This window comes from Drosophila miranda, assembly GCF_003369915.1.
Source record: "Drosophila miranda strain MSH22 chromosome Y unlocalized genomic scaffold, D.miranda_PacBio2.1 Contig_Y2_pilon, whole genome shotgun sequence".
NCBI lineage: Eukaryota > Metazoa > Arthropoda > Insecta > Diptera > Drosophilidae > Drosophila > Drosophila miranda.
Window position 1 is genome coordinate 11,438,086 of NW_022881614.1, and position 257,113 is coordinate 11,695,198.

A 257,113-nucleotide genomic window follows, 5' to 3' on the forward strand; every position below is an offset into this window, starting at 1 on the left:
GTCTAAGAGACGAATTCGTGTAGAAAACAAAGATACTGAGTCGGACAGGTTATTTCTACCGCGAGACAGGCGATAGCTTTTTGCCATACATACACCTGATTTCTATCAACGGCAGAATCCTTTCACAAAAACTGGACCAAGTAGGTCTTACATTGCATCAACTGGACCAAGAGCTTATTCTAAAAGCTTCAGGATTTCGACAGTCGACGACGCTCTTTATAGTTGGGAGGATGATAGAAAATAGAAAAAGCTGCAAATAAACTTCCTTGCGTATACTCTCAACTCCGCGAGATAGGTTATAGCTTGTCGCCATAAATTAACCCAATTTCGATCGACGGAGGGAATATCTACTTGCACTCGATCGATATACCGGCAGTGGTTAAGTCAGATGCAGCTTAAGTGGACTGGACCAAGAGCTTAATGGAAAACATCAGGATTTCAACAGTCTCTCTCGCTACACTATACCTTCACAACCGATATTATGGAAGTTAGCAAGGTTGTCTGAACCAAGAAGGATAAGAAATTTCCAGTCGGGTGTAGTTGACTGTCTTTCGGACATTTACTGGGGCTGTGACAGCTCGGGCCCCACGTTAGGCGCCAATTATTATTATTTTTCTTTTAAATTTATTATATATATAAATATATATTGCTAATACTGTAACAGATAACGAAGCAGGAGGCTAGGATCTGAAACGGTAGACGAGCAGATGGAGGGTATGATCGAGATCCATGCACGCGTTGCTGCCGGTCTCATGGTTAGTCGGGTAGAGTGGGGGTGGGGTAGGGAGAGATCACGTCACGAGCTCGAGCATTAGGAGCAAAGACAATAAAAATAAGTTTCGCGTGCGGTTCAAGGTTCAGACGGAAGAAATTTACAGAGAAATGACAGTGTAGGGAGATGAGTCAGCGGAACTAATTCGAGCGGGGAGTTGCTTGCGGTGTCATTGCAACTCGGTATGCCCACCCTTCCTTGATCGCACCGGTCCAAATAGGCTGAGTAATGGGTAACGATCCCTAAAATAAACGCTCTACTTCTGCTAGGTTACGACATCTCGGCGCCACATGATCCTTAAAAACGGCAACAATTAACGGGAATTCATTACAAACAGTTTATTCATTAAACTTTCCTTCAAGCTCTCATGGCCGCTAAGAGGGTAGATATATATGTATAAAGGCTACTAAAGTAATACGGATAATATGTTCAAATAAGCTGCAATTAAGATTAATTATATATATATAAAAACATCATGATGAAAGATCTTATTAGACTAGGGTCAACTAATTATAAACAGTATATTCAGGAATAATGGTAATTACGTTACACAAATAGAAATATATTCGAATGGTTTTCAGTTTAAATGCAAAAACAAGGGACGGATGGGTGCATCTTTAAAGTACACAGCAATTGCTTGTGGGGTAATCCCAATCATAAGTTCGGTTGTCGATAGATTCGGAATTGCAGAAAGTTACATTGCTTGCGAAAGAGCAGCACAAAACAAACACGTGAACAATTGGATTGGTCAGCGTTACAGTACGGCTGGGAAGTTTACGGTCGAGGCATGGAATCTTTAATGTTGCTTCGACTTACGTAAAATTTTGAATTCACATATAGCAGACGTTCACAGGTTATCACTCACATTACGATCAAATCCAACGATGAAAGCGCTTCCATGTGGTCGATGAGGGTGGCTGAAAACTTGTAAATATCAGTGTGTCAGAGTAGTTAGGCGATTCGCGCGAGTATTAGTTTTAGTTCGTTTCTTTCTAGCTGCACATTTCTTTATGATAAGCCAAACAAACCGAATCACACGAATTTAACTTTTAATGTTAATCCTAGGGTCAGTACAATAGTGGGGTTCCAAAGTATTATTCTAATATGAAGAAATGCATGCGCATAGCCATCATGATCGAGACACCGAATGACTTCATCAGCAACGCAAACAGTATTTCGGCACCGGTAAATGTCTTCTCCTTTAGCGTTACTGTTCGTATGCGGGCGGCGTAAGCGACGTAGCAATGACGAAAGTCACTGAAGAGGGAATAGTCAATTTCACACATATGTACATAAAAGTACAGTGATACAATGAAAAGAGTGATCCACTCCTGAAACCTCATTGTTTTACATCTTTAGCATGGAATTTCCCTAGGATTCGTCCTTGTAGGTCCTCGAGTTCGTAGTAACTATTACCAAGTCTTTTTCTCACCCGGGCTTTCACGAAAGTAGGTTCATCCCAATTGGATTGGTCTGGTTTTATATAGGCCTTTATCGCGGCAATGACCGAACGATTCACACGTTCTGACGCATTTGCTTGGGGTGCATGCACGGCTGTAAACATATGTTTGACACCGTAGTTTAGCAGGAAGCTCTGGAATACCTGTGATTTAAACTGAGCTCCATTATCCGATACTACCGTATCGGGTACGCCGAAGCAGTGAAACAACTCTTCCTCGATAAATCGGATGATCGAATCCGCTGTAAACTTCTTTACGGGTTTGAGAAATGGGAATTTGGCGAAATGATCCAGAACTATAAAGATTCCTATGTTCCCTGACTTACTACGCGGATACGGTCCCAAGAAATCTACATACAGTTTCTGAAAGAATCTGTTAGTTCCCTGAGTTTTTCCCATGGGAGGTCGTAAACAATAACTTGGATGTTTTGAACATTTGCATACCTCGCACTGATTAACATATGCCTTCACATCGGTGACCAAATTCGGCCAATAGTAGTATCGCCGTATTCGCTCCAGCGTTTTGTGGATACCACCGTGTGAGGAGAGAGGATGTTCGTGTGCTTGCCTCAGCACAACGGACGTTAGGGCGGATGGTAACTTCCAGCAGAGGTCATCGGATACTTTTTCTCCTACTGTATGTTCAGCACGACGATAAATGAAACCATCAATTACTTTGACATCAGGCATTTTCGTCTGGTTGGCGGTTATTTTGGTTTTTAGATTCTCATACTCAACTGAGTGAAACTTTGGTGAACTTAGAGCTAGCAGACTGTCCATTTGGAGCTCGGACAGGTCTTCAGTATAGGCTCGTGCATGGCGTCTGGCACTTTGTTGTTGACTCCTTTTCGGTGATGAATTTGGAAGTCAAAACCTTGTAATTTTAACGACCATCTGGCGAGTCTAGAGCTCAAATCCGCTTGACTCATAAGCCATTTTAACGAAGCATGATCGGTAATAATGACAAATTCATGCCCTTCGATGTAGGCGCGAAACTTTTTAACACACAGTACAGCTGCTAAACACTCTTTTTCTGTAACCGAGTAATTTCGTTGGCATTGATTTAGCTTTCTAGACATATATGCGATCGGAACCTCGTTACCTTCTACATCTTTTTGCATAAGTACTCCGCCCACGCCAGTATGACTCGCATCGCAGTGAATAGCGAATGGAATCCGAAAATTTGGACTATGCAAAACGGGAGCACTGCAAAGTTTACTTTTCAGGTCTTCAACTTCCAGTTGGGCCTCATTCGTCCATTCAAACTTACGTTTCTGCTTCAACGTGTCCGACAATGGAGCGGCCAGACCGGCATAATTTCGAATGAATTTATGATACCAGCCAGTTACTCCTAAAAACCTTCGTACCTGTTTGACTGAACGAGGTGTTGGGAATTCCCGAATGGCTGAAACTTTTTCTGGATCGGTTTTAATAGTTCCATCCCCAATGACATGGCCAAGGTATCTTACTTCCTTCAAACAAAATTTACTTTTTTCGACATTAATTGTTAACCCAGCTTGTTTTAACCGAGATGCTAACTCGGATAACACACGCACATGGATTTCGAAAGTAGAAGATACAACGAGCAAATCATCTAGATAGACGAACACTTCATGTCGTAACTGAGAGGGTATAACTTTATCCATTAATTTACACATGGTTTGTGGAGCGTTGGTTAGTCCAAATGGCATCACTGTGTATTGATACAGGGGTCTCCCCGGGACGGTGAACGCGGTCTTTTCGCGAGCGTCTGAAGTCAATGGGATCTGCTAATAGGCATCCTTCAGGTCGATGCTGGAAATATATTCAGCTTTTGGTAGTCGGCTTAATATTCCATCGATCAAAGGCATGGAATATGCGCTCTTCACTGTGACTTCGTTGACCTTACGGCTATCGAGACATATTCTCACCTTTCCAGGTTTCCTAACGAGAACGACTGGTGACGACCATGGACTATCGGACTCCTCAATAACGCCAAGCGCTATCATTCTATCTACTTCCTCAAACATGACCTTTTCGACGGCAGGAGATACCGAATAGTGCCGCTGTTTAATTGACTTTGCATCCCCTATATCGATATCGTGACTTATCCAGCTGGTTCGACCTAGACCTTCTTTGGCGAATGACGGGAACTTTTGGATAGCCTCTGACAACATGGCCTGTTGCGAATCCGTTAGGCTTATATGCATATGGTCATCCTTGGCTAAGGCAGCAACTTCGGGCTTGGCATTCTGGGTTACTACACCTGGAGGTAACAATTTAAATGCAGCCCAAAAGTCCATGCCAAGGTATAATTCTTGAGCGAGTGATGGTACTACATACAATGTTATCGGTTTAGTTTCATTTTGAAACAGCACGGGAGTGGAGATCTTGCCTACAATTTTCTGCGGAGCTCCATCAGCAGTTCGCACAGATGCATTAACGGCTTTGACGGTCGCATGACTAACTTTCAACGCTAACTCCCCTCCTATACAACTGATTGTTGCTCCTGTATCCAAAAGACTAGTGACTGTTTTCCTGCGCATTCCCAACTACGGCGGATAACAAAACTTTTCGTTCTTGCTTTCGTGCTACATTATACGCACATCTACGCAACTTCATTCGTTGGCTACCATTCTCTATCTCTGTCCTGGTTGGGAAGTCTGGTATTTGTGACATGGCCGGTTGAAGTGGTAGCGAGTTTGTTTTTGAACTCGTTACTCCGTATTGGTGGCTTTCGATACCATCTGTCTGCGTGCACTGATCAACGGTGCACGAGCTGCCAAGTTTTTTGGATTGCATTTTCTACAAGAGGGCTTGTAAGTGTCAGCTTTCCCACACCCATAACAAAAAACCCTCCGCTCTCCAGTCCATTCTTGGTAACGGTGACCTAACTTCCCACAGTTCCAACAGTTAAGGGTCATGGCATCAATACTTGCATCATCTACACCATCAGCATCGTCATCCGTCTCACTGCACGTTTGATGCATCTCATTAATATGTCGTTTAGACGCAGCACGCTGCAAAATTGTCGTAGATTTGGACAAGTTCTGCAAGAATCGCTCGCGAGTACGAACTATATGACGTAGCTCTGCGATACTCTTGATGGGTACATACAAGATTTCGTGTTGAATTTCTGGAACTAAATTGGCTTTAAGAGCTTCTAACAGATAGGGCTCAGTCATTGGCTGTACTAGTTTGTCTGCCAATGCGACTATTGCTTCATAAAATAAATCAAACGGTTCACTTGGCTTCTGTTTCCGCTGCGTGATCGCTGAGCGGATATCCAAGTCGGTACGTCCGTCTTTGAATTGAGTCTTGAGTGCTACGCACAGGTCGGACCATCGGATGAGGGGGACACTCTTGTGGTATCGCCAGAACCATTCACTGGCACTGCCCTCAAACAGGTTGCCCGCATATCTGGCTAACAGTGGCTAAATTTCCATTTAAGGATTGGTTGGTCATGGCATTTACCCTATAAATGAAGTCGTCCACGCCAATGGAGGAATGACCTGAAAACCGTAGTTTCCAATTTGAAATGATTTGGCTTATTCTATCAGCTCGTAGCTCTGAGACTGGCGGGGTCCCTCCTAGACTATATCTAGTTGGTGGCTTGTTGTTCTACTTCGTCGATGGTTTGTGTATTGATTGGTTGTGAACGAACACTTTCAATACTTTCACGGGACGCCGTTTGCTGAATCGATCATTTCTGCAGGCCAGTTTCTATGGTCTGCGCTAATATGTTGGTTTGAGCCTGCATTGCAGCTGCCAAAGCATCGGCAATAACCTGGTGTAGACCTGCATTGGTCGAAGCGGCATTTGCTTCCATTTGTACTTCCGAGTTAGTCTCACTAACAGTTGACCCGGTTGGGGCGTCTGCGTTGGGATCGGTTGCCCTACCCTTAGACCTAGTTTGGTGCATGGTTGTGCTGGGTCTTGGCTTGCAGTCTGGGCTGCGGCAATCTCCTCAGCTAAATTCAAAGCCGATGCATGCAAGCTAACGTGGCAGACAGGACAAATCTTTTTGGCTCCAGCTTTACGGTTAAAACAGACTCGGTGGAATTGGTGTCCACAGCTGGTGGTAATTAACTGAGCTAGGTAGTCAACTTCCTTGGCGCACTTGCTACAAATTATTCCCTGATTCTCTATTTGAGCGAAATTCTCGGGACTACGACTTAGGGGCATGATTATCGTACAAAATCTGTTACCCAACGATCTTTTATAGATAATAACGACACTAAATACGGACTAATTTATATATAAAGGCAAAGGAATAGAAATGACAAAATGTTTTTAAATAAAAGGATCATGATTCTGCTTCGATGCACATAAGAGATAGACTGCATCTCGTTCGCTATCTAATCTCACTGTCTAAGAGACGAATTCGTGTAGAAAACAAAGATACTGAGCCGGACAGGTTCTTTCTACCGCGAGACAGGCGATAGCTTTTTGCCATACATACACCTGATTTCTATCAACGGCTGAATCCTATCACAAAAACTGGACCAAGTAGGTCTTACTTTGCATCAACTGGACCAAGAGCTTATTCTAAAAGCTTCAGGATTTCGACAGTCGACGACGCTCTTTATAGTTGGGAGGATGATAGAAAATAGAAAAAGCTGCAAATAAACTTCCTTGCGTATACTCTCAACTCCGCGAGATAGGTTATAGCTTGTCGCCATAAATTAACCCAATTTCGATCGACGGAGGGAATATCTACTTGCACTCGATCGATATACCGGCAGTGGTTCCCTCAGATGCAGCTTAAGTGGACTGGACCAAGAGCTTAATGGAAAACATCAGGACTTCAACAGTCTCTCTCGCTACACTATACCTTCACAACCGATATTGAGGAAGTTAGCAAGGTTGTCTGAACCAAGAAGGATAAGAAATTTCCAGTCGGGTGTAGTTGACTGTCTTTCGGACATTTACTGGGCTGTGACAGCTCGGGCCCCACGTTAGGCGCCAATTATTATTATTTTTCTTTTAAATTTATTATATATATAAATATATATTGCTAATACTGTAACAGATAACGAAGCAGGAGGCTAGGATCTGAAACGGTAGACGAGCAGATGGAGGGTATGATCGAGATCCATGCACGCGTTGCTGCCGGTCTCATGGTTAGTCGGGTAGAGTGGGGGTGGGGTAGGGAGAGATCGCGTCACGAGCTCGAGCATTAGGAGCAAAGACAATAAAAATAAGTTTCGCGTGCGGTTCAAGGTTCAGACGGAAGAAATTTACAGAGAAATGACAGTGTAGGGAGATGAGTCAGCGGAACTAATTCGAGCGTGAGTTGCTTGCGGTGTCATTGCAACTCGGTATGCCCACCCTTCCTTGATCGCACCGGTCCAAATAGGTTGAGTAATGGGTAACGATCCCTAAAATAAACGCTCTACTTCTGCTAGGTTACGTCATCTCGGCGCCACATGATCCTTAATAACGGCAACAATTAACGGGAATTCATTACAAACAGTTTATTCATTAAACTTTCCTACAAGCTCTCATGGCCGCTAAGAGGGTAGATATATATGTATAAAGGCTACTAAAGTAATAAGGATAATATGTTCAAATAAGCTGCAATTAAGATTAATTATATATATATAAAAACATCATGATGAAAGATCTTATTAGACTAGGGTCAACTAATTATAAAGAGTATATTCAGGAATAATGGTAATTACGTTACACAAATATAAATATATTCGAATGGTTTTCAGTTTAAATGCAAAAACAAGGGACGGATGGGTGCATCTTTAAAGTGCACAGCAATTGCTTGTGGGGTAATCCCAATCATAAGTTCGGTTGTCGATAGATTCGGAATTGCAGAAAGTTACATTGCTTGCGAAAGAGCAGAACAAAAAAAACACGTGAACAATTGGATTGGTCAGCGTTACAGTACGGCTGGGAAGTTTACGGTCGAGGCATGGAATCTTTAATGTTGCTTCGACTTGCGTAAAATTTTGAATTCACATATAGCAGACGTTCACAGGTTATCACTCACATTACGATCAAATCCAACGATGAAAGCGCTTCCATGTGATCGATGAGGGTGGCTGAAAACTTGTAAATATCAGTGTGTCAGAGTAGTTAGGCGATACGCGCGAGTATTAGTTTTAGTTCGTTTCCTTCTAGCTGCACATTTCTTTATGATAAGCCAAACAAACCGAATCACACGAATTTAACTTTTAATGTTAATCCTAGGGTCAGTACAATAGTGCGGTTCCAAAGTATTATTCTAATATGAAGAAATGCATGGGCATAGCCATCATGATCGAGACACCGAATGACTTCATCAGCAACGCAAACAGTATTTCGGCACCGGTAAATGGCTTCTCCTTTAGCGTTACTGTTCGTATGCGGGCGGCGTAAGCGACGTAGCAATGACGAAAGTCACTGAAGAGGGAATAGTCAATTTCACACATATGTACATAAAAGTACAGTGATACAATGAAAAGAGTGATCCACGCCTGAAACCTCATTGTTTTATATCTTTAGCATGGAATTTCCCTAGGATTCGTCCTTGTAGGTCCTCGAGTTCGTAGTAACTATTACCAAGTCTTTTTCTATCTCTTCTACTTTCACGAAAGTAGGTTCATCCCAATTGGATTGGTCTGGTTTTATATAGGCCTTTATCGCGGCAATGACCGAACGATTCACACGGTCTGACGCATTTGCTTGGGGTGCATGCACGGCTGTAAACATATGTTTGACACCGTAGTTTTGCAGGAAGCTCTGGAATACCTGTGATTTAAACTGAGCTCCATTATCCGATACTACCGTATCGGGTACGCCGAAGCAGTGAAACAACTCTTCCTCGATAAATCGGATGATCGAATCCGCTGTAAACTTCTTTACGGGTTTGAGAAATGGGAATTTGGCGAAATGATCCAGAACTATAAAGATTCCTATGTTCCCTGACTTACTACGCGGATACGGTCCCAAGAAATCTACATACAGTTTCTGAAAGAATCTATTAGTTCCCTGAGTTTTTCCCATGGGAGGTCGTAAACAATAACTTGGATGTTTTGAACATTTGCATACCTCGCACTGATTAACATATGCCTTCACATCGGTGACCAAATTCGGCCATTAGTAGTATCGCCGTATTCGCTCCAGCGTTTTGTGGATACCACCGTGTGAGGAGAGAGGATGTTCGTGTGCTTGCCTCAGCACAACGGACGTTAGGGCGGATGGTAACTTCCAGCAGAGGTCATCGGATACTTTTTCTCCTACTGTATGTTCAGCACGACGATAAATGAAACCATCAATTACTTTGACATCAGGCATTTTCGTCTGGTTGGCGGTTATTTTGGTTTTTAGATTCTCATACTCAACTGAGTGAAACTTTGGTGAACTTAGAGCTAGCAGACTGTCCATTTGGAGCTCGGACAGGTCTTCAGTATAGGCTCGGGCATGGCGTCTGGCACTTTGTTGTTGACTCCTTTTCGGTGATGAATTTGGAAGTCAAAACCTTGTAATTTTAACGACCATCTGGCGAGTCTAGAGCTCAAATCCGCTTGACTCATAAGCCATTTTAACGAAGCATGATCGGTAATAATGACAAATTCATGCCCTTCGATGTAGGCGCGAAACTTTTTAACACACAGTACAGCTGCTAAACACTCTTTTTCTGTAACCGAGTAATTTCGTTGGCATTGATTTAGCTTTCTAGACATATATGCGATCGGAACCTCGTTCCCTTCTACATCTTTTTGCATAAGTACTCCGCCCACGCCAGTATGACTCGCATCGCAGTGAATAGCGAATGGAATCCGAAAATTTTGACTATGCAAAACGGGAGCACTGCAAAGTTTACTTTTCAGGTCTTCAAATTCCAGTTGGGCCTCATTCGTCCATTCAAACTTACGTTTCTGCTTCAACGTGTCCGACAATGGAGCGGCCAGACCGGCATAATTTCGAATGAATTTATGATACCAGCCAGTTACTCCTAAAAACCTTCGTACCTGTTTGACTGAACGAGGTGTTGGGAATTCCCGAATGGCTGAAACTTTTTCTGGATCGGTTTTAATAGTTCCATCCCCAATGACATGGCCAAGGTATCTTACTTCCTTCAAACAAAATTTACTTTTTTCGACATTAATTGTTAACCCAGCTTGTTTTAACCGAGATGCTAACTCGGATAACACACGCACATGGATTTCGAAAGTAGAAGATACAACGAGCAAATCATCTAGATAGACGAACACTTCATGTCGTAACTGAGAGGGTATAACTTTATCCATTAATTTACACATGGTTTGTGGAGCGTTGGTTAGTCCAAATGGCATCACTGTGTATTGATACAGGGTCTCCCCGGGACGGTGAACGCGGTCTTTTCGCGAGCGTCTGAAGTCAATGGGATCTGCCAATAGGCATCCTTCAGGTCGATGCTGGAAATATATTCAGCTTTTGGTAGTCGGCTTAATATTCCATCGATCAAAGGCATGGAATATGCGCTCTTCACTGTGACTTCGTTGACCTTACGGCTATCGAGACATATTCTCACCTTTCCAGGTTTCCTAACGAGAACGACTGGTGACGACCATGGACTATCGGACTCCTCAATAACGCCAAGCGCTATCATTCTATCTACTTCCTCAAACATGACCTTTTCGACGGCAGGAGATACCGAATAGTGCCGCTGTTTAATTGACTTTGCATCCCCTATATCGATATCGTGACTTATCCAGCTGGTTCGACCTAGACCTTCTTTGGCGAATGACGGGAACTTTTGGATAGCCTCTGACAACATGGCCTGTTGCGAATCCGTTAGGCTTATATGCATATGGTCATCCTTGGCTAAGGCAGCAACTTCGGGCTTGGCATTCTGGGTTACTACACCTGGAGGTAACAATTTAAATGCAGCCCAAAAGTCCATGCCAAGGTATAATTCTTGAGCGAGTGATGGTACTACATACAATGTTATCGGTTTAGTTTCATTTTGAAACAGCACGGGAGTGGAGATCTTGCCTACAATTTTCTGCGGAGCTCCATCAGCAGTTCGCACAGATGCATTAACGGCTTTGACGGTCCCATGACTAACTTTCAACGCTAACTCCCCTCCTATACAACTGATTGTTGCTCCTGTATCCAAAAGACTAGTGACTGTTCTCCTGCGCATTCCCAACTACGGCGGATAACAAAACTTTTCGTTCTTGCTTTCGTGCTACATTATACGCACATCTACGCAACTTCATTCGTTGGCTACCATTCTCTATCTCTGTCCTGGTTGGGAAGTCTGGTATTTGTGACATGGCCGGTTGAAGTGGTAGCGAGTTTGTTTTTGAACTCGTTACTCCGTATTGGTGGCTTTCGATACCATCTGTCTGCGTGCACTGATCAACGGTGCACGAGCTGCCAAGTTTTTTGGATTGCATTTTCTACAAGAGGGCTTGTAAGTGTCAGCTTTCCCACACCCATAACAAAAAACCCTCCGCTCTCCAGTACATTCTTGGTAACGGTGACCTAACTTCCCACAATTCCAACAGTTAAGGGTCAAGGCATCAATACTTGCATCATCTACACCATCAGCATCGTCATCCGTCTCACTGAACGTTTGATGCATCTCATTAATATGTCGTTTAGACCCAGCACGCTGCAAAATTGTCGTAGATTTGGACAAGTTCTGCAAGAATCGCTCGCGAGTACGAACTATATGACGTAGCTCTGCGATACTCTTGATGGGTACATACAAGATTTCGTGTTGAATTTCTGGAACTAAATTGGCTTTAAGAGCTTCTAACAGATAGGGCTCAGTCATTGGCTGTACTAGTATGTCTGCCAATGCGACTATTGCTTCATAAAATAAATCAAACGGTTCACTTGGCTTCTGTTTCCGCTGCGTGATCGCTGAGCGGATATCCAAGTCGGTACGTCCGTCTTTGAATTGAGTCTTGAGAGGTACGCACAGGTCGGACCATCGGATGAGGGGGACACTCTTGTGGTATCGCCAGAACCATTCACTGGCACTGCCCTCAAACAGGTTGCCCGCATATCTGGCTAACAGTGGCTAAATTTCCATTTAAGGATTGGTTGGTCATGGCATTTACCCTATAAATGAAGTCGTCCACGCCAATGGAGGAATGACCTGAAAACCGTATTTTCCAATTTGAAATGATTTGGCTTATTCTATCAGCTCGTAGCTCTGAGACTGGCGGGGTCCCTCCTAGACTATATCTAGTTGGTGGCTTGTTGTTCTACTTCGTCGATGGTTTGTGTATTGATTGGTTGTGAACGAACACTTTCAATACTTTCACGGGACGCCGTTTGCTGAATCGATAATTTCTGCAGGCCAGTTTCTATGGTCTGCGCTAATATGTTGGTTTGAACCTGAATTGCAGCTGCCAAAGCATCGGCAATAACCTGGTGTAGACCTGCATTGGTCGAAGCGGCATTTGCTTCCATTTGTACTTCCGAGTTAGTCTCACTAACAGTTGACCCGGTTGGGGCGTCTGCGTTGGGATCGGTTGCCCTACCCTTAGACCTAGTTTGGTGCATGGTTGTGCTGGGGTCTTGGCTTGCAGTCTGGGCTGCGGCAATCTCCTCAGCTAAATTCAAAGCCGATGCATGCAAGCTAACGTGGCAGACAGGACAAATCTTTTTGGCTCCAGCTTTACGGTTAAAACAGACTCGGTGGAATTGGTGTCCACAGCTGGTGGTAATTAACTGAGCTAGATAGTCAACTTCCTTGGCGCACTTGCTACAAATTATTCCCTGATTCTCTATTTGAGCGAAATTCTCGGGACTACGACTTAGGGGCATGATTATCGTACAAAATCTGTTACCCAACGATCTTTTATAGATAATAACGACACTAAATACGGACTAATTTATATATAAAGGCAAAGGAATAGAAATGACAAAATGTTTTTAGATAAAAGGATCATGATTCTGCTTCGATGCACATAAGAGATAGACTGCATCTCGTTCGCTATCTAATCTCACTGTGTAAGAGACGAATTCGTGTAGAAAACAAAGATACTGAGTCGGACAGGTTCTTTCTACCGCGAGACAGGCGATAGCTTTTTGCCATACATACACCTGATTTCTATCAACGGCTGAATCCTATCACAAAAACTGGACCAAGTAGGTCTTACTTTGCATCAACTGGACCAAGAGCTTATTCTAAAAGCTTCAGGATTTCGACAGTCGACGACGCTCTTTATAGTTGGGAGGATGATAGAAAATAGAAAAAGCTGCAAATAAACTTCCTTGCGTATACTCTCAACTCCGCGAGATAGGTTATAGCTTGTCGCCATAAATTAACCCAATTTCGATCGACGGAGGGAATATCTACTTGCACTCGATCGATATACCGGCAGTGGTTAAGTCAGATGCAGCTTAAGTGGACTGGACCAAGAGCTTAATGGAAAACATCAGGATTTCAACAGGCTCTCTCGCTACACTATACCTTCACAACCGATATTGAGGAAGTTAGCAAGGTTGTCTGAACCAAGAAGGATAAGAAATTTCCAGTCGGGTGTAGTTGACTGTCTTTCGGACATTTACTGGGGCTGTGACAGCTCGGGCCCCACGTTAGGCGCCAATTATTATTATTTTTCTTTTAAATTTATTATATATATAAATATATATTGCTAATACTGTAACAGATAACGAAGCAGGAGGCTAGGATCTGAAACGGTAGACGAGCAGATGGAGGGTATGATCGAGATCCATGCACGCGTTGCTGCCGGTCTCATGGTTAGTCGGGTAGAGTGGGGGTGGGGTAGGGAGAGATCGCGTCACGAGCTCGAGCATTAGGAGCAAAGACAATAAAAATAAGTTTCGCGTGTGGTTCAAGGTTCAGACGGAAGAAATTTACAGAGAAATGACAGTGTAGGGAGATGAGTCAGCGGAACTAATTCGAGCGGGAGTTGCTTGCGGTGTCATTGCAACTCGGTATGCCCACCCTTCCTTGATCGCACCGGTCCAAATAGGCTGAGTAATGGGTAACGATCCCTAAAATAAACGCTCTACTTCTGCTAGGTTACGACATCTCGGCGCCACATGATCCTTAATAACGGCAAGTTTAACGGGAATTCATTACAAACAGTTTATTCATTAAACTTTCCTACAAGCTCTCATGGCCGCTAAGAGGGTAGATATATATGTATAAAGGCTACTAAAGTAATAAGGATAATATGTTCAAATAAGCTGCAATTAAGATTAATTATATATATATATAAACATCATGATGAAAGATCTTATTAGACTAGGGTCAACTAATTATAAAGAGTATATTCAGGAATAATGGTAATTACGTTACACAAATATAAATATATTCGAATGGTTTTCAGTTTAAATGCAAAAACAAGGGACGGATGGGTGCATCTTTAAAGTGCACAGCAATTGCTTGTGGGGTAATCCCAATCATAAGTTCGGTTGTCGATAGATTCGGAATTGCAGAAAGTTACATTGCTTGCGAAAGAGCAGAACAAAACAAACACGTGAACAATTGGATTGGTCAGCGTTACAGTACGGCTGGGAAGTTTACGGTCGAGGCATGGAATCTTTAATGTTGCTTCGACTTGCGTAAAATTTTGAATTCACATATAGCAGACGTTCACAGGTTATCACTCACATTACGATCAAATCCAACGATGAAAGCGCTTCCATGTGATCGATGAGGGTGTCAGAGTAGTTAGGCGATACGCGCGAGTATTAGTTTTAGTTCGTTTCCTTCTAGCTGCACATTTCTTTATGATAAGCCAAACAAACCGAATCACATGAATTTAACTTTTAATGTTAATCCTAGGGTCAGTACAATAGTGCGGTTCCAAAGTATTATTCTAATATGAAGAAATGCATGGGCATAGCCATCATGATCGAGACACCGAATGACTTCATCAGTACCGCAAACAGTATTTCGGCACCGGTAAATGTCTTCTCCTTTAGCGTTACTGTTCGTATGCGGGCGGCGTAAGCGACGTAGCAATGACGAAAGTCACTGAAGAGGGAATAGTCAATTTCACACATATGTACATATGTATGTCACTGCACGCGTAGATAAAAGCCCATCGAGCAAGGCTTGTATGTGTGTGGACCCACGCCGGTACACGCTGCGGTAAATACAGTGATGCTCACATGTATGCAGACGTCACGCCGAAAGAAGGTTTTGGGTCGAAGACGGCTAACACATACTGTAGTCGATCGGGACGCTGGGTATTTATATGTGTGGTAAGGTGACGAGACTGTAGTGGGTACGGCTTACGGCACTACGACCGGCGTTTCGTACGGTATTACGTACGGCCAAACCTATGGTTAGGTTTTTAAGAAAAAAAAACGAACTTTAATTTTCTGTTGGCCGGTAGTTGGGGTACAAATTTCACTCACCCGATGTTTTCGGCCTTCGCTTAATAAACGTAGGAATGGTCGGCTGATCTTTTGACTAGATCTTAGCCACGATGGACACGCGGTAATTACGGTCGAGGTTAGAATTTTTCCTTTCACTGCACTACTTGAGTATTTTCCTCAGACGTCCGTCTGGGATCGCGAGTAAAATTGGAAAGAACATGCCCAAGCCACTCTCCTTCCGCTTGAGCCCTTGGTTCTCTCATTCCCCTTTTCTTACCACACCTTGACAGTATCCGCTGTTAACTTATGTCATTTTTTTCTTGCGCGTAACTGCCCAAAAGGTGCAAGGTGCATGTTTAAGGGAAGGGGAAACCGTGGGACGGTTATCCGATATTTTTGGTTGGACAGGCACCACTACAGGCGTTTCCAGTTGGAGCTGAAATCCTTCGCCGTGACTTCTACGTGGATGACTTGATATCTGGAGCCAGCTCTCAGGAGGAGGCTATCCGAATTCGGGAGCAAACTACTGGAATTTTGTCTAGAGGTCAGTTCAGATTGAGGAAATGGTGTTCGAACGTCCCTGCTGTGCTGGATGGAGTTCCGGAAGAGGACAAGGAAACATTTTTGAAGTTCGACGATGGCAGCCATGTGACTATAACTTTAGGACTTGCGTGGGATCCGGTTTCTGATTATACCCGATACTCAAAATGAGTATTGGGGTATATTAGATTTGTGGTAAAAGTGGATGTGTGTAACGTCCAGAAGGAATCTTGATTAGCATCAATAGCCGAGTCGATTGAGCCCTGTCTGTCTGTCCGTCTGTCCGTCCGTCCGTCCGTCCGTCCGTCCCCTTCAGCGCCTAGTGCTCAAAGACTATAAGAGCTAGAGCAACGATGTTTTGGATCCAGACTTCTGTGATATGTCACTGCTACAAAAATATTTCAAAACTTCGCCCCGCCCACTTCCGCCCCCACAAAGGACGAAAATCTGTGGCATCCACATTTTTAAAGATACGATAAAACCAAAAACGCAGAATCGGTAAGGATGACCATATCTTCTACAGTGCAAAATCTGAACCAGATCGTATAATGATTATAGCCAGAATCAAGAAAACAATTTCATTCTTCCTCGCTCTGTCTCTCTCTAACACACAGGTTTCATGGTCGGTTTTGTCAATTGCAAAATATGAGTTCAAGGATCTCAGAACCTATAAGAGCCAGAGCAACCAAATTTGGTATCCACACTCCTGTGATATCGGACCTTGACCGTTTCGTGTCCAAATTTCGCCACACCCCCTTCCGCCCCCGCAAAGGACGAAAATCTGAGGCATCCACAAATCTCAGAGACTATTCAGGCTAGAGTAACCAAATTTGGTATCCGCACTTCTGTTAGATCTCACTATAAAACGTATATCTCAGAATTTCGCCCCACCCCCTTCCGCCCCCACAAAAGACGAAAATCTGTTGCATCCACAATATTGCACATTCGAGAAAACTAAAAACGCAGAATCATAGATAATGACCATATCTATCAGATTGCTGAATCTGGATCAGATCGGATCATTTGTGTAGCCAAAAGCAAGAAATCAATTTTCAGTGGCTACGCAGCGCCCGATGACACGCTCAGACTGATTTTCTGTCTCTCTCGCACGCACTCTTTGTCGTGTGGTTCAATATTAGCGGCGTCTGCCGCAGGAGAGCCATACTGACTTAGTATCGGGTATAACTGTAGAGTTGCGGTGTCCGCAGCAACTTACAACGTTCCACCTCGTTTACTATTATTTTCGTTCTCGGCCCTTCAATCTTCTTTGAATTCCTGCAGGCGCTCTGTTTTGTCATCCATAGCGCGATTCTACGATCCTCTCGGACTAGCTGGTCCCGTAATTACTAAATCTAAAATCTTTCTCCAGCGTTTGTGCCAAGAGAAGTTGTCCTGGGATGAAAGCCTTCCAGTCGCACTGAACACCGAGTGGCAGGAAATATGCACCAGTTTTGGTCAGATTCGACTTGAATTTCCTCGGCTTGTACTCCTTCCAGACTCTACGCTGGAAATTCACGGATTTTGCGATGCCAGCATCGAGGCTTATGGTGCATGCATATATGTCGTGTCCAAGGGTCAGCATTCCAGCAGTCACTTACTTTGTGCCAAATCTCGTGTGGCTCATTTGAAGACACTTACAGTACCAAAGTTGGAGCTTTGTGGAGCGGAGTTGCTGGCTAGGCTCATATCTGAGATAGCTGGAATGAATGTCTTCAAGGGAAGGTGTTACTGTTGGTGTGATTCTGCCGTTGCGCTCTCTTGGATTCGGGACGAGCCGTCAAGATTTAATATATTTGTTGCAAATAGAGTGTCAACGATTCAGGAAATGACCGAAAAAATAGAATGGCGCTATGTTCCTACAGCTTTAAACCCAGCCGGCATTATGTCTTGAGGGGCTCATCCGACTGAGCTGCATGAATCACCTCTTTGGGCTCATGGTCCTCCATTTTTTTGCGGCTCCACAGATGACTGGCCACCCACTGTGCTACCTGATAAGACAGCCCTTGAACTTCGTCGGAAGGCTCTTCTGGTTAAATCGCCCTACATGGACATTGTTGCTGATTCCAAGTATGCGAATTCATTTGCTTCTTTGCAACGCGTTTTCGGATACAATCCCAAGTTTTGCAACCGAATTCGGCGCCCCGGACTCACTGTCTCAGACATTGAACATGGAACCCAGGTATTGCTACGACTAGTCCAGCATTCTCAGCTATGGGAGGACATGAAGTCACTGCGGACAAGGGGAGCAGTCTCCTCATCGAGCTCAATCGCATCGTTATCGCCATTCATGGATCAGTTTGGACTTCTCAGGGTAGATGGTCGACTGAAAAACTCTTCGTTGGATTTTGATGGCCGTCATCCAATCATCTTGCCCAGCAGCCATCCACTGACTCTTGCAATAATCTCCCATTTTCATGAGAGGAATCTGCACGCTGGTCCTCGAGCTTTGCTTGGACTAATTCGATCCGAATATTGGCCTATTGGGGGGAGGAAGACGGTAAACAAGGCAGTAAGCAAGTGCGTAAGATGCTTTCGACTGAAGCCCAGGGTATTGGAGCATATTATGGCGGATCTTCCAAAGGAGCGGCTCGATGGTTCTCATGCCTTTGATATCACAGGCGTGTACTTCTGTGGTCCGTGTTTCTACAAACCGGAGGCACGCAACAAGGCTCCAATCAAGTGCTACGTCTGCGTCTTCATTTGTTTCGCTACCAAGGCTGTTCATCTGGAGCTTATAAAAGACTTATCCACAGTTGCTTTTCTACATGGACTAAAGCGCTTCATATGTACCAGACGAAAGCCGCGGCCAATTTGGTCAGACAACGCAACCAATTTTGTCGGCGCTAAGAATGAGCTGATGGAATTACAGCGCCTGGTCCTCAGCAATGACCATCAGAAGGCGCTGCTGGATTTTTGCTTGGTCGAGGCTATGGACTGGAATTTCATTCCTCCGCGCTCCCCTCATTTTGGTGGTCTATGGGAGGCTGCAGTGAAGACGGCCAAGTACCACTTCTACCGTGCGATAGGCAAATCGGTTCTTGGATTTGACGAGCTGCGGACGCTGTTGTGCCACATCACGGCAGTGATTAATTCAAGACCTTTAGTTTCAATTTCATAGAGCCCTGCCGATCTAGATGTTTTAACTCCAGCGCATTTCTTGAATGGTGGCCCTCCTGCTTCGTTCGCTGAGCCTGACGTCACGCAGCTAAACTTCGATCGCGTGGACGGCTGGCAGCGCGTTTCGTACCTGCAGCAGCTCTTTTGGTCCCGGTGGAAGGAGGAGTACATAACATCACTGCAGCAGCGCTCAAAGTGGCGCACTGCGAAGCCTAGTTTAGCAGTCGCAGATTTGGTTCTTGTCAAGGATGAGAATCTTCCTCTTATGAAGTGGCCACTGGCGAGAGTGGTCGAGCTTTTGCCTGGACGAGATGGCGTATCCCGAGTTGCTGTGCTGAAGACGTCATCTGGAATCACCAAGCGCGCCGTCAACAAGCTGTGCCTGATGCCCCTTAAAGATTCTGTTGAAAGTCAGGCTTCCAACGGGGGGAGTATGTCGGGTCAAGCAGCTTAAATATTTTAAATTATTGCCAGTGGTGCGGCCCAAAGGAAATGCATTTTGGTGTTGTCGTTTCCAATGCCCCCACTGCAAAGATCATTTGCTACCGCATATGCGCATGCAGCGGAATTCTTTCGTCTCTTTATGTCGCAATCTCTCGTACTCGGCTTAACAGCGTCCCCGAGCAGCTCTAACGCTCTCGGGCTATAATTAAGTTGGTTTACATATGCAAATAAATTGTGAATTATAAACAGCCTCTCGACTTTCATTAACTTCAAATTGCAACAGTTATTAAAAACGCCTAATAGCTTAACACTGGACTTGAAGGCAAGGGGTCTGAAATATGGGAATGCGCAATCGTGAGAAAGATTTACGTATCAAACAAGGAAATGGCAAAGAAATGGAAAGAAAACGTTGTGAGTCGTAGCTAGGCCCTCCACTCCAAACTTACAGTATGACTCCCTTCCACCAGAGGGGAGGATACAATACCAGAAATATATAAGAAAACTAAAAACGCAGAATTATAGAAAACAGCCATGTCTACCAGCTTGCCGAACCTAGATAAGATCAGACTATTATTATAGCCAGAGGGAACAAATGAAGTGGCTATACAACGGCGTAAACGCGCTTACTCATTCTTCCTTTCTCTCTCACTCACACACACACTCTCATCGTGCAGTGTGCTCCTTCCGGCGGAGGGAAGCCATAGTGACTGAGTGTCGGGTGTACATAAATGTACAGTCACGGCCGCAGCTGCGACTCACAACGTTCCCCTTCGTTTGCTGTTGAATAGTTGGCAGCACTGAGTGCAGTGCATAAAAAAGTTGCGTATGCCTAATGTGGATGGTATTTCTTCCATCTATACTTTTATATAGAATACTTTTAGGCAGCTTTACTAAGCTATGAGCTAACTAGTTGTTAACTAGCCTACAGCCAGGCAGCAAAATGTTACATGTACTCTTTTAGGTTGTTTCAAATTGATGAAATATTTGGCGCTCGAAACTTTTCCACACAGGAAGTTAATTAGATTTAGTGCCTTTTAATTTTAGACACTTCCAGAATGACTTTTGTTTTGAGATCACTTTTGGGATCGCCTTTTTCGACCTTGGTTCGGAGTGGAAAACCTCATCTCATCCACATTTGCATATGCAATTAAAGCATGAATTAAATCTGAACATGGAACATGGAACAAGATATGAATGTTCGAATTTTAATGGCAGCTCGAACAGATGACAAACGAGACCGAGTCCGAGACCGAGAGAGCGCGGGGGTTGGCATTTACAAATGACTGATGGCGATCATGACGCGCCGCGGCATGAGGAATCGCAGCATGATGAATGAGTGTGGCATGAAATATGAAACAATGGAAAACGTCTGGGTAACCTCAGGGATGGTTAGAAGTTCCTGGGGATAGATACCGACTGATAAATGATATTCATGGCACTTGGAGATCAGGTTGAGGTCCGACAACCACCTTGACCCCTGCCCAGAAGAGCGGACCGACGGAGGGAGGTGCCGTACTGTCTGTCAGCACATAACTCACATAAACACCTTAGGAGTGCCCCAGAGCAGCAGCAGCAGCAGCGGAGACACGAGCTAGAGCAAAAACGCGTCATTTGCATATGAGGGTCGCCAGTAGATGCGGCAGCAGCAGCAGAACCAGAAGCCACGCTGAAGATGCAACCGATGGATGGATGCATCATAAATAAGTGCGCGCATCGAGAAAACGTCGGAAGAGGCCAACGGTCGGCCTGGCCAACATGAAGATATCAATCAGGCAGCGAAATTCGTTTGTCCTTCTGTCAATGGCCGATAAAAAACCAATAAAGCTGCCGTCTGCGGGTCTGCGGCATCTGCGGGGACTCCGTTTTCCCACCACAACTCAGGGCACAACGAAAGTGAGACGTCAGGTTAATCGAGCGTGTAATTTGTGGGACGTTCGCAGGATTTACGAGCCACTGCATCCACCAGCTGACGACAGGTTAAATGCCCGCTCCCACCCACATGAGGCAGCTCCGTTGGATGGCTTGCCTCCTGGCCGGCCTGTGTCTCACCACCTGCCGGGCGCAGCTCCCAGAAGGGTCCTTCGCGCAGCGCCAGCAAGGAGTCCAGTTGCAGCAGCAGTCACCATTTGGATTGCGCCAACCCACTTTGGGCCAGAACCAGGGCCTTTTTCCAGCGCAACGCAGTCCGCTGAATCCGCTGGTCAACCCCTTAGCCTCGCCTCTGACGGGAGCCGCCCTCCAGAATCCCTATCGATACAACCAGTACCAGCAGCAGAACTATGTCCCCATCACAGCCTACCAGAACGAGCTCAATCTGGACGGCAGCTTCTCCTATGGATACTCCTCAGCCGATGGAACCACGGCTCAGGCCCAGGGCTATGTCAAGAATCTGGGATATGGCGAAGGCGTCGAGGCACAGGTGAGTGTTGATATTGGTCTATATGACCCCCTCTTTTGCGCTCGAAAAGTCTAGGAGAACCTCACATCTCGGTTCTTGTTCGTAGGTCATTCAGGGGTCTTATTCGTACACCTCGCCCGAGGGCACGCCCATTACGGTACGCTACATTGCCGATGAGAACCGATTCCGAGCCGAGGGCACGGGCATTCCGGCCACTCCGCCCCCGTACGTTGTGGGAGCTGGACAACAGCCGTACCAGCAGGGCGTCCTCAATCCCAATCTTAATCCATACCAGACGCCATTTCGCCAGATGCCACCACCGCTGGCTACGGCACCCTTTCGACCACAGGGACCAGGACAACAGCCATTAAACGCGTTGCAACAGCAGCAGCAACGAAATTTGCAACAACAGCAATTGGACTCTGGACAGTATCAGCCGGAGCAGCCGTTCAATCAGCTAAATTCCGGACGCCAGCAAGGCCAATATGCCGGGCAATTTGGTCAGCAATTTGGTCAACAATTTGGTCAGCAATTCGGTAGCCATCTCACGACCCAGCAGGCCCAGCAGAACGCCAACCAGCAGCAGCAGCAACAGCAACAACAGCAACAGCAACAGCAGCAGCAGCAACAGCAGAAGGATCAGCAAAACGAGCAGCAGCAACAGCAGGGGCTGATTACCCAACAATTGAGAGGCAGATCCAACCAATTGGTGGACCCGTATGGTTACAATCAGTATGGCAGACGCTTCAAGAAGTCACCGAGGAAGTGATTAATTCGCCCACGTTGACCAAATTGTGCTGCATCGATTCTTACACTTAGTCCATCTACGTAGTCGCGTTCAATACATGCACCAGAAAAGTCAAACTGCGTTTGTTACTCTCCACGAAGTGCCCTCTATGGCACATCCATCAAATCATGGACTCAAGGACTCACTAAAATTCATTTATTGCCTTGTCAGAGGGGATCGGATCGGGAAAGCTTACAAAAATAAGAAATAATTTAAGCGCCACACTCGGTAGCACGAGTATTTAAGGCAGATTGCTATTGCATTAGCGTTGCACTGAGGTCTCTTCGATCGGAGTGATGTGGTTTTGGCTGGAAGGGGATCACGCCAGGATCAATAGCTGTAGCCAGTCTGGTGATTGAAGTCGCCGCTGCCCCGTCCACCTCCTGGGAGTCCAGGTGGTGGGGCGATGTACTGAGAGCCCGCTCCTGGAGCACCACCGCGTCTGGCTCCCCCGCCCCGCCTGCTCCTCCGACGCCACCTAAGTTCGAGAAAGTTTAATGTAAAAATCGCATAGATATGATTTTATAAATCCTTTACTTACCTTGCCCACCGCCGCCTCCTGGAGCACCAGGCCCACCTCCAAATCCTCCTTGGCCGCCGGCTTCTGGCGCACCCCCTCGACCTGCTCCACCGCCATATCCTGATCCGCCGCCACCTCCTAAGATCGTTAAAGTTTTATATAATAATCGAAAAAATATGATTTTATAAATCCTCAACTTACCTTGACCACCGCCGCCTCCTGGAGCTCCTGCTCCACCTCCAAATCCTCCTTGGCCGCCGGCACCTGGAGCACCCCCTCGACCTGCTCCACCGCCATATCCTGCTGCTCCGCCGCCTCCTAAGTTCGAGAAAGTTTTATGTACAAATCACATAGATATGATTTTATAACTCCTCTACTTACCTTGCCCACCGCCGCCTCCTGGAGCACCAGGCCCACCTCCAAATCCTCCTTGGCCGCCGGCTTCTGGCGCACCCCCTCGACCTGCTCCACCGCCATATCCTGATCCGCCGCCACCTCCTAAGATCGTTAAAGTTTTATATAATAATCGAAAAAATATGATTTTATAAATCCTCAACTTACCTTGACCACCGCCGCATCCTGGAGCTCCTGCTCCACCTCCAAATCCTCCTTGGCCGCCGGCACCTGGAGCACCTCCTCGACCTGCTCCACCACCATATCCTGCACTTCCGCCGCCTCCTAAGATCGAGAAAGTTTTATCGAATAATCGCAAAGATATAATTTTATAAATCCTCAACTTACCTTGACCACCGCCGCCTCCTGGAGCTCCTGCTCCACCTCCAAATCCTCCTTGGCCGCCGGCACCTGGAGCACCTCCTCGACCTGCTCCTCCGCCATATCCTGCTCCTCCGCCGCCTCCTAAGATCGAGAAAGTTTTATCGAATAATCGCAAAGATATAATTTTATAAATCCTCAACTTACCTTGACCACAAAGCACAAAGCACAAAGCACTCACGATCCCAGGGAGAGGCTGAATTCCTGATGGAGTCCCCCCAATGCATTGGGGTCAAGAGTAGACAGGCGTAAGACCGAGTGGTAACTGCCATTTTATTAATGCTCTCCACTCACGTTTTCCATTGTTGCCAGCGGATAACCCATTAAGGCTGTGCGCCATCATCGTAGTCATCGAGCGCTGCGACGAACTCTGATATTTATGGACTTCTTGTACGACAGAAGATGTCTGCTACTTGCGACTTGCAGCAGCTACATAGAGTTGCATGCCTCGGCGTGTGAACAATCACAGAGGCAGCTAAGGAGACTCTGGGGGATGCGGGTCTCCGATGGGAGCTGATGGGACTGATGCTACTGATGGGAAGGTTAAGTAAACGTAGCCTGGCCGGGTGTCAAGTTGAAGTTTAAACCGTTTACGAGTTACTTCTCCACGTACTGGCCATAAACGTAACAGCTTTATCGACTGCTGCATCGATGATGAGCTCACTGTCCCCCGCGCACCTGTCCCCCCTCCGCATAATGGAAATTCTGACATTTGCCGCACTGAATCATCCATGTTGCATGCTGCCAATTGGGTCGCCACTGCATCAATTTCGGGTCCGGCCAGTCGCTGATGATCTGCCGCTGGAGGCGGGGGCTGACACGACCACAGAAACAGAGCCACGATGCAGATGGATTCTTCTTGGGCAACTTTGCGTGCCGGGCGGGGGTTTCTTCATCATCAGCTATCTCTGATTTTAAATGGCCTTTTAACTTATGCGTTTTTTGCGCCAATACAATGGAGGGGGTCGGACTGGATGGATGCACTTGGGATACGTTATGTGGGATTGGGAAATCATTCGCTGCATGCCGCATGCTGCATGCAGGATTATTCTCTGGAGATGGGCAGGGACTTACCCATTTCAGAGCCATCTCTGATTTCTTTTGATTGAGCGAATATATTCCAAGTCTCAACAGGAGCTAGGAGATGTATCCTTGGATGTCCTTCTCCCAAACACCAATCACTAATCACAGACACAGACACACACACACACATACACATACACACACACAAACAAACTCTATGCACTCTCTGAAATAAGTCACAAATCCATGCGAATCCTATGGTCCTTTTGGGTTTTGCAGCAGCCGCCTCCGCGTGTCGTGGCTCCTCTATTGTCACGGTACTAGTGTGGCGATCGCAGCCCAGCTTCTCCAGCTGTTATACTTTGTTTGGCGCCAAATGCAATCAAATGGAATGGAATGAACGAAAACGCTGCCGAAGCCGAGGCTGAAGCTGCAGCTGAAGCCGGAGATGGAGACGATGTGCAGATGGAGACGGAGAGCAGACCGAGTGCTGGCTGAGATTTTGATACTTTATGGCATTTATTGCAATCGTGTGCAGCTGTGTTGGTTGGCTGGCAGGGATGGGATGGGCAGGGGGCTGGTGCTGCGGAGACTATTGTCTCAGCGGCGGCATCTCGTTTACCCAATGTACCTTGTCTTCCTGGGTCTGTAAAATTAGCAAGTTTCTGGCGATGATGGCGCTCTGGTGCTCGTAAATTGAAATCCAATCGAAACCCTCAACGGTTGAGTGCATCATCAGCATCATCATCATGCCAAACGACTCATCTCATCTCCATTGAATGGCACGTTTGGGAAACAATTTTAATGCGCTTCGAATGCAATCGGAATCGTCAAGAACCGCATACAGCGGTGTCTTCTAATCATGTCTGATCCGACACGGATGTCAAATAACCTGGGCCAGATTGAGTCCAGTCTTTGACCTTTTGCACCCCAGGAAAACTGGAATCGAAATGGTAATAAATACCGCTAATATCACCATCGACACCCTGGGGCCTGGCGGGAGACCACAAAAAAACAAAACAAGTTGCGCAAAACAAGTTGCTCCATTTGGTGGCAACATCCATCTGCCCGGGCCACATCCAGCAGAAAGGGCAGTTGCTTCTCGTTTTCTTTTTGTTTTTTTTTCTGATTTTTTTGTTTGAATGTGAAAATTTGTTGCCCCGTTGTCTGGTGCCAACTTTAGGCCAAAATGCCTGACGATTTCTGGCAGCAGCAGCAACAGCAGCAGCATCAGTAGGAGAATGCTCATTGACATTTGCCCGTTTGCACTGTTGTCGTCGCGCGGTGTTTAGAAAGGCAGCTCCACCGAAAGAGACACACACGGACGGACACGGGCCTCGGCAGAATGTCATCGCTTCCTATTTAAATTTAAATTTAAACTTGTTAAATGACCGAATAATATGCAAATTGGTTTATAAGAAACTCTGCTACAATGTGTTGCTGTGTTCATATGGCACACATTTCCAGAAATATACGAATACGCATGGGTACGAGTATTTGGAATACTTATTGAGGAAAGCCAAAGAAAAGTTGTTTACCAATTATGACAGCTGCAGCCAAAGCAGGCGCCAAAACTTGACGTCACTTTGACACATTGACCATTTGTTTATAAGTATGTGGTATAGCTATTAATTAACTAGCAGATAAAATATGATGCCAATAACTCAAAATGCCTCAGATTACTAATTGCCAACAGTTGGGGAGATGTGCATGAGAGATTCGAAGAGATTCCCTGATGATCTCTTCTCTTGATGGACAGGCGCCGACATCGATTCGTCAATCGATAGAAATCTGTTTTCAGTAACAGTGTGTCAGTGTTTTCATGTGGCGTTTTCCAAACGATTAGCCTCAGAGAACCAGAGAATCAACGGGTTTCTTTTTAGTCGAATCGGTAACCGGAGCGCCAGAGTTTCCATGTTATTTTGACATTTGTGTGGCGGCGAGGTCTAGCCTTGATCGTCGCCAAGACCATTTTTTCCAGAGTCTCCGGCAGCCGGATAATTGATGGAGGCATTCACTTTGCCCCGTCGTCATAATTGCAGTGGCATCTGCATCAACGAGTACACTAAACGCTCCTAGAGGCCCTCCTCTCAGCCATCCCACTTCTCATCGGATCGCTGTCAAACGCGATAAAATTTAACATTTGCATCTGAAGTTATGACAACAATAAGGCTGCTCCACTGATCCACTGATCCATCCCATCGTGATCACGTGATTCGATATCGCTGGTAAATGTAAATGGAAATGTCTCTCCCAGCATAGCATCTCCCATGCGGATCAAGTCTCAGGTCGGGTCGGATTGCCAATCTGGGTGAATGCGAAAAATCCAAATTATGCATTCGTCATATGGGAAGTAACCCTATAGGCGTGTTTCTCGTGGGTGGGAAAGAGGTTTACTCGCAATATTGTTTTCGCTACTGCGTTTCATGGGCAAGCACTGATGGTTCCGAGCTCTGAGTCTGAGATCTTCTACTAGTGAGGTTCGCCCAAAAGTTTGGTATATCTCTGCATTGCTGAAAAACGAAATCGAAAGTGATTTACATACCACTTGCCCCGTAGATCCGAGTATCTATAAATTCAAGTTCAGGGCCAAAAAGTCAACTATTTAAGTAGCATAAATATGCACATATGTATGTATGTATGTCTCCTCCTGTGTTTTTTCCCCTTGACTATCTCGTAGACCTTGTCATTTTTTGGGGGACGCATAAATTTAGGGGAACTCGTTTTAGTGTCCGCTAATTAGTTGCGATTGAATATTCACATATTTCAGTTTCTCCCATCAGCCATGTGCCATCAGCCGAGATGCATGATCGATGCTTTGGGGAGGAATGAATTCGAAACTGAAGTTAACTTTTAACTGCTTTTATTTTTGGTAAACAATGCTTATTCCTTAGGGGGGTGGGCTGCGATCCAGTCCAGGGCGCGCTGGATGGCCTCTGGGATTGGGGGAGGGGTTGGCAGAGGGGGCTTGGCAGCCAGCACCTGGTATCCGTTCTCGTCGGCAAGGTACTGGATGGAGACTGGCACACCCTCGGGAGATGTCCAGGCCTGGTCGCCCTTAACCACCCACTGCTCGCCTTGCTGCTCACCTTGCTGGTGGACGTTCACGGAGTTGTCGAGCTCCAGAGCATACTTGAAGCTGTCAACGTTGACTTCCGCTTCACTACGGAGCACATTGGCATCCTCGTTGGCGTAGGCCACAGCCAGCAGACAGGCGAAAGCAATCTATTGTGGGGAATCGGAGAACAAGTTAGCCATTATCCTGCTAGGAATCTTTCGGGATTTAAAGCCACTTACGATGAACTTCATGGTGTTTTCTTGAAGACTTGAAGAGACTTACTGATATCGAAATGGAACTTCTGTCATCTTTTTATATGCTGCTTTTGCCGCGCGGCGATAAGACGCCCAAGTTCAGGTCGTCTGACGTAGAGGATTTTAAATTCCACTAATTATGCATATGATAATCAAAAATACACGTTTTCTGATTATCCAAAGATCCAACCGAAATTCATATCAAGACCCAAACAGGCGGAAGATGTGTCTGCGACGGAGACATTAACTATGTGTCGAATACTAGAAACATCGTAAAGATATAATTAATTCTCTATTTTCGTCAAAAAAATCGATAAAAGAACATCATTTTAATAAGTTCGTTCGTCTTGTTTTAAACTGGTTTCAATATTGTTCGCATTTTGTGTAAATATAGATGTCTGTTGGCTCCGGCGTGGACAAGGCCACCTTGACAGCACATCCCACGTTGCCTACAGCTCTGCTCTTCTCCCAGCAGTCACCCCCGCAAAACATCAATCTGAATCAATCAACCTCTCTTTTTTGATTATAAATAATTTACTTTATTGCCCATTTAGCTGTAACCTAAAGCTATGCGTTGCCGCTCATCAATTTTTGTACGGCACGATCGAATTTTCTGCAAAAAGAAATGGGATGTGAGTGGGAGTATAAAAATTATCCCATGAGAAGACTTACTTGAAAGTCAGGGACTCGCCCGGAATGTAAAAGGGATTGCAGACGGCATCTGTGTAGAGGATATGCAGGTTTCGAAAGGTCTGGAAAGTATTGAAAGTGGCATTGGCATGTCTACCAGCTGTGGGACTAGTACTTACCGCTCGCACCTCGTTCTCGGAATCAATGACCACTATGAATTTCACCCTGGAATTGGTGACGAAGCCATAGCTGAATGCAGACAAAAAACACCGGTTAGCCTTAGCGCCACGCTGAGCATACATTTTATGATTCTCTGTGGAATATAAAAGTCTCAGGTAGAGTTCCTTTGACTCGGGAACTCACTTGCCAATCAAACACTTCTCCTCTACCACGTCCAGAGCGGCGTGTACATGGTACTGCAGGTCCAGCTCCTGCTCCATATCCGATGTAGTCAGGTACATCGGGGCATTCTTCAAATATTAAAAATGTAAGTACATGCATCCATTTGTACGAATATTACTCACATCTTTGCCAATAACTGCAAAAAATTACATTTTACTTGTTTATTTACTTTCAGCGCAACAGCTGACGACAGCGGCACCGACAAAGTATCGGAATTAAAATCGATGCAAAGTATCGATTGTTGGGAAAAAGTCAAGTGCTGCCACACTGGTGAATTTAACAAGACCGTATTTTGCCAAAAATTTTGCCACAAATTTATAAGACCAGAAATTTTTATCTATACTCATTGTGGTAGTTGGAGAAAAAAACATTAAAAATTGATATCATAGCTATTACTGATCGGCTTAGCACCCTGCTGGAGATGGCGCTGCAGATTGCACATAACAATCGTGGCAATCCGCACGCGCTGCATCCTCCACCAGCCGCCGAGCTTGTAGAGGTCTTTGTGCTATTTGTCAACACAACAAATCGCACTGTTGATCTCTATTGGGTGTGCGACCGCGATACGGAGAACATGTATCTCAGCCTGAAGCCGTTCGAGGAGGTGCGCGTCAACACGTACAACACGCACACTTGGCTCTTCCGCGACTACTACACAGGCGAGCGGATGCACGTTAAGTCCAGGCGCATATTTGTGCCCGTTCCCATGCGCGTTCCAAAGAACCCTCAAAATCCCGAGGAGCTGTGCGATGTACGCAGCCAGGTGAACATCCATTTCCCGATGCGCAAACTCAAGGACACCTGTCTTTGGCTGCTTGCGCGCTATCTAAATCGCACGAGCAATTCACCTCGAAGGCTGGTCAGCAACTATATGATACCTTCGACGCTGAAGCAACAGTTGTTCGTTATTCTGACCACCATGGAGTCCTACTCGAGGACGGCTCGCATCAGACGGCGTCGCGTCCGAGAGATGATAAATAATATTTAAAGTGGCATAAGGGAAGAAACCCAAGCTTGATTTCCAAATAGTTTTAATAATAACTTTAATTGATTTTCAATTGTATCATCTTTCCTTTGATTTGTTTGTTTGTTACTTATGTACAAATTGGCTTGCATAGAGCGTTTTATAGGTTGGTTTTCTACGATTGCATTGATTTTTGTATTTTTTAACAGTTTACTTATAATTAAATATATAATATATGTTCTATGTATATATGTATTTATATATATATATATATATATATATATATATATATATATAAACCTAGTGTAAAAACAATGTGAATATTACGCAATTCTCTAGATCTAAATGTTTTCAGATGCGATGCCAGATAATGTAAATGGTATGTCTGCGGATTATCTACTTGTGTGTTGTGTCGCAAACTTAATCTCTTTTAAGTCTGAATCTGAAGTATATAATAATTCCTAAACAGAGCAAACAAATAGCACCCTGGTGCATTTACATAAATAAATGTTTAAACAGATTCCTTCTTAAATGGTTAGTCCACAGGACAAAGTAATTACAAATACATTGCAAAATACATACAAATGGTTAATCGAACAAACTACAGCTTAAATCTTTCAATTTAGCGGGAATCGGCTAGGAGAGTGATTTCATGCCGTCGCTCAATACTTTCGCGTGACGCGCTCCAGACTATCTCCGATCGAACCTGTTGAGTGAACGGACTGGACTTACAGATGGACCTAATCAGATCGCATTTGAGTGGTCTTACCGTCGTAATTGAAGTTCTGCTTTGTTTTGTATTGAAATGTAAGATCTGTTGATTGCTTCCAGATGAAGTGACGCACCGTACGCAGGTCCATGTCGGGGTCCACGACCTAAGTTAACAATGGAATGGCAATAGAATATACACAGAAGCTATAAAGGGATCGCTCAACTTACCACATCGTTGCACGACAGTTTGATGCGTTCATCCGCTGGCAGCTGTGAGCCTTCCGAGTTGCCGTCGCTTTGGCTGTTCAGCAATGAATTGTTTGCGTTGGCCCCGCTTGGGGTTGTCTCTGCATTCAGCACCTTCTCGAGCACATGCTCGCACACCTTGCGGCACTGAATGAACTCGTTGGCCACCAGGCGATCCTGCACAAATGAAAGGTAAAGCATAATTTAATATGAGTGCCATACTACCATCATTTGACTCTACCTTCTTGGTGCGCTCTGGCTTGGTCATCTGTGGGTGCGGCTGCAGGAAGAACGGTATTTTGAGGAACTTGGGAATGTTCTTCTCAATCACCACATCGGTAACCCACTGCGGTGCTGTCTCATGTAGCAGAGTGCATTCGCTGTCGCCCGCTGCGTCGCGGACCAACAGACGGCAGACAGTCCGCCCGCCCACCTCGCTATTGGATAGTCACAATATGAGAATACTTGTAGCGAATGGAATACTATACGACTCACCTGAATATGACTGGCGTATGTTTGGGCACTTGAAAGTAGCCGTTGCCATGCATGTCCGGCTCCAATTGGTTTTGCGGTATTCTATGCGGTGGTGTCCAGTACTCGAGCAGTGCCTCCAAGAGTAATTTCCCATAGTTTATCTGCACAATTGAGTTAAAATCAGGACATTCCATCAGAAATGTATACCTTTCATACCTTTATCTCTGTTGTGGGATCGACGCACTCCGGCAGTCCGGCCTCGATAGACACCCAAGCCGAGAAGCAATCGCCCTCCTCCTGACCCAAAACAATCGTTGGCATCTGCAGTGAGAGATATCATATAGAGAGGTTATAATGTTGGTATTACAAGGTAAAGTAAAGGAGTAACTCACCCCAGTTTTGAGATCCACTGTGAACCAATTTGGAATGTAGACTTGCTTGTTGCGCTTTTTCACCTCCGCCTCGTAGTCGATTGGGCCCAGAGTGTCCTTCTTGACCACTCTTAGAACGTCGTAGAGCACGACTTGATCCTGGGAGTCTTTCGTTAATATATAACGCTTGTCGTTCAGCACAGTACACTCCTTGATGGCGGCCCCGCCCTTGATGCAAGCCAGCTCCGTGCCACCTTGCGTCCACTGTGCATCCAAACCGCCCGACGAGTTCAGGGTGCCCCTATCGTACATGGGCAGTTTCCAACAGCGAATGTCCGAATTCCAGGTGGTGGCCCACACGCCAGTCTTGTCCATGTTGTAGCCCAGACTGAGCACAGGCGCCTTCTCCTCGCATACGAGCGTCTTGTTGCTGGGATTACGCATCTCTGTCACAATAATATTTTGATCCCTGCTCCCCGATATTATGTATTGAAAGTTCTCGCTCATTAGCATCGACCACACGCCCTCCTTGTGTACGTGTATGGTCTGAACGCAGCGTTGTTGGCCCAAATTCCAGACCTTGATGGTGCCATCAGAGCTTCCGGATACAACCTGGTTGCCGTCGGGGGAGACTACAAGGCAGCGAACGTTTTCCGTGTGCCCTCGGAGCTTCATGCTTCGCATACAGGTTCTCGGATCCCATATTCGCAGTATATTCTCGGTGGATCCGCTCACAATTACGGTGCCAGAGGGATTCATGGCCAGGCTATAGATCGAATCCTTTGACCCAGTCAGACTAGAGGTTGTAACGGTGTTGTTGCTGGCAGTTAGCGCTGTTAGTGTGTTGACATCCCACAGGAATATCGCCTTGTCTAGCCCAGCGCTGGCTACTTGCTCTCGATCCTTGGCATAGGCCAGAGCCTGGACATAGTCGCGATGTGTTCTGAGGGTCGACATGCAGAAGCCTTTCTGAGCATTCCACACCTTCACCGTGGTATCACAACTGGCGCTGATAACTGAATGGACAAATGGTTAGACATTATATTCACTATAATGGCTCATTATCCATTATCCGACTTACGGTTCCTTCCGTTGCAGCAGAGCACTATGTCGTTGACCCAATCATTGTGATGTTCCATCGACTGTATGTACTTCTCGCTGGACTCCGAGCACGTGTTCCAAACCCGGATGATCGCATCACGTCCGGCCGAATACAATTTGCCATTGTTCGGATCTAGCTGCAACGAATTGACACCATTCCGATGCTGTTTCTCCTCGGCGTCTCGTATCACGAAGGAAACCTAGAGAATTGGGCGCTTTGTAAACTCAATTTTCTCCTCGCCTTCCACGTTCTGATAAGGCCATTCTGTTTCCCCACTCACCTGCATCTTTTTCCGAGCTTGACAAGTCTTGTGCGTCAACATGTCTACAAATCGAAATCTAGGAATTTCCAACCAAGTCCGAAATTTTTCGCACCTATTTCTCTCTCTTTCTCTCCAAATTCTTTCCTCCTCTCTTTCTCTTGGTCCTCTCCTTCTCCGGCGCCGGCTAGTGATGCCACTCAGTTTTTGTATGTGTTTTGAAAACAGCTGTGGTTCAGGGCTGAGTTTTGTCGATAAAATCTCCAGGGCTACTTCATCTGTTAAATTTAATTTTCAAAGATTTATTTAAGAATAAAGGGTATAGAAACTTCCATGCATCATTTATTGCAATGAATTGCATTTAAATACTTGGCGCGCACTACTCGACTCTCTTCAAACCGGTTAAGGCTCTCGTTTTTGCTCTCTCTCGTTTAACCGCTAGGCAACAAACTTTGTTTTAGTTAAAATACAACAAATGGGAGTACTTACAAGTAGTTAATCCGGATCAAAATTGATTCAGCAATCATATAAAATTATCTGGGCAAAACTGAGAGATCTATATAGCTGGGAATATTTGACGGAAGAAAGAATAACCAAGAATTAGTCGTCATAACCGGTTCAGAACAATGAGTCCCATTCCATGCACACATACCCTGGAGGAAGTGGATGTTATAGAGTTGTGAATATGTTTGTCATCCAAGACTCCGTAGGTATCAGGATCGAGATAAATATACACAAGATACTAATAATGTACTTGAATATGTCTAAAGAATATCAATTTAAGAAAAGGTCTTTATAAATCACGTTTCATCTTCATATAATATTAACAAAATAGGGTATACAAAGGCCTATACTAGGGCTTACACGCCACATAGCGACTGTTTTTGTTGTTGAACTATTTTGTTTAAGCCTTGTTTTAGTCAAAATGCACTAAAAGCAAGTGTTTAAAATAAGCCAGTTAAGTAGAAAATACGTTAATTAACTAGATAAAATTATGTGGGCACGGCTAAATTTTCTATATAGCTAATAATATTCGCCGGAAGATCAAAAACGAGGAATATGTAAAAAAGAACTTGGATCCGTCAGTATATTTACGGTATATTTTTAAAATTAAACGGTATATTTTAGTATATTATAACGATAAATCTTTATATAACAAAAAAAAAAGAAGACTGCGCTATCGCCGGAATAATATAATATTACGTTGATTTTGCATTTGCACTAAAAATTATGGCCAGCGGACAAAATAACGACGAGGGCAGCTTGTGCGAGAAAATAGGCTTGAAGCCGCTCACCAAAGAAAACGTGTTCAACTACTACATACCACTGCATGGGCTGGTCAGCTATGGAGCTCTATCGGTCAATGTTATGAACCCTCAGATTGTGCCCAAGCTGTTGCCGAAAAATGACCTTACTAATGTGTTCTTGATTTCATCTGCGGTAGGCACGGGTTTCTACATTTACGGTCGTCCCCACCTGAAGGACGTCAAGTCAAACAAGCGCCTGGCGTATGCAGCTCTCGGCGGCGTTCTGTTCAGTATGGGGTCAGTGCTGGCCTGGGCCCTACTAAACTCATCTCTAGCTGAAGATAATGCTCTTCTCGCCACTTTGGTTGGACTGGGAACCGGCGCCGCCATTGTGAAGGAACTAAGAGATGACTCCGGATATGTGAAGAGTAGATGTGAGCCGCATATTTGAATAAAATTATGTATTAAAATCGAAGAATCTTTGCTTTTTGTGCGGAAAGAGAGATAGGGATTGGATTTTTTACGAAGCAGCAATACATACATACATGTATGTATGTTTGTACATAAGTACAAACAATAGAGATTGAAAGTGTTTGCGTTTATTATAAATTAAATGTAATGTACCTTTAATTGCCTTCTCTTAACTACAAATAATGCCTAACAATTGAATTGTGTTATTTAATTAATATTTATGTGTGGTATAGCATTTATTAATGGTTAATATTGAAAACATTCAATGAGAACGTTCTCAAACGCCAATATGTACATTTCAATCGGGTTCATTCTACAAAGTGTCTTATTTATCGACTTTTCAATTGACGACTACTATCTTTATGGTTAATAAATCAATATGTATTTCGAGAAATACAATTTTTACTTAGTCTAGATTCTTGTATACGTACATACTTTACAAACACACAATGGTTGGACTTACTAATAATGAATCGTATGTGCATACACAAAAAAAAATTAAATCGTCCTTGCAAGTGGTTGGTACTCGCCGTTCTACAAAAAATTCGAATCAACTATATTATGAATACATATTGCATTTACAAAAGATTGCAGCGTGGTCTCTCAACGGCTCCTTTTTTTGTTTCGGATGGAGAAAGATAACGGAACGTCTAGTATACTAAGATAGTACAATTATTACACACTACCGCCTATAAACAAGATAAGCATAATTGGAAGATGCAAGCCATTGCAATTGAAATATTCATATTGAAATATTTTCGCGGACTACGATTACATCAAAAAAAATCGCCGAACGACTCTTCTGCGTGGAAGCAACCATTTAAAATACATTTAAATGTGGCCCGCTTGCTCAACAATAAAACCGATGTGTGACTGACTGGCACACTGACTGTATTAGTTGCTCCCACTGCTGCGACTGTCTTTTAGCTGCACCCCAAGAACTTCGCGGAGTTCGCGCAACTGCTGCGCTCCTTGCATAAGACGCTTAACCCCGCGCGGCAGTCCACGGCATGAAGCCAGGTTGATTGAGCTCATGTTGGCGCAGTTTTTGAGTATTTCCTTGACTGCCTCATCCGAAACGGACGAGCCACACAGATTCAAATGCCTGCACGGGATAAAATAATGAGATTTTTCTGTTATTTTTCGGATTCGCAATTACTTACGCCAATGGGCACTCGCTCCCCTTTTCGGCAAGGGCGCGCAATGCATTGTCTATCGGCTGCTGCACATTTGCCCAGGCCAGGTCCAGTTCTATGAGACTATGCGCCCACTTGGAGGCAATGAGTTCCAGACCCGACCTACGAGACACAACCAGAAGAAGGAATAGTAAACCTCAAACTGTGGGAACGAGGAGGATTGGACTTACCCCACATCGCGCGTAACTGAGCAGCCTGAAAGGTATAAATGCTTGATATCCCAGGCTGGTAACCGGATGAGGCTCTCGTGCGTCAACCGAGTACAGTTGCGCACATCTAGCAGCTTCAGCTTGGAGCTGCTCTTCAGTAGGCGCTGTAGGTGATCATCGCAAATGATGCGAGATTCATCTGTCGTTGCAGCCACGGAGAGCTCTTCGAGATTTGGAAAGCCAGGTGAATCCATCTAAAAATATTTAAAGCCTAGAGTAACTTCTTTGTGACAAGCTTGAATTTCCAAGCTTACAATTTCCTGCATTCCAGCTATGCTCGGCGTAATGTGCGAGTTTGTCACACGCAGAACCTTCAACTTTTGGCATCCATGCTGCAGTTTCTCAATGTGAAGCACGCCGTGAGATGTGGCCTGCGTGGTCACATTCGAGAGATCCAATAGCGTCAGATTCGGACAGTGAGCCTGGAAGGAAATCATTGATTACCACAGCCTATTATTACTGAAGACTGCATACACACCGACAGTACGCCGACTATCTGGGGTATACCCGCCAGACGGTTGTGCGCCAAGTGGAGATGAGTTAGACGACTGCCAATGGTCTGAAGCGCGTTGCACAGAGAGACCATGCCAACAGCGGTCTTGCTGGCATTCATCTCAAGCTGTAAGTAGATTTAAAAAACATAGTTAGCTGGCTTCCTCCGCGGCGCTGACCTGCAACTTACGTTAATGGAGCTCAAGTCTAATCTTTCTAGTTTCTTCATGTTGTCCACCAAATAGGTTAAATTGTCTGAGGTGAATCCTTTCCAGCCGGACAGCGTGATACCAGTTAAGTTCGGACAACCGACAGCCAACTTGGTGAGGAAGCAATTGATGGATATATCCGATATTTTCCAGTTGGCTGCAAACAGATAAAAACTCTCAATTAAAGAGAAAGGTTCAGGCTTGACGTTTTTTTTCACTTACAAACATTCAGCTCGGTGCAGGCACTGCAGCGGTTATCCACAAACCACTTGAGTTTGAGTTCAGTGCGATACTTCTCCTTTATCCATGTGGTCAGATCCATTGTGTGCCACAGTGAGGGGGTAAGAGAAACCTGCCGCCACAGGGAGCAAACACGTCCCAGGCGAAAGAGAGTGGGCAGGCAGCCGTCCTTCTCAATAACGTGTTCGAAAATCTAAAAGTAAAGAGCAACCTTGAGTCCTTCTGCTAGTTGTCTTCAGCGCCTTTGACTTACTTGGAAGAGGACTTCCGCAGGAAGCCTCTCAGCCCAGGCACTCGTCGAACAGACTGCTTCTCCTTCTACCGCCTCTGCTGCACTGCTCGTCGAGACCTTCTTCTTTCGCGGCTCACATTCACTCTCGTCGCTGTCCGGCTGCTTCGGCTTGCGAACGCGCTTGCGTGCCGGCTTGGTAGCAGCAGGGACGGGGACGGGAGGTGATGTTACTGTCGGCGTGCTGTCTCCCCCAGCCACACCATCAGATTTTTTAATGCACAGCTTAATGCCGACTTTGTTGTCGCTGATCTCGCTTTCGTACATAGGCAATGCCTTCGGTTTGCGAGATCGGGAGGCGCGCGGTGACGTGGATGCCGACTTATTGGGCTTTTTGTTGCTTAACGCTGTGGCCAGCGGTTTTCCCGACTTTGGTATAGAGCCATTGACCGCTGACGGCTCCTCTTGCTGTTCCTGCTTCGGTGCCGGCGGGGGCTGTTCGCCCACAGGTGAATGCTGACCATCGGATGCTGGTGAGCACGACGTCGATGTGGCCGTGTTGGTCTCATCAGTTTGTGTTTCTGACTTTGGTGGAGACAGTATATTCTCTGGTATGACGGGTGCTGTTGCTGCCGTTTCGGTAGCCAGCAGCTGTGGCGGCGTGTGTGAAGGCGTTGATGGAGTTAGCGTGTTGATATCCACCGTGGTCGGTTTCTCCTTATCTGTTGGACTTTGTTCATTCTCCACCTGCACACTTTTCGTATCCCCAGCCGGTTCCATGTCTTCCGAGTCCTTGGCAGAAGGCGCACTCGTGCACTCATCAGCTTTATCCTTTGGGCCATCCTCGTCGGACATTTTCGTGTCCTCAACGCTTGGTGCCACCTCTCCACTCATCACTTAAATGTTCTGCAATTAAATATTCAAAGTAAATACAAATTTCCATATTCCGGCCGGGAAAATCGATGCAAAATATGCTCAACCCATTTTGCCGGCATTTCACTGTTTCCTATGCGTTCCCATTCTTATTTTCGTTCTCATTCGAAAAGCTCTCTCCGAACTCAATATGCACTCGTAAATCTCACCTGCTACAACAAATTATACATACATATATTTTTTTGTTTTTATTTTCATTCGTTTGTTCGCTTTTAATAAACAAGTTGAGAGCCGTTGGTCGGGTCGCAACGACTTTTTCGTGACCTGTGCGCACACTCGAGCTAATTTCCCGCCACCAAAAATCAAACACAAACACCCAAATCAACGGGCGCTAAGAGATTCTGAGACATTGCCATAATCTCTGACCTATCTCTTGGGGTTCCACGTTTCTCTGCAGTGGGAAAACTACACTTGATCGTCGCACTCATATGCTGCTCGTGGCCCGTTTGCGTGCAGGGTGCAAATCGGCATTTATTCAACTCACCACTTGAAAGAGAGGTAGGTACACAAATGTATGTTATCTTCCGACCGACTATTCGACTCACTCGCACACACTGCGGTACTGTACTGCAACTGTAGTGTGTGAACAGAACGGCACTATGTGTGTGTATTTGAATTGTTTGATTTCGATTCTTAAGATTTTTTCCTGTAGCGTTTTTGGAAATTTTCCCCGTTCGCGATGCCGAGACTGTGGCTTTTACATTGTTGCCAGGCGCTTGAGGCACTGGATACCAATTGATCACGGCATGGAGAGCAATTGGTTTATTATTAACACACACAATCAATTAAAACTTATTTCCACCAAAACGACGTAGAAGCAGAAAGCTAGGGATGTTGTTGTCGTATCGATAAGCAAAACAATCGGGAGTGTGACCGGGTTCGAGTAGCGTATAAATACGCAAGGCAGAGCAATTGTTTATTGGACGTTACAATTTTGTAACATAATATATGAGTTTAAGTATACTCACTAATAAGTGTAGTCGAGATTCGACACCTCTGGCAGACCGGTAAGACCCCTGTGAATTTCTAGCCAGCGCTTGGCATTGATTGTTGTCTTGCCATAGGTACGTCCAAACTTGTAGAGCTCTCCCGGCACATGACCCGCGTAGCTGGGAACCAAGCCGATGTCGTCGTGATAAATCACAAAGTGTCCCACCGGTGGACAAGTTACTGCCGGCCTGGTCAAGTCCTGGCCGCAGCACCAAACGTCGCGCTTCCTCTTGTACATGTAATCGGAGAAGCTGCACAGGGCTCGGTGGGTGAGCACCTGGTTCGATTCGCCAAATCGGGTAACGGCCATGGGTATATGAGCGGCACATCCATTGATTATAAACTTCTCGTCGTCGTCATCCTCCAGGAAGTGCGGGGATGTGAACTTGCTGTAGCGCAGCTTATCCACTCTGGGCGGACACTCTTCATCCTTGACGCCCTTTGAGCGACCGGTGACGGGAATGAGGGGCGAACGGTATCTCGCTTGCGGGAGCTGAGGGAAGAAATATTTAGTGGAAGATATTATATTATGGGGATGGAATACGCACCAGACGCTCATTCAGCTTGCGTTCAAAGAGTCCTTTTCCGCTTTCCAACAGATCGCGATGACGAAGTGTTCGATTTTGTAACGTGCAACCACGATGTAGGCGAGATGGTCCTCTCAGCTTGGAGCGGCACGCTGTCAATTTTCCGGCTACGGGTCCGCCGGCCACGAGTGTGGTGTTCTTATGTATTTTGCTCCTAAGCTGAGGCCTACCCTATTATTATTTTACATTTAATGCGTGTCACTAAGCCATTTGAAACCGGACGGAAAGCACAACACCTAAAACGAAAGACAATGACTGCACTGGTGAACGGACAACGACAAGAATTCCTCAGCTGTTCATGAGGAGTGATGTTCGCCCACCCTACCTTGGTCTTGTTGTGCCCGATAACACATGATTTGCTACAAGACCCCTTATATTATGGGGGACCTACAGGGGCTTGCTGCAGGAGATCAAACACTACTGCTTCTACTCACACATTATAAACATTTATTCATTGCTTATGACTAAAATTCTTGATCCCTTGTAATTAAGTTCATTCATTAGTTTCTCCCTTCCCCGAGTATTGGCTACGACTTAATTTTAAATAAAATAGAGTGAAGTAATGTAAATAAGTAAGAAGCTTAGATTAAATATTTTTGAGAACAGATAATTTGAATAGGAATGAAAACAAAAGAAATGTAAGAAATTTTAATCTGAGCATTCGCTGGCATATCGATCCATCAAAAGGGAAGGTGTAATACGCGAGAGACGCAGGGAAAAGAATCAAGAGGAGAGCAATTATCTACGAGTTTCCGATGCCCTCTCTTTTCATCCCACTAATTGGGTGTGCTCCCGTGACGAACCTTCAGAGCATTCGCCCCACAAAAAAGTGGAAGATAATTTATTTGTTTAATTAAAACCACTTACAGGAACCTCCATCGACGAAGCCCTTCCGACTTGGGTTTCTGAAAAGTTAAAAAAAAGAGAACACACACAAGAGGGACAATGAAATAACCCGGGTAAAAATGCTTAGAGCATATGACTGTGTTACGTTATTTTTTTTTTGTCTTATTCTTGCTATTTTTAAACCCGATACTCAAAATGAGTATTGGGGTATATTAGATTTGCGGTAAAAGTGGATGTGTGTAACGTCCAGAAGGAATCGTTTCCGACCCCATAAAGTATATATATTCTTGATCAGCATCAATAGCCGAGTCGATTGGGCCCTGTCTGTCTGTCTGTCTGTCCGTCCGTCCGTCTGCCCGTCTGTCCGTCCGTCCGTCTGTCCATCCCCTTCAGCGCCTAGCGCTCAAAGACTATAAGAGCTAGAGCAACGATGTTTTGGATCCAGACTTCTGTGATATGTCACTGATACAAAAATAATTCAAAACTTCGCCCCGCCCACTTCCGCCCCCACAAAGGACGAAAATCTGTGGCATCCACAATTTTAAAGATATGAGAAAACAAAAAACTTAGGATTGTAGAGAATTATTATTATTATAGCCAGCATCAAGAAAACAATTTCATTTTTTCTCGCCCTGTCTCTCTCTAACACACACGTAGCATAGGCGGCTTTGCTTAGAGTAAAACATTAGCGCCTAGATCTCAGAGACTACAAAAGCTAGAGCAACCAAATTTGGTATCCACACTCCTAATATATCGGACCGAGACGAGTTTGTTTCAAAATTTCGCCACACCCCCTTCCGCCCCCGCAAAGGACGAAAATCTGGGGATATTCAAAAATCTCAGAGACTATTAAGGCTAGAGTAACCAAATTTGGTATCCGCACTCCTGTTAGATCTTACTATAAAACGTGTATCTCAAAATTTCACCCCACCCCCTTCCGCCCACACAAAGGACGAAAATCTGTTGCATCCACAATATTGCACATTCGAGAAAACTAAAAACGCAGAATCATAGATAATGACCATATCTATCAGATTGCTGAATCTGGATCAGATCAGATCATTTTTATAGCCAATAGGAACAAATCAATTTGCAGTGGCTACGCAGCGCCCGACGTCACGCTCAGACTGATTTTCTGTCTCTCTCGCACGCACTCTTTGTCGTGTCGTTTAATATTAGCGGCGTCTGCCGGAGGGGAGCCATACTGACTTAGCATCGGGTATAACTGTAGAGTTGCGGTGTCCGCAGCAACTCACAACGTTCCCCCTCGTTTTTTTTTGTTTCTTTTGGACCAGGCTAGATCTCTGTGACAATTTCAACTTCGATCAGCCACTAACTGCCGAACACTTTTTCCTCTCTGCCTCCCCCCTACGCGCGGGGTATGGACGCATACGCGGAGCGATGAAACAAACCGACGCGGCTGCCGTCTGCCGGGCACTAGCTGGCCTCTCCTCTCTGGCTCGCCGAATTGCTCCAAGGCGACGTCCCAAAGCTCCGGCGAATTTCTATGACCTGCAGCTGGTTGTCGTGGAAGACGAGCCTCCTCCAATTTCCAACCTAGGGAAATTTGCACACACAGAACACCCTTATACACTTCACTCGGCTGTTTTTCTTTTCAACTTACCCAAACGGGTGCCCCGTCGAAAGGGTGTATTGCAAGGGTATCACTGTACAACGCCTCACTGCCTGAGATATATTTCCTTGTCGTTATTTAATTTAAAAGGTTTCTCTCTCTTTTTTTATATTTACTTAAAAACCCCGCTGCCACTTTAGAAAATGAACACCATCCAATGCTGTCGACCAGGCTTGGAATGCTACAATGGCGTCCAATGACATCTATTTGTAGCCTCTCTTCTCGTCGAACTTCGACTTCGAACCCGCTCTCCTTTCGACGAGGAAGTCTGACCTGGCTCTGACCCACTCTCTGATCCCAGGCCCTCCTTGCCGACTGTTAAAGAGAATTTCTCTTGCCTCTCGTCAGATGGTGCCTAATTTTCGGCGGACCCCCAAAAACCCTAGGCCTCCTCACAGCAGCTACAAGCCTCACCGTACAACTCCCCCTGCCAAGATCAGACTTGGGGTGCAGAAGGCTCACAAGGATGAACCGCTTGTCGTTGTTATTGGCAGGGCCAATGATTCGGCCCTGCAGATCTTCCAACTCATAAAGCGAATTTCCGAGCTTTCTCAGAACTCTAGCCTTCACGAAAGCGTGGTCAAGCTTAGCGTTGTATCCAGCTTGGAAGTTGCTTTGTTTAAAATTCCTTCTATAAACTTCCTGCCCAACCTGGTATACTACCTCTCTTGATCTTAGATTATACTGCTTTTCATTACGAGCATTTTGCTTATCCATTACTTCACGTGCTTTCTTCCTGACCAACTCCAAGGAATCCTCTTTTGTGAAAGCTTCCAGCATCTCCAGCGATCTCAGCAAAGAGTAAGTGCCACCAGAAGTGATCATCTGCTGACCAAACACCATGTAATATGGCGTAGCGCCTACTCCCGAGTGGATGGACGATCTCAGCGCACAACAAATGCTGCTTAAATTCTCGTCCCAATATTTTTGATCCGGACGCACATACGCTCTGATGGCGGCAATCACTGAGCGATTGACTCTCTCGGAGGCATTTGCCTGTGGCGCGTGTACCGCTGTCAAGGTATGTGAGATACGGTGGCTTTTTAAAAGGCTTTGGAATTTTTCAGCCCTGAATTGGGATCCATTGACGGACACTATGGTTTCCGGCACCCCGAAAGTATGAAAGCGATCCTCCCGCAAGTATTTGATAACTACATCAGCTGTCAGCTTCTTAACGGCTTTGAGGAAAACAAATTTAGAATAATGGTCTAACACGATAAAAATAGCGACGTGACCACTTCGAGACCTAGGATATGGACCAAGAAAATCAATGTAAAGTCGCTGAAAGAATCTTTGTGATTCGGCCGGCTTTCCCATGGGTGGCCGCATAGTAAAGTTCGGCGCTTTTGTGGTCTTACATTCACTGCAATTGTTCACATAAGCTTTGACGTCGTTAGCCAATCCTGGCCAAAAGTAGTACCTACGGACGCGCTCCAAGGTCTTATGAATACCCCCATGCGAGGCTAACGGATCATCATGTGACTGTTTTAAGATCTCGCTGATCAAATCCTTAGGCACCCATAATTTCCAGGCAAACGAGTCATGAAGTAAGTCGCCATTCGCATGCTCAGCTCTTCGGTAAACTAAGTTGTCGACCACTTTTACGTCTGGCAATTGTTCCTGGTTGCTCTCTACACGCTCCACCAATTCACGATACCCTGCCGCTCTGAAGTGAGGAGATTCTAGATCCACCAGAAGCCCATTACTCTTGTCTATCGCTGCGATCTCATCCTGGTGAACCCTTGACAATGCATCTGGGACTATGTTCTGGGTTCCCTTTCGGTGCTCGATGCTAAATCGGAAACCTTGCAATTTTAGTGCCCATCGAGCTAACCTCGAGTGCAGATCATTTTGGGACATCAACCACTTCAGTGATGCATGATCTGTTATCACGGTGAATTGATGACCTTCGACATAAGCTCTGAACTTTTTTATGCACACTAAGGCCGCCAGGCACTCTAGCTCGGTCACTGTATAATTGCGCTGGGCTTTATTCAGCTTTTTAGACACGAAAGCTATCGGCATTTCATCCCCTTCCTCCGTCTTCTGGACTAGTACACCCCCTACTCCCGTATTGCTCGCATCGCAATGTATATAGAAGGGCTTTCCAAAGTCAGGACTTCTTAAAACTGGAGCCTTGCACAGCATTTCTTTCAATTTCTCAAAGGCCTCTATTCCACCCTGGGACATGACGAATTTTTTGTTTTGTTTTAGCAAGTCTGTTAAAGGGGCGGATAGCGAAGCAAAATCATGTATAAATTTCCTATACCACCCGGCCATTCCAAGGAAGTTCCTCAGGGCTCGGAGAGTTCTTGGGAGCGGAAACTTAGTAATAGCGGAAATCTTTTCCGGGTCTGTTTTAATACCGCCTTCGCCAATTACGTGACCTAGATATTTTACGGATTTCCTACAGAATCTGCTCTTCTCTATATTTATGGTCAGCCCTGCGTGACGGATGTGTTCTGCCACCGAACGCAGTACCTCAAGATGCGAGGGAAATGTGTCTGAAATGACCAGCAGGTCATCTAAGTAGACAAACACTTGATTTCGAAGAGCTGCGGGTATTACCTTATCCATGAGTCTGGACATGGTTTGTGAGGCGTTGCATAAACCAAAAGGCATGACCTTGTATTGGTACAACGGCCTCCCTGGTATGGTGAATGCAGTCTTGTCTCTCGACGCCACCTCCAAAGGTATTTGCCAAAATGCATCTTTCAAGTCCAGGCTAGTTACGTATTCTGCCTTGGGCAATCTACTCAAGATGCCATCAATTTGGGGCAACGGGTACACATCTTTTTCTGTCACCGCGTTTACTTTTCGACTGTCTAGACAAAGACGAGCTTTCCCAGGCTTTTGGACAAGAACCACCGGAGAAGACCAAGCGCTTCCTGACTCCTCAATCACCCCTAATCTCAGCATCCTATCAACTTCCCCGTACAGCAATTTCTCAACGGCCGGTGAGACTGAGAAATGTCTCTGCTTTACGGGCTTCGCATTCCCCACATCGATGGTATGACAAAGCATATCTGTCCTTCCCAGACCCGACACAGCGAAAGATGGAAATAGGGAAATCACCTGGTTTAACGCTGCCTCCTGAGCAGAAGTATGAACATCTGAACTCTCGCAAATTTCGGAAATCTTCCATTCGGACGGTAATAATTTGAAAAGGGACCAAAAATCAATACCTAAATATAAATCTTGACTTAAATTAGGAATTATGAATAGCTCTATCGTTTTCGACTCCCCGCGGTACTCTATCTTAGTTGTTATCTTGCCTACTATTTGATGCTTCTTTCCATCTGCCGTAAAAGCATTGGACGATACCGCTTTAAATGGTTTCTTACTGCATACTACCTCCTTTGCCAATTGACCACCCACGCAACTCATTCCGGCGCCAGTATCTAGCAATCCTACTACGGTTCTATCGAGTAACTTGACCTCGGCATACGGCCTCTTGTCTCCTTCCTTTTTCCTTATTTCATTAATACATTTGAGAGATTTAAAATGGGCCTTAATTCTACGTGCATTTTTAGTTAATCTCCTTGACTTAACAATTTCCACTGGAGGTGCTAACTTCTTACCCTCTATCAAATTTATATGCCATCCCACTATCGGTGGCTCCGCCTCCCAAAAATCCCGAGAAGGCTCTTCTTGCGTTTTGCCACTTGCTGCATCTAGTTTTGTTTCGCCGACCCCCTCTGCCGAACACTGGTCAGCCGACGAGACTCTGCCGTGTTCTCCTTGTTGTTTTTTTGACACTTTTTGCAAGATGGCTTATACGTGTTCGGCGCTCCGCAGCCAAAGCAGAATATTTTCCGTTTAGCAACGCAGTCGTGGTAACGGTGTCCTTCTTTTCGACAATTCCAACACACCAAGGATAAAGCTGCTATCTCCTCCCCAAACTCCGATTCCGAGAATTCTTCCGCATCCTCTCCCAAGGCTTCGTCCACTAGCTCCGAGATTTGCTTTCGAAATGGAGCAGGTTTTTGATAGCCATGAGTCCGACGCACCTCTTCCATAAAACATTCTCGCATCCGACATATATCCCGTAGTACTTCTATTGAGTCTATTTTCTGATTCAGGATCTCATGCTGTATTTCCGGCCGCAAATTCCGACGAACGATCTCGACCAGAGTTTTATGAGAAAGAGGCTGCTCTAACCTGTCAGTGAGCTTTTGGATTGCGTCAAAAAATACCTCGAAAGTCTCTTTTTCTCTTTGTTTCCTTTCGCGAATCATCTGTCTGATGTCTACGTCCGTCCGGGAATCCCTAAACTGCTTCCTCAACGCATCACACAGATCCATCCACCGCACTGAGCCAACTGTCTTGTGATACCTTCAATAAAAATCAGATGCTTTCCCTTGAAACAGAGTGTTTGCATTGCTGCACAACAGCATAAAGTTCCCTTCCAACGTTTGATGGGTAAGGGCCTCTACTCGGTATATAAATGAATCCACGCTTAAGGAGTCTGAGGCTCCCGAAAAGCGAAGCTTCCAATTATTCATTATATGACCCACCTTGTCAGGTCTCTGAGCTAAGTCAGATACTGCTGATCTAGAGAGCGAAGTCCGGAGTGGAGGGGTGTAAACTGCGCCCTGGTTCCCCTCGGGAATTTCTATCAATTGGTCCAAAGAAGCGTTCCTATTCAGGCTCCCTACTGACGGCTGCGGGATTTGCGCATTAGAAGCTAACCGAGCTTCGACAGTGGTACTTATCATTTGAGACATCTTCTCCGTCAGGTTGATAAGTAATTCATTCTGCATACCCCTAATAGCCGCCGTGATCTCCCTAGACACTTGATTTGAGCTAAACGCTTGATTTGAAGTAGACGCTTGACCCTCCGACCCCGCTTGGGATTGCTTACTGCCTCCTGCGAGAAGTGACTTTGTCTGCTGTCTAGTCTTGCCAGGCACCAGAGGAGGCTGACCAACCGTTGGGGCAATACAAACCGCATTGCAAACTGGACAGGTTGTTTGGGTCTTAAGGTATGTTCGCATGCATTGTTCGCGAATAATATGATCGACAGATTTGATTTTAGTGGACTGTATTTATTTTGTTCTTGTCCAGTTCGATGTCTATTTGGTACTGAGAAAATGCCGTCGCAGCGGCGGTAAGAATATGTGTGTATACAAATTTTCGTCTCTTCCATTCTCATATTGTTCTCCTTTTCCGATGGTTCTTCGCTTAGCGATGGACTTGTTATACGTTCCTCAACATCCCGGCCCCCCTGAAACAAAGTTTCGGAACGGGGCAATACCGCGATTTTAGTAATTGGTCGGGTTAATTCTCCAGATGCGGTCTTAAGCTTGACAGCTCGAACCAGTTCGTCCTTTCCTGGATAGGCTTCTATAACTCTTGCGATGTGCCATGAAGCCGGTGGGCTGTTGGACTCCTTAACAAGCACAACGTCTCCGATCGAGATATTAGGGTTAGACGTGGTCCACTTTGGACGCTGTTGAAGAGTGGTCAGGTAATCCTGATGCCATTGTTTCCAGAAGCCTTGGTACATGGACTGGATACTCTGCCAGTACCCCAATCGACCCACAGTAATGTGACCCAAGTCAGCCTTCGGTATAGTGGTGAATGGTCGTCCAATTAAGAAGTGAGCCGGCGATAAATAGTTGACCTCAGTATCCGGTGTGTAGCATAGAGGACGTGAGTTGACCACTGCGCTGACTTGCGCAAGTAGGGTACGCATCTGCTCAAATGTAAGCATTGAGGTTCCGACGACTCGTCGAAGGTGCAGTTTAACAGATCGAACTGCCGATTCCCATTTTCCACCCCAATGAGGTGAGCCAGGCGGAAAGAATACCCATTGTATGCCGTCATCCGCCAGGGTATGAGTAACCAGGTCGGTGTGTTGCTGTGACGCCAGTAGAGTTTGCATTTCATCAAGTGTGCGTTTCGCGCCGATGAAATTTGTGCCGTTGTCACTGTAGATTTTGGCACACTTGCCACGTAGAGATATGAAGCGCCGCAGTGCAGCCAGGAACGTTTCAGTGGTGAGATCCGTGGCAAGTTCCAAATGTATTGCCGATGTGACCAGGCAAACGAATAGGCATATATAGCCCTTGCTCATACGTGGTTTGCGAACCTTGCCATCCTTGAGAAGGATTGGCCCAGCATAGTCGCAACCGGTGTTGACAAATGGCAGTGCTTGTGTGATACGAATGCTGGGTAGATCAGCCATTCGTTGCTGTAATGTATGCTGTCTTTGTCGAAAGCATGCCAAACATGCTCATTCAGCTTGCGTTCAAAGAGTCCTTTTCCGCTTTCCAACAGATCGCGATGACGAAGTGTTCGATTTTGTAACGTGCAACCACGATGTAGGCGAGATGGTCCTCTCAGCTTGGAGCGGCACGCTGTCAATTTTCCGGCTACTGGCTCGTCGGCAACGAGTGTGGTGTTCTTATGCATTTTCCTCCTAAGCTGAGGCCTACCCTATTATTATTTTACATTTAATGCGTGTCACTAAGCCATTTGAAACCGGACGGAAAGCACACCTAAAACGAAAGACAATGACTGCACTGGTGAACGGACAACGACAAGAATTCCTCAGCTGTTCATGAGGAGTGATGTTCGCCCACCCTACCTTGGTCTTGTTGTGCCCGATAACACATGATTTGCTACAAGACCCCTTATATTATGGGGGACCTACAGGGGCTTGCTGCAGGAGATCAAACACTACTGCTTCTACTCACACATTATAAACATTTATTCATTGCTTATGACTAAAATTCTTGATCCCTTGTAATTAAGTTTATTCATTAGTTTCTCCCTTCCCCGAGTATTGGCTACGACTTAATTTTAAATAAAATAGAGTGAAGTAATGTAAATAAGTAAGAAGCTTAGATTAAATATGTTTGAGAACAGATAATTTGAATAGGAATGAAAACAAAAGAAATGTAAGAAATTTTAATCTGAGCATTCGCTGGCATATCGATCCATCAAAAGGGAAGGTGTAATACGCGAGAGACGCAGGGAAAAGAATCAAGAGGAGAGCAATTATCTACGACTTTCCGATGCCCTCTCTTTTCATCCCACTAATTGGGTGTGCTCTCGTGACGAACCTTCAGAGCATTCGCCCCACAAAAAAATGGAAGATAATTTATTTGTTTAATTAAAACCACTTACAGGAACCTCCATCGACGAAGCGCTTCCGACTTGGGTTTCTGAAAAGTTTAAAAAAAAAGAGAACACACAATTCGCACACACAAAAAAAAGTGAGACGACGACCGAGTGGCTCAGGCAGGTCGAGCTAATTTTACTGTGAATTTTTATCTCTCTTATCTCTCCGCATTCCTCTGCGGTCAGTTTCGCATTCCTCTTTGCGGATCACCGGCGCTTATCGAGCACCGGTATGTGGGGGCTCGCCCTCAGCGGCAAAGTTAGGTGGAGAAAAAGGGAAAGGGATAGAGAGATCAAAAAGCCTAAATGAAGAGGGACAATGAAATAACCCGGGTAAAAATGCTTAGAGCATATGACTGTGTTACGTTATTTTTTTTTGTCTTATTCTTGCTATTTTTTTTTTTTTTTTCTTTTGGACCAGGCTAGATCTCTGTGACAATTTCAACTTCGATCAGCCACTAACTGCCGAACACTTTTTCCTCTCTGCCTCCCCCTACGCGCGGGGTATGGACGCATACGCGGAGCGATGAAACAAACCGACGCGGCTGCCGTCTGCCGGGCACTAGCTGGCCTCTCCTCTCTGGCTCGCCGAATTGCTCCAAGGCGACGTCCCAAAGCTCCGGCGAATTTCTATGACCTGCAGCTGGTTGTCGTGGAAGACGAGCCTCCTCCAATTTCCAACCTAGGGAAATTTGCACACACAGAACACCTTTATACACTTCACTCGGCTGTTTTTCTTTTCAACTTACCCAAACGGGTGCCCCGTCGAAAGGGTGTATTGCAAGGGTATCACTGTACAACGCCTCACTGCCTGAGATATATTTCCTTGTCGTTATTTAATTTAAAAGGTTTCTCTCTCTTTTTTTATATTTACTTAAAAACCCCGCTGCCACTTTAGAAAATGAACACCATCCAATGCTGTCGACCAGGCTTGGAATGCTACAATGGCGTCCAATGACATCTATTTGTAGCCTCTCTTCTCGTCGAACTTCGACTTCGAACCCGCTCTCCTTTCGACGAGGAAGTCTGACCTGGCTCTGACCCACTCTCTGATCCCAGGCCCTCCTTGCCGACTGTTAAAGAGAATTTCTCTTGCCTCTCGTCAGATGGTGCCTAATTTTCGGCGGACCCCCAAAAACCCTAGGCCTCCTCACAGCAGCTACAAGCCTCACCGTACAACTCCCCCTGCCAAGATCAGACTTGGGGTGCAGAAGGCTCACAAGGATGAACCGCTTGTCGTTGTTATTGGCAGGGCCAATGATTCGGGCCTGCAGGTCTTCCAACTCATAAAGCGAATTTCCGAGCTTTCTCCGAACTCTAGCCTTCACGAAAGCGTGGTCAAGCTTAGCGTTGTATCCAGCTTGGAAGTTGCTTTGTTTAAAATTCCTTCTATAAACTTCCTGCCCAACCTGGTATACTACCTCTCTTGATCTTAGATTATACTGCTTTTCATTACGAGCATTTTGCTTATCCATTACTTCACGTGCTTTCTTCCTGACCAACTCCAAGGAATCCTCTTTTGTGAAAGCTTCCAACATCTCCAGCGATCTCAGCAAAGAGAAAGTGCCACCAGAAGTGATCATCTGCTGACCAAACACCATGTAATATGGCGTAGCGCCTACTCCCGAGTGGATGGACGATCTCAGCGCACAACAAATGCTGCTTAAATTCTCGTCCCAATATTTTTGATCCGGACGCACATACGCTCTGATGGCGGCAATCACTGAGCGATTGACTCTCTCGGAGGCATTTGCCTGTGGCGCGTGTACCGCTGTCAAGGTATGTGAGATACGGTGGCTTTTTAAAAGGCTTTGGAATTTTTCAGCCCTGAATTGGGATCCATTGTCGGACACTATGGTTTCGGGCACCCCGAAAGTATGAAAGAGATCCTCCCGCAAGTATTTGATAACTACATCAGCTGTCAGCTTCTTAACGGCTTTGAGGAAAACAAATTTAGAATAATGGTCTAACACGATAAAAATAGCGACGTGACCACTTCGAGACCTAGGATATGGACCAAGAAAATCAATGTAAAGTCGCTGAAAGAATCTTTGTGATTCGGCCGGCTTTCCCATGGGTGGCCGCATAGTAAAGTTCGGCGCTTTTGTGGTCTTACATTCACTGCAATTGTTCACATAAGCTTTGACGTCGTTAGCCAATCCTGGCCAAAAGTAGTACCTACGGACGCGCTCCAAGGTCTTATGAATCCCCCCATGCGAGGCTAACGGATCATCATGTGACTGTTTTAAGATCTCGCTGATCAAATCCTTAGGCACCCATAATTTCCAGGCAAACGAGTCATGAAGTAAGTCGCCATTCGCATGCTCAGCTCTTCGGTAAACTAAGTTGTCGACCACTTTTACGTCTGGCAATTGTTCCTGGTTGCTCTCTACACGCTCCACCAATTCACGATACCCTGCCGCTCTGAAGTGAGGAGATTCTAGATCCACCAGAAGCCCATTACTCTTGTCTATCGCTGCGATCTCATCCTGGTGAACCCTTGACAATGCATCTGGGACTATGTTCTGGGTTCCCTTTCGGTGCTCGATGCTAAATCGGAAACCTTGCAATTTTAGTGCCCATCGAGCTAACCTCGAGTGCAGATCATTTTGGGACATCAACCACTTCAGTGATGCATGATCTGTTATCACGGTGAATTGATGACCTTCGACATAAGCTCTGAACTTTTTTATGCACACTAAGGCCGCCAGGCACTCTAGCTCGGTCACTGTATAATTGCGCTGGGCTTTATTCAGCTTTTTAGACACGAAAGCTATCGGCATTTCATCCCCTTCCTCCGTCTTCTGGACTAGTACACCCCCTACTCCCGTATTGCTCGCATCGCAATGTATATAGAAGGGCTTTCCAAAGTCAGGACTTCTTAAAACTGGAGCCTTGCACAGCATTTCTTTCAATTTCTCAAAGGCCTCTATTCCACCCTGGGACATGACGAATTTTTTGTTTTGTTTTAGCAAGTCTGTTAAAGGGGCGGATAGCGAAGCAAAATCATGTATAAATTTCCTATACCACCCGGCCATTCCAAGGAAGTTCCTCAGGGCTCGGAGAGTTCTTGGGAGCGGAAACTTAGTAATAGCGGAAATCTTTTCCGGGTCTGTTTTAATACCGCCTTCGCCAATTACGTGACCTAGATATTTTACGGATTTCCTACAGAATCTGCTCTTCTCTATATTTATGGTCAGCCCTGCGTGACGGATGTGTTCTGCCACCGAACGCAGTACCTCAAGATGCGAGGGAAATGTGTCTGAAATGACCAGCAGGTCATCTAAGTAGACAAACACTTGATTTCGAAGAGCTGCGGGTATTACCTTATCCATGAGTCTGGACATGGTTTGTGAGGCGTTGCATAAACCAAAAGGCATGACCTTGTATTGGTACAACGGCCTCCCTGGTATGGTGAATGCAGTCTTGTCTCTCGACGCCACCTCCAAAGGTATTTGCCAAAATGCATCTTTCAAGTCCAGGCTAGTTACGTATTCTGCCTTGGGCAATCTACTCAAGATGCCATCAATTTGGGGCAACGGGTACGCATCTTTTTCTGTCACCGCGTTTACTTTTCGACTGTCTAGACAAAGACGAGCTTTCCCAGGCTTTTGGACAAGAACCACCGGAGAAGACCAAGCGCTTCCTGACTCCTCAATCACCCCTAATCTCAGCATCCTATCAACTTCCCCGTACAGCAATTTCTCAACGGCCGGTGAGACTGAGAAATGTCTCTGCTTTACGGGCTTCGCATTCCCCACATCGATGGTATGACAAAGCATATCTGTCCTTCCCAGACCCGACACAGCGAAAGATGGAAATAGGGAACGCTGCCTCCTGAGCAGAAGTATGAACATCTGAACTCTCGCAAATTTCGGAAATCTTCCATTCGGACGGTAATAATTTGAAAAGGGACCAAAAATCAATACCTAAATATAAATCTTGACTTAAATTAGGAATTATGAATAGCTCTATCGTTTTCGACTCCCCGCGGTACTCTATCTTAGTTGTTATCTTGCCTACTATTCGATGCTTCTTTCCATCTGCCGTAAAAGCATTGGACGATACCACTTTAAATGGTTTCTTACTGCATACTACCTCCTTTGCCAATTGACCACCCACGCAACTCATTCCGGCGCCAGTATCTAGCAATCCTACTACGGTTCTATCGAGTAACTTGACCTCGGCATACGGCCTCTTGTCTCCTTCCTTTTTCCTTATTTCATTAATACATTTGAGAGATTTAAAATGGGCCTTAATTCTACGTGCATTTCTAGTTAATCTCCTTGACTTAACAATTTCCACTGGAGGTGCTAACTTCTTACCCTCTATCAAATTTATATGCCATCCCACTATCGGTGGCTCCGCCTCCCAAAAATCCCGAGAAGGCTCTTCTTGCGTTTTGCCACTTGCTGCATCTAGTTTTGTTTCGCCGACCCCCTCTGCGGAACACTGGTCAGCCGACGAGACTCTGCCGTGTTCTCCTTGTTGTTTTTTTGACACTTTTTGCAAGATGGCTTATACGTGTTCGGCGCTCCGCAGCCAAAGCAGAATATTTTCCGTTTAGCAACGCAGTCGTGGTAACGGTGTCCTTCTTTTCGACAATTCCAACACACCAAGGATAAAGCTGCTATCTCCTCCCCAAACTCCGATTCCGAGAATTCTTCCGCATCCTCTCCCAAGGCTTCGTCCACTAGCTCCGAGATTTGCTTTCGAAATGGAGCAGGTTTTTGATAGCCATGAGTCCGACGCACCTCTTCCATAAAACATTCTCGCATCCGACATATATCCCGTAGTACTTCTATTGAGTCTATTTTCTGATTCAGGATCTCATGCTGTATTTCCGGCCGCAAATTCCGACGAACGAACTCGACCAGAGTTTTATGAGAAAGAGGCTGCTCTAACCTGTCAGTGAGCTTTTGGATTGCGTCAAAAAATACCTCGAAAGTCTCTTTTTCTCTTTGTTTCCTATCGCGAATCATCTGTCTGATGTCTACGTCCGTCCGGGAATCCCTAAACTGCTTCCTCAACGCATCACACAGATCCATCCACCGCACTGAGCCAACTGTCTTGTGATACCTTCAATAAAAATCAGATGCTTTCCCTTGAAACAGAGTGTTTGCATTGCTGCACAACAGCATAAAGTTCCCTTCCAACGTTTGATGGGTAAGGGCCTCTACTCGGTATATAAATGAATCCACGCTTAAGGAGTCTGAGGCTCCCGAAAAGCGAAGCTTCCAATTATTCATTATATGACCCACCTTGTCAGGTCTCTGAGCTAAGTCAGATACTGCTGATCTAGAGAGCGAAGTCCGGAGTGGAGGGGTGTAAACTGCGCCATGGTTCCCCTCGGGAATTTCTAGCAATTGGTCCAAAGAAGCGTTCCTATTCAGGCTCCCTACTGACGGCTGCGGAATTTGCGCATTAGAAGCTAACCGAGCTTCGACAGTGGTACTTATCATTTGAGACATCTTCTCCGTCAGGTTGATAAGTAATTCATTCTGCATACCCCTAACAGCCGCCGTGATCTCCCTAGACCCTTGATTTGAGCTAAACGCTTGATTTGAAGTAGACGCTTGACCCTCCGACCCCGCTTGGGATTGCTTACTGCCTCCTGCGAGAAGTGACTTTGTCTGCTGTCTAGTCTTGCCAGGCACCAGAGGAGGCTGACCAACCGTTGGGGCAATACAAACCGCATTGCAAACTGGACAGGTTGTTTGGGTCTTAAGGTATGTTCGCATGCATTGTTCGCGAATAATATGATCGACAGATTTGATTTTAGTGGACTGTATTTATTTTGTTCTTGTCCAGTTCGATGTCTATTTGGTACTGAGAAAATGCCGTCGCAGCGGCGGTAAGAATATGTGTGTATACAAATTTTCGTCTCTTCCATTCTCATCTTGTTCTCCTTTTCCGATGGTTCTTCGCTTAGCGATGGACTTGTTATACGTTCCTCAACATCCCGGCCCCCCCTGAAACAAAGTTTCGGAACGGGGCAATACCGCGATTTTAGTAATTGGTCGGGTTAATTCTCCAGATGCGGTCTTAAGCTTGACAGCTCGAACCAGTTCGTCCTTTCCTGGATAGGCTTCTATAACTCTTGCGATGTGCCATGAAGCCGGTGGGCTGTTGGACTCCTTAACAAGCACAACGTCTCCGATCGAGATATTAGGGTTAGACGTGGTCCACTTTGGACGCTGTTGAAGAGTGGTCAGGTAATCCTGATGCCATTGTTTCCAGAAGCCTTGGTACATGGACTGGATACTCTGCCAGTACCCCAATCGACCCACAGTTATGTGACCCAAGTCAGCCTTCGGTATAGTGGTGAATGGTCGTCCAATTAAGAAGTGAGCCGGCGATAAATAGTTGACCTCAGTATCCGGTGTGTAGCATAGAGGACGTGAGTTGACCACTGCGCTGACTTGCGCAAGTAGGGTACGCATCTGCTCAAATGTAAGCATTGAGGTTCCGACGACTCGTCGAAGGTGCAGTTTAACAGATCGAACTGCCGATTCCCATTTTCCACCCCAATGAGGTGAGCCAGGCGGAATGAATACCCATTGTATGCCGTCATCCGCCAGGGTATGAGTAACCAGGTCGGTGTGTTCCTGTGACGCCAGTAGAGTTTGCATTTCATCAAGTGTGCGTTGCGCGCCGATGAAATTTGTGCCGTTGTCACTGTAGATTTTGGCACACTTGCCACGTAGAGATATGAAGCGCCGCAGTGCAGCCAGGAACGTTTCAGTGGTGAGATCCGTGGCAAGTTCCAAATGTATTGCCGATGTGACCAGGCAAACGAATAGGCATATATAGCCCTTGCTCATACGTGGTTTGCGAACCTTGCCATCCTTGAGAAGGATTGGCCCAGCATAGTCGCAACCGGTGTTGACAAATGGCAGTGCTTGTGTGATACGAATGCTGGGTAGATCAGCCATTCGTTGCTGTAATGTATGCTGTCTTTGTCGAAAGCATGCCAAACATGCTCATTCAGCTTGCGTTCAAAGAGTCCTTTTCCGCTTTCCAACAGATCGCGATGACGAAGTGTTCGATTTTGTAACGTGCAACCACGATGTAGGCGAGATGGTCCTCTCAGCTTGGAGCGGCACGCTGTCAATTTTCCGGCTACTGGCTCGTCGGCAACGAGTGTGGTGTTCTTATGCATTTTGCTCCTAAGCTGAGACCTACCCTATTATTATTTTACATTTAATGCGTGTCACTAAGCCATTTGAAACCGGACGGAAAGCACACCTAAAACGAAAGACAATGACTGCACTGGTGAACGGACAACGACAAGAATTCCTCAGCTGTTCATGAGGAGTGATGTTCGCCCACCCTACCTTGGTCTTGTTGTGCCCGATAACACATGATTTGCTACAAGACCCCTTATATTATGGGGGACCTACAGGGGCTTGCTGCAGGAGATCAAACACTACTGCTTCTACTCACACATTATAAACATTTATTCATTGCTTATGACTAAAATTCTTGATCCCTTGTAATTAAGTTTATTCATTAGTTTCTCCCTTCCCCGAGTATTGGCTACGACTTAATTTTAAATAAAATAGAGTGAAGTAATGTAAATAAGTAAGAAGCTTAGATTAAATATGTTTGAGAACAGATAATTTGAATAGGAACGAAAACAAAAGAAATGTAAGAAATTTTAATCTGAGCATTCGCTGGCATATCGATCCATCAAAAGGGAAGGTGTAATACGCGAGAGACGCAGGGAAAAGAATCAAGAGGAGAGCAATTATCTACGACTTTCCGATGCCCTCTCTTTTCATCCCACTAATTGGGTGTGCTCTCGTGACGAACCTTCAGAGCATTCGCCCCACAAAAAAATGGAAGATAATTTATTTGTTTAATTAAAACCACTTACAGGAACCTCCATCGACGAAGCGCTTCCGACTTGGGTTTCTGAAAAGTTTAAAAAAAAAGAGAACACACAATTCGCACACACAAAAAAAAGTGAGACGACGACCGAGTGGCTCAGGCAGGTCGAGCTAATTTTACTGTGAATTTTTATCTCTCTTATCTCTCCGCATTCCTCTGCGGTCAGTTTCGCATTCCTCTTTGCGGATCACCGGCGCTTATCGAGCACCGGTATGTGGGGGCTCGCCCTCAGCGGCAAAGTTAGGTGGAGAAAAAGGGAAAGGGATAGAGAGATCAAAAAGCCTAAATGAAGAGGGACAATGAAATAACCCGGGTAAAAATGCTTAGAGCATATGACTGTGTTACGTTATTTTTTTTTGTCTTATTCTTGCTATTTTTTTTTTTTTTTTCTTTTGGACCAGGCTAGATCTCTGTGACAATTTCAACTTCGATCGGCCACTAACTGCCGAACACTTTTTCCTCTCTGCCTCCCCCCTACGCGCGGGTATGGACGCATACGCGGAGCGATGAAACAAACCGACGCGGCTGCCGTCTGCCGGGCACTAGCTGGCCTCTCCTCTCTGGCTCGCCGAATTGCTCCAAGGCGACGTCCCAAAGCTCCGGCGAATTTCTATGACCTGCAGCTGGTTGTCGTGGAAGACGAGCCTCCTCCAATTTCCAACCTAGGGAAATTTGCACACACAGAACACCTTTATACACTTCACTCGGCTGTTTTTCTTTTCAACTTACCCAAACGGGTGCCCCGTCGAAAGGGTGTATTGCAAGGGTATCACTGTACAACGCCTCACTGCCTGAGATATATTTCCTTGTCGTTATTTAATTTAAAAGGTTTCTCTCTTTTTTTAATTATTTAAAAACCCCGCTGCCACTTTAGAAAATGAACACCATCCAATGCTGTCGACCAGGCTTGTAATGCTACAATGGCGTCCAGTGACATCTATTTGTAGCCTCTCTTCTCGTCGAACTTCGACTTCGAACCCGCTCTCCTTTCGACGAGGAAGTCTGCCCTGGCTCTGACCCACTCTCTGATCCCAGGCCCTCTTTGCCGACTGTTAAAGAGAATTTCTCTTGCCTCTCGTCAGATGGTGCCTAATTTTCGGCGGACCCCCAAAACCCCTAGGCCTCCTCACAGCAGCTACAAGCCTCACCGTACAATTTTCGCAGCGATATAGCTCCATCAGCGTCTCATGCTGGGCGACACCCGCCGAGGCAGCGGCCACATAGCGCTTGCCAGTTTGACTGGCCATATTTGGGACGAAGCCTGCATATCCTGGAAGTATGGGATGCCGGTACACAGCATCCACCAGATCCTCACGACGACGCAACACCTTCAGCTCATGCTCGGTGGGATAATCCTTGAGTCCTTGCTTGGCGTGTATGGGTAATACGATCAGCTCCGGTGCATGGTAGATGCACAGGTCGATGAGCAACTTGTGCGTCTGTTTGCCATATGTTTTCCCCTCGCGATCTCGGTTCTGGGTGCAGTGGCCGGTGTACCTGAGCGCCACAACAATGGATAGTGGTTAGACATCAGTCTGGATGGGTGTGCGCGCCTGCTTTTTTACCCTGGCACCAAATGCGGCTCCGGCGTTATGGTATCATTCATCATGATGACAAGCCAATTTTTCTTACACAACAAATTTTGGTTTCTGAATGTTCACTTAGAGCAATTTACAAATCTTTAATCATGGGTATGGAATTAACAATACTTTACAAAGGTCTCTCATGACAGATCCTTAAAAGTTAAATAGTTTTGTAAAGAATAACAAAGGTTGTATTGAAACACAATAACCGGAAGTTTTATACACCGGCAATTCGCAGCATTTCGGCTATGCTGACTATCTTCTCACGTGGCTTTCCCTTTGCCTTGCCCGTTTCCATCTCGAAATCATCGATACGTCGCCAGACGTCCCACGTGACCCCTCGTTTGTCGTCCGCCTCGAAGCCAGGCTTTGATGAGCTCGTGTCTAAGGCATTGGATGCAATGTCGTCACAGATAGTTTTGGCCACAGCAAACGCGCCGCTCATTGTGGTTAATATAACACCAGTTGGTCCTATACCCAACCATCCTGCCACATACAAACCAGCATCGACGCTGTCTGTGGCGTCCACCTTCAGGACCCGACCCTCTCGATTGCGAACATATCCTTGCCGGGAGTCAAAACTTATGTCGGCGTCAGCGCAACTCGACTTGTAGCCAATGCTGCGTAAAATCAAATTCGCTGGCAGACGTTCGGTAGCATGTGTGGGAACAGCGGCGTCCTGCTGAAGTTCTGTGACAGAGAACTCCATTTCGCCCTCAGTGATGGCTTTTGGGGCACGCAGGAAAATTGGCAGAAACTGCTTTGTGCCCGGAGATGAATTCTTTCCCTGATCGTTTAGACTCTTTAGCATCAGTTCGGTAAGTCGCTTGCGTGGACGCTGCAGCTGCTCCACCTGTGTGGCAATTCCTGGAAACAAATGTGTCAGTCGTGCATAGCTTGAAATGATAGCCAGATTTCTTACCCGAGAAATCGTCCGAGCGCCAGCGTGTTTGAACATTGGGCAACTTGAGCATTTCGCGCAACTCCTTAATGGTGAAGGCAGCCTGCAGAGGACCGCGCCGTCTAACAAGATGAACCCGCTCCACCTGGCTGCGAGAGAGTGCCTCCATGGCGTACTCCGTCGTGTCTGTGGACTACCCCAAATCAGAGTGAGCATAATGAATGCCTACAGTCATCTAATGTCTTACTTTGAGTGCATCTAGGGGACCGAGGAGCATGCGTGCCACGTCCACTGCTACATTCCCTTGACCCACAATCGTCACATCGCGTCCGCTCAAGTCTGGCTCCAGATGCTCTGCGCCCGGCAGCCCATTGTACCAGGCCACAAACTTGCGGGCAGATATCACATGGCTCTGCTGCTCGCTGTCCAGCTGCAACTCCCGGTCCTGGTCGGAGCCATAGGTGAGGGGAACGGCGTGGTATTGGTTCCTCAGTTCCTGAAGGCTCACATCCGTGCCCAGGCTGACATTGCCAAAGAAGCGAAGACGCGGATGCTCGGCCGTCTTCGTGAAGGTGTTGATGACGTTCTTGACCTCCGGATGATCGGGCGCAACGCCAAAGCTGGAATGTCGATTTGCATAATGGGACATGTCATTAGTCCATAAGTGTCAAAGTGCTTGCCAGACACACGCGACCACGCTTAGATAAAAACTTCAGAGCCCAGCCGACGACCAACAGTCGTTGGTTGCCACTAAGATGTGGACGATCCGTTGTACTCCGCTGCTCGCCTACTTCTTTGTGCTTGTATGTCTTTCCTCTGTGGCGGCCGGCCCACAATGCATATCCGTTTGGTGGGCGTCTCACTTTGGATTATTTGCTGTCTTACAGAACTCGTGTAAAAACCACGCCTACGGATATTCAGTAAATTAGAGGTCATGTCTAACTTTGTCTTGGTTTGTTTACGTTTTCGCCTTGTAATCGTGAATGGGCAAATTCTACCTATCGAATGCTTTCGGTGCAGACAGCTAATTTCGAAATGAGAGCAACCCTGATGGCTGGCCCGGTCAATTTGAAATGAACGCAAAACAATATTTATTGGGTGCATTACAAAGCTTAACACAGAAAATTGTTCTATTCCAGAAGAAATGTAACAAGATTTATTCGCGGTGCAGGGCCAGCAAACGCTTGGCGTCGACTGTGGCGCGCCCGTAAGTGGTTCCAACTTTGAAAATCTCGCCCGGAACATGTCCTCCATAGCGCGGAATCATGCCAGTGATTCGAGGATATATCACGCTGTTCGTGTTAGCAAAAGAACGGCCCACGCCAGCTTTCTACAATGGCACCCACTCGGCACTCCGGCGAAAGAACATGTCGTCCTTGGGATAGCACCAACCCTCATCGGGCAGATGGAAATCAAAGCCAAAGCCTAAGTAATCACACTATAGTCAGCCATAAAACGACAATTGCCCATCAATAAGATACTTACGGCTGGAGTCTTGCCGATACGTCTGAATCAGACTACTGAATGGAGAGACTGAGTACTGAGGCGACTGGATATTACTTCTTATTTGTTTGACGGAAAGGGAATCGACAAAATGATTTGTTTACTTTCCATGGCAACCGAAGACGGAATGCGGAAAGCCCAACCAAAATAGCCTGGCTATAAAATCTGCCAGCAATAAGTTTGTGGTGGAAGGTAAATACGGTCACGACATGAATTCCATTCCCGTGGCTTAATGGCGTTTATAATGGTAATTAATGCAGAGATCCAACCCCATAATGGAATTTGTCATGAAATTTTAAAATTGCTCTACATATAAATTGTGTGGTATAATTATTTTATTACGTTTACTGGTACGCGATAATTTTTGTCATTTACAGGGCCTTTGGGCCTTTAGGCCTTTATATTGATTAACAGATGGAAAAGGATACATTTCCGGGAGAATCTATATGTTTGTCAGCATTTCCGGGCGGCCAGGGGGTTAGTTTGACTTCTTTGCCTTCTTCTGCTGCTTGCTCTTCAACTTCTCCTGCTTCTTGAGCTCCTTTTCCGTCAGCGACTTGTACAGCTTGTAGCCAAAGAGAGCTGCAATGGAAGGGAGAAAAGGCAAGCGGTTAATGATCGTTCTAGTGGGGATGATCCAGGATGAGTCGAGACCAAATATCGAGACAAGGAGGAATATCACTGCTGCCACAATAGAACTAGAGTATGTCTGAGCGATGTGTGCGTGCTGGGTCAGTCTATCCTCGATTCGTTCAATGGTCTCCTGGAATTTGCCCTTCATTTCAACGAGGAACAGGTGCCGATCGGCCTCGGTGAGCGACTCCAATTTGTTTTGCATATCGCCGATCTTCTTAACCAGATCCTGTGCGAATTTGCTGCTGGGTCCTGTCTTGGCCACAATCGCCTCCACAGATTGTTTCAGCTGCTCGACAATGCCCGCCGACTCGGCGCCGACAATGGAGCTCATGGTGGGGAAACTACAGGCCAAGGAAGTCCGAATTTCGAGTCAACTTCTGCCCTCTGGCCGGCATGGGTCCCGATCCAACACTGTCTCTATCAACGCGTGGGCCTACTGTCAATTTTTGTTCCGTGGTGGATTGGAGTTATCTTATCGAAAATCAAACGCCTATAAAGCGAAGCAAACATGCTAGCCAAATCGCTCACGTGTGTGTGCGTGTTTGTGTGAGTGCTCTGGCAGGGCACCCTTCTCACCGATTTTCCTGCGCTATCACCGCTCACCGCTCACCTATCACCTATCACTACTCCCCGGCTATAGAGCTGGAGACGTGGATACCGTAGACCAAAAGAATATCCGATGAGTGTTCGATTTGTTTAGTTTCAGTTCGATTCAGTGTCGTCCGCTTGCTTACCAAAGACGAGCAGAATCAGGGTCAACATCACGAAGAATATCATATATTCCCTAGAGCTGTGGCCCGGCTGTCGGTACTGGCGCATAAAGTCCTCCGGCGATGGCAGCTTTGGGTTGAATATGCTCTCGCGCAGCTCTTCGCGCTCTGCATCCGATATGCCGTCCATGCTCTCGACGAGCTTCCAGATCTCATCGGCACTGGGCATTTTGAAGTCGGGATGGCCTGGTTCTGCGCCGGCGAAGCCGTTGGGGCCACCGGCTGCCGCCGCGGCCTCCACTTCCTGCGCGAATGCCTGCTGGTTCAGCGGATCCTCTGCCATTCTTTGCTTAAAGTCACTTGTGGCGGCTAATGGGCTCGCTTCACTACACTCTTTGCTGTGGCTGTGGGTGGAGCTGGGGGCTTGCCTTAACGGTTCGCGTCTGAAGGGTTACAATGTCTTAAAATAATTGTGTTTCCTCGAGTGTAATTACTGGGGGAATAACGCGCAAATTTACGACGCTTTGGGAGAGGTGTTAGGGCAAACAAAAACACACAACAGCAAACCAATAGAATGATGGTTCAACGTGGCAAACCCGCGGGTATTCAACAACAGTTCGCGCTTGATAGTTTGGTTCGTTGGATATCCAAACCTATTTGGTCAATATTATATTCAGCTATCCCCCGCATCTCTAATTTATAATCCCCTTCCGATTTATTGGCCTATTCCGCCCAGTAAACACGAAATTTTGGTAATAATTTTGACGCTTGACCGCCACTTGCTTACGTGCTGCGGCTTCCTGCTGTTCAGGAGAACTGAGCGATCACTAAAAATCATATTAAAAGTAATATAAAGAAATTGACACTCGTGTGTAATCAGTCGCTTATAATTCATTCTTATTGAGGAGGGAGATATGGTTCAGTTTCGCTGCGCTTTTCGTTTTGTTTTCGCGCCTTCGTCAGCATATTTTTCAAAAGGTAGTCGCAAAGAAGTCGGTAAAAATAAGTTAGGTGTGCGATAAGAGTCTGCTCCTCCGAACCCGAGGAGGCGCTTATCAGTCCCCCGGACACAGGTACAACTGTACAAACTGATGTACATATAGGGGCCAAAAAGCATGCACCGAAAACTAGAGGATACCAAACTGGGATAAAACAGTGCAACTACTAAATAAAACTGGGACTTAATTAAGTCTCTAACATGCCTTCTTCCCGAGCATGCTGTGGCCCCCCTTGGACTGTACGCATGTTCAATTATGGGAATGGTGAATGGCTGGCTCTTATCGCTCCAGAGACCAGACCCTCTTATCGCTTTCGAACCCACAGCCAATAAAAGAACACAAATTTGACTACGTACACAAGAAAACCTGAAGAAATGGCTAGATAGGATGAGGCTGGGAACACGTAAGACCTTACCAAATGCAGGAGAAATCATGCTAAACCATAAATACAACAGATAGGAAAACAACAAAAGATAGCTAAGGGGGTAAATCTGTAACAACACAACAAACTAACATACAACTTGGGCGAGGACTGTGGTTGGCAGATGGGCGTGCGGGCATTCTAGTTTCTTGCTTGGTGAAAGTCTTTTGACCCGCTTTTCAGTGGAGTGGACAGCTTGGAAGTTGGGGTTTAGTGGGGGTGGGGTAGCGAATAGAAGCTCTTACCTGCTAGAGTAAACACAACAACAGCCGGCACATAGAAGGCGAGATTCGGAATGGATTGCTGGAACGGAGAGCCGGCGTCTGTGTATACAATTTTAATCCGGAATTGGGCACTACGAGGAGGAGTCTGAGCTGGTCTTTCTTTTTCTTGTTTATCTCAAATATTTCCGACCCAGCGTATCAAACCATCGATACCGATAGTGGCGCCCCTCGCAGGTTTACAAAATCGATGCTATCGATAGTATCATCAGCTGTGTATTTGGCGTGCGAGCGTAATAATTTGGCAGGAATTATAAAAACCTATTTGAAAAAATGAAGGTGATCTACAATACTCTGTTTAAGCGCACGTCCACCTACGCCGTGGCCATCATCGGGGCGACATTCTTTTTCGAGCGTGCCATCGATGTCTCGTCCACTGCCCTGTTCGAGTCCATCAACAAAGGCGTAAGTTGCACTCCTCTTATGTAAGACGAGTTGGGAATAAACGAATTACTCTTTTTTCGCTTGCAGAAACTCTGGAAGGACATCAAGAGCAAATACGAATAAGCGCAGTCTTAAATAAAACAATGTTTTGTTTTAATTAGCATAAAAATGAACGTTTATTCTAAACGAGACGAAAACTAGAACCAAACGATTTTCACTTTTGTTTTGATTTGGTTGCGGTTGTTTGCAATGAGGTGGCCGGAATTGATTGCTCCGAGACCTCCCAAGGCTTTTCCTGTCTTTACGCATCCCAGGGCTGCTTGTTCTTCAATCGTGTGGGCTCCTTGAATCTTACCCCATTGTCCTGCAGGGTTTGCAGCAACTTTTGAAGCTTGCTGCCGGCGACAGCATCCACATTGCATGTCATTTCGGTGATGCCCGACTGAAGGCATCGGTGTGCCAGAACACGGCCAAGATTCACAAACGCTCAGGTGTCGTTGGTCTTGTACAGCTGTTGTTTGATGGCCCATTCGGCGGTGCTGGCGCTCAGAATGATGCCGTAGTGCTTCACGTCGGCGCTGACATAACGACCGCTGGTGTTTATCTCGAGCGTGTGCCAGTAGGAACGACCCGGCTTCTCCAAGTGGTAGCCGCTGGGCTTGTACGCAATGCGTAGCCTCTCCAGATTCCTGGGATTCCGGTTGACCACAAATCCTTCGTTGCTCTGCGGGGTGGTCAGCGCCTTAATCTTGTGGAGCATGCGTGCTGAAGTAAGTGGGCGAACACTGCGAGACATCCTTGCTCTAAAATAGTAGATTCAAATCAGCTTTTATTCAGATTTCCCCAGTTCATGGATTACATACCAAGTTTCTTAATATTTTTATACCCGATACTCAAAATGAGTATTGGGGTATATTAGATTTGTGGTAAAAGTGGATGTGTGAAACGTCCAGAAGGAATCGTTTCCGACCCCATAAAGTATATATATTCTTGATCAGTATCAATAGACGAGTCGATTGAGCCATGTCTGTCTGTCCGTCTATCCGTCCGTCCGTCCGTCCGTCTGTCCGTCTGTCCGTCTGTCCGTCCCCTTCAGCGCCTAGTGCTCAAAGACTATAAGAGCTAGAGCAACGATGTTTTGGATCCAGACTTCTGTGATATGTCACTGCTACAGAAATATTTCAAAACTTCGCCCCGCCCATTTCCGCCCCCACAAAGGACGAAAATCTGTGGCATCCACAATTTTAAAGATATGAGAAAACAAAAAACTTAGGATTGTAGAGAATGACCATATCTTTAAGACTGCGCAATCTGAATTGGATCGTATTATTATTATAGCCAGCATCAAGAAAACAATTTCATTTTTTCTCGCCCTGTCTCTCTCTAACACACACGTAGCATAGGCGGCTTTGCTTAGAGTAAAACATTAGCGCCTAGATCTCAAAGACTACAAAAGCTAGAGCAACCAAATTTGGTATCCACACTTCTAATATATCGGACCGAGACGAGTTTGTTTCAAAATTTCGCCACATCCCCTTCCGCCCCCGCAAAGGAAGAAAATCTGGGGATATTCAAAAATCTCAGAGACTATTAAGGCTAGAGTAACCAAATTTGGTATCCGCACTCCTGTTAGATCTTACTATAAAACGTGTATCTCAAAATTTCGCCCCACCCCCTTCCGCCCACACAAAGGACGAAAATCTGTTGCATCCACAATATTGCACATTCGAGAAAACTAAAAACGCAGAATCATAGATAATGACCATATCTATCAGATTGCTGAATCTGGATCAGATCAGATCATTTTTATAGCCAATAGGAACAAATCAATTTGCAGTGGCTACGCAGCGCCCGACGTCACGCTCAGACTGATTTTCTGTCTCTCTCGCACGCACTCTTTGTCGTGTCGTTTAATATTAGCGGCGTCTGCCGGAGGAGAGCCATACTGACTTAGTATCGGGTATAACCGTATACTAAAAAGTTCCTAATTTCTCTTTGAGCCTCCTTGTAGCTGTATTTTATATTTATTGTAAACCCCTCACTTGTAGCAGCCTTTGCTGCTATGTCAGTCTTTTCGTTGATGTCCACACCCTTGTGACCAGGGACCCATAGAATGTCAAGTTTCTGAATGTCTGATTGGTTAATTATGTTGTGAATATCATTCACTAGGTACGAGTTTGTATTCTTATTTTTAATTAAATTAATAGCTCCTAATCCATCACTTAAAATCAAAGCCTTTTTGTAATTATATTTAAGACATAGTTCGCAGGCCTTTTTAAGGCCTACGAGTTCGGCACCTACTGAGGATAATCTGTTTTCTATTTTGTACTTGTGGATATTTCCACTAGGCCATTCTACTATTCCTATGCCACATGTACTTTCTGTAACTGAGGCATCTGTTGATAGAATGTTCCAGTCGTCCTTTCTGTACTTGTTCAGAATCTCATAAAATATAGTTTTTATTTCTTCATTCGAGTATTCTTCTTTACCCTTAGTTAAAAATGTATCTAATACATGGATTTTGTTACATGTGTTAACACTATCAGATTCTTGAGTGCTTACAAAGATGGAATTAAATTCTCTTAAAGTACGTGTGTAACTCGTATCCGATTTTGAGCGTATTAGCTCGTCAAACATTGTTGGATTGAACCTTTTAATTTTAAGCAGTTCTTTGGCTGTAAGCCATTTCGCCCTGAAAACAGGTGGCATTACACCAGCGAGGACAAAAATTTCGTGTTTGCTTGTGTCAGGTGGCACCCCAACACACCTTCTGAGTGATTTAGCTTGCGCTATTTCTATATCTTTACTTGCTCCAGATCCCATGTCTGAAAAACTTGTGATAGCATATTCTTGTTTTGTTCTAATAAAAGCTTTGAAGATGTTGGTACTTGTTTTAGGTTTTAGACCTGATTTGATAGTAGTCGCAAGCTGGAGGAGTCTGTTGCATTTTTTTGTTTGTTCTTTAACCATTTTTACATGACTGACATTTGACATGTTTGCGCTAATCAGTCTGCCTAAGAAACGGATATCTTTTCGATTTGGTATAGGCACATTTCTAACAGAAATATTTACCGCTCTGACCTGTCTTTTTCCTACATTCATTGCTGCAGATTTGCTTGGATTGAAGCTAAAACCGAGATCACCACATAGAAGGTTAAAGTCATTTAGTTTTTTATTAAGGTTTTCAACCGCTACAGTAAACTCTCTGTTGTGAGAGATTATAACGAAGTCATCTGCAAATTGCATCATATGAGTATTTCTATCATAGATCTGATGTAGTCTTTTTGTGTATACATTAAAAAGGAGGGGCGACAGACAAGAGCCCTGTGGCATTCCTCCCTGAACTACCTGAACAGCTTGCCCTATTTTCAGTAGTCTCATAGTCATAAAACTGATGATCCAGTCAATGTATGTTTTAGGAAAACACTCATTTTCCATTAGTCTTTTTAAGAATTTCAGGTTGACACAATTGTAGGCATTGTTGAGGTCAACAACCACAAGAGTAACGTGTTCCTTGTTCTTTTTCTTTGCCGCTACCACATTGATGACATCATTTATGCACATCGCTGCAGACTTGTTTTTTTTGGTATACAAAAGATCTTTAGGGTATAATCTTGTTTTCTTGTATATGCTTTTCCAGCCTGGCTTTCACCATGCCATTTACTGTCTTGGCTAGAACCGAAATGAGGGATATGGGTCGAAAATGTTTTAAGTCAGTCAGATCCATGTTTTTTTTCGGTATTGGTACAATTCTGATAGATCTCCATTCGACTGGGAAATCGCACATAGCCACTCGACGGTTGTAAAAATGTACAAGTTCTGTCTTTATACTAGTGTTAAGAGCACTCAGCATCTCGTATGTGATGTGATCTATTCCTCCTGCCGTTTTTCTGTTTCTGACTAACACAGCCTCTAACTCTTCCAAGGAAAAGAAAGGATTTTCATTGTTCTTGGTTGAGTACATTTCTTCGTCTACATCCTTTGCTTCTGAGGTTATTTGTTCGTTAAGGAATTCCAGGTATGGCCCAGCTTTGTCAGGGTCGAAAATTTCTGGGGTGTCCTCTTGACAGTTTTTTAGATTTCTGAGGAATCTCCAGGCTTCTCTTGAGTTCGATTTTACATTTAACTTTGTTAACTTCCTGGCATAGCTAGTTCTTTTGGCAATTTTAACAGATTTTTTCCATTTAACCTTGAGGTTAACAGCAGAACAATAATTTTGAAAGGAGGGTTCTGAAGCTGCCTTCTTCTGCGACTCTGCAAACTCCCTGAATAATTTGGCTAAATTCTCGTCCCACCATAATTTTGGACATTTGTTTTTGATTTCATAAGTAGCTGCTTTTATTTCCTGTTGGATGTCTTCGCCAAATTATCCATATCTTTGTCGGCCTCAAACTGGCTTAGCTTTTTCAGTAGCCTGTTTTTGGCAAGGAAAGTTTTGAGTTTGTGTTGATATCCTGCTGTTTCAAAGGTTATTGGGTGATGGTGGCTGCCTCCTAGGTAAAACTTTTCGCATTTCCAATTCTCTATATGAATACCCTTTGTGAAAGTTAAATCGAGTACAGACCCTGATGTTGAGTCGATGTGTCTTCTGAATGTGAGACTGTGGTCATTTGCTAGACTGTAGCCAGCATTTGACATAGCTTGCATGAGTTCCCTTTCCACTGTTGGTTCTGTCTCCAGAAAAGGTATGTCTTGCGTTAAAATCTCCTGCAATTATGACTTTTCCGAATGCATCTAAATATTCAAGGAGATTGTTAATCGCTTGCTTGAAGGATGCAAGAGACAACAAAGGTTCAAAATATACTGAGGTGATAAGAAATTTATCTTTGTTGTTGATGGTTCTTGCTATAATTATATCTTGCTCTGTCTCATATATCAGTCTTTTAACTCTTAATTCTTTTTTGTAGGCAATCGCCACTCCTCCATAACCGTCCTCTCTATGTTTTTCTAACATATTGAAGTTGGCTAGTTTCCTAAAACGGAGATCGTGAGAGAAAACTTCAGCCAGAATGGCAAAGTCGAAGTTTTCATTGTTTAAGTAGAATACTAGGTCGTTTTTATTGGCTTTAATAGATTGAATGTTATGTTGTAAAAATTTCATATTTATTTAGATGTTTTAAAAAGGTTCGTTTCTTTCTGTTTGTTCATTTTTCTATCTGCACTATGTTCCATATTGTAATCATTTGTACTGGTCACTTTTTTTGATGGATGTGACACATCATTTGTGTTTGAGATGCCAAGCTTTTTTGGCACCTATGTGTTTCAAAAATGAAAAGAGATTTCGGGTTAAACTTTATAATTCGTATTTAATCTTGGTGGCTTAGCGGAAGCCGATTGCTTGCTATTGCCAGATAAACCTTATGCGAGATCGATATGCAACCAATGCGCAGAGGGGTTAGCATAGAACTAAACTATAGACGACGGCGTTAGATCAAAGTGATTGCCGAAGTGGCGGCAGCAGATCAAAGTAGTTGCCGAAGTGGTGGCGGCAGAGAGCCCCTTTAGCGGGAGAGCGCAGCAGCTCTGCAGAACGTCAACGTTTTACAACATAGGCGGCTCTCTCTGCTCATACAATAATAATGTTAAAGTTACGGTTATTCTTCAACGGCTGGCCCGAACAATTTGAGTCGACTAAACGAGACAACATGTCAACCATCTGTTGAATGGTAAATTTGTTTTCTTTTAGTTCTTTGTTTTCAAAAAATGGTACGTGATTACTAGAATCGCTGGTATATGATTCTAAGTGATAGTGGGGTTTTTGTGCAGGAACCAAAGGTCTCTGCACTAACCTGCTCGCATAACTGTGTTTTTTTAAAACTTCATTTGCTTTAACGTTTTTGTTTTGAACATTTTCCTCATTTATGTCTAGTTTTGGATAGTTTTTTCATAATTATCTAACAGCGAAAAATTTTGATGGATTGAGTAAGTGCTAAGCACTTCCTTACGCGCGATTTTTTTGATTGTCATTATTTTGTTAATGTCCATCTCCTTTTCCCATACTGGGCACATCAGTCTGTCCCTAGCTGAGTGATTTTTCCCATTGCAAAGGATACACTTGAGACCAGTGCACGACCCATTGCACTCCTCGACTCCGCATTTATAGCCCCTCCTAGCTGATTTGCATCTGGTCGAAGTGTGACCAAGTCTGCCACAATTATAACATTGCCTTACTCTGGGAACATATATGCTTACTTTCATCCCACATATCCCAAAAAGAGATACCTTTTCTGGGATGTCTGAACCTTCAAAACCAATTTTGACTGTTTCTAATGGTATGAGCTTGAATGTTTCGTTGTTGTCATCGGTTGTAATTTTCTGCCTTCTTGCTAATCTTTCAATTGACTTAATTTTTATGTTAGAAGTAATATTATCCATAATTTCATTCTCAGAAAAACCGAGGGGCACCCCTTTAATTACTCCATAGGATTCCACATAGTCTTTTGGTATAAATACCACTAAATTCATTTTTTTTAACTCCTCATTTAAAACTAAATCATTTGCTTCGCTGAAAACCTTAAAATAAATCTTGTATAGTGTAGGCGCAAGAGCTACGATTTCTTTAATTCCTTTTATTTTAAGGGGTCTTATTTTTTCCAAAAAGAATAAGCCATTTTTGGTGTTTTTGTTTTTAGTCGATACTAGTACAGCCGCATCACCGATGTGGCACTCACTATACAACACTGTTTCTCTTTCGATACCTACATTTGATGGGTTTATAATCGGATTAGTATTTTTATTCAGTGTTTTAGTCATTTCAGTATTTCCAGTAAAACCATTTATGGCATTTGTGTGTGAATTGTGAACGGTCACACCGTCAGAAGCCTCCACCATTTTGTTACTGTCATCGTCTATCAGCATTTTGTTATTTATGTCTGTATTGGTGTTGTCGCTTTTTTGTTCCTTGCGCATCTTTTTTGCTGGGTACTTTTCGTTAGTCAAGCTGTCGAATATGTCCTCTTTCACACCTGAACACAAAGCACTGAAGTTTTTTGCTATTGTTTTTTGGGTTTGAATTTTGCCGCTTTTTGCCACCTGATCAGGGGGTTTCAATTTGGCAGACACCGAGTGACCGGCGTCCGCCATACTTGCTGGTTTAACCAGATTGCCAAAGACTTACCTCTCCTTTGGGAAATGAAAAGAGGAATAATTTATATATTGATGAAGATTTGTATGAAATAAACAATGATCCAATTTTTACAATCACTTTTATTTAAGCCTTTGTTGCTTGGAAAAAGTCACTTTTAGACTGTTAAGAAAAAACACGACCGGTCTCGCTCGCTGATGAAAAGGAAGTGTTTCTTTATATTTCAGCGAACACACTTGCTTCAGTGCATGATGCAATTATACAAGGTGGTCTCGTCGGCAAAAGTTAGTCCCTTAACGTATGCTAGGCACATAGTATAGTGAGTGTGAGTGAGACGGTATATGTTGATGTTGAATAACCCTTAACAGGCCCGTGGGTTTTAAAATTTTAAAATAAAATGATTTTACTGATATATTAATATTTAAATTTTATGCAGCCATTAATAATTTTTCTTCAACATTTTTAGTTATATTAAAATGTTCTTTTACATAATATATAAAGATTACTTCTAATTCTGTGGTATTTTTTTTATATGCTTTTTATAATTTTGGTGTTGTCGGGACATAAGGGTTAAGAATATATCAAAAAATTCGTCCGTGAACAACCTTCATCATCAACAAGCAAGCATGCACTGACGATAAGGGACAACACGAACGAACTTCGGCTCCCGACGAGACCACCTTGTATAATTGCATCATGCTTCAGTGTTGTATACTCCAGCTAGTGCTGTAAAATATTCCAAAGATGCGATGTGAATGGCCAAAATCGAACAGCTGAAATTCGGCCTTATTTTTATTTTAATTTCAATTTATCTAGGCTTCTTTTGGCCTTGGCCGTTTTTTCCGGCCTTTTGTCAATACAAATACCTACGGACATGCGCACATGCAAAGTTCTGTTCCGTTTCCCCATCAGTACGAACATGGGGGTCTGAACGCGCTGCCGATGGCCAGGTGAAGACGCGGAACTGGCTGAACAGAAGAACTGCCAAAATTTGCAAGTGTATCTTTCGGATAAATAATCGGTTATGTAAAGCGAGACGGTGCAATAATTGAAAATCTGCCCATATCACATTCGTATTAAGTAGTATTCATCATGTTGATGGCGGTGTCTACGAAACTGTGCGGCTTGAGGCACGTGAGGAGTGCAGCGGCATCTGCCACGCGGAGGTTTTATTGGGAACTCGTGCCACTGGCGTCTGCAAATGGCCCACATCGGAGCATCTTTGCTCTGTCGGCGAGGGTAAGTGGGAAGGGTGCAATATTTAAAATCAATTCAAAATCCACTCCTCATGCCGACTTACGTAGCTTTCGTATCTTATCTGAACATATGTACATATGTATGTATACATACATGCAATGTGAACGTCTTATGTGAAACGAAACGTGCTTAGTTCAACACTTTGGCTACTAATGCCGGAGCACAATCGCCCTCTTGACTGTTGCTCTGTTGTGCTCTTTCTCTCTATCTCTATCTATCAATAGACCAGGTGTATGGGTCTCTCTCTCTCACGCCCTTGTTGTATAGCCCGTACCAGAGCTTTTTTCCGTATTTGAACTTGAGATATTTCGTAGAGACGAAAATCAGTTAAACTTGAATGTTCCCGCCGCCTGGTCGTACACTTGAACAAATACAGAATTCTTCTTACGTGCGCGAACTCGATATTAAGACGACGCACAAATGTCTTGCATCAACTGAAGGCTACACAAATTAATTGCGAACCAAATGAGCCGTGAGTGTGCCGTTCCACAATGTGAGTGCTGTGTTCCGCCTTGCGATTTGAATTCTTTTATCGCGCTCTTTGTGCCGCAGCAGATGAGGATGCAACAGTTTCATTGCGCTCTTTCAATCCCCTATTAGTTCTGCTGCCGTCCACTGCGCATGCTGAGGACCTGTGGCACAAAGCAGTCCAGAAAAAGTTCAGTCCGGGGTCGACTTGGTTCTCATTGACATTATTATCAAATAGAAATACAAATAGTATTCAAAATGCGTAGCAGTGTGAGGCGAGCTAAACGAAAACAAAAGCATTACAGTATTTTCAGCTCCGAAAGCACCGATAAGATAAATTGGTTTCCATGGTTAGCACAAGGCTTGCTTGTTACACCATTCGACATAGCCATAGTCATATCCATTACATTGCTCAAGTATTTAATCTTCTTCCTACCTTACAGCAATACCAGCAAGCCCCAGAGACCCGTGCAGAGCCAGATGAGAGATCCACGGCCGGACTGCATAAGCAGGAGCAGACGGAGCAACATCCGGCCTTATCCCGCAAATCAAGTCCTACCGTGTTCAGCAATCAGCAAATCCAGCCACAGCCGCCATCACAGCCGCCAGCGCAGCCACCACCACAGCCACCCACGATGTCCGACAGGGATCCGCGGATGAACATGCCCACGGCCGTGCAGATACCCTACAACATTGATTGGATATTTCAAAAGCAGCGGTGCCCGTCGAGAGTTTGGTGGCTGGCCAGCCAATTTGTGATCACAGCAGTCGGAATCTTCAGCAAGATTTTATTGAGTAAGTATGCCGGTGCACACCCCGACCTCGTGCAACATGCGGTGAAAAGGCAATGGCTGACTGCTCTTCGTTATATGCCGGGCTATTATTTGGCGACTTGGCAGCTTGGAAGAGCCCCTGACCGTGATTCTCCCAATTGCCAAGCCTTAAGCTGGTTTCTCTCGCTGTGTTCGCATTCAATTAAGGTCAAGCGTGTGCCCCATTAATTGTTTGTCTTTACATAACTCTGAATATGGTGATATCTACTGATTGTCCTCTCTTTAATTGTCTAACACAGTGATCATGAACAAAACCCGCGTATACAACAAGGAACGACTTGACATGATATCAAAGCGACCCCAGGGTGTGCCGCTGTTGACCGTCTCCAATCACTACTCCTGTTTCGATGATCCCGGCATATGGGGCATACTTCCACTGCGTCAAGCATGCAGCACCAATCGCATTCGTTGGTCGATGGCAGCCCACGATATCTGCTTTACCAACAAGTACCACTCCATGTTTTTCATGTTCGGTAAGCTGGCTAACCCTTCACTGATGATCTTCCACTGATGATCCTAACCGATCCCATCTTCTCTGCAGGCAAGTGTATTCCTGTTGTGCGTGGCTGCGGTGTCTACCAGGAGGCCATCAACCTGTGCATCGAAAAGTGCGCGGCGGGCCAGTGGGTTCATGTGTTTCCCGAGGGCAAGGTGAACATGGAGAAGCAGGAGATTCGACTGAAGTGGGGCGTGGGTCGCATTATCTACGAGTCCCCTAAAATGCCCATTATTCTGCCAATGTGGCACGAGGGCATGGACGATGTACTGCCAAATGTTGAACCTTACGTGCTGCAGTGGCGGAAAAAAGTCACTATAAATATCGGCCAACCCATGGATCTGAATGACTTCGTCGACAATCTAAAGAAGAGACAAGTGCCCGAACCAACGGCACGGAAGCTCATCACAGACAAAATCCAGGAAGAATTTCGGGTAAGCGCAAACTATTTCATCCACAGATAGATATTAATCCAGAAAATCTTACAGATCTTGCGGATGGAGACGGAGCAACTGCACAGAGAGCGTCAGCAGTGATTTTGGGAATGAAGTAGCATTCAGATTTTATATTATTTATTGGTATTGTATTAAGCCTAAAACAAAGCCAAGCCACAAAAATCATTGGCATGCGTCAACCGATTACGATTCGCTTTCGATGGCCATTAGTCTTGGCTGAAGAGAACTCTTTAAGTGAAAAAGTGTGCATTATTAAATAAATAGTCTAAAATAAAAACGAGGGGGAACGTTGTGAGTTGCTGCGGAGACCGCAACTCTACAGTTATACCCGATACTAAGTCAGTATGGCTCTCCTCCGGCAGACGCCGCTAATATTAAACGACACGACAAGGAGTGCGTGCGAGAGAGACAGAAAATCAGTCTGAGCGTGACGTCGGGGGCTGCGTAGCCAGTGCAAATTGATTTGTTCCTTTTGGCTATAAAAATGATCTGATCTGATCCAGATTCAGCAATCTGATAGATATGGTCATTATCTATGATTCTGCGTTTTTAGTTTTCTCGAATGTGCAATATTGTGGATGCAACAGATTTTCGTCCTTTGTGGGGGCGGAAAAGGGTGGGGCGAAATTCTGAGATATACGTTTTATAGTGAGATCTAACAGAAGTGCGGATACCAAATTTGGTTACTCTAGCCTTAATAGTCTCTGAGATTTGTGGATGCCCCAGATTTTCGTCCTTTGCGGGGGCGGAAGGGGGTGTGGCGAAATTTGGACACGAAACGGTCAAGGTCCGATATCACAGGAGTGTGAATACCAAATTTGGTTGCTCTGGCTCTTATAGGTTCTGAGATCCTTGAACTCATATTTTGCAATTGACAAAACCGACCATGAAACCTGTGTGTTAGAGAGAGACAGAGCGAGAAAGAATGAAATTGTTTTCTTGATTCTGGCTATAATCATTATTCGATCTGGTTCAGATTTTGCACTGTAGAAGATATGGTCATCCTCACCGATTCTGCGTTTTTTGTTTTATCGTATCTTTAAAACTGTGGATGCCACAGATTTTCGTCCTTTGTGGGGGCGGAAGTGGGCGGGGCGAAGTTTTGAAATATTTTTGTAGCAGTGAGATATCACAGAAGTCTGGATCCAAAACATCGTTGCTCTAGCTCTTATAGTCTTTGAGCACTAGGCGCTGAAGGGGACGGACGGACGGACGGACGGACGGACGGACGGACGGACAGGGCTCAATCGACTCGGCTATTGATGCTGATCAAGAGTATATATACTTTATGGGGTCGGACACGATTCCTTCTGGACGTTACACACATCCACTTTTACCACAAATCTAATATACCCCAATACTCATTTTGAGTATCGGGTATAAAAACGCAGAATCATAGATAATGACCATATATATCAGATTGCTGAATCTGGATCAGATCAGATCATTTTTATAGCCAAAAGGAACAAATCAATTTGCACTGGCTACGCAGTCCTTGTCGTGTCGTTTAATATTAGCGGCGTCTGCCGGAGGAGAGCCATACTGACTTAGTATCGGGTATAACTGTAGAGTTGCGGTCTCCGCAGCAACTCACAACGTTCCCCCTCGTTATACCCGATACTCATAATGAGTATTGGGGTATATTAGATTTGTGGTAAAAGTGGATGTGTGTAACGTCCAGAAGGAATCGTTTCCGACCCCATAAGGTATATATATTCTTGATCAGCATCAATAGCCGAGTCGATTGAGCCATGTCTGTCTGTCCGTCTGTCCGTCCGTCCGTCTGTCCGTCCGTCCGTCTGTCCGTCTGTCCGTCCCCTTCAGCGCCTAGTGCTCAAAGACTATAAGAGCTATAGCAACGATGTTTTGGATCCAGACTTCTGTGATATGTCACTGCTACAAGAAAATTTCAAAACTTTGCCCCGCCCACTTCCGCTCCCACAAAGGGCGAAAATCTGTGGCATCCACAATTTCGGCTATACGAGAAAACCAAAAACGCAGAATCGTAGAAGATGACTATATCTTCTAGAGGTCAAATTGTGAACCAGATCGTATAATTATTATAGCCAGAATCAAGAAAACAATTTCATTCTTTCTCGCTCTGTCTCTCTCTAACACACAGGTTTCATGGTCGGTTTTGCCAATTGCAAAATATGAGTTCAAGGATCTCAGAACCCATAAGAGCTAGAGCAACCAAATTTGGGATCCACACTCCTGTGATATCGGACCTTGACCGTTTTGTGTCAAAATTTCGCCACACCCCCTTCCGCCCCCGCAAAGGACGAAAATCTGTTGCATCTACAATATTGCAGATTCGAGAAAACTAAAAACGCAGAATCATAGATAACGACCATATCTATCAGATTGCTGAATCTGGTTAAGATCAGATAATTTTTATAGCCAAAAGGAACAAATCGATTTGCAGTGGCTACGCAGCGCCCGAAGTCACGCTCAGACTGATTTTCTGTAGAGGCGTCTGCCGGAGGAGAGCCATACTGACTTAGTATCGGCTATAACTGTAGAGTTGCGGTGTCCGCAGCAACTCACAACGTTCCCCCTCGTCTATGATTCTGCGTTTTTTAATACCCGATACTCAAAATGTGTATTGGGGTATATTAGATTTGTGGTAAAAGTGGATGTGTTTATCATCCAGAAGGAATCGTTTCCGACCCCATAAAGTATATATATTCTTGATCAGCATCAATAGCCGAGTCGATTGAGCCATGTCTGTCTGTCCGTCTGTCCGTCCGTAAGTCTGTCCGTCTGTCCGTCCCTATTAGCGCCTAGTGCTCAAAGACTATAAGAGCTAGAGCAACGATGTTTTGGATCCAGACTTCTGTGATATGTCACTGCTACAAAAATATTTCAAAACTTCGCCCCGCCCACTTCCGCCCCCACAAAGGACGAAAATCTGTGGCATCCACAATTTTTAAGATATGAGAAAACCAAAAACGCAGAATCGTAGAGAATGACCATATCTTTTAGACTGCAGAATCTGAATTGGATCGTATTATTATTATAGCCAGCATCAAGAAAACAATTTGATTTTTTCTCGCCCTGTCTCTCTCTAACACACACGTAGCATAGGCGGCTTTGCTTAGAGTAAAACATTAGCGCCTAGATCTCAGAGACTACAAAAGCTAGAGCAACCAAATTTGGTATCCACACTCCTAATATATTGGACCGAGACGAGTTTGTTTCAAAATTTCGCCACACCCCCTTCCGCCCTCGCAAAGGACGAAAATCTGGGGATATTCACAAATCTCAAAGACTATTAACGCTAGAGTAACCAAATTTAGTATCCGCACTCCTGTTAGATCTCACTATAAAACGTGTATCTCAAAATTTCGCCCCACCCCCTTCCGCCCCCACAAAAGACGAAAATCTGTTGCATCCACAATATTGCACATGCGAGAAAACTAAAAACGCAGAATCATAGATAATGACCATATCTATCAGATTGCTGAATCTGGATCAGATCGGATCATTTTTGTAGACAAAAGCAAGAAATCAATTTGCAGTGGCCGCGCAGCGCCCGACGTCACGCTCAGACTGATTTTCTGTCTCTCTCGCACGCACTCTTTGTCGTGTCGTTTAATATTAGCGCCGTCTGCCGGAGGGGAGCCATACTGACTTAGTATCGGGTATAACTGTAGAGTTGCGGTGTCCGCAGCAACTCACAACGTTCCCCCTCGTCTATGATTCTGCGTTTTTAGTTTAGTTTTTTTTTTAGTTTTGCCGCATGGTTTGCATAAATTTCCATTTGGATTTCCATTGCCATTGCCATTGACTGCCTCGTTAGCTAGCCCCTTAGACCCATCAACTTTTGATTGATTTGATCCGATACGCTACGCTCCTCAGCTTAGCTAAAGATTAATTTATAAAACAAAAGATATACAAAAAGGGTATTAAAAGAGTAACGAACAAGATTAAGAACCATTAACCATAATATGTGCGTAAACAACACACACATTTTGAACCGAATCATATCAAATGCAAAAAAAAAACGAGGGGGAACGTTGTGAGTTGCTGCGGACACCGCAACTCTACAGTTATACCCGATACTAAGTCAGTATGGCTCTCCTGCGGCAGACGCCGCTAATATTGAACCACCCGACAAAGAGTGCGTGCGAGAGAGACAGAAAATCAGTCTGAGCGTGACGTCGGGCGCTGCGTAGCCAGTGCAAATTGATTTGTTCCTTTTGGCTATAAAAATGATCTGATCTGATCCAGATTCAGCAACCTAATAGATATGATCATTATCTATGATTCTGCGTTTTTAGTTTGCTCGTATCCTCAATATTGTGGATGCAACAGATTTTCGTTCTTTGTGGGGGCGGAAGGGGGTGCGGCGAAATTCTGAGATAAACGTTTTATAGTGAGATCTAACAGAAGTGCGGATACCAAATTTGGTTACTCTAGCCTTAATAGTCTCTGAGATTTATGGATGCCCCAGATTTTCGTCCTTTGCGGGGGCGGAAGGGGATGTGGCGAAATTTGGACACGAAGCGGTCAAGGTCCGATATCACAGGAGTGTGGATACCAAATTTGGTTGCTCTGGCTCTTATAGGTTCTGAGATCCTTGAACTCATATTTTGCAATTGACAAAACCGACCATGAAACCTGTGTGTTAGAGAGAGACAGAGCGAGAAAGAATGAAATTGTTTTCTTGATTCTGGCTATAATCATTATTCGATCTGGTTCAGATTTTGCACTGTAGAAGATATGGTCATCCTCACCGATTCTGCGTTTTTGGTTTTATCGTACCCTTAAAAATGTGGATGCCACAGATTTTCGTCCTTTGTGGGGGCGGAAGTGGGCGGGGCGAAGTTTTGAAATATTTTTGTAGCAGTGACATATCACAGAAGTCTGGATCCAAAACATCGTTGCTCTAGCTCTTATAGTCTTTGAGCACTAGGCGCTGAAGGGGACGGACGGACGGACGGACGGACGGACGGACGGACGGACGGACGGACGGACGGACGGACGGACAGACGGACAGACAGACAGGGCTCAATCGACTCGGCTATTGATGCTGATCAAGAATAAATATACTTTATGGGGTCGGAAACGATTCCTTCTGGACGTTACACACATCCACTTTTACCACAAATCTAATATACCCCAATACTCATTTTGAGTATCGGGTATAAAAAACGAGGGGGAACGTTGTGAGTTGATTTGTTCCTTTTGGCTATAAAAATGATCTGATCTGATCCAGATTCAGCAATCTGATAGATATGGTCGTTATCTATGATTCTGCGTTTTTAGTTTTCTCGAATCTGCAATATTGTGGATGCAACAGATTTTCGTTCTTTGTGTGGGCGGAAGAGGGTGGGACGAAATTTTGAGATATACGTTTTATAGTGAGATCTAACAGGAGTGCGGATACTAAATTTGGTTACTCTAGCGTTAATAGTCTCTGAGATTTGTGGATGCCCCAGATTTTCGTCCTTTGCGAGGGCGGAAGGGGGTGTGGCGAAATTTTGACACAAAACGGTCAAGGTCCGATATATTATGAGTCTGGATACCAAATTTGGTTGCTCTAGCTTTTAAAGTCTCTGAGATCTAGGCGCTAATGTTTTACTCTAAGCAAGGCCGGCTATGCTACGTGTGTGTTAGAGAGAGACAGGGCGAGAAAAAATGAAATTGTTTTCTTGATGCTGGCTATAATAATAATACGATCCAATTCAAATTCTGCAGTCTTAAAGATATGGTCATTCTCTACGATTCTGCGTTTTTGGTTTTCTTGTATCTTTAAAATTGTTGATGCCACAGATTTTCGTCCTTTTTGGGGGCGGAAGTGGGCGGGGCGAAGTCCATTTATGTACCGGTCCTTTTTTTGCATATTGGTACCACGGCATGTGATACTCATCCATGTAAATGGAAAATTCTGAGGCGCTTAGTTTCTGTAAATTTACAGTCATGTTAATGCGTCCATTCATTATGTTTCCTTGCATTTTCAGTTCTTCCAATGCGTCCGTTACCAGATTTTCGGGGGCCTGTACCTTTGTGCAATTCATTGATCGCTTGAAGGCGACCAATATCGTTGACCAGATCATCGTTACCGACGATACCTGGAGGAAGAAAAGTCTGATTCACCTGCTCCAATGCAATTGCCACAATCTACTCACCTTCAGTGTCGTCGTCGTCAACATCCATAGGCAATGTACTAACCAGCCGGTCCAGCGGTCCACACGGCAGATGTTCCTCTGCCTCTTTGTCCTGATACGGCTCGAACAGATTGAGTTCATTTATGTCCTCATCGAAACACGACAATTGCGACGGCTCCAACAGATTGAGTTCATTTATGTCCTCATCGAAACACGACAATTGCGACGGCTCGAACATATCTTCCTCTATGTCCTGATACGGCTCGAACAGATTAAGTTCCTTTATGTCCTCATCGAAACACGACAATTTATGCATTTCTGAATCTATCTTTTTATCCATATTGGCGCGGTTCTTGGGTTACTCTTATTAACTTATTTCACTCTTTTCTCTATTTTTGTCGATCGTCGAATAACTCGCCTCAGACTTATCGCAGTAAAATATCGCATAAGACCTATCGCAGTATCATATCGCAGTATAATATCGCATAAAACTAATTGCAGTATAATATCTCGATCGGTTAGGGTTAATATATGTTTCCTTACAATTATTATACCCGATACTCAAAATGAGTATTGGGGTATATTAGATTTGTGGTAAAAGTGGATGTGTGTAACGTCCAGAAGGAATCGTTTCCGACCCCATAAGGTATATATATTCTTGATCAGCATCAATAGCCGAGTCGATTGAGCCATGTCTGTCTGTCCGTCTGTCCGTCCGTCCGTCTGTCCGTCCGTCCGTCTGTCCGTCTGTCCGTCCCCTTCAACGCCTAGTGCTCAAAGACTATAAGAGCTATAGCAACGATGTTTTGGATCCAGACTTCTGTGATATGTCACTGCCCCGCCCACTTCCGCCCCCACAAAGGACGAAAATCTGTGGCATCCACATTTTTAAAGATACGATAAAACCAAAAACGCAGAATCGGTGAGGATGACCATATCTTCTACAGTGCGAAATCTGAACCAGATCGAATAATGATTATAGCCAGAATCAAGAAAACAATTTCATTCTTTCTCGCTCTGTCTCTCTCTAACACACAGGTTTCATGGTCGGTTTTGTCAATTGCAAAATATGAGTTCAAGGATCTCAGAACCTATAAGAGCCAGAGCAACCAAATTTGGTATCCACACTCCTGTGATATCGGACCTTGACCGTTTCGTGTCCAAATTTCGCCACACCACTTCCGCCCCCGCAAAGGACATCTGGGGCATCCACAAATCTCAGAGACTATTAAGGCTAGAGTAACCAAATTTGGTATCCGCACTTCTGTTAGATCTCACTATAAAACGTATATCTCAGAATTTCGCCCCACCCTTTTCCGCCCCCACAAAGGACGAAAATCTGTTGCATCCACAATATTGCACATTCGAGAAAACTAAAAACGCAGAATCATAGATAATGACCATATCTATCAGATTGCTGAATCTGGATCAGATCAGATAATTTTTATAGCCAAAAGGAACAAATCAATTTGCACTGGCTACGCAGCCCCCGACGTCACGCTCAGACTGATTTTCTGTCTCTCTCGCACGCACTCTTTGTCGTGTCGTTTAATATTAGCGGCGTCTGCCGGAGGAGAGCCGTACTGACTTAGTATCGGGTATAAATTTAGAGTTGCGGTCTCCGCAGCAACTCACAACGTTCCCCCTCGTTTTTGTACTTGCTACGCTAAGAAAATACATTTATAATGTTTATACGAGCTTAAAGTGATACCTTCTCTGATCTCTGCCGAGCATAGTATATGTAGTGCGTTCTGTTCTCTATATTGTATGTGTATATATCTATACGTTACGTATTTATATTTAGGATGCGGGCTGCTGCTATTATTATTTAGTCGGTGGCAGCAGCCTGAGGAGCAGAGCAGTGCTACGCTAACTACTTTACATATAGAAGAGGGATTTGAATTGACTTTTGGGGTCTGTTATGTACAGGTTATTGTTACTGCTGTCGTTTTATGTTCGCTTAGAAACCATACGCGTGTATATAGATAGTATAAGTATGTATATATCGTACCTAAATGCATTTTATACTGCAATTTCATATATACTTCAATTTCACCCTTAAATGCAAATATCCAACTGTTGGTAGTGGGAGTGTGTGTGTGTAACTCTTAGTCGTTAATGTTGATAAGGCCGTCAGCCGTCGGGTGCTACAGGGGGATAAACGGATGTCGGGTCGGCTCGTCACAACTGTAGACTCGGAACGGGACACAGGCGCCTCGGGTTCATGGCTTGCCCTGGATCCAAGGCGACTGTGCTCCGCGTCATAGGATACAGGTGGGCACGAACCGGCACCCGCCGTAACTGTACACACCGGCGGAAGTGCGACTATACTCTCCCCGTGAGGGCGGCTGGAAACAGGTCCTGGTACGGTCATGTCTCTGCCAGGATGCTGGCTAATTGTAGTCGGGCGGAGAGAAGAAAACTCTCAGTGAAATAACCCCAATCCAAGGTGACACTGTCATATGCCGAGGGATGCATGGCCGAGGGGGAGGACACCGCCACACAAGTCCAACAGGCCAAGAGGACGAAGACACTGAGCAACCGCTCGTTTGGTGAGGTGGCGAGGGGTAAAACCCTGATTGGAGTCCTAGACAGGGGCTCTAAAGACGGGCAGATCCCTAGGGACAAGTGGCACCTCGTGGAAAACGAGCTCCAAGACCATTTCCTCCAGGAGTTGGAGGAGAATGGAGGTCCACCGCCCAAGTGTGAGGACGCCGGGTGGCACCAAGGCAGGGTGAAAGCCATCGCCTGCCAAGATGCTCGCTCGGCGGCCCTCTACGCGAAGGCGGTAGCGTCGCTCAAGGAGGTCTACCCAGGAGCCCAGCTGGAGGTCGTGAAGTGGGAGGACATCCCCAGCAAGCCGAGGGCCAGAGCGTGGGTCTCGGCGAAGCCTGCAGAGCCGGATAAGATTCTCCGGATTCTGCAGGTCTGCAACCCCCACCTTCCCACAGCCGATTGGAAGGTGTCCAAGGTAGAGGAGAGCAACGGGCAGAGGCGCCAAATCATCCTCGTCCTGAACGAGGAGTCGGTCAGACTTCTCCACGACACGGAGGGCGCTGTGGACTACGGATACAAGAAGGTAGTCGTAGTACCGTACAAGTCCGACTCCAAAGGCATGCAACCGACGGTCGAGCCAGACCTGGAGCCCCCGGAGATCCCTAGTATGGAGATCAAGCCTGCGGTGTTAGACGTGGCATCAGTGGTGTCGGATGACATCCTAGATGGTTACGTGTCAGACGTGAGCGATCTCACTAGGGATATCAAGCACATCGGGGTCGCGGAGGAGTTGGACTCTTCGGAGAGCGACCACGACAGGACAATGGTGGAGGGGAACCTCAGGAATGTCACTGATACTCCTGCAGATAAACCTCCACCATTGTAAGGCAGCATGCGCTGCTCTCCTGCTCCACCTAGCCAAGGGTGGAGCCGACATAGTCCTCATTCAGGAGCCCTGGATCCTCGGAAACAGGGTCTCTGGTCTGAGGACTCCTGACTATAAGCTATACGTAGCTGACTCCGCAGGTAAAACTCGCACCTGCATCCTTGCAAAAAGAGATTTGCACTTATTTTTGCTCCCAAATTTCAGCAATGAAGACCAAACAGCAGTGAGCCTAGAAGGCCAGGGGTGCTCACTGAGAATCTGCTCCACGTACATGGGTCACGACCAACCAGACCCCCCTCCACAGGCGCTCAGGGCGCTAATCACAGACTGCGAGGCCAAGGACACCGGCCTAATCGTAGGGTGCGACGCCAATGCAAGTTGCTTTCCAAAACGAAAACAATTTTAATCTTGGGCCTCCGCCTAAATTGATTTCTAAGATGTACAATCTCAAGGGCTCCCGCCGCAATCCCAATCTTTGACACTCGCCTAAATGGAAAACCAATGTTTGCCCACACGCGGCTTCTCATAAACAATCTCACTCCCGGCTTTCTGCAGATCCTGCACTTTAGGCATTTTACAGTTCTCTCTTTGGATGACGAAATCCAATACTCGGGATGGCGAAATCAATTGAAATGTTTATAGAAAAACTATTCCCGAAAGGGATCAACGATGCAAAGATCAGAAAGTTCAAGTCAGTCTTGATCCAGAAGCGACACCGCAAAGTCGAGCTAAAAATTAAGATCGCGCAAACTATTAGGGCGTTGCTAACGCGCTGCCAGTTCTCGTCGGACTCCGTCATGAACGCCATTAGCTCCTCTGGTCGTGGGAAATACCCTGCACTTGAGCGGTACCTCGTGCAGTGGTAGATCACATGCTCCGGATCCTCGCTCTCATTCGAACACTCAGGACACTCGGGAGTATCCTCGTGTTTGAACCTATGTAGATACTTCCTGTATCCTCCGTGACCCGTCATGAATTGGGTGAGGTGGTAGTTCATCTCTCCGCTTCTCCGCCCTATCCATGACTCAATGTCCGGGATTAGTCTATGGGTCCACCGTCCATTTGTGGCCGTGTCCCATCTTGCCTGCCATTTTTCTATCGACGCCCGCCTTTCCGACGCACGGATGGTCTCTAGCGATGCATTAGTTCGCATCCCTGCGCGTGCTTCATATACATGCGTCATCTCGAGCGCTAGTATATCCAACAGTATCATGGCCGCGAGGACCAGGGCTGCGTTATCCGACACCGTCCTATATCCAGACACTACTCGAAGAGCGCAGAGCCGATATGGCACTGACATCTTTCTTCTTAGACTCATGTTGCCGGATAGGGTTGAAGACCACACCGGCGCAGCGTACAGTAGGATCGAGGCCACTACTCTCGCCAGGAGTAAGCGTCGACCTGCCTTGGGTCCACCAATATTGGGGAGCATCCTTGCGAGTGCTGCCTGCATCCGGGAGGCTTTTTGACTCGCGTACTCGATGTGGGCCCGGTAGTTCAATCGGTTATCCAGCATCACGCCTAGGTACCGGATTGACTCCTGCGACTTAATAGTCGCATTACCCACGCGAAACGTCGCGTACTCCACCTTCTTCCGACTCGTGATGAGTACAGCATCCGTTTTGTGGCCAGCCAGGTCCAATCCCGCGTTTTCCATCCAGTTGGATACGATCCGGATTGCCTCGTTGGCCGTCGCCTCGACATCTCGGAGCTCTTTGGCTACCACGACCAGGGCGAGATCGTCAGCGAAACCGACAAGCGTGCATCCCTGCGGGAGCTGGAGTCTCAGGACGTCGTCGTACAGGTAGGTGGGAACTCCAATTCTCCCGAGCGCCTCGTTTATCCGAGACCAGTTCGCTGAGTTAAACGCGTTACGGATATCCAGGGTCACCACCGCGCAGTACTCCTTTGTGCCAAATCTCCATATTATTCCCTCGATCGCTCTGGATGCAATGTCGGTGACTGCCTTGATGGCGTCGACCGTTGATTTGGCCTTCCGGAATCCGTACTGGGACTCCGATAAGGCCTCCTTCTCCTGGATCACAACTTGCAGTCGGTTGTAGACGATTCTCTCCAGGGTTTTGCCGACCGTATCCAGCAAACATATTGGGCGGTATCCTGATGGTTCCTCCGGGGACTTATTTCCTTTGGGTAGAAGTATTAGCCGCTGCACTTTCCACTGCTCTGGAAACACTCCTTCCCGTAGGCATTTGTTGAACGTGTCAACAAATACTTCTGGTCTGGTGGTTGCTCCAAGCTTCAATGCCTTGTTTGGGATACCGTCCGGTCCTGGTGCCTTTTTATCCCCAATTCTCCTGGTAGCCGCTATCACCTCCTCAACAGAAATCTGTTGCCACAGCTCGGAGTCTTGGCTCGAGACGCTCTCCTCCCTATACGGGTGCTGTGGGAATAGGGCCTCCACGATGCTACGAAGCAGGATCGGGCAGGTCACTTCCGGTGTTGACTGGCTCCTTATCCTCTTGGTGACGACCTTATATGCCGTCCCCCAAGGGTTGACGTCCGCCTCCTCGCATATCTGCCTGAAGCAGGCTGACTTGCTCTCCTTTATGGCACGTTTAAGGGCTCTTTTCGCTGATCGGAGTTCCTCTCCCCTGGTTTCGAACTCAGGCCGACCTCTCTGGTAGCACCGTCTTGCTCGTAGGCAGGCTTTCCTTAGCTGGTTAACCTCAGCATTCCACCAGTAGCAGGGCGCTCCTCTTTTGCAAGGCTTCCTTCTTGGCATTGCCACATCACATACCTCCTCCATGAGCTTCGCCAGTTTCTGAGCCAGGCCCTCTGCCGCTTCTCGCGCAGGGCTCCAGCAGGCGTTGCGCAGATATTCCGTGAAGGTTTCCACATCCAGGTGGTCGCCCTTCCATTTAGAACCGGTAATTTTGGCTAGCTGTCTTTTCGTTGCTGCTCCGCATTCGAAGTGGATCGCCTGGTGGTCGCTGAACGTAAACTCCTCGCTTACTCTCCACGTAGATCCCCTATGGAGTGAGACGCTCATGAAGGTTAGGTCGATAATGGACCCTCGACCCGCCTTGAAGTAGGTTAGCTTCCTGCCATCGTTTGCGAGTATTAGGTCCAAGGACGCAAATTCCTCGAGCAGACACGTGCCTCTGGCGTTGGTTTCCTTACTGCCCCACTCTACGGACCACGCATTAAAGTCTCCCGCTATTATTACGGGGGCTCTTCCGCGCGCGTCTTCCGCTATATGCGCTAGCATACTTTGGAAGCGCGCTAGGTCCCAGCTCGGCGGGGCATAGCAGCTATAGAAGGTTACCTCTCTAAGCCTCGCTCTAACAAATCCTTCGTTGGCTGCGCATATCTCCTGGGGGTGGATTTGTACGGCCCATATGGCCGCCTTGCCGCAACTGCTGCTGGTCCAACCGCTTCCTGGTATCGCCCTGAATGGCTCGCAGATGAGCACGACTTCGGTCTTCCTCTCCCTGACTGCTTGTCTCAGGAGAGACTGAGCAGCTTCGCAATGGTTTAAGTTCAGCTGAGTACACCTCATGCTGATCTTTTAGTCAGGGCGTTCCTAAACTGGGGACATCTACCGCTGCCGGCCACGTGCTTCCAGTCTGCGCTCGTTCCCTTGCAGAGCATGCACTGTGGTTCCAGGCTACAGTCCTTTGCCAGGTGGTTCTCCTTTCCACATCTTCTACACAGCTTGGACCTATCTACTTTGCTACTGCACTGTCGTGCCATATGCCCAAACTAGAGACATCTGAAGCATTTGGTGACGCTGATTCGCTCACGCATCTTACCCAGCCTACTTTTAGGACTCCTATTTTCAGAGCCTTTTGAGCGCTCTCCGCTGGCAGCCTGATTGTGGCCGTCTGGGTTCCGCCGTATGCCTTTCTCAGCTGGATGTCATCCGCAGACAGCTCCGCCAATTCCACCTGGCTTCTCAGAGCCTCGCATATATCCTCCGTGGTGGTTATTTCGTCCAGGTCCTTGAACTCTACGGTCACCCGGTGCGACAGGCTACGGACTTCTGCGTGCTCCTTCAGCGTATTGGCTACCAGGCTTTTAAACGTCTCCGTCTCCTCTCCCGACTTGTTGAGCTGTAGGAGTAGCTCTCCTTTTTGGGTCCTCCTGATCCTGGCGACCGCATCACCGAGTCCACGCATGGTTTCGTCCGTCCTAACCTTGCGCAGTATCTCTGCATAGGACTTTTCACCTTTGGTGGCAATGACGATGGCGTCTGGTCGCGTCTTGTCCGCGAGCACTCCAGTCGGCTTTTGCGGCCTCTTCCTTCTGCGCCGGTTGGTCACCGTCAGAAATGGGGTCTCCTCCGGCTCCTTTCTCTCCCTTTCAGCGTGGGCGTCCTTTTCAACTGCTACTCCTGGTGTGGTCTGGACCTCGACTGCTGCCTTGGTCCTCTTTGTCCGGGGTGTTGGTGCACCTGCCGCCTGTTTCCTCTTAGGCTCCGGGAGAGGTCTGAAAATCGGTGACGTCTGAGAGGACTGGTGGGTCCTGATCACCGCCTTAGCTCCTTCGTCGTGCTGCTGGATAGCAACCAGCTCATACAGCACCCTTATGCTCTCGATCGAGTCCCGCATGGGTTGGTGTATGGATCGCCTCTTGCCATCCTCGAGCATCTCCACTCGCTGCGTGATCTCTCGTCCTAGATCGCGCAGCGCTGTGCTGCACTGAGCTTTTTGGTGCTGCTCCGGGCCAGGGAGGGCCGGCAGCGGGGCGTCGGTCCGCTCACCAGTTGGCGTTCTCGCCATTTTTTTGCTTTTATTGAAGACTTCTGAGTCGTTCGTCGTTATGGGTGTGATACTTTTACTCATTTTGTTGGGTCCCAACTCGTAAGCCGTTGTCCTTGTCTGTTGTACAGTCGCGTTATGATCCCATGGTTGTCTATGCAAGCAGGGAGGCCATGCAAGGGTTGACTCCCGCCCTTATGGGGGCGGGAGTTCAGAGCCGGATCCGCGCTAGTCAGGAGTGACTCAACTGAGCCTGTACGTCCAATTTAATGGCAACGGAACAAGGAGCGTGCTTAGAGATTTGCCAATTTTTCACGGGACGGGGGCAGAAGCAGCATTAACCTAGCAGCCATTTCGGCGGGGTTTCATTCCGCGTACTAAAGTGCTAGAATGCTGGCTTCCGTCAGCCCTGGGGGCATCAATCCAAAAAAGGGGGGTCCAGTTCCTAACCTAAGACTTTACTGGTCTCCGTCTTAGTCGCCTTCTCGTATTAGCTAGGTGCTTCACAAGTGTGTTAGACCTATCCGGGGGATACCTGGCATGTGCCGGCGGTTACGAGTTGCTTTAGTGCTCTTTAGAGGGAGCAGAACATCCCCGTGTCTTCTTAGTCGCCTCATACGACAAGCTGTGACATGCTGTGGTGGCATTCTACTGCCCGCTCACCACACGGGCGCAAACCCTTTGTCCGGAATCCTTTGTGACCCTCTACTTAAATCTATATCAGTGAAGTTAGAAGTAAAATAAAAACTTTTTAAAAACACAATCCGCTACCGCAGTTATTTAATTGGCGCCCAACATGGGGCGACGTTGCATAAAAAGCACCGAATAATAAAAGTGTTGCGTCGTGCCGAAACCCGAAGGACAATTAATTAATGGAATAAATCCTTCAGATATAAAAACGCGGAGTGACTGTGAGATATAAGATAAGAAAAAGTGAGATAAAAAGGAAACAAACCGGAGCTTAGGGTGTGCAAAAATAAATACAATATACAATACAAATACAAATACAAATACAATACAAAATACAAATAAATACAAAAGCTAATCAAGACAATTCAAAAATACAAAAAAACCAAAAAAACCAAAGTTTTTAAACAAAACCAACCAAACCAAAACACAAAGAAAGTGAAACTATCAGCTAAACCAAAGAAGGAAGACCCCCAGAAGACCCAGTTAAACAAAGAAATTTAAGAAGGAAGACCCGTTCGAAGACCTGTCAGCCAAATCAAGAAGGAAGCCCCGTTCGAAGATCTGTCAGCCAAACTAAGAAGGACGACCCCTACCGGATAGTTCGTGAGCAAAAGTTGTATTAATAAATATATAAGTTCAATTAGGTTATATTAGATTATAAAAACAAACATATAAGAAAAATTTAAGGTGGATCAACTAACTTAAGATTTTGAAAAACTAAAAATGGTTAACTCACAAACAAGGACCGATCTCACTGCAGATCTGGTCAAACAACTGATAGCTCTTCAAATTTCACAAGTACAGGAGCAAATTGTAAATTTAAAACAACAATTAGAAACTAAATCCGATCAGGTATCAGATTATCAGGCAGAAACAATACACGAGACAATAAAAGATGACACCACATTAAAGGTAATAGAATCCCTACCAATTTTCAATGGTGGATTAAACCAATACGTAGGATGGAGGGAAGCTGCAGAAACTGCAGTGAAGTTATATAAGAAAGGAAGTAAGCAATTGCCTTAACAATTTTGAGAAACAAAATAACAGGACCAGCACATGACGCACTGACCAACCACGGGACAGTTTTAAATTTTGATGCCATACTTTCGCGACTTGACTTTGTTTACAGTGACAAGAGACCAAGTTACATAATAGAACAGGAGTTAAGCGTTCTCCGACAAGGGAACCTTTCAATAATAGATTTCTATAACGAGGTTAACAAGAAAATGACCTTGTTAATAAATAAGACAATACTGACTCACGGAAAGGACAGTGAAATCACGAAAGAATCAAATTAGAAAATTAGAGACAATGCCTTACGCATTTTTGTCACTGGCCTAAACGGCGGCATTGCAGAAATCCTATTTTCATTGAATCCCCCAGATTTACCGAATGCCTTGGCAAAGTTACAGGAATTGCAATCAAATAACATTCGGGCCCAATTTGCCTACCAATTCAGTGGCCCCAGAAATTCAGGGAATAATAACTACAATACATTAAGATTCAACCAACGACAACCAAGGACTAATAGTTCACCATTTGAACAAAAAAAGGATCTTCAGAGGAATAACATGTCATGGGGACAACCCTATTTCTTGGGTAATAGACAACAAAATCAGGCCCCAGAACCAATGGATGTAGACGAATCGATACAAATCAAGAACCGACAGAACAGCAATCAATTCAGGGGAAATAATAATAATAGAAATTATCGGGAGAATACTAACGGTTATTATAGGAGAAATAATAACAATTATAACCAAGCTCAGCATTTTACGGCAAACGTAGTACCGAATAATCAGTCTAACGAAAATCAGGCGCAGAAACGAAAGCCAAACGAAATGTCGGAACAACCGGCTAATAAAGCAATGCGGATAAATAACATTGAGGAGGACCATTTTTTAGATCAGCCCCCGAAGTAGGTCTGCCCTACTTAAAAAGAGTAGATAAAAAAATAAACAAAGAATTAAAAGTTTTGATAGATACGGGTGCAACTTCCTGTTATATAAAAAAGGGAATTAACGAAAATAAAAAAGAATTATCAATTTATAAGAAAGTTGCTACAGTGAAAGGGTTTTCAATAATTAAATATTTCCATAATATAACTATTTTTAACACAAAACAAGTGTTTTATGAAATAGATGGAATGGAGGCAGATTTACTAATAGGATTTAACCTATTAAAGAAAATCGGAACTGTTATTGATACAGGAAAGGGGACTTTAAGTTATAAATATAAATAAAAAAATATTTTGAAGAAGAAAAAGAAATGAAAAGTGATTCAGTAAAGGTAGAAGGAAGTTTATATAGCTTGGGATCAAAAAATCCTGAGCACGCCGACGAAGAATTATCCGTCAATAGTTTGGGATTCAAATATCCTGAACCCGCCGTCGTTGAATTATCCGACATCCAAAGTTTTAATAGTTTGGGATTAAAATATCCTGAGCACGCCGTCGTAGAATTATCCGACACTAAAAGTTCGAATAGTTTGGGATTAAAGAATCCTGAACACGCCGTCGTTGAATTATCCGACAATGAACAATTTAAAAGTTTGGGATGCAAAAATCCTGAACGCGCCGTCGTAGAAATATCCGACATTCAAAATGATGCAAATTCTGAATTGACAAAAATGAAACTGTATAACACAATAACCTACAAAGAGGACAATTTAGAAAATCTCAGAGAGAAAATGGTATCTATCATCGAAGAAGACCATGCCAATATAAATTTACAGTTACCGTTCAGAACGGATATAAAAGGAGAGATTAACACTGAACATGATAGACCGGTATATGGCAAGCAGTATCCATACGCTTATTCGGTTAACGATTTCGTTAATAACGAAATAAGTAAAATGTTAGATGAAGGTATAATCAGACCTAGTAAAAGCTCATATAATTCACCGGTAATAGTAGTACCAAAGAAGGGAGTAAATGAGGACGGAACTCCTAAACATAGATTAGTAATAGACTTTAAGAAACTTAATGAAAACACCATACCGGATAGATACCCTATGCAAGATCCTTCAGTAATCCTTGCCAATTTAGGTAAGGCAAAGTATTTCTCGGCCATTGATTTAGAGTCAGGTTTCTATCAGATTTTAATGAGGGAATCAGATATTGAAAAAACATCTTTTTCCATAAATAACGGCAAATATGAATTTCTAAGAATGCCTATGGGATTGACGAACGCTCCCAGAATTTTCCAAAGGGCAATGGACGATATACTTAGAGATATACTTAGAGAGTTGGGAAAACTTGTCACGTCTATATGGACGATATAATAATATTTTCAAAAACTATAGAACAACATTATAAAGATCTAATTCATATAATACAGATATTGCAAAACGCTAACATGAAAATTTCCATAGAAAAGTATAAATTCTTTCAATTGGAAACCAAATTTCTGGGATACATTGTTTCCCAAAATATCATTAAAACAGATCCAGACAAAATCTCCACAATACAAAACTATCCAATTCCTAAAAATATCAGAGAGCTACATAGCTTCTTAGGACTAACAGGGTATTACAGAAAATTTGTCCGAAATTATGCTACAATTGCCAAACCATTAACAAAATATCTGAGTGGAGTAAATGGGAAAGTTTCACGAAGGGCATCCAAGAAAACATTAATACAGCTGGATGAACCAGCAATGGGAGCATTTAATAATTTAAAGGACAGTTTAATAGCACATATTGAATTAGTACAACCAGATTACAATATAAAATTCACATTAACCACAGATGCATCGGACATAGCAATAGGTGCAGTTTTGTCGCAAGATGGGAATCCCATAACATTTATTTCTAAAACTTTAAGTAAAACCGAGCAATTATATGCTACTAATAAAAAGGAATTATTAGCTATTGTATGGGCATTAAAAAATTTGCGAAATTATTTATACGGAGTGAGTGGAATTGAAATACATACAGATCACCAACCTTTGTCCTTTGCAATGTCGCAAAAAAATCCAAAAATTGAAATGAATCGTTGGTATTACTTCAGAGAAAGTTTCACACCAAAAATCATTTATAAGCCAGGCTCAACTAACGTAGTAGTGGACGCTTTATCTCGGATTAAAATAAATCATATGACAGATAGTGATGTCGACCAGACAGAATCAGAATCAGACATAAATACTCAGCATTCAGCAGAGAGTAGTTTTGAAAACGTCATTCAAGAGACTAGCAAGCCTCTAAACCAATTTAGACAGCAGCTACTATTAGCGCAAGGGAGATTCACAGTTCATGAATTTGATACGGTAGACAATCTGCTAATCATTTTAAAAGAATTTATTCAGCCTCACTTAACCACAGGAATACACTGCACTTTAGAAGATTTATACCTTATCCAAAATAAGCTAAAGGAAAACTTCATAAATAAATTTCTCTTCACGAGAAAGTTCCTCCAAGATGTAGTAAGTTCAGAAGATAAAGCTATAATTATAGAAGAAACACATTGCAGAGCCCATAGAGGACTAGACGAAAATTACAAACAAATAACTAAGCTGTATTATTGGCCAAACCTGCACAAAAAATTAAAAGAATATATAAAAAATTGTGAGATCTGTAACAAAAACAAATATCACAGACACCCTGTAAAAATTCCAATTGGGGAAGCTCCCATTCCAGCAAAAGAAGGAGATCAATTACACTTAGACATATACTATGCCCAAAACCTAACATTCATAACTTGTATAGATTCTTATTCCATATACTTGGTAGTCAAGGAAATTCAAAGTAAATTAAACATTGAAAATAAGGTAATGGAAATTTTGTAACACTTTCCGTTAGCAACATCTTTAATGACTGACAACAAACCAAGCTTTACTTCAGCACAATTTAGATCATTCATACAGAGAAGTAACTTAACTATTTATTATGCTGATCCCAGACACAGCACCTCAAATGGTCAGGTAGAAAGGGTACATTCCACACTAACAGAAATAGCGCGGTGCATCAAGGATGAACTAAATCTAACAGATTATTCAGAAATAATAATAAGGGCGGCACTGAAATATAACCTGACGATACATTCAACGACCAATCAAATGCCATATGACATATTGTATAACAAAATAGAACACAAGCATAATCCAATATTACTTAAGGAAGCTCAGACCAAAATGCTTAAGCTACATAACAAAGGTAGAAGAGAAAAAGATTATAAAATAGGAGAAGTAGTTTATGAAAAGAAATTCGGGGAAAGAAATAAACTTCAATCCCGATACAAAAAGCAGGTAGTTAAGGAAAATCGACCGAATAAAATTATAATCAACAATAGAAACAGAATTATACATGAAGATAACATCAAATATTAAATATTTTTTTTTTTCCAGAAAATGTATGCGAATTTACTAATACTGACTTTTGTTATATTGACGACTTCGGAAGTAATTGACTATGCGCATAGTGACTATCTATTGCTCAAAGACGACAGAGACGTTTACACTTATGAAACATACAAATTACTTTTCCATATTACTAATTTGAGTTTTTATAGAGAGATAATTGATAAAGAATCCAAATATGTCAACAAATCAATTAATTCAGACGATGAGTGGGAAATATCAATGGACTTAAGTCTATTAAAATTAATGATTTCAGAATTAGTTCCAAAACGGAATGAAAGGGGAATAAATGAATTAGGTACCATTTGGAAATGGATAGCAGGCAGCCCTGATCATGACGACTTTTTGAAAATACAAAATAAAGTAAATGAATTAACTGAAAATAATAATAAAAAAATGTAATAAATTCCAAATTTTTCAAAGAAATTGAATTGCTATCAAATTCATTAAAAAATGTCATCTTCAATGAAGAAACGATACTGAAAAAGCATCGTTTAAAATTAATAACTTTTGACCTACTAAATTTAGTTGATACCATAACCCTCTTAAAAGTAAACATTTTCAATACAAAAATTTTAAATAAAAACGAATTAGAGGACATTTATAAGCATGAAAAACATCCTGTTGAACTGTCTGATCTGCTGGACATTGCAACGGTTAAAATAATTCGAAATGCTGATTTAATAATCATTTACATAAAATATCCTCAAATTAAAGATATTTGCAAGTTTTACCATGCAAGAGCCATCTCACAAAATGATGGAATGTTAGTTATAAGTGAAAAAGTTTGTGAATTTAAGGAGAAATACTATTTAATGAATAATTTTAAAAGTGAAACTTTTAACAATTACGCACAAATAAATTTAAAGAAGACCTGTTTCACCAATTTACTTAATGGCTTTAAAGCCAACTGCACTAAAAAAAGGGAAAAAAACAAAGAAATAGACATCATTCAGGATGGTGCCATATTAGTTTCAGGCAAAAATATCGTTGACAATACTACTTTGTTAGGATCGTATCTCCTTATATTCAACAACACAATTGTAATAAATAATATAACCCACATAAATGATAAATGTAAAATTCTAAGATATATATCGCATCATAGATATAGCGATTTTGAATTAGTTGATTATATACAATCGAATGATAAGCAATTTTCTTTTGATAATGTTAATATTTTAAATCCCCTTATAACATTAGGTAATACGGCCTTACCATTAACAACATTATTCTTAATCATTTTGATATCGATAATGTTATTTTACTTCGGCTATAAATTAGCCAAGTTTGTACTTATTAAATCAATAAGAATACCGTCAGAAGAAATAGTGGAAAGCAACATTCAAATACTGTCAGAAGAAATTAGAGCTCTATCAGAACTTCAAAATGTATCGGGACGAAACATTTAAGAATGGGGGGAGTTAACGTACCCAATTCTATTGAGCTCTTATACGAGTTGTAAACAATCTTTGGCTTTCCAAAACGAAAACAATTTCAATCTTGGGCCTCCGCCTAAATTGATTTCTAAGATGTACAATCTCAAGGGCTCCCGCCGCAATCCCAACCTTTGACACTCGCCTAAATGGAAAACGAATGTTTGCCCACACCCGGCTTCTCATAAACAATCTCACTCCCGGCTTTCTGCAGATCCTGCACTTTAGGCATTTTACAGTTCTCTCTTTGGATGACGAAATCCAATACTCGGGATGGCGAAATCAATTGAAATGTTTATAGAAAAACTATTCCCGAAAGGGATCAACGATGCAAAGATCAGAAAGTTCAAGTCAGTCTTGATCCAGAAGCGACACCGCAAAGTCGAGCTAAAAATTAAGATCGCGCAAACCCTTTGTCCGGAATCCTTTGTGACCCTCTACTTAAATCTATATCAGTGAAGTTAGAAGTAAAATAAAAACTTTTTAAAAACACAATCCGCTACCGCAGTTATTTAATTTGCACACCACTGCCAGTGGGGAAGCACTGACACCAACGAAAGGGGTGAGTACCTTTTTAACTATTTACTGACCACTCAGATGGTCCTTTTAAATAGGGGGAGTGATCCCACCTTCATTATCAAAAACCGCAAGGAGGTCTTGGACCTCACACTTGCCTCTCATGAGTTACACGGGAACATCGTATCCTGGAGGGTCCTGGAAGAGCACTCCTTCTCGGACCACAGGTACGTGGAAACCATATTCTCTTTTTCACTACCGAGACCAGCTCAATTTCGGAACCTTAGGCGGACAAACTGGGCTCGGTACTCAGACCACCTCTGTCGTGTTCTCCCTGAGACTCCACCTGAGGAGGAGATCTCCAGGGAAGCCACGACTCATCTTGTTAAACTATTTACCGACGCCTGCAATGAGGCGCTCGATAAATCCTGCCCCTCTAGCAAGAGCAGAGGCCGGAAGAAACCGGAATGGTGGAATCCGAAACTGAGGGAACTCCGGAAAGCCTCCCGAAGACTCTTCAATAAAGCTAAGGCTGAAAACGCTGAGCAGAACTGGGCCGATTACAAGGCCAGTCTGTCAGTTTACAATAAAGAACTGAGGAAAGCCAAACGCGCCTCATGGCGTAAGTTCTGTAGCGACATTGAGAATAACTCGGAAGCCTCGCGCTTGCGCAAAGTTCTCTCGAAGACTACACCCACTCTGGGCTACCTGAAGAACGCCGACCAATCATGGACAACGTCCAGCAATGAGTCGCTAAATCTTCTCCTTAACACCCACTTTCCCGGCTGCGATGAAAACAGACCACACTACATCGCGGCTCCCTCCGTTGCCTCAAGTGATATCATGAACCTGCTAAGCCAGGAGAACATTTCCTGGGCAATAAAATGTTTAAACCATACAAATCCGCGGGACCAGATGGCATCATCCCTGCCCAGCTGATTCACGCTGGACCTAGACACTAATTGGCTCAAGGGGATATACGAGGGAATCTTCTCCCATGGATATATCCCGGAAACCTGGCTTCATACCAAAGTCGTCTTCATCCCCAAGGCAGGCAAGCCCTCGCACACTGCCCCCAAAGATTTCAGACCCATAAGTCTATCGTCCTTCCTTCTGAAGACGATGGAACGGCTTTTGGGGATGCATCTCACGGTAAATATTCCGCCTAGTCTATTCTCAGACTCCCAGCATGCCTATCGGAAAGGAAGATCCACCGAAACGGCCCTACACACGATCACATCGATCATAGAAGCGTCCCTCAACTGTAAGGAGTACACCCTGGTAGACTTCCTCGACATAGAAGGCGCCTTTAATAACATCCTCCCGACCGCCATCACGGGTGCACTGACGGACCTGGGGGTTGAGTAAAACGGAACTGGTGCTCTTCACTAGGAAGTACAAAGTTCCGGCACTGATTCCCCCAAGACTATGTGGGGAAGCGCTAATCTTCAGCAACAACGCCAAGTATCTTGGTCTAATCCTCGATAGAAAGCTCGATTGGAAATTGAGCATAGAGGATAGAGTAAAGAAGGCCACAGTAGCCCTCTATACTTGCAGGCAAGCCATCGGACTAATGACCCCCTATATAGTTCGGTGGCTTTACACCACCATCACCGACCGATCATGCTCTATGGAGCGGTAGTATGGTGGCCAGCCTTAGACAAAAGGACATGCCTCAATAAACTCAGCAGAGTTCAACGCATGGCAGAGCTATGCATAACTGGCGGGCTACGCACTACTCCAGGGGAAGCCCTGGATACTGTGCTGGACCTCCTCCCCATAGATCTCATGGGAAAGAAAGTGGCAACACTTTCCGCACTCAGAATGAGAGAAGCCAGACTGTGGAAAGCGTCCGCGGTTGGGCACTCGGGAATCCTGACGAGACACCCGCAATTACCAGAGAGGACAGATTATTGGTTCCCTAGTGATCACCTCTCGACGCCTTACCAGGTATCAATCCCACTTAGGGAGGACTGGATGATGGGCGAACCAGGACCCGCAAATGCGGTTCACTTCTACACTGATGGCTCAAAGTTAGACGGCCGCGTGGGAGGCGGAGTCTACTGCAGCGAGCTGAAAATCAGTCATTGCTTCAGGCTCCCGGACCACTGCAGTGTGTTCCAAGCGGAGGTTGTAGCCATCAAGGAGGCCATTTCCATCGTCTCCAAACTACTTCTAGACACGCACTTAGTGTGCGTTTTCTCGGACAGCCAAGCAGCTATTAAAGCTCTAGGCTCAATATCGTCGAACTCAGCGACTGTAAATGACTGCCGCAGGTCTCTGCACGAGATCGCAGATCAGTTAGACATCTTCCTTATATGGGTCCCAGGCCACAGGGACATCGAGGGGAACGACGCCGCCGACGAGCTAGCAAGGCAGGGTACTACAATTCCTCTCCTTATGGAGAGGGAGCAGGTAGCGATGCCTCTGGCTACGTGCAGGCTCCTCACGCACGAATTGTTCGAGCAAAATGCCAATAGGAGATGGCAGCAAACCGTTTCCTGTAAAATCTCAAGATTGATATGGCCATATCGATCGAAGAAGCGCTCAGCCGAGCTGTATAGGCTCAGCAGAGCACAGTGCTCTGCAGTTACTCGAGCCATTACGGGACACTGGCAGATTGGCACTCATGCCTCTAGACTGTCAATCTCTCATAACGACTTCTGCAGGAGTTGTCGCGACGAGGAAGAGGAGGAATCGGTCCCCCACTTCTTCTGCCACTGCCCGGCCCTTGGAAATCGTCGTCTTCGTATTCTCGGGGCCGCTATCCTCACAGACGAAATCAAACCGGGGACCTTGTCCAGATTCATCCAAGCCTCCGGATGGGACTGCCCTTAATTTGCAACAGCCTGTTTCTCCACGGTTTTTAGGCACTGGGAAGGGGCACACGCCCATGCGGCACCACAACGGACCTTCTACAGGTCCAAGTGAGCTTGGGAGGGTTTCAACACTCCCCCAGGCTACCGCCTGAACCTAACCTAACCTAACCTAATGTTGATAACCAGGTCTACAAATGCCTACTGCGAATACACTCGATTTGTGCGGAAGACTACGGTTTTAGTTCATCTAATAGTATGGTAGTAGTTTGAATGGCTCTTTGCCAGCGACAAAGATCCTACACTCATCGTACTGAATGCCATATGCAGTATGTATAATAGTTAGTACAACTTATAGCCCGATTCGGAGGCTGCAACCGCGATGCTCTACAAAATACAGGACATAGAGCAGGGCGAGCCATCAGGGCAGGGCATCTCTAGTGTGGGGGGCCTCTAATTGGGGAAACAGTTGGCAGTGCTGCCGCTTACAAAGTAAAACATTTTCAAAAAATCTACAATATACAATACATAAATACTCGTATTCTTACATATAAAACTCGCTGCTGGCTATCCTCTACACTCTTACGTTCTTCCTCTGTGTTTTGTTTTTTGTTTGTTTGTTTGAATATATCACAATTTAGTCTTTTTAATCTTTGAATATTTGTTTGCTTGACGATTATTCATTTGAGGTTTAACGGCGACGCCAATCCGCCACTTAGCTCGCATAGGATCGCCGCACAGGAACTGGCGGAGGAATTTTCGATTTGGGCTGCTGCTGTCCTGAGGGTCTTGGCTGCTGCTGCTGCTTTTGTTGTTGTTGGGGCGACTGTGGCGAAGGAGACGAAGACGAAGGCGAGGGCGAGGATGACGACACCGACGAGGTGGAGGACGTCGATGAATTGATGCTCGGTGGAATTCTGGTGGGCACCGCCTTGGGCAGGCAGCTCTTTGGCAGCTCCGTTGACTTGGCTTGCTTCTGGAAATACGTCGCAGATTAGGATACGGATACACATTCTGGGGTCTGCAGATGTACTCACCTTCTTTGGGGATGCAGCTGCTGGTATCTGCACCGGGGACGTCACCCGCTTCCAACCATTGCTCCGGCGCCAAGGACTCGATGTCGCCGGCGCGGAAAATTGGCGGTTCAGAATTCTCTCCTTCAGCTTGGACACGATCGCCGGTGACGGGGGCGCTGCCTCTTTGGCAATTTTTGTCATCAGGGCACAGCTGATGCTGTCGCTGCGCACCACCGTGGACTCCAGCTCGCGACGCTGATTGTGGCGCAGGATGCAGCTGGGCTCCTGATCCTCCAGCACGGACTTGGACTTTACCAGCACATGGGGCGGGCGTCGCAGCTCGCTCTTGATGATCTGCGCTATGCATTGCTGCTCATTGAGGGGCTGCAAAGGCGTGGCGCTCATGATCAGCGGCACGTCCTCGATCTCGATGTCTCTGACGCGGCGCCGGCACTCGTCAATGACCGCGTAGTCAGGCTCTTCCTCCTTCTCCTGATGCGACTCCGTCGGCGGCGGCGGGTGGCTGATCGAGTTTTCTTCCGTTTCGCTGGAGGAGCAGCTCGTCAGCTGTGCCCGTCCCGCCGCGCTGGGCGTGGGACTGGTGGCGGCCCGGGCCGTGTGTGCCGCTTGGCTCTCGGACATGCTCGAGTCTGCCTCATCCTCGTCATCCTCGTCCTGGTCGTCCGTCTCGCCCTCGAGGTAGGAGTAGAGGCTGCGCGACGAATTGGAGCGGATGTTGACCAGCTTGTAGAAGTCGTTGGTGAAGTCCGTGCAGGCCACCTCTTCATCCTCCGAGTAGACAATCTGAAACAGAGAGATCCTTGCTGAAACCCAGTCTAAGAAAAGAAAGCCTCTTCCGCTCACCTTTTGCTGCAGCAGTTGTGCAATGCCGTCGGCAACGGAGTCCGTCTCGACGGTGGTCGAGTTGATGAAGTCACTCGAGGGCCAGAGCCAGTCGTGGTCGCGCTTCCTTCGTTGATGCTGCTGGTGGTGCTCCCGCTCGTCGTCGAATGTCATCACAGCCAGCTCTTCCTGCGACATGCTCCAGTCCTCCATTTCCGTTGAGCAGGGCTCCGGCGGCAGTAACCACTGCTCGGGCTCCTCGGGCAGATCCTCCAGGTGGCCGTTCGACGGCTGCGGCTGGCCACTGCTCATCGTGCAGTAGCCCTCGTCCCGCCCCTTCACCGGACTGGCGGACAGCGCCTCCAGATCCCGTACACGGCCCTTCAGCATGCTCACCTCCTCGCGCAGATTGTCCTCGGCCACAATGGCGTCCACCACCTTGCGCATCACGTCGTCCAAGCAGTGCTCGTACTGCCGGATGCGGGTGAGCAGCGACCGGTTCTCCTGCTGCATGGAGTGCAGCAGACTCTCCTGGCGGGCGAAGCGCGTCTGCAATAGGAATCAATGCAAACAATGGATCAAGTGTGTGTCTGCAACAGTGGAGACCTTCAGCCATGTGCCACCCAATGACAGCTGCATGGGCGCCCCGCACTCTTGACGAGGGTCACAGACGACGGCGACGGCGTCATCATTAGATGGCTTTACAAAATTGGGTTAGGCTCAGATCCGATTGTTTTGGAGCGAGACGCAAATGAGATTGCCAGAAGTTAACGACTCAAAGGGAAAGGGAAAGGAATCTCCATCTGCCCCACTACCTCTGCGTACCTCCTGCCCCCGGCTCAATGAAGCGTCCCTAATGCCAGCGCGCGTTCAATCAATTCCGGCAAAAAGTGCGCCCAGGCCAGACCAGGCCGGGCCAGAAGCAATTTTTAGCTCCCATCTTCCTGCTCCACGGATAAGAGACAATTTGTATGCGCCGGAATGGGAGCAAGGGGAGAGATTTTGTTCTTAAAAATGAATTTATGCGTTTATTTATGACTCGGGAACTCCTCTCCGCGCTGCAGAGGGAGACTCGACTCGACTCTCGCTGTGCAAATTGATTTTCCACATGCTGTGTAGACAGCTATCCCCGCTGCGCCCCCTCTGAACTAGGGACCCATACATACCTGCAGTGCCTTGTGATCCCGACATGTCTGCATTTGTTTGCGCTCTTTGGATTTCATAATGCGATTCATGCTGCAGGTATGAGCGAGAGAGAGAGAGCAGGCGAGTGTGGAGTGGTGTGTTGTGGTGTAGAGATGCGAGAGCAAGTGAAAACGGAAAAGAATAAGAAAAGACAAATATAGAAATAATGAAAGCGAATTGCTAAAAATCAACGGAATCTGTGTACTCGTAGGTGTGTGTGTGTCTGTGTGAGTGTGTGTGTAACAGTTAATGTTGTCTACCAAGGAGAGAGACGCACAGGCTAGAACCAGAGTTATGTAAGCTCAAATCTGAATAGCGGTAATTACACTTGGGCCGCGGAATGGAAGGAGGAGGAGGTGGGTGCGGAGGGTTCGCTGTGATTGATGCGTTCGCCGCCAGTAAGTGTTTCCTGCTGCTTCCCTTTCTTTTCTCCTTCTTCGTTTTTGTGTTCTTCTTGCGCTCCTTGGCTCCTCTGCTCTGGCAATTTGGAAAATTGCATTTTAGGTGCCGTTAGCTCTCGGGCCGGCCGGCGGGTCGTTCGCTGTGCGTAATGGCGCTGTCCTGGCCAGGAGGCGGAGGCGTGGCTAGTCACGAGTATGAATTATTTACGTAGTTTTTGCCAAAAGCAGTGCAAAAACTATTCCCGAATTGCATAATGGCCGCGAAAGGGTGTCTGGCGGGCAAATTAAATAAATATGTATTTTGCTAGTCATTTATTGTATAATGGAAGGCATAAGAAGGCATTCAAGCATTGTGTTTAAGTAACGGAACTATTATCGCTCTCTCTATGTCTCCTGCTAGTACTGGTTCTCACATTAACACAAGCACAAACACACACACAGTTACGGTCCTTATCGTGATTAACAATTTAGCTTGTATGACACTTACTTCTCAATTTGCTCGCGCAATTCCTTCTCGAACGTTGGCGACCCGCATTGGCTCTGGAAAAATTACATTTGTGGTGGAGGGAGGCAGGGGCAAAATGAAACGAGAAAAAGTTGAAAAAACATTATATGAAAAGCAAAAGAAATTAAACACAATAAATTAGGGCACTTTGTGACGATTAAGAGCGACAATTTAATTGTCCATATCACAGTGTCAATCAGCCCCGTTTACAAGCTAAATTGGAAAGCGACAAAGGAACAGATCAAACGAACAGGGGAGGGCCTGGCCACGGCGACGGCGACGGCGACAGGCCATGGCCCATGGACAGGCATTAGAAACACATTCTGATGCATTCAGCACCATAAATCACCAGAGTCAACAACTGGCTCCGTCTGCACCCCGTAGCCCCAGCCACAGCTCCATCTCTGCCTTCGTTTGGGGGCACTTTTGGCGTGAACTGTAATCGATAACAAATTACATCACGACGATCTCATCTGTGTGACGTGACGATTACTCAGACACACACCACTCGTAGAAGGAGAGCGGGGTGGGGTGGTGTGCTTGATATAAATCGCTGGCTTAGTGCAAACATAATGAATGACAACAAGAACAACTACAGTTTCAAGTGTAAACAAAGCGGAATACTTATTATTGAAGTGTCATTGCAAACGCAAGACGGAGATTGGAGCACGAGATAGACACTAGAAGACGAGCGTGAGACGGGTGTTACATGTACATATGTATGTATATCATGCCCACACGAAATTGAGCCCGTGCCCATCTCCAATCGCCATTATCTATGGGATAACGATTGTACAAGCAGCACTTCGATTTCGATGTTTGCTTAGCCGAGAGTGTATTTGTCTCAACGACTTCCCAAAGAGAAAAGGTGAGAAGGGCTGAAGGGCTGAAGAGCAGGGCAGGGCAGGGCTATTAATAAATTTGATTATTCATAAGAAATTCCCAGATTCTTCCAATTCCCGAGAAGCATACAGAACTCCAATCTCACATTCCTTGGACATGCTGCAAGTCGTTTGTTGTTCGCCCTAATATCTATGGAAATATTTCTAAAATGCTTTCATCTGCAGCTTTGGTTCGGGGTGGGGGAGTTGTAATAAAACACTCCAGGGGGCAGGGGCAGGAGATCGACGATAAAACGCAGCAGCACGCGCCATTCGCCCACCCACCCCGACTTCTGCTGCCCAGAATTACAATTATATGCAATAATTTTTATTAATTCGCTTTCATGGAAGAGCCGACGAGTCCCAATAGGAAAATGTGGCCCGCCCCCCTTAAACATTATTTGGAGCAACAGCAGGCGGCAGTCGGCTCCCAGCTCCCGGCCAGACTGATTGCCGTCCTCGGGCGCCACTTGTCCCAGCCAAAGCCAAATGGCAGGGGAATGATGAACGTGTTAATATAATTAGAGGGCCAAAACGGTTGGGCCACTCTCTAAGCCTCTCCGTCTCTCTCTCCGTCTCTTTCTCTCTCTCTGTTCTCCCCACCCAAGACGCTATTTTGGGCAACTGGTGCGCCTGTCGGCAGCTGTCGGCTACTGCACCCATCGCCCCCCACGTCCCCACCCCGCACCATCGCATTTCCCATTCAAGAGGCGACGCGCATAAATATTCATTGTGAATTTTGCTCATAAAAGTGATGGAAGAAGGAGGAGGAGTGGGCTCTGGAGGAGCGCTGAGTGGGGAGGGACAGAGGACAAACGGTGCCGACAGCGGTGCTTATTGATGAAGTTATAAAATCAAGCATGAATTTTTTATTAATTAAGGGAAAAGGAAGAAACCATGGATACGATACTTTGAGTTTCAAACGAAACTCTGCATAAATTTCAGTTAGCGTAAGGCCCACAACGAGGGTGGCCCAAGAGTGATTCGGGGTGAACCCCCAGCGTAATCCCCCGGACCCAAAACAGAAATTAACCAAACAAATCCCGGCAACATGTTGCACCCGGAGTCGTGGGATAAAAAGCGAGCCAACGGACTACAGAGGGTTGCACATCATACGGCCATTTGCACCCGCAAACGCACTTCCGTAAGACGTAACGTTGGTCCCATCCATCCATCCATCCATCCATCCACCCACCCGGGACAACATCCCTTGTCCTGTCGTGTGGGGGGAGTTTATCAAAGTGAAATTCCTCGCTTGACTGTGTCTTCAGATGGATGGGACACAGACAGGGGAGAGAAATATGAACACGCTTATTATTAATTAACATGCAGATTGAGCAGCGGCTGGACGAATAGCATCCTTCCCTCCCATCCCACCACATCCCAGAATGTCAGCCCAAAAGCATCCCAATCCGAAGAATCGATTCTTACCATTCTTGTCCCAGGTCGCTTCTGTTGCTATTATACAGGAAGTACCATTCCAAATGGGATTATTCCGATGATTGTTGTTCTTGCTGCTTGTTTAATTCAAGCACAAACTTTCGAGACCACAAAAGCGTAAAAATAATAGAAAAGTGGAATATGACTGTAGGTCCTCCAACCAGACACCAGCCAAGCACTGGCACGGACAGCGTCTGGCCGGGTAGTGGCTGTCCCCTGTTCGACAAAGCGTAACTCAAATTAGAAGAAAGGATATAATTTCCAGGAACGACACAGAACAACACAGCAAACAAAAGCGGAGCATTTTTGACGTATTACTCCGAATACGACTACGAATTGGCCGTTTTTAATTTAATGAACCGCGACGGAAGAGGGGATAGCGACAGACAGACAGTCGTCCCCCTGCTGGCTCTTCCATGGGACGGGTAAGCAAGAAAACAAACATTCTGCAGATGTGCGAGGGGCAGACCGACCAAGCCCGCAACTCTGGACTCGGCGGCTCTGTTCCTAGGGGGGATGCGATCCATTCAAATTGGGAATTTTTTCGACTGCTGCTTCAAATGCAAACACTAAAACGTCACTTGAGAGAGCGGGGGAGAGAGAGAGAGAGTGTGAGTGAAGCTTCCACTTTCCACTCCTTCCACAAAAGTTTCGCGAAAAATTAATTGCACTGCACTTTTTTGTCAAGGGCTTTTGGTACACAACAGAGCGTGACGGCGTGGGGAGAAGGGTGGGGGCAGAGGTGGCGAAAGAGACCCCTTCTTCGAGTATATAGAGCTCTGCATAGTGGTGGTAGTTTCCACACATTCATATTTCGTATTTTTCGGCCGGTTTGAGGGGGCGTAGTACATATGAATCATCATCAGCCAAGTGGGGTTTAAAAAACACACCGAGGGTCCTGCAGGTCAAACCCATTTTGGGGTAGTATGCGAAAGGGTGGATTTTTAGAGAATTAATGGGCATTAATAAGTATATGCAACAATATAACACAACACTAGGGCTGACCTACCCTAAAGATTGTTATGTACCATGCATATACTTGTATACAGGTCCCGGTATATAACCATCTCTCCAGTGGGCTGCTTGCCAATGCAGCGGCGCACCAATGCCTTCATTTCCGTCTGAGTAAACCATCAAACGTTTGCGACAGAATTATTAGCAATTCAAGTTGGACGACAAACGCGAATCATGGCGATATTCCTGATGATGATGATGATGATGATGATGATGGAGGAGTAGGAAGAGGGGTACCACACGCTGATGTTGATGTTGATAATAAAAAGCTCATGCTGGGTACTCTTGCCACGCCTTCGGCTCCACCTCCTCCTCTAACTCGAACTCCTTTCGCACTCCCTCTTCTCGTACTCCTGGTACTTGCGAAAAGCTCTTGTAAACGACCAAGTGCCACTCAAGTGCCACGCCCCCATCCCCGACAGTTCACAGTTTTTCTGCCTGTTCGTTCTCTTTATTCTATTCTATTCAATGCTCTTGCTCTCTACTTCTTTTTCTTCTTCCCCTTCCTCCCTTCCACTCTTCTCAAGAGGAATGCAATGGAGCTTATTAAAGCGCAGATTTCTCGTAGGGCAGAGTGACAGGGACAGCAAACGAGCGAGCAAGCGAGATGGATGAAGGCCTGGCATTGGAATTAAAAATTGAGCACGTGCTTTCGCAGCGAAAGCTCTTCATTGTTGACCTGACAATGAATACCCCCCACCAGCCACCCTTTTCGAGCTGCCTCCTCACAAAGGGGGCATGCCTGGGCATACCACTTTCGGGGACTTCAGGGATACCCTGGTTCCATTAATCAGCCTTTCATTAGCAAAAGCCAGATTTGGATGAATGTTGGCCCCATCGCCATTGATTAAAGACAAACCACAAGCGGAGACAAACAGAAATGCCATTCGTTTACATTTCGTCATCTGTTTTGCCAACATTTCATACAAAACTTCAAATATAAATATTTGAGGGCTAGCTGCAAGTGTGGCAGGACAGGACCGAAGGGATTAAGTGTCGTGTCTCCCCGTGGCATGTCCTTCCAGCACTCGACACGAGGCCCTTCCTGCTGTTGTAACCAAATACTCGTTCAACGCAGAAATAACAAGACCAACAACAGAGAAAGGTATGTACATATGTACCATATGTATGTATTTTTCAGTAGTTGAAGCTTTAGATACATACCCTCAAGGATTTATTTGTATGCACCGATTACAGTAGGGTACAAATTTACCATAAGCGAGTTGCACAAACGGAGAAGCAGGGGATCAATATATCATACATCATTCGATTGAAACTTCTTTCAACGAGTTGCCAACATCTAGGAATGAGAATAATACCCTACTTCTGAAGTATTTCGAAAAGAAACACGGCAACAAGAGCAACTGTCAGCAATTTGATAAGGGTAGAAAGCGACAGAAAAAGAGAACCGAAGCTCCGGAGACCTAGGCAACAATACGGATAATCCCTGGGACTGCAATGGGAGTGGAGTGGAGCTTTTCCATCAATTAGATGACAATAATCCAAGTCATTTTCTGTTCCTTCTGCTTTGGACTGGACTGGGCTGGGCTTTGGCGAATCAATTACATTTCCGATTCGCAAATAATTCACTAAAGTAAATGCTCTCCTCTCCCACTCTCTGAGGCTATCCCTCAAATTAGAAACAGATGATGATGATGATGAGAATAGGGAGAGGCATGCCGAATCAGGAGATGGATATTCATTGAATCGTGCCATTTATTGCCTGCCACATGGCCACTGCCTCGTCTGCTTTTTGCTTTCTGCTGCCTGATGCTACTTCTACTTCACGGGCTTCTGGTTCGACTTGGCCAATTCTGCAGCATTCACACTTTTGGTGTCTCGACCTGTCAATGGATGCCACTCCCCTTGGGCTCCTTCGCTCCATCTCTCTATCGCCAATAACAATAAAGAACACACACACACACACACACATACACTCTCGGTGGCAGGGGAATCTGACTAAACCAAAGGACAGTGGCAATGGCTCCACAGCTGAGTGGGGGAGCAGTGGCAGCGTCTGTGGCCGTGGAAGGGGCAGCATAGCATAGTTAATCGTTATTTACAGACAGATAAAGTGCAGAAATATTGCCACAAAGGAGGCAGGAGAGGCAGAGGAGGTAGTGCCAGCGGCAACGGTAGCTCATATATACACTTCCCCATCAGCTCCCGCATCCTCCTTCCACTCTTGCGGAAAAAAGGGAAAAAATATCCGCATACGCCTCGAGTAATCGGATTCCCATGCATGGGCCTGGACGCCACTGCCACCGTCTCCGTCTCCGCCTCCGCCTCCGCTCCGCGCCTGCCACTGCCACACCAGAGACAACCTCCGCCTGGGAGTCTGGAACGATGATAAGGAGGACTCTGCTGAGAGATGGGGGCGCACGGAGAAGTGCCATTGCCGTACTCGTAAATTCAGGAACCAAGTTGGGACGCCTGCCAAAAGAATAGAAAATCAGGCAATGGCCAGGGCCGAGCCAGAGCAGAGCCAGGGCCGGGCCATGGCCAGAATGTACTCTTCCTCTCGACGCCCTCTTGCCGACGGTTTTGTCTCTGCCGCTTCCTGTGGCAGGCAGCGGGCGGCATTTTCGTTGCGGAAATCATTGGCCAGAAGATGAAAATGGGGATGTGGGAGTAACTGGAACTGAAAGTGAAGCTGACGCTGACGCTGGAGCTGGAGACGGGGCCATAGATGGAGCTGCTTAGGCCACACGCTGCTTCTTTTCACATCATAAACCCTGGGCCTTCAACTCGTTTTTGGCGAGTTTTTTCGTTCGTTTTGTTGTTGTCAAGTTCAATTACCTAAAGCCGGAAATGCGTATGCTCCTTAGAAGCTCCTTCCGCTGCCCGACCAAGTTCCGGCCATTAAACTTTCCGTTGGATTCATTTTGATGGCAGCTTAGATAGAGATTTGCGCCAGTTTTGATCTAGTGTGCAAAAAGGTGTCGACAGGGAGGGGGGCAATGGCCAGGGCAAGGGCAAGCCGAGCCCAGCTAAGGTTGTAATGTCTCCTCTTCCAGGCTGAGGTAAGCTCAGTCCTGTCCAGGGGTCTTCCTACAAGAAATTTGTAGTTCGTAGGAACTCCGAAAGGGGGGTCGGCTCGTCTTACTGGGCGGACGTGAGGGTCGAGAAGAAAGGCGCGGAGCGAGGCACACCCGCGTGGGTCGAGAGAGAGGCGGACACAGGGCGAGGTAAACCTGCGTGGGTCGGGAAAGAGGGGTCACAGGGCGAGTCACACCTGTGGGGGTCGAGAGAGGGGCGCAGGGCGTGTCACACCTGCGTGAGGGGGGGAGTTTCGAGGATTGATCGGGGGTTAGTGGAGGTGAGTGTGGCTCGCTGGCGAGTAGTTGTTGGTGACCGGGGAGGGGTTTGGATCCCCAAAAATGACTTACACGGGGTTGGTTCTCGTTACAATAATGATTTATTTGCTTGCTAGTTATACAGGTAATTTGTTACATTGAATATTTTTTTTGTTGTTTCGTCACGTTCCCGGAAGGATTCTTAACTTGTATCCTAGTTGTCACGACGTCTATACTCGGCCCGGGTCTCCGCGTAAGTGAAGTCTGCTCGGCGCTTGCGCGCTCGGGAAAACTTCGCTGCCGCCGATCTCTAACTTATCAGTATCTACGTGTCTTCGTCTTCGTCGGCTTCGGATTGGCTGCCGCTTCGCGGAGCGTCCCGAAGCCGCGAAGGGAAGGGGCGGGGGTTCTTATCGGCTAGTCTGTGCTTCGGGAGCTTAAGTTTAGAGGTGGGGGTAATGTGTTGGCCCGGTGGGGAGTTGTCACCGGCTAACGGTTCGTGTCTCGGGAGCTTATGGCTAAACGCGGGGCAATGTGTTGGTGTGGGGGGCGTTCTTACCGGCTAATTGTCAGTGCTTCGGGAGCTTTTCGTTAGAGGTGGGGGTAATGTGTTGGTACGAGAATGTGGGATTGGCTGTCGTGAAACGGTAGGTGAAACGATATGGGGAATGAGTTTCTTTATTGGTGGTACATTTATTGTATGCATTCTCTGTTCTTAAGGCCAAGTAACGATATATTTAAGGGAAACTGGAGATATAAAAAGGGGAAAAATGAGGCGGTGACGGTTGGTTGGTGCGTTCGCCGCTGACTCTTCTGGAGGATTGGGGCATCGGGGAGGATTCGATGCGGGCGTTGGCGGTCGCGCTTCGGCGTGCGGGGGCGTGGCCGCCGCTGACTCTTCGGGAGGATTGGGGCATCGGGGAGGATCCGATGCGGGCGTTGGCGGTCGCGCTTCGGCGTGCGGGGGGCTTGCCCTGGCTGGGGCGGCCGGTTCGGAGCGGTAGTCGATTGGTTCCGCGGCTTCTCGGAATGTCCTGAAGAACGCGTTGACATTCCGGCCGGGAGGGACAAAGACGTCTACGAACATCTGGTGGTTACGCGTGACGCGTAACCCCCATGGCGTGACCGTGTGGTGAAAGGTCTCTGTTTCGGCTATGAATTGCCGACCGTAGGGTTCCTCCTGTTCGCTCTCCCCGTCGTCGTAGTACGCGTTGTATGGTTTCGGTGTGTAACGCTCAAGCCCCCTCTCGGGGCGGTAAATGCCACGGCCGGTTCGGGGATCGCGGCGCTGGTGATAACCGGCATCTTCAAACTCCTGTTCGAACATCGGCGCGTATGATGGCGTCTCTGGTTCCGGGAAGCTGTGCTGGCTAGAACCGGCATCTTCGAACTCCTCTTCGAATGACGGTGACCCTGGCTCCGGGGAGCAGGGCGCGGCTCGTCGCTTATACGGCGGCGGCGACCACAGGTTCTCTCGACGGAACCCGGATGGTCGGCGGGAGAACAGCGGGGGGCTGTCTCGGGGACCCTCGTGGTCGGCTGCCCCTGCCTCGTCGGCGTCTAGCTCCATATCTGCGTACATGTCCCCATCGGAGGTGTGGGGTTCTTCGGCTACTCCTGGCTTCGTCCTCCGCCTTGGCAGTGGACTCCGGTTCCTCGGCGTCGGAGAGATCCGTGAGGTCTACGACTTGGGGTGACTCTGCTGATGCAGCGGCTCTCTGGTGCGCCTTAGCTGGGGTGTTCTCGGTGGCGTTCATGGCTGGTTGTTCGGTGCGTAGAGTTCGGGGAGGGGGAGAGTGTCTATTTTCTATTTAATCTACTTTAATCTTCTTAATTCTAGGGCCTCCCAGCGGGCGTGACGAAAACTTACATTGTTTTGGTTCTGGTATAGTAGGGTTTTATCAAAATCGCCTTGCTCGCTCGGCGTTCGGAATCTGACTTATTTCTTGTATTTCTAACGTCATGCATTTCCCTCCGCTGACAGCGCGAATCACGGGAGCCGGCGTCAGCGGGCTTGCAATTCTGTAATCTAAGCTATGGTAAATGGATCCGTGGGACGATTATGGACGTTCGGGGCATGGGTTTATGAATGTGTGTAATGAGTGTAATGCATGAATCTGCCGAATTGACATTTATATTCGTTCTTTCTTCATTTATTTTTATTTTTTTTTTTTTGGATATTTCATTTTCGTCGTCTTTTCCCTTCGTAACTTTCGTTTTACGGGCAGCGCAGCTATGCGTCGCACGCGGGCTCCGATCGGATTTCGGGCGCCGATGGGCCAGGTGTAGGGCCAGCTCTTATCGCTGGACTCGGCCGGCCTCTGGGCATGTATCGCCGCGGGAAGGCTCTGCCGGGGGCGACAGTACCGTGCGCCGTCTCTGTTGTTCTGGCCGGTTCGTCATTGGCCGGGGGTTACGGGGGGCGGCCTCCACGTCTCGTGCTGTATGCTCGTTCCGAAGGCCTTGGGATTTGAGGCGGCGGTATAGCACCCAGATGATGGCGCAGAGAGGGATGGCGACGACGAGGGTGAACAAATAGGAGGCGGCGCTCCTTATTGATTGATTGATTTCGTTTTGGCCACGGCTGGACTCCGCCAGCTGCTTTTGTTGGAATTTGACCTGCTCCCAGTCGTCGAAGTCGGGCGTTCCGGCCCCTACCTTCAATGCTGTTCCGAGCAGGTTTATACTCCTTGTTCCCCGATGGTGGACCCTTAGCGTGGCCACCAGGTTCTTGATGTGGTCCAGGTCGGCTGCTATCACTTGCGCCATCCGGTCTAGGCTAAACAGCTCCGCGGCTTGTTCCGTTTCGGCGACGTAATCTTCGTATGAAGTCACGTTCGTAGTGTGGTGCAGGTATCCGTGGTTGGCCCAAATGAGGGCGTCCCCGTCCGCTATTGGGATATAGTCCGCGTTAGTGTAGTCATTCAACTTGACCAGCGCGCGCGTCGAGGTTAGCAGAGTGAGGAAAATCAGTAGGTCCTTCATGTTGTATGGTTTTGCGTTATCTTCGGATGCGTTTGGGTTGGGATCGATTCGACCGTTCGGCTGTGGTGGCGGAATGGCACTGATCGGTGATGGTGGGGTCTCGGACTGCCGGAGACGCTTGTCGCGGGCTACGCCGTCGGTCGACCTAGTGTCGGCACTTTTCGGGATCCGGGCAGTCGCTTGCCTCGCTCGGGTTTTTCCCCGGCACGGGCGCCCCTTCCCCCCTTTTCCCTTCGTTTCAGCCGGTATCTGTGCCCCTGTCGTGGTCCGGCGCTTGTTCGGCGGTACCTGGGTCGTCCGCCTCCCCGGCACGTTCGTCGGGTTCGCGGTCGTGGAATTCTCTCAGATCGTTGATGTTGGCGACCTTCCGTTTCCGGCTGCTCGGGTGCTGCAGCTGAACGATGTTTGGCGACGGGAAACCCTTCACGCGATAGGGGCCGTCAAATTTAGGGGCCAGTTTTGCCGCGAAGCCTTCGGCGGCGTTTGAGAGGTGATGCTGCCGTAGAAGTACTAGCGAACCGATCGTGGGACGCCACTGTCGTCGGCGAAGGTTGTAGTGCCTCCCTTGTTCTTGGCTGGCCCTTTGAATGTTGTTTCTGACGATGGCGAACACTTCTTTTAGCCTGGCGGCCTTACCCATAGGAGTTTCCTGGGCGCTTCCCGTCCCCGGCTTGACCTCGTCGTATAAGGCGCCGGGCAGTCGGGGCTCTCTTCCGTGTACGAGGAATGCCGGGCTGAAACCGGTAGTCTCCGAGACGCTCGAGTTGATCGCCAGCGTCATTTCTGGCAAGAGTTCGTCCCACGTGTTTTGGTGATCGTCCACGAATTGGGCGATCATCGTCTTCACGGTCCGGTTTGCACTTTCCGTCGGGTTCTCATGCGGACAATAGGGCGCGGTGTGTTGGAGTTCCACGCCGGCGATGTGCAGGAAGGTCTTGAACGACCGACTGGTGAACTGGGTGCCGTTGTCACAGACAAACAACTTCGGATCACCGAAGCTACTCAGTATGCGTTCCCTGAAAGCTCGTTCGAGGCTAGCCGTCGTTGCCTTCTTAAGGGGCACCAGCTCGACCCATTTGGAGAAGGTGTCAAAGAAAACTAGCAGGATGGCGTTCCCCCGTTTGGATCGGGGTAACGGTCCGACGAAGTCGGCGCACAGGGTGGCGAAGGGTTCCTCGGCCTTGCGAGTGAGCATCCTGCCCACTGGCTTGCGTTGGGTAGCCTTGAACTTCTGGCAGCTCACGCAACCGCGGATATATCGCCTCACGTCGCGATAAAATCCCGGCCAATAATACCTCTGGGATATCCTCGTGATAGTTTTTCGTACGCCGAGGTGGTCTACCGTCGGTTGGTCGTGGCACTCGCGGAGGACTCTCGCTCGGCAGTCCTTGGGCACACAGAGCTTCTACGGCACGTGGTCGTCATCGTCGGCTCCGTGCCCCAGGTTTCGGTAAAGCTGCCCGTTTTCGTACGTGTCGTCCGGGTATTTTTGGGGCTCGTCGTGAACTTGTTGGATCCTTCTTCTGAGCCACGGGCAGGTCGTGCCCTCTTCGTGAAAGGGATTCCAAAGGTTGCCTAGAGAGCGCGTCGGCGACCACGTTCTGGTTGCCGGCCCGATAATGTACGTCGTATTGGTACTGCTACAGCCCCAGCGCCCATCTCGCCACTCTCCCGTAAGGGCTCTCAAGGGTGTTTAGCCATTTCAGCGCGAGATGGTCGGTCACCACGTCGAACGTTTCGGATTGCCCATATGACGGCCAGGCATTCCTTGTCGGTGGCCGAATAATTCTCCTCTGCGATGACGCGTTCCTTCCCTTAGATCTCTTGGGTGAGGACCGCGCCCACACCCACGTTGCTCGCGTCGGTCTGCAGGGAGAATTTGACGTTGAAGTCCGGGCAGGCGAGCACCGGGGCGGTGGTGAGTCGCACTTTGAGTTCGTCGAAGGAGTCCTGTTGTTCCTGTCCCCATGCCCATGCTCTCCCCTTCTTTAGTAGCAATGACATCGGTTGCACTATGGTGGCGAAATTGGGGACGAAAGGCATTACCTTCCACTGATAGAGGCCTCTTCCGGGCACCGTGAACGCCGTGGCCTCCTTACTGTCATGGGCCATCGGTATCTGCCAGTATCCATTCTTCAGATCCAGCGTGGTGATGAACCGCGCGTTTCGGAGTCTTTCCAGTATATAGTTGATCCTCGGCAACGGGTATGCGTCCGGGATCGAATGTTCGTTTAGTTGTCGATAGTCCACACACATGCGCCACCTCCCGTCCTTTTTGCGGACGAGGACAATGGGGGCGCTGTGGGGACTTCGCGAGGTCTCGATCAGGCCTTCTGCTATCAGCTGGTCGACCTGCTCGTCGATGATCCGACGCATAGCCGGGTTCTTTGGGTAGTACCGTTGCTTTATGGGACGCTGGGCCCTCATAACTATCGTGTGCTCCGTGAGGTCCGTGGTCCCTCGGAGGCCTGCGAGCTTCGGCAGCTCTTCGTCCAGGAATTCCTGGATTTGCGTCGCCACGTCGGGAGGCCAGGGGTCGGGGACTCTTTCTGGCTCCTCTTCGCTTAGCCGGCTGGTTCCGGGAGCGGGGGTCTGGTCTCGGCCCTCGGGGAGTATGGTCATGTCGAACGCGCTTGGCGGTTCGATCCCACGAGGGTACTCCCTCATATTAGCGACCACCGGGGTAGGCATTTTCGGGACTCCGGCTGAATACATGGGTCGTGTCGTATTCGGCGTGATGCACGAACATGCGGGTCTCGATGATCCCTTTAGTACTAGACCAGTGGCTCGTTCGGGTGACGCAGATTTCCGCTCTGGTGCCTGCTATAGTGAAACCTTCGGCGACGCGGGGAGGGTGGCTCCGGCAGCACCCCGTGGCGTTGGTGCTGATGAGTTGATCTCCGGCCACGGGCGCGTCGGCGCCCCGGTCGGTGTCTCGAGTGGCTGTTGCTCCTATTCCCGGTTCTCGGCTGGGAAAACTTCGGGCAGTAAGGACGATTTCGGATGTGGGAGTTTCCGTTATCGAAAGGGCTGCGTTACCGCGCTCGCTCGCCGGGGCGGCTAACGTGGTCGTTGTATTCGGCGCTGGGCCGCTGGACGATCGTCGCCGCCGTGGGGGTTCGATCGTCGCTCCGGGCTCTCCACCACTCGTCGAGGACGTTGGACCGGGGGTCCTGGTGGGTCTGTTCGCGTCCCTTGTTGCCTTACCCGAGATTTTGCCCTGGTTGGATGACCTGGGGTCAGGGCGTTCCGTCGGGGTCCTGGGCTTCGTGTTCCTGATTCCTTGTTAGCGTGGCGTATCGTTCGTCGCCTTGGGTTTCGTAGGCGCGTGTTCCGGGGTGTGCACCTGGCTGGCGGTAACTACCGGTGTATTTGTCGCGAGGCGACTGTCGCGGAGTTGGAGGAGGGTGGTGCCACACTGTATCGTTGTTTCGATGGCGCAGAGGAAGTCTATCCCCACGATGACCTGCTCTAGCATGTTTGGTAACACTAGGAGCGGTATCTGTACCTTGCGCTTGTCCAGTTTAACGAACGCCAACAGAATTTGCGTTACTTCGCGTACCGACCCGTCTGCCAGGCGGATCTGGACGCACGCTTCCCTGAGGCCGGCGTCGTTGCCGAGCTGCCGGGCGAGGTTGGCGCTGACGAAACTCCGGGACGCCCCGGTATCCACAGTGGCCTCTGTGGCCCGTCCTCCTATCGTCACCCTCGCCACTATCCGGCCGTCCTGTATCTGTAGTGGGTGGCTTAGTTCTGGGTTTGGGGAGGCGTCGTTCCCGGCTGTTCCCGTGCCAGTCGGGGACGCTGGTCGTTTCCCGACGAGTCTTGGCGGCAGCAATCGATGGTCCTTACGCCTCGCTTACCGCATTCCCAACAGAACAGGATAGAGGGGTTGGTGCAATTGTGGGAGGCATGGCCGGCTTCGCCGCAGCGGCGACAGGCCATCCGTGGGTTGGCGATGGGGGTGGTGACCATGCGGTGAGCGACCTCCGGCGCTGGAGTGTCGGGTCGGTTTGACGATGGTCTCCTTGCCGGTCCTGCCGTGTCCCATTGGGGCTTCCGAAAGGAGGTCCGGTTTGCTTCGACCTCGTTTTGCGTCTGGTGCGTCGTCGGTCTAGTGTATCTTGGGCCGGGCCGAGGGGCAGTGGGAGCAGTGGGGTTATTCCGCTCTTGGATGGATTCGAACTCCGTAGCCAACATCGTTAGTTGGGCCAAACTTCGCAGTTCGTGTCTTCGCACGTACAGTTGATATGCCGGCAGAGTATTATCATAAATCCTGTTGAGCTCTTGGGCATCATCGTACCCGGCGTGGTGCATGAGCAACCTGAGCTCGATTATGAAGTCCTTGAATGACTCGCCCGTCGCTTGCTTGCGGGCTCGGATCTGATCCTCTAACTGTTCGAAATACCGCGGCGGGAGGAAAAAGGCCAAAAATTCTTGCCGGAAGTTGGCCCACGAGGCGCCTTGCAGCCTGCTGGTGCGGAACCAGCGGTTGGCTCGGTCGATAAGGATTTCCGCCATAGCTCGAGGCAAGTGGTTGGTGTCTATCCCGTACGAAAGCGCGCGCTCTTCCAACAGCTCGATGAAAAACAACAGATCATCCTGTCCGTCGAATTGGATCCCCCACCTCCTAATCCGTTCCGCCATCTGGGCAGCTTGACTGTATCGATGGGCTTCCAACGCGTCGTTACCTCCCCGGGGTCTATCGCTTTCAGGGAGGAGCCTCCTCATGGGAGAGGGGCACCACGATGGGCGGGCCGGTTGGTCTGCCTTCGGGGGCCCCAGGGATCTGCAGACCGCTTTTGGGGTCTGCCTTCCGTCTCTCCGCCTGCCCGGAAGTAGAGGGTTGCGGCGACTTTGCGCGTCCCGGTGGGTTGGCGTATTGCCGTTCGAGTTCCGCCAGTCGAATCCAGGCCTCTTGTTCGAGGGGTCCTTCGACCAGCGTGGCGAACCTTTTCCGTAGGTCCTCAACTGTCCCTTCGCGGTCGAACGCGAATTCTTCCGCGAAGGCTTCCAGTTCTTCCCGGCGGCGTTTGTGGATCCAGCCGGTGCTTACCCCCGGATTAACGGTCAATTCGTCCCCGTCGTATTCACCTGATTGTTCCCCCGTATAGGGATCCATGCTTCTCTTGGTCGTTGCGTCGCTGTTCCTACGGACTGGTTGAGCGTCCGGGATCTTGAGGTACTGTGTTCCCTTTTCTTTTCACTGTCACTTAGTACACGTACGTAGACTCGTTCGCGATCCTCACCGTTAGAATTGTGGGGATTTGAGCACGGTTACGCGCCGCGGTAGTGGGGTGGGTTTTTATACCCGATACTCAAAATGAGTATTGGGGTATATTAGATTTGTGGTAAAAGTGGATGTGTGTAACGTCCAGAAGGAATCGTTTCCGACCCCATAAAGTATATATATTCTTGATCAGCATCAATAGCCGAGTCTATTGGGCCCTGTCTGTCTGTCTGTCTGTCCGTCTGTCCGTCTGTCCGTCCGTCCGTCTGTCCGTCCCCTTCAGCGCCTAGTGCTCAAAGACTATAAGAGCTAGAGCAACGATGTTTTGGATCCAGACTTCTGTGATATGTCACTGCTACAAAAATATTTCAAAACTTCGCCCCGCCCACTTCCGCCCCCACAAAGGACGAAAATCTGTGGAATCCACAATTTTAAAGATATGAGAAAACCTAAAACGTTGAATTGTAGAGAATGACCATATCTTTAAGACTGCGGAATCTGAATTGGATCGTATTATTATTATAGCCAGCATCAAGAAAACAATTTCATTTTTTCTCGCCCTGTCTCTCTCTAACACGCACGTAGCATAGGCGGCTTTGCTTAGAGTAAAACATTAGCGCCTAGATCTCGGAGACTACAAAAGCTAGAGCAACCAAATGTGGTATCCACACTCCTAATATATCGGACCGAGACGAGTTTGTTTCAAAATTTCGCCACACCCCCTTCCGCCCCCGCAAAGGACGAAAATCTGGGGATATTCAAAAATCTCAGAGACTATTAAGGCTAGAAAAACCAAATTTGGTATCCGCACTCCTGTTAGATCTTACTATAAAACGTGTATCTCAAAATTTCACCCCCCCCCCTTCCGCCCACACAAAGAACGAAAATCTGTTGCATCCACAATATTGCACATTCGAGAAAACTAAAAACGCAGAATCATAGATAATGACCATATCTATCAGATTGCTGAATCTGGATAGGATCAGATCATTTTTATAGCCAATAGGAACAAATCAATTTGCAGTGGCTACGCAGCGCCCGACGTCACGCTCAGACTGATTTTCTGTCTCTCTCGCACGCACTCTTTGTCGTGTCGTTCAATATTAGCGGCGTCTGCCGGAGGAGAGCCATACTGACTAAGTATCGGGTATAACTGTAGAGTTGCGGTGTCCGCAGCAACTCACAACGTTCCCCCTCGTTTTTTCTGCGGTCGAGCGATCGGCCGCGTATGCACGTAGGCGTACACGCGGGGGGGTTATCTTTCCCCCCTTTTTTTTTTTGGTCTGTCTCTTGCACTCCCGACCGCCGTGGGTTTTTAATCCACGAACCCCTCGTTAGAGTTTCCTTCGTGTCCCTGCTCGGGCGCCACTTGTAATGTCTCCTCTTCCAGGCTGAGGTAAGCTCAGTCCTGTCCAGGGGTCTTTCTACAAGAAATTTGTAGTTCGCAGGAACTCCGAAAAGGGGGTCGGCTCGTCTTACTGGGCGTACGTGAGGGTCGAGAAGAAAGGCGCGGAGCGAGGCACACCCGCGTGGGTCGAGAGAGAGGCGGACGCAGGGCGTCCGGGGACTTACACGGGGTTGGTTCTCGTTACAATAATGATTTATTTGCTTGCTAGTTATACAGGTAATTTGTTACATTGAATATTTTTTTTGTTGTTTCGTCACGTTCGCGGAAGGATTCTTAACTTGTATCCTAGTTGTCACGCGGGACAACGTCTATACTCGGCCCGGGTCTCCGCGTAAGTGAAGTCTGCTCGGCGCTTGCGCTTGCGCGCTCGGGAAAACTTCGCTGCCGCCGATCTCTAACTTCTCAGTATCTACGTGTCTTCGTCTTCGTCGGCTTCGGATTGGCTGCCGCTTCGCGGAGCGTCCCGAAGCCGCGAAGGGAAGGGGCGGGGGTTCTTATCGGCTAGTCTGTGCTTCGGGAGCTTAAGTTTAGAGGTGGGGGTAATGTGTTGGCCCAGTGGGGAGTTGTCACCGGCTAACGGTTCGTTTCTCGGGAGCTTATGGCTAAACGCGGGGCAATGTGTTGGTGTGGGGGCGTTCTTACCGGCTAATTGTCAGTGCTTCGGGAGCTTTTCGTTAGAGGTGGGGGTAATGTGTTGGTACGAGAATGTGGGATTGGCTGTCGTGAAACGGTAGGTGAAACGATATGGGGAATGAGTTTCTTTATTGGTGGTACATTTATTGTATGCATTCTCTGTTCTTAAGGCTAAGTAACGATATATTTAAGGGAAACTGGAGATATAAAAAGGGGAAAAATGAGGCGGTGACGATCCCGCGATGTAGCGCGCTGTGACGAACCTTCCTAAGGTTCGTTACAAGGTTCAATCCAATTTCTACAAATTTCTTGTGGATTGACCCCTGGACGTGACTGAGCTTACCTCAGCCTGAAATAGTTCCATCACAAGTGGCGCCCGAGCAGGGACCCAAGGGAACGTCAGCGAGGGTTTGTGGAATAAAACCCCACGGCCACTAGAGCATGAACACAAGAGAACAACCCAAAGAAAACCACGACCTCGCCCAATACAAATGCAACGAGCAGACGAAAGCGCGACACGGCGACAGAGAAACGCAAACAGTGCCGTCACACCCGGGAAGAAATTCGATGCCTCAGCCGCGAAGCTCGACACAGTGCCCTAGTGAAGGAAAAGCGCAAGCCCAGCGAAACAGCCAACTCGAGTAAAAACCGGAGCGATGGAATCCCATACAGAGGAACAGCCCAGTGGGTATTACCCTGGAGAATTTGTCGCCAACACAGGGGTGAGTACCGGCTGGATACACAAACGCCGCCGAGAGGAGCTGGAGTCCTTCGTGGAGGAATTCGGATTCAGCCGCGAGGGTAACGTGGAAGATTTGCGGAGAAATTTTGCCGAACTAGTCGCCGGGCCCCTCGAACACGATGACTGGGTCAGGTTGGCAGAGCTCGAGCGGCAGTACGCCAGATCGCCAGGACGAGCCAGATCGCCCCAGCCCGACACCTCAGCACCAACAGAGAAGCGGAAGACGGACCCCAAACTCAGCCTACAAGTTCCCGGAGTCATGGAGGGCAAAGCCAGCACCTCACCGTCATCGATAACCGTCGAAGATCTACCGAAGCCCCCGCCCCCGGAGCCAAGGATCTTGCAGACAGCGGGAGGAAATGGCCCCGCAGACGGTCATTACTACAGTCACGCCGCACAGATGGCGGAACGGATCCGAAAGTGGGGAATCCAGTTCGACGGGCAGGACGACCCACTGTCGTTCGTCGAACTACTGGAAGAGCGTGCCCTCTCGTACGGGGTAGACATGAACTACCTGCCACGAGCCATGGCAGAGCTCCTCACCGACCGAGCCAACCGTTGGTTCCGCACCAGCCGACGCACCGACGCGGTTCCACCAACGAAGGGAAAGGAACCCAGGACGCCCCTCCAGAAGACAACCCGGCCCCAGCAACGACAGCCGCCACGCAGCAGCCTGGCGCTCGAGGTACCACCTCCGACCGCCACCCTGGCCCACGACCCCAGGCAGGAACCGGGAAAGGCGATCACTGCCACACGAGGCACCTATCGGAACCCCGACGCACCTGGAGCCGACGCACACCGTCCCCGACATCATGGAACGCCTCCCGGGCAACACCTCGTACGGCGCCGACATGCGGCCCAGCACCACGCCTGGAGCCATGTCGGTGAACCTCACCGCCCAAACTAGCGTTCGGCACAACGATCCTCCCCGAGAACCCCGACCACACTTGCGAACCAGGAATCGACGACACACCCGAGGACGATTCGGAACGAATCTCCGACCCATGGCCTCCCGACATCGCGCCGAAAATACGGAAATTTCTAGACGAGGAACTGACAACACTCGCGGGCCTCCGAGGGACGACGGGCCTAACGGAACACACCATCGTCATGAGGGACAACCGACCCATAAAACAGCGGTACTACCCGAAAAATCCAGCCATGCGGCGGATCATCGATGAACAGGTCGACCAACTGATAGCTGAGGACCTAATCGAACCATCCCGGAGCCCCCACAGCGCGCCAATCGTCCTGGTCCGCAAAAAGGACGGGAGATGGCGCATGTGTGTAGATTATCGGCAGCTAAACGAGCGTTCCATCCCGGACGCGTACCCGCTACCCAGGATCAATTACATACTAGAGCGACTCCGAAATGCCCACTTCATCACGACCCTAGACCTGAGAAACGGGTATTGGCAGATACCAATGGCCCGCGACAGCCGGGAAGCCACGGCATTCACGATACCCGGCCGAGGATTATACCAATGGAAAGTAATGCCTTTCGGTTTACACTACGCGGGAGCCACGTTTCAACGGACCCTCGACGCCGTTATCGGCGCAGACATGGAACCATTCGCGTTCGCATATCTCGACGACATCGTCATCGTCGGGAAAAGCTTCCAGGAACACCTGAACAACGTGAAAGAAATTTTCGCACGACTGCGGAAGGCAAACCTACGGGTCAACACGGACAAGTGCGCCTTCTTCCAACGCCGGATAAAATACCTGGGCCACATGATCAGCGAAGAAGGTATCCACACGGACCCCGACAAAATCGCAGCCGTAAAGGATCTGAGGCCACCGACCAACCTGAAAGAGCTACGACAATGCGTAGGCATGGCCGGTTGGTAGATTGTCCCAAACTTTGCCACCGTAGTCCGAACAATGTCACTGCTGCTGAAGAAAGGGAAAGCATGGACATGGGGCCAAGAACAACAAGACGAGCTGAAAACACTGCTCACCACCGCACCGGTACTCGCCTGCCCAGACTTTAACGTCAAATTTTCCCTGCAGACGGACGCAAGCAACCTTGGAGTAGGCGCGGTCCTCACCCAAGACATCGAAGGGAAAGAGCGGGTCATCGCATACGTCAGTCGACGCCTCAACAAGGCAGAAGAAAACTAATCGGCCACCGACAAGGAATGCCTCGCCGTCATCTGGGCGATCCGAAAACTGCGATGCTATCTCGAAGGCTACCGATTCGACGTCATAACCGATCATCTCGCACTAAAGTGGCTGAATACCCTCGAGAGCCCTTACGGTAGAGTAGCAAGATGGGCGCTCGAACTACAGCAATACCAATACGACGTGCACTATCGGGCCGGCAACCAGAACGTAGTCGCAGACGCACTGTCAAGACAACCACTGGAGACCCTCTCCCGCATTGAGGAAGACGACACACCATGCACCTGGCTTAAAAAAAGGATCCAAGAAGTCCAAGACGAACCCCAGAAATACCCAGACCTCACGTACGAAAATGGGCAGCTATACCGTTATCTAGGACACGGAGCCGACGACGACGACCACATACCGTGGAAACTATGCGTGCCCAAAAACGGCCGGGCGAGAGTACTCCGCGAATGCCATGACGAACCAACGGCAGGACACCTTGGCGTCCGGAAAACCATCCTGAGAGCAACACAACGATACTACTGGCCAGGACTACACCGAGACGTGCGACGGTACGTGCAGGGCTGCGTAAGCTGTCAGAAGTTCAAAGCCACGCAGCGCAAGGCCGTGGGCAGGATGCTCACACGTAAAGCCGAACAACCCTTCGCCACCCTGTGTGCCGACTTCGCCGGACCATTACCACGGTCCAAGCAGCGAACACCATCTTACTGGTATTCTTCGACACTTTCTCCAAGTGGGTCGAACTGGTACCCCTCAAGAAAGCGACAACAGCGAACCTCGAACGAGCCTTCAGAGAACGAATACTGAGCAGCTTCGGCGTGCCGAAACTATTCGTCTGCGACAACGGGACCCAGTTCACCAGCCGATCGTTCAGAACATTCATGCGAAGCGCGGGCGTGGAGCTGCAACACACAGCCCCATATTGCCCCCAAGAAAACCCGACGGAGAGAGCCAATCGGACTGTGAAAACGATGATCGCCCAGTTCGTCGACGACCACCAGAATACATGGGACGAGCTCCTACCCGAGATGACATTGGCGATCAACTCCAGCGTCTCCGAGACGACCGGATTCAGCCCCGCCTTCCTCCTGCAAGGAAGAGAGCCCCGACTCCCCGGCGCCCTCTACGACGAAGTCACGCCCGGGACAGGGAGTACGCCAGAGACGGCCACCAGCAAAGCGACGAGGATGAAAGAAGTATTCGCCATCGTCCGGAACAACATCCAGAGAGCCAGTCAAGAGCAAGGGAGACATTACAACCTCCGCCGGCGACTATGGCGCCCCGCCGTCGGGTCGTTGGTACTACTACGCCAACACCACCTCTCAAACGCCGCCGAGGGCTTTGCGGCAAAGCTAGCCCAGAAGTTCGACGGCCCCTACCGGGTCAAGAGTTTTCCATCGCCAAACATCGCCAAATTACAACACTGCGAAAGCCGGACCAATGTCACTGCTGCTGAAGAAAGGGAAAGCATGGACATGGGGCCAAGAACAACAAGACGAGCTGAAAACACTGCTCACCACCGCACCGGTACTCGCCTGCCCAGACTTTAGCGTCAAATTTTTCCTGCAGACGGACGCAAGCAACCTTGGAGTAGGCGCGGTCCTCACCCAAGAGATCGAAGGGAAAGAGCGGGTCATCGCATACGTCAGTCGACGCCTCAACAAGGCAGAAGAAAACTACTCGGCCACCGACAAGGAATGCCTCGCCGTCATCTGGGCGATCCGAAAACTGCGATGCTATCTCGAAGGCTACCGATTCGACGTCATAACCGATCATCTCGCACTAAAGTGGCTGAATACCCTCGAGAGCCCTTACGGTAGAGTAGCAAGATGGGCGCTCGAACTACAGCAATACCAATACGACGTGCACTATCGGGCCGGCAACCAGAACTTAGTCGCAGACGCACTGTCAAGACAACCACTGGAGACCCTCTCCCGCATTGAGGAAGACGACACACCATGCACATGGCTTAGAAAAAGGATCCAAGAAGTCCAAGACGAACCCCAGAAATACCCAGACCTCACGTACGAAAATGGGCAGCTATACCGTTATCTAGGACACGGAGCCGATGACGACGACCACATACCGTGGAAACTATGCCTGCCCAATAACGGCCGGGCGAGAGTACTCCGCGAATGCCATGACGAACCAACGGCAGGACACCTTGGCGTTCGGAAAACCATCCTGAGAGCAACACAACGATACTACTGGCCAGGACTACACCAAGACGTGCGACGGTACGTGCAGGGCTGCGTAAGCTGTCAGAAGTTCAAAGCCACGCAGCGCAAGGCCGTGGGCAGGATGCTCACACGTAAAGCCGAACAACCCTTCGCCACCCTGTGTGCCGACTTCGTCGGACCATTACCACGGTCCAAGCAGCGAACACCATCTTACTGGTATTCTTCGACACTTTCTCCAAGTGGGTCGAACTGGTACCCCTCAAGAAAGCGACAACAGCGAACCTCGAACGAGCCTTCAGAGAACGAATTCTGAGCAGCTTCGGCGTGCCGAAACTATTCGTCTGCGACAACGGGACCCAGTTCACCAGCCGATCGTTCAGAACATTCATGCGAAGCGCGGGCGTGGAGCTGCAACACACAGCCCCATATTGTCCCCAAGAAAACCCGACGGAGAGAGCCAATCGGACTGTGAAAACGATGATCGCCCAGTTTGTCGACGACCACCAGAATACATGGGACGAGCTCCTACCCGAGATGACATTGGCGATCAACTCCAGCGTCTCCGAGACGACCGGATTCAGCCCCGCCTTCCTCCTGCAAGGAAGAGAGCACCGACTCCCCGGCGACCTCTACGACGAAGTCCCGCCCGGGACAGGGAGTACGCCAGAGACGGCCACCAGCAAAGCGACGAGGATGAAAGAAGTATTCGCCATCGTCCGGAACAACATCCAGAGAGCCAGTCAAGAGCAAGGGAGACATTACAACCTCCGCCGGCGACTATGGCGCCCCGCCGTCGGGTCGTTGGTACTACTACGCCAACACCACCTCTCAAACGCCGCCGAGGGCTTTGCGGCAAAGCTAGCCCAGAAGTTCGACGGCCCCTACCGGGTCAAGAGTTTTCCATCGCCAAACATCGCCAAATTACAACACTGCGAAAGCCGGACCAATGTCACTGCTGCTGAAGAAAGGGAAAGCATGGACATGGGGCCAAGAACAACAAGACGAGCTGAAAACACTGCTCACCACCGCACCGGTACTCGCCTGCCCAGACTTTAACGTCAAATTTTCCCTGCAGACGGACGCAAGCAACCTTGGAGTAGGCGCGGTCCTCACCCAAGAGATCGAAGGGAAAGAGCGGGTCATCGCATACGTCAGTCGACGCCTCAACAAGGCAGAAGAAAACTACTCGGCCACCGACAAGGAATGCCTCGCCGTCATCTGGGCGATCCGAAAACTGCGATGCTATCTCGAAGGCTACCGATTCGACGTCATAACCGATCATCTCGCACTAAAGTGGCTGAATACCCTCGAGAGCCCTTACGGTAGAGTAGCAAGATGGGCGCTCGAACTACAGCAATACCAATACGACGTGCACTATCGGGCCGGCAACCAGAACGTAGTCGCAGACGCACTGTCAAGACAACCACTGGAGACCCTCTCCCGCATTGAGGAAGACGACACACCATGCACTTGGCTTAAGCAAAGGATCCAACAAGTCCAAGACGAACCCCAGAAATACCCAGACTACACGTACGAAAATGTGCAGCTATACCGTTATCTAGGACACGGAGCCGACGACGACGACCACATACCGTGGAAACTATGCGTGCCCAAAAACGGCCGGGCGAGAGTACTCCGCGAATGCCATGACGAACCAACGGCAGGACACCTTGGCGTTCGGAAAACCATCCTGAGAGCAACACAACGATACTACTGGCCAGGACTACACCAAGACGTGCGACGGTACGTGCAGGGCTGCGTAAGCTGTCAGAAGTTCAAAGCCACGCAGCGCAAGGCCGTGGGCAGGATGCTCACACGTAAAGCCGAACAACCCTTCGCCACCCTGTGTGCCGACTTCGTCGGACCATTACCACGGTCCAAGCAGCGAACACCATCTTACTGGTATTCTTCGACACTTTCTCCAAGTGGGTCGAACTGGTACCCCTCAAGAAAGCGACAACAGCGAACCTCGAACGAGCCTTCAGAGAACGAATTCTGAGCAGCTTCGGCGTGCCGAAACTATTCGTCTGCGACAACGGGACCCAGTTCACCAAGAGATAGATCAGAACATTCATGCGAAGCGCGGGCGGGGAGCTGCAACACACAGCCCCATATTGTCCCCAAGAAAACCCGACGGAGAGAGCCAATCGGACTGTGAAAACGATGATCGCCCAGTTTGGACGAGCTCCTACCCGAGATGACATTGGCGATCAACTCCAGCGTCTCCGAGACGACCGGATTCAGCCCCGCCTTCCTCCTGCAAGGAAGAGAGCACCGACTCCCCGGCGACCTCTACGACGAAGTCCCGCCCGGGACAGGGAGTACGCCAGAGACGGCCACCAGCAAAGCGACGAGGATGAAAGAAGTATTCGCCATCGTCCGGAACAACATCCAGAGAGCCAGTCAAGAGCAAGGGAGACATTACAACCTCCGCCGGCGACTATGGCGCCCCGCCGTCGGGTCGTTGGTACTACTACGCCAACACCACCTCTCAAACGCCGCCGAGGGCTTTGCGGCAAAGCTAGCCCAGAAGTTCGACGGCCCCTACCGGGTCAAGAGTTTTCCATCGCCAAACATCGCCAAATTACAACACTGCGAAAGCCGGACCAATGTCACTGCAGCTGAAGAAAGGGAAAGCATGGACATGGGGCCAAGAACAACAAGACGAGCTGAAAACACTGCTCACCACCGCACCGGTACTCGCCTGCCCAGACTTTAGCGTCAAATTTTCCCTGCAGACGGACGCAAGTAACCTTGGAGTAGGCGCGGTCCTCACCCAAGAGATCGAAGGGAAAGAGCGGGTCATCGCATACGTCAGTCGACGCCTCAACAAGGCAGAAGAAAACTACTCGGCCACCGACAAGGAATGCCTCGCCGTCATCTGGGCGATCCGAAAACTGCGATGCTATCTCGAAGTCTACCGATTCGACGTCATAACCGATCATCTCGCACTAAAGTGGCTGAATACCCTCGAGAGCCCTTACGGTAGAGTAGCAAGATGGGCGCTCGAACTACAGCAATACCAATACGACGTGCACTATCGGGCCGGCAACCAGAACGTAGTCGCAGACGCACTGTCAAGACAACCACTGGAGACCCTCTCCCGCATTGAGGAAGACGACACACCATGCACTTGGCTTAAGCAAAGGATCCAACAAGTCCAAGACGAACCCCAGAAATACCCAGACTACACGTACGAAAATGTGCAGCTATACCGTTATCTAGGACACGGAGCCGACGACGACGACCACATACCGTGGAAACTATGCGTGCCCAAAAACGGCCGGGCGAGAGTACTCCGCGAATGCCATGACGAACCAACGGCAGGACACCTTGGCGTTCGGAAAACCATCCTGAGAGCAACACAACGATACTACTGGCCAGGACTACACCAAGACGTGCGACGGTACGTGCAGGGCTGCGTAAGCTGTCAGAAGTTCAAAGCCACGCAGCGCAAGGCCGTGGGCAGGATGCTCACACGTAAAGCCGAACAACCCTTCGCCACCCTGTGTGCCGACTTCGTCGGACCATTACCACGGTCCAAGCAGCGAACACCATCTTACTGGTATTCTTCGACACTTTCTCCAAGTGGGTCGAACTGGTACCCCTCAAGAAAGCGACAACAGCGAACCTCGAACGAGCCTTCAGAGAACGAATTCTGAGCAGCTTCGGCGTGCCGAAACTATTCGTCTGCGACAACGGGACCCAGTTCACCAGCCGATCGTTCAGAACATTCATGCGAAGCGCGGGCGTGGAGCTGCAACACACAGCCCCATATTGTCCCCAAGAAAACCCGACGGAGAGAGCCAATCGGACTGTGAAAACGATGATCGCCCAGTTCGTCGACGACCACCAGAATACATGGGACGAGCTCCTACCCGAGATGACATTGGCGATCAACTCCAGCGTCTCCGAGACGACCGGATTCAGCCCCGCCTTCCTCCTGCAAGGAAGAGAGCCCCGACTCCCCGGCGACCTCTACGACGAAGTCACGCCCGGGACAGGGAGTACGCCAGAGACGGCCACCAGCAAAGCGACGAGGCTGAAAGAAGTACTCGCCATCGTCCGGAACAACATCCAGAGAGCCAGTCAAGAGCAAGGGAGACATTACAACCTCCGCCGGCGACTATGGCGCCCCGCCGTCGGGTCGTTGGTACTACTACGCCAACACCACCTCTCAAACGCCGCCGAGGGCTTTGCGGCAAAGCTAGCCCCGAAGTTCGACGGCCCCTACCGGGTCAAGAGTTTTCCATCGCCAAACATCGCCAAATTACTACACTGCGAAAACCGGAAACACAAAACCGCAAATATCAACGACCTGAGAGAGTTCTACGATCACGAGTCCGAAGAACCCACTGACCTACTCGAAAATGCTGACATCGACGAAGAAAGCAACGAGACATTAACCCGACGCCCCAACCACGGCACCGCTGAGTCAGCAAAAGCAAAGCGGCAGGCGATCACAAAACGCACCCGCGGTGCAATACGGAAGCGAAAAGAAGAGCGGGCTCCGCAAGTACAGCCCCAAAGAACGGTTTAAATAGCCGCAGAGCTGGCCCACATCGATAAGTGCACTCTCACCAAGAGAAGACGAAGTCGTCCGAGCCAGCAACCCTCAGTCAAAGACTCATCCACCGCCGCACACCCAACGCACGAGTCTTCGTAACTCTCTTCGTACCTCTCGCCCACAACCAACGCCCCCTCTCCGCACGCAACCACCGATCAACACGCGCCAACTCCATAACGCTGACCAAAGACATCAGGTCACGCGGACTTTCCCCACTCCAGGCCAAGCCATCGGCCAAGTGCGGTCTTCCGGGTTCATCAACGGCGGAAAGATGACGCCGCGAAAATCTGCGACGATCACCAAGAACGGCAAAGTGCACCCCGACGCGGAAGTGCATTTTCAAACCCGCAGACCCAGCAATACGGGCCTATAAAAAGACGACGACGAGAACCAAGAATCAACTTACGCAGAAACCCGGCTCAGAGTACGGACGTGGTACCAAAAACTTACGCAGAAACCCGGTTCGGAGTACAGACGTTGTACCCGGAACTCACAAGAAAACATCGGCGACCAATTAAAATAAGTTCATTTAGAGTGCTAAGAATTATAATAAAGTGTCGAATTATCAAAGTAAAACACCCGATTGCGTAAGTTCACTCCAATTAGCCGAGGCACGGACGCCACCCCACCCCGAGTCCACGCTGCCGTTTCGTATACACGACGAGCGACGCCCATTCTAGCCCCGATCCACCCCTCTACGATAGGCCGCCCCCTGACGCCGCCCTTAAGGTTCCATCCAATTTCTACAAATTTCTTGTGGATTGACCCCTGGACGTGACTGAGCTTACCTCAGCCTGAAATAAGTCCATCACACTGTGATGTGTCTTAAATGGCACGTTAACGAGTTTAAGTGACCGCCAGGGCAAGGCTCTGTCCCGCTGCCCCTCAGCCCCTCTGCCCCTCCACGGGTTCAAAGGTGTTTGTTCCATCCAACAGTTTGCATGCCCGGCACTTGGAAACATTCTCCACACGCCACACAGCAAACAGCACACAGCAGCGAACAGCAGGAAAAACATCAACAAATAAAAGCGACTGCCAGTGCTGCTCAGCTCTGTTCTGCTCTCTTTGCTTTCCCCCACGAAATTTGGGTTAACAATCCCCACGGAGTATATGGTACGAGTCGAGTATGATGGGTATACTATGGGAGTGGGTTTATGCATGGGCCATGATTTGATTCGAGCTGATTGTCTATAATTGGGTGGGTTTTTCCTTTTCTACTCCCAAACGCTACGTGCTACACTCCAGGGCCAAGACCAAACCGAAGCGAGTGGGGGTGTGGCGGGGGGACTGGAGGAGTAGTGGTAGTTACCAACACCAGAAGCGTCTGGGACTCACCTTATCACAGCCGCCAGAGCCGAGGCTGCCGCCGCCATTGATCCGCTCCAAGGAGAGCGTGCCCGTGTCGGAGGGGTCCGGGGTGCGGGGCTGATGCACCAATTGGATTCTGCCCTGCGAGATTTGTATGAAATTGGGGGGCGGCATAATGTCGTGTACATCGTCCTTGTCATCCTCATCGCAGTCCTTTTCGTTCTGCCTGGAAAAAAGAGCAAGAGAAAAAGAGTTTCAGGAAGGAAAAGGAATTAGAAAAGTGGTTTCCATATCGCTCTGGCCGTTGAACGGAGTGTCAGGTAGCTGGCAATCGCTAATCGAACGAACCAACACTGCCCAACATTGCACAACACTGAAAACATCCCGCGGCAATGGCTGACACCGAGACCCAAATAGAGTCCGAAGAGTTGAAAAGAGATATCAATTTGAACTGTTTATGGGTGCACGGGTAAGTGGTGCTCGGATCACCTGCTCGTTGGTGGCTGCTGCCCCCCAGGGAACTGCGGGGAACAGTGTCCTCGAGCGGCCTGGCCTGTTCAGGGGGGATCGGATCGGACCACATGGGCTAGCAAACAAACGAAAATTCGGATTTTTATTTCCAATTGTATTTGCAAGCTAAGTGCAAATAATTCGATAAAATTGCCATTGGAGTCATTCGAGTGGGCAAACGCCAGCCAAAACACAAGCACTGCCATCAGCGAGAAGTGCCCCAAAGAGCTCCGACTTGCCAGCTTGTCTACGTTCACATCTACCTCGGGGACGGGAGCTGCCTCTCTCCCGTGCCCCCGTGTGGCACTGCTGAATTCAGTTTTTCACAGAGTAGAGTTGTGTCTTAGACCTAGACTCCGTGGTGCGGTGCGGCACAAACTGGAGTCGAATAAATTGACACAAAGAGCTAAAAACAAGCTTACAAGCTAATCGCACAAAATGTTTCGTTTCGTGTTTGAAGTGGATACCAGCAGACAGACCCCTGCCCCGTCACCAGAGTCTCCAGTCGAGTCGAGTCTCTCTCTGTATGACGTTGACATCGGACAAGTGGGTAGAGCTTTGAATTGCATTGGATTCGACTTCGATATCGGTGTCTATCATTGCGTATCACTTTGCGAGCCGCAGTCACAGTCCGCGTCCGAGTCCGAGTTCTTTTTTGTGATCCACGGCCCACGTTTGGGGCCACATAGCATCGCATGTGAATCAGACATCAGGCAAACAGACTCCCGGTCTTCAGAGATGCAGAGATGGGGCCGGTCCGACTCTTCCTCCCCTTCCCCTTCCTCCTCATTCGATTTCGTTAGATGCAAACTTAATTAGCAAGACATCGCCGCTGCCGCTGCCACTGCCGCTGCCTTCGCTGTCGCCATCATTGGCAAGTCAAAAGGCCAACTAATGACATTACAGGGCTTTAATTAACGGTCACGCCATTGCATGCCACACAGTCTCCTCTTCCTGCTCTCCTTCGCACAAGTTTTATTTGGATTTGCATTTTTATCAACTCGATTTCCGTGGCATGCCCCGTGGCACACACAAACACTGATAGCGCCAGCGCTGAGTCTTGCACATTCGTCAGTCGGACAGATGGAGGAACGGAGTGGATGGATGGATGGATGGATGGTGGGACAGTCGTTCCAATAACGATTCCATTCCCCTTTCCAGTGGGCAAACGCTCGGTCATTCGGTTAATCCCTCATTCCCCAGTGCGCTACTGTTTCTGATTTTTTTTTCTATACCATACCCTTATGAGAGGTATGATATCGTTTCTGGCAGAAGTTAACTATCCAAAAGGCATTTCTAGCCTATATATTGCCTTTGGTATGTTTCTGCGGTGGTTTTTAAACAAATAGCACTGAAAAGTGGCACAGAATCTTCTCTAAGGGCACTCTTTAAAGTTTTAGCAGTACCTCTTCAAGAGAATCCTTTGTTAGGGTATCCTAAGCTTCGACTTGCCTCCACTTTGCTGCCTTTGTGGCGCATTCGTTTACTGATTATGTTTTTTTATGCGACGACCATAAATTTCCGCTGTCGGTGTCGCTGTCTCCTTCCTGCTCTGCTCTGCTCTTTCCGTTCTACCCCACATCCCCATCCCTTTCCATTCTCTCTCTCCACTGTCCAGCGAGCATCGGCTGTCCAGACTCTTATCAATCGCCATTGCAGTTGGCATAAAAATAAATATTGCACAAATGCGTATAAAAAGTAAATAAAATGGTGGCATGTGGCATGTGGGAGCTGTTACACATTTTCCAGCAATGAGGTCGCGACGGTGCAAATAATTTACAGGTCTGTGCAATAATTGCCATAGTTTTCGGACTGCCATTCGAACAAGGTTTCTCCTCCCACCCGTTCTCCTCCGTTCTCCGCGCGACCGCCACCTCCACCCCCTTCCTGTCATGAATATTGAAAATCGAAGTTGGAGCTGAAACGCCCAAACTGTCGAAATGTCCAACTGTCAGAGTCCGCTCCGCTCTGCTCTGTTTGTGGGTGCTCCAATGGCATGGACGTAGGCGTGGACTGTGTGGCATGGCAGACTCGAACTCGGACTCGGACTATGCTTGACTATCTTTAGCAGCACACGAGATATGGGACGATAGGTATTTGTATTTCCTTGGATTGTAGCCCAAGTTATGAAATCACACACCCAAGAGCCCACACAGCCTCCTCCTGGCTGCAGCGGGTGTTTGTTGTTGTTTCAGTTCTTAGAACTGGGGGCTAGACCCCCATCCGGGCTACTGTCTGCGGCTCAGGGCAGGGCAGGGACAATTTTCGCTAGTGAATTGCATAATTTATGTGCCCAAAAATCGATTAATCGCTGGTGTGGTGTCGTGTGTGTGTCTTGGCCTTTTATGGTGGACGATAAAACAATGCAAAGAGAGTACAAGTACTCTTCGAGGGCTATTGGGTGTGTGATTTCATAACTTGGGCTACAATCCAAGGAAATACAAATACCTATCGTCCAATATCTCGTGTGCTGCTAAAGATAATCCAATAAACCTGTTGGAAATCTAGTTCAAAGATTTAATCAACATTAGACTGGCTGGTGGGCTGGTAGCTAAGCTTCCGTTATAGATCCGCGCTTAGTGCACTCCACGCTTCGGTGGACACGTTGCCCCCGCTCCCTGCTGCTGGTGTTTGCTTGCCAAAGGGCCCTCGTTTGTGCAGCAACCCATTTTGCGAGAGTTGAAACAAATCCGGCAACATAACCCAAATAGGCGTGTCTCTCTCTTGCCGTCTTGCTGTCTTCCTGTCTTTCTGTTTGCGTTAGAATGGGGACTTTTGCATATGCCCATGCCTGTGCCTTTGTGCTCCAAAGTGTTGGGCAAAGTCAAACAAGAGCTTGGCTGTCGGATGCATCTGAATCTGCATCTGCCAGCTCGCCAGCTCTTCCATTGTTTCCCAGGGCCTCGTTGCCCTGGCTGCAGCTTTTCGTATGTGGGTGTGATTAATGTAATGAGAAATGTGAGTAGTAGTTGCCGCATGCATCTCATTTCAACACTATCTTCATGGGTGGAGTGATGCTGATGCTATCGATACATCCCATCCATCGATGACCCAAATCTCTGCCTCTCCGCCTCTCTCGCGCATAATTTGACGACAAGTCGGGGAAAATCTCGGAGATTTATTACGAGTTATGTGATCCCAGGCCCGAATATGGCTAAAAACCATCTGTGTTGTCTCTGCCTGAGGATAAGCATCATATAATTGTACTGTCGCTGCGGTTGTGGGGATTGCGTTGAGCAGGAAATTACGACAAAATAATTGAGTGCGAATCGTAATGAGATCTCTCTCTCTCTCTCTGTCGCTCTGGGGATCTACCTAGTCGCCTTGTTCAGGAGTGATAGTGCAGCCAATTCATTCATTGACACACGAGTGAGGGCCGCCTGGGGCCTGGCATGTGTAAATATTTATGCAAATATTCGCACAAACAGGGGGCACATATGTAAATAGTAGGGTCTCCCCTTTCCCCTCCCCCAAAGAGATTAAAGCCATCGCTAGCCAGCAACCAGACCTGTGGGTTTCAATTCCGGGAATCCAAGGAGCAGGCCAGCAAAACGGAAGTCAAGTGGACACTTGGTGCTTGGGCAAACACTTGGAAATGTGTCCACTGATTGACAGGCCACGAGATTTGCATATTTGCATACCGCGACCCGCGAAAGGAAGCCGTCAAGGTGCAGCCAAGCCATCACTTTAGCAAGTTATTTGCATGCCGCAAAGAGCCAGCCAGCCGCCGGGTGCCGCGCCTTGCCTTTGAGCCGCTGTTTGTGTGTGTGCCTGTGTTGCATGCAAATTTTTGATTGGCCCCCGGCCAGGGGCCAGGCGGAAGAGGCAGCAACAGCAGCACCCAGAGTTCAAGGACAATGCCATGTTAATTGGAGGAGACCCAGCAATATGGCCAAAAAATGTTTGCTTTCGTACGCACCCTAATGACCCATAAACACTCGCCCAATAGGCCATATCCGCGCTTCGTGTCGTTGCCAGATAACGTTGAAGCATTGAATGGCTCTGGGGCACCACCTGCCACCCACCAAGAACGGCCCCAACCTGGGGGCCATTAAATTATATTTATCAGCAAACATTTTGGATTTGGGGTGCCCTCTGAGCGGCTGTAAAACGTAGCCAGCGCCCCAACAAAACGAATGTGGAGCCCCGCTACGCCTCACTCAATCCACCAAATGGAGACGCAACCCCGAAACAACAAAACAAGTTTGCGTTTAAAGCGAACGTTAAGGGCAAACTTTTAATTAGAAAGCAAGTACGGTCAACCGGAAAATGGTATGGTATAGAATGGTAAGGGAGTGGAATGAAGTGGACTACGGAAACTAAATACGGGAATATTTCATTTACGGACATGTGTTCGCATACCACGGAGCAGTGGGTAAACCGTTCCCAGTGAACGCACTTCGCACTTTGCATGTCAAGCCACAATAACAGGACAGAAAAGAACCGAACAGAAGAGACCTCTTGGTTGAAAACGAATTGAAGTACTGTGGTAGGTTAGGATCGTTTCACGCATCGGGGAATGAATGGAGCCCGCTCCCAGATGATAAATCGCCGCGACATCTGACATCCCAAGCCGGGGCCCCCAAGGCATCTCCCTCCTCTCTCCCCCCCTTCGAGCCTATATTCATGTGTCAGCTGCTCATTAAAAAGGTATTCATCATTACCGCGGGAGGCGACGGGAGGCGATGCGACGGGGCGCGATGCGACGCTGCAATTGTCGCACCCAAAGACCGGGCTGCGAATCGGATCTCTCGCTGCATCTTATTTTCCACAGCTGGCGGCATGTTTGCTGTCAAAGCCCATGACAGCAGCGCCTTGGGTACATGGCTTTGAAGACGTTCTTTTTTATGGATTTTAATACAGGAATTTCCATAAGGTATGCGAGTTTTCGTGATTGATCGGTAGAGAAGCTTTCGCTGGATATCGATAATAGTTGAGACAATTTTCCGACTGTTTTTTTTTTTTTTTATGGATTTTACTAGAGGAGTTTCCGTAGAAAGGGTTTCCTTGAAATAAGTAATCGATAATTATCGATATGTTGATTTTAGGTTAGAGTTGAGACAATTTTCAGATTGTAGAAGCGTAGTAAACATTTTGTAGGAGTTATAAACTCCTCAAAGAGTATATTATTATTCGGTACATTCGATATTTCGATTTTTTTGTGTCTTGCTTTCTTTTCACATCTCATCCCTCTCCTCTCGTGTAACATTTTTTGTACTTTTTGTTGAGAAATTGTTCAATAATTTTTCTCTCTTCTGGGGCCCCCCTTTTGTGTGCCGCGGCGTTATGCGATATGTGCGCCAGTTTGGCATATGATGGAATTGACACTTCAGTTTCTGTGACAAACATGGGGCATGGGACAAACAGACCCTCGGCACTGATATACGTATACGAGGAATACTCCTCTCAAAGTGGAGATGGAGATGGCAGATAGTGTAGCAGACGACGACGACGCACTTGAAATGCATCAAATAGCATTTTCCTTTGTGTGTGCCCGCCTCTCCGACGGCGGTGGGTGGTTGGGTGCTTGGGTGTTGCTTGAGTTTATGGCCGAATGGAGTTGGAGATGCGTTTGTTAGCGCTAATGGTGCATTTATGACAGGCCGCAGGGTTGCAAACTAGCATTGCAACAGCAGCAGATACAAAAGAAAGCTCACATATGATCAACCCCTGGTGCCGGCTGTCTGGCCTATCAGTCCATCAATTTGTACTTTTATCACTTACGAAAACAAACTTCAATTCCAAGCGAAAAATGACAGCATAAATGGTTCTCTAGTTTAAGATTACTTTAGCATTTCGTAAAGTTTTTCGTTAGGGGATGGGAATGTTGGGTTTTAGACATCTGTGAGGCTGCTACACACGTTGCATGACACTTTTAGGCATCTTTGAGGCTGTTACACACCTTGCATGATACTTTTAGACGTCTCTGGTGCTGCTACACGTGTTAAATGACACTTTTAGACATCTCTGAGGCTGCTACACACGTTGAATGACACTTACAGACATCTCTGAGGCTGCTACACACTTTGAATGACACTTTTAGACATCGCTGAGGCTGCTACACACGTTGCATGATACTTTTAGGCATCCCTTGAGGGTGTTACACACGTGGAGTGTTCTTTTAAGCCTCTCTGGGGCTGCTACACGTGTTGAATGCAACTTTTAGACATCTCTGAGGCTTTTACACACCTTGCTTGACACATTTTCGTTAGGATTTACTTTCGAAACGAGCTCCCAACAACTTGTGGCATGAAAATTCGATTGTCTTGCCTTTTTGGATGGTTTCGCGGTAACTTTCTTTTGTTTTTCTTCTTCTCCATTGTGATTGCTTTTCCCACGAAAATCATTGGGCAGATGGTTTTTTGATTGCTCCGAAGGCTAATTTTTTTTCTTTGGAGGAAGTAATGAAGGTGCCGCGTGCCCCCAAGCCCCAAGAGTTCGTCCGCCAGAGTCTCGGTTTGAACTTCGAGTCGTATTGGAGCATAATTCAATTTTTCAAAGTTTTTTCTTTATGGTTAAATGAAAACCGGTCTCTGCAGCGGACAATCGGTTAATAATAAAGATTTTAAGCTAATTGGCTCATTTACCACACAAAAAAAACGAGGGGGATCGTTGTGAGTTGCTGCGTAGACCGCAACTCTACAGTTATGCCCGATACTAAGTCAGTATGGCTTTCCTCCGGCAGACGCCGCTAATATTAAACGACACGACAAGGAGTGCGTGCGAGAGAGACAGAAAATCAGTCTGAGCGTGACGTCGGGGGCTGCGTAGCCAGTGCAAATTGATTTGTTCCTTTTGGCTATAAAAATGATCTGATCTGATCCAGATTCAGCAATCTGATAGATATGGTCATTATCTATGATTCTGCGTTTTTAGTTTTCTCGAATGTGCAATATTGTGGATGCAACAGATTTTCGTCTTTTGTGGGGGCGGAAGGGGGTGGGGCGAAATTCTGAGATATACGTTTTATAGTGAGATGTAACAGAAGTGCGGATACCAAATTTGGTTACTCTAGCCTTAATAGTCTCTGAGATTTGTGGATGCCCCAGATTTTCGTCCTTTGCGGGGGCGGAAGGGGGTGTGGCGAAATTTGGACACGAAACGGTCAAGGTCCGATATCACAGGAGTGTGGATACCAAATTTGGTTGCTCTGGCTCTTATAGGTTCTGAGATCCTTGAACTCATATTTTGCAATTGACAAAACCGACCATGAAACCTGAGTGTTAGAGAGAGACAGAGCGAGAAAGAATGAAATTGTTTTCTTGCTTCTGGCTATAATCATTATACGATCTGGTTCAGATTTTGCACTGTAGAAGATATGGTCATCCTCACCGATTCTGCGTTTTTGGTTTTATCGTATCTTTAAAAATGTGGATGCCACAGATTTTCGTTCTTCGTGGGGGCGGAAGTGGGCGGGGCGAAGTTTTGAAATATTTTTGTAGCAGTGACATATCACAGAAGTCTGGATCCAAAACATCGTCGCTCTAGCTCTTATAGTCTTTGAGCACTAGGCTCTGAAGGGGACGGACGGACGGACGGACGGACGGACGGACGGACAGACGGACAGACAGACAGGGCTCAATCGACTCGGCTATTGATGCTGATCAAGAATATATATACTTTATGGGGTCGGAAACGATTCCTTCTGGACGTTACACACATCCACTCTTACCACAAATCTAATATACCCCAATACTCATTTTGAGTATCGGGTATAACAACAACAGCATTATAATAATGATGACGATGACTGATGACCGATGATCATCGCAAAATCATGGCCTTCACTCGGCACCGGAGAGTGGGGGCGCGGGTAAGTCGCCAAAAAAATAAAAAAAACGAGGTGGAACGTTGTGAGTTGCTGCGGACACCGCAACTCTACAGTTATACCCGATACTAAGTCAGTATGGATCTCCTGCGGCAGACGCCGCTAATATTGAACCACACGACAAAGAGTGCGTGCGAGACAGACAGAAAATCAGTCTGAGCGTGACGTCGGGCGCTGCGTAGCCACTGAAAATTGATTTCTTGCTTTTGGCTACAAAAATAATCCGATCTGATCCAGATTCAGCAATCTGATAGATATGGTCATTATCTATGATTCTGCGTTTTTAGTTTTCTCGAATGTGCAATATTGTGGATGCAACAGATTTTCGTCTTTTGTGGGGGCGGAAGGGGGTGGGGCGAAATTCGGAGATATACGTTTTATAGTGACTTGTAACAGAAGTGCGGATACCAAATTTGGTTACTCTAGCCTTAATAGTCTCTGAGATTGGTGTATGCCCCAGATTTTCGTCCTTTGCGGGGGCGGAAGGGGGTGTGGCGAAATTTGGACACGAAACGGTCAAGTTCCGATATCACAGGAGTGTGGATACCAAATTTGGTTGCTCTGGCTCTTATAGGTTCTGAGATCCTTGAACTCATATTTTGCAATTGACAAAACCGACCATGAAACCTGTGTGTTAGAGAGAGACAGAGCGAGAAAGAATGAAATTGTTTTCTTGCTTCTGGCTATAATCATTATACGATCTGGTTCAGATTTTGCACTGTAGAAGATATGGTCATCCTCACCGATTCTGCGTTTTTGGTTTTATCGTATCTTTAAAAATGTGGATGCCACAGATTTTCGTTCTTTGTGGGGGCGGAAGTGGGCGGGGCGAAGTTTTGAAATATTTTTGTAGCAGTGACATATCACAGAAGTCTGGATCCAAAACATCGTCGCTCTAGCTCTTATAGTCTTTGAGCACTAGGCTCTGAAGGGGACGGACGGACGGACGGACGGACGGACGGACGGACGGACGGACAGACGAACAGACAGACAGGGCTCAATCGACTCGGCTATTGATGCTGATCAAGAATATATATACTTTATGGGGTCGGAAACGATTCCTTCTGGACGTTACACACATCCACTTTTACCACAAATCTAATATACCCCAATACTCATTTTGAGTATCGGGTATAATTAATTATACAAAAGTGAATTTTGCCATTGCAACGCTTTTTTCTCTCTCGTTGTCAGCGATTCTTCGGGAGTGCCCCTCCGCCGCCGCAACCCCTGAACTTTATCGCTAGAGTGCTAGAGTCATTAACGAATAAATTGGGGCATGGCATGGAGCAAAAGGAAGGAAAGGAGACCATTGATAAAAATGGAAGGAAAGACATAAAACTGGACATAATCGTTGCAAGGTCTCCAAAGGGAAGTCCATAGATGGGGGTTGTGGATGGGTGTGTGTGGGTGTGAGTGTGGGGGTTTCGACTTACTTGCGTGCCAGGCGTTTTCGTATTCCAGCAAACATTTTTCGGGTCCTCCTGCGCGCGGCGCCCTTATGCTCTTTTATGTCGGTACTAATGTTGTATTGTTAATTAAATTACCGATTTTCGTAGCTTCTCTCTCCCTTTCCTTCTCTATCTTTCGTCCGTCGAGAAGGGCAACAACAAAATACGGCGACACTTAAAATTAATTTAAACGAGGGGGAACGTTGTGAGTTGCTGCGGACACCGCAACTCTACAGTTATACCCGATACTAAGTCAGTATGGCTCCCCTCCGGCAGACGCCGCTAATATTAAACGACACGACAAAGAGTGCGTGCGAGAGAGACAGAAAATCAGTCTGAGCGTGACGTCGGGCGCTGCGTAGCCACTGCAAATTGATTTGTTCCTATTGGCTATAAAAATGATCTGATCTGATCCAGATTCAGCAATCTGATAGATATGGTCATTATCTATGATTCTGCGTTTTTAGTTTTCTCGAATGTGCAATATTGTGGATGCAACAGATTTTCGTCCTTTGTGTGGGCGGAAGGGGGTGGGGTGAAATTTTGAGATACACGTTTTATAGTAAGATCTAACAGGAGTGCGGATACCAAATTTGGTTACTCTAGCCTTAATAGTCTCTGAGATTTTTGAATATCCCCAGATTTTCGTCCTTTGCGGGGGCGGAAGGGGGTGTGGCGAAATTTTGAAACAAACTCGTCTCGGTCCGATATATTAGGAGAGTGGATACCAAATTTGGTTGCTCTAGCTTTTGTAGTCTCTGAGATCTAGGCGCTAATGTTTTACTCTAAGCAAAGCCGCCTATGCTACGTGTGTGTTAGAGAGAGACAGGGCGAGAAAAAATGAAATTGTTTTCTTGATGCTGGCTATAATAATAATACGATCCAATTCAGATTCCGCAGTCTTAAAGATATGGTCATTCTCTACAATTCTACGTTTTTGGTTTTCTCATATCTTAAAAATTGTGGATGCCACAGATTTTCGTCCTTTGTGGGGGCAGAAGTGGGCGGGGCGAAGTTTTGAAATATTTTTGTAGCAGTGACATATCACAGAAGTTTGGATCCAAAACATCGTTGCTCTAGCTCTTATAGTCTTTGAGCACTAGGCGATGAAGGGGACGGACAGACGGACAGACGAACAGACGGACAGACGGACGGACGGACAGACAGACATGGCTCAATCGACTCGGCTATTGATGCTGATCAAGAATATATATACTTTATGGGGTCGGAAACGATTCCTTCTGGACGTTACACACATCCATTTTCACCACAAATCTAATATACCCCAATACTCATTTTGAGTATCGGGTATAAAAATAGCAAAAAACCCGCACTTTCTGTTGTTGTTTCTGCTGCTGCTGTTCATTTGTTGGGTTGTCATTTGCAGCTTTTGAACGCCTCATTGCAATGGGAGACGGACAAACAAACAAACAAACACGAAACACAAAACACCGAGGAAAAGTATCCAAAAGAAGCACAAAAAAACGAAATCAATTAGGTTTCGAGGGGGGGGTGGAATCAGGGAGATGTATCTCCGATTGGTGTCTTCGGATTGTGCAATCTATAATTCGAAGAAATCAATAATCCTCAGCTGCGGATCGCGTACGCGAACGCACATTTCCCAATTCACACACACACACATGCGCGTGCAGATGTGTGCACTTTGGTTTCCCCTTTTCACACCGGCTTTTCTTCATTCACTGCTCTTCTCTTCTCTTCTCATTTCACATCCACTTCCACTCCACCGTTGACAATCTCTTGGCTTGGGGCACAGTGGGCGATGATCGGGTCTGTGTCTGGGTCTGGGTCTGGGTCTGCTCCGACGCGATGCTGAAACGAGCCAAGAAGAGAAATTCACACATTATTTTCAAATTTATTTTCTGTTTGTTTTTGTATCAACAAAAAGAAAGAAGCCAAAGAAATGCTTGTGAGGGGGAGCCCTTTGTGGGGACCGCATAAGCGATTTATGTATATAATTGACGTGTCGAGTGACAAATTTAAAACATTTAATGCCAACAAGTCGCAACGAATGGGACGCGGTTGGGGTAAATTTCATAATTCTGACTGGTCCAAATATCACGTACAACATTTGTTTAAGCTTCATTAAGAGTAAAAGTAATCGCTGGCCAGTGTGACCAGTTGCACTGACTGGAAGCCATCTCAAGCAGTGGTTTCTTTGCAACAGTTTGAACTGCTTTGTGACCGGAAGAGACACGGGAAACGCTACAAAGCAGTGATATTTCGATAACTCTTAAGTAGCCCATGTAATTTTGAACTGATGGACACGTATTTGCAGGCAAAGATCTGTCAAAAGACAGGGCAGACAAGTGGCAATAAGAGATAAGAGTAACTAATGGAAAACAAGTGTCACATATGCACCACTTGCTCCATTTTGCACAGTTTAAACTGCTTGAAACAGATCACAAGCAGTTCTTTTGTTTAGTGTGATGTTCTTAAGCAATAAACTTTTGAGGGAAACGATCTAAGGTAGTAGTTTTTTCGTCTAGTTGTAAAACTTAAAGATTCCAATTATTACCCTACGAAGGATTCCGTTTAGAACGAGAGTCATAATTGGAAGGCATCTCTTAACGAGTTTTAGACCTACGTTCAAGTGGGCAGAGTCATTTCCTAGACCGCTCGACTGTCCCGCCCGCAGAACCATAAGATTTATGGTCCGCAAAGTTGATGGAATCTGGCAAAAAAAAACGAGGGGGAACGTTGTGAGTTGCTGCGGACACCGCAACTCTACGGTTATACCCGATACTAAGTCAGTATGGCTCTCCTCTGGCAGACGCCGCTAATATTAAACGACACGACAAAGAGTGCGTGCGAGAGAGACAGAAAATCAGTCTGAGCGTGACGTCGGTGGCTGCGTAGCCACTGCAAATTGATTTGTTCCTATTGGTTCCTATTCCTGATCTGATCCAGATTCAGCAATCTCATAGATATGGTCATTATCTATGATTCTGCGTTTTTAGTTTTCTCGAATGTGCAATATTGTGGATGCAACAGATTTTCGTCCTTTGTGGGGGCTGAAGGGGGTGGGGCGAAATTCTGAGATATACGTTTTATAGTGAGATCTAACAGAAATGCGGATACCAAATTTGGTTACTCTAGCCTGAGATTTGTGAATGCCCCAGATTTTCGTCCTTTGCGGGGGCGGAAGGGGGTGTGGCGAAATTTGGACACGAAACGGTCAAGGTCCGATATCACAGGAGTGTGGATACCAAATTTAGTTGCTCTGGCTCTTATAGGTTCTGAGATCCTTGAACTCATATTTTGCAATTGGCAAAACCGACCATGAAACCTGTGTGTTAGAGAGAGACATAGCGAGAAAGAATGAAATTGTTTTCTTGATTCTGGCTATAATAATTATACGATCTGGTTGAGATCTTATATTCTAAAACATACAGTCATCCTCTACGATTCTGCGTTTTTGGTTTTATCGTATCTTTAAAAATGTGGATGCCACAGATTTTCGTCCTTTGTGGGGCGGAAGTGGGCGGGGCGAAGTTTTGAAATATTTTTGTAGCACTGACATATCACAGAAGTCTGGATCCAAAACATCGTTGCTCTAGCTCTTATAGTCTTTGAGCACTAGGCGCTGAAGGGGACGGACAGACGGACAGACGGACGCCCCCGCAAAGGATGAAAATCTGGGATATTCACAAATCTCAGAGACTATTAAGACTAGAGTAACCAAATTTGGTATCCGCACTCCTGTTAGATCTCACTTTAAAACGTATATCTCAAAATTCGCTCCACCCCCTTCCGCCCCCACAAAGGACGAAAATCTGTTGCATCCACAATATTGAGGATACAAGAAAACTAAAAACGCAGAATCATAGATAATGATCATATCTATCAGATTGCTGAATCTGGATCAGATCAGATCATTTTTATAGCCAGAAGAAACAAATCAATTTGCACTGGCTACGCAGCGCCCGACGTCACGCTCAGACTGATTTTCTGTCTCTCTCGCACGCACTCTTTGTCGTGTCGTTCAATATTAGCGGCGTCTGCCGGAGGAGAGCCATACTGACTAAGTATCGGGTATAACTGTAGAGTTGCGGTGTCCGCAGCAACTCACAACGTTCCCCCTCGTTTTGTTTTGTATTTGTTGTATTTTGTTGCTTGTGAGCGAGAGCGTGAAAGAAGCAGGGGGACAGGGGACAGGGGGCAGGCGGCAACAAGCGGCAGAAACTCGGAACTTCTCACGCACGCCGCTGCGGCATTTGGTGTACTCGTATCTGCTGTATCTGGGAAATGTTTGTGCAACACGTACAGCGCGTGCATATTACCCCGTTCCGTTCCCTTCCCGTGGTCCGGGGTACGGAGGACGCCCTTGCTATGGTTCATGTTCCGCATTTGGTTGTGCCGCTATTTTAGGTCGTTCCCCTCCTGCCTACAGCCACTGCCACTGCTACTGGCTGCCACAGCGGAAACCTGCAACATACGATACGCTTCAGCGAGCGTGCAATTACCACCGCAAAACATTGCTCCCGCCCGATACGACCCGATACCCGCCGCGGTACCATATCGCTGTGGCTGGGCATTCAAAGTAGATCCCAAAATACAAAAGTGGGAACACTCTTTCTGATTTATGGCCCATTGTATCTGACAGACACAAAATGCTCTTACCAAAAATGAGAAGAACTGAAGAAGCCCCATCGCTGCCCCCAAAGGCACTGATTACAGGCAGAGCAGTGCCAAGTGCCCCACAGATTCCCCATAGATTGAACAACAAAGAGGCATGCCACCACCGACCAGCGATCTTCATGTCACCCACATGGCCGGCTGGCCGCTCCCCGGCTGATTAGAGTACAATTCCAGCCGCTCAAGTGCCCAAAGAATGTGCTCTTTAATAGAATTAGTTTTGATTTTCATTTGGGTCTTGAATAGTGCTCTGATTTATGCTGTTCCCCTGATGAAATTTTCCGCTTGCGGAATGAAAAACGAGCCAAGAAAACTGCGAGCAGCAAATGTGCAAAATAACGTGAAATTAGCGCAAATAACTTGAATGCAAATGCAATTTGGCCACGACGTTGATGGACACAGAAGGGCGGGAGGAAGGAGGCAGGAGGGAGGAGGGAGGAGGCACAAACCACTGATGCTGCCACTGCTGCTTCTGATGATGATGAGAGTCCGCTAATGATGCCGGATGGCTTGCCTGGCTGACTGCAGTTTTGCAGTTCTGCAGTTCGCGGGTCGCTTGGCTGCCCATAAACGAAGCAGCAGCTGCACCGCAGAACCCAGCTCCCTCCCTTCCCCTCCGTTCCCTCACCCGCGGGTAACGGGATTTATAATTAAACATAAACTCAGCAGACTCGCCGACTCTCAAGACTCCTCAAGACTCCGCGAGACTCACAGCAGAGGCACGCACGCGGTCTCGCAGCTAAAGTCCATTTATGCCAATAAGCAAAAGATGAAACATAAAAGCGTGCCTCAATTTGAGGGATATTCGACTAGGAGGCACCCCTTACGCACTGATATTTATTGGAATTTCAAGACAATACTGTCCCAGGAGGAGAGCCTGTCCCTGGGAGCTCTGGAAACGCCACATTGTCCAAGAAACACAGCATACCCTCTCTACCTCAGTCCTCGGAAATATTGGGTATACAAATAATCGTCTGCCTCCGCCCCCCCCCCCCCCCCTTCTCGGTGCTTTGCTGACAGCAAAGTCTCTGCGCGAATGTGTCGCCAAGTTGGCTCCCTCCCCAGAATAACCCTCTCCCCACGCCCCGCCACAAGTCGCCACGATCTCCGCTGAGTATCGAGAAATGAGAGCGAAAAATAAACAAATCATAAATCTGTGGAAAATATGTTTTATGGCTTTAACGACCACCCAAATGTCACCACAAATACGAGCATAGATGGCCGTATGTATATATAGCGATATGTACATCCCATAGATCCATAGATCCACTCGTAGTGGGTCCAAGTTGTAGTGCCTTCAAGGCGTAGTCCTCCAATTAAAAAGCCTGTGTCTGACTGCTCACCTGCTTCCCCTTGGTTCCTTTTTCTACCAGTCGAATGGTTAATCGAAAATGAAATGCAATCAAATTTACATTCGAATAAAGTTTGCCCCCCATCGTGAGAGTCCTTGCCAGGATCCATAATAAACGGCAATAAAACTTCACATTTAACCCATAAAACTAGCATCGGGGGAGCCCTTTTGCCTGCCTCCCCCGAATCTCAATTTCAACTTTTATTCGAGTGGCAGCAAAAAAAAAACTACCGAAATCCTCCCGATGACAGGTGTGTGTGTGTGGCAGTGTGGCAGGTAGCAGCTATGTACGAGTATGTACATGTGTAATCGTGTTATCCATTACGTTACGAGTATTTAAACACTTTAGTTCTCGCTTAATATAGCCAAAAGCGCTTTAAAATCGAATAAATTTTATAGAGTTTTTATTGATTGTTGCCCACTCGTTTGTTAACTATTAGCAAAGCCAACAAAAAGACTGATAAATAATCAAAGAGGGGCTTCAAAAGTTAGCTGTCCCCAAGTATCCCTTGGGTAGTTTTCAGGGATCCCCAAATGAGTGCACCCACAAACAGTTCAGTCACCTCATGTCTTACATTTATGAACCGCACTGTTGGCTCTGTTTGTTCGCGTAACGGCTTACGGCAGAACCCAATCAAGTGATGCGAAATTGCCACCGAATAAGCCCCGAAAAATCCCTCAACTGCAAACTGAAAACTGTGCGTGGAAATGTAAATACTTTTATGCCAAGGGAAAGCATTTCCCAGTGCCCCCCAATAACAACATTTGTTGTAAGTCTGTCGCTGGCTTTATCTTCGAGCAGTGGAGCGGCTGAGCGGTGGAGCAACGGAGGAAATGCGGCAGTCAGCAGAAAACTATGCCAAGGCAAGTGAACCCCCGAGGAAGCGCCACCATTCGCAGAGTATGTTTTCTTCTTCAAAAAATATATACATATATTCGTGGATTCTAGCCGGAGATTAGCCGGAGATAACAGCCGAGTGGCGCAAGTGAGTCTCTGAAGAGGCTTAGTGGCAGTGGCAGTCATAAAAATTCGATGTTGCCGACGACTGCGGATGTGGCAAGGGAGGGGGCTTCTGCCAGAGGAAGGCAGTAGCCGAATCAGTCGAAGCGTCAAGCCTCAAGCCTCGTTATTTGCTCGAATCAATACGATTGGTAATATTATGAATTTTGAATGTCTGGCGGAATCAGAACCAGTTCGACAAGTTATTTGCGTAGCCAAAGCAAACAAAAGCCTAGAGATACTCGTTTAAACGAAAATATATCTGCGACAGAGATACAGATATACAGTGAGTGGGGAAGGGAAGGGGTGGAGCTATCAATGTGTTGATTTCAATTGTTGACCTTAAAATTGTTGGGCCACTGCCAAGAAAAAATAAAAAGGTGTCAAGCCAACCTTGCTTGGGTTTTTGGGCTGAAATTTAAATTTAATCAAAAGAAATCAAATGAAACGATTTACCATAAATGCAAAACGTGCCCAAAACTGAAAACTTGGCCAAAACTCTGGGCTCGGGACTCTGTTGCTGGGCTCCGACTGTGGCTTTCAGCTGGAGACCACGAAAAAATTAGTGCGTGTATCCAAAAGGTTTTCCTTTCCAGCCGATTGCGCCCAATGGAATTATGAATCAACAACAAAAACAGCAGCAACAAACTTAAGAGGAAGCCTCCTATAATGCCCTCCCGCCCTCTCCTCTCCTCTCCTCTAGGAATTTATGATATGAACCGAAATGAGATATGGTTATGATGGGGATGTGTTTATGCCGTCAACAGCGAAACTGCGACCCAAACAGACAGACATATTCCCAAGCAGGGACAGAGAGAGAGAGCTTTCGGTGGTTTAGATATATGACTGGGATAGCAGCTACCCTGACACTGCGACTCCTGCGTCTCCTCCTCCATATGCGTATGCAAATGTTGGCTTATGTGGAGCGCCAACTGAGGGAGGAGGTGGCGCTGTGGTCTTATTTATTTCCCACGACACGTAAACTCTTTTCGAAAGAGAAATTTAGGCAAAAAGAGACATATGTATACTCCTCTCTAGAGTTCGAGTTGTATGTTTTTTCCTGGTGCCTTCAGCCTAGACCGATGTTGTTTTCGCTTTTTTTGGTGTCTTTATTCGTTATGCAAATCGAATAATGGTACATGTGTATGGCACGCAGGCGCACCTTTTGTGCTTCCGGTTTCCGGAGGAGCCAGCAGCAGCACGTCCGTGAAAATTACGCCAATTGGTGGGGTTTTGGCTTGGAGTTTGGGGCTGGGGCAAAGGTAACCTAGCGCCATTATGATTGTTGTGGCAACAGCCATAATTAAAATGCTAGAAATTATGGCCACAGCCACGTTCTTGGGTGTTGTTTTGGCATTTCTTTATGGCCAATGGCACTAAGTTGCATAATGCCACAAGGCTACAAAAAGAGTTCTACCTCTCACTCTTACTCTCTCTGACATCGTTTGTGCAATGATTGTACTTCCAGGGGGAATATTCATTAATAATTTCCAATGAAGCGAACCGAATGCGGTCCTAATCTTATCAGAAATGCGTTTGCGGACAGAGGCACCATTACTCATAGGGCTATTAAGGTTGCGAAATGGAATTCGAATGGGCATTGGAATTGGAATTGGAAGCAGTGGCAGTGGCAGTGGCAGCCCCAAAGACCATTTCCATTGTTCCCCCATTTCCCCATTGTTGTTTATTAATTGAATCAATGACAAACCAAACCAGAAATTCAATACAATACCCGCCCCTTCTATCGCTTGGGGGCGCCATGTGGCGTATACGCAATATTGCGTATTGTTCGAAAGATTGTGCAAGGCACATTCTCAGCAAGCAATCGCTATTGTTATCGCTATCTGGTGATAGGCATCGATGACACCGATAATTGACGGCAATCATCGAGCATTTGACAAGTTCATCATTTAAGGAACAAAACGCGAAAAAAAAGAACCTTTTAAAAGAGGCGCCTACAGCTGCTCAAATTAACATATTATTGGTGGGGGGAATAGTTGGGGAGGGGAGCGAGATAATTATATGTAAATGGGGTTTTTGTCGCCTGGCGCTGGGGCATTGTTATCAGCAGAGCAGCAGCAGCACCAACGGTGGAAGCAGGGCCATTGGCAGGGGTTAAAGGGTGAAAACTCATTAAGTCTGGCATTAAGTCATTGAACTTGTCCAATAGCTGCAGATAACAGCAACTTACTCTTCTAACGAAGGATCCAGCGGTAAATGTACGGGAAAACAATCACAACAATCTCTCTCTCTCTCTCTCTCTCTCTGGCTTACACTTTTCTTTTATTTTACGTTTGCTTTTTCTTTTTCTTTTATTTATGGTTGCTTTTGGCGAACAACCGGCGAACGGCAGCAGGTGTTTCTGTGTGTGTGCGTGCGTTTTTTAGCCGCTTTGTTTTTGTGCCTGCCGCTTGTGGCCACGTTTCGAATACTGCACTTTTTTTGTGCACAAAAAGCGCAAAACTATCTGCTGCTGCAGCAAAAACACCACTCAAACACAAAACATTTGATACAAGTTTTCGATTTTTAGTTGTATTTTGATAAATATTTTGTATTTCTTCGTTTCGTTGCACTGACACTGGCAGTAATTGTTAAACCATAGAACGGGGCATCACCAGCCAAAAACCAAGCACGCTCTGTACGTGCATTTTAGCGAATTTTTGAGTTGTTTATACCCGATACTCAAAATGAGTATTGGGGTATATTAGATTTGTGGTAAAAGTGGATGTGTGTAACGTCCAGAAGGAATCGTTTCCGACCCCATAAAGTATATATATACTTAATCAGCATCAATAGCCGAGTCGATTGAGCCCTGTCTGTCTGTCCGTCCGTCCGTCCGTCCGTCCGTCCGTCTGTCCGTCTGTCCGTCCCCTTCAGCGCCTAGTGCTCAAAGACTATAAGAGCTAGAGCAACGATGTTTTGGATCCAGACTTCTGTGATATGTCACTGCTACAAAAATATTTCAAAACTTCGCCCCGCCCACTTCCGCCCCCACAAAGGACGAAAATCTGTGGCATCCACAATTTTAAAGATATGAGAAAACCAAAAACGTAGAATTGTAGAGAAAACCCATATCTTTAAGACTGCGGAATCTGAATTGGATCGTATTATTATTATAGTCAGCATCAAGAAAACAATTTCATTTTTTTTCGCCCTGTCTCTCTCTAACACACACGTAGCATAGCCGGCTTTGCTTAAAGTAAAACATTAGCGCCTAGATCTCAGAGACTACAAAAGCTAGAGCAACCAAATTTGGTATCCACACTCCTAATATATCGGACCGAGACGAGTTTGTTTCAAAATTTCGCCACACCCCCTTCCGCCCCCGCAAAGGACGAAAATCTGGGGATATTCAAAAATCTCAGAGACTATTAAGGCTAGAGTAACCAAATTTGGTATCCGCACTCCTGTTAGATCTCACTTTAAAACGTATATCTCAAAATTTCGCCCCACCCCCTTTCGCCCCCACAAAGAACGAAAATCTGTTGCATCCACAATATTGCACATTCGAGAAAACTAAAAACGCAGAATCATAGATAATGACCATATCTATCAGATTGCTGAATCTGGATCAGATCAGATCATTTTTATAGCCAAAAGGAACAAATCAATTTGCACTGGCTATGCAGCCCCCGACGTCACGCTCAGACTGATTTTCTGTCTCTCTCGCACGCACTCTTTGTCGTGCCAGAGGAGAGCCATACTGACTAAGTATCGGGTATAACTGTAGAGTTGCGGTGTCCGCTGCAACTCACAACGTTCCCCCTCGTTTTAAATTTGTTTATAACGCGCGCGCAACATCTGCTCGGTTCAAAATAACGGCGACTTGTGACGTATGAAGTCGGAACTTAGCCCTGAGCAAGAATATTTTCTATACGAAACGAAACCAGTGAGCGTCGGCTGGCGACTATTGCGCTCTCGGGTCTCTGTCTCTGTTGTTGCTTGTAAACCGGTTCCGAGAGGGTGTCTTATGTTGAGTATGGAAGTTTCAATACCCTATTTTCTCTGTTCTGCTGGAAAGAGAGTGCAAAATGGATGAGAATGAGACTCAATTTCGCCGCAAGCCATCAGCTGATTGCGTGAGGGCGATATACATACTTATTATACCTGAAACTTAACATGAGTATTGGGGTATATTAGATTTGTGGTAAAAGTGGATGTGTGTAACGTCCAGAAGGAATCGTTTCCGACCCCATAAAGTATATATATTCTTGATCAGCATCAATAGCCGAGTCGATTGAGCCCTGTCTGTTCGTCCGTCTGTCCGTCCGTCCGTCTGTCCTATTAGCGCCTAGTGCTCAAAGACTATAAGAGCTAGAGCAACGATGTTTTGGATCCAGACTTCTGTGATATGTCACTGCTACAAAAAATTTTCAAAACTTCGCCCTGCCCACTTCCGCCCCCACAAAGGACGAAAATCTGTGGCATCTGTGGCAATTTTAAAGATACGAGAAAACCAAAAACGCACAATCATAGAGAACGACCATATCTATCAGATTGCTGAATCTGGCCCAGATCGGATTATTTTTATAGCCGAAAGGAACAAATCAACTTACAGTGGCTAGGCAGCGCCCGACGTCACGCTCAGACTGACTTTCTGTCTCTCTCGCACGCACTCTGTGCCGTGTCGTTTAATATTAGCGGCGTCTGCCGGAGGAGAGCCATATTGACTAAGTATCGGGTATAAATGTAGAGTTGCGGTCTCCGCAGCAACTCTCAACGTTCCCCCTCGTATTTCGTTCGTGAAACGAGAGGAGAGAGCGTCGGCTGGCGAATATTGCGCTCTCGGGTCTCTGTCTCTGTTGTTGCTTGTAAACCGGTTCCGAGAGGGTGTCTTTTGTTGAGTATGGAAGTTTCAATACCCTATTTGCTCTGTTCTGCTGGAAAAAAAAGGGAATGGAGAATGGATGACTCTCAATTTCGCCGCAACCAACAGCTGATTGCGTGAGGGCGATATACATATACATATATAGTGTATAGTGTGTATTAGTGTGTAGAAAAGCGAGGCGGGTGTATAAGACGGCGCTCTGCTACTGCCGTTGGCTGGAGAAGAACCGTTCTTTTTGCTATTCATCGTAGTAAAAACGCGACAAAACCCAACCTCCCACCCCCCCCCCCCCCCCCCCCCCCCCCCCCCCGGCCAACGCTCATTCGAGGGCAACAGTGGCGGCAGCCCTTCCCTCACCCCTCCCGCTGTGGCATAGTAATCAAATCATTTAGCCAAAAACTTATTCAAAATTCACAATGGGGACACGCTTAAATGCACACCCTGCAACAGGGGGGCAGGGGCGGTGTGTGTGGCAGGACGTCTGCCACAGGACCTGTACGATTTCAACTAAAGTACAAAATCGTATGATTAGACCTAGACAAATAGCTAGCCATAAAAAGGTTAAGATTTCCCAGCCACCTAAAGAAATAAACGATAATATGCTCTCAATATATATATACATATGTGACATGCAGTACTGACCTAAATAAATATACAACGGACAGCTGCATGCATTTGTGTACATACACTGTTAAGATATTTACGGCACTATCATAAAACACATTCTGGATGACCTGCATGTGGTCAAATCTCACACCATCTGCATGATAACCATTGTGACCGTCATAAATATGACCCTTGGAATATTCCACTGTTGGATTTGTAGTAATTGCTTAGGCCTAAATAGATATAACACATTTCCCTAGCAATATTATACTCAGAACTAATTAAACATACCTAAGATCCTAAGTAAACAATCATACTCATAGAAATTGTATATAAACCTTGCATTTTACCAAATAAAATCAGTACGAAAGAAAACTCTGACGTATTCACATCTCCGAAGCCCAATTTGTTCAAGTACCGATTGCGGCGACCATTTCTTACTGGTACATGAACCGGTAGCATACAAATTTACATTTTCAGCATACGATTGTCATATTGACAATCACACAAAATCAAGTGAATCTACATCAACAGATTCATTTGATTTATTCAGGACCTTTGCATTGTTGTAAACAATCCATCATTATCGCATACACTTCCTTTTCCACTGCGGGGTAGCAGTAGCAACAGTCCTGCCGGCATTGCATTACAATTTGTGGCAGAGCAATGGGCGTGGGGTTGGGTCTGTTCACGGTCTGGTCTTGGAAGTCCTTTCCTTCGTCCTGTCTGCGCTCCAACAAACACACAGAGACACACACACAGATACTCACACAAATTGCACGTGTCTGGCGGTGTTTGTTGGGGATTACGGACGGCAGGACAGAGGCACCAAGGGGCAGACATTGTGGCAGTGAAAGTGAGTTCCGGCAGAACCGAACGAACGCCGAATGCCCCAAACCAAACCCTCCAAAATGTTGCATTCCCCGCTGTATTCCTTGAATACTCGTAGCTGCTGCTGTTACCATTTTTTGGGGTTGCTTTTTGGGGTTTTCCGGGTGTACTGCGGTCTATGCAAATTAGCAAAGTTACATTTACCAAATTGTTGGCAGAAAATTTAATTTCGTTTCGGTTTCTCCAACCCAGTCCTCCAGGAGGTGGCGCGTGGACCATATGCGGAAGTCGAAAAGTCGAAAAAAAAAACTCAAAAAGAGAGCTGTGAAATCAAAGCATTTTTGGATTCTTTTGATCAGCAATGTGTTAAGATATAGATGTGACGACGCCCCCTTCCGAGAGGCAGTGCACCACACCATAGGGCGGCACACATCTCCCATCTTTATTAAGGCAGATCTGCGGTTGACACCCGGCAGCGGCCATATAGTGACAGAATGCACCTGCACGACACAGTCGCCTCCTGCGTCTCCGTTGCAGCACCCCCACCCCGCCCCATATGCCCTGCAGAGGGAGGGTAGGTACGTAGTACGTACACTCGTAGTTCGTTTGGAACTATCTATCATAATTCGATTTTGTTCTGTGCTGAAATGTCGGAACGAGAACGAAATGCGTGGCCATAAATTAAGTGTGGAGCGGTCCCCAGTCACTGGGCCCACCATTCCCCATTCCCGACAGGGAAGCAAATAGAGCGCCTAATGTGGATTTATTTAATTTCCGTCGCCCAAGGATTCGCCTAATGAGTTTTTTAACCTACCCCCAGGAAAGAGGAAAGGAGGAAAGAGATGGAGCTCGTCAAAAACTGGGCCCAAGTGAGCCATTCCAATGGAATATTTGAACAGAAACGACCTCCAAGGGAAGATAAAATGGTAGGTGGTAGATGGTAGATGGTATGATACATCAGGTGAGACAACTCCCTGCCACACGACAAACAACCTAGAAACATTGACACCAAAGATGACTCCGACTTGTGTTTTGATAAACAGTTCAAAATAGGATCCTTTTATCCTTTGTCTTGTTTAGGAGGATTGCCCGTACTCGTACTCCTCCTCCTCCTCCTCCTTCTGTTGCCATTTCTGCTGCTGGGTGCATCTGTGTGTGGCAGAGTTGAGCGAACTTGGTGGCGCAGACATTGCTTGGTCTTCCTTTGTGTCTGCCCCATCCAGTGGCAGAAGACAATGGCGCCCAGCCATTTGCTATGGGAACGCACTTTGGCCCCATCGCTCGCTCTGTTTCTGTGTGAAATTTATGCTTCATTTTTGCCAATTTAATGCTCTTTTTCCACAGTCAACACATGGCCGGGGAGCGGCAGAGTGGTGGAGTGGGCAAATGGGGGAGGCACCTGCTGCTGCAATTAACTGCCAGCGAAATTGATATGATTTGTGATGAGATTTGACTCTTTTCAGGAGATAATTCATTCATTAAATAGCTAAAATCATCAATCATAACTTTCCCCATTCAAATCACTTTCTATGGCTTATAAACATCCAAAGTTTCTATAGCTTGTAGACCCATTTATAGACCTTTTATATCCCCTCCTCCATTCATAAAATCTACGCAGTAAATTCAATCAGTGTTCGCCTCTGTCTCTCTGGCAAATGGCGAATCCTTTCACGCTTTCGAGGACCTCTTGTATTTGCATATTTATCATTCATTAAGAAGAAAATCTCCCCCTTAGAAACACATACACATAACGTAACTATGCCATTGGCTAGGCGGAAGGATTATGAATTCATTTATAATAATTTAGTTTGAGTTATGCCTGAAAACACCGAAACACACTCAGCGCGGAATCCCGTAATGAGCATATTCTATTAGGCGGAGCGGCGTGTTCCACCCTTGAGCTATCTTCTGCCATTGTGGGGGGTGAAAATCAACAGACGCAAATCCTGGACACATGTTGCATTCAACTGTAGTTGGGGGTGGGATGGGGATGGGGACGACGGAGAGTGTGGGTAATGCCGTGTTTTGACAAACCCCAAATCACCAAACGATGAGGAATCCCTTTGAAGCTGATGAACATTTGCACCCGCAACCACCAAGCGACAACGACGACAAAAATGAGGTGGAGAAGGCCACTAACTGCATCATCATACTACTCCTCCGACGACATGGCAAACATCCAGACAGACAGACAGGGACAAGGAGTCAAAAGTTGTTTGGACGGGGATCAAAAAGCTGAAGGACAGACAGCCAGACAGACAGACTCCCCCAAAAACATCCGAGGGATTTCCCCGAGTTCTTTTTTTTTGGTGGGGGGATACTCTGATAAGTGACACGCAAAAGCAACAGAAGAGGACGTAGATGGAGTTGGTATTTATTTAGCATAATGGATTTGAGGCATTTGGTGTTCGTATAATTGAAAATCGAATCAAATCGCTTGAAATTTAATCAACTTAAGAACACTCTGTGCTGGCTGGAAAAGGGGGAAATCCGAGTGCTGTCCAAACTCTAAACGGGATCCCAAGCCAGCGAGGAAATGGAAAAATTAGCACAAATTCATGTGATAAGCTGGCGACTATTTGCATTGAATAGAGTTACCCGGAATCCCAGCCGCCCCACAGGGCAGTCGGAAACCGAACTCCGAACACAAAACTACGGAAGACAAAGGAGAGAGTCCGCTAAGCGCACAGGAAGCCCTGGGTCTGTGCGTCTCTGGGCCCCTAGCAGATGGCACAGCATGGACATGGTCTCACATGCCTCTAGCCAGACTCTAATGCACGATTAATGCCCAATCCCAGAGGCAGACCTTGGCCTGGGGGATGGGGTTGCGCCGTCATTCGATGTGCATTTGCGTGTTTGGCCAGCAAATAAACCTAGACGAGGTGGAGTCGTGGGCGGATGTCCATTTCGAGAAATTAAGCCCTCCCTATAAGCGGATTTCATGCGACTTTGGCTTTGACTCTTCCTCGTGACTCGTGGAGCTATGCTATGCAGTCAGTGCGGGATGCGGAGTGCCAGGTGCAAGTGGAAAAACTGCGAGCGGAGAATCAGGAACTGCAGCGCGAACTTTTCCATATATTAAAAACCTACATATCCACGCTAAATGAGATTCAACTTTCAACAATTTCTACATTGCCAAATTTCCTGCCATTCTATGCAATTATAGAGGTTCCCGATGATCAAGACGTAAGCACGCCAAGCCGCCTTCGTAAAGAAGCGCCGATTGCTGCGTTCGACGATCATCCCAGCGTAGCCGCCAGCTGCGCCCAAGCAAGCATCTTCAAGAGGGCCGTTGGAAAAATAGCGGTTCTGCCCCTTCAGGATGGATCTGTTGAAAGCCTTTGCCTTCCAACGGGGGGTGAATGTTCGGAGCAGAACCCAGCCGATTAGCTGCTTGCCAAATAGCACCTAATTCTTGGCCCTCAGCCGCTTATTTTGTTTGTTACTTATGTCTATGTCACTCATTTGTTTGTTAAAGCTTTGCGCTTGCTTGCCCTGCTAAACGCTCTCTGCCAGCTCGCTCTTCGCTATCTCCGCTTTGCGTCTGCCTACCGACGTCGGCCGAGCGAAGCTGCGCTTAGCGATCGGAGCGGCAATGTAAAGGGCAGGCAAGCCACACTTTCAATTTGGATGTCACGCATTAAAGAACATATCGTAATTTTATTTCTGCGCCGAGTTTTATTTAATTCGAAATAATTAGTCGGCCGATTGGGGATAAAAAACATTATCTCCACACCATTGATAAAGTCATTATGGCAATTGGGAAACAACAGGTTAGCGTCATTACAAGGCAGCCAAGAAAGAAATGGGAGGTTAAAGTCCCCCATGACAATAATTCGATCATTGCACCCTAATGTAGAAACAACATTATTAATTGCTGAAAGGTGGTGTAAGTAAAGCTCAGCATCAGACCTGGGAGGAATGTAAGAGCAGGTTAAATAGAAAAATGCGGAGCCAACACGAACTTTGACTGCAACAAATTCAATTCCATGAATGTTATTGAATGGGAATAACTCAGATGAGAAAACAGATTTAACTGCAATCAGAACCCCACCTGCAAAAGATGGACGGTTCATTCTATAAATAGTGTAACTATCAATGAAAATTTCGTGATCATTGACAGAGGAGTTAAGCCAGGTTTCGGTAAACGCGATGGCATCGAAATCAAAGGACGCGCTATTAGTATGAATTTGACGCAATTTTCCCAGCAAACTGCGAACGTTCTGATAGTGCATGGAAAAATAGTACATCAGTTTTTTGGAGCATGTTCGGTAATTCTTGGATTCGAGTTCGAATCTTTGAGAAGGAACTCATGCACAATTGTATGCTCAGGCCATATTGACGGTTCTAGAGAACAGGATAGTAAAGAATCAGGGAGAAGAATTTTAAAGGATGATATGTCGCGCTTATGTTTAAATGTAAATTTAGTCACAACTATATCAACATGCGAAGTGTTAAGCGGCAAGATGTTGTTTAACATCATCCGTTGTAGCCTCAGGAATAAGACGAGAAACAAATATTGCTTTCCGAGGGACCACTGCCTTAAGTTGAAGTCCCGAGCGAGATCGAGATGGTGGAGCCACTCCTAAAAGAGATCTCGGTACAAGGGCAGAGGAATTGACAGCAATGGCTGTAGCAGGAATTGGAGTAGGAATTGGAGCAGGAATTGGAGCAGGAATTGGAGCAGGAATTGGCAAGACGTCGTCAGCAACCAGCACACCCGCACTAGGAGCACTCACCGCGTCAGAAATGACGGCCACAGAAACTGCAGGGATGGGATTGATGCTGTTGGGGAGTTGGGTGCTCGAAGGAAGCACATTGCTCGGTGTAAAGAACTCTGGAGCCACCGTTGGCGGATTTACAGACAACGGCGTGGCATGACTACACGGAAATGCTTCCGATGGATGAAGGTGGGAGGCAGGCGGACCAATCGGATTAGGTTGCAAGAGATTGGTATCATTATGCGGAATTTTCCGTCTAGGCGATTCGCTCAAGAGTTTGAGCCCAAGAAACTGTGATTCAAGGGCAAGAAATTTCTCGTTGAGAGCCACAAATTGTTTCCGGACATCCAGAAACCCAATGAGCTGTACAAAATTAATTGTCACACCGAAATCACCGCAGGCGGTACACGGACACTCCACAGCAAGTGATTCGATTCTATGTTATGCAAATGTTCCATTCCATCCCTGAACGAGGGGGCCTGCAGTCCACAAGGTCAACGGAGAAGCCCTGCAAGACGACCGAATGGCGATTAGAAACCGTTTTGAAAGGACTCGAGTTTCTCGAACAATCCATCAACAACATTTTCTCCCCAGAACTCACCTTCCGACAACCCCATCTCCCCGGCCCTCCCCCCGGTCTTTCGCCCCTTAGCCTGCGGCGCACGTGTCTATTTGCTTTGGTGGCGGCTTAAAAGCCAACGGACGGGGTGGAGTGGACCGCAACCGAATGTGTGTCGTGCCGGTGATAAAGGACGCGTGCCCATTATTCCTTTGTCCATGTGTCTTCTCTTTCGCCTGTTGTCAGCTCTGTTTTTGTCGTTGTTGTTGCTGCTGCTGCTTTATGGGCAAAGTTTTTAAGCAAAGTATCGTTTATACGTTTTGGCCGCGACTCATGCAATTGGACAAGTTAAACTTTTCACGAGGGTAGAGTCCTAGTCCCCATCTGCCCCTCTCTCTCTCGCTCTGGTTGGATGGATATTGCTACCCGGGGTGGCGGCTACACATTGTTTGCGCTGCTACAATGGGCCGTATTACGTTGCAGTTTATTTGCAAGTACTCGTATCTGGATGTTTCCATGTTATCATCCGTCCCGGCACGTGCCACAAGGAGCCCCATTTGCCTGCTGCTGACTTTGATTTGTTCAAATCGCTGCTGCTTAATGGACATGTTTACATGGCAGTGCAGGGCACAGCACAGTCTGCTCCACTGTTCCGTACGGAACACCACTGCCCCGGGGTCTAAGCAACACGAACAAAGAAACGGGCGGCCAAAACAAACGAAACAGCCCAGACGGTCCGCCAGGACATTGTCCTAAATGCGGAACTCAAGTGACTACTGGCTACAACTCCGGGCCGGGAAACTGCAGCAGCTGCAGCTCCTTTAGAAGCGCTTCCAATTTAAATGAACAACATTCGTATAGTTGGCCCCATGCAAATCGCCCGTTTAATTGGATTAACGCACATTTCCGTTGCGTACCCCCGTCCCCCGCTCGACTTTGCCAATTTATCATTGCTCATGTTTCTTTATGTTGCATTTTAATTAGGGCCCGCCAGCAGCGGCAGACTGAGTGCCATTGGAAGTGTGCCTCGCCAACAGGAGATGCGGATGTGCGGCTCGTTGCATTCAAAGTTTATAAATATGAGGTGCGGCTCCTGCCAGATCGCAGAAAGCGATCGAACAAGAGAGAGGGCGGGAATGCCTTACCCTCCATAATTATACCTTGATTGCAGCTAATCTCTCTCTCTCTCTCTCTGTCTCTCTCTGTCTCTGTGGTCCTCACGTCGAATGCAACTGTCGATTGCAATCGATACCCTTTCTCAAGCTCTGCCTGTGACTGCTCTTCCTCCTCCTACGTCACCATCCTCGCCAGAAACTGACAGGCTGGTGCGAATGGATTGGCTTGTATCTGATTTGGAATGAATGTGCAGATAATTTGAAGTCTTGTTTGCGGTTCGCTAATTTCGGTTTTCAGTGTGCTGCAGAGTCGATTGCAACGATTGTTGTGTATCGATAGCCGAAGTGAAAGTCTCTTTCTGCTTATTTATGATCATACTCTGCCTGAAAAAGTATTACAAATGGTACAGGCAGCTTGCTGTGCAAGGAAATAGTTACTTATTATATTTATCGGATCTCGATCGATGCTTTTTTGTGGGAAAAAGAGTATTGGTGGCGTTCCAGTGCAACTTTTTTTTGTATTCTGCGAGCAATGGCTTCAGGAATTGTGTTGGTTGCTTTCAATAGGAGGAATAACTTATTTCTGACGCTGTCAGTCGGATGATGGGGATGAAGAATAGCATCAGCAGGCCGCTGGAGGCCCCAACGAGACTGAAAGTTGAATGGATGTTGAAAGCGAAGCCCCGCTGCCACACAGAGGCCGACATTCAATTTGTGGAAGCGTGGTGTCCGACTTGACTGTGCTTTCCGCTGACATTGCTACATTCAGAGTACTCTTGGTCCGAGAGTTGTAGGCGCACACAAACAAAAGGATATTGGAAAATGCCACCCCCAATGGGCCTCCAGGTTTGTATGGAAATTCCATGCGGGTTCGCCTATAACACAGATATGAATCTTTCACCCTTTTTCTCAATGTCTCGAGCAACGCTGGAGCTGAGGGGATATTTACGGTCACATTTCTGTCTTATTAATTGGCCGCATGCACGAACCTGAGTCCTGACAAGGAGTGAGTCCCGTGTCCTTGGCGGCCTGTCGCCACCAAATGCAAAACATAAAAAGCATAAATATTAAAAGCCTAATTAATTTTAGGTCTCCCGCATTCCGTTCTCCCCCTCAAGTTTGGCTCTGGGAAAGTAGGTGAGGAGCATCTGAATGGCATGAATAGTAATTCAATTTTCCATTAATTGTTATGCGACTGCATTATTTACGAGTCTATGCCACAGGGGGAAAACTCTGCCAAGAATCTCCATCGCCATCAACTATAGCTGCCTTTGATCTGCTCTCCGGGTGATCTCAACTGTCAGAGGTGGCCAGACCCAGATCCAGATCCTTTTAATCAGCATCAGCACTCTCCTCCCATCCGCTTGGAAGGGTGCTGCCCTTTGAAGTGCTGCTGAGAGTGGAAATAAAGCTGTTTGGACATCTTATTTTAGGCGGAACTTCTGCATTTGACTGTGGATCATTAGGGCGGAGCACACACTCACACACAGGATGCGTGGGGGGTTGGGGGAAGGGAAAAGTCAGCGGAAAACAGCTTCCCGAAAACACATTAAGTGTAATTTTGTTTTGCAAAAGCTGTAAAAATTGATAACCCTAACGGGCGCACGACGACTTTTGACCCACATCTCTGACTTGCTCTTGGAATTGTCACTTTATTTGTTTTCCTTACCTCAGGGAGCACACTCGCGGAGCTCGCACAACCTCTGCCACGTCATCAATGGGAACGGAATGAATGGGTATGGGATGGAGACGGAGGATGGCAGACCACCAAGACGACGGCGGCGTTGCCGCTTCGTCTGACCCAGTTTTGGCTTGTGGCAGACAAATCGTCTGCGCTATATGTTTGCCCCACAGACTGTTTATGATGCTTTTGAACTTTCCTCAAAAATAAAAGAAGTCGCAAAAACTCTGAACAAAAAGAACTGCAGGCCGCGTCGCCAAAAAAACAAAAAACGAGGGGGAACGTTGTGAGTTGCTGCGGACACAGCAACTCTACGGTTATACCCGATACTAAGTCAGTATGGCTCTCCTCCGGCAGACGCCGCTAATATTAAACGACACGACAAAGAGTGCGTGCGAGAGAGACAGAAAATCAGTCTGAGCGTCACGTCGGGCGCCTATGCTACGTGTGTGTTAGAAATTGTTTTCTTGATGCTGGCTATAATAATAATACGATCCAATTCAGATTCCGCAGTCTTAAAGATATGGTCATTCTCTACAATTCTACGTTTTTGGTTTTCTCATATCTTTAAAATTGTGGATGCCACAGATTTTCGTCCTTTGTGGGGGCGGAAGTGGGCGGGGCGAAGTTTTGAAATATTTTTGTAGCAGTGACATATCACAGAAGTCTGGATCCAAAACATCGTTGCTCTAGCTCTTATAGTCTTTGAGCACTAGGCGCTGAAGGGGACGGACAGACGGACAGACGGACGGACAGACAGACAGACAGACAGGGCCCAATCGACTCGGCTATTGATGCTGATCAAGAATATATATACTTTATGTGGTCAGAAACGATTCCTTCTGGACGTTACACACATCCACTTTTACCACAAATCTAATATACCCCAATACTCATTTTGAGTATCGGGTATAAAAAGAAGAGAAGCCGGAGAGACACCAACATTCAACACTCTCCACCGCACATAAAACTGTCAAAGTTTATGCGGAGTCAGTAGAGTGCCAATATGGAGATGCAGTGGAAGCGAGACAGACCCCTTCATATCCCACATGCTGCACAAATCATGCTAACAGCTATGAGGGCCCATTGTGGGTGTGGGTGCACTGCCTTTGTAACTTTGTTAGTGATACGAGGAGTAGCAGCAGCAGGAGCACCAAGAGGAAGGAGTATGCTGCAGACAAGCTGTCTGTTTGTCAATAAAACAAACAAAGAAGTTTGTCCAGCCCCCACCCCCACTCAGTCGATGCGATGCGAATGTATATTTGCAGAGATACACGCGTGTATCTGTATCTGCAGCACATCTGCATGGGCACTGGCACTGGCACTGGTATTGGTATTGGGCACACTTCACCACCGCCACCGGAAGTGCAACTCAAACAACAACACAGAAGAGAAGACAACTTTTTCGTTGTCTCGTCTCCGTGTGACGATCCTTTTCATAAGCAATCATATTTTTCTTTTGTCTGGAAAGTTTTCCCCCCTTTCTCCCTCCCTTGGTTATCATTGTCAGTGTAAGAATAGTCCCAGGACCCTGTAATTATGGTCCTTTTTCCATCCGTTGTCCCTTTTCATTCGCACTCAATGAAGCGCAATAATTGCCAAAATGGTTCAAAGGCAACGCCAGCCGGCAGCCACCAGGCGCCACGCCCACATCCACATCCAGGGTGGATGTGGGGCGGTGGAGAAAGTAGTGTCAACCCCTTTATTGCAGTATCGCCGACCCGAAGCGTCGGTTAATGCCGCCACTGTGTATGCAAATGAGTTTCCAATGACTTGGTCCGAAAACAAAACACCGCACACCCACGGAAGGAAGGATGTTGTCTGCTGCACTTGAACTTGCCTCGCAACGAATGCCATGTCTCCTCCTCTCTCTCTCTCTGCCTCTCTCTTTACATATCTATATGGGCGTCTCTTGCTGTGGCTAGACGCCGTCGACCACCATTAACTTAGCCACATGCGTCTAGTCTTCTGTATGTGTTTCTGTGTGCATATGGAGTGAAAGGCATTTTATGCGAAATTTGCACTTTTATTAAGGCTGGGGCTTCTCCACCTCCTCCAGCTGCACCACCATGTGCTTTAAACGCTCAGCGTAGTGCCTCATGCGATAAGAGCCTGGCCATTTAAGTTTAATGCATGCCCTTTATTTCGCTTATCGTTGCACTTTGAATGTCACTTGGCGACGGTGTGTGACGCTAAAAGCCTCAGGGAACGCGACTGAACAGAGATTATACGAATTTACGATCTAGTGCGAGCACTTTGGATCACTTACCGGGGGGCCGGCCAACAAATTGTTTTCGCGCCTCATTTTTTGAATTAGCTCAGTGCTGGACAATGCACAATTGAATCGATATTTTTTAGGTCAAAAATGAACCGACGGTATATTTACGGTATATCGGTATATAATGGTATATTTTATGATTTCACCAATCTATTAAACTTCATTTTCAACGGGTATAGAAATGCAATATAAGCAAATATTTAGAATAGGCCAGTCAAGTAGAAAATTGATTCATTAAAGGCCTAAAATTATTATAAAAAACGAGGAATATGCAAAAGAGAACTTGAATTCGTCAGTATATTTACGGTATATTTTTCAACTGATACGGTATGTTTCAGTATTTATTTGAATCGGGTAGAATCGGTAATAACCGGTTCACAACAATGAGTCCGATTCCATGCAGATATACCCTGGGGAAATAGATGTTATATAATTGTGAATATGTTTGTCATCCCAGGCTCCAAAGAAGCCAAAAACAATTTAGTCTCTGTTTTAAACATATTTCAACGATATTTGAAGCTTATTTTTTTCTTGCAGGGACCAAGAATAGGTATCAGGATCGAGATATATATAAATACAATATACAAATAATAAACATGAGCATGTCTAAAAAATGTCATTTTGAGAAAAGGTCTTTATTAGTTCCGTTTTATCTTCATATCATATTTACACTTTCATATAAAATTAACAAAATAGGGTATACAAAGGCCTATACTAGGGCTTACACGCAACATAGCGACTGTTTTTTTTTTGTTCAACTATTTTGCTTAAGCCTTGTTTTAGTCAAAATACAATAAAAGCAAGGACTAAAAACTAACCAATTGTGTAGAAAATTTATTCATCAATGGGCTAAAATTATGTGGGCATGGATAAATGTTCTATATAGCTGATAATATTCGACAGAAGATCAAAAACGAGGAATATGTAAAATAGAACTTCAATTCGTCAGTATATTTACAAAATAAGACGGTATATTTTGGTATATAAATAAATCCGTGGTCAGATCAGCGTAACTTGGGAGAATTCTTAAGAATTTAAATAATAGCCGCAAATGTCGAAGCACACGTTGATAGGTACGTTCAATGTGGTACCCAGGACTGGAGCCAGGTGAATTAATCGCCGTTCTCGCTTATAGTGTTGGGTTGTTCATGAACGAACGAACAAAAATGAACTATTCATGGAAGTGAACGAACTGAATAAGTTCATCTTATTCCTTCTTTTTCGTTCATCGTTCTTTTTTGTTCATCGTTCTTTTCCGTTCGTTCTTTTTTGTTCATCGTTCTTTTTTGTTCATCTGTCGTTCTTTTTTGTTCATCGTTCGTTTTCGTTCGTTTTTGTTCCTCATGTTCGCTATGTTTGAGCTGGTATGGCAGCTCTTTTTGTTTTGCTCATTTCGTTTTGTTCGCTATTTTTGAGTTGGTATGGCAGCTCTTTTCACATTTTGTTGTGGCGGACTCTGGCAAGAAAGTTGAAAAGAAATTTAAACTGTTTTGAAATGTCGCTTAAACGTAAATTTAGTGCTTTATGGAATCACTTCGATGCCATAGATGACAAAAAGGCAAAGCGCAAGTACTGCAAGTCGGATTTGAGTATAGCCGGAGGTTCCCAGAGCAATTTAACACGGCATTTGAAGTTGAAACCCCCAGCTTCTCTCGATGAAATTGAACGACAAGGAAGTACTGAAGCCATTTATTCTGCCGCCACAACATCGCAGCAAAAAATAACTGCATTTGTTCAGAAGCCACCGACAGCGCGTAAAAGTGAGCAATTAGACAAACAGTTAGTGCGAATGATTTCCAAAGGCCATCATGCTCTCCGGATCGTGGAGGAGCCGGATTTTAAGTAGCTGATAGAGGACGTTTCAAATTGCCCTGGATATAAGTTGCCCACACGTAAAACGCTGTCTAATGTGCTACTTCCAAATATACACAGTGAGTTAATTGCCAATGTGAAAGAGAAGATAGCATCTGCATCTGGAGTTTGTCTCACAACTGATGGATGGACATCGCTCACCAATGAGAGTTACATAGCTGTAACCGCAAACTTCATAGACAAGACGAATATGGAACTATCTTCGCATATGCTAGCTTGTGAAGCGTTCGGTGAGAGGCACACTAGCCTCAATCTTTGCTCTTTTCTTCATAGTGTTGCAGCTGATTGGAAAATTTTAGATAAAATTACTGCAATTGCATCAGACAATGCTGCCAATATCGTATCAGCGATAAAATTGGGAAATTGGCGCCATATTCCATGCTTTGCCCACACTTTGAACATCATTGTACAGAAAGCACTGGGACCAATTGACAGTGTAAGGGTCAAAGCAAAGGCAATTGTAGAATTTTTCAATCGCAGCTCATCCGGATTCAAGAAGCTCAAAGAAATTAATAGCCAATTAAATCTTCCCGACCTTAAGCTGACACAAGATGTGCCTACACGTTGGAACTCAACATACAAAATGTTTCAGCGCTTGTCTATTTTAAGAGATGGAGTTATGGTGGTCATTTCCCTTCTACGCCCTGAACTAGTACTGACCCAGGCAGAATGGGAAATTATTGATGGTGTATTGCCAGTGCTGAAGCCATTTTCTGAAATAACAACTGAAATTTCAGCAGAGGAAAATGTCACCTTATCAAATGTTATTATAATGGCCACATTGCTGCATCAATCCATAGCCAAAGCGATTCCAAAAGATGATTTTCTACGGGCAGTCGTAGAAAAACTCAAAGAGCAGTTGACCGTACGTTTTGGGGATTTGGAAAATAATATTTTGTATGCAGAGAGCACCATACTAGACCCAACATTTAAAAAACGGGGTTTTAGGTCCGATGAATGCTATGAAAAAACAGTTGCAGCTCTACAATGTAAGATCGCTCAAACGGGATTGGTTGATAATGTTGCTGATGATCTGTCTTCACAAATCGAAACCGTCAAAACGTCGCCAACCAAAAGTGGCATTTGGGACGAGTATGACAAGCAGTATAACCAAATAACAAAGCCAAGCTGTAACACGGCTGCTGCCATTAGAGAGGTAGATAAATACCTAGCAGAAGAGAACATCAATAGAAAGCAGGACTCTTTGATCTGGTGGACGCAGCGAAAAAATGTATATCCACGACTATACGAATATGCGTTGAAACGTCTTTGTTTGGTGGCCACGTCGGTGCCATGTGAGCGCCTATTTTATGCAGCAGGAGAAATAGTCCGCAAAAGACGAACGCTTTTGACGCCCAATAAAGTTGAAAGCCTTATGTTTTTACATAATAATATGTGAAGTACTTAAAAATGGTGTGTATTTTATAGGTTTTAAAATTATAATGGACAACATATGTAAGTAAAATTGATTATTGTTTTTCAGCCCCGACTTCTAAAACATAAAAAATGGAAAACGAGATACTTAATTGAAACTGTTGGTTGTGTCCTAACGATATCAAGTACTAAGTACGAATTAAAATAAATTTAAGAAGGTAAAACGTCAATGAATTGTAATGCATTATTTACATATGTATAAGCTTAAAACTAGATATGAGACTTTAAAATTGAACTAAGAACAAAAAGACCGATAAACAAAACAGGCCAAAGAACAAAAAAGAACGAACTAAAGGGACAATGAAAAAAAAGAACGATGAACAAAAAAGAACGATGAACAAAAAAGAACGAACGGAAAAGAACGATGAACAAAAAAGAACGATGAACGAAAAAGAACGAATAAGATGAACAAAAAGGAACGAACTAAAAGAACGACTTAGTTCACTGCATAAAAATGAACGAACGAACTTATTCAGTAAATTGAACGATGTTTACCCAACACTACTCGCTTATTCTGCTGTCAGGTGGCGGCACGGGCTTCATTGGCAAGAACCTGTCGAAGCACTTCTCCCTTAAGGGCTATGATGTGACGGTAATCGCCCGCATGCCCGGGCCCAAGCGCATCACCTGGCACGAGCTGGAGAAGAACGGCATACCGAACAGTGTGAACTCCGTGGTCAATGTCACTGGCCAGAATGTATTAGATTCGTCACGCCGCTGGACGCCCGGCTTCCAGCAGAACGTGTGGAACTCTCGCATCAACTCGTCCAAGGCTCTGGCCAATGCCCTGACCGCTGCCCCTCAGGTCACTTCCTTTGTGAATCTCTGCGGCGTGAGCGCTTACCCGCCATCCGCCACGAAGATCTACACAGAGGACGATAAGGTCGACGGCTTCGACTACATGTCCAGACTGTGCTTGGCTTGGGAGGAGGCGGCACATGCTTGAGGCGAGCAGAACTGTAGGACTGTGAGTGAGCAGAGAACTCTATAATCATATTAATACAATATTGTTCTCTTCCAGGCCATAGTGCGTACGGGAGCAGTGGTTGGACTTGGCGGCGGTATGATTGAGTCAATCTGGTTGCCCTTCAAGCTGGGCGTTGGCGGTCCCCTAGGCACTGGCCAGCAGATCATGCCTTGGATACACATGCTGGACCTTTGCAGTCTTATACAGCACATCATAGAGAAGTGTGAGTCGGGCGTGTTCAATGGCGTTGCTCGAGAGATAGTAACTAGCAAGGAATTCTCCAAGGGATCCTATTTGACCTATAACTAATGGCAATCCTATCTGATCTCTTCTCAGGCCTTTGCCAGCGCACTGAACCGACCCTGCATCTTCAATGTGCCCGAGTTTGTGGTACAGGCGATCTTTGGCAAGGAACGTTCGGCCCTCCTATTAAGCGGTGCGAAAATCCAGCCTAAGAAGGCTCTGGCCTCTGGTTTTCAGTTCAAATATCCCACGGCCAAGGCTGCCTGTACGCAGTTGGTGGGAAAGTGAAGGGGGATGAGCAGAGGATTACATGGAATACCATTGGCCTCAGTATAGAAAGTGGCAAGCGAAAATTAAAACGGATTTCTGCCAGTGCAGATCTATGAATCATACCGAGATAATGGAGCCTAAAAAGTCCCATTTAATTTGTTTACTCATTAGGTTTTGGCACCCATTTTTTGCTGTTGTCGCATTATATCTCATTATTGGTTTAATTTATTTCACAACAAAGATAATTATTTTAATCGAAACGTATGTACACCAAAGACTATACAATACCAAGATGTCGCATGAGCGACCAAAAAGCTGTTCTATGGCGGGTCCTAACATTAGGACCCAAAAGGCACGAGGGAGCGCGCGGGGTTTCAATTCCCTTTTCGCCTGTACTTCGTCTCTACCGCGACACCGCTGCCAATCGGTTTCGTCTGTTCGGCAACAGCACCGTCGAAGCGGTGGTCGCGGATCGCCGATGTCTTTGGAGCGGCACAGTGGGACCTTTGGCCGTCTCAGCTTGCTAAATTAGTTAGTTAGTCAATAAATATTTGCACACTGAAAAAATGTTAAACTTTGAGTGCTTATATCTCCTAAACTAAAACTATCTTGAAAATTCGATTGGAAAATTCTCTATTAGATGCGTACATTAAATTTATCTAAAGCACTCATACAATTTTTTGACTATTTCGGATGAGTCCCCACTGTGCCGAAGACATCAGCGACCACGCTGCCCTACGGTTTCGGCACGCGTGTGAAGCTAAAAGCCGTATATGCTGCGGGCGAAATCGGTTTATGGCCGTGCCGACCTAGGACATACACACATATACACAAGCATTTGTTCCTCATGCGACATCTTGGTATTGTATAGTCTTTGGTACGACAGACATGTTCCCGCGAACATAGCCAAAACCAAGCGATAATCTTAGCTTTGGGGTGGCACAATACGTCACGGCACGGGAAAGTCTACAAGGAAATTCCCGCCGAATTTAATAGCGGAGTGTGAATAATGCGAGATCGATCGGACAAACAGAGCCCTTTGCTGACTTTGGACAATTGAAATAATTACGGACAACAAAAAACAATTTCAGAATTGGCAAAAATAAAAAGGTTAATTGACTTGCACAACGAACACGAATCGCGGTATACACACATAATTATAACCATCAATCAGTATTAAATGAACATATCGTTTTTTTCTCCTATCGTCCGTCCGGATGTTCTATAAATTCATGGCTTCCATTAGGTTGAAGCTTAGTGTAGTTTGAAGCTGCGAAACCGCAAAATGCTCTCCAGAACACAGCTTTTACTGGTCGTCGTCGGGTTCTGCCTGGTATGTCTATGATGACTGCACAGCCGAGTGCTAACACGGGAATGAATGCCAGCTAACGAGCTCAGCTCTGGTCTGCTCCAAACTCTATTAACAGAACGCAGCTGCTTTAGGAGATGTGGACTGCACCAAGAGGCCCAAGTTTGTCGATCCGAAGACGTGCTGCCCCATGCCGGACTTCATCACTGCAGAGCTGAAGGAGAAGTGCAAGTCGTTCGACATGACACCCCCACCCAGGCCCACTGATGCCAGCGGCTCGTTCGAGAGCAAACGTCGTCACCACCATCCACATCCCGCACCGGTAAGGTTCTGGGCCCGAATGTAATCCATGGGTAATGGAACTGATTAACGCATTAACCTTCTAGTGCCTGATGGAGTGCATCTTTAATGAGACGGGCATCTCTCAGAACCGGCGTCTGGACGAGACCAAGCTCGAGAGCTACATCAATGTGGTGTTCGCTGATAGCACGGATCTCCAAAATGTTGCCACGCAGGCGTTCGCCACCTGTGCCGAAAAGGTGGCCGATTTCGAGGCCAAGTTGAGTACCGAGCGTCCACGCCCATCTCCGCCACCGGGCATGCCCGTCTGCGCCCACGATGCCGGCCACCTGATGGGCTGTGTCTTCAAGAATATGATGAAAAACTGCCCCGACTCCATCAGGAACGACGACCAAGAGTGCACTGATTTGCGCGAATTCTTTATCAACTGCAAACCACCTCGCGGTGGTCCACCATTCTCATCCGAGAAGGCCTAGACTCTCAAGGAACACTTTTAAAAGCTCCTAAGGGAGTGCATCATCAGGCAGGACACTTAATGTTCCCCCAACAGAGTTAGGGCACGCGACCCAATAAATTTTAAAGCTCAACCTTCCTTCCTTTGTGCCACTTATCGCCATGTTGCACGTCTGGGCGCGCACTGAATTAGAAAATTAGATTTCCTCAAAGCAATTGCTTATCGCGCGCATGTGCGAGGCGAACCACATTATCCGTTGGGCTCCTGGGCGACGGATTCATTCAAGTTCCGTCCGGCCGCGGGTAAAGAACATGGAGAAGGAGCTGCACGAATTCTTTGGGGATTGCCGGAAACAGGAGTTTAGTGCCAAGGAAATGCGCACCATATGCAAACCTCTGATCTGGCAGATACGCTTGGCCAAAGTCCAACGATGGCTGCTCCTTTTGCTACCACTGTTTTTGGTTTGTCAGCTTTGGGTGTACTGCGACACCTTCGCCTGGTGGGCGAGTGCTTTCGGAAGACTGCTGCTGGTGCAAGTGCTGCCCTTCTGAGACTGGACACCACACTACAATGAAAAGTGCCTGATCCCGCGTGGCGAGCAGCGTGTGGTGACGCAGGCTCCAGCTCTGGGAAGGCATGAGACTCTGTGGGAGAACTGCGTGCTCTGCGAGTCGCTGGGTAAGTCTGATCTGTCCAATTCCCAAGCAGAGGGCATATCCACCGCATCCAATGTCAGCTACTCAATGCTGGAGTCGCAGTTCCTGGAACGCGGCCTACCCGTCATTGTCACTGATTTCGATCTGACAACGGATCTGGATAGCCTGCTGTGGCTCATAGACGACAAGGCGCCAGAGGTGATCTCCAGCGAGGCCTGCGACGTGTCCAGTAATCTCCTGCTGCGGAAGCTCTTCAGCGTAGATGCGGCTTTGCAGAAGATTCGCTCTCTCCAGGCCCAGCCATCGACTGCCTGGCATCTCCAGCTGCACAACTGACAGTGGAGGGCGGTGAAGGCGTCAAGGCTCTTCCTAGAGCGACCCTACTTCTATCCCTTGCACCGGAACCCTACTACTCCAGCTGGCTGCTGATATCGCACCAGCAGTGGCGGCCCCAGGCGGAGATCGACGTGCGTGGCCTGGTCTTTATTCAGCAGTTATGCGGACACTTTGAGCTGGAGCTCCGACCCAAGGAGCCCTGTGATGACGGCCAGTGTCCCCGTCTAATGATGCGCCTCAACACAGGCGAGGGTTTGCTCTTCTCCAGAGACTTGTGGCGCCTCAGCAATGGTCTGCAGAAGCCCGATTGCCAGTATTTTCGAGGTGGACTGGCAGCTATAGATACAAATACTACTACAACTATAAGATAGCACTGGAGTTATGTTACAGCTTTTATGGCCAAGTTAAATTATTTCCATCGTTAGCTCTAGCACTATTCTGAACCGATCACTATTCTTCCCAGAAATATGACCTAGCAGATGGATCGAATTTGATAGTTTGCCGAACTTGTATTTACACCTGACCAGAAACGCCAGAAACACTCAGAAGGAGGCTACACATCAAAATTACAGATATAACTACGATAGGAAGAAAGATCTAAGCACGTCGGCACTTGGCCTCCACGAGCTTCTGCAGAGTGCCCGTCAGACTGTTTATGGCATCGATCTTCATCCGCTCGATGCGCTCCTGCTGCACCATGGACATCTTCTGGATCTGCACCTGCTCCCGCTGCAGGCTCCGCTGCAGGTCAATTTTCTCGCGCTCCAGGTCGAGCTTGCGCTCGAAGTAGTCCCTCCACCAGACGTCGTCGGTCAGTGGCTGGACATGCGGCTGTGTCATCTCGAACATCTTTCCGTTGGTCGTCTCCAGATGCTGGCTGCTGTCGTTGGTGCGCTCCGCCTCGGCAGCCTGATCAGCATCGTACTCGAGCTTCGGTTGACGGACCTCGGAGAGACTATTGCTGCTGTCCTCATCGAACTCGTCGTTGGACTTGCTGTCCAAATTCATTTGATCCTGCAGCAGCACCTGATCCACCGGCGTAATGTACGGCTGTCCCTCCTTCAACTGCGGCTGCATTTGCAGCGTGATCTTTGGAGTTCCGGGCTTTGTCTGGAATGCTGCCAGCTCTGATGGTGGCTGTTGCAGTTGCATTTGTAACTGCGGTTGCTGTTGCTGCTGCTGCTGTTCCTGCTGGATTGGTGGTTGAACCTGTGGCTGCTGTGGCTGTGTTGCCGGATTGGACTGCTGGGACATGTCGGCCTTCTTGCCTTGCAAGTACTTGAACATCTCCTCGAAGAACTCCCAGTGGACGTAGCCAGACACATACTTCTTGGTCAGATTCTTGTTGTACGTGATGAGGATGTTGTGCCACTTCTTCTGCACTTTGGCGGCACTGTACCGGAATCCCAGTCGCTGCAATTGGCGTGTGCAGTGCAGCCAGAGGGCTGTTCGCTTCTGCCTGTAATGCCAGTAATCTATTATTACAATGAACATTACCAATTGCTGCACTGAGTGTAAACATACCTGCCCTCGGTGAAGTTTCCCTCCATGGGGCCGCGTATGTGGATTAGGGCGCGGGTGGCATCTGTGGTCCAGGCACGCTCGTACGGGCCACGTCCCAGGCTGTTGGCGCTGCCCGGCAAATCAGCCTCCTCCAGCAGGCACTCATCGTCCAGCTCATCCAAGTCGGTGTCGCTGATTTGGTAGGCTGAAAGCGGAAACGGAAGCAGAAATCCAAAGGTGAACAAATGACTCCACAAAAACTTGTTGCTTTTGCAACCAGATGGCAGCACCGGCGCTCTCTCAGCATCCTTCACCTTCCTGGCACACACACTGAGCTCTCTCTCTTCTTCCCAGTGTTTGCTTTCTCTCTTTCTCGTTTCGACCTTACCACCCACCACCAGCCCACATCCTAGCAAGGGAATAGCCTTCTAGCTCTGGCTGATGGTACTGCGGCTTAAGTACATCATAGCCTCAGCCTCAGCCGCAGCCTCAGCACAGACCCGTCCCTCTCTTCCTTTTCACTTTTACATACACAATTCGAAAGAAAGTTTCGAGCCATAGATGATAGATAGTTTTACATTGTACATATATGTATTGTATGTACATACGTATCTGCAATGGATTGCAGGTGCACCTGGATGGTTTGAGGACTTACGTTCATTTTCGTCTATGTTACTATTTCCATTGCTTGGCACATTGGCTCCATTCAATTGAATTTGAGCCATTTTATTGGTGAATTGGCTTCCGTATCACTATGCCCCGATACACTCAATATACACTCATGTGGGTATATGATTTTTTTCTCAGACCTTATGCCTGTCAATAGTTTTCTGTTACTAACAGGACATTTTTCTGGCCGCAGCTTCCAGGCGAAAATTCGGAAATTCGCCTGCGCCTACTCTCCGTCTCTCTCTCGCTTCTGCTTGGCCTCTCTCTCGCCAGCTCAGATCTGTGGAGTGTGGAAGCTGCAGCTAGAGAAACAGCATAGTGTGGCACACGAGTATCTAGACCAGCGCTGGGCTGTGGGTGGGTGGGTCGTGGGTGGTTCAGCATCTGCGCACTCTGCACACCTTGGCAGGTCTTTAAGCTGCAGCCACCTCCCTGTTTTGTTATGATGGAATGTCTAACGTAAATAGTTCTAGTCCGGCTGCATGGGAACTTTTATTCTTTGCTTTGTTCTTATTAAGCTATATATACATATGTATGTATGTGTTAAGTATAAAAGTAATTAAAGTACTACATTTTCTGAAGCTTATCTTTTTGCAGTCATCCAGAGAAATGAAAAATGTTTCCTCATCATGTTAACTTTTATTCTGTTTTTAGTAATTTCAAAAACCAGTTCTCTGTTCTCCTATAAATCTATATTATATACATATGTATATAGAACGTTTTTCGTTACGTTTTAATATCTTTCTCTTTTCAAACTGTAACGAACATTTCAAATTTGACCCAACTTCATATTGGTCGAAGCGGTCTAACAGCATCCAAGCCGCGAAACAGCGCGTGCGTTTTTGGTTTTCTGGTATCTTAGAAATTGTGGATTTTCGACCTTTGTGGAGGCAGAAAGTTTTGAAATACACTTGTTACAGTGACATATCACAGAGGACAAAATGTCGTTGCTCTAGCTCTTATAGTCTCTGAGCACTAGGGGCTCATAGGGACGGACAGACAGACATGGCTCAATCGACTCGGCTATTGATGCTGATCACGAATATAAATACTTTATGGGGTCGGAAACGCTTCCTTCTGGACGTTACACACATCCACTTTCACCACAAACCACCACATAGATGTATGGGGAGAGTGAGTGGCTCATCACCTCAGTTGAATTCTCGCGTCGTCAAATCGAGTCTGCACAAATGCTGTCTTCTGATACTTCAGCAAGCACTGAACATTAAAGCTCAAGTACCGATAGTTGTTGATCAATATCAAGATATTTTGCCAGGAAAAGTATTCAAACTTTTAAATCCTGGATATCCTGGCAGTATCGGTCCGTTCGGATTATACTATACTGCCGTGGCTGACAAGTTTCTCGAAGATACATACCTTTTTTGTGCTATCCTGCAATATTAATCTACCGCAACCACCATGGGTGAGAAGTGACACGATCACTGAACATAGAACTAAAAATTGTATTCCTCAAAACAATATATTGTGCCTAAGTTCATCTATGAGTGTGCGCAAAGGGTTATTACAGGTTCCTGAACGCTACTGTGGCATAGGGAAGTTTGAAATAACAACTACTGAACGCCCATGAACAGTAAATGTGATTATTCTACCGGGTTTTACAGGGAAATTTATATTTAATATCTATGTAAAGCAGTATAATAATACTAATAGCACATTTGTCAGTAAACGGTAAAACGATAAAATGACGAATTAGAAGGTTTGGTCAAACGGCTACACTTTAGCCGTTTATCCATATATTTTTACAAATGATACCTTAAACGACGCTTAATTAATTAAAGCACCAAAAGAAAGATCAAACGAGGGGGAACGTTGTGAGTTGCTGCGTACACCGCAACTCTACATTTGTACCCGATACTTAGTCAGTATGGCTCTCCTCCGGCAGACGCAGCTAATATTAAACGACGCGACAAAGAGTGCGTGCGAGAGAGACAGAAAATCAGTCTGAGCGTGACGTCGGGCGCTGCGTAGCCAGTGCAAATTGATTTGCCCTTTTGGCTATAAAAATTATCTGATCTGATCCACATTCAGCAATCTGATAGATATGGTCGTTATCTATGATTCAGCGTTTTTAGTTTTCTCGAATCTGCAATATTGTGGATGCAACAGATTTTTGTCCTTTGTGGGGGCGGAAGTGGGCGGGGCGAAGTTTTGAAATATTTTTGTAGCAGTGACATATCACAGAAGTCTGGATCCAAAACATCGTTGCTCTAGCTCTTATAGTCTTTGAGCACTAGGCGCTAATAGGGACGGACAGACGGACAGACAGACAGGGCTCAATCGACTTGATGCTGATCAAGAATATATATACTTTATGGGGTCGGAAACGATTCCTTCTGGACGTTACACACATCCATTTTCACCACAAATCTAATATACCCCAAATACTCATTTTGAGTATCGGGTATAAAAATCATTTTTATACTTTTCCTAAAAGGCTATATTTAGCAAAAAAAAAAAATTTGAATAAAAAGTTTAATATTTTCCAGTCGCTAAGCTGAAGCTACAAAGTGTTTGGGTCTGATTTGGGACTTATTGAAATACACTCCACAAAAATGATGAAACTGGACGAATTTTAGCGCATGAATATCGTGGGAATGTTGTTCCGCGGTTTAATTCAAGCGTTCACTTGTTTAAACAAAGCGGGGCTAAGTTCGTTTTTTTAATCGGTATATGAACGGTATATTTTGAAGCTAGGAAAGTATATTCAGTATATTTCTGGGAGTCAGACCGTATATTAAATCCGCGGTCACACTCTGCAAAATTGCGCGTGTTTTGTTATTAAATTATAAAATTTAGTTTTAAGCGAGATCAAACACAATGCCCATTGTGGAAAAGTATGTCATGTAAGTCCTAATAACCCTCAGTGGCGGATACAATCAATTAATCCCGACTGTCGCTTGCAGCAAAGACTGGAAGCGCCTTTGGCAAATGGTGTCCGGCATCCACCATGAAACTCCCCGGGACATAGTGCGGGAGGAGCTGGTGAGTGTGTGCAGTGAACTGCAGGCCGGCGTGTTGCACTTCAAGCCGAAGAGTGCATCAGATGTCCAGCTGGAAGCACTTTTGAGGGATAAGAAGCAGGAGAAACTGCTGTCGTTCACAGAGCGCCTACAAGACTTGCTCAACATCGAGTCGGCACAATGCTGGGAGATATTGTGTTACTATCTCACGCAAGAGTACCGCGGCTCCGCCAGTCTGCTGACCCAGCTGATTTCCACAGAGACGTCTATGGCCAAGCTGCTGGCGGATATAGTACACTACTACTCGCTGGAGCGCATGATTGTGCTGAAGATTGTGAAGAACCTGCTCGTTTTCTACAGTGTGCCCAACCACCCCTACCACAAGGAGTACCGCGAAGTAGTGGATAAGATAACGCTGACTCGCCTGTGGGACTCGAACTTCGATCAGCTGGAGAGTCTGATCAATGAGCAGCCACCGCGAAAGCTGACGGCAGGCGAATGCTTTTACTCCACCGACAGTCTGAAGGCGTGGTCCGAGCGCAATTCTCGCGAGACCAAAGAAGTGCTGCACATCCTCCTACTGATGACCGAGCACTTGCCGATGGGGCTGGAACAGATCAAAAGGCTCTTTTCGGTTTTCAAGCAGCACTCTTTTGGTCGCACGCACAAAAGCCTGAACGAGGGTAATGTCTTCCATCAGGAATTGAGGCGCAGTCTCATCTACTCGGAGATGGCGCTGCTTCTAAGGTGTTTGGACTTCGAGGAGCCCCGCGAAAACTACGATCTCATTGAGAAACTAGTCGGTAGCCTTGATGTAGATATAACCAGCATGTACCATCGCCAGGAGCATGGACCCTTGCTCCTGTTTTGGATGTTAATGCGTTTGCGAGGCACCAACGATGCCGATGATGCATCCAGTTTGCTTCGATGCCGACACCTTGGCAAGCGCGCCGTGGATCTTAAATGTTTTGTCGAGCTCCATTCGATTGTCACACATCCGATGTTCACGGATGACAGTCTTCTGTCACGAATTGTACGCAAGGCCGTTTACAACCAGGTGGGGTACTTGTGCGACCTCTTCGACGGTGACGGCAGCTGTGCCCGCTACGAGGGCATTTACGAGCTGCTATACGAGCTCTTGTCGTGGCCGCAGCTGGCCAAGGATTTCTGCACTCGTGAAGGTTCGTATTAGCATTTGAGTTTTTGGATACTATTGAAATTATCCTTTTGCTTGCAGATACTGGGGCGCGCTCGCTCTACACAACTCTGTTGGAGAACTTTCCCCTGGACTTTACGAATCTGGCCAAGCTGGGACAGGCGTTAACCAAAGGGGGACAACGGAACTATGTAAGCCATCCGTGCAGTATTTTTTTGTTCTAGTTTCCTAATTGTATGTGTAATAATTAGATCAAGAAACAGCTGGAGTCTTTGCCCATACTGGTGCTCATGTTCGACGAGAGAGTACACAAACTGAATGAAGTGGACACGGATGAGTTTGAATTGACGGCCGGCGTTAGTCCCTATCCGGGCATAGACTTTAACATCCCCGTGGGCACCAGCTGCACTGCCATACAACATCCGTCCGGTTGCTACATGCATTTCCGCACTCAAGTAAACTTCTTCGATGCCCTGCACCACGAGATGAACTGCCTGCTGAAAGAGACGGGCCATCTGCACGGCGACTTTGAGAGCAACGACCGCATTCGTCGCTTGGAGACCGGCCTGAAGTTCCTGGAGTGCGCAGTGCAGCACACCCAATCGGTTGAGGGCATCAGTGCCGAGATGGTGCATCCCACCGAGATGTGCATTGATCTTCTGAACAAATTCAAGACCGTGCAGTGCCCCCCAGTGGGACTATTGTCCACATGCCTCAACGTTTGTACGGCGCTGCTGCCGCTAGTGGACGAAGAGATATTCACGCGCGTAAGCAACCTGGGCATCCTGCCCAGCATTTCTGATAGATCTGTGGAAGACTACAAGTTCTATGCTGGCTGCAGTGCCGCCTGCTTCCAGGCGCGCTTTCTTGGCTGCATCATAGACAATGTGGAGAAGAAACTCGAGCGCTACGACTTCCTGCTCTCCTACCTGGGCTTTCTGCGCACATATACGAAGCTCAAGCGCAGTCGCTACATGCAGGTGGAGCTCCCTGGCCTGATCTTCGTGCTGCGCGATGTCTTTCCCCACGTGCATGCTTGGCACTTCCGGTCGCATCAAGACAAGAACAAGATATACTTCGAGATTTTCAGCTACATCTGCGACATTCTCGATCTAATCAGCACCGGCAGTACTCCGAGGAGCGAGGACCGCGAGCTCCTCCTCAAAGTGTGCATCTATTCGCTGCTGAATCTCGAGAACGGCATGATTCTCCTCAGGTGAGGGTTTCCTTCGATTTGACTCTTTATTCAACTTTATTGACTCGGAATTCATTTAGGTTTGTGGGCGTAGGCAACTCCTATTTGCAGAACTCCATGGAACTGGAAACGAACTGGATGCAGCAGCAGTCGCAGGGCCTGACGATGCTAGTGCGTCTCTCCATGCGCATTCTAATGCAGTTGTTGCGACTGAAGGGTTCGGTGTATGGCGGTCACGAATCGCTCTCCCCGCTAGAAGCCTTGATATACACCCAGCCCAAGCAGAGGGACACGCTGCGTATCATTCCGACTGTGTGTAGTTATATGAGTAACATTTTCGACAGATGGCTGCCCATCCTGTCGTGTCGTCTGCTGAAGCGCATTGCCTTGGAGTTTAACATGTCGCTGCTGGCTTGTCTCGACATGGAGCCCGACCAGATCAGGCTGACCTTTAAACAGAAGCTGCCGGACGAGCTGGAGAGCGATTCGATCAAGATAGCCATTCTGGAGCTGGTGGATGCGTGCATTGCAAAGCAGCCGGGCGTGACCGAGGCCTTTTTCAAAGTCAACTACGGCCAGGACAAGTGCTCGCGCTCGTTTTTCGGCAAGGAGTGTCAGCCGACCATTGGCGAGAGCATTGTCACGTACATGAAGGAGTTCCTCGATGCACTCGAGCAGGAGCCGCTCACCATGCAACAGGCGCTCCCCAGAAAGATCATGAACATCTTCCACTCACTGTGGAAGCACAACCTCCAGATGCTGGTCAATGATTTGCTGAAAGAGTCGAAATTCTGGCAAAGGCTCTGCTCGCCGCTGCTCTGCCAATTCGAGCCGAATATCCGCGTCCACACCCAGATCCTCAACATTGTGTCCATCGAAGTCTACACGTGCAACGGAGAGAATGCCGCTCTCAAAGATGTGCTGACCAAGTTCATTGAGATAAAACACTTCGGAGAGTGGCTCAACTATGTATTCGACATACCCAAAGCTCCCGCCGTTGCCAACTCGAGCTCCGATGAGCTGCCTGATTGGATTTGCTGCCTGCAGTCGTTCAAGGATCTGATTATCATAATGCTGAAAAAGCAGCCAAAGCTCATGAGCATCCCGGAGCCACAATTCAAGCTGATGGCCAAAAAGTGCCTGGCCGTGTTGGTCGATCGTTCGCACTATCTGGAGGACATGCGTCCGTTTATAATGCTCGCAGAGCTGTATGTCTTCATTCTTCTGAAGCTGAACCACTCGTACACGAACAGTGAGAAGGAGGACCGGGAGCTGATGGAGCATTTGCTGCAGCTGATGAGCCGCATCTGCTCCTGCTATGAAGACCTGCACGTGCGTGCCAAGGAGGCCTGTCTGGCCATCATCATCAAGAGCGCCCATCTCTACACGATTCTGCTCATCCACGATTCGGCCATATCCCTGAGTTTCCTCAACTCTGTGGTCAGCATCATCTGTACCGAGTTGCAGAGCATGGAGAACTCGGTCAATCTGGATAGGAGGCAGTCGGTGGGAAATACGGACAGCACCGACAGCACCACCAACTCTTTGATTCTGTGCGTCAATCTGCTCAAGACCGTGGCCACTATATTCAACAGCGAAGGACCCGGAAACTGGGACCTGCCCTTTGTGTCCGTCCGGCTATTTAACCGCCTTCTGCGCTGCATCGCCCACACTCTGCCGCTGCACAACAAACAAGTGCTCACCGTCCACCTGCTGGACGTCCTCATCGTGTTCGCCAAGAGCCACTGCTCCGTGGAGTTTCTGCACTGCGATATCGGCGAATACTTGTGGCTTAGCCTTCAGCCGCCGCCCGAACTCGTCCAGGCCAAATACGAGTTCAACAAGCCCAAGGCTGATGCGGATTGCTGGACCCCGGAGCATTGGTGGCCTGTCTATGCCCGGGGCATTGAGCTCGTAAACATCATCTACGAAAAACATAAGGGTTGCTTCCTGAAAAATGCTCTTCAATTTTTGGACATACACGACGTCTATCTGGTGGACGCCATGCTGCTGAGCAAGCAGTCGCTGGAGCCGGCTGCCATGCAGCTGATCAAGGCCGCCGTTTCACTGGTGGCCAGCCTGATGGAGCACCACATGGAATGGGCGCAGCAAAACAAAACGTCACTTATGAATATAATGGTAAGAGAGTATTGAAAGTCATTCAGTAAATAATTTTAACAATTTTCTCTGCTGTGCCACGTATCCACCCTGTTCCACCAACAGCGCAATCTGAAGTGTCTCTTGGCAGGGAGACACTGAAAACTGGAGATCCTACGCAGCACCGCGGCTATTGTAATTGACGATGACCTCATTTGCGCCTGCAACGAGTGAGTTGTGATTGTTTGTGGTTGTGGCCCCGGATTTGGCTAATATATATATCTCGTTTTTTGCACACGAATAGCCTTACAGACATCATCATCTACTGTACAAAGTCGCTGCTCAAATTTAGCACCGATTTGATGGAACTAATCTGCTCCAGTGTCTACGAGCCGAGCAAATGGTCACCGCTACTCGACGTAAAGTTCGGAGCTCCTAAGATGAGCGAGCAAAATGTAACGTTAACCTTTACCATGATCCTGAATATGGTCAGCATTTATGTGAAGGCCCTGAATATGGTATGCTGCCCGTGTACTTATTACGAATAGATAAATGATCTCTTTGAATCCACAGCAAAATCATGGCTTCAGCGAGGTGCCCCTCAACACCCTGCCCAATGTTAGCCAGGATGGGGATGGTGGGGAGGCTGCGGACAACGAAAGCGCATCACTACTCCAGACCAACCGAACTTTCTCCAAGACAATATCGAGCACCTCGATTGTATCCGTCAGTTGTCCCGCCAGCGAGCTGCTCTCGAACATGGATAGCCAACTCTGCCTGCTGGCACTGGAGCACTTGCTCATGTTCGTGGCGTCGCAGGGCATTTACATAATTCGGTCCACAAATCTGGAGCCGCGCTGGAAACAGATTGTGCGGCGAGACATCAATAGCAATCTTCTCTGCTTCCATGAGTTCGTGCGTCGCAAGGTGATCGCAGACAGTCGCGACTCGCGTTCCCTCTGGCTGCGCCGCAAGCACGGGCTATTCAAGCTGAATTTTCTGGATCCGACTCGGAGTTGTTCCGATGTTTTTCGTCGCACCAACACCGGCCCTACAAGCGAGCTGCGGGTGAATGTAGTGCGACGGCTTCATCTACAGCAGCAGCATCGCACTCCGTCTGCTGGCACGAATAACTTTGACATGACGCGCGACCTGAGCCCAATAGGAGCGGAGCACGGTCCGCCTGCCGCCCAGCACATGGACACCTCGTCCACACCCCGCTCCAATGATCCGGCAGGTGACTTGGGCAGCAGAAAGCGCCTGTATCCGGGTGACAACTACGTGTTGGATGATCTTGCCGCTATAGAAGTGCAGTACTTTCCCCCTCCGATGGAGCCCGGCTTCTGTGAGCAGTCCCAGGTGCAGCTGGTTGAGGAGGACTACCTCAAGCTGATGTCGCTGCTCTATGTTGTGATACTGAGCAGTGAATGATCCATCTTTCCTCCTGTTTCTCGAGCATTTGCAGATAATTTTAATAAAGTTTCCACACATGCATACATTTCACACTAGTATGCGAGTGACGTCATGGCCATGACAAATGCCAAACGTAGACGAGCCCCCAGGCAACGTCATTGACGAACGAGCACGTGCTAACAGACAGAAAGAGAGAGAGAGAGAGAGCTCGCTGGAAATGCCACCCATGCCGTGTATCTCTCTTGTTGGTGGCTCTTGTTCCCGGTTAGAGTTCTCTCTTTTCCGCTTGCTCACAGCCCAAAGAAGTGGCTACCTCTGCTGCCGCTGTCGCTGCTTCTGCTGTTGCCGGTGGCAGCAGCAGACTGAGGCTGATTATAAGTTTTTTCTGCCAACTGCCGCTGTTGCTGTTTGGCTTTTAAGTTCCTTTCGAGTCGCCCAAAGAGAAAGAACGCATGTGCAGAAGCGGACACGCACAGAGCATAGCAGATTAGCCAGAATTACGCGTTCGAAAGGTTTATAGACTCCAGCCACACCACCGTTGAGGCTGACTGACTTCGCATTGAGAAAGTGCATACAAAACAGAGGAATAATAAGTGCTTGTGATAATGTTCAAAGGTGTTCCCGCTCTAGCAAGCCACAAACTTCGCTTCCTAAGGAGCCACACGGAGCAGGCAGCCACCGCTGGCCTGGGCCTGGGCCTGGCGAAACGCTCAAAGGCATTGTCTGTGGAACTGGCCGCGGCAGAACCGACTGATGTCCACTCTCCTGGGGAGTCGAACCTGCTGAATCGCGTCAAGTTTGGCCATACGGGCCAGCAGGTGAAGTAGAAAATAACTACTGAGGTGAGTCCGAGGTGTGAGCGAACGGCACAGCTGACCAGAAAATCTAGGGGATGATGAAAGTGTCTCGTCTCGCACATTTGGGACAGGCCATGAATCGCGTTCCTATTGATTTTTACATATGATAGCTCGATTGAATCTGCACCGCACCACAATCAAATCCCAAGAATCCCCTAGGTGGGCACTTTCCCAGCAGAAAAGCAAACAATTTGCACACATCTGAAAATAGATTTTTGATGCAGATGCAGTTGTTGCGACTGAAGGGTTCGGTGTATGGCGGTCGCGAATCGCTCTCCCCGCTAGAAGCCTTGATATACACCCAGCCCAAGCAGAGGGACACGCTGCGTATCATTCCGACTGTGTGTAGTTATATGAGTAACATTTTCGACAGATGGCTGCCCATCCTGTCGTGTCGTCTGCTGAAGCGCATTGCCTTGGAGTTTAACATGTCGCTGCTGGCTTGTCTCGACATGGAGCCCGACCAGATCAGGCTGACCTTTATACAGAAGCTGCCGGACGAGCTGGAGAGCGATTCGATCAAGATAGCCATTCTGGAGCTGGTGGATGCCTGAATTGCAAAGCAGCCGGGCGTGACCGAGGCCTTCTTCAAAGTCAACTAAGGCCAGGACAAGTGCTCGCGCTCGTTTTTCGGCAAGGAGTGTCAGCCGACCATTGGCGAGAGCATTGTCACGTACATGAAGGAGCTCCTCGATGCACTCGAGCAGGAGCCGCTCACCATACAACAGGCGCTCCCCAAAAAAATCATGAACATCTTCCACTCACTGTGGAAGCACAACCTCCAGATGCTTTTCAATGATTTGCTGAAAGAGTCGAAATTCTGGCAAAGGCTCTGCTCGCCGCTGCTCTGCCAATTCGAGCCGAATATCCGCGTCCACACCCAGATCCTCAACATTGTGTCCATCGAAGTCTACAAGTGCAACGGAGAGAATGCCGCTCTCAAAGATGTGCTGACCAAGTTCTTTGAGATAAAACACTTCGGAGAGTGGCTCAACTATGTATTCGACATACCCAAGGCTCCCGCCGTTGCCAACTCGAGCTCCGATGAGCTGCCTGATTGGATTTGCTGCCTGCAGTCGTTCAAGGATCTGATTATCATAATGCTGAAAAAGCAGCCAAAGCTCATGAGCATCCCGGAGCCACAATTCAAGCTGATGGCCAAAAAGTGCCTGGCCGTGTTGGTCGATCGTTCGCACTATCTGGAGGACATGCGTCCGTTTATAATGCTCGCAGAGCTGTATGTCTTCATTCTTCTGAAGCTGAACCACTCGTACACGAACAGTGACAAGGAGGACCGGGAGCTGATGGAGCATATGCTGCAGCTGATGAGCCGCATCTGCTCCTGCTATGAAGACCTGCACGTGCGTGCCAAGGAGGCCTGTCTGGCCATCATCATCAAGAGCGCCCATCTCTACACGATTCTGCTCATCCACGATTCGGCCATATCCCTGAGTTTCCTCAACTCTGTGGTCAGCATCATCTGTACCGAGTTGCAGAGCATGGAGAACTCGGTCAATCTGGATAGGAGGCAGTCGGTGGAAAATACGGACAGCACCGACAGCACCACCAACTCTTTGATTCTGTGCCTCAATCTGCTCAAGACCGTGGCCACTATAGTCAACAGCGAAGGACCCGCAAACTGGGACCTGCCCTTTGTGTCCGTCCGGCTATTTCAACGCCTTCTGCGCTGCATCGCCCACACTCTGCGGCTGCACAACAAACAAGTGCTCACCGTCCACCTGCTGGACGTCCTCATCGTGTTCGCCAAGAGCCACTGCTCCGTGGAGTTTCTGCACTGCGATATCGGCGAATATTTGTGGCTTAGCCTTCAGCCGCCGCCCGAACTCGTCCAGGCCAAATACGAGTTCAACAAGCCCAAGGCTGATGCGGATTGCTGGACCCCGGAGCATTGGTGGCCCGTCTATGCCCGGCGCATTGAGCTCGTAAACATCATCTACGAAAAACATAAGGGTTGCTTCCTGAAAAATGCTCTTCAATTTGTGGACATACACGACGTCTATCTGGTGGACGCCATGCTGCTGAGCAAGCAGTCGCTGGAGCCGGCTGCCATGCAGCTGATCAAGGCCGCCGTTTCCCTGGTGGCCAGCCTGATGGAGCACCACATGGAATGTGCGCAGCAAAACAAAACGTCACTTATGAATATAATGGTAAAAGAGTATTGAAAGTCATTCAGTAAATAATTTTACCAATTTTCTCTGCCCGTAGCGTGCGATGCAAGCCCTGCTGTGCCACCCTGTTCCACCAACAGCGCAATCTGAAGTGTCTCTTGGCAGGGAGACACTGCCAACTGGAGATCCTACGCAGCACCGCGGCTATTGTAATTGACGATGACCTCATTTGCGCCTACAACGATTTGATGGAACTAATCTGCTCCAGTGTCTACGAGCCGAGCAAATGGTCACCGCTACTCGACGTAAAGTTCGGAGCTCCTAAGATGAGCGAGCAAAATGTAACGTTAACCTTTACCATGATCCTGAATATGGTCAGCATTTATGTGAAGGCCCTGAATATGGTATGCTGCCCGTGTACTTATTACGAATAGATAAATGATCTCTTTGAATCCACAGCAAAATCATGGCTTCAGCAAGGTGCCCCTCAACACCCTGCCCAATGTTAGCCAGGATGGGGATGGTGGGGAGGCTGCGGACAACGAAAGCGCATCACTACTCCAGACCAACCGAACTTTCTCCAAGACAATATCGAGCACCTCGATTGTATCCGTCAGTTGTCCCGCCAGCGAGCTGCTCTCGAACATGGATAGCCAACTCTGCCTGCTGGCACTGGAGCACTTGCTCATGTTCGTGGCGTCGCAGGGCATTTACATAATTCGGTCCACAAATCTGGAGCCGCGCTGGAAACAGATTGTGCGGCGAGACATCAATAGCAATCTTCTCTGCTTCCATGAGTTCGTGCGTCGCAAGGTGATCGCAGACAGTCGCGACTCGCGTTCCCTCTGACTGCGCCGCAAGCACGGGCTATTCAAGCTGAATTTTCTGGATCCGACTCGGAGTTGTTCCGATGTTTTTCGTCGCACCAACACCGGCCCTACAAACGAGCTGCGGGTGAATGTAGTGCGACGGCTTCATCTACAGCAGCAGCATCGCACTCCGTCTGCTGGCACGAATAACTTTGACATGACGCGCGACCTGAGCCCAATAGGAGCGGAGCACGGTCCGCCTGCCGCCCAGCACATGGACACCTCGTCCACACCCCGCTCCAATGATCCGGCAGGTGACTTGGGCAGCAGAAAGCGCCTGTATCCGGGTGACAACTACGTGTTGGATGATCTTGCCGCTATAGAAGTGCAGTACTTTCCCCCTCCGATGGAGCCCGGCTTCTGTGAGCAGTCCCAGGTGCAGCTGGTTGAGGAGGACTACCTCAAGCTGATGTCGCTGCTCTATGTTGTGATACTGAGCAGTGAATGATCCATCTTTCCTCCTGTTTCTCGAGCATTTGCAGATAATTTTAATAAAGTTTCCACACATGCATACATTTCACACTAGTATGCGAGTGACGTCATGGCCATGACAAATGCCAAACGTAGACGAGCCCCCAGGCAACGTCATTGACGAACGAGCACGTGCTAACAGACAGAAAGAGAGAGAGAGAGAGAGCTCGCTGGAAATGCCACCCATGCCGTGTATCTCTCTTGTTGGTGGCTCTTGTTCCCGGTTAGAGTTCTCTCTTTTCCGCTTGCTCACAGCCCAAAGAAGTGGCTACCTCTGCTGCCGCTGTCGCTGCTTCTGCTGTTGCCGGTGGCAGCAGCAGACTGAGGCTGATTATAAGTTTTTTCTGCCAACTGCCGCTGTTGCTGTTTGGCTTTTAAGTTCCTTTCGAGTCGCCCAAAGAGAAAGAACGCATGTGCAGAAGCGGACACGCACAGAGCATAGCAGATTAGCCAGAATTACGCGTTCGAAAGGTTTATAGACTCCAGCCACACCACCGTTGAGGCTGACTGACTTCGCATTGAGAAAGTGCATACAAAACAGAGGAATAATAAGTGCTTGTGATAATGTTCAAAGGTGTTCCCGCTCTAGCAAGCCACAAACTTCGCTTCCTAAGGAGCCACACGGAGCAGGCAGCCACCGCTGGCCTGGGCCTGGGCCTGGCGAAACGCTCAAAGGCATTGTCTGTGGAACTGGCCGCGGCAGAACCGACTGATGTCCACTCTCCTGGGGAGTCGAACCTGCTGAATCGCGTCAAGTTTGGCCATACGGGCCAGCAGGTGAAGTAGAAAATAACTACTGAGGTGAGTCCGAGGTGTGAGCGAACGGCACAGCTGACCAGAAAATCTAGGGGAGGATGAAAGTGTCTCGTCTCGCACATTTGGGACAGGCCATGAATCGCTTTCCTATTGATTTTTACATGTGATAGCTCGAGTGAATCTGCACCACAATCAAATCCCAAGAATCCCCTAGGTGGGCACTTTCCCAGCAGAAAAGCAAACAATTTGCACACATCTGAAAATAGATTTTTGGAAATTCAACAAGAATACAGTACGGTATGGTTCGCCAGAAATCGCCCAGATGTATTACGAGCATGCCATGGACTCTGCTCTGGCCTGGAAGTTCTTTCATTACGAAAAATCTGACAACGTCGTATTCCTGGTAGCCGGCAATAAAGATAGCGCCCTGTCGCCGGGATTTAGTTTAATTAGATAACCGTGAACCACACACCGCACCGTGATTGGCGCAATCCCTCCGCTAGATAAAAAGCCCAGCCCATTCGCCCGCACTCCCACAGTATAGCTTTTTGTATCTCCTTGTATCTTATCACATGAGTACCAGACGGTCTGGGCCAAAAAATTGTGAAATTATCGTGACGATTTTTGATTACGCGCTAATCAGGTGCAAATCAAGTGACACACAAAGACTACTCGTCCTTCCTTCCTTCTCGATTCATTCATTCATTCAGCAACCAGTTCTCTCTCACATGTGGAGCACCAAACAGTTTGGAGTTGTCAACAGAGCAATTAAAATGTCAGTCGCCAGACGGCGGGCCGGCCCCAGACGCTGACCGAGACATTGAAACTGATTGGGAATAATCGTGGTCGCAGGAAATCTGCTCTAAATTATTCTTTCACGCTCGTAATCGGAAATCTTTGGTACACGCCACATGAATCACTTATTCCATTCCCCCACAAAATCTGAGCATGTCAAAATCACGCGAAAGTGTCACCCAAAAATAATTTGAATAAACGTGAGCGTTGCATAGCAACCGAACAATAAACAGTTTGGAACGGTATAGACGATATTCGGACTTTAGAATACCTGCTGGTCGGAATTATCTCTTGTACTCTTCGGGCAAAATGATACTGAGAACCAGCAGGTGCAACAACTACATTGACAATGACAGGATAAGACGTGAAATCAATGGCTATAAATCCTGAGATATATTATACGTTTTCTGGCTGTAAAACCTATACGATTGGGATAATTTCCGGTAGATCGGCTTATAAAAGCTAAAGCCAAACCCCTGCCAAATGAGATACAAGTATAAAATATATATAATAAAGATTACTGGGTATACTATAAACCATATGATCGCTCACAGTCCCATCGCTAGCCTCTCACGAGCGGACGCCGAAATGGTTTTGTGGTTGTTTCGACGTGTCGTTGCCATGGAAGAAATGAGCACACACATCGAAACGCACATATTACTTAGAATTTTTCGCGTACGTATGTATGTATATATTAAATATTCAGCTGACACAACAACAAAGAACCAAGCCCCTTCACCACTCACATGTGGTTATAATTTAATGAGAGCAAAGCTTTGGACGAATAATTTCTCAAATTTTCCCAAAATTTCCTCTCTCTTTTTTGTTTTTTTTGGCGCCTGAGCACTTCCGTGCAAATTGTGCGTCAAATATTTCGTCAACCGTCAACGACGGTTATATCGAAAAGAAAAAATTGGAATCAATTTAATCAACGAATTGCCCCTAAGAAGTCGAAGAAGCGGAAGCGTCGTCTGTTTCGCTGATGTCATACGGCCTTTGGGTTGGCTAAGCCAATAGCATTAGTAGGAAGTATTTAGTTGCGAATAAAATATTGACCAACATAATTAAAGTGTAGTTAAAGCACTTGGCTAGTAGGCCTGGAACTTTAACTAAACAAATTATCAAATAAATTAAATGTAAAGCTGAGAAGTAAGCAGTTAATGAAATCTATGAGGACGGCAAGGAAAAAGCGTATGATATGCTCTAAAGGTGTCCTTGCAAGAAGTTTTATTACAATTACACAAGCTAAGGTACTTGGCATATAATCCGAGACTATATAAGGTTCTGGCTTATGAGGTCTTTCCCGTATTCTCTGCCCGACTTAGTAGAGAAGTACATTAAAAATTGAACCTAAATATGTTTGTACGTGTCGTATAATTCGCAATAGCTAGGAGTACGTGACTTGGGGACATTCCTTTTCCTACCCCGAACCGAACCGAAACACACCTAAACCCAAATGAAATGTGTAGTAATATATTTTCTTTTTGGTTTTCAGAAGAAACTGCGCGCTCCGCCGCTTATGAATCTGGTGTTTGCCAACCGCAAGCTATCCTTCTACGACACCAGCTCCGGACGCAACGAGGAGAATGCGAAACTGTAAGTAATCAGCCGCTTCGAGTGCATCACTTGCCACTTATCACACCACCAAACCTGCTACCCCTGCCACACTCCACGCCAAAGCACCCTGCCGAATGCATTCACTCAGTAACGGTTAGAATCGCAAAATATTTGCATCACTCATTCGCACTTGCTCTGCTCTGGTTGCTGGTTGCTGGCTGCTCTGGGCTGTTGCTCCTTCTCCTACTCCTGTCCATGCCACGTGGCTCAAATGAGTTGCGTCCACAGACAGTCGGAGCTAGCGATTCTGGGGTACCAGGCCGGATGTCACAGCTCCTAGTTGGTTGCCATTTATAGAACACACTGCAATTGGCATTGCTATTCATAGATGGCCAAATATTGTTTTGAAAACTGCAGCCAAAACAGTTTACAGACTCAATTAGCAGCAAGAGCAAAAGTCCAAAGAAATGCCGGCAATCTCGTGCGCATACAAATAAATTATACGTTTATTAAACGAAGATAAAATTCGCTCAACTCTTTCATGTTGGTGTAGACTTTGGCGTTGCCCGAACTATAAAACCATTGCCCGGTCGCCGGTCGCTCTCATTTCGTGAATGACGGGCCACAAGTTTGTACAGAGAGCAGGAATCGAATCGTCGTATCCGAACGGACAACACAGACACACAGATGAGCATGGGCGATCGCAGTTGGAGCCTGTTGCAGTATGCAACGGAGCAGGCGCCAATCCCGATGGACGGCTACACCGCCGAGGAGGCGGCCCAGTTCAAGGACGTCATCCGTCAAAGAATAGTGGATGATCTTAAGTCGATGACTGGCGAGGAGCTGATCGAACTGGTCAAGGAGAACGCCGCCAAAGTGGTGGAGGAAAAGGTAGAGACACAGGCGGCTTCCCCGACTCCCGTTGATGGGTCGAAACGCATCCAGGACGATGCGGATCTGATCGATGCGGGCATCATAGCCGAAATGGTGGCCGGACTGTGCACCAACAGCCAAAAGGAGACCTTTGTCAAGGTGATAACGAAGTATATCAGGTAAATGTGACTCACCTCAGACGTGCCCACCACCAGCACCATCGCCCCCGTCATCTTTGGGCCTTATCAGCTTGACGGAGGCGTCTCAAAGTTTCCTCTGCGTCATGTCCTCTTATCGTTCCGGCGTGCCCATAGACTCGTACCATGCGTGTGTACACACATAGTGGGGCAGACAAACCTTAGAGCCATTATAATGCCATAAATGCTATAAAACACACATCTATATGTAGGAAAAAATGTCTGTATCTATATCTATACAGATATAGAAAAAGGAGTTAATTAATTTATTTTATTGGTAATAACATGATTTAGAAATTAGCACCTTGCTGCTCGCTCGACTCTATGTGGTGTGCCCCTGCTCTGTTCCAACCTCCTGCTCCCTTGCACCGCCTCTCCATCTAAGTGCTCTACAGACCCAACAAAAGTCACACATTTCGATAATGTATAAAATGCCGGCGCGCTTACAGTTGTTCCCATTAAACTTGCAACAGTTCAGCGCTCGAGTCAAGGCGAAGCGGGTTCGAGCGATCCACAGGTTCACAAAAAGATAGCTACTCTCCAGATAAGTAATAACAGGTATACGGCAGCATGGTGAAGAGCAAGGAAGTGGCTGAAGTGCTCCAGGAGCTGAAGCGCCAGAGCGAGGACGGGGAGGCCAGCAAGGAGCGCGAGGAGACGTACAGGCGTGGCAAAGAGCAGGAAAGCACAGAGACGGCGGCCATCATCGAAGAGATTATCGAGGGCATCTCCCTGCAGAATCGTCGCGTTATGTACACAGTTGTTGAGTGGATCATAAAAATAGATTGTGCAAGCAAAAACACACACCCCACCCACCAATCTCCAACACACCCCCTGACACGAACAATCGAAAATTGCGTTGATTGACCTATTCTATCTGTATCTCTATAACGATTACACTCTGATCATCCTGTTTCACTCTTTTAGCAATCAGCGACGCCACTATTCGATGCGGCCGTGAGTAATCAAGTTTATTGCGCTCCTCCTCCTCCTTCCCCTCCTCCTCCACTGTAGTATTTGACTTAGATTTGACTCCATCCCATCCCGTGCGATCCTCCCAGTCAAAGCCCTGAGCCCGACGATCGCTCAATCAAGCGCAACTCGACCAAATTGAAGTTGATTGAAAGTCTGCAGAAAATATTAATTTCCATGAATTGACAGTTCCAAAAATTAATCAATTACCCATGAAAAAAACATTGGCAAAAATCTATAAATACTCCCTACTGGATTCGTGCAGTTTTCGACCAGAACAGCACGTTGCTGCAATGGATGTCTGTCTGTGGGAAAATTAGCACCTGGCTTCCAGCGCCACAGCAGATTGAATATCTGCTCCCATGCCTTAATGGTTGAGATTGAATCTGATGTTGTCCCTAAACGCAGTACTCGTAGGGTATATGCATCGGTCTGTCTATGTCTAGGAATACCCCAGAACCCAGTGATTTTTAATCCAATCCAAAGTATTGGGTATCTTAAAGTCGGATTCCTCGATCTTTTCGGTTTTTTTTGTGTTGGAATTTTACTTTGCTTTTCGACATACGCATGCTAAAAGTCGGAGATCCGTGGTCGCCCGTGTGTGGGGAGGGTACGAACCTCAATTAGCAGGTGCCCTAAAATTCAATTGCTTTGTGGTTTGCACAGCTTGGCGGGGGAAACCATTCCGCTAATTTTCTAACCGTTAACCGACTCTTTCCTCTCTCCATCCCCACAGCCATCGGGAGCAGGAGCAGCGCAATGCCGAGGATGTGCTGTTCGATATGTTTGCCAGCGAGGAGACCGGCCTGATCTCGATGGGCAAGTTCCTGAACGGACTGAAGACCACCGGCATCAGGCGGAATGATCCACGGGTGTGCGAGCTGATGGCCAACCTCAAGAAAGTACACAAGCTGAACAACTACGAGACGGGATCCTCGGCCGAGACGCAGCACCTCAACCGGGAGACCTTTAAGGCGTAAGTAGATACACAGTGCCCTTAAAGGAGCTCCCGAGAACTGATCCGCTGACTAATCTTTATTGTCCTCAGCGTGGTGGCTCCCAATATCGTACTGATTGCGTAGGCATTCCGACAGCAGTTCATCATCCCCGACTTCTCGAGCTTCGTCAAGGACATCGAGGAGATCTACTGTCGGTGCAAGACCAACACCCTGGGCAATCGCTGACTACATTCCGCAGCTGACTCGCTACTGTCCCGAATCGTGGGGCGTGAGCATCTGCACCGTCGACGGACAGCGCTTCTCCATCGGCGATGTGGAGGAACCGTTCACATTGCAAAGTTGCAGTAAACCGCTTACCTATGCCATCGCCATGGAGAAGCTCGGTCCGAAGGTGGTGCACCCTTACGTGGGACAGGAGCCCAGCGGCAGGAACTTTAATGAGCTGGTCCTGGACCAGAACAGTAAGTGGCACTCCTTGTGGAGAACGCTCTCAAGCTAAACTAATTGTTTCCATCTACAGAGAAGCCACACAATCCCATGATCAATGCCGGTGCCATCCTTACCTGCTCCCTAATGAACGCACTGGTCAAGCCTGACATGACCTCGGCCGAGATCTTCGACTACACCAAGTCCTGGTTCAAGCGCTTGTCCGGCGGAGAGTACATCGGCTTCAACAATGCCGTGTTCCTGTCGGAGCGAGAGGCTGCTGACCGCAACTATGCCCTCGGCTTCTATATGCGGGAGAACAAGTGCTTCCCCAAGCGGACCAATCTGAAGGAGGTGATGGACTACTATTTCCAGTGCTGCGCCATGGAGACCAACTGCGAGGCGATGTCCGTGATTGCAGCCAGCATGGCCAACGGCGGCATCTGCCCCACCACCGAGGAGAAGGTTTTCCGGCCAGAGGTCATCCGCGATGTGCTCTCGATCATGCACTCCTGCGGCACGTACGACTACTCGGGCCAGTTTACCTTCAAGGTGGGCCTGCCGGCCAAGTCTGCCGTCAGCGGTGGCATGTTGCTGGTCATCCCCAACGTAATGGGCATCTTCGCCTGGTCGCCGCCACTCGACGACTTGGGAAACACAGTGCGGGGCGTGCAGTTCTGCGAAGAGCTGGTCAACATGTTCAACTTCCATCGCTACGACAACCTGAAGCATCTGTCCAACAAGAAGGATCCGCGCAAGCACCGCTACGAGACCAAGGGCCTGTCCATTGTCAACCTACTCTTTTCGGCGGCCAGCGGCGATGTAACGGCTCTGCGCCGGCACCGACTGTCCGGCATGGACATCACCCTGGCAGACTACGACGGACGCACCGCCCTGCACTTAGCCTCCTCGGAGGGCCACCTGGAGTGCGTCAAGTTCCTGCTGGAGCAGTGCCACGTGCCGCACAACCCCAAGGATCGGTGGGGCAACCTGCCCGTCGATGAGGCCGAGAACTTTGGCCACTCGGACGTGGTCGAGTACCTAAAGTCCTGGGCCGAGAAGACCGTTGCAGCCCCAGAGTGCACACCGGAGGCGGTGACCACCAAAACCGAGGCGGATGAGGTCAGTTCAGTTTAAAGAGTGACGGCAGCGATGCCCCCGAAGCCAACTCAAGATATAACCAATTGCAATCAAACATTTCAAGAACTGTGCAGCACCAGCGATCTCGATCGCAGTCCCAACACCAGCCCCATTCCCACAGAGTCTGGATCGGGCCTCTCCAGCCCGGCGCCCTCGGAGACGGGCAGTACAGTAAGCATCGCCAGCGATGACAAGACCAAGCCGGGTCTCTAGGCAGCCAGAGATCGTCCGGTGCCCACCGGATACCCGTAGAATCTCTCCTTCGCTCTCGATTGCCTGTGTCTAAACTATGCGCACAACCATTTAGTTTTTACGAAGACTTAGTTTAGAGCCCTAGAGTTCCCGTATCAGCTCGCCCGCCAGTCGAAGAGGAGCGCTGATCGCCTACTTTAATTGTTAATAAACCAAACATCCCATTAGAGATCCCCATGCAATGCATCCTAGCAGACCCACTTTGGCTCCCTCGATCAGGATCGGGTGCTGTAGCGGCATTTGTACTTACAGTCATAGTGTACTTAGGTAGCCACACACATCTATTCCAGAATATCCATCTGAAACAATGACAATAACAAATATTTATATATTTACTAACCGATGTCGGGGTCTGCGACCTTGTATTACCGTATGCTATAGTCAATCGATGTTTCTAAGTGTGTTGTTTGTGGTGTTTATGTATTATTCTGTTCTGATAAATCAAGTTTACAAATACAAAACAGACATCTTAATATAATATATTTTCTCTATTCTTTCCACATGTCACTCGATTTATACATACATCAATCTTTACATCCTACATCCTATCTATGTACATGCGAGTACGAGTATGTACATATATTCTACATTACATTCGTTTGCTTTGCAGCGAAAGATACGAAAGTACACGAAGCTGAGCCATTCGGCTGTTGGGGGCTCCATATGACTCCCTCGTGTACTTCCCTCCCCATGCTCGGCGGCTCCATCTAGCTGCCGGCCAATACCAATTTTCGATTCGAATTCAGTTCGTTCACAGCATTCATGGAGCACGGACCTGGGAGAGTACGTGCGTTTGTGTGTCTTGACTGCTTGTTTGTTTTTGGAGTTTCCATCAGTAACGCCGCCGTCGCCGCCGGTCCGGGAATGTGCATCTGCGTTTCGTTCGCTCGTCTCTGTGCAGATGAATTAATTGCTGAAAATATTTAGAGGCATATTCATTGGAGCGACCACAAATCCAATTACACTTAACCATAACCATATTCATATTTATATTCGTTATTCGTGGAGTGTTTTTGTGTATAATTACTTAATTGAGCATCGCGTTAAACAGATCCCAGAAAGAGAAAAGGATTTCCACTCCACAAGCCATTATATCTTGGGGTAGGTTGTGTCTTGGCCCGGCATAGAGTGACAACAGCAACAAAAACAAAAGCAGCAGCAGCGGTTGCTGGCAGTGGCAGTGGCAGCATCGTCTATCGATGCTCCACTTCCGGTTCCGCCTGTCTATTATGACTATGTGTGTGTGTGTGTGTATGGGTTTTCGAATGGAAGTGAATAAGCCACCGAATTCTACAGAACCAAATCGGATTATTCATTTTGTTGCCACAAAAAGGATGTCTATTGTGGCTGCATTTTCCACTTTCTATCCTCTATCTCTTTCAGAGATTTCTCCCGTCAGAGAATGCCCACAAAATTGACAAACTCGGCACATTTTGGTGCATATCCGGGGCATTCCACATTCGGGGATTGTTCTTTTGTGAGTGGATTTTTGGGTCAGTCGATTCAATCAGTCCATCCGTGGGAAATGGACACATGTCGGGGGACATTGTAATGCAAACAAGTCAAAGGAATCCAGTGGAGGGCGGTGGTTAAAGGAAGTTGGCTTCGGCATTAACATTTGCTATTCATTCATGTGTCCAACAAGTGTCTACCCATTAGGTTCAATGAACTGCCAAGAAGTAGATCGTCCAGTAATCATTGATTGGGGGAGTAGAGGGAGTGGGCCACACTCGATGAGGACCAGCGGAAATTGGCGCTCTCCGTAGAACCCAATCGGACGTGTGATGAGCCAATTTCAGACACAGCAGCAGAACACCAGAACAGCCAAAGAACAGCCAGAACTAAAACCAAGTCAAGTGCATTGCCCTGCTGCTCTGGCCGGGGCTCAGCTCCTGTTCACGCTGCACTTTTGCCACCTTACGCGGCGTGAGTGGAGTGGCCAAAAATAAAAACCAATTCCCGGCCTCAGCATGAATGTTGTGCATGGCTGGCTGGGAGGAGGGGGCTGCTCATTATGCACCATTCCAATTGTGGCCAAGGAATGGCCGGGAGTGGGGAGCAGAGTTCGCACCAAAAGCCCATTCATACGTAATGAAAACTGGCATCTGGCGGCGCCGCAATTCATCGCCAGATTGTGGCGGTAGGGAGATGCGGAAGAGTTCTCCTTGCTGTACGGGCAGCCCCAGCCACAGACACAGACACAGATGGGTAGGAGGATGCGGATATAGCTGTGCTGCAGTTTGCTTGTTGTTTTCTCTATAAATATACCGCACATGAAACATATTTACTCGCATACTTACTCTCAACTCCTCGCAGCCAGAACAGTAACAGGAACAGAGACCATCAAAATTGATTGCTTTAACATGGACACGAATTCGGTGAGCCCCCTGCCACCGCTGGAGGCACCATTGGCCATGTTGGACAGCGAGAAGACACCGCCGGGAACCCCGAACGGCATTGAGATGCCACCACCGCCAGACGAGAAGTAAGTCCCCCAGATTCCAAATCAATCCCTTTGGCCCCTGTACATTGTCTCGAGCATCATCAACCAATCAACACATAGTTCACAGCTTCCCAAAACATTTGTGCATAAATATTTAAGCAAATTGTGTCACTTATAGAACAACACACATTTTCAGACAGACAGAGACAAAACCCACAAATGGCCCCAGAGAGCAGAGCAATCTAGCCGGCAGTTGGCTCTGCCGATCAGCTGGCAGCTGGGTTTTGTATATGTGTTTGTATTTGTCCACTGACTAAGACTCGAGTCAAACTCTGTACCAGTCTTATATGCGTACCGGGCCTCGTTAAAGCCGCCTGGCCGTTAATCGATTCTAATGGCACCACGCGGCGTATGTGTAACATTTACATTGAATGGGATCGGGGCACGTTAGCATTACGCTTTGCCCAGAAAGACTAAGGCTAATTAACAAGAACAGCAGCAACAGAAACAACAACAACTGTCGACGCCTACACACCCTTTGGCTTGGCTTGGACGTCGGAAGGTGTACGCCGTTGGTTGGTATTTTTACGCGCCAATTTCCTAATTCACGTATCTTTGAAAGTCGTAAATTTTATTTTAATGCGACGTCGCTCGCAAATCACACAAAACTCGGGCACATCCTTTCTCCCACACACAAACGCACACACACACACGCGTGTCACTCATAACACTCACGAAGCTCCCGGGGTGAGTTTCTCTCCTCCTCTCACCGGCTCAAGATGGATGTCGACGGAGTTACCATGTCAGGCAACTGAGTTGCCTGCACCGCGCGAGTATGCGTAGGTTGGCCGTTTTAAGGCCCGACATAATGCACCAGTTGCCTCAGCTTCTTTAGGATGAGCTCCACGTTTTTCTGTATGTCTATTTTCCTGATCAGAGGAACAGCTGCTGACCAGGGCTACAAGACGGCGATAGCCTACTCATCGCAGGCGTGTCCCACCGTCAGAGGGCGCTGCTACGTAGCACGTAGAGGAAGACGAGAACCGGCAGATGGCGCTGCATCATACATCCTAGAAGTATACCACGACTTTTCGGCCCCCTCACCACGGGTCTATAGGATGTGGCAAAGTGGAACTGATGGGGATATTTAGAGGCTCACACTGCACATCGGCGCTTTCTGAGGCCATCGGGTACACAACGGGTCCCGGAGCTGTCCTCTTGCCAACCCCAGCGCTACGGCGGCGTACCCTTCAACGGGACGCTGGATACCGAGAAGGGGCGGTATAACCCCAGCGACTATCGTCTGAATGAAATTCCCGGCCATCGCGGGATGCCCAGGATAAGCCTTTATAGTGGACCCATCGGTGCCATAGGCGCCTTGGTAGGTATTATACCGCCCGTAACACCGAGACCAGTAAGGTGTTACGTACGACCCACTGGAACACCCCTTACGTACATTAGACTGTGGGCTGACGGCGTCGGCATTCTATGACCTGAGTAGGCAGGCTGAACCCCTGTTGAAATGGCTCATAGGTTAATGTCTCCACCGCCCCCGTCTCGTTAAAACCTTGGCAGGCCTCGTTTAACGCTTCCTGGCCGTCCCACTATGGTGGTTGCGTAGGCTTGGTTGATTCATATCCCAACTAGCACCGATCTGGCTCTGAACCCTGGTGCTCATAAGGCCCAGGGTCAACCCTCGCATGGACCTCACTCCACGGAAAGACACCCATGGGATCACCACGGTGACTACGTACTGCGGCCAGGAATAACGAACTCGAGTGGAGATTCTTTTTACATGGACAATACCCCTCACACACCAAACACACAGATAGAGAAAATGACTGAGGACGCAGTCTTTGGTAGGCGCAACGCCCTTACCAGATCCCCACCACCGTCAGCACCTGCGAAAGCTCAGGGCTCGACCATGTTCAAGCCCGGCCCGGATGGCAAAGAGAAGGTGCGACCGCACTCTGACCCATTAGAGCTGCTAAAAAACCTGGGTACTCGGGCCAATAGCTCGATCGTGGCTACTGGGGTCGATGGGGGGACTCGCGGGACTGCAGAAGGGCCCTCAAGGCGGCCATTAGGGATAGCAATCGCCAGTGCCTTCTCAAGCTATGCGACTCTGCGGAGCAGGACCCATGGGGAAGGGCGTACAAGTTGGTGACGAAGTTAACCGTAGAAAAATGCTTGGTGTGATATTTATGCACAACTTGATCAGGGGTGACATAGACAGCCCTGATCTGTTGAGCCGCATAAACTTCACGATTCCTATTAGACTGACTAGAAATTGTATACCGTTGTTCCTTCCACTTTGTAGATCGAATTATTCCTTGCATGAACCGTTTAGGGTCTTATGCTCGGATTATAATTCCCTCTACCATATTATATCCACCACTAATTCTCTTCCTCTTATTAAATTATTAATCCTTACACACCTTTCTATTAATTAGTAACTGTAGTGGTATTTGTACTTTGATTGCATGCTTAGTTTCTTAGTAAGTTTAGTACTAATTTTCCTCGAATGTTAGTCTAATAGCTATCTTTCTTGCATGTTCGCGTTTGGTTCGGCTACGCACCGCGCGTCATGCGGCAGCGCCCCTCGGTCGGTTGGGCGGGAGGAGGGCTGCGTTTTGCCTGGGATCCGCGCGTAACAGCCTTCTGCTGGTGTCACACGGGCCACTTGACGGTGCAGTAACTGCATCGCCTCTTGAAAGATGCAGTCATTGCATGTCAACGTCCACACTATGGAAAAAAAAAAAAACTTTGCGCCAAGAGGCAGGCACCCCCATCGGACCCCGACACGACAAGATCCATCGTGGAGGAACTCTTTCCGCACAGGGCTGACCACATCGGGGATGTCCGTTGCCTCACACTGCAACCGCACAGTCAGGCACACATCGAGGAGGTGTCACTCGAGGAAATCGAACGCGCAGCCAGGAGCATCAGCCCGAACAAGGCTCCTGGGCCGGACTCTATCCCGAACAGAGCCCTCTTGCTCGCCCTCTCCACGCGTCCGGACATCTTTGCGAAGCTGCTCAATCAGTGCCTTCGTGAAGGAGTGTTCCCTGTGAGGTGGAAAATACAGAAGCTAGTGCTTATTCCCAAGCCAGGCAAGCCGCCGGGGACAGCGTCGTCGTATAGTCCCATCTGCCTGATCGACACCGCGGGTAAACTGCTTGAGAAGGTGGTTTGCGCGCGGCTGGAACGCTCCATCGCGGAGGCTGGCGACCTCTCACCGCCCCAATACGGCTTTCGCAAGGCCCGATCCACGATAGACGCCGTTCGTAAGGTGGTGGACATTGCCTCCGGTGCAATTGCCGGCACTCGGTGGAAAGGCGGCGGGAAAGAGTATTGCCTAGTAGTCACTCTAGACATTAAGAACGCGTTCAACACGGCGAGGTGGAGCTGCATCCTAAGGGCGCTGGAGAGTTTCGACACACCCAGGTAGTTGCAGGGGATGGTACAAAGCTACTTTGAGAGAAGGCTGCTTTTGTACGACACGAGGTATTTTTGTACGAGGTATCGGCAGGCGTCCCGCAGGGTTCAGTGCTTGGCCCCACTCTGTGGAACGCAATGTATGACGGCATCTTGTGACTCAGCCTCCCCCACGGAGTACACATGGTGGGTTTTGCAGACAATGTGGCTGTCCTAGTGGTGGCAAAAGACCTGTCCGTCGTGGAAACGACCTGCAACCAAACGATTGCGCGCATTCAACAGTGGCTGGACCTGGTCGGGCTCGAACTCGCACCCCACAAAACAGAGGCAGTGCTGGTATCCAGCCGGAAGAAAGTCGAGACGGCCAACATCTCAGTGGCAGGTACCCTGGTTTCGTCCAAGCGCGCTATCAAATACCTTGGTGTCCTGGTGGACACACGTCTCTGCTTTCGGGAGCACTTGGCCTACATGGGCACGAAGGCGGCGACCACCAACGGTGCGCTCTCGAGGCTAATGCTGAACACCCGAGGACCAAAGCAATGGCGGCGACAACTGCTAACGAGTGTCACGAGATCGGTATTGCTATATGCGGCGCCAATCTGGGCAAAGGCCCTTCGAACAGCGAGCTACGCACGGGGTCTGGCAGCCACGCACCGCCTCTCTTCGATTCGGATCACCTGTGCCTTCCGAACGGTCTCGGACGAGGCAGCACACGTGATCGCGGGCATAGCACCCCTGGAATTCCTGGCGGAGGAACGGTCCACATACTACCAGGAAACACATGGCAGAGGAATAGACGCGGCGGCGAAAAGGCAGGTACGCATGGCGTGCAAACAGGAGAGTCTCAGAAGGTGGCAACAGCGCTGGGACACGACCACTAAGGGGCGTTGGACCCACCAGCTTATCCCGTCCATCGACGCGTGGGTAAGCAGGAAGCACGGGCAGGTCAACTTTTACCTGACTCAGCTCCTCAGTGGTCACGGCTGCTTCCGAAGCTACCTTCATCGCTTCGGGCACGCGGACTCCGCAGAATGCTCTTGGTGCGGGCACTACGTGGAGGAGGATGCCGAGCATGCGATATTTTCGTGTGGCAGGTTCGCAGCGCAGCGCCAGCGGCTAGAAGAAGCGCTGGGTGGAGCCGTAGTCAAGCAGAGCTTGGGGCCGTGCATGCTCCTGTCCCCGGAAAACTGGGAGGCGACGAGCTGCTTCGCGGCGACCATTATGAGGGAACTGTTGAGCACCAGACAAGAGTCCAGTTAGTCTAAACGAAGCCTGCACATGTGTGAAGCATTGCTTCACGGCCGTACCACACATGTTGGGCTTTAAGTATAAAATAAGTTGTAAATACGAGCAATTAAATGGAATTTAAAAAAAAAAAAAACACACGCGCCCCAGCTCACTGAGATACTCACTCACACACATTCAACAGTTGATCGCGTGTGCGCGTACAGTTGCCTTTGGTAGTAAACATACCCATCCTTCCCTTCCATCCCGCCTTTTCCAGTGTCCTTGTCCAATTTGTGGGCACGCAGCGACCACCAGTGTGCTCCTCCACCAGCTCAAGTAATTACGGACATATTTTCCAGACGAACGGACATCTGTCCCGTGTCCTTAGAGTTGGCTTCAACCTTTTCGCCGCCTTCCTTCTTCTGGCACATTTTCATTCCGTTTTCATTTGCTTTTCATTTGGTTTTCATTTGATTTTAAGTAATTTTTTGGGCGCCCTCCCAAACGAAAAACCACTAGCCGTTCGCTCCAAGGAGTTATAGCCATTCCGCTTACCCGACCTCGAGTAATGACCGAGCTCCAAAGCAGGGAGTGTTTGCAGTCGGTCCTTGGCCCTCCCACCCTTAAGTGCTGACTGACCCACTGAAACACTGTTCTCGTGCGGCTGGCTCCTTCGCCGCGAATTCGGGGAAGCCTCGTTTCCATAAATATTTGATTGGTTCGCAGACTGCTGCCAGGTGTTTTGATTGATACGAGTATTCATGCTTACTGAGCCACATTCACCCATTTATTTATAGACCCTAAGGCACTCCACTCCGTTATATTGACATACAGGTGTCCCATTAATTAGGTTCCGAATGGAAATTCAAGCAATGGATGCGTGTGCACCTACTTCTGTTTGTCCACTTTAATTCATATTATCTGTGTATTTCGTATCTGATGGCTTTGTTCTTGACTTAGAATATGTCTGCTGAGTCTCTTGCCTATCTTTTATCTTTATAATATTTATCTTATTTTCAGCAATAATCTTGAAAGTCAAAATTGTATAATGCAAGGCCGTGCTTTAGGTATGATAGGTAGATAACATTCAAGTACATTTCCGATGGTTATATCCGACTGGGAAGACCTTGAAAGATTGTCTTAACGCCCAGAATATTTGGCATTAAGAATAATTTTACAAGATAAATCAATTGTTGTTACGTTATATCTACACCACAACTACATTTCGTCGTGGCGACATCTAGACTCAAAGTTTTTCACATTGAAAATCTTCCGATTTTCTAAATTTTACATGTGCTCAACGGCTATTTTTTTTAATAATTTGTTGTATTTAAAACAAACCAGTATTCAATCCAAATAAGGCCAAATAAGCCTTCTAATAACGATCCCACGAGCTTTTTACGTGAATTATACGTGCGTGGTTCGTGTCCCCACTACACGCGACCGATCTTTGTATGAAATACCCTAACGCGTTGCTGCGCGTCGCCTTCAACGATTTGGCAGCACGCACGCACAAGCTCCCAACGAATCTATTAAATTTCATTTTCATCGGTATATAGAAATCCAATAAAAGCAAGTATTTTGAGTAGCCCAGTCAAGTAGAAAATTGATTCAATAATCGGATAAAATTATGTGGGCATGGCTAAATGTTTTATCTAGCTAATAATATTCGATGGAATGTCAAAATTGATCAATAGAAAAATGAGACGGTATATTTCTGATGGTCGGACCATAAATCCGCCGTTATATCTGTTGTTTCCGTTGATCGTGGGTATTCTGTCACCTTTCGGTACGTTTGAGGATAGCGGGCGGCATTTGAATATCGTGTGCTTGTGTTGGTGCTTGTGGTGTGTTTCTCGCTCTTAACAAAAGGAGCAGCATTAACAAAAGAAGAACCGAAACGGACAATATTATAATTAAATCGTTTTGTTTATACTCATGCTGAGTGTTCTGTGTGTGTGGTGTGCCACTTTTACCAACTTTAGATGCTTACAACTGTGTATTACACGGATCTCTAGCTTTCTTTAGCTGTGCTGTGAAATTGAGAGTTTTTCGGTGCTTTTTATACAAGAAAAGAATCGAAATTTGCAACTCAAGAAATCGCATTAATTGAAAACGCTGCGTGTGAACTTTTCGGCCCCGCATAAACACATGAATAGATAACGAATCTGCCACTGTATGGGATCGTTTATAGCCCCCCAGAGAACCCTCGAATCGAACTAAACCGACCCTAACACTCTGTGATTGACAAATTAACGCATTCATTTTGATTAGCATCTGTATCTACTCGTATCTGTTCGATAGCTGAGGGTTCTGTTTCAATAGTTCCAGCGATTAACGATCCCACAGTCAGATGAAAGTTTCGGTTGTGTCCGTCCCCCATTCGGTGTCTCGATTGTCTATAGATTGGCATTTTACAGCATTCGCGTTCGCCGAACCTCAATTGCGGAAAGCTCTACACATGAACGATCTTTAGTCGTACCGCACAGATATATAGCTAAATATCGTATATAGTAGAAGCAACAGTGACGCATCATCATCATCACATTGAGATCGCGTCTAGTCTGTGGCGGTGACAAAAACAAGAAGCGAAACCCAGCCACTAATTTCAACTAATTTCGAACACTTGGCTAAATGCGTGATCGTCACTTGGCCAACATGCCGCGTGGAGGAACAACAACAGCGTAAGTTCTCCTCCTTCCCTTATCTTGCAACCCCCCAACCCCAATCGACTGTACCATATTTATTTAAATTAAACAATTGCGGATCGGATTAATGTTGGAAAAACACTGGCGGCGAGTAGTTTATCTGAGGATCGCATTTGTTCTCGCACTTGAGTCGTCTCTGGTTATGGCACCGCGAATTCGATTGTATCTTCAAGATACAATTTCAGACGCACATGTGTGTGTGTGTGCGGCTGCCGCCAGATCGTATGCCATGCGAGTGTATATGCAATCATGTCGCTTAATATGATCGGACACCCGCACTCCGGCGAAACTCAATTGAGCCTCCGAGACGTCGTCTCCAAACAATTGTCGGGCATTGTAAAATAACACCAGACCATTATATACTTGCAGTATAGTGTGTGTGCGGAGCGCACTTCACTCTGCTCTATCGTCCCGCAGGATATATACATATACATATGTATACCCATCTAGCGTGTGTCTGATTTTCAGTGATGCGTGCGGCTGCGACTGCGGCAACAAATGTTTTAATTTGACTCCAGTTGCAGACGTTTAATTGTGCATTCCGCGCCGGCTCGTTATTTGTTACATCCTATGGTTTCTGTAATTGAAATGTGCCCAGGCTTCCTGGAGTAGTGTACTCTAAATACGAATCCGAATACTCCCTCCCTACTCATCATACAATACTCTGCCCGCACCGCACTCCATATTGGACAGTTCACGTTGCTCCAATTGCCGTTCGGGGAGGCGGCCTCCGGCAACATCTTTAGCGCTGCGACAGCAGTTATGGCCATAATTAGCCTTCTTTAAAGTACAGGTACGGGCAGAACAGAGTATATCTGTTCTCCTCTGTTCCCCTTTTCTTTGGGCCTATGTTTTTATGGAGACGTCTTGTGGCCATGACAATTGCAGCCACAGCCACAATCACAATCACATGATCTTATCTTTTCGCGTGTGATAACAAAACCTTAACATTTATCCAAGTTTCGGATGTTGTTTGCCAAGCTTATGATGACGGATGCCCTGCTTGCCCCTGAACTGGGGGAACTATCACTGTCCCATTCCACTTTCTGCCATTTCCACCAATCAGCGGCATGGAACGACTGTAATTGAATTTGCATCTATCAAGAGGTTGATTGGATGCCATCTTCGGCCTGCAGCCTTTATAGGGTAATCCCCTACTTTGGCTTTCCTGTGGTGTGGAGGATCTCCAAGGGGATATGCTGATTACGAATGACACATGTTACTGAGAACTGCCCACTTGTGCGCTTTCTCTGCGGCACTGTGCCTGTGCTGTGTGTGCACGTGAGTGTCAACAGCCTCCGCTTCGCTGGATGACCCATTATCCAGAGCCATGACTGAGGTTCAGGTTCACGTTTACGTTCAGGCCCGGCTGCGGCATCGACTTCGACTCCTCACTCCCCCGGAGCAAAACAGGTGGCTGTAAAAACAAGTTTTCCATAAAGCGAAAAGCTTTTAGCGAAAATTTCTCAGACTAGCTCCCAGTTAAAAAGTGAAAGAGATACAGCAAGTACAGCAAATGCACACATGCAGATGCATAGATACAGATACATGGACACCGGCGCGCCGATGCACACCCATTTGTGGGCCCGTCTGCCGTCTGCTTATTTTCTGCGGCAAGTGAAATGTGTGTTAAGGCAAACACACTGCTCTGCCAGTGCAACTGCTGCCCCTTTGGGCCCCTTCTCCAATGTGTTGAAAGCTAAATGCCTGCCCCAACCACAGAGTCAGCCGCAGTCGCATCCAGAGGGGCACAGACACTGAGCTGCATGCAGGCCATGTAGGAGTACGACTACGAGTACGAGCACGAGTAGATGTAAGTGTAGTGTATTGACACTCAGACTTAAGCACGCGTTGTCTTCAAGATTCTCTTTTATTCTATATCCCTTGGATGGTGTGACCGTATATAGATATTAATATAATACCTAACACGCCTCTCCTTAGATGTTTAATATACATGTCATTTACAAATCTATTTTCTTATAACAATTTGATTTGTGTACTTAATCTAATTAGCGTATATAAAATTTATGTGATTTCGTATTTTTCTTTCTTCTTAATCTGTTTAGTATTTGTTTCAGTGTTTAATTTGTACATAATTTGATTTCATAATTCCTTTCTTTATATTATTTTATTGTTAAATACGCTTTACTACCTTCCCTGCCTCACGTGGTCTCAACTCTCTCCTGGTGGGTGTTGGTTGAGAAACTATTTGTTCATTGGTTTTGGAATTGTCATCTACTGAACAATTGCTTTCGACATCAGGTGTTTTCGCATTAGGCGATGTATGATTGTTAGTGCTTTGGTTTCTAATTTGATCCAGGTGACGTTTTATTTCTCTGTTATTGTTCGCCAAAATACAACAATACGAACGCGGGCCCAGTTGTTGTTTTACAGTTGCCTGAGTCCAGCTTGCTTTGTTAGGATTTTTGTAGTCCCTAACCATAACTTTTTGACCCTTTAAAAATTCTGTGCTTCGTCTACCTTTGTGATTTACAACACACTCAGTCTGTTTTTTATTTATTATGCTTTCGACCGTAGGTGGTTTTAACAACGAAAATCTTGTTTTTAGTGTACGACCAAAAAATAATTTAGCAGGAGATTCGCCCGTAGTACAATGAATCGTATTTCGGTAATCGATCAAAAATCTATTTAAAATTGTATTAAAATCTTGTCTTTCATTAGCCTTTATGTTTGCATATAGTGATTTCTTAACAGTCTTTACAAAATTTTCTGCTTGACCATTAGTCGCTGGATGTCCTGGAGCAGTAAAAATGTGATTAACACCATTGTTTTTCATAAACGTTTTAAAATCATCAGAAGTAAACTGTCGTTCATTGTCACTAACTAACACGTCTGGTAAACCATATCGACAAAATACTTCTCTAAGCTTGTTGATAGTAAACAATGAAGTTATTTCCTTCGTTTTGAATACTTCTGCCCATTTTGTATAAGAATCTATAATAACCAATAAATGAAAACCTCTAATTGGTCCTGCAAAGTCTATGTGTACTCGACTCCAAGCCTTTCCTGTGGATTTCCACGGTATTAACAGACTCTTTTCTGGACTTGATTGTAGTTCCTGACAAGGAATACAATCTCGAATTAATTTCTCAATTTCAGAATCCATGCAAGGCCACCACACATAAGAACGTGCTAACATTTTGGTTTTTACTATTCCCAAATGCGATGCATGAAATTCTGCTAAAATAGCTTGTCTCAGTTTGGTTGGAATTACTACTCTGTGTCCCCATAAGATACAATCATATTCCACTGAAAGTTCATTTGTTTTAGAGATGTAGGCAGAAAACTCGCTGCCTTTTAATCTTGTCTTCGAACCAGTGTTAATTGCCTCACAAGCTTTTGATAATATTGGGTCACGTCGTGTTTCACGAGCTATTTCTTTGAAGCTAATTTTGAACACCTTTTCGGACTGTATAAAATGTATGTAATTATAGTCTTCGTTTGTTACAGCCGTTTCCCATTGAGGCATTCTTGAGAGTCCATCTGCTATATTTAAGGTCCCTTTTATGTGTTCAACTGTATATTGAAAACCTGACAAAGTCAGTGCCCATCTTTGCATTCGTGCAGAGGCCATCAATGGAAGTCCTTTCAGGTCTCCAAATATGCTTAGTAATGGTTTGTGATCTGTTCGAAGGATGAACTTGTTTCCTAAAAGATACTGTCTTAATTTACTCACACAGAACACTATAGCCAGGGCCTCTTTCTCGATTGTACTGTAATTATGCTCGCTTTTGGATAATGCTCTTGATACAAATGCTATTGGTTTGATATCTTCATTGCATTTATGTGATAAAACACCTGAAACTGCATGACTGCTAGCATCAGTCGTTAATACTAACGGTTGATCTGGGTTGTAGTGAACTAAAACTTGTTCAGAAGTTACTTCTTTCTTTACCTCTTCATATGCACTCTGACATTCGCGTGTCCAATTAAATTTTGTATTTTTCTTTAATAATGCATATAAAGGACTCATTATCTGAGCGAAATTATTGATAAACTTTGAATAATAATTTACCATGCCTATGAAAGCTCTAAGCTGTGATACGTTTTCCGGAGCCGGTGCAAACAATACACTCGCAACTCTATCATTGTTTTTGCTCAGTCCTATCCTGTCAATTGAAAATCCTAGGTAACAAATTTTGGATTTAAAGAACTCACATTTCTTGTCATTTAATTTAAGTCCAACTGATTTCAGTTTTCTAAGCACAGCTTTTAGGTTTGAAATATGTTCTTGAAGATCTCGTCCTGTAACTGTTATGTCATCTTGATAAACCACAACTCCTCGCATACCCTGAAACAACCCTTCCATTGTTTTTTGAAAAATAGCTGCTGCAGTTTTTATACCAAATGGTAAGCATTTAACTTTCAATAGTCCAATATGTGTGCTCCAAGTACACAAATTTTGAGATTGCTCATCTAAATTTAGCTGATTGTAAGCATTTGACAGGTCAAGTTTTGAATACAGTGTACCCCCTTCAAGCGCTGCAAAAATGTCGTCTATTCGAGGTAGTGGATACTTTACGTCGACTAAAGACCGGTTTAATGTAACCTTATAGTCACCACAAATTCGTATGTCACCGTTTGGTTTTAAAATCGGTACCAAAGGTGTTGCCCATTCAGAACTAACAACTTGCTCTAAAATTCCATCATCTATGAATTTTCGTAACTGCACTTCAATCTTTTCTTTCCATGCTAATGGTACTGACCTAGGCTTGAAAAATATTGGTTTTGCATCTTCTTTTAATAGTAACGATATCGTATTCGTAGTATATGAACCTAAACGAGGCTCAAAAACTTCAGCAAACTCCGATTTAATCTGTTCTGTAATTACAGAATTTGGTTCATTTACGTACACATTGTTCACCTGCATTAACTCAAAATTAAAAGCTCTCAAAAATGTTCTACCTAGCAAAGGTGGACTCACTGCATTGGTTACAACAACAACAATTTGTTTTTTTAGACCTCGATATTCGATCGTTGCATCGTACTCACCAATAACTTTGATTGAATCTCCATTGTAATCTACATATGGAACTAGACATTTTCTAAGTGGTCTGCTGGTATTTAAGCTTTCGTAAAATGTTTTTGGAACCAATGTGCACGGTGCACCAGTGTCGCAAGCAATTTTCGTTATGTTTCCATCAATTTTTACAGGTAAATAATATACTCCACTAGTTGAGGTTGTATCAACGCTATAGATAGAAAAGTTATAATTATCATTATCAAAATTATTATCAGAATAGGTGTCATGTTTTGTTTGAGATACATAATTTACGGATTTTTTTGATTTATTTTTACAAATGCTCGCCAAGTGACCTATTTTTCCACAGCTGTGACATTTGCATGCCTTATACTTGCAATTGTTTGAGTTATGATTTCGCCAGCCACAGTGTGTGCATGGCTGCTGCTTCTTTTCTCTGCCAGCGTCGCAGTCGTTTTCGCCGTCGCCGTCACCGTCGCTTCTGCCGCCTCTGTAACTCACATTTCGGTTGCCCTTGAAATGACTTCTGCCGTTGCTCTTTGCTTGATCTCTGTTCTCGCCTCTTTGCCTCTGCCATTGACTAGTCCCGTTCTTTTGATGCATGTAGTTGACGTTGTGTTCTGTCTTCCTTGTGCTGATCTTCGTCTCCATGATCATCGCCTTCTTGAGTGCATCAGCCAGAGTTAGATTTTCGTCTTCTTCACATATTCTTTCATATATAGGGTTGGGAAGGCTCATCACAAATTGGTTTAATACAAACGCTTCCAGATTTGAGCCAAATTTGCATTCCAATGCCAATTGTTTAACTCGAGCATACCACTCCGCTACAGTCTCATCTTCACTTTTTGTGGACATGTGAAATTTTGTTCTTTCTCTGAATATGAGTGTAGGTGGTGTGTAGTGTGTTTTTAAAATTTCACATAATTCTTTGTATGCTTTTGATACGGGTGATACCGGATTGCACAAACTATGTAGTACAGTGTAAGCCGCTGTACCGATCGACTTCAACAAAACTGCCTTTTTTGTGTTTTCCTCTTTCACATTCAATTCGCACAAATGTATGTCGAATTTTTCCTTCCAAATGCAGAACGTTTCTTGGTGTGGCGAAAACTCAGCAATTGTTGCCATTTGATAGAATGTTGGTGCTTCATTTTTCGTCATGTTGCTATTCATATATTATATGCACTTTTAACATGTGTATGTATATTAATACGTTTTATTTTATGCTCGTCGCCAATTATGTAGTGTATTGACACTCAGACTTAAGCACGCGTTGTCTTCAAGATTCTCTTTTATTCTATATCCCTTGGATGGTGTGACCGTATATAGATATTAATATAATACCTAACAGTAAGCATCGTTCATTGACATCGCCATCGAATGTGTCTGGCTTTGGCTCTCTTTCCACATAGAAGATCTTTCTCTCCCCCTGAAAATGTATCTGTATCTGTAGCTCTCTCGCTGTCAGTGGACTTTTGTTGCATGTAAATTAGAGCATTCATTAGCACTATCACCAAATGATGCAAGTGGCACTCTAGTCACGAGACTGGACTGGGATAGTGAGCGTGGAGTGTGACTTGCAACTGCGAGTGATAATGGTTTATAATAGTTTTCCCATTTGCTGCGCTTTTGCTTTCATTATCATAGTACTGTGAGGGGTAGGGGCAGGGACAGTTGCAGCGGCGCGACGCACTATTAATTTAAATAATCATTTTGTTTGCTTTCGTTTCGCATGGCATTGCAATGCATTTCACTTGACGCCTGTCCGTCCGTCTGTCCACTTCAATTGCACTGGGCCTGGCCAAGAGCTGCACTTGGGAATGGAATGATTAAGCGCCTCGTTGGCAGCCAGCAATGCGCCTAATTACCCCATTCACCCCAGCCTCTGGTTGCCAGCCCATAATCCAGTTTGTCTGTTGGCTGTTTACTTTGAACAGATGGCCCGCGGATTGGCTGGGCCTGGGTATTCATTGTGGCAGCTCCTTCACACACTCGTACATATCCGTTGGCTGTGGGGGGGAGACACTTCTCACAGAGCAATGTCCCAGTGCACAATGCTGATGATGGATATGTTTCGGTGATGATATCATTCTACCCAGCATCAGTGCTCCATCGGAATTGGATGTCATACGATCACACGACAAGTGATAAAATAAATACTCGTACGCCATGCAGTGTCACCCCCAACCACAATTAAATTGAAACCATCAACTTTTGACTCCACTCCACTGTGTGCCTCCATTGGGGAGGGGGAAGAGGAAACACTTCCCCAGCTGTCAAACAGAATTAATCAGGAAATTATACTCTCACACTTATATAGCTCCCAATGGGAAAAAAAATTGTACAAACTGTGGTCTCTTTTTAAGAAAAGCTGAAAAAGCAAGTACAAACACAATCATCTCTCTCTCTTTCTCCAGAGTAGCCACAACACAGAGCTGTCTGCAGTCCGAGGGAGGAAAGACCACAAACATTTCAAAAGGAAATGGGAAATTTACTTAGCAAATTAGATAATTGCAAACTTTCTTAAACTCGGTGCTGTGATTCCACTTGAGGGTCTGACTGGGCTGTTGTGCATCAATTAAACCGATTAGCAGCACTTTCAACCCGCAATTAGTTCAACTAAATCTCAAGAGATTGAGAGAGTCAAGTAGAATTTCCATAATTTCAAGCCCAGCCACAGAAACATCACAAATTGTGCTATAATGAGGGAGAAACAGAACCATTTACATGTCTTTGGGGCTGGAAGAGCTCTGTGTTGAGCATCTCTCAATGGAGAACCAAATCTAAGCATATATGATATATATAATGTAACCCCCCCTCCACGAAAAGGAGCCCCAGCAACATGAAAACCATTGACAAACCCTTTATCGATGAGCTGAACAGAATGCTCTTCAATCGAACCCGTACTGCGATGCTACCGAAGAATGAGTAACTGAATTTAAATTGGAATTGAAAATTGACGAGTGCTTTATCATCATATTCTGCTCGAATCTCTCCTTGCAGGCGCTATGAGGAGGATCCAGACAATGCCTGGAACTGCTGCTCCTGGTGCGAGTACTTGCTGATCGTGATCCTTTCCACCATTCTGCTGGTGGGAGTCCTGGTGCTGACCCTCTTCTGGGTGATGTTCTATCGCGATGGCTTCGCCTGGTCGGAGAGCCCCAAGCAGCAGTTCAATCTGCATCCCATCCTGATGATTGCCGGTTTCGTCACGCTCTCTGGATTTTGTAAGTTATCTGCCATTGTTTACAGCTGGTTCACGATCTCAGCTCATCTCGATTGCATCTACATACTGTCGTCTCCTCACAGCCATCTTGATCTATCGCCTGTGCCGGTGCGTGAAGCATATCTATGTGAATCTGATCCACATGTTCTTTCACGCCATTGCCATTCCGTGCATCGCCCTGGGTTTCCTCTCCGTCTTCGACTCCCACGAGGCGTTGCAAAAGGTGAACTTCTACAGCCTGCACTCTTGGCTGGGTTTCGTGACTATGGGCATGTTTGTGCTGCAGCTTGTGATCGGATTCTTCAGGTAGGTGGTGTCGTACTCCCCAAATGTCCCAATCCAGCATACTAATCACCCCATACATAGCTTTCTGGTGATGCTCTGCTGTGAGAACAAGACCTACAGCTGCCGCTCCGCCATGGTGCCTATACACGCCAGTCTGGGTCTGGCCAACTTCTGGCTTGCCATTGCCACATCTGTGACGGGTCTCATTGAGAAGGAGCGCGAGACGGTGGCCAAGACGAACGTCAGGTGAGTGTCTGATTGATTGTTTGTCCTTTCACCTCGGAAAATACATACCCTATCACATCTTATCTTATCTTCTTGTAGCGCCGAAAACAAGCTCATTGAGCATTACATCACCAGTGCCATTGGCATCACTCTGATCTTCATCGGCATCATCGTCACCTTTGCGGTGCGACGGTCCAACGCTCCTGCCTCGGCCAAAGTCTACGTAACCGAACGCATTTAGGATGTCAGCTGCTCCCCAACTGGCCCCAGCCAACCACAGCCAGTGCAGGAAGAGCGTCTCAAACGGAAAATGTATCCAAGGATTATCTGTGGTTTCGTTGTGGATTCAGAGCTTTGAACCAATGTCGTCCTATTGAAAGGCTTAGCACAAACAGATCACGCTTCTGCATACTCTTTCTAGACATACCTGCTATAACGTTTTATATGCCAAATTGAATTCCCTTCATATACATAGACCACTCTACTGCGTAAATCAAAAACTTTTCTCACCCTTCCAATGGCAGTTTAAACTCCTAAGTAGATTTGTAGGTTTAGGAATCTCAAAGCAATCGCATTACCACTTGGTAGACAGTAAAAGTACCCGACCAGATCGAATCAGAACCGACCAAACGCAGGCAAAAAATAATCAAAATTTAAGTGTTCAGCTGAAGTATATCGTACATTACAATACATACATGATTAGCCAGTTTTTTGGTACTATAGTAGAATTTTGATATAAGCCAATGTATGTATTCAGCAGATAATACAACTAATCTATGTACTATACCAGATAAAGAGTACACTTTACACATTTATTGTAGATTCATATTGTCGCATTTGATGTTTCTCGGTATAAGCTGTAAACCAATTTTACAAATAAATCATACTTTCCCCAGTCCGGGGGTCTTATAATATATTATTTTGTGCTGAATAATTTGCTGAGTTTAAAGAACTTCAATTTGAGTTCTATAAATGCATATTTAAAAGGTGCAGCCTCGCAGCTTCTGTTTGAATTCGATAACATTTTCATAGCAACCACCATTTTTCGTTTCATAGCAGCCAGCTCTAATAATCTCACGTTTCGTCAGTACCGATTTTTGATTTAAACCATATAGTATATAGAAATCCAATAAAAGCAATTATTGAAATTAAGCCAATCAAGTAAAAAATAGATTCATTAATCGGATAAAATTGTGTGGGCACGGCTAAATGTTCTATATAGCTGGTAATATTCGACGGAAGATCAAAAACGAGGAATATGTTAAATAGAACTTGAATTCGTCAGTATATTTACGGTATATTTTTCAATTTCGGACAATGTTCCTTAGCGATTTAATCAAATGTGGAACATCGTAAATCGCAAATATTTCTTGGGGCTGGGGTTCTTAATGTCGACTTAATTTTTCTTCAACATTTTTAGTTATATTAAAATGTTCTTTTACATAATATATAAGGATTACTTCTAATTCTGTGGTATTTTTTTTATATGCTTTTTATAATTTTGTTGTTGTCGGGTCATAAGGGTTAAGAATATATCAAAAAATTCGTCCGTGAACAACCTTCATCATCAACAAGCAAGCATGCACTGACGATAAGGGACAACACGAACGAACTTCGGCTCCCGACGAGACCACCTTGTATAATTTCATCATGGGCAGAACCGAATTACGTTCGGCACGCGCGGAAAATAAAGAAACAAAAGAAAAAACGAAGGGATTATGGATTGCTGGCGGGACCCCCGCGGGACTTCTGCAACCGAACAGCTGATTGCAGGTTGGTTTAACTAATAATAAATAACCAATACTTTAAAAAGGACAACAGGGCTCAAATAATAGAGCTGTTTTCAGAAGACTGGGAGTCGACATTAAGAACCCCAGCCCCAAGAAATATTTGCGATTTACGATGTTCCACATTTGATTAAATCTCTATGGAACATTGTCCGAAATAGAAATCTTTATACCCCCGATGGCGTTGTTTCATGGAAAATAGTCGAAGCACTGTATGAAATCGATTCCAGAAATTCAACGCGAATTAACATAAAGCATATATGTATATCCAAATAGCTTTGAAAAAATGAAGGTCAAATATGCCACTCAAGTGTTTAGCCAAAGTGTGGCCGCTGCTCTTCGAACAATGATTAGTTCTGGAGGCTTTTAAAGTGCAAAGAAAATGCAGAATCAACGGCTACATTTATTGAAAAAATTAATAGATTATTCGACTGTCTAAATAGTCATGTCCTCTACGATAAAAAACCATTTAGGAGTGCACTGCAAGACAAAAATCTTGTCAATAAGTTTCTGTCGGATATGCGAAAATATTTTGAAGAATTTAAATATCCACAGGAAGTCTACTGCATAAAGGGTATGATTTTAACAATCAACTCCATACTTTCATTGGCCCAAAATGTTTGAAGTTTTTTATATTGCTAAGTCCAAATTAAATCAATTTTATTTAATAGGATCTCGCGGTGTTACCAACAATAATCCAACTATGTATGAATTTAATGTAATTATTAGTAAAATGCTTTCTATGAAAGTTCTAACTTCCACTACAGTATCTGGGAACTGTTCGCCCGATGAAGATACCATGTTAATTAACATTATAAAAGATAATGTGTCAAGTGAGTCGGCATCAGAGTCTAAAACTTTTTTAATGACGATATCTTGATTTCCACTAACGAAGATGCAGAGTTAGAACTTTCAATAGAAGCAACAGATTTAAGTATCCAAGCCGTATTTAATGAGAATGCTTTAAGATATTATCAAAGACTATACAATACCAAGATGTTGCATGAGGAACAAATGCTTTTTCAATTTTCGTTTGACGCTTCATGGTACGGGCGCGCGGGTTTAGTACTTCAATACTCTTTTACGCTACCTCCGCCTCCGAAATGCTACTCGGCTTCGTCAATGCCTCGGTCAGCGTCGAGTCGGTGTGAAAGCATGTCAGTGGCTGCGTGCCGAAACCGTAGGGCAGCGTGGTCGCTGATGTCTTTGGCGCGGCACAGTGGGGACTCAGCCGAAATAGTCAAAAAATTGTATGAGTGCTTTAGGAGATACAGTATGTCAAGAAACTCTTTACACACTGAAAATAAATTAAATTTTTTGACTTTGGATAAGAAAATAATGGCCTTTGGTTCAAATTTATAAAATTTTTTTAATTCATAACCATTCAGGGATTAATTATAAAGTAGTTAGTGAAAAAAAAATAACAAAACTATAAATAGGTAACTTACAAAACAACAAAAACAATGATTACTCATTTTTGACACTGTCAAGAAACTCTGTACACATTTCGTTTTCGAGCTCTGTTTTGATCTCGTTCTTAGAAAAAACTGGACTTTACCGTAATCTATGCTTTTGGCGTTGCTCAGTGATGCTCTATTTTTGCATTGACTTTGATTTGGTTGCGAAATTTGACCGTATAAGCACTCAAAGTTTAACATTTTTTCAGTGTGCAAATATTTATTGAACTCATATTCACTAACTAATTTAGCAAGCTGAGACGGTCAAAGGTCCCACTGTGCCGCTCCAAAGACATCGGCGATCCGCGACCACCGCTTCGACGGTGCTGAGGCTCGAGAGTCCAGAATTATTTCGTTGCTAGTGAAGGCATTGCCGAACAGACGAAACCGATGGGCAGCGGTGTCGTGGTAGAGACGAAGTACAGGCGAAAAGGGAATTGAAACACCGCGCGCTCCCTCGTGCCTTTTGGGTCCTAATGTTAGACCCGCCATAGAACAGCTTTTTGGTCGCTCATGCAACATCTTGGTATTGTATAGTCTTTGATATTGTGAAGGGTATTTATTGCATAAGCTGCTGAAAATGTATGACTGCAATAAATGCTCTGAACTTTTATCTGAAATCGTCCGATGAGGTCCGATGTTCTTCCGAGTATTTAATACTCAATACAAATTTTTGCTATGTCAGCAGTAGTTTGAAACTTAAAGCTCCTTCTGAAGATTTTTTTACATAAGTTAAAATTTATTTTGATATATTTAATTGGCATTTCGAGACAAAGTCTCATAAATTCAATTTAAAAAGAAGCATTGTCCAAAAATAGATAAATATGCAGACTGGTTTAAATTTTCCGATCCGTGCTTTGTACACAGAAATCATCTGCTCAATCAGTTTGTATTGATTTTGATTAGAAAAAATTGTAAATATATAATAATAAATGTGCAATTATATTATTGTAATATTTTATATTTTGTGGTATAAATCAAACAAATAACAGCTTTTATTTTATTTCCCGCGCCCTAGTGTACCATACCCCCACCCCCTGCCCAATCTTCATTTATTTTGTGGCGGTAGGTCAGTCCATCAAAAGACCCAAAACAAGAACCAAACTCAAATTTCAGTTCTAGCGGCCAGCAATACTAAACACACATACGCAAAGTACGTGAGAATGCATGTGCACCCATACACTAAAACATGCTGGTGACAAAACAGAACCCCTGTAGAACCAAAGGGGTCAATTGACCCCTCTCGAACGAGTTCTGCGCTGTTTACCGCGCAACTAGCTACGCAACTAGTTACGCGGGAAGCGAACGCGGACCAGGTCTTCGTCGACTACAATGTACTAGTTCCGCAACTAGTTACGCGGGAAGCGAACGCGGACCAGGTCTTCGTCGACTACAATGTACTAGTTCTGCAACTAGTTTCGCGGGAAGCGAACGCGGACCAGTCGAAAAAGAACCGAAAAACGAAGACGCCTTCATTTTGTTTTCGAAGTCGGCAAATAACCGCAATTCCGTGGAGTTACAGTGCCCACTCAGCTAGTTTTTACCGAGCCACGCCATGCAATAAGCACCGAAATGGTAAGTTAATCGTGATATTTTACTGTAGTTGCGCTCGTGGAATGAAAGAGACAAGAATTTACACAAACAAAATGCATTTGTTTTCCTCGTTTGCTTTATGCGTTGATTTTGTTCACTTCTGTACAAGATCTAATCGCTGGAAGAGTCTTTTGTGTGAACATTTGTTAAAAAAGTGAGTAAAGAAATTAATAAATTAACAAAATAAATCAAATTAATATAAACAGGTACGTGCAAATATATGTATATTATATATTTCAAATAAAATAATGAGCAATAGGCATTTGCGTAGACTCCGTAAGAGTGAAAGGGAAGCTAACCTTGCAAAGTTTGCGTTGTGCAGGGAAGAAAAAGAGGCAGAAAAAGTGGCAGAAAACGTGACAGGAAAAGTGGTAGGAAAAGTGGCAGAAAACGTGGAAGAAAACGTGGAAGAAAAAGAAATTCTGATAGAAGAGGAGGAATTCATCTATGAGAATCCCAAAACTCAGCCAAATGAATAGTCATTAAATGACAAACTTAGGCAGTGGTTTATGAAGCATAGGCCAACGTGTGAATTGATTTAGTAAGGGGAAAATATATGTAGATGTTTGTCCGTTTTATAAATCAAAACGCCAGCACAGAGGTGATATTCAGTTAGTTGGTGGCGGATCTTATCTTCACATAGGCCTAGCCTGGCAGCTGGAACGACATTTTCAGAATATAGATATAATGGAAGAACTCAATATTGATATAAATGTTGACGGACTTCCATTATTTAGAAGTTCAAGGGCACAGCTATGGCCAATATTAGTTAGAGGTAACAATTATCCAAACGTTCCAGTATTTCCAGTCGGTATATTTTTAGGGAAAAGTAAGCCCCATAGCTGTGAAGAGTTTTTAGCAAAATTTTGTCTAGAATTTAAAGCGTTAAGGAATGGCATGCTCACCATTTGTGGCAGAGATATAAATATAGTTATTAGGGCAGTAGTTTGCGATGCTCCAGCAAGAGCGTTTATTAGCGGCACGCCAGGACACACATCCTAAGATAGTGGGTAGTAAGTGTTATTTTAATAATTTTTTTTTGTCAGTAAAGGAACCAGATACTTTTTTTTTATTAACGGAAATATTCCAATTATGGTGAAAGGGTTTACTGAAGAAGAGGGAGGGGCAATTATAGGGCAAAGGCTTTCAAATATTAGGAGCTCCTATGAGGAACCTATAACATCAATCAATTAAAAGATTAATAGAAAAATATTTTTATAATCAAATTAATTAACAACATTGTTTTTAGATCAATTGAAAGCAGTGGTCCAAATTTTAGCGGATCAAACTGTTTTAATAAAGCAGCTGGTAAGGGGGAATTGAATCCCATTCGGGGACAGTTCCCAATAAAACGTGAGGAAGAGCTTATAGAACTGGAAGAAAAAATAAAATTAAATAGGGACATTTATGTAAGTAAATCTAAACTCTAAATTTTATGACTTTTTTCTCTGTCTTATCTTTATATTTTAATGTTTCACTTACAGATAACAGAAATGAAATCAATTCTCCAGCCAGCTGGCGTTTTGAGCGGCTTGAACTTTATTTTGAGTGAGGATATTGTTCTGGCATATAACGTCGATGGGGTCCAAGGGAAGAAGGCCCTTAGGACCCACAAAGAATTTTTTGCAGCTTGCTAGGTAAAATACCATTTACACTTCTAGAGATTTAAAAATTTTTCATATAAATTAAAATAAATATTAATTACAGAATGTATTCCGCCTGGCGATGAGCCCCCCGAAAACACTGTGCGGAAGGCAATGCAAAGGATGAAGAAAAGGGTGTTTAAAAAGAAGTGTCTTGCCAAAAACCAGGAGTAGGCTAAGCATCATATAATTAAAAATTATTCGTTATATTGAAAGACATTGTGTTTTTATTTTTGTATTATTCCAGACTGCCAGATTGACTACTACCAGTAGTCAGTTCGGAACTAGTTACTGGTAACTAGGTCAGAGCTAGCTACAGGTAATCGAAGGGTAGTCGAGTGGCGAACTAGTTGCTGGCTTTCTACTCGTAACTAGTTCGGAACTATCTCCTGAGCTACGGGTAATTGAAGGGTAATCGAGCGGGGTGGTTCCGCCCTAGGACATGCATGTGTTAAATTCTCCGCTGAAATACATTGCGGGTAATCGATCTGGAACCAGGTAGGTGAGAATGGTAGCTAGTGCGGCACCAGTGCGGAACTAGTTGCCTGGTACTAGAGGGACCAGACCTGATAGAGTTCAAAAAATCTGAAAGAGCATACAATCACATATTTTTGTCGAAATTTCGATATGTTAACATATTGCGTGTGTACTAACACATGCAAAGATGTTCTCCCTGCGCTCTCTCTGCACTCTCTCTCATGATGACGTCACTCTGGGGTACGGAACGAGCTGGCCAGTGTGTGACGCTTTCGTGGTATGAACTGGCATATATACTGTATGGTTAGTGATCTTATCGAAGAAAAAACGAGGAATATGAATAATTCGGTATATTTTGAAGATGAGACCGTATATTTCGGTATTTATTTGAATCGGGTAGAATCGGTAATTACCGGTTCACAGCAATGAGTCCCATTCCATACACAAACATGTTGCTAATTACATGCACACACGCTGGGGCAAATGGATGATATAGAATTGCGGAAATATATGTCATCCTATGCTCTAATTAATGCAGAAACTAGTCAGTCTCGATTTTAAACGATACTTTGCAGCTCATCGTCTGTCTACAGAGACCATGAACTGGTACTGGGATCTGGATTTATATAAAAACACCTAATAAAATGCATGAATAGGCCTTAAAAATGCAATCTAACACAAGGTCTTTGTTAATAACATTTAAAAGCAGCTTGGAAAACAGTATCTCAATATAATATTAACGAAATAGGGTATACAAACGCCCATACCCTGGCTGACAACAAACGAGTCTGCAAATACCAGCAACATTGACGTCACAACCTGCGACTATTGAACACTTTTGTTGAAACCGTGTTTTTGTCAAAAACAAAAAACATGCAAGTTTTTAAAAGTAGTTCATCCTGATCAAAATTGATTCAGCAATCATATAAAATTATCTGGGCAAAACTGAGAGATCTACATAGCTGGGAATATTCGACGGAAGAAAGAATAACCAGGAATTAGTCGTCATAACCGGTTCACAACAGTGAGTCCCATTCCATGCACACATACCCTGGGGGAAATGGATGTTATAGAATTGTGAATATGTTTATCATCCCAGGCTCCAAAGAAGGCAAAAACAATTTAGTCTCTGTTTTTAACATATTTCAACGATATTTAAAGCATATTTGTTTCTTGCAGGGACCAAGAATAGGTATCAGGATCGAGATATATATACAAAACACTCATCATATACATGAATATACCTAAAAAATGTAATTTTGAGAAAAGGTCTTTATGAGTTACGTTTTATCTTCATATCATATTTACACTCTCATATAAAATTTACAAAATAGGGTATACAAAGGCCTATACTAGGGCTTTAGCGACTGTTTTTTTTGTTGAACTATTTTGTTTAAGCCTTGTTTTATTCAAAATACACTAAAAGCAAGGACTAAAAACTAACCAATTGTATAGAAAATGTATTCATCAATGGGCTAAAATTATGTGGGCATGGCTAAATGTTCTATATAGGTAATATTCGACGGAAGATCAAAAACGAGGAACATGTTCAATAGAACTTGGATCCGTCAGTATATTTACGGTATATTTTTAAAATTAAACGGTATATTTCGGTATATTTCTGAGGGTCGGACTGGTGTCCGCGGTCACACTGGTCGCGTGAATTCTGTGTAATTTTTAGCATTTAAATTGCATTTTTTGTTTTTGCGTGTAAGAATCCAACAAATGCGCTGTCTGTTCGATGTTCGGTCTGATACGTGGAGATAACATAAGGTAGCAAATGTGTGGTGGTTGAGAGTTCTCGGCGTCGGTATCGCGCGCCGAACAAACATTTATTTGTTTTTCCCCAATGCTAAAAGAGACGCGAAGAAGCCAATAAGTGTAGCGAAGATTAATTAAATGTGCCCCAAGTTGGATAATGCGGCCACAGTGCCACAGCGTCAGCTGCTGTTTAGGTGAGTTCTGGTCTGTGCTGCTGTGGGGCTACCGCGAAGGGCTGGGTGTGCTAGGCGTTGGGAAACTATAAATAATGTGCAATGCTATTTTGGATAGGCGACGGCGTCCGTGTCGCCCCAGAAATCATCAAGAATCAAGTGCAATTTTCCTTTTCTTTCGGGGTCCCGCGCGTCTATGCTGATTACGAAACGGGGCAAGGCGCGAGTGGCAGGGGATGGGGAGTGGACGCCCGGCATACAATGGAGCTTGGCTTTCGTTAACGAAGGTAAATTGCGTGCGAAGGTGTGTGGGGGGTGTTTGTTTGCTTTCGTGTTCAATGCGCTATCGATTTGGTTAGGGGTGTTCACCATTCCCCCGCTTCCGGTAGGAAAGCAAGGTATGTCTTCTCTGTGAATCATCCATCGTTTGGTTTGTCGCCGAGCAGCGCAATCAATAAAAATCGTTAAGCATTACCCGCATTGCTTGACTTGACACTTCCTTTAGCGTTAGATCATGTGATAAGCAAATGCTACTATCATACACACACACTAGCACGCTTAGCAAGGCCCCTTCTCGAAATTCGAATTTAAATGTTTTCCAGCTGTTGTTGCTGTTGCGTTTCTTTGGCCCACGGATACTTGTTCAACAGGATGTGAGTCCCAGCAGCAGCAGCGACAGATGTTTCTGCCTGCCCTCGCATCGTTGCAAGATGTGAGATGCTGACATGCCATTTTAAGGCCCTCTCCATCCGTCTCCCTACCTCTCGCTTCCAATTGCCTTTGTTCTGGCTTAAGTACAGCCACTCGGAAAGAAATGGGTAAATGGTTCATTTCTAGGCCGGGATGGGACCTGAGCTGCTCACTGGGTGCCTGCAAGTGACCCACTTTGGAAGCGCGGATCACATAAGCCGCAAAACCAACAAAAACAAAATGCGAGAAAGAAGAAACCTCAGCTCAATTGCTTGGCCTTCCTTGTGGGCCCCAGCTTTGTTTTTGTGCACTCTCACGCGGGGGTATCATGATTATTCCCAGAACTTTGCAATGCTGCAAGCCGACACATGTCCGACCCTGCGATTAATAAGGGTACTCATATGTACATATGTATGTATATGTATTCTCTGTATTCTTGATCTGTTCTGCCAAAACCAGTTATTAAACCCTTATTAAATGCGGAACTGCTACGATCGGATAACCAAGATATTATTGTACACACAAACACACATAATTCAGAAACGATCGGTGCCCCAAGGGTATCTCTAGCTTCGGTCCGCCCAAGCGTGGGCTTCCTTTCTGGTTGTTGTTCAGTTTTGCACTTTTCATTTGTACTCGTAGTTTCTCTCTTGTTGTTACCCACCAGCGACCGACCGTAATTACCTGTATTCCTCCATCGAAGTGTGCGTTAGTCGAGTGCATGTGCGCGAGCGTGTGTGTGAATAGTTTTCTACGGGCTGCCACTTGCCCTGGAGCCCCGAGTGTGCCGCCGAGTGGATTATGGTCGGATGATAACGCCACTAGTTCTCAATGAAAGATTAGCTAAATGTTTTCCCACTTGAATAGCATCCCGCCACCCCCTGATATTCCAATGTCTTCTCTGGCAGTCGGTGTCGAAGGTTGATTGAGTCAAATGGAAATTAATGCACAAATATTTCATTTTTAATCGCAAATCTCTTCGGGCGGTTGTTGAACTTGACAGCAGAATGAAACGACGAGCCGAGCGAAGATCACTGGCGACAGCCACTCACCGCTGACCTTGCCCGCCATTATCCATATTGTATAAGTACGAGAGATACTACATGCATAAAATATTTTGTAAAAACTGTGCTGCCAGCTCGAACTATGCATTAAGAAAGCGGCTCCAGAGATCTTTGGCCCCGCAGCGAAGTCTGAGGGTCAAGCAGAGCTGAACTGCAGATTCTTTTGATGGGCAATCACATGTCGTAGCCGCCGGCGCAAATTCCAGAGCAACACCCACCCACACACGAAGGGGCCAAAAGAATTTATCAATGGAAAACGCCAGCAGCCAGAGAGGAGAAAAAAGAATATTAATGCTAAGTTTCCTCAGGCACATATGATTACCCCAATCCCCCGCACACAAACATATGTATGAGCATACATATGTATAGAAATATGTATGGCATTGTATTTTATTTAAATACAATTGCAGGCCTTATACTGAATCAAGAAAACAATTTCATTCTTTCTCGCTCTGTCTCTCTCTAACACACAGGTTTCATGGTCGGTTTTGCCAATTGCAAAACATGAGTTCAAGGATCTCAGAACTCATAAGAGCTACAGCAACCAGCTAGAGTAACCAAATTTAGTATCCGCACTTTTGTTAGATCTCACTATAAAACGTATATCTCAAAATTTCGCCCCACCCCCTTCCGCCCCCACAAAGGACGAAAATCTGTTGCATCCACAATATTGAGGATACGAGAAAACTAAAAACGCAGAATCATAGATAATGATCATATATATCAGATTGCTGAATCTGGATCAGATCAAATCATTTTTATAGCCAAAAGGAACAAATCAATTTGCACTGGCTACGCAGCACCCGACGTCACGCTCAGACTGATTTTCTGTCTCTCTCGCACGCACTCCTTGTCGTGTCGTTTAATATTAGCGGCGTCTGCCGGAGGAGAGCCATACTGACTTAGTATCGGGTATAACTGTAGAGTTGCGGTGTCCGCAGCAACTCACAACGTTCCCCCTCGTTTTATCTGTATCACATAAATCCGCTGGATCTGAAAGTTTACGAAATTCGCATTAAAGCAGATCTGTCTTTCAGACATTTAAGAGGGAAATCTTAACAGATAGACAGGCCAGGCCCACATGAAGAACGTTTATTGTTTGGCTTGGCTTTAATTGCTATAATTTGATATCTACTATAAATGTGTTCTCTTTTCCGAGCCATAACCGAAAAGAACTCTGAACGAAATTCGCACAGATTGGCAGATACACATATCCGTAATTTGTGGTATATTCGGACTCGGACACAGACTCGACCCATCCCATCCCATCAGAATGAGATACGAGTATTTGTGTGTGTTGAGCGAATAGTTCAATAGGCAATAAAGTCCATTTGCTCAAAAACTTGAGGCAGTCGTCTGGCATTTTGGAATATATGTACATACATATGTATATAATTTGTGTTCGCCTTTTGTCTTTTCTGGGCTTTTGTCGGTTGTTTTTGTTTCGTTCCCCCCAATTTGTTTTCATTTTATCTATATCCCTCCACATACTCGCCCCCGTACGAGTAGCCGTATATCTGCTTGTTATACCCGATACTAAAAAGGAGTATTGGGGTATATTAGATTTGTGGTAAAAGTGGATGTGTGTAACGTCCAGAAGGAATCGTTTCCGACCCCATAAAGTATATATATTCTTGATCAGCATCAATAGCCGAGTCGATTGAGCCATGTCTGTCTGTCCGTCTGTCCGTCTGTCCGTCCGTCCGTCTGTCCGTCTGTCCATCCGTCCGTCTGTCCGTCCCCTTCAGCGCCTAGTGCTCAAAGACTATAAGAGCTAGAGCAACGATGTTTTGGATCCAGACTTCTGTGATATGTCACTGCTACAAAAAAATTTCAAAACTTCGCCCCGCCCACTTCCGCCCCCACAAAGGACGAAAATCTGTGGCATCCACATTTTTAAAGATACGATAAAACCAAAAACGCAGAATCGTAGAGGATGACTATATGTTCTAGAGTGTAAAATCTCAACCAGATCGTATAATTATTATAGCCAGAATCAAGAAAACAATTTCATTCTTTCTCGCTCTGTCTCTCTCTAACACACAGGTTTCATGGTCGGCTTTGCCAATTGCAAAATATGAGTTCAAGGATCTCAGAACCTAGCAACCAAATTTGGTATCCACACTCCTGTGATATCGGACCTTGACCGTTTCGTGTCCAAATTTCGCCACACCCCCTTCCGCCCCCGCAAAGGACGAAAATCTGGGGCATCCACAAATCTCAGAGACTATTAAGGCTAGAGTAACCAAATTTGGTATCCGCACTTCTGTTAGATCTCACTATAAAACGTATATCTCAGAACTTCGCCCCACCTCCTTCCGCCCCCACAAAGGACGAAAATCTGTTGCATCCACAATATTGCAGATTCGAGAAAACTAAAAACGCAGAATCATAGATAATGACCATATCTATCACTGCTGAATCTGGATCAGATCGGATCATTTTTATACCCAAAAGGAAGAAATCAATTTGCACTGGCTACGCAGCGCCCGACGTCACGCTCAGACTGATTTTCTGTCTCTCTCGCACGCACTCTTTGTCGTGTCGTTTAATATTAGCGGCGTCTGCCGGAGGAGAGCCATACTGACTAAGTATCGGGTATAACTGTAGAGTTGCGGTGTCCGCAGCAACTCACAACGTTCCCCCTCGTGTATTTTTTTGTAAATACGCTGCAATTGAATGGGATTTCCTTTTTTGTTGATAGAAGCATATGGAAATGCCTGGGAAGATGCGAATCCCGCACGATTAGAATGGAATCTGCTCTCAGTTCGAATAGAATAGAAGGAAATGCGAAATAGAATTTAGTGCCATTACCGTATCCATTCCCAACTGACTTTTCCTCTTCCGTCTTTGGTTATCGTCTCTCTGTGGCGTGCTCTCTTTACCGCACCCCCACAACGCCACACACTCATCTCTAATCATTTTTTTTCGGCCATATCTGAATCGGGTAATTCCATTTGGTCCACTGAGCAACGCAAAATAATCGAAGGAACCGCAGACGCAGATACAGACACAGATCCCCAGTGACAGCCGCGACAGCATGGCGAAGGCGATGCCAGTGGGGCTATGTGTGGACGTCATTGCATTTGATCAGCTTTTCTTTGAAATGATTATAGCTTAATTGGGCAGGGCATGGCAGATAGAATTCAAACTATCTATCATTCTCAGCGTTGCAGTGGAAGTCTAGAGAATGACCGGCATTCAGAGAAGGGAGATAGATACATACCTACTTGTACTTCGTAGGCCCGTAGTTAAATTTGGGTTTATTTCCAGGGCCCGTGCTCAGCGAGTTCATTGAACCAAGCGGAAAACCAATTTCGGCTTTGGCTTTGGTGACTCGTTTTCAAAACAAGACAAAACTTTCCGCTGGCCGTTGCAGCCATAGCCTTTATCAGTGGTGCGAGTGTGTGTCTGTGTGTGCAGCATATTGTTGCACCCCCAAAAAGCCAGTCGACCACACGACTGCTACCATAAAAGAGCAACGCAGAGCGGACCAGGCCGGGCCAGGTCTTCCTATTGCTTCCGCGCGCTCCGTGCTCGTGACTCACATAGCCTATTCCATTCAATTGGAAATTGGGCAGCGAAGCGTGCCAGAAGCTGCCGCCTTTCCGCTGGTCGTGCAACACAAAAGCCACAATGCAGAACAACACCGTGCCACAGCAAAACAAACTTCGGTTTCAGTAAGCGCGTGGAAAGAAAGGAAAACGGTCGCCCGAAGCTGTGCATACCCTTGCAGATCGATCCTTTGATATTTGGATCTACAGCGATCATAGTTGATGTCCGAGAAGTCTTGTAAATCACTAAACACTCCTTCGCTAGGGTATAACAGCGGATCCATTCGAAACTTTATCACAGAGCGAACTCAATCGGAAAGTTTATACTTAGAAGTCCCGTCGTTTATTGCAGTCTGTTTGTGTTGTCCAAGTCCCACGTCCGCTGGTTGCCATGATGCGATACTCGGAAATCTCACGCGATCTGTCCATGGATAATCTGCGCTACTCGGAGGTAAGACTTCTCGATTCCCCATTGAAAACGTTTTGACTAATGTTTGCGAATCCCTCAGTTGAGCAGAAAACCAACAACCGACTATAATGGATACGCTGGGCAGGCGTATTCTACGCAGTTGCAGTTCAGACAGAACTCCCCCGCTCCTGCTACGCCGCTATCCATGCAGTCGCAGCAGCAGCCGCCTCGACTGACCAAGCAGCGGAGTCCGAATGGAAATGCGCATACAATGGCCTGCTTGCGGCAGGAGAAGAGCCCGAAGGAGCACCAGGTGGAGCCTCAGATGATGCAGCATCAGGCCAGCAAAACGCTGAACATCAAGAGCACGCGACGCAAGAACTCCATCGGATGCCTCAACAGTTTCTCCTCCTCGCCAGACTCGCCGGGATGCTACTACAGCATAGCGTAAGTGAACCACCCACAACCATTGCACTGTGGGCCAGCGACCCCATTTTTCGACGTTAATTCGAAAAAAAGCATGTCAATGAAACTTAATTTTAATTTAACATTTAATTAGTATATACATTAATTAAAAAAAAATCTAAAATCTTTTTTGTTTTAATGCATCCTTGGCCTTTTTGCAACGTTTTAAAGTCAGCTGTTTGATAAGCTGCAATCGATAGTAAAAAACGCGGGAAACTGTTTGTTTACTTTGAGAGCTTACCAAATTGAAACTAAGTTCAAAAACTGAAATCAAAGTAATGGAAAAGAAAGGCCAGGGTATGTAGAGTTATTATATTAAACAAATTTGTGCTTAAATTAAAATTGCTTATAGAACTGGACTCGTAAGTTAGAGATGAAAATGGAAAAAAAGAAATGGCGAAAAAGAAAAAGCTCATACAGGAGAAGATGTGGAGGAATATGGCTCTACATGTCGACAAGTCTAAACAAAATGGAAGTGGAAACACCAACGACGGCAACACAGCAAGAAAAGCCTTTTCAAAACCTAAGCTATTCGCTCAAATCTTAGGTCTTGATGAGTCTCTCATCACATATTTTCAAAATATTTTAATTGCGATTTCCTGCCAGCTGTCAATTGATGCAAAACTATTTAAAAACGAGGGGGAACGTTGTGAGTTGCTGCGGACACCGCAACTCTACGGTTATACCCGATACTAAGTCAGTATAACTCTCCTCCGGCAGACGCCGCTAATATTAAACGACACGACAAAGAGTGCGTGCGAGAGAGACAGAAAATCAGTCTGAGCGTCATGTCGGGCGCTGCGTAGCCACTGCAAATTGATTTGTTCCTATTGGCTATAAAAATGATCTGATCTGATCCAGATTCAGCAGTCTGATAGATATGGTCATTATCTATGATTCTGCGTTTTTAGTTTTCTCGAATGTGCAATATTGTGGATGCAACAGATTTTCGTACTTTGTGTGGGCGGAAGAGGGTGGGGCGAAATTTTGAGATACATGTTTATAGTAAGATCTAACTGGAGTGCGAATACCAAATTTGGTTACTCTAGCCTTAATAGTCTCTGAGATTTTTGAATATCCCCAGATTTTCGTCCTTTGCGGGGGCGGAAGGGGGTGTGGCGAAATTTTGAAACAAACTCGTCTCGGTCCGATATATTAGGAGTGTGGATACCAAATTTGGTTGCTCTAGCTTTTGTAGTCTCTGAGATCTAGGCGCTAATGTTTTACTCTAAGCAAAGCCGCCTATGCTACGTGTGTGTTAGAGAGAGACAGTGCGAGAAAAAATGAAATTGTTTTCTTGATGCTGGCTATAATAATAATACGATCCAATTCAGATTCCGCAGTCTTAAAGATATGGTCATTCTCTACAATTCTACGTTTTTGGTTTTCTCATATCTTTAAAATTGTGGATGCCACAGACTTTCGTCCTTTGTGGGGGCGGAAGTGGGCGGGGCGAAGTTTTGAAATATTTTTGTAGCAGTGACATATCACAGAAGTCTGGATCCAAAACATCGTTGCTCTAGCTCTTATAGTCTTTGAGCACTAGGCGCTGAAGGGGACTTTGTGTTGCACGACCAGCGGAAAGGCGGCAGCTTCTGGCACGCTTCGCTGCCCAATTTCCAATTGAATGGAATAGGCTATGTGAGTCACGAGCACGGAGCGCGCGGAAGCAATAGGAAGACCTGGCCCGGCCTGGTCCGCTCTGCGTTGCTCTTTTATGGTAGCAGTCGTGTGGTCGACTGGCTTTTTGGGGGTGCAACAATATGCTGCACACACAGACACACACTCGCACCACTGATAAAGGCTATGGCTGCAACGGCCAGCGGAAAGTTTTGTCTTGTTTTGAAAACGAGTCACCAAAGCCAAAGCCGAAATTGGTTTTCCGCTTGGTTCAATGAACTCGCTGAGCACGGGCCCTGGAAATAAACCCAAATTTAACTACGGGCCTACGAAGTACAAGTAGGTATGTATCTATCTCCCTTCTCTGAATGCCGGTCATTCTCTAGACTTCCACTGCAACGCTGAGAATGATAGATAGTTTGAATTCTATCTGCCATGCCCTGCCCAATTAAGCTATAATCATTTCAAAGAAAAGCTGATCAAATGCAATGACGTCCACACATAGCCCCCCTGGCATCGCCTTCGCCATGCTGTCGCGGCTGTCACTGGGGATCTGTGTCTGTATCTGCGTCTGCGGTTCCTTCGATTATTTTGCGTTGCTCAGTGGACCAAATGGAATTACCCGATTCAGATATGGCCGAAAAAAAATGATTAGAGATGAGTGTGTGGCGTTGTGGGGGTGCGGTAAAGAGAGCACGCCACAGAGAGACGATAACCAAAGACGGAAGAGGAAAAGTCAGTTGGGAATGGATACGGTAATGGCACTAAATTCTATTTCGCATTTCCTTCTATTCTATTCGAACTGAGAGCAGATTCCATTCTAATCGTGCGGGATTCGCATCTTCCCAGGCATTTCCATATGCTTCTATCAAGAAAAAAGGAAATCCCATTCAATTGCAGCGTATTTACAAAAAAATACACGAGGGGGAACGTTGTGAGTTGCTGCGGACACCGCAACTCTACAGTTATACCCGATACTTAGTCAGTATGGCTCTCCTCCGGCAGACGCCGCTAATATTAAACGACACGACAAAGAGTGCGTGCGAGAGAGACAGAAAATCAGTCTGAGCGTGACGTCGGGCGCTGCGTAGCCAGTGCAAATTGATTTCTTCCTTTTGGGTATAAAAATGATCCGATCTGATCCAGATTCAGCAGTGATAGATATGGTCATTATCTATGATTCTGCGTTTTTAGTTTTCTCGAATCTGCAATATTGTGGATGCAACAGATTTTCGTCCTTTGTGGGGGCGGAAGGGGGTGGGGCGAAATTCTGAGATATACGTTTTATAGTGAGATCTAACAGAAGTGCGGATACCAAATTTGGTTACTCTAGCCTTAATAGTCTCTGAGATTTGTGGATGCCCCAGATTTTCGTCCTTTGCGGGGGCGGAAGGGGGTGTGGCGAAATTTGGACAAGAAACGGTCAAGGTCCGATATCACAGGAGTGTGGATACCAAATTTGGTTGCTCTGGCTCTTATAGGTTCTGAGATCCTTGAACTCATATTTTGCAATTGGCAAAGCCGACCATGAAACCTGTGTGTTAGAGAGAGACAGAGCGAGAAAGAATGAAATTGTTTTCTTGATTCTGGCTATAATAATTATACGATCTGGTTGAGATTTTAAACTCTAGAACATATAGTCATCCTCTACGATTCTGCGTTTTTGGTTTTATCGTATCTTTAAAAATGTGGATGCCACAGATTTTCGTCCTTTGTGGGGGCGGAAGTGGGCGGGGCGAAGTTTTGAAATTTTTTTGTAGCAGTGACATATCACAGAAGTCTGGATCCAAAACATCGTTGCTCTAGCTCTTATAGTCTTTGAGCACTAGGCGCTGAAGGGGACGGACAGACGGACGGATGGACAGACGGACAGACGGACGGACGGACAGACGGACAGACGGACAGACAGACATGGCTCAATCGACTCGGCTATTGATGCTGATCAAGAATATATATACTTTATGGGGTCGGAAACGATTCCTTCTGGACGTTACACACATCCACTTTTACCACAAATCTAATATACCCCAATACTCCTTTTTAGTATCGGGTATAAATATTGTCAAGAAATAGTTACACTATATATGTCCTTGTACTCATGGTTTCCGATGTCGGCAACAGTTCATAAAGTTTTAATTCACGGTTTCCAAATAATAGAAGCATCAGTACTGCCAGTAGGTGTTCTTGGAGAAAACGCTTCGGAAGCACGCAATAAATACTATAAGAGTGACAGACGATTACATGCTCGAAAGGATTGACGACGCAACAATATGACAGATGTTTTCCAAAGAGCAATGGATTCCTCTGATCCTCTTGTATCGAGCATCTATCTGACAAAAAGATTGGGTGGAAATAAAAAGGATCCATTGCCGAAAGCTGTTATTGAACTTTTAGAAACACCATGTTTTGAAAATATTTTTTATAACAATAATGCTTCGGATTCCGATAATGAAAATTCATTTTCAATAGAAATAGATGTAGAAGAAGATTAATAATAAATTCGTTGTACTTTGAAAAACTTCAACATTCATCCCCCTCTAAGTATTAAGTTTAAGTGTAAAAATATAAATTTTTAAGAATTTTAATAACATATTCTATCATAATGGACTACGTGTTAAAAATCAATATTAGCGAATCTTTTCTTTTATGGGCGTTTGGTGTGAGCGTGGTCGGATCGGTCTAAAATTAAGATATATATATATATACGTCGATAATATTTTGTGTACAAAATTTGAAGCCTCTAGCTTTATTATTTTAATTTACGTCAAAAAATGGGATCGCTGGCCTACTGTGCATTGACTCACTTCTTACAGAAATTTCTCGATTCCAGGGCCTCGGCAGCACCGTCCTCCAAGTTGCAGAGCCTGCCGGCCCATGGCTCCATCAAGCAGTTGGATGCGGTCATCTTGAGCGCCCTGCGAGTGCCCGCCGATGTTCTGGCCAACCAAATCACGCTGCTAGACTTTCCGGTCTTCGCCTTGATTCAGCCGGATGAGCTGGGCAGCTGTGCCTGGACAAAGAAGGACAAGCATGTGGTCACGCCGAACATTGTGGCCTTCACCAAGCGCTTCAACCACACGAGCTTCTGGACAGTGCAAGAGATGTTAAACGGCGAACAGCCCAAGCAGCGAGCGGAGATAATGACGCATTTCATCAAGGTATGGGAGAGGATCCTTCAACCGAATCTTCGGTCGAATAATCAGCCACGTTTGACTCTCTCTAGGTGGCCAAGAAGATGCACGAGTTGAACAACCTCCATTCGCTGTTCGCCATAATCTCGGCCATGCAGAGCGCCAGCATTTATCGGCTGAAGAAGACGTGGGCCTGTCTGTCCAAGAAGGATCGTCAGTCGTTTGATCGGCTCAGTGACATATTCAGCGATCAGGACAATTGGGCCAATCTGCGGGCCTACCTGGAGAGCCTACGCCTGCCCTGAATACCCTATCTGGGACTCTTTCTCACCGATTTGATCTACATCGATCTGGCGCACCCGCACAAGGGTGGGCTGGAGGCCGAGCAGCGTCGAAACAAGATGAACAACATACTCCGTGTCATTTCAAACTATTAGCAGTCGGACTACAAGCAGCTGCAGCCGCATGAGTCCACGCAGAAGTATCTCACATCTATACGATATATCGAGGAGCTGCAGAATATATTCGAGGAGGATCAGTACAAGTAAAATCAATCTACATACATATTGTATGCATTTAAAGAACGTTCTTGTGATCTCCTCCTAGACGTTCACTGAATCTGGAACCCGCATCGCCCTCAGGCCCTAGCTCGTCGTCCTGCAGCTCCAAGGAGTCGTTCAATGTGGAAACCGTCACACCGGCCCTGGGCTGTTTGAATCTCTCGCCAGCCAAAACCATTGGCTCCATGCGCATGGCCAGCGGCACAAAGTTTGTACCCGGCCATCGCAAGTGCCGCAGTCTGGGCACCAAGTAAGTACCGGCCCAGGACAATACCTGTACCCACGACAAGCGATACCCATTCGGTTCATTCTGTTCTTAACCACTCGAACTCCTACCTATTCTCTCCACCAACTCAAATCACTGCGCCAATTGGACATTGTATACCCCGAGTCTTTATTAATCGTTAATCTGTCTCTCGTTTACTCTGTCTCTCACTTGATTGTTTTGCTTTGGCTTTTGCTTTCGTTTTGTGTAATTTGTGTAATTGTTAATGTACTCTCGAAAAATCTGTAAATGCAACGGCAACCGTAACCGCATCCGCAACCTCAACCGCAACCTAAAATGATGCACTGCGCCATAGATTTCGCAGCAGCAGCTTGCCGGGCAACTTTGCACAAAAGTGTCAATGCTGCATTGTGATGATTGCGCCGGGCATTGGCACCATCTCCAACAAGCGGTGCAGATGCCGCGGGTGAGTCCTGTAGCTTGGATATACACTTGTATGAACGCCTGTAGCCGATACTGATCAGAACCAGAACCCACCCGCAGACTTTATTTCATTTCGATATTATCATCATAAGTTATTGTCCTTCAGTTTGTGCACGGACCCAAGTTGGAAATGCTTCATATGAAAGACACCCTACACCCTCTGATCTACGCCCCACACACTGCTCTTTTGATTTGGTTTCTGTTTCACCACAAAACCACACTCTTCTCACACCCCACACACACATACGCAGTTCGTCCTTTGTTGCTTTACATTCATTTATTACCTCATAGCTGAGATGCATGAAGAACTTTCGAAGTCCAACAGACAGAGACCATAACTAAAACAATCCACTTTACCTTAGCATCTTTGGAAAGATTGCCACGCACAGTCACGGCGACGGCCGGTCCACTGCGTGGACGGTTTTCTAAGGTTAAACTGCAAAAGAGAGTGAGAGCTCTCTAACTGCGATTGCCCACTCGGAGAACGGCTTCGTCTCATGCTAGGGCGGCGTAACCTCGTCTCCGATCACCAAGAACATTCTTCGTTTGCGTGTCGACGAAATCACAGCGACAATCAAGCAGTTGCAGCCGGCCGCGCTTAAACCCGTATTACCCATTAAACTGTACCCTATACGCGATTACGATTAAAGTTTAAGTTGATTGAAGTCCAAATGAATAAATCTCAAATTTTCTACATCGTGTAGTACATTATTAAACGCAAAGATTCCCCAGAGCATTTTCTGCTCAACATTGAAAGCTCGTATCGAGGATTTCACAACATTTTTGGTGGCCCATGAGGGGAACTGCGTTTAATTCGTACTATTCGCATATGATTCTACCTCGTTCCGCGTTCAGTTAAATGTACAGATAAAACCATATTTTACCGGCTGCAACTGTAAACGGCAAACACAACGCAAACCAACGGTTTATCCAGCGGCCGCTATCTCTCGCACGAAGCAGGGACAAAGAAGATCGGACGATAGCTTTGCGCCTGGACAGTAGCCTCACTGCAGCACACAAAGGGCAACGCAAGCCGACGGTTAGACAGCAGCCTCTCTCTCGTGCAAAGCAGAGACCAAGAAGACAACGATCGTTCTGTTGCTGCACATCATCGCTCGACACAAGGCCTCAACTCAACGCTCACATCAGCACAGTTTCTGCTCTCCGCTCGGACAACACCAAAAACGACTCGCAAGTTCTCTTAAGCTACGCTTTAAGCAAAGAGAACCACTCCCGAGTACCAGAGTAAGTGTTTCGTTGTGTGTATTTGTACAAGGTCAAAGAGATTGCAACTAAGGGTGAGAAAGGATTGAATGACAAATGCAATAGGCTAAACCTGTCATTCAATCCGGTGAAGTCTAAAGTGATTTACTTCAACAATCGTAGAGCTCCGATAAATATCTCGCATCAAGGAGTTGAGATCAGACAAGTAGAGCAGATCAAATACCTAGGCAGGACTATCTCAGCAAACAACTCAGCCTCTGGTCACATTGATCTGGCCATCTCGGAATCGAACAGAAACTGTGCGTTTCTCAGATTACTCAGTGGGTGTCACTATGGTATCAGCCCCAAAAGAGGGCTTATATTTTACAAGGCATTTGTCAGAAGTAGGCTAGAGTACGCGTGCTCATCATTCTGCAACCTGTCCAAATCTGCCTTGGCCAAAATCAAATCCCACTGCAACCATCACCTCAGAAAGTCGCTGGGTCTGATAATCTGCACTCCCGTTCCTATCATATATCACATGGCAGGAGAACTTCCCCCGGACTACAGGATGAGATTCCTGGCGGCGAAAGAGTTGGTTAAGGTGTTTGCATTTAATCTCCCAGCAAGTGAAACAGTGTCAGCAAATAGGGATTTAAACACGGGCTACGCTAAGGCATATCGGGAGTTTGGCAGCATAATAGATAGAGTTGAGGTTTTCGAGAACACAGCTTCGTTTTGCACTAAAATTAGCTCCGACTTAGAATTTTTCAAGGGTTCTGCACCCAACAAGCACGCTATAGACCAGGCAGGTATCATGCTGCTCCACGGGGAAAAGAAGGATCAGCCGACAAAGGGTGGTTTTGAAATCTATTAAACGGATGGGTCAGTCGCAGATGGGCATTCCAGCGCCGCTTTCCTGCGCGATAGGACAGGTCTTTTAGATAGCTATTTACACGCACAAAACCCTTTCCTCGTTGTCCGCCGAGCTCCTTGCTATCGAGAAGGCATTAGACCATGCTATTTTGTACAATTTTCCTCGTGTCGCGCTCCTGACAGACAGCAGAAACGGGGCCCTCATTCTGGCGAAGAACATTCAGGATAACTCTATCGCCTACAAAATCAGAGAAAAGATCCAACAAAATCCACATCTAAGAACTGTAGAGGTTCACTACTGTTCGGGCCAGCCGCTGAAGAATAACCGTAACTTTAACATTATTATTGTATGAGCAGAGAGAGCCGCCTATGTTGTTAAACGTTGACGTTCTGCAGAGCTGCTGCGCTCTCCCGCTAAAGGGGCTCTCTGCCGCCGCCACTTCGGCAACTACTTTAATCTGCTGCCGCCACTTCGGCAATCACTTTGATCTAACCCCTCTGCGCATTGGTTGCATATCGATCTCGCATAAAGTTTATCTGGCAATAGCAAGCAATCGGCTTCCGCTAAGCCACCAAGATTAAATACGAATTATAAAGTTTAACCCAAAATCTCTTTTCATTTTTGAAGAACATAGGTGCCAAAAAAGCTTGGCATCTCAAACAACTACATTCCCGGACACGCTAACATCCCTCAGAACACTTCAGTTGACGCAGCAGCCAAAGAAGCCCACAGACGAGGAAAATACACAGCGGTTAAATGGAACCTTAAAGACGCTATGTGCGAAATACACAGAATCTTAAAATCAGAATGGGAGAGAGAATACGCCGAGTTTGCTAGTATCAAGCACCGAGGTTACTGCTCGCTTTTCCCCTCAACATCATCCAAACCGTGGTTCCTAAATAAAACGAGGGGGAACGTTGTGAGTTGCTGCGGAGACCGCAACTCTACAGTTATACCCGATACTAAGTCAGTATGGCTCTCCTCCGGCAGACGCCGCTAATATTAAACGACACGACAAGGAGTGCGTGCGAGAGAGACAGAAAATCAGTCTGAGCGTGACGTTGGGTGCTGCGTAGCCAGTGCAAATTGATTTGTTCCTTTTGGCTATAAAAATGATTTGATCTGATCCAGATTCAGCAATCTGATATATATGATCATTATCTATGATTCTGCGTTTTTAGTTTTCTCGTATCCTCAATATTGTGGATGCAACAGATTTTCGTCCTTTGTGGGGGCGGAAGGGGGTGGGGCGAAATTTTGAGATATACGTTTTATAGTGAGATCTAACCGGAGTGCGGATACCAAATTTGGTTACTCTAGCCTTAATAGTCTCTGAGATTTGTGAATATCCCCAGATTTTCATCCTTTGCGGGGGCGGAAGGGGGTGTGGCGAAATTTTGAAACAAACTCGTCTCGGTCCGATATATTAGGAGTGTGGATACCAAATTTGGTTGCTCTAGCTTTTATAGTCTCTGAGATCTAGGCGCTAATGTTTTACTCTAAGCAAAGCCGCCTATGCTACGTGTGTGTTAGAGAGAGACAGGGCGAGAAAAAATGAAATTGTTTTCTTGATTCTGGCTATAATAATTATACGATCTAGTTCAGATTTTGCACTCTAGAAGATATAGTCATCTTCTACGATTCTGCGTTTTTAGTTTTCTCGTATCGTCGAAATTGTGGATTCCACAGATTTTCGCCTTTAAGTCTTTAAGCACTAGGCGCTGAATGGGACGGACAGACGGACGGACGGACAGACGGACAGACAGACATGGCTCAATCGACTCGGCTATTGATGCTGATCAAGAATATATATACTTTATGGGGTCGGAAACGATTCCTTTTGGACGTTACACACATCCACTTTTACCACAAATCTAATATACCCCAATACTCATTTTGAGTATCGGGTATAACTAAGCTTAAAGCCATTGACGCTAAAAGAATCAACAGACTGCTTAGTGGTAACGCATTCGATAGGCACACTCTCGCAAACATGCATGTAGTTCCTAGTAACATATGTGATACATGCGATAATATCGATAACGCCTCGCATTTAATTTTCAATTGTACAAAGTACAACCACTAACCATACAGTATATAGATGTGCCAGTTCATACAACGAAAGCGTCACACACTGGCTAGCGCGTTCAGTACCCCAGAGTGACGTCATCATGAGAGAGAGAGCGCAGAGAGAACATCTTTGCATGGGTTAGTACACACGCAATATATTTCGACAAAAATATGTGATTGTATGCTTTTTCAGATTTTTTTGAACTCTCTCAGGTCTGGTTCTGTTTTGCCACCAGCATGTTTTAGTGTATGGGTGCACATGCATTCTCACGTACTTTGCGTGTTTAGTATTGCTGGCCGCTAGAACTGAAATTTGAGTTTGGTTCTTGTTTTGGGTCTTTTGATGGACTGACCTACCGCCACAAAATAAATGAAGAATGGGCAGGGGGTGGGGTATGGTACACTAGGGCGCGGGAAATGAAATAAAAGCTGTTATTTGTTTGATTTATACCACAAAATATAAAATATTACAATAATAAAATTACACATTTATTTCCTTATTTTAAACAGGTTTATTATAAATTATAAAAATTATATAAACGCCGTCGGTTCTCGACTTTTTTGTTTATTATAACTAAAACAATGATGTATCTAAATATACAATATAAGAAAAAATATATATATACTTAAATAAATTTGCATAAATATATATATTTCTTTCTATAAATAGAGGATATGCCTTAAGAATGTTCATATACATATGTAACTACATATATATACGTAAATACATACATACATATGTACTTAAAGTCGCCGCTCAAATTGGCTCCCGATTGAAGATCGGTACCCAGGGAACACCACGAGGTGGCCATTATATATTAAATGGGGTCAAAAATTAATCTGACCTTTGAGTCGACTTGATATGACTTAATTTCAAGACTTTTAAGTAATTAAGTCACATCCATGTTCCCCGCCTAAAATTAAATCTGTTAGATATATGTACATACATATGTACATATAAATGAAAATAAAAAATAAGCAAAATATAATAAACTTATACAAGTTAAATTTTTATATTAATAAATTCAACGTATTGAGTTTTCTTGCGGACGAAGTCCGTGTTCTTTATTTGACGAATAATTAAAGACTACTTTTCAATATATTTTGAGGCCCTATTCTTACTGTGGGTTCGCGACCGCGGAATGTTGCAGCGATGCAACGACAGCAGTTCAGCTGTGGCGAGGTATTTCTCGGAATCCCTCGCCGTTGGCGGATATCGTCCAGACGCTGATCCAGCAGTTGTGGCGATCTGGAGCGGCTCGTGTCGGTTGCTGGTGTTTTGGCAACTTTGTCGTTAACTTACATACATTTTATAAAATGAAATAAAACGAGGGGGAACGTTGTGAGTTGCTGCGGACACCGCAACTCTACGGTTATACCCGATACTAAGTCAGTATAACCAAAGACTATACAATACCAAGATGTCGCATGAGGAACAAATGCTTTTTCAATTTTCGTTTGACGCTTCATGGTACGGGCGCGCGGGGCTAGTACTTCAATTCTCTTTTACGCTACCTTCGCCTCCGAAGTGCTACTCGGCTTCGTCAATGCCTCGGTCAGCACGAGCTCGAGCCAACCCAGAAATATGCTTGTAGTTGTGTATATGTGTGTATGGCCTAGGTCGGCACGGCCATAAACCGGTTTCGCCCGCAGCATATACGGCTTTTAGCTTCACACACAAGCACACAGAAAGCATGTCAGTGACTAAGTGCCGAAACCGTAGGGCAGCGCGGTCGCTGATGTCTTTGGCGCGGCACAGTGGGGACTCAGCCGAAATAGTCAAAAAATTGTATGAGTGCTTTAGATAAATTTAATGTACGCATCTAATAGAGAATTTTCCAATCGAATTTTCAAGATAGTTTTAGTTTAGGAGATATAAGCACTCAAAGTTGACTAACTAACTAATTTAGCAAGCTGAGACGGCCAAAGGTCCCACTGTGCCGCTGCAAAGACATCGGCGATCCGCGACCACCGCTTCGACGGTGCTGTTGCCGAACAGACGAAACCGATTGGCAGCGCGGTCGCGGTAGAGACGAAGTACAGGCGAAAAGGGAATTGAAACCCCGCGCGCTCCCTCGTGCCTTTTGGGTCCTAATGTTAGGACCCGCCATAGAACAGCTTTTTGGTCGCTGATGCGACATCTTGGTATTGTATAGTCTTTGCTAGCATGAATAAATAACACCACGCTTCAGACCAATAAATACTCCGATAAATAAATAAATAAATACCGATATAAATATTGCGCCAACTAGCCGTTAACGAGATACATATACATATGCTATTAAATATTTGAATAAATAAATAAATAATAACATATGTACATGTATATTCGGTCGACACCTAAGACACTCAAACTTCAAACACATTCAACACACCACAAAACCTAACAACAAAAATTCCTAACAGTTCTTCTTCTTCTTACAAGATTCATTCATTCACGTGTCCCCCGTGACTAGCCGGGACCAGTAACCGCTCCAGTTTCTGCGCTCCACTTGACAGTCGCCCTACGGATATCCTACAATTACGAACACCACCTTTGTGTGGCCTGTCATCTACTCTAGTCATCGCTCTAAGCGATGGCCGATAAACGAGAAGCCTCACGGTGCATGAGCTCACTTTGCTTGTGATTTGTTCCTGTCATGCATCATACCGATCTGCCATGACAACAGATGCATCGCGGGTTGTCTTTACGACTCCCGGGCCACCTACTCCACACCACCTCTCGGCAGACAGACAACAGGTTCAAAAACACGAAAGCGGCTTTATTTTAAACAAACAGGTGCGAAACTACAATGAACATTTACCTACATGACTTACTCTAACTTATTCCAGTATCCTTTACCAGCCCGAGTGACATTTGTTGTAATACCACCCGAACCTGCGTCAGTCCAGATGCATACGAATTTGAAAATAAGTTGGGCGCCATTTGTTACACTTGGCTTGTTTCCCAGGGGGCAATGCCGGCTAGCTGTCGACCCCAGGGCTGGGTAGTTCCCCTTGCCCGCCAAATGTAGACAAAAAAGGAGACATACTACTTCTCGGGACATCAAAACTAACAACAACCAAAAGACAAAGAAAATCATAAACAGACAGCTATCAAATGGGTGAAGCTTGGGTGTTATCACTTCGCGCGCCCGCCCTACCTGTGACCGAACACAACGTTCATTTTGGCCACCCTCTGCTGGAACGGTAACGGCTGGCCTAATCCATGGCTTACGCCACGCGTCCTCCCTCTATTTTAATTTACTGCATCATGCTTCAGTATATATCCAAGCTTTAATAATTATAAATTGACAATTTCATCTTTCTCATTAATAAATAGATATACTCAAAATTATCACTAACCAAAAAGAAACACCAAAACGTTCGACACAAAGGCAAACACGGAAATAATTGCTGAAATTTCGTTCAACCAACAGGGATACCCTCACCCATACGTAATGGAATATGTGTATATGAGTGGATCCAGTTTTACGGGAGTTAATTTAACTCGGGCCCCTACGGAGACTTAACCTACCAAGAGCTCTTGTTAAGGGTCCCCGGGACATAAACAATAAACAATATTTTTCCACAAATCGCTCGACCAAATACGGTGGACTGACGGGACCCCCGCGTCACCCACTAAGGGTTAATCTTCTGGAACAGAACAGCTGATCGCAGATTTAGGTTCGTGAAAGGTGTTGGTGTTTTTACATATTTTTTTTTTTCAATGGCCAAGATTTTACGTTAAACAGTTTAAGCTTATACTAAATACTAAATAAAGGACAACACACGGAACAAAATAACATTTAATGTGGAACGGTGTTTGGAGTGCGGATTATGTTTTTTATACCCGATACTCAAAATGAGTATTGGGGTATATTAGATTTGTGGTAAAAGTGGATGTGTGTAACGTCCAGAAGGAATCGTTTCCGACCCCATAAAGTACATATATATATTCTTGATCAGAATCAATAGCCGAGTCGATTGAGCCCTGTCTGTCTGTCCGTCTGTCCGTCTGTCCGTCCGTCCGTCCGTCCGTCCGTCCCCTTCAGCGCATAGTGCTCAAAGACTATAAGAGCTAGAGCAACGATGTTTTGGATCCAGACTTCTGTGATATGTCACTGCTACAAAAATATTTCAAAACTTCGCCCCGCCCACTTCCGCCCCACAAAGGACGAAAATCTGTGGCATCCACATTTTTTAAGATACGATAAAACCAAAAGCGCAGAATCGGTGAGGATGACCATATCTTCTACAGTGCAAAATCTGAACCAGATCGAATAATGATTATAGCCAGAATCAAGAAAACAATTCCATTCTTTCTCGCTCTGTCTCTCTCTAACACACAGGTTTCATGGTCGGTTTTGCCAATTGCAAAATATGAGTTCAAGGATCTCAGAACCTATAAGAGCCAGAGCAACCAAATTTGGTATCCACACTCCTGTGATATCGGACCTTGACCGTTTCGTGTCCAAATTTTGCCACCCCCCCTTCCGCCCCCGCAAAGGACGAAAATCTGGGGCATCCACAAATCTCAGAGACTATTAAGGCTAGAGTAACCAAATTTGGTATCAGCACTTCTGTTAGATCTCACTATAAAACGTATATCTCAGAATTTCGCCCCACCCCCTTCCGCCCCCACAAAGGACGAAAATCTGTTGCATCCACAATATTGCAGATTCGAGAAAACTAAAAACGCAGAATCATAGATAACGACCATATCTATCAGATTGCTGAATCTGGATCAGATCAGATAATTTGTATAGCCAAAAGGAACAAATCAATTTGCACTGGCTACGCAGCCCCCGACGTCACGCTCAGACTGATTTTCTGTCTCTCTCGCACGCACTCCTTGTCGTGTCGTTTAATATTAGCGGCGTCTGCCGGAGGAGAGCCATACTGACTTAGTATCGGGTATAACTGTAGAGTTGCGGTCTCCGCAGCAACTCACAACGTTCCCCCTCGTTTTATTTAAGTTCAAACGACGTGGGCGGTCACTGGCCGTGGCCGGTCAGACCTAAATTTATATAGGTCCGTGTATACGTCATAATACGCCGGTCAGCCCTAAATTTATATAGGTCCGTGTATTATGACGTATACACGGACCTATATAAATTTAGGTCTGACCGGCCACGGCCAGTGGCCGTGCTCTATAATATATACTATACAATTTATATTTAACTAAATTTAACGGACAAGAGTATGTTGGGACTAGGGGCCCCGCGGACTGCGGTACTGCCGCAAAGCATTGCTTCGCAGTGGCGTGGACACCTACTCCGTCTGCTCCTTCCGCCTTCTCTCCAAGGACCTAAGCGTTCGCATCACGCTAGAGGCGAACTCCGCGGCCGCTTCCCACACCTTCGGGTCTGCCAGCATCAGCGGCACCAGAGTCTCGGTGCTGACCCTATACACTGCAGCTGTCTCCAATTTCTGACGCTCGAGGTCAAACCTGTGGCAGTCGAAGAGGACGTGGCGAGCGTCCTCCTCTATGCCTGTGCCACACTCGGGGCACCAGTCCTCTGTCTCGTGGCCGAAGCGCTTGAGGTAGCCGCGGAAGCAGCCATGTCCGCTCAGTGCTTGGGTAAGGTAGAAATTCACCTGGCCGTGCTTCCATTCAACCCAGCATGCTATGCTTGGGATGAGGGTGTGGGTCCATCGGCCTTTGGGTGAGTGGTCCCATCGAGTCTGCCATCTGTCTATGCTGGTCCTTCTGGCGGCGTCCTTAATTTCTGCTTTGGAGCGTACCTCGGCTGCACTGTCCGTCATGGCATCATGGATCTCCTTCCTCTCCCTTATCAGCTCCCTGAGCGGAACTTGCCCGGCAATGACTAACGCGGCTTCGTCTGAGATGGTCCGGAACGATCACGCGATTCTAATGGCGCACAGTCTGTACGTTGCACTCTAGAAGATATAGTCATCTTCTACGATTCTGCGTTTTTAGTTTTCTCGTATCGTCGAAATTGTGGATTCCACAGATTTTCGCCCTTTGTGGGGCGGAAGTGGGCGGGGCAAAGTTTTGAAATATTCTTGTAGCAGTGACATATCACAGAAGTCTGGATCCAAAACATCGTTGCTCTCGCTCTTATAGTCTTTAAGCACTAGGCGCTGAAGGGGACGGACAGACGGACAGACGGACGGACGGACAGACGGACAGACGGACAGACAGACATGGCTCAATCGACTCGGCTATTGATGCTGATCAAGAATATATATACTTTATGGGGTCGGAAACGATTCCTTTTGGACGTTACACACATCCACTTTTACCACAAATCTAATATACCCCAATACTCATTTTGAGTATCGGGTATAACTAAGCTTAAAGCCATTGACGCTAAAAGAATCAACAGACTGCTTAGTGGTAACGCATTCGATAGGCACACTCTCGCAAACATGCATGTAGTTCCTAGTAACATATGTGATACATGCGATAGTATCGATAACGCCTCGCATTTAATTTTCAATTGTACAAAGTACAACCACTAACCATACAGTATATAGATGTGCCAGTTCATACAACGAAAGCGTCACACACTGGCTAGCGCGTTCAGTACCCCAGAGTGACGTCATCATGAGAGAGCGCAGAGAGAACATCTTTGCATGGGTTAGTACACACGCAATATATTTCGTGATTGTATGCTTTTTCAGATTTTTTTGAACTCTCTCAGGTCTGGTTCTGTTTTGCCACCAGCATGTTTTAGTGTATGGGTGCACATGCATTCTCACGTACTTTGCGTGTTTAGTATTGCTGGCCGCTAGAACTGAAATTTGAGTTTGGTTCTTGTTTTGGGTCTTTTGATGGACTGACCTACCGCCACAAAATAAATGAAGAATGGGCAGGGGGTGGGGGTATGGTACACTAGGGCGCGGGAAATGAAATAAAAGCTGTTATTTGTTTGATTTATACCACAAAATATAAAATATTACAATAATAAAATTACACATTTATTTCCTTATTTTAAACAGGTTTATTATAAATTATTAAAATTATGCAAACGCCGTCGGTTCTCGACTTTTTTGTTTATTATAACTAAAACAATGATGTACATATCTAAATATACAATATAAGAAAAAATATATATATACTTAAATAAATTTGCATAAATATATATATTTCTTTCTATAAATAGAGGATATGCCTTAAGAATGTTCATATACATATGTAACTACATATATATACGTAAATACATACATACATATGTACTAAAAGTCGCCGCTCAAATTGGCTCCCGATTGAAGATCGGTACCCAGGGAACACCACGAGTTGGCCATTATATATTAAATGGGGTCAAAAATTAATCTGACCTTTGAGTCGACTTGATATGACTTAATTTCAAGACTTTTAAGTAATTAAGTCACATCCATGTTCCCCGCCTAAAATTAAATCTGTTAGATATATGTACATACATATGTACATATACATAAATGAAAATAAAAAATAAGCAAAATATAATAAACTTATACAAGTTAAATTTTTATATTAATAAATTCAACGTATTGAGTTTTCTTGCGGACGAAGTCCGTGTTCTTTATTTGACGAATAATTAAAGACTACTTTTCAATATATTTTGAGGCCCTATTCTTACTGTGGGTTCGCGACCGCGGAATGTTGCAGCGATGCAACGACAGCAGTTCAGCCGTGGCGAGGTATTTCTCGGAATCCCTCGCCGTTGGCGGATATCGTCCAGACGCTGATCCAGCAGTTGTGGCGATCTGGAGCGGCTCGTGTCGGTTGCTGGTGTTTTGGCAACTTTGTCGTTAACTTACATACATTTTATAAAATGAAATAAAACGAGGGGAACGTTGTGAGTTGCTGCGGACACCGCAACTCTACGGTTATACCCGATACTAAGTCAGTATAACCAAAGACTATACAATACCAAGATGTCGCATGAGGAACAAATGCTTTTTCAATTTTCGTTTGACGCTTCATGGTACGGGCGCGCGGGGCTAGTACTTCAATTCTCTTTTACGCTACCTTCGCCTCCGAAGTGCTACTCGGCTTCGTCAATGCCTCGGTCAGCACGAGCTCGAGCCAACCCAGAAATATGCTTGTAGTTGTGTATATGTGTGTATGGCCTAGGTTGGCACGGCCATAAACCGGTTTCGCCCGCAGCATATACGGCTTTTAGCTTCACACACAAGCACACAGAAAGCATGTCAGTGACTGCGTGCCGAAACCGTAGGGCAGCGTGGTCGCTGATGTCTTTGGCGCGGCACAGTGGGGACTCAGCCGAAATAGTCAAAAAATTGTATGAGTGCTTTAGATAAATTTAATGTACGCATCTAATAGAGAATTTTCCAATCGAATTTTCAAGATAGTTTTAGTTTAGGAGATATAAGCACTCAAAGTTGAACATTTTTTCAGTGTGCATATATTTATTGACTAACTAACTAATTTAGCAAGCTGAGACGGCCAAAGGTCCCACTGTGCCGCTGCAAAGACATCGGCGATCCGCGACCACCGCTTCGACGGTGCTGTTGCCGAACAGACGAAACCGATTGGCAGCGCGGTCGCGGTAGAGACGAAGTACAGGCGAAAAGGGAATTGAAACCCCGCGCGCTCCCTCGTGCCTTTTGGGTCCTAATGTTAGGACCCGCCATAGAACAGCTTTTTGGTCGCTGATGCGACATCTTGGTATTGTATAGTCTTTGCTAGCATGAATAAATAACACCACGCTTCAGACCAATAAATACTCCGATAAATAAATAAATAAATACCGATATAAATATTGCGCCAACTAGCCGTTAACGAGATACATATACATATGCTATTAAATATTTGAATAAATAAATAAATAATAACATATGTACATGTATATTCGGTCGACACCTAAGACACTCAAACTTCAAACACATTCAACACACCACAAAACCTAACAACAAAAATTCCTAACAGTTCTTCTTCTTCTTACAAGATTCATTCATTCACGTGTCCCCCGTGACTAGCCGGGACCAGTAACCGCTCCAGTTTCTGCGCTCCACTTGACAGTCGCCCTACGGATATCCTACAATTACGAACACCACCTTTGTGTGGCCTGTCATCTACTCTAGTCATCGCTCTAAGCGATGGCCGATAAACGAGAAGCCTCACGGTGCATGAGCTCACTTTGCTTGTGATTTGTTCCTGTCATGCATCATACCGATCTGCCATGACAACAGATGCATCGCGGGTTGTCTTTACGACTCCCGGGCCACCTACTCCACACCACCTCTCGGCAGACAGACAACAGGTTCAAAAACACGAAAGCGGCTTTATTTTAAACAAACAGGTGCGAAACTACAATGAACATTTACCTACATGACTTACTCTAACTTATTCCAGTATCCTTTACCAGCCCGAGTGACATTTGTTGTAATACCACCCGAACCTGCGTCAGTCCAGATGCATACGAATTTGAAAATAAGTTGGGCGCCATTTGTTACACTTGGCTTGTTTCCCAGGGGGCAATGCCGGCTAGCTGTCGACCCCAGGGCTGGGTAGTTCCCCTTGCCCGCCAAATGTAGACAAAAAAGGAGACATACTACTTCTCGGGACATCAAAACTAACAACAACCTAAAGACAAAGAAAATCATAAACAGACGGCTATCAAGTGGGTGAAGCTTGGGTGTTATCACTTCGCGCGCCCGCCCTACCTGTGACGGAACACAACGTTCATTTTGGCCACCCTCTGCTGGAACGGTAACGGCTGGCCTAATCCATGGCTTACGCCACGCGTCCTCCCTCTATTTTAATTTACTGCATCATGCTTCAGTATATATCCAAGCTTTAATAATTATAAATTGACAATTTCATCTTTCTCATTAATAAATAGATATACTCAAAATTATCACTAACCAAAAAGAAACACCAAAACGTTCGACACAAAGGCAAACACGGAAATAATTGCTGAAATTTCGTTCAACCAACAGGGATACCCTCACCCATACGTAATGGAATATGTGTAGATGAGTGGATCCAGTTTTACGGGAGTTAATTTAACTCGGGCCCCTACGGAGACTTAACCTACCAAGAGCTCTTGTTAAGGGTCCCCGGGACATAAACAATAAACAATATTTTTCCACAAATCGCTCGACCAAATACGGTGGACTGACGGGACCCCGCGTCACCCACTAAGGGTTAATCTTCTGGAACAGAACAGCTGATCGCAGATTTAGGTTCGTGAAAGGTGTTGGTGTTTTTACATATTTTTTTTTTCAATGGCCAAGATTTTACGTTAAACAGTTTAAGCTTATACTAAATACTAAATAAAGGACAACACACGGAACAAAATAACATTTAATGTGGAACGGTGTTTGGAGTGCGGATTATGTTTTTTATACCCGATACTCAAAATGAGTATTGGGGTATATTAGATTTGTGGTAAAAGTGGATGTGTGTAACGTCCAGAAGGAATCGTTTCCGACCCCATAAAGTACATATATATATTCTTGATCAGAATCAATAGCCGAGTCGATTGAGCCCTGTCTGTCTGTCCGTCTGTCCGTCCGTCCGTCCGTCCGTCCGTCCCCTTCAGCGCCTAGTGCTCAAAGACTATAAGAGCTAGAGCAACGATGTTTTGGATCCAGACTTCTGTGATATGTCACTGCTACAAAAATATTTCAAAACTTCGCCCCGCCCACTTCCGCCCCCACAAAGGACGAAAATCTGTGGCATCCACATTTTTAAAGATACGATAAAACCAAAAGCGCATATCTTCTACAGTGCAAAATCTGAACCAGATCGAATAATGATTATAGCCAGAATCAAGAAAACAATTTCATTCTTTCTCGCTCTGTCTCTCTCTAACACACAGGTTTCATGGTCGGTTTTGCCAATTGCAAAATATGAGTTCAAGGATCTCAGAACCTATAAGAGCCAGAGCAACCAAATTTGGTATCCACACTCCTGTGATATCGGACCTTGACCGTTTCGTGTCCAAATTTCGCCACACCCCCCATTCCGCCCCCGCAAAGGACGAAAATCTGGGGCATCCACAAATCTCAGAGACTATTAAGGCTAGAGTAACCAAATTTGGTATCCGCACTTCTGTTAGATCTCACTATAGAACGTATATCTCAGAATTTCGCCCCACCCTTTTCCGCCCCCACAAAGGACGAAAATCTGTTGCATCCACAATATTGCAGATTCGAGAAAACTAAAAAAGCAGAATCATAGATAACGACCATATCTATCAGATTGCTGAATCTGGATCAGATCAGATAATTTGTATAGCCAAAAGGAACAAATCAATTTGCACTGGCTACGCAGCCCCCGAAGTCACGCTCAGATTGATTCTCTGTCTCTCTCGCACGCACTCCTTGTCGTGTCGTTTAATATTAGCGGCGTCTGCCGGAGGAGAGCCATACTGACTTAGTATCGGGTATAACTGTAGAGTTGCGGTCTCCGCAGCAACTCACAACGTTCCCCCTCGTTTTATTTAAGTTCAAACGACGTGGGCGGTCACTGGCCGTGGCCGGTCAGACATAAATTTATATAGGTCCGTGTATACGTCATAATACGCCGGTCAGCCCTAAATTTATATAGGTCCGTGTATTATGACGTATACACCCTGACCGGCCACGGCCAGTGGCCGTGCTCTATAATATATACTATACAATTTATATTTAACTAAATTTAACGGACAAGAGTATGTTGGGACTAGGGCCCCACGGACTGCGGTACTGCCGCAAAGCATTGCTTCGCAGTGGCGTGGACACCTACTCCGTCTGCTCCTTCCGCCTTCTCTCCAAGGACCTAAGCGTTCGCATCACGCTAGAGGCGAACTCCGCGGCCGCTTCCCACACCTTCGGGTCTGCCAGCATCAGCGGCACCAGAGTCTCGGTGCTGACCCTAGACCCTGCTGCTGTCTTCAATGTCTGACGCTCGAGGTCAAACCTGTGGCAGTCGAAGAGGACGTGGCGAGCGTCCTCCTCTATGCCTGTGCCACACTCTGTGCACCAGTCCTCTGTCTCGTGGCCGAAGCGCTTGAGGTAGCCGCGGAAGCAGCCATGTCCGCTCAGTGCCTGGGTAAGGTAGAAATTCACCTGGCCGTGCTTCCATTCAACCCAGCATGCTATGCTTGGAATGAGGGTGTGGGTCCATCGGCCTTTGGGTGAGTTGTCCCATCGAGTCTGCCATCTGTCTATGCTGGTCCTTCTGGCGGCGTCCTTAATTTCTGCTTTGCAGCGTACCTCGGCTGCACTGTCCGTCATGGCATCATGGATCTCCTTCCTCTCCCTTATCAGCTCCCTGAGCGGAACTTGCCCGGCAATGACTAACGCGGCTTCGTCTGAGATGGTCCGGAACGAGCACGCGATTCTAATGGCGCACAGTCTGTACGTTGCCTCCACTCCTCGCATGTAGCTCCTCACCTTCGCGGCTTCTGCCCACACCGGTGCGGCGTAGAGCATCTGCGACGTCACGACGCTCGTCAGCAGTTTCCTCTTTGCCTGCTTTGGCCCTCTGGTGTTTAGCAGCATCCTGGATAGCGCTCCGGCGGTCCCACCGGCCTTCGTGTGGACGTATTCCAGATGCTCTTTGAAGGACAGGCGCGTGTCGATGAGGACTCCAAGGTACTTGATGGACCTCTGCGATTCGATCGCGGTCCCACCAACCTGCACTCTGGCGGTCTCGACCACTTTACGGCTGGATATCAGGACCGCCTCCGTTTTTTGGGCCGCCAGTTCCAGCCCCGCAGCGGCTAGCCACGCCTCGACGGCTTGTATGGCGACGTTGGCAAGCTCCTCCACTGCGGCAAGTTCCTTCGCTACCGCCACTATTGCGACGTCGTCAGCGAAACCCACCAGGTTAGTGTTGGCTGGCATCGGGAGGCGTAGGACCCCGTCGTACATGGCGTTCCAGAGCAGAGGTCCCAAAACGGAGCCCTGCGGGACTCCGGCTGAGACTTCGTATGCCCTAGAGCCCTGACATGTGTCCATTGTCAGCACCCTATTGCTGAAATAGCTCCGCGCTATATTCAGTAGGTAGCCCGGGATGTTGAAGGACCTCAGCGTCCGGGTCCAGTCGGCCGAGTTGAAGGCGTTCCTTATGTCCAGTGTCACCACCAGACAATAGGACTTGGTTCCGCCTCTCCACCTAGTCCCAGCAATGGCTTCCTCCGCCGTTTGTACGACCCTCAAGATGGCGTCCAGCGTCGACCTCCCTTTCCTAAGCCCGTATTGGTTCTGGGAGAGACCGCCTGCTGCTTCGATGGCTGCGCTCAGCTTCGCACCGATCACCCTTTCGAAGACTTTTCCCATGGAGTCCAGAAGGCAGATGGGCCTGTAGGAAGAGGCCACCCCTGGCGGCTTGCCCGGCTTGGTTAATAGTAGCAGCCGTTGCCTTTTCCACCTCTCGGGGAACGTCCTCTCCTGGAGGCATTTGTTGAAAAGGCCCGCAACTTCCCTCGGTAGTAGAAGAAGTGCCAGCTTCAACGCGCTGTTGGGATCGCATCCGGACCCGGAGCCTTCCTAGGTATCAGGTTTCTGCCTGCCTGCAACACCTCGGCTTCCGTAACCTCGCAGATGTCACTCGGGCTATGCTCGAACCGCAGGGAGCTAGGGATCTGCCGTCCTCGAGGAAACAGTGCCCTGACTATACCCTCCAGTGCCTCTGGATCTGGTGGAGCTTTACTGCCCGCGTTCAGCCTCTTCACCACCATCCTGTACGCGCCTCCCCAGGGGTCCTCTTCGGCGGCATTTCCTCTTGCTGTTCCTTATGGCGGTCTTCAGATCCTTCCTCGCCGCTTTGTAGGTCTCGCTGCATCGGGCCAAGCGCGGTGTGCCTCTGGCTCGCTGGAGCAGCCTTCTGGCCCGGTGGCAGGTTCTACGGAGAACCGCAATCGCTTCTCTCCACCAGAAAACTGGATCCTTGTTCTTTCGGAACGTCCCTCTCGGTAGCATGCTCTGGTCGCAGGCGCCTTCAAGTGCGTCCGCCAATTTGGTCGCCATATCGTTGGCTCCGTCTGCATCGTTTGCAGAGTAGCTCTCAAGGGCGCTTGCGAAGGCTTGGGCCCTCAGCGTGTCCTGGCGGTACGCCTTCCTATGCCTATTCCTCTCGATGCAGGGTGCCCAGGGTGCATAGTATGGCCTCGTGGTCGCTGGCAGTATATACGTCGCTGATCCTCCATCGGGCGTGCCGGGCCAGCGTGCTGCTGGCATAGGTGAGATCGATGATCGACCCTACACCTGCCCTGCTGAAAGTTTGTTGGGACCCTTCGTTCAGAAGGACGACGTCCAGAGAGGCAAAAGCCTCCAACACCGTGCGGCCTCTGGCGTTTGTACGGGAGGACCCCCATTCCAGGGCCCAGGCGTTGAAGTCGCCTCCGACTACGACGTTGTTCCGTCCTCGCAGATCGCAGCTCAGCTCGTCCATAATGCGGCTGAAGGTCTCCAGTGAGAGGCTGGGTGCCAGGTAGCAGCTGTAGAACCATATGCCGCCTACATACCCTCGGACGAACCCGTCTGCCGACTTGGTGTCGCGCAATTGTGGCGCGTCGACGCCACAGAGCCACAGGGCCGCTTTGCCAGTAAGGTCCGTGGCCCAATCGTTGCTGCTGCCCACCTTATGTGGTTCGCTGAGGAGTGCCACCTCAGAGCCAAGCTCGCGCACCGTCTGCGTCAGGAGATCCTGTGCGGCCCTGCAGTGATTCAGGTTGAGTTGAATCAACTGCATGTCGTCCTGGTTTTGCCGACCCCGCTTCGCGTGGCTGGGCAGTTTTTAGTGCCTGCCTGGTGCGTGACCTCCTTCTTTCCAGCTGCTGAGCAGATGAAGCACGCAGGCTCTTTTTTGCATTCGGCAACTTTGTGCCCTTTCTCCCCGCATTTGATGCAGCAGCCACTCCTGTCCATTGTACTCTTGCAGCTCCGTGCGATATGGCCGGGTTCCAGGCATCGGTAGCACCTTGGGAGTCCATCTCTTTCCCGGATCCTACATATGGTCCAGCCGATCCTCACCTTGCCGCCTTTCAGGACCGCTTGGCCCAGGGAGAAGGGCAAGCTGACCACCGCCAGCTGGGACTCCGCGTATCCGCGGCGCAGACTGCGGACTCTTACTCGAGCCTCGTCAATGTTGAATTGGCGAGTTAGAGCGGCACAGATCTCCTGCTCCGTCGCGAGGGAGTCGATGTCCCGTATCTCCAATATGACCACCTTCGAGTCTTCCGTCATTGCGCGCAGGGCTTTCATGCCCTCAGCACTCTCCACGCTGTCTTTTGCCACCTCCAGCAGAAGGTTGCCGTTTATGGTGCGGCGTACTTCGGAGACGCAGCTTCCCAGGTCGGAAAGCTGGTTGTCGTGTCGTCTGGTGACCATTGCCAGAACCTCGCTGTACGACTTCCGGGGGCCTGAACTATGACCGCGTCTGGGCGAGCGCGGCGTGCTGCTCTCGGCCTCTTGGCCACCACGCTCCATTCGCTATCCCGGACAGCTCTCCGGGGCTCTTGGGCTGCCTCATGGCGCTGGTCGTCGCCACGTCTCCGTGTGTCCGCAACGGGGCCTTTTTAAGGGTCCTCTTGGTTGCGATAGCTTCTTTTTGCTGCCTTGTGCGCGTAGGTGGGGTTCCCGGCTCCCCCATTGGACCTTCGGCCACGGATGGCTGGCTAAGTTTACGCCACGGTTCGGTTTGCGCTGCGGCATCTTTCCTCCAGACGGTCGTTGTCTGCTGCTCCTTGTCTGCGCTCCGCGTGCTCTGTGAGCATTTCGGGCACAGGCCTTGGGCGTCGGAGCCTTCCTGCAGCGCGCTTCTACCCGCTGCAGCCTCTTGGCTCGATTCGATGATGTTCGAGTGCAGCTCCTTCATGCGCACGAACAGTGCTCTGGTGGCCATGTTGATGTGGCGCGTATTTTTGTCCATCATCCTGGTCTGAACCTCATCAAGGATTTTTCCCAGCTCCGAGAGGTTCTCAAGGCAGGTAGCCTCCTGGTGGGCCTTGCTCTTCTTGGGCGGCGTTTGCCTCTGGGAACTTCCCGGGCTGGCTGGGTCCCGAACCCTCTTGGGGGTCTCCCTAGAGTCAAGGTCCCGACTCTGCGCCGCTGCTGCTGGAGATGGAGATGGCTCGGGTGCCGGCGATCGGGCGAGCATGCTACCCTCCTGAAGGGTAGCCCTCCAGCTCTCTCCAACACTCTGGCAGCCCTGGGTCGA

The 257,113-nt window shown here is 46.6% G+C and overlaps 19 protein-coding genes, 1 long non-coding RNA gene and 7 pseudogenes across 32 annotated transcripts; 14 read left to right on the forward strand and 13 right to left on the reverse strand.

The window, feature by feature from the left end:
* The first annotated feature begins 21,606 nt into the window (after nucleotides 1-21,606).
* Nucleotides 21,607-22,797, forward strand: LOC117193027 (signal transducer and activator of transcription C-like). Its single transcript, XM_033397766.1, has 2 exons — nucleotides 21,607-22,026; nucleotides 22,112-22,797. The coding sequence occupies exons 1-2, from the start codon at nucleotides 21,607-21,609 to the stop codon at nucleotides 22,772-22,774; spliced, it is 1,083 nt and encodes a 360-aa protein (XP_033253657.1). The 3' UTR covers nucleotides 22,775-22,797.
* A 5,145-nt stretch (nucleotides 22,798-27,942) lies between these two features.
* Nucleotides 27,943-28,684, reverse strand: LOC117193523 (cuticular protein 47Eg-like). The gene is made up of 2 exons (XM_033398269.1): nucleotides 28,407-28,684; nucleotides 27,943-28,334 (listed from the first exon to the last, which is right to left on the reverse strand). The coding sequence occupies exons 1-2, from the start codon at nucleotides 28,416-28,418 to the stop codon at nucleotides 27,993-27,995; spliced, it is 354 nt and encodes a 117-aa protein (XP_033254160.1). The 5' UTR covers nucleotides 28,419-28,684; the 3' UTR covers nucleotides 27,943-27,992.
* Nucleotides 28,685-28,934: 250 nt separating this feature from the next.
* LOC117193522 (trafficking protein particle complex subunit 2-like protein) lies at nucleotides 28,935-29,680 on the reverse strand. The gene is made up of 5 exons (XM_033398268.1): nucleotides 29,576-29,680; nucleotides 29,419-29,521; nucleotides 29,231-29,364; nucleotides 29,094-29,173; nucleotides 28,935-29,034 (listed from the first exon to the last, which is right to left on the reverse strand). The coding sequence occupies exons 2-5, from the start codon at nucleotides 29,510-29,512 to the stop codon at nucleotides 28,989-28,991; spliced, it is 354 nt and encodes a 117-aa protein (XP_033254159.1). The 5' UTR covers nucleotides 29,513-29,521; nucleotides 29,576-29,680; the 3' UTR covers nucleotides 28,935-28,988.
* Nucleotides 29,681-29,768: 88 nt separating this feature from the next.
* Nucleotides 29,769-30,637, forward strand: LOC108159835 (protein Vhl). Its single transcript, XM_017293425.2, has one exon. The coding sequence runs from the start codon at nucleotides 29,875-29,877 to the stop codon at nucleotides 30,439-30,441; it is 567 nt and encodes a 188-aa protein (XP_017148914.2). The 5' UTR covers nucleotides 29,769-29,874; the 3' UTR covers nucleotides 30,442-30,637.
* Nucleotides 30,638-30,711: 74 nt separating this feature from the next.
* On the reverse strand, nucleotides 30,712-33,801 carry LOC108159831 (WD repeat-containing protein 48 homolog). The gene is made up of 9 exons (XM_017293411.2): nucleotides 33,602-33,801; nucleotides 33,301-33,520; nucleotides 32,241-33,235; nucleotides 32,065-32,169; nucleotides 31,870-32,009; nucleotides 31,616-31,811; nucleotides 31,357-31,551; nucleotides 31,187-31,292; nucleotides 30,712-31,123 (listed from the first exon to the last, which is right to left on the reverse strand). Exons 1-9 carry the CDS (start codon nucleotides 33,641-33,643, stop codon nucleotides 31,080-31,082), a joined length of 2,043 nt encoding a protein of 680 aa, XP_017148900.2. The 5' UTR covers nucleotides 33,644-33,801; the 3' UTR covers nucleotides 30,712-31,079.
* A 933-nt stretch (nucleotides 33,802-34,734) lies between these two features.
* LOC117193628 lies at nucleotides 34,735-35,302 on the forward strand. Its single transcript, XM_033398371.1, has one exon. The coding sequence runs from the start codon at nucleotides 34,811-34,813 to the stop codon at nucleotides 35,276-35,278; it is 468 nt and encodes a 155-aa protein (XP_033254262.1). The 5' UTR covers nucleotides 34,735-34,810; the 3' UTR covers nucleotides 35,279-35,302.
* A 110-nt stretch (nucleotides 35,303-35,412) lies between these two features.
* LOC117185932 (F-box/LRR-repeat protein 6-like) lies at nucleotides 35,413-39,662 on the reverse strand. Its single transcript, XM_033398361.1, has 9 exons — nucleotides 39,291-39,662; nucleotides 37,898-38,779; nucleotides 37,627-37,837; nucleotides 37,386-37,561; nucleotides 37,182-37,322; nucleotides 36,958-37,125; nucleotides 36,665-36,897; nucleotides 36,462-36,596; nucleotides 35,413-36,403 (listed from the first exon to the last, which is right to left on the reverse strand). The coding sequence occupies exons 2-9, from the start codon at nucleotides 38,765-38,767 to the stop codon at nucleotides 36,193-36,195; spliced, it is 2,145 nt and encodes a 714-aa protein (XP_033254252.1). The 5' UTR covers nucleotides 38,768-38,779; nucleotides 39,291-39,662; the 3' UTR covers nucleotides 35,413-36,192.
* A 92-nt stretch (nucleotides 39,663-39,754) lies between these two features.
* Nucleotides 39,755-40,487, reverse strand: LOC117193630 (UPF0605 protein GA14893-like). The gene is made up of 2 exons (XM_033398376.1): nucleotides 40,345-40,487; nucleotides 39,755-40,289 (listed from the first exon to the last, which is right to left on the reverse strand). Exon 2 carries the CDS (start codon nucleotides 40,104-40,106, stop codon nucleotides 39,774-39,776), a length of 333 nt encoding a protein of 110 aa, XP_033254267.1. The 5' UTR covers nucleotides 40,107-40,289; nucleotides 40,345-40,487; the 3' UTR covers nucleotides 39,755-39,773.
* A 2,012-nt stretch (nucleotides 40,488-42,499) lies between these two features.
* On the reverse strand, nucleotides 42,500-42,959 carry LOC117193632. The gene is made up of 2 exons (XR_004474648.1): nucleotides 42,854-42,959; nucleotides 42,500-42,786 (listed from the first exon to the last, which is right to left on the reverse strand). It is a non-coding gene; the product is annotated as an uncharacterized LOC117193632 (long non-coding RNA).
* A 13,687-nt stretch (nucleotides 42,960-56,646) lies between these two features.
* LOC117193626 (UPF0605 protein GA14893-like) lies at nucleotides 56,647-59,534 on the reverse strand. 2 transcript variants are annotated; one of them, XM_033398369.1, is made up of 3 exons: nucleotides 59,449-59,534; nucleotides 59,040-59,380; nucleotides 56,647-57,040 (listed from the first exon to the last, which is right to left on the reverse strand). In XM_033398369.1, exons 1-3 carry the CDS (start codon nucleotides 59,490-59,492, stop codon nucleotides 56,811-56,813), a joined length of 615 nt encoding a protein of 204 aa, XP_033254260.1. In that variant the 5' UTR covers nucleotides 59,493-59,534; the 3' UTR covers nucleotides 56,647-56,810. The 2 variants fall into 2 exon arrangements, 1 of the variants encoding a protein (XP_033254260.1); XR_004474647.1 differs by lacking the exon at nucleotides 56,647-57,040 and adding an exon at nucleotides 58,257-58,545 and having other exon boundaries at nucleotides 58,613-59,380.
* Nucleotides 59,535-59,667: 133 nt separating this feature from the next.
* LOC117193030 lies at nucleotides 59,668-61,351 on the reverse strand (annotated as a pseudogene).
* Nucleotides 61,352-62,187: 836 nt separating this feature from the next.
* LOC117193629 lies at nucleotides 62,188-65,053 on the reverse strand. Of its 4 annotated transcripts, none has more exons than XM_033398373.1 (3): nucleotides 64,881-65,053; nucleotides 63,241-63,659; nucleotides 62,349-62,452 (listed from the first exon to the last, which is right to left on the reverse strand). In XM_033398373.1, the coding sequence occupies exons 2-3, from the start codon at nucleotides 63,557-63,559 to the stop codon at nucleotides 62,349-62,351; spliced, it is 423 nt and encodes a 140-aa protein (XP_033254264.1). In that variant the 5' UTR covers nucleotides 63,560-63,659; nucleotides 64,881-65,053. The 4 variants fall into 4 exon arrangements, with proteins under 4 accessions (XP_033254265.1, XP_033254266.1, XP_033254264.1 ...); XM_033398372.1 differs by lacking the exon at nucleotides 64,881-65,053 and adding an exon at nucleotides 64,004-64,088; XM_033398374.1 differs by lacking the exon at nucleotides 64,881-65,053 and having other exon boundaries at nucleotides 62,188-62,452; nucleotides 63,241-63,559.
* Nucleotides 65,054-65,099: 46 nt separating this feature from the next.
* Nucleotides 65,100-65,499, forward strand: LOC117193631 (cytochrome b-c1 complex subunit 9). Its single transcript, XM_033398378.1, has 2 exons — nucleotides 65,100-65,321; nucleotides 65,388-65,499. The coding sequence occupies exons 1-2, from the start codon at nucleotides 65,190-65,192 to the stop codon at nucleotides 65,421-65,423; spliced, it is 168 nt and encodes a 55-aa protein (XP_033254269.1). The 5' UTR covers nucleotides 65,100-65,189; the 3' UTR covers nucleotides 65,424-65,499.
* Nucleotides 65,461-66,112, reverse strand: LOC117193627 (annotated as a pseudogene).
* LOC117193624 (uncharacterized protein DDB_G0284459-like) lies at nucleotides 65,461-153,366 on the reverse strand. 4 transcript variants are annotated; one of them, XR_004474646.1, is made up of 10 exons: nucleotides 151,676-152,195; nucleotides 144,161-144,307; nucleotides 142,463-142,651; nucleotides 132,716-132,914; nucleotides 104,857-104,909; nucleotides 103,950-104,019; nucleotides 102,805-103,332; nucleotides 101,962-102,744; nucleotides 101,473-101,900; nucleotides 65,461-66,103 (listed from the first exon to the last, which is right to left on the reverse strand). XR_004474646.1 is itself a non-coding variant. In XM_033398362.1 (10 exons), exons 4-10 carry the CDS (start codon nucleotides 142,495-142,497, stop codon nucleotides 101,640-101,642), a joined length of 1,929 nt encoding a protein of 642 aa, XP_033254253.1. In that variant the 5' UTR covers nucleotides 142,498-142,651; nucleotides 144,161-144,307; nucleotides 145,083-145,169; nucleotides 153,240-153,366. The 4 variants fall into 4 exon arrangements, 3 of the variants coding, with proteins under 3 accessions (XP_033254255.1, XP_033254254.1, XP_033254253.1); XM_033398362.1 differs by lacking the exons at nucleotides 65,461-66,103; nucleotides 151,676-152,195 and adding exons at nucleotides 145,083-145,169; nucleotides 153,240-153,366 and having other exon boundaries at nucleotides 101,640-101,900; XM_033398364.1 differs by lacking the exon at nucleotides 65,461-66,103 and having other exon boundaries at nucleotides 100,840-101,897; nucleotides 151,676-152,196.
* Nucleotides 73,181-76,236, forward strand: LOC108158915 (tafazzin homolog). Of its 2 annotated transcripts, none has more exons than XM_033398365.1 (5): nucleotides 73,181-73,623; nucleotides 74,553-74,904; nucleotides 75,182-75,415; nucleotides 75,484-75,872; nucleotides 75,927-76,236. In XM_033398365.1, the coding sequence occupies exons 1-5, from the start codon at nucleotides 73,477-73,479 to the stop codon at nucleotides 75,972-75,974; spliced, it is 1,170 nt and encodes a 389-aa protein (XP_033254256.1). In that variant the 5' UTR covers nucleotides 73,181-73,476; the 3' UTR covers nucleotides 75,975-76,236. The 2 variants fall into 2 exon arrangements, with proteins under 2 accessions (XP_033254256.1, XP_033254257.1); XM_033398366.1 differs by lacking the exon at nucleotides 73,181-73,623 and adding an exon at nucleotides 74,366-74,459.
* On the reverse strand, nucleotides 112,168-113,926 carry LOC117193625 (formin-like protein 16). 2 transcript variants are annotated; one of them, XM_033398367.1, is made up of 2 exons: nucleotides 113,376-113,926; nucleotides 112,168-113,305 (listed from the first exon to the last, which is right to left on the reverse strand). In XM_033398367.1, exon 2 carries the CDS (start codon nucleotides 113,085-113,087, stop codon nucleotides 112,221-112,223), a length of 867 nt encoding a protein of 288 aa, XP_033254258.1. In that variant the 5' UTR covers nucleotides 113,088-113,305; nucleotides 113,376-113,926; the 3' UTR covers nucleotides 112,168-112,220. The 2 variants fall into 2 exon arrangements, with proteins under 2 accessions (XP_033254258.1, XP_033254259.1); XM_033398368.1 differs by having other exon boundaries at nucleotides 112,168-113,312.
* Nucleotides 153,367-169,753: 16,387 nt separating the features above from the next.
* On the forward strand, nucleotides 169,754-171,009 carry LOC117193679 (epimerase family protein SDR39U1-like). The gene is made up of 3 exons (XM_033398414.1): nucleotides 169,754-170,376; nucleotides 170,431-170,599; nucleotides 170,713-171,009. Exon 1 carries the CDS (start codon nucleotides 169,897-169,899, stop codon nucleotides 170,353-170,355), a length of 459 nt encoding a protein of 152 aa, XP_033254305.1. The 5' UTR covers nucleotides 169,754-169,896; the 3' UTR covers nucleotides 170,356-170,376; nucleotides 170,431-170,599; nucleotides 170,713-171,009.
* LOC117193031 (epimerase family protein SDR39U1-like) lies at nucleotides 170,473-170,907 on the forward strand. Its single transcript, XM_033397767.1, has 2 exons — nucleotides 170,473-170,637; nucleotides 170,713-170,907. The coding sequence occupies exons 1-2, from the start codon at nucleotides 170,473-170,475 to the stop codon at nucleotides 170,905-170,907; spliced, it is 360 nt and encodes a 119-aa protein (XP_033253658.1).
* A 1,110-nt stretch (nucleotides 171,010-172,119) lies between the features above and the next one.
* Nucleotides 172,120-173,085, forward strand: LOC117194148 (general odorant-binding protein 67-like). Its single transcript, XM_033398799.1, has 3 exons — nucleotides 172,120-172,222; nucleotides 172,317-172,520; nucleotides 172,585-173,085. Exons 1-3 carry the CDS (start codon nucleotides 172,175-172,177, stop codon nucleotides 172,972-172,974), a joined length of 642 nt encoding a protein of 213 aa, XP_033254690.1. The 5' UTR covers nucleotides 172,120-172,174; the 3' UTR covers nucleotides 172,975-173,085.
* A 178-nt stretch (nucleotides 173,086-173,263) lies between these two features.
* Nucleotides 173,264-174,286, forward strand: LOC117193032 (annotated as a pseudogene).
* Nucleotides 174,287-174,428: 142 nt separating this feature from the next.
* Nucleotides 174,429-176,335, reverse strand: LOC117193398 (putative uncharacterized protein DDB_G0294196). The gene is made up of 3 exons (XM_033398147.1): nucleotides 176,103-176,335; nucleotides 175,469-175,652; nucleotides 174,429-175,403 (listed from the first exon to the last, which is right to left on the reverse strand). The coding sequence occupies exons 1-3, from the start codon at nucleotides 176,170-176,172 to the stop codon at nucleotides 174,542-174,544; spliced, it is 1,116 nt and encodes a 371-aa protein (XP_033254038.1). The 5' UTR covers nucleotides 176,173-176,335; the 3' UTR covers nucleotides 174,429-174,541.
* Nucleotides 176,336-178,872: 2,537 nt separating this feature from the next.
* Nucleotides 178,873-185,041, forward strand: LOC117192308 (annotated as a pseudogene).
* Nucleotides 185,042-185,125: 84 nt separating this feature from the next.
* LOC117192309 lies at nucleotides 185,126-189,326 on the forward strand (annotated as a pseudogene).
* Nucleotides 189,327-191,966: 2,640 nt separating this feature from the next.
* On the forward strand, nucleotides 191,967-197,691 carry LOC117185957 (annotated as a pseudogene).
* A 507-nt stretch (nucleotides 197,692-198,198) lies between these two features.
* LOC117185794 (cytochrome b reductase 1-like) lies at nucleotides 198,199-216,430 on the forward strand. Of its 4 annotated transcripts, none has more exons than XM_033396960.1 (6): nucleotides 198,199-198,312; nucleotides 199,528-199,696; nucleotides 215,033-215,256; nucleotides 215,339-215,561; nucleotides 215,622-215,786; nucleotides 215,865-216,430. In XM_033396960.1, the coding sequence occupies exons 2-6, from the start codon at nucleotides 199,575-199,577 to the stop codon at nucleotides 216,004-216,006; spliced, it is 876 nt and encodes a 291-aa protein (XP_033252851.1). In that variant the 5' UTR covers nucleotides 198,199-198,312; nucleotides 199,528-199,574; the 3' UTR covers nucleotides 216,007-216,430. The 4 variants fall into 4 exon arrangements, with proteins under 4 accessions (XP_033252851.1, XP_033252855.1, XP_033252853.1 ...); XM_033396964.1 differs by lacking the exons at nucleotides 198,199-198,312; nucleotides 199,528-199,696 and adding exons at nucleotides 206,148-206,166; nucleotides 206,740-207,003; XM_033396962.1 differs by lacking the exons at nucleotides 198,199-198,312; nucleotides 199,528-199,696 and adding an exon at nucleotides 206,560-207,003.
* A 13,865-nt stretch (nucleotides 216,431-230,295) lies between these two features.
* LOC117185960 lies at nucleotides 230,296-237,564 on the forward strand (annotated as a pseudogene).
* The last annotated feature ends 19,549 nt before the right edge of the window (nucleotides 237,565-257,113 follow it).

Coding starts and splice junctions, on each gene's coding strand:
- LOC117193027 (XM_033397766.1), top strand. CDS start 21,607: ATGAGGCAGCTCCGTTGGATGGCTTGCCTCCTGGCCGGCCTGTGTCTC. Junction 22,027..22,111: donor GCGAAGGCGTCGAGGCACAG/GTGAGTGTTGAT, acceptor TCTTGTTCGTAG/GTCATTCAGGGGTCTTATTC.
- LOC117193522 (XM_033398268.1), bottom strand. CDS start 29,512: ATGTACCTGACTACATCGGATATGGAGCAGGAGCTGGACCTGCAGTAC. Junction 29,365..29,418: donor AGAGGAGAAGTGTTTGATTG/GCAAGTGAGTTC, acceptor TATATTCCACAG/AGAATCATAAAATGTATGCT. Junction 29,174..29,230: donor CCGAGAACGAGGTGCGAGCG/GTAAGTACTAGT, acceptor AATACTTTCCAG/ACCTTTCGAAACCTGCATAT.
- LOC108159835 (XM_017293425.2), top strand. CDS start 29,875: ATGGCGCTGCAGATTGCACATAACAATCGTGGCAATCCGCACGCGCTG.
- LOC108159831 (XM_017293411.2), bottom strand. CDS start 33,643: ATGTTGACGCACAAGACTTGTCAAGCTCGGAAAAAGATGCAG. Junction 31,812..31,869: donor CATACGCCAGTCATATTCAG/GTGAGTCGTATA, acceptor ACTATCCAATAG/CGAGGTGGGCGGGCGGACTG. Junction 31,293..31,356: donor AACTGTCGTGCAACGATGTG/GTAAGTTGAGCG, acceptor TTGTTAACTTAG/GTCGTGGACCCCGACATGGA.
- LOC117193628 (XM_033398371.1), top strand. CDS start 34,811: ATGGCCAGCGGACAAAATAACGACGAGGGCAGCTTGTGCGAGAAAATA.
- LOC117185932 (XM_033398361.1), bottom strand. CDS start 38,767: ATGAGTGGAGAGGTGGCACCAAGCGTTGAGGACACGAAAATGTCCGAC. Junction 37,562..37,626: donor CTGCACCGAGCTGAATGTTT/GTAAGTGAAAAA, acceptor ATCTGTTTGCAG/CCAACTGGAAAATATCGGAT. Junction 36,597..36,664: donor TCAGTTACGCGCGATGTGGG/GTAAGTCCAATC, acceptor TGTGTCTCGTAG/GTCGGGTCTGGAACTCATTG.
- LOC117193630 (XM_033398376.1), bottom strand. CDS start 40,106: ATGGCCGTTACCCGATTTGGCGAATCGAACCAGGTGCTCACCCACCGA.
- LOC117193626 (XM_033398369.1), bottom strand. CDS start 59,492: ATGATGAATGATACCATAACGCCGGAGCCGCATTTGGTGCCAGG. Junction 59,381..59,448: donor GAGCCGCATTTGGTGCCAGG/GTAAAAAAGCAG, acceptor TGTGGCGCTCAG/GTACACCGGCCACTGCACCC. Junction 57,041..59,039: donor GGAGCTATATCGCTGCGAAA/ATTGTACGGTGA, acceptor GCACGTTACAAA/ATCGAACACTTCGTCATCGC.
- LOC117193629 (XM_033398374.1), bottom strand. CDS start 63,559: ATGGCAGAGGATCCGCTGAACCAGCAGGCATTCGCGCAGGAAGTGGAG. Junction 62,453..63,240: donor CCTGATTCTGCTCGTCTTTG/GTAAGCAAGCGG, acceptor CTTCCATTGCAG/CTCTCTTTGGCTACAAGCTG.
- LOC117193631 (XM_033398378.1), top strand. CDS start 65,190: ATGAAGGTGATCTACAATACTCTGTTTAAGCGCACGTCCACCTACGCC. Junction 65,322..65,387: donor TCGAGTCCATCAACAAAGGC/GTAAGTTGCACT, acceptor TTTCGCTTGCAG/AAACTCTGGAAGGACATCAA.
- LOC108158915 (XM_033398365.1), top strand. CDS start 73,477: ATGTTGATGGCGGTGTCTACGAAACTGTGCGGCTTGAGGCACGTGAGG. Junction 73,624..74,552: donor TCTTTGCTCTGTCGGCGAGG/GTAAGTGGGAAG, acceptor CCTACCTTACAG/CAATACCAGCAAGCCCCAGA. Junction 74,905..75,181: donor CTTCAGCAAGATTTTATTGA/GTAAGTATGCCG, acceptor TGTCTAACACAG/TGATCATGAACAAAACCCGC.
- LOC117193625 (XM_033398367.1), bottom strand. CDS start 113,087: ATGTACGCAGATATGGAGCTAGACGCCGACGAGGCAGGGGCAGCCGAC.
- LOC117193624 (XM_033398363.1), bottom strand. CDS start 142,497: ATGTTTGCTGGAATACGAAAACGCCTGGCACGCAA. Junction 104,020..104,856: donor TTGCGCGAGCAAATTGAGAA/GTAAGTGTCATA, acceptor TCATACCTGCAG/CATGAATCGCATTATGAAAT. Junction 102,745..102,804: donor CACAACTGCTGCAGCAAAAG/GTGAGCGGAAGA, acceptor TCTCTGTTTCAG/ATTGTCTACTCGGAGGATGA.
- LOC117193679 (XM_033398414.1), top strand. CDS start 169,897: ATGTTTACCCAACACTACTCGCTTATTCTGCTGTCAGGTGGCGGCACG.
- LOC117193031 (XM_033397767.1), top strand. CDS start 170,473: ATGATTGAGTCAATCTGGTTGCCCTTCAAGCTGGGCGTTGGCGGTCCC. Junction 170,638..170,712: donor ATGGCGTTGCTCGAGAGATA/GTAACTAGCAAG, acceptor ATCTCTTCTCAG/GCCTTTGCCAGCGCACTGAA.
- LOC117194148 (XM_033398799.1), top strand. CDS start 172,175: ATGCTCTCCAGAACACAGCTTTTACTGGTCGTCGTCGGGTTCTGCCTG. Junction 172,223..172,316: donor TCGTCGTCGGGTTCTGCCTG/GTATGTCTATGA, acceptor CTCTATTAACAG/AACGCAGCTGCTTTAGGAGA. Junction 172,521..172,584: donor ACCATCCACATCCCGCACCG/GTAAGGTTCTGG, acceptor TTAACCTTCTAG/TGCCTGATGGAGTGCATCTT.
- LOC117193398 (XM_033398147.1), bottom strand. CDS start 176,172: ATGGCTCAAATTCAATTGAATGGAGCCAATGTGCCAAGCAATGGAAAT. Junction 175,653..176,102: donor TAACATAGACGAAAATGAAC/GTAAGTCCTCAA, acceptor TTCCGCTTTCAG/CCTACCAAATCAGCGACACC. Junction 175,404..175,468: donor GGAAACTTCACCGAGGGCAG/GTATGTTTACAC, acceptor CTGGCATTACAG/GCAGAAGCGAACAGCCCTCT.
- LOC117185794 (XM_033396960.1), top strand. CDS start 199,575: ATGGACACGAATTCGGTGAGCCCCCTGCCACCGCTGGAGGCACCATTG. Junction 215,562..215,621: donor CTTGTGATCGGATTCTTCAG/GTAGGTGGTGTC, acceptor CCCCATACATAG/CTTTCTGGTGATGCTCTGCT. Junction 215,787..215,864: donor GTGGCCAAGACGAACGTCAG/GTGAGTGTCTGA, acceptor ATCTTCTTGTAG/CGCCGAAAACAAGCTCATTG.